The sequence below is a fragment of the Polistes fuscatus genome, unplaced genomic scaffold (assembly GCF_010416935.1).
Source record: "Polistes fuscatus isolate 324 unplaced genomic scaffold, CU_Pfus_HIC Scaffold6, whole genome shotgun sequence".
In the NCBI taxonomy this organism is placed as follows: Eukaryota; Metazoa; Arthropoda; class Insecta; order Hymenoptera; family Vespidae; genus Polistes; species Polistes fuscatus.
Window position 1 is genome coordinate 6,703,026 of NW_025113140.1, and position 276,326 is coordinate 6,979,351.

A 276,326-nucleotide genomic window follows, 5' to 3' on the forward strand; every position below is an offset into this window, starting at 1 on the left:
ACACGATCGTCATTTACATTTTTTCCTATCGTCGATAAAAGTTGCATACGATTGTCGAGATATCACGTTTTCTTCTAATACCGAGACGTTCTCGAATAGAAAAGAAAGGTAGAAGAGAATAGGTAATGGCGCTTGGCGGAACGAGCGAACGTAGGTAATTCTCACCTGTTCGAATGTGTGTTCGCGAGCGATCGCTAGAAAAAGCGGATAGCAATGTCCTGACGGAAGAAATGAGGATAGGATGGAATAGGATGGCTCGAAAGTCGGTCGCGTACGATGCGAATCCAAACAGAGCCACGACTACACGCGAGGAGTCGATCTTCGGTGGTCATGGCGCGGAACAGCGCTCGATGGAGCGGAACTACCAGTCACCTGCTCGCTTCCGGCACGCCGCTATGCTCCTTCCCTTCTCTCCTCTCTTCGCTCCACCCCAAAGGCGAACCACGAGAGCTCGACGATTTCATGGATATTCTTTACCGTTCTTATCCTTCTTTCCTCCTCCTCTCTCTCTCCCCCCCTCTCGACTATGTCCTCGTCCTCCCCCTCCCGCTTCCGCTCTTACATCTCTTTCCCAGCACATAGGTATATACGTGTGAGCGTATTCGTATGCGCTCGTACCTACCATCTCGATCTTAACTTACGGAAGAATTATTCGCGAGAGACCGCTACGTTTCCCTCCCTACAGGGTGTTCCTTCCGAAAAGTCGAAGCGAGCGATAGGGTAAGACGAGCGCGATCTACATATTCTATTTCTCGTTACCGTAACCGTCGTCTCTTCGCGCGCCTCAAACTTTCATACGATATCGTTGTCCGGTGCGTTGGCGCGTTAGATCAGCTAGCATCGACATAGTTTGAAAGGGACACCCAGTAGATGTGTACACGTCCATCGGTGGTCACACCGCTTGGAGCGCTCCACGCCTGGGAACGCCGAGCATGACTAAGCGCTCCGGTTGCTTCGAATCTCGTACTGGACGACCAGATCGGCCGATCGGCCGTGAATGTAGCTCGATTGGTGCAAGCGGTGCGCGGAGGTACGCGCCGATCCGTCGGTCGCCCGGTTAATCGGAACACACACACACACACACCCGCGCGCTCGTGCGCGAAAAAAGAGAGCAATCGTTGATACTTTGGCCCCGAGGACGACGACGACGACGACGACGGCTTCGCGGGGTTCCGGAGCACCGCGTTTTCTGCACCTGCAAAATTCTCGGCGTTTGATAAAAAGCGAAAAAGGAAACCTCTCCCTCGGTATCTTTCTTCTCCGATAACGTCTTACGCGTAAATACTTTCCTTGTTTCGCTAACATCGTTGCATTATCGCAATAATGTTCGAGCGCTCGTAAGACGTAGTTGATTCATCTTTCTGATTCACGCGCCTCCGTGACCTCCTCGTTTAACGCGATAATAACGACGTTACAAGAAGAACACGGTTATCGTTAGCCGTGCGAAACGTTATATTATTTTTATGCGTCGAGCTCTAGTCGTTCATTCAGAAAGTCTCGTTTAAGAATATCCTAGATCCGCGATGCGGAATTTCAAAAATAAGCATTTCCATTATGGAACAAGTTTAACGAGATTAACATCGATTCGGAATCGTCTATAGTCGGGTAACTGGAATTAACGACATTATGGACATCCTGCGAATAAGTCATTTACGCCGTGAAAATCTTTCTCGAGATTTGCGAAGTAAATAAAATTGCGACTCGCTCTCGTCGACCACTTTGAGGATTAAAAATTGGCATAAAATCGTTAGTCGAGATCGATCGATCGATCGATCGATCGTTCGTTCGTTCGAAAGAAAGAAAGAAAGAAAGTCTCGTCCTTCTTTCTCTTTCGAATCGAAGTCATGGTCGTCTTCTCGGTAAACGCGTAGAACGAATAGTTGGTTAGGAAGCGCGAGAGTCGATCGAGTCCTCTCGCTCCTGTCCTTCCCTCCGGGTTCGAGAGGCTAAGGGGCCTATTACGCGCCCATAAAACCCACAGGCTAGCCTTCGAGCACTGCGCCCTACTACACATCCCGCATGGAAGCGGCCCGCAAAAAACATCACATTGTTCTTCTTCTGGGCAACGACATCGTTCGACGCTCGCTCGCTCGCTCTCCTTTCTCTTGGCCAATTTCACTTTTTCCCCTCCGGATGCTAAGTACGAGTTAAAAGAAGAAGAAGAAGAAGTAGAAGAATAAGAAGAAGAGGAAAAAAGAAAGGTAACTCGCGCGAGGATAACAATGCTCGACCGGAAACGGAGTCAATGACTCCTCCGTCGGCGGACCATACGACGGATAGGTGACAGACAAGGCAAGGGGACCCGCCACCCCCGGAACAAAATCCAAATAATATTTTCCAATCGCTTTGTAGATGCGTGTACACAGCTATAGGCTGCCTGCCTGCCTACCTACCTACCTACCTATCTACCTACCTACCTACTTCTATCTTTTTTACCGTTCACGCTTTTTTAGCTAAGATTCCCCCGGTAGTCGAGGAGAGAAGCTAACGCGATAGTATCCATCCTGCTTCCCACACTCGGCTCGCACGACCCTGCATTAACTTTGTTCGTAGCCTGGACCGGACCGAGATGCGAGACTGATGCGTGTCCGACAAAGAGAGAAGCGAGGGAGGAGAATGAGATCGACTCCTTTCTCTCTCTCTCTCTCTCTCTCTCTCTCTCTCTCTCTCTCTCTCTCTTCCGAGCGAGCCGAGCTCGAGTGTATTACTACGAGAATCGATCGACTTCCTTTTTCTTATCGCGCGGTTCTTCTCCCCTTCTTTGTTTCTTCCTTTTTTGCTTTTAGCGCGAGTTTCATTTTCGCAAGCGTAGAACTTTGCCGATCCGATCCGTTGGACCTCGGCTGTCATTGTACTCGGCGACTAGCTCGATCTAAGCGTCGATGGTTATCAAACATCTTTTTCGATTATTTACACGTTCGAAGGAGTATCGATCTCGTCATTAATACTCGGAGGTACCTACGGCGAAAGGTACCTACGGCGAAAGGTACCTACGGCTGCCGTCCGTTCTTTTCACTTTGTAAGACGTTCGTTTCGGTTTTCTTCGGTCGCGACTTGCGGACGGTAGGACTCTAATTTTCCGAACCTTTAACTCTCTAATGCGGAAAGCTTCGATTTCCTTCTTCCTTTGATCTTGGCGCGGGTACTTACTCGAGCCGAAGGATCGGGCCCGATCGAGTAGCAACGTCTACTACAGATAACCGCGAAAGCCCGGCGGTCGAGACGTTCTTACGCCGAGTTCCAAAGATTCCCACTAGCCTAATGACGATTTTTTTTCTATCTACGAAAGCCTCGGAGATAAGGAACGAACTTGAAGCGCTCTTACTTAGCCATTTTTCGAGACCATCTTTCGAGTTTCGACGAACGCAAACGCGGAGGTGCATAAAGTTGTCTCGAAATATCCCTTTTAAAATAAAGAAAGAAGAGACGAGGAAGGCCTTGACAAATTTCCTTCGGCATACATTTCGTTCTCCCCTTTTCCTCCCTTGATCTCGCTCGAGAGGAAGAAAAGCGTAAAAGGATAAAAACGTCGAAGAAGGGAAAGTAAAGGGCATGGTCGGTGTGCGATTTCGAGAAGGAAGAGAGCACGAAGGCAGAAGAAAAGGGACGGACGAGGGCCAAAGCGTACGCGGTTAAATTGTTATGACATAATTAGAGACGATCCGAGTGGCGTTGGCGGTGATGGTGGCGTTGATGGAGAGACAAGGGCTCGGAAGGGCGAGGGAGAGGGGGAAGGGGGGGCTCAACGGAGGGAAGGCAAAGTATAGACGGAGAAAGAAGAGGAGAAATAGAGAAGATAAGCGAGGAAGAAGTGAAACTGGAACCGGCTGAAACTGCCGCTGCCGCCGCTGCCGCCGCCGCCGCCGCCTCCGCGGCTCCCACAAACCATTCATTCTTGGCTCGGCCGTGGTTACCATTTGACCGGTTCATTCAAGGATTTAAGACTTTTCCTAGAGCTCGGCCCGCGTACCCTTTGCTCCCTTCTCTCTTTTTTCTTCATCCTCGGGATCCGTTGCTCCCAGCGTTTCTCCCCTCTCGACTTCTCTTCCTCGCATCGCGAGAAACGTTGCTCGTTGCTTCGATCCTTGCTCGGAAGTAGAAGTGCTGGTCGGAGCTTGGAAAAGAAAACCGGCTGGAAAAACCGATTGATACCGTTTCGGTTTGCAACGTTCGTACGTTGCGTACGACTGCGAGCAATGGCAACCGAAGACCGAGGCGTCGCGCACCCACACGCATTTATGGCATCGTTCTCTCGGCGGAGAACGTCCCTCTGGTCGAGAGCACCTTTGTCAGGGTTCTTATCGTTGTAATTCGTTTAAAAGAAGAAGAACTACACGGGCGACCGTGATGTTCTTCTTCTTCTTCTCTTTCTCTCCCCCTCGTATCTCTTTCTCCCGCTATCCAAAGTCATGCTACATGGGCATAAATGTGTTGCGTTGCTTATGGAGTAGACGCTGGCAGCAGCACACCTCGATACAATTCCAAGGGCTTACAGGCGCTTCGTGACGTGCTTTATATATTTTTTCCTCGAATGATCGATGAAGGCCGATAAGCCTGTTCAATTAGCGTGGCGCCTTTGTACACGAAGCCGTCCATCTGAATTTCTTTATCGCGATGCGCGGCGGCCAAATCGAGCGAGTACGAAATTTTCTTCTTTTTTTTTCGTTTTGTTTTTTTTTTTTTTCAAAAAGACGTAGACGCGTGGACGTAGATATTTTCGTCTAGCGGGAGACGCGATACGGAATAGGAAGATTGCGCGGCAACGGTAGAACGCGTACGGGGAGATGAAAGAAGATGAACGAAAGGTACTCCGTTGTCTCTGATGCGTTAAATTAAAGTTTAACTCGGAAGCAGCTGATGTTAGCGTCGGCGATGGCTTCGAAATGAAATTCGTGATTCCCTATTTCTACATCCGCGCGCACTCGCTTCTTTCAAAGTAATCGTTTGATGAAACGGCGGCAGCGAATGCAGATGCAAAGAGAAGACCGTATACCCGCTTCGTTCGTACTTTCATCGACGAGCAGTTAAGGCGAACGAAATGTTTCGATTATCGTTAAAATCGCAAAAGAAGAAAAATAAATTGTCCGATGCGCGGACAACGCAACCGTTGTTCTAGCACGATAGACGAGGATACCAAACGGATGATAGATCGTCGTTCGAATCGCGGCACGACTCTCGATACCGCAAACGGATTCTTAGAGTCGTAACCGCGCGGCGGCATTGCTTCCGCATTAATTTGCTACTTTAATAATAAAATTTACATTCTCGCGCGGGCGCGCGGGCACGGGGCAAAGAACGTTTCTTTCCTATGTGTTACGAGTCCCTCGGAAAACGTCGGCAGCCCTAGTCAAGCACGAACGCACTTACAACCCTTTCTTAACTTGAATCTAAATAAAGGTTGAGATTCTCCCATTGCCCCCCCGTCCCCCTCCCCCTCCCGCCACCCGCTCTCTCTCCCTCTCTCGGATGGACGGAGACGGATCGTTCTTTCGACGGGGCGACGGAGAGAGAAACGGGAAAGCAACGTAGGCGGCGTTTCTCTCTTACCGGATTGGAAACTACATCTCTCGTCTCTCTTCGGCGCGTTTGCTTTACAAGCTTTTTTCTTCCGACTCCCTTGTCGCCTCTCTCGCTCCGCCAACCGAGTTCGGTTTACTCCTTCTCCTCCGACTCTGCGCATCGCCCTCTTCTTCATCCCCCGTTTCCTCGCGCGCGCACCCCCTCGTCATCCCGTTTTAGCTCGTTCTCGCTTCAGCTCCCGCTAGCTCTCCGGTAACGAGAGGAGAAACACCCTCGCTACTTTTAATCGACCCGCGCTTTCTTCTGCTTATACATACCTACTCGACCCTCCTCCTCCCATACCAACTCTCCCATACCTACTCCCTTCCTCTGCTTCTACCTCTGTCCCCGCCACCGCCGCCGCCAGCTTCGCCACCAGCTTCGCCACCACCTTCGCCACCACCTTCGCCATCACCACCACCCCCTCATCTCCATCCTCCTCCTCCTTGCTCCTCGTCCTGCTTGCAGCTTCGACCATCGGCGGACCACCCCCTCGACCCCGCGGCATCTCTTACTTCTCATCTTTACCACCAACATCGTATATAAGTACCCAAGGGCGTTGTCTTTCGCTGGACCTTATCGCTCGCGTTATTTCGCATTCGAATCGATAATAAGGATTATTATTTATTCGTATAGGAATAGAATCTCGTCCGATCGCTTCTATGGACGAGCCTACGGACGAGCCTACGGACGAGCGCCTATGGACAAAAGAATATCGAAAAATGCAGGTGTGGTGGCGCAGGTGGTGGCGCAGGTCGCAACAATCCTCGCTACGTAAGGATGGTTGCGCGCGGTTTACGACCGATTACCATGGAAGTCGTAACGTCTCTCGTATGCTCGTTCGTTCCCTCGCTCGGTCGTCGCTCGGCTCTCCTTTTTCCTCCCTCGGAAGGAGAGAGCGAGCGCGCGCGTGCCTCGGGATCGTGAGGATACATCGGCTTGCGCACCGTGCGCGGCTTCGTACACTTCAAATACACTGCGAGTCAGTCAGTTAACTCCAAGTCAGACCTTTCACTTCGTGGTCCAGAGAGCACGGTATGGTGCACACGATGGTTCCCACAAGTGGGGGCCTTTGCCGACCGATGGATGCTACAGTTTCTTCTTTCTTCTTTCTTCTTTCCGTGGAAGCGAGCAGTCAAGGGGAGAGGGTAAAGGAAGTTCTCCTCGGGCATCTTTCATGGATTCTCCTCGTCTACGGAGAATAGCGCATTCGCATGCCTTCCAACTCTAACTTTAGCTTCGAAATTTCGCGCGAGATATATATCGCGCTAACTCTGACATATCCCGGCAACGTTGACTTATTGGAAGAAGAAATTGCCATCTTTGGCGGGGGGGGGCGGGAGGGCTTCGCTAGAAAAAGTCCAACGGAGCAAAGTACTCGGAGCGGAGTAGTAGAGTACATTGCGTTCGCTTGTGCTCTTTTGTAACGAAGATATACGCGCACGCCTTGCCGTTTGTACGGTTCTCGCAAAAACGTAATTGGTAGGCACCGAAGCTGTGATTATTCGAGTAGAATTTCACGGAATGGAGTTAAATGGGTTTGAGGAACAAACAATTTGCACGAAGCAACACCGACTGATTGCTCATAAACTCGTGTAAGCGCAAAGTATCGGTAGATGTTTGTTCTCGACCGAACGAGTCGCCCTCCTATCGTCGCCCTTTACTCTTCTAATCCGGTAAGCGAGCACGGAAAAGTATCCAAAGCAAAAAACATTCGAATCGAGTAATCGAAAAATTCACATCTATTCCGTTGGAACGAGGGCAAAGAGATGCGACGACGCGGGGAGAGAGGAGGACGCCGGCGAAGGGAGGAGAAGGGAGCGGAGGGGAGGGAGGAGGAGAGAGGAGAAAAGAGGTCTGTCGCGCATTGAAGTCTCCGAAACGGGAGGATGCTATCTGGAAGAGTAACACGAACGAAAGGAGGAACGAACGAACGAACGAACGAACGAACGAACGAACGAACGAACGAACGAACGAACGAACGAACCAACGAACAACGTAGCAGGTCGAAAGGAACGTACAGGTCGGACGAGTATATGAAGCTGAGAATGAGCAGAAGAAGAGAAGAAGAAGATAAAGGAGTCGGAGGTAAGAAGGGAGCAAGCAGAACGGTGTAGAACGTAGCAAAGTCGAGTGCACAAAGCCATTGACCCGTAGCACGAAGGGGTAAGCTGTGGGTTCGAGTCCATGCAAGATCCTACTATGTAGGATCCATGTAGGATATAACGCCAACACGCATATTTCTCCGTCTACGTATAGACACGTTTACATTTACACGTAGGATAGAATATCCAAGGATCCATAATGGCCTGTACAGATATATTTCTATAAGTGTATAACCTAGCTACATATGTAATGTTCACATACCTGTAGAGATATTACGGTACAGATAGATAGAGTGCGATTAAGAAATCCGTGACGGGCATTGTGTTTGCTCGCTCTCATGACGCCAACGTCTGACCCGTTAGACCGAGCGTAGCCGACGACTCGTGTTCTTCGAGCGAACTTGGACCAAGAGTCGTCGGGCCAAGATCGTAGAAAATACAAGGATGTATGTACGTGTAGCGTCTTTCAAAAGAGGGGGACCACCTTCGACCTATCGTGCCTTCTACACAAATGGCTCCAATTTTCCCTTTCCCAGAATCCCTTTGACCGATGATATTTCCAAACGTTCACTAAAAAGGTCCACCAAAAAGGTCCACCAAAAACTTTCGGTTCTCTCGTCAACGGAAATGAACGTGTCAAATGAATGAAGTAAAATGGACGCGCGACCATCGTGGTCGCGAAGGTGGGGGCAAAGTGGAAGAGCAAAAGCAAAAAGACTCGGAATAAGCGTAACTTTGAGCGAGGTAACTTGTTGAAAGAGCGTGGAAGGAGAAGAGAAGTCGTTCGAGGTAGAAATACCAGAGCACATACGAGAAGGAAGATTATTGTGTAGCGGGCGAGGGCAGGGCATGACCCTGGGCAGCCACGGAGATCGGCCACCACGGGTACCTACCTCTTTCTCCGTGCGTGTACTACACACGTACACGTAGCCCTGCTCACACGGAGAGAAACGAGCGCGCGCGCGCGCGCGCTCGCGTATGCACCGATGGGCCGAGTCCGACACAACACATCGGCCGATCGCGATGTAACGCTATGACGCTGTAAGACGAACGCGCACGTTTTACCGAGAGCGCTCACTCTTACGACCAAATAAAATACGATCTTGACCCTTGACGATTCGCCCGAGTACGTACGATCGCAAACATAGTAGTTTTTTCAATTTTTCGATCGAGGAAAGAGGAGCAAAGTGCGAGGAGCAGTTACGGGAGGTGGGGGGGGGGTCAAGAGGGACAAAGGAGAAGGAGAAGAAAATGAAGAAGAATGAGAAGCGGAGAAAGAAAGAAAAAGAAGAAGAGGAAGTTTTGCGGATCGAGCTAAATGGCACCGCCGAGAAGAGCGAGGAGGAGGAAGAAGAAGGGAATGGAGAAAGATACTCTCGAGGATTCGCTGCAAGGTTTCAAACGAAAAGCAGTTAGACCGTCACGCGTTGTGGTTTCGCAGATTCGCGATGCCGCGCGTCTCGCGATGCCACGCTGAAATTGAGGAGATTCGAGGTGTACCCTCTCGCGTAGCTCGGAGTACCGCAGCAGTGCCAGATATTTTTCTCTTTTACCTCTCTTTCTCTATAGAGTAGAAGAGGCGAGACGACGAACCATCGGAGAAAAGAGAAAGGTGTAGAGAGTAGAGTACGCGCGGCCAAAGTAGGAGGAATAGTCGAGGCATCGCGGGGAGCGGAGAGGCGAGACGCGGGCGCCAGCTCGAGAGACACACAGGTGGGCGTGGCGCCTATCCCTACGCCGCACACTGGGTCGCCACGATATGAAATTATATACGTCGCTCGGCTAACTCTCTCTCTCTCTCTTTCTCGTCACTTTTATCCGCTTCTCGTCCTTTGTCTACCTTTTCGCGGTGTTCGCGTACGCGGCCCAAACTCGGGGAGGGCTGCAGTCGGCACCGCTACGAATACGAATAAATAAGAAAAGCCCCCTTGCGCGCTTGTTCCGTCACGAGCTGCGGTCGACAGGACGAACGCCGCCGTCTCATCTCGCGGCGGCCAATCAGGCTCGTAATCACTGAGCTCTCCCGAACGCTCCTGGCTCGGGCCGCTTGCCTTTCCTGATACCAAGCGGCGTCGTCAACGACGACGTTTGCTAAGCCATTTCTACCGCCGAAAATCCTTTTCCTATTTTAGTTACCAAGACCAAGGAACCACCGCCGCACCTTCGACTTTCTTTCAAACTTCTTCGCCAGCACGGATTTGCTTCCACGCGTAGCATGGTTTCCTTCCTACTCGGAATGCCATACGATCTCGAAGAGGAAGGCGACAATTAACTCACCGCGCCCCTATATTTATCGGTCTCTTCCTATAGGTGTTTAGACCGCAGCCATTAGACTTGCGACTATTCGCGTGACACGAGGTGTAATTCGAAACCGGAAAAAGGGAGAAAGGAAAAGATAATAAGGGAGAGAAGTGTGCGAAAAACATCTTATTCGAAGCATGACCCGCGTATACGCGTCTACGCGGTAAGCTACGCGAACGTTAAGAAGCACAGGTGAAAGGATATTGAAATAGAATCACGCCCTCGAGACGGATCGCGTACACTCTTCTAGTACGCGTTCCATCCAGGGATTCTTTCGCGGAGGTAGTAGGTACACTCGTACGTGCCAGCCGACTTTTCTCTCGATCGCATTCTTCCTCGGCACCTATACACTTTCTCGCGTATCGCGTGTGGTTGCACGCGCGGACGCATGCCTTTGAAAAAAGGAATAACGTAAATATATTACGAAAGAGAGCTCGCGCTCTTCCCCTAGGAATAATCTTTTATCATCGTTCGACGGAGATGATTTTGTTCTAGTGGAACGGGAGCTGCGAACCGCTGCAGATTCGAGGATACCTCGAGTAATTTGAATCGGTGGATACGCGTATATAGGTACCTACCATTGGTACGGTGCAGATGCGCATCGAGATACGCATTTACTTGCGGTTGAACGCAGTGGTCGCTACAAATTCTCCTTCAATTTGTGATGTTACAGATGAAGATCTCGTGTTACCCCTCGTACCATCTTGCTCGTCTTTCGTCTTTCGCGAAAGCTTCAGAAATATATTTCTCTCGTGGCCGCGCGATCAAATTCTTCTTATTCTTCATCTTTGTCTCGCGAGTCTCCTATTTAATTTCTAACCAAAAGTAATGGAACGGGAATCAATAGGGTTCGATCAAAGTGCAGTAAGCAAGTAACTACGATACATTTGACGTTCTGGTTTAAAAGGTCCAACAACTGTCGACGCCGCGTCGATGCGCTTCGTTCGCTCAGGTATGCACGCGAAGCGAGTAGTACGACTTGTCAAGGATCAATGACAAATCGGTTAGCACGTATCAGCAAACCTAAAGGTGTAAAGTTACTCGAGCTTCTATCGCAGATAAGAGGATCGTTTAGCTAGCCGCTGGGGGCTCTCCTCCCGAGAGCGGGAGCGGGAGCGGGAGCGCGAGCACGTGGTATCCGAATGAAATCAGTGGTGAGCTTATGCGAAATAAATATTAGGGGTAGACGATCCGTCCGGATAAGACGGACGGAGGGGAGGCCGGAGCGAGCAACGGAGAAGGCAACGCCGAGGGAGAGAGAGGGAGAGAGAGAGAGAGAGAGAGGCCCTTGGGTCGTGCCCGCGAGAGATACAAATGATATCAAGTCGAAAACCTGCTCCGAGCCACCTTGCCTTCTAGTTATAAGCGGCGCGCATGCTTCGTATGCGGTCTCCACGCGGTACGAGCAGTTTGCGATCTCGCTCGTAAAAGGAAATGATACTTTGACGAAGGATAGGATGAATCGAGTCGCGGGGGAGTCGAGTTTGTCTTTCCTCTTTGATTTTTATCTTCTCGATGTGGACGGATTTAAGTTAATGGAATGAACGCGGTGGCGATGCCTCTTCTAAACTCACCTAAAGCTGTGCGCAAAATTGTCTGGCCGTTTATCCGGGTAATATACCCGCGTCGCGTCCATTTTCTATTCTATTCGAAAGACGGAAGTCGCCGTGGAGAAGCTTTCGCGCGTCAATCCGATTCGAGACGAAATACTGGCTGCGGCAAATAATGGATATATTGCTTAGGAAGAATAGATTACCGAGTACGACCGACGGTAATTCCTTTCGCGGTTATATTAGCTACCTACTACGTACCCGTAAAGTTGCTCGGCGCACATCAGCCGATTTGCTTTCTTTTCCGAGGCGCGATACTTCTTACCAACTAAATAATCGTTTGTCCGTGGAAACTGTTGATTTGATCCACGGTATTCGGATTGTTAGAGTGCGGGTTCGCGCGAGCGCAAATCTGGACCCCACGCTGATCCGGCATCAGAATTTTTTGCCCCGTCCAAGGGAAGGCTACGCCGCGCCGCCGTACGGAGCGGTACACAAGAGTAATGATGGATTCGAACGAGCATATCCACCTACCGCGATCAAATCCTTCCAACTTATTAACATAGATACCTTACTTTGCGCATAGTTTGTCGCTTCGAAGAAACTTGCGTAATACTTCTTGGTATTTTTTTTTTTTTAACGTTTCGCGTCTCGTCGCATCGGAAAATTATGAAAAAAACAAGAAGAAGAAAATCTAAATCTAACCGAGAAGGCTCGTGCAAACTCTAAATGGTTCCACTTTATGAAATTCCATTTTATGGTATCTCGACGAAGCCGAGGTCTTCGATCTGATGCTACGAGCCGAAGCAACAGGTGTGACGCTTTAGCCTTGACGTCACAACCTTTGGAAGCTGCGGTAATACGTTCCTCGCTGGGATAAATCTTTCCAAGATCCATCTTTTATTCGCTTTGCTCCTAACACATATCTACTCCTTCTCTCGTTAAGACCTACGTTGCCACTTTTTTCGCCTATTCGTTCTACGATACGGGGGGGAGGGGGCTTCGTGGCAATATCGGTCAAGATTTGAATGAATTTGCGAGATATCGAGAACCCATCGCTATGACCACGGCCGGGGATCGTTTAAACGGCAGACAAACCACTCACGCGGTGCAGCGGACCGCGAAATCGACGCTCACATATGAACTGGGAACGAACGATTCCCTCTCCTTCCTCTCCCGCCCCTCTCCCGCCCCTCTCCTGCCCGTATTCGCTTCTTTATCTCGTCGTTAAAAGGAAGAAAGAGAGAAAGGGAGCGCGAGCGATCTTTCTCCGTGTTCCTTTCCTTTGGAGCACTTTTGTAAGCGAGTTGCGTTTCTCGCGTTTCTTAGCACTCTGCTCGTCTTAAAGAGATCGAGACCCTGCGACGCAACTCGCCGACTAAAGTCAATTTCTTGGCTTTAAGAGCGTCGTCGCATCGTACTCGATCGGAAATGGAAGCCCGAGGATAAAGAATTGCACGGTACCATCGCGTTTTCGAATTAACCCTCGATGCTCTGCCGAAAGGAAGGGCGGGCGATGGGGAGGAGGAGAAGAAGAAAAAAGACAAATTCAAAGGAGAAACAATAAGAGACGGGAGACAAAGAGAGGAGATCTTAATATATGCCTACCGAGAGAAACTATAAAAATCAATACCTCAAATTACTGTAGGCAGTACTTAATTTTCTTGAAGCAAGCGCAGACCAGGCAAGGAGACTACTACTACCGCTGCTACTACTGCTACTACTGCTGCTGCTACTGCTGCCGCTGCTACTGCTGCTGCTGCTGCTACTACTGCTGCTGTTACTACTACTACTATTACTACTACTACTACTAGCTACTAGCCCTCCCTCCCCTCTCTCCTGCGAGCTTTTCGCTTTCCTCTGCCTACCCTCTCTCGTTACGAAACTCTTCCATCGGTACGGAATCGACCAACGAGACGAATTTCGCCTCTGCATTCACGTGCATTTACTTCCACCGGGTCCTGCAATTACCCGCTGGAAGCATTTATAAATTTTAAAGGGGAAAAGTCCGGGATTAAAAACGCTCGACGGACCTCGAGCTCCACTACTTTTTTTATCCCCCCCCCCTTCTTCTTTCTTCCTCTGTTTCTTTTTTTTCTGATTTTATTTAATTTTTTATTTTTCCTTGTAATTTCAACTCACTGTAATTCCTTTCGGCTATGAGGTAAACAACGGTACTGACGGAAGTCGTGACGGAATTATTTAAAAAGCGACAGAAAGAGGAAGGGGCTTTCCGTCGACCTTCGTAAACTATTATCGCGAGACCCGTAGACCGGTAATTAAGATACTCCCAGCACCTCCAGCATACTTTTTCCTTTTAGGAGAAAGCTTTTCTCCTCTATGAATCGCACGATAACGAAGAAAGGTCGTCGCTCTGCGAACCGATCTAACCTGTGTGTACCGAGCCGCGACTATTTTCTCTCTCCGTTGCTCCTCCGAAAAGTAGGAAAAGTAGTCGAGGAAAAAAAAAAAGGCCTCTTTTTTTCCTCGACAAAATAGGCCATGCAACGTTGCGTCGTGCGCGAAACGTTAGATTTAACGCACGACTCTCGCGACTCGACACCTTAATGCTAATTAATTACACAGATGAAAAAGAAAATGAGATCTCGTATGCCTTCACCCTCCGGCACGGGAACGAAGATTACGACTCGACTCCGGCGGAAGGGTTGTAGCCTCGACGCTTGATTTTATTGCCCAACCCCTCCCCTGGTCTATCATTCTCTCTCCCCCTCATTCCCTGTCTGGAGGATCCCCTCCACTTGCTCTCTTTCTCTCCCTTTCCTTTTCGCCGTGGCGATCTCAACCACCACCGGCGGTAGAAAACTTTTCTCTCGGTATCCGGTTATGTCCTGCGTTTTATATGTGTTTAAGGTCAACTGACCCGCGCAAGTATCGCCGAGAGGGAAAGGTTCTTCCTTTGGGTTACTGCTAGGTCAACGCCGCTTGACCCTGAACTTTTTCCACTCCCTACGAATTCTTTCATTGTTTCCGGTCTACGAGGGACGTAGATCGATACATCCAACGCATTTCGTTCAAAGTTATTGCTGCTCGCCTATTTGTGCGATAAAAAGGCGCGTGGTCAAACTTATCGTCGCGTCTACTTACCACGTCGTACTACTTTCGTACTACTTTCGTACTACTTACGTACCGGCTACACCCGGAAGACTTTGACGCGACGCGAGACGAGCAAACGCGTTTAATGAGTTTCCTTGATCAAGGCTACGTCAAACGCACATAGAGACGCGCGTTGTCGTTGGACCGATGTAATCCCAATCGTAGCAGAATTTCCACGCGACTCGAATAACCGAGAGCTTCGGCCTTTGAAGATTGATATCGATAAAGGAAGATGCGCGAGTTCCAAACGATTCATCCGCCTTGCTCGATTGTTCTTTTCCCTGCTTTGGAACGGCCACGGATAATCGTTGCCACTTTCTCTCTCGTATTATACGATGAAAGATTCTATAATACTCGCTAGGCGTCCGGATTGCGGTTGGGTTTGCGCCTTCCACCGAGAAGGATAGATGATTGCGGAATAACAGGAGACTCGGTAGACGAGGGTAGGTGACGAGGGTCGAGAACGACGATGGTCTCGAGAGAAAAGAAGGAGGAAACGCGTCGGCCGGCCCCGGCTGATAAATTGATAGTGGACAAGCGGCACGCGTCTCTTACGACACAACCAACCACCTCGACCCCGAGCTATTTTCCAAACGATTTTCCTACGTTTCTCCCACCGGCGTTGTTAGCCACGACGGTTCTTACCTTTCTTGGATTAGATTTCTAAACGCACAAGAGCACGTCAAAAGTCGAGTAAATAGCCAGGGTAAATAGGCGAAAACTCGCTCGTCCACGAACGAGGGACACGCAAGTTCCGTTTTAATCGGTACGAATGCGAGTTATTAAAATTCCAGGAAAATCTTCACGGTTGAATGAAGACGGCTGCGGTGTTGGCGACGGCGATGAACCGGGTAAGACTTGGAAATCGCAAAGTAATGGCAAAAAAGGGAACGAGTTTCATCCATTTCGGTGGACGGGGGGGGCGAAGGGTAGATAAGGATATGGAGGCTTTCGGACAGAATATTGGCAAACTAAAAACGTTAATTTATTCGATGCTAAGAGAGGACTCGCGCATTCCACCCTACCTAGAAGGACAAACTAGAACCGAGTAGAAGACGAAAAGAAAGAAAGAATGAGGATCGGAAGACGAAAAAGAAGAAGTAACGGAAGAAAGGGAAGAAAAGCTAAAGGAGAAGGAGGAGGAGGAGGGCTCTCGAGGTTGAACGGGCGAGCCTCGAGGAAAGGGGTCCTTCGGGGTGGAAGCCTCTCCGAAGGGAGAACCGAGTCAAACGAAAGCCGCCGGCAGTTTTTCCAACGGTGCCCCTAACTCTTGAGTTTCGCAAGTTTTTTCTCTGATTTTTCTAATTAATTATCGGTATTGATTGGCTCTCGATTTGACTCCGGCACTCCTTTAGCCATGGACCAGACGAAGCGGGGAAAGATGGAAAATGGCTGCCCGGTGTGGAATAGCGAGCTTGAAATAAAAAAGAAGGGAGACGAATCCCGAGCGAATTATCCGTCTTCGATCTATCTCGAGTCGTGATTAAAGAGTGGTTTTATTTTAACGAATAAAACCGAGATTTGAATATCCAACCGACGGTGATTATATCTACACGTTTGCTTTTGCACCAAGAATGCTAGGTCACAAAGCAAATTAAGTCGGCAGCATTTATTCCTTTGCCGCGTTTTATTATCTATAGTATATTCCTTTTTAGCCTCGATCCTACACAGCCTCTCTTCTCATAATTACTTCCAATTCTATAGCGTTATAAAAGCGTTCAAATGCCGATCGAGAAGAGAGCGGCGGCAACCTTCGATAAGAAATTTCGTAAAAGTTGCTGGATTGCGTCGGGGTTGCAAAAAGAGAGGGATGCTGCTGAATATGATCGAAGCACGCGAAGGAGAAAAACGACTCGCGGTCGCGTGTCTCGAGGATAGAGTTAGCAGAGAGTGTAGGATCGGTCGGTGGGTGGATGGGTCGGTCGACGGGTCGGTCGGTGGGTCGGTCGGTCGGTCGGTCGGTCGGTCGGTCGGTCGTGCCATCTAATCGTACCGTCTAACCGCTTCTCTCCCTCGTCGTCTCCCACCTTAAAGCTCCGTTTCAAAGGGTAATTCGACTTGGCTAACGCGAGCTTTCTTGGAGGAAGGAGCAAGGAAGAAAAGCTCTCGCGTCCTCTTACTTCGGTTGCTTACGTCGACGTTAAAGGTACGCGCGCTCGCGTTCACGCAACCCCCGTACAAAGGTCTACGAGTTACGAGCATCCTATCCTCCCCTCGCCGACTCCCTTATTTTCGAGTCGACTCGCCTTTATTAGCTATGTCGTGCGTTTTGTCCCAAGTCCCCTCGCGCCCCCTTCCATGTTTCGTCGCGTGTTTCGTCGCGTGTTCCATCGCGTGCTAAACCGGATACCTTGAAAATAAGTTCCTTTCCTTTCGCTATTCCTACACATAGGTATGTGTATTCTTACGCATACCTACCCTCCTAACGTCCATTAGATCCGAGACGCGATACTACTATTCCAAGGATAATTCGATTATATTACTCGGATCTTCTCTACAAATTTTCCTACCTATAGATATTATTACTTTTATAGAGTGCTACGAGTTATCGGGTATTAATTATGTAATCGAGACAAAATGTTGATCGTCCGAAGAAAAAGCCTCTTCGAAGAATGACACCCGTTAAATGACGTAGCCAAAACCGTAGATAGAGTTGCGGGAGGGCTGCGGAAAGACCGTAGAAGGGCTGTAGAAGGTCTGTAGAAGGTCTGTGGAAGGTCTGTGGAAGGAGAATCGTGTAGGAGTCTCTCTATCGGACAAGGCACGTAAGGAACTTGGGTATAGTCGTTCGCGAGTGTGAGTAGGTGAGCTCGTCCGTGCGCGCGCTCGACTCGACTCGTCGACACGCATACTCTCCTCGACAAAATCTCACGACAAATACACACATGTGCGAGAAGCACAATAATTACTATGGATAGTAAGGAACGGTTCCCCGCGGGGTAAGTTGGCCGGCAATCGATACGCATACACGCGCGTTCTCGTCGTAGACGAGCGAAACGCGAGCACGCACACCGGCGGCGATCGCCGCTCGCTCTCGCACACCGTTGCAAGGTTTACATAAGTGGAGTTCCTTGGCCACCACCACCCTCGGTCGGCACCTCTTATATAGTAACCCCCCGCCCCCAACCCCCGCCGTTCTATCGCGGCCGCGCACAACCTCCTACTCTCTTCCTCCTGCTTTCTGCCCAAGCGTTTCTAATTTGCATTCCCCTCCGTTGGCACTCCTCGCCAACGACGATCCCACCCACCCACCCACCTACCCACCTTCTGTCCTCTTTCCTTCTCCTCCGAGCTCCGTACCTCACCCTAGCAAGCCACTACTTCTCCACTTGCCACCCAAGCCATCCCCCCAACGGCCGGCAAGCGGCAAGTCCGTTGTCCGTCTTGCGAGATTTCACGCACACGCGCACGCACACATATACACGCGTGTGCATCCTTCTCGTCCCGAAAAGCGGAGAGAGAGTTGCCGGGGGTGGCGGAAGGCAGAGACAAAGAGACCACCCTTAACTTCGGCCCACGGACAACGACGAGTAAGACGACGACGACGACGACGACTAGTCGCGTCGTAGGACGAAAGAGAAACTCGAGAGGAGCGACGAGGATGGCTCCTGAGCTGCCAAGGCAGTTAGCTTGGGGAACTATCTCTACCTTCTTAATACCTTTCCGTCGGGGTCTATCCATACGTCCGTTCGTTGCTGCTGCTTCTCTTCTCTTCTCAGTTTCTCTCGTTCGCTCTGTAGCCCTTCAACCAACCAACCCAGCCGTTCTTCCTAGCCCTCTTCCTAGCCCTCTTCCTAGCCGCTCTCGCCTTAGCTGCTGCCCATCCTTGCCACCCACCGCACAGTTGTCTTCGCTCCCTTACCCCTTCGTTACATCCCTCGTTATCGTTAAAGCCGCCGGACCTTCCGAGTCTCGATGTCGAGAAGACATAAATATCTATGTATGACGTTTACCTTTATCGTAGTAGATATTCTACTATCGAGTACAATACATCTTCGCAATCTCTCAAAGAGACAAATATGATTATCTTTTAGAGAAATAGAACGCGATCTAAGTGCGATCGAATCTATGATTCATATTTAACGACGAAAAATCGACTTTTCTTTTTTATTGCTACCAAACGAATATTAAATCTCGATAGAAAAGTAATGTCCCTCTTAAGCGAAATCGTTAATCGATCTATCTATATCGAATCTCTATATATGCATGCGTATACCGACGCGATCCAAAATCCTATTAATATCGAAGATTATACGTAAACAAATGTTACAAAGTGCGCCAAAGGTTATTTTGACGATTGCGCAAGAGCAACGTATATAGTATACGCTGATTGCAACGAAGATTGCATAATTTCTCCTCGGATATGGTACATCGTTAACGAAATCGATCAAGAATAGATCGCGCATCGGCGTTCAACGGGCGCGTATCGTATCGAGAAAAGAAATCTAAGGAAAATGGAAGAAGCGAAATATAAGAAGAAAAAGAAAAGGAAGAGGAAGAAGAAGAAGAAGAAGAAGAAGAAAAAGAAAAAGAAGAAGATAGAAAAAGTCCTTTCCATTGATTAAAGCCGAACGTCGCACACGAGCGTAGTCGACGATACGTTCAACGACGGCCAATGCTTTCGCGAGGACAATGGCGGCAATGAAGATAAAGAAAGGGTCGGAGCAGGCATAATTCCGAGTACGTTAAGAGATTCGACCGACTGACGGATCTGTCAGGGATGGATGGCAGTAAGGGTTACGAGCATCGCTCATCAGTAGCGGCCATATTGCCTCCCGGTACCCCATCCCATAGCAAGGAGTGCGAGCCCTGATAATTCCCCAACCCCTTCTCTATGTGTATATGTGTGTGTGTATGGATGTATGTGTGTCTTTCTTTCTCTCTCTTTCTCTCTCCCGCTCTCTCTTTCTCTTTCTCTCGCTCAATCTTTTCCTCTTTCCTTTTCTCTTTCTCTTTCTTATTCTCCCTCGGTCCATTCCTTTCCTTCTCGTAAAGCCGATCGTCTCGCTCGCACTTCGTGCATCCCCTAACTCACCTCCTTCGCTTTTTCCTTCTTCTCCTCCTCCTCCTCCTCCTCCTCCTCCTCTTACCCTGTGTCTTAGTCTTACTGCTTTCTTCTCCTTTTCTCCCTTCTTCCAGCAACGCTTCTTCTTCTTATTTGAACCCCCAGCGCGCAGTGCCCGGGCTGCTTAATGAGAACCTCCACCTCCTCGTACCGCCACTACCACCACCATCGCCACCAACGCTGCCGCCGCCGCCGCCGCCACCACCACCACCACCACCACCACCACCACCACCTTAGACGACGCCGTTCACTCTCTTCTCCTTCGTACCACCCCCGCAAACCCTTGAGTATCCTCGCGACGACCCCTCCAACCCTCTCGCGCTTTCCTTGCCTGCCTGCCTGCCTGCCTGCCCGTTCTCTAACTGTTCCATCTCTCTCTCTCTCTCTTTCTCTCTCTCTCTCTCTCTCTCTTACTCGTTTGAAGCAGTAACGCGGGGTTCAACTCCCGACGTCGAGCTACGACCCCTACACGCGCGGCCAAGCTGCCACACACGCGAGACGTTTTAGACTTTTAATATTGATTACGCTGGAAGATGAACGCTTCGTCTTTCTTGGGGTAGAAATCTCTAAATTCGGATATTCCTATATTCGGATATTCAAATGTTTGGATGGATTTCTTCGACTCTGACCGTCGCGTCGAAAACTTTTCTTTTCGATCCTTTGATTTATCGAAAAATAGAAAAATCTTCGATGACTAACGACGACTATTGGGATTAGATGAAAAGTCAAAAATTGAAAAAAAAGTTTTTATTTAGTTTGTTGCAGTAGGTCGCGCATACGTCCGCTTCGCACTAATCGTAAGAGGAATTAAAGCGATAATCGAGTTTCGCGACTTCTTCCTAGATATGGTCTCTTGCGCATTTTATTTATTTATACGAAAGAAAGTTGTATTACTCTTTTGCGCATATTTAAAGTAATCGGGTGTAGGATCTTATTTCTACATTTTGACCATTGATTCGATCGTAAGGGAGAACGCGAATTGGGTCACATGTAAATCTAAGTCATATATCTTCGAGCACCCCTAGCTTGATTCTTTTTATATGGTATCCGCCACGAATACACTCGTCGCACGAAAGAGTACGGGGATCGTTATTCGCGTAAAACAATTATTTCGACAATGTATATGTGTACCAACGACCGTAAACTTTCTCCAACAACGTCTCATTGCCAAAACAAAAAGAACGCCTACAAAAAAGTCGAAACTTTTTCCTTCTTTTCCCGTCGGCTCTCTGTTACAAAGCTACTATCTGAAAATAGACTAACGAAATCTTTGCTCATTACGCATTTACCGCGCTTGGTCTTTAATGGGTTAATGCACTGGCACATTCTGTTCCAATCGATTTTCTATATAGAGTTATAACGATTCGCTCCATCGTTATTCCATAAATTGACTTGCTTACTAAATGTCTATAGGAGGAAAAACATCGTTGTACTTAAAACTTTGCGCGATAAGATGAGAGAATCACAAGGAAATGCATTTGAAAAATTATTTAAGTAAGCATTGGTAAGGATTAAAAGTGAAATTGTTGAAACTTTCATTAATGACGAATAGCTTTGGATCGAATCGTAACGCGAGTTTGACTCTTGTCAAATATACTTGAAAAAGCGAGTCTAATGTCTAACATTTTTTGGCGAGAAAAGGAGGATCGAAAGTAAGAGAAAGGCAACGCGGTAAGAGGGGCAGCGGGGAGGAAGGGGGTGTCGAGCTTAAAGGGCGTCAGGAAAGAAAGAAGGAGAGAGCGGGGGAGAAAGAAAGCGGGAGCGAGAGAAAGAAGGTGGAGAAGATGGGAGAGGAGGATGGGCTGAAGGGAAAGTGTAGAAGAAGGGAGCGCGAGAGGGGTGGGTGGGTCGTTATTTTTGTGCCTGCTTCGTCTTTAATTTCTCCCCTCCCCGCGGACGGCGCGAAAGAGCCAAGCAAAGCCGAGCAGAGCCGAGCCGTGCGGCTGGATGGTCGGATAGTAGTGCGCGCGGTTGTCTTAGTTCGTATGCATATCTCAGTGGCTCACATATTGATTCAGGGCGTCATTACGCGTCTTAGCTCGGCCCACTCCCCGCCTGCCTGCCTAAACCACCCTCGTCCACCCCCATCCACCCCATCCACCCCATCCACCCTCATCCACCCTCACCCACCCTCCTTCAGCCTCCCGCGTGCTGCTGGTTCGGACCGCTGAGCAACTAACCACCCCGCGCGCAAACCTTTCCTACCCTTCGCCTCGAAGAATCTTCTTGCAGACCGCTCCCCTCTCCCTCGCCCTCGCATGGCATCGCTATCTACTCCCTTAAGAAACAAGACACGCAAACTTCTCTTACCTTTCTTTTTCCACAGTCTACCGCGGTACTCGTGGCTTCCAACACCCTCCCCGACTCACGTGCGGATACACATGAGCTCCGTATATAGCTTACCTCCTTTCTATCGGACCTTCCTTACTTTTCAAACTTCATACCAGCTAGTTATTCGAGATACTTTACCATCTTTAAGGCCAATTAAAATCTTACTTCCAACTCAAAAACTCTAATCGATCGATCGATCGATCGATCGATCGATCGATTGATCAGTCGGTCGATTAGAAGATCCGAAAATTCATTTATTCGATTATTTATTTCATCTCAACTAAGGCATATATTATGTCTACACATGTACTTGACAATTTTTAACAAATTAAAACGTTAATAGAATTTCAATTGGAAATATAAAAAGAGAACAATTTCAACTTTGCAATATAAAATAGCATAAGAACTAAAACAAAAATATAAGAATATTCTTTCATAATTTTTACAAGAAATATTACTAATCTAACAACTACTAAAATAAATTTCTTTAAAATCGAAATCAATTAAATCTCGATACTCAAAGGAAACCTATTTATGCACAATATAAACGATATTCTACTTTTTCCACGTATGATTACTTTCATGACTCTTATCACTTATTTTTTTTTTTTATAAAAGCGTTCACAACACTTCTTAGTTACTGTATTTAACTAAACTTATACGTATTCTCTATCGTTAATTATGTTTAATATTTTTAGGAGAAGTTACAAACCTGCAGTGCCATCTTGCGATCGATTATCTAAATCACATACAAAATTTCTCTTACGGTTAGATAATTTTAGCGGCAAATCTACAACTCGTATTATACACTATACAAGAATTAACGATGGAAACTTTACTGAAGAACTATGATACGAGAAATAAGGTAATAATAAACAATTTATTTTCTAAAAATTATCAAAATTTGATGTCAATATTTAACGTGAACTACTACATTACCAACGCGTTCTACTTTATCGACTAATCTTTGAAATGCATACAACAAACGCATATATTTACCGACAATCGGTATTAATGCAACTTCAAATTTCGCTTCAGTAAAATTACAGGAATTTTAGGAATAATCATGGAATACTAATCGTAGAAAATATTTTTAAAGAAATATATTTTATAATTATCTATTTTATAAACAAGCGTTTAGTTTGAATATTAAAAAAGTATAGAAATTTAATATTTTACTATATTTTATCAATTAAGCATAAACATGGATATTAAAAAGATGTAGAAATAGATCTACAATAGGAATATTGTACAACAATTATAATAATAAATGAATAAGAGAATAACGACCTTTTAAATGTATAGGCAAACCGTGAATAATTGGAATCGATAGAAACAGATAAACGATCTTTAGACTAACCTAAGAACGTCGATAGTTTTGCTTTTCCTTGAAACGTGTAGAAATAGAATATTATTTATTTTGGCAACTTGTATTATATTATATTTGTAACCATAGAACGGCAAGGTATATTTATATTTGCATCTGAGCATACTTTAAATCTTCAAATTAAATACCATACCCAAAAATTGTTCGTAATGAATAGTGATAACACCATCCAAGTCTGTATCTAGTTGTCGAAAGGCTGCAGTTAATGTCTGTAAAAAGGTTGTTAACTTGTAATAATTTTATTCACGCTTAACTAAACTTAAATCAAATTTCTTGTCAATAATTGATTTCTTACATGAAGAACGACGCAGCACTGTATAAAATCATCAAAATATATAGTTCCTCTGCCAGCTCTGTCATATTTACGTATAAGATTATCTATCGTATGCTCTGACAAACGGTATCCAAAGTGCGTCAGAGCAGTTTTTAATTCACTACGATCGATATTACCGCTATTGTCACGATCAAACGATCTAAAGCAATTTTGCCAATCGGTAACGTACTTCCAGAGTGCTCCGAATTCTTCAAAGCTAACAGTTCCTGTCTGATTTTTATCAAACATACCTGAAGAAGTAGGACTAGTTTTTTCAATATCAAACATACCTGTGTCAACAGAACAAATTCAAAGCTATAACGCTCTTATAACAAATGATCATGCAAAACATTAACTAAAACACCAAATATTTAATTGTGTTATGCTTGTGTGTATGTACACGTAGATCAAATGTTTATCTAAGGACTACTTGCATGATCGTTTGTAGAGATCGTTTGCCAAGCTTACCTATCATTAGGCGAACAGTTTCCGGGTTAAAAGGTGTCCAGGTACCATTTGAGAGTGCTTGCTGTAATTCATCCGCAGTAATTGAACCGGAGCAATCTTTATCCACCCTAGAAATGAAGTTATTATTAAGCTACCAAGTCCTTAACTATTGCATTAAAAAACATAAAATTCTACCTATCGATTATGCTTGACAATCTTTACATTCGAATGGATTTCCAACCTATATTAATGAACTTTGATTTCATCGCTAATTATTCGATACTATTAATTATCCGATTTATTTACTTATGGAATATTATATAGTTACTTACCAATACGTTGTAAACGTATAATTACCTTCTAAACACTTCCCACAAAAAGTCTCTGTTAGGCATCGGCGATACGAAAGACATTTCGACAATACACGCAAAACTTATCAAATTAATAATTATAACAGTTTTTACAAAAATTCCAAACCCGATAAAAACTTCAATACTATTGACGATTTTACACTTTTAATATCCTACTGAAATATAAAAACAAATGAAATCGTTCACCTACGTCGTTTTAACTAGCGTCGTCAACGCTATGCCAAATTTTTCCACGCCTCTTTCATTCCCCACGTCATTCTTTACATCGAATCCTTACTCATCGCGCATAAAAATTATCCAATCACGAATATTCCACCAAAGTATACATCTCTTCTGATTGGCTGAGTTTAGTTTTGATCTTTGCTACTTATGTATGTAGATCCCTACGACAAAAATATTATGAAACAACATAAATAATTATTTCATTTGCAATTTATAATCTACTTTGATTGATTAATTTTTTAATTTAACTTTTATTAAGGAGAATATATGTAAACGGTTAACGTACTTAACCTCAATTTACTTTAAATGTCATAAAACACATCTAAATAAATGTCTAGAAAAAAGTCATCGTGTTTAGTATATGATAATATAATTATCACAATAGCATTAGGAAAAATCACTCTTTATTAGTACATTTTAAAAAATCGCAATGAATTCAGTTTCATGTTAGAGGCTATTGAAAATGCATGGAACACAAACTCATTTTATCAGAAAATCAGGATGATTTCTGTTAATTCTGCTTACTATTATGAATTTTCCATGCTCCAATTTTGTACCTTAGCCAAATTAAAACTAAATCTTTGCCCATTTGTAGCCAACTCCAAAATGGGATTATTTTTGATCCTTCTATTTCTGTCCAATTGACGGCAATTTCGGTAATAGGAATATTAAAATGTTTGGCGATATAAAGCATTTCGACATCAAATGCCCAACGTTCAACGTGTAAAGTTTGAAATATGCTTCTTGCAGACTCTCTTGTTAGTAATTTGAAACCACATTGTGTATCTCTAATACCTCTTACACACAAGAACCAAACTAAAAAATGAAATGCGTGCATCAGAAATAGACGAAAGTAGGAACGTTTAGCAGTTTCTTCTTTTTCTAAGTGAGCTCTCGATCCACAAATGACAGCATGCGATAATGCTAATTCTTCTGGCTTAGATAAATAATCAACTGCAAATTAGAGTTTACACAATAAATCAACTTTTAATGCTAAAGTTAAGGATAAATTTGCTATTTGATTGGATTTATTTCTAAATGTATATCCAACTTACATCCTAGCGTGTTTCTTAAACTGTCATTTAATTTGTCTAAGTCGGCAAATCTAGTAGCACCGTCTGCATCAGCGAACAACAATGCGCTACCTCTGGAGCTCAGCATACCCTTTAAATAAAATCAATATTCTGCGATACAAGTAATATATACTTATCATACGCTTACTAAAAGGAACTACTTAATACTGACCAGCCTAACGGCACCACCCTTACCCCTATTTTTAACAAGAGCCAATACTCTCACGGTATCATATTTGGAAGCATAATGTTGAGCAACTTCTACAGTTTTGTCTGTACTTCCATCGCTAACTACTATTACCTCATAACTGTGACCAGATTGTTTTAATTTTTCCAGATATTCTAAACATTCGTCTAACATTGGTGGTACTAAACAATCAAATGTGATATGAAAATTAAATCATATTTTCTTCAAAGCTTTAATCGATTAGAATATAAAAGCAAATTATTTAGTTATTAAAAATATAGTCATTACATCTTTCCTCTTCGTTATAGGCAGGTACTATAACGCTTAAATTAACACTCCAATCATTGTGCAATGAAGGAAAATCTTGATATTCCTTTGTTTTGTGATTGAAGAAAACCTTTTCCTTTCCATCCCGCCAAATTTTTGGATAAGGTTGCGTTGTTATATACAATATTAGACAAAACTAAAAAACATATACAATATGATCATACGATATACAAAGTGCATTTATATGCATTTTCTCATAATACTGAGTATACGTAATATATAGATTTATAAAATTTATTTTATTTATTTGTGATTTGTTTCATTTCATCAACGATCTATAATATTAATAAAAAATAATGTATATTGTCAAAATGAGGGATATAATCACCAAACGTACCACGATGATAATACACGTAACAATTAACAAAATATATAAAAATAAATTCTCTATTAATTCCATGGCAGCATCGAGGAATAGCTAATATCTACAATATATTATTATAAAAACAGAAAGTAATATTAAATAAATTCCATTCTAAAATTCCAATTTCATCCAAAGCTAGATAACGGAATACTCTGATCTGATTATGTGTCGATGCAGCGGCATCAAGAAACAATCAACGAATCACGATTCGACTTTGCTAAGTGACATGCTGGCCAATCACCGAACAGCGATATTATAAACATGTATATAATATAATCTAATAAATATAATTAAAAAAAAAATTAAAGTAGCACACATTAGAGCTAACTATGGTAAATATAAAACTGATGAATTTGTAAAAATATAATAAAAATGTTTTGATAGTTACTGATATCTGACCGACTTGGATTGAGGGACTTATTGTCAGTCAAGAAATCCCCTCCATAACGAATGAGTGTGTGTATATAAATAAAGTATATATATATACATATATATAGTTAGCATATATGGTGAAATGGAGTAATGCGCATGGGTGCGTTCTCAGAGAAATATTAAGCGTGATCCATGGAAGATCGTGGTAAAGAAGATTCAAGTGTCAGATTAATTAATTACATACTTCGGACGTTGATCTTGTTTATTTTTTTATATATTGATATAAGCTGAGAAATAAGTAAGAAGAAAAGTCTTAATAAATTTACACGTCGATGTTATATGTTATAACCGTGTCGATTAAAAGAAAACATAATTATATATAGTATGTGAAGGGAATAAAAATTTTGAAAACAATTGGAAATTGCCCCTTCCGTACGATAGTATTTATAGAATTTCTTCAATTTTTATCGATAAAGAGAATAAAATGGAAGATATATTTCAATGGTGTCGCGAAGGAAATGCTATGCAAGTTCGTGTTTGGTTGGACGACACTGAACATGACATGAATCAAGGGTAAATATAAATTTGCTATTTCCTTTTTTGGAGAAGTCTCACGAATGTTGTGGTTTCCGTATATAGTTTAGATTTCTTCTCACCAACTTTTCTATTTCAATTTTCATTAACGCGATGGTTAAGTACAAATAAATTTTAGATATATATAGTATTTTTTAATAGTTCTCCACATATTAAATTTTATAAATTATATATATATATATATATGTATATATAATTATTATTATTTGCAATAATAACGCATGTATTAGATTGTTTTCATTAGCATTATCATTACCATAAATATGATTCATTGTTCTATGTATAGCGATGACCACGGATTTAGTCCGCTTCACTGGTGTTGTAAAGAAGGCCATCTGAAATTGGCAGAGTTGCTAGTTAGTAGAGGAGCACGCATTAACGCTACAAATAGAGGAGATGACACTCCGCTACATCTTGCTTCTGCGCATGGACATAAGGAAATTGTTCAATTGGTAAAAAATAGATAGATTCAATCTCTAAAAAGATCTTGACAATTAACAAAGTAGCACAAACATTAAAACATTTGTTTTAACAGTTATTGCGAAATAAAGCAGATGTAAATGTAACCAACGAACATGGAAATACTGCTCTTCATTATGCGTGCTTTTGGGGTGACCAAGCTGTTGCCGAAGAGTTAGTAGCCGCTGGTGCCTTAGTATCCATAGCTAACAAGGATGGTGATACTCCTCTTGATAAAGCTAGAGGACACTTGGCAAAAAGATTACATGGTAAGATTGATGAACCTATCCTATATGAATCAGTCGTATTGAATCTACTGCTTCTCTATTTAATGTACTATTTCTGTTAGATATGGCAGTAGAATATGGACAAGATTTAAAAAAAATTCAATTTAAAGATCAAAGTTGGCTGGGATTAAAAACTAGGAGCAGTAAGTTGACTAATTTTGATGGAAGAATAGATAGAAAAGAAGAATCGAAATATTTATATTATTTGTAGGAGATGCCACTTTATCCAGATACAAAGGTATCAACATGGCAGATCTTGCCTTGCATACTCATTTAGCGAGTACTCCAAGCGGAGAAACTTGGAGAGGGCGTTGGCAGAATAATGATATCGTAGCTAAAATTTTAAATATACGTGAGTGCACAGCACGTATATCCAGAGATTTTAATGAAGAGTTTCCAAAACTTCGAATATTTTCTCATCCAAATGTTCTTCCGGTTCTTGGTTGTGTAAATCAACCGCCACAATTAGCGACAGTTTCACAATACATGGCTAGAGGAAGTTTGCATAGGCTCCTACATGGAGGTACTGGCGTTGTCGTTGATACGGCACGAGCACTTCGATTAGCCCTTGATGTGGCAAGAGCTATGGCCTTTCTTCATGGATTGGAAAGGCAAAATAGATGCAGGTTTCAACTTAACAGTAAACACATTATGGTACATAATAAATGTGCTATTGCCCTATTATATGTATATATATATAATTATGGGCATTTATTTAAACATATATGCTTTTGTAGATCGACGAAGATTTAACTGCTCGAGTAAATATGGCAGATTCGAAATTTTCTTTCCAAGAGGTTGGACGTATATACGAACCAGCCTGGATGTCTCCGGAAGCTCTTAGCAAAAGACCTGCCGATATCAATCTAGAAGCTAGCGATATGTGGAGCTTTGCTGTTCTATTGTGGGAACTTGCTACGAGAGAAGTGCCTTTTGCTGATCTCTCTCCCATGGAATGTGGAATGAAGGTAAACGAAATCGAAATTGCCAACGCGATTCTATATACATAGATATGTCTTATTATTAATATATAACTATGTTTACAGATAGCGTTGGAAGAAATGCGTGTTAGTATACCACCAGGTATTTCTCCGCATCTTGCCAAATTAATCAGAATTTGTATGAACGAAGATCCAGGGAAACGTCCCTCATTTGACATGGTCGTACCCATTCTTGATAAAATGAAACGCTAACGGTACAGAAAATGCACAAAGTTAATTCTCTAAGAAACATAATAATTTTACTTACTCTTTTTACAATCACGTGCTTTTCGAAACAATATTGTTTCGAATTATTACAACTGTAACACATTTTATATTGTTTTGTAAAAATTAAAACCACCCGTGTCTCGAAAATGTATCTAGTTAAGTATCTTCTATATAGTTGTATTGTTATTAAATGTATAATATATATATATATATATATATATATACCGAAAAGTAATGTCGTTTTTGTTCATTAAATTCAAACACGAACATACAATGACGTAAACAATGAACTGACAAATAAAAAAAAATATTGACACGCGCAGAAACGACATTACTCTTCGGTTTTCCTAAAATAATATTTACCAGTTATGTAATTAAAATTTTGATAATGTTGAAGAGATTACAAATCGATATTTTAACACTTTGACTAGTATTCATATTTTGCTAAAAAATCATCTCATTCAGTTTAAGTTAATTATTGTGTAATAATTCTTTGATTTATGCATTAAACTAGAAAAAAACGGTGAAAAAAATTTGTACACCTTGTTATAAAATATTTTTCATTCTTGATTATGTAACGGTAAAACAATTTTTTAAACAATATTTTATCTTATTTGTTTCCAGTGCCTTATCTCTAGATCAATATATAAAAACTCGTATACACACAAATATAGATTGTCTATAGTATTAGATAGCTGCGAACTAGCTGATAGAGAACAACTGAAGTGATTTGAACAGCTTGATAAGTGCTGCAATACAAATAGAAAATGTCAGTTATAGTAAACGTAAGTCAGGGAAAATTGAAGGGTTCCTTGTGCGAAAGTGTTTTAGGAACATCTTATTTTAGTTTCAAAGGAATACCTTATGCCGCTCCTCCTCTTGGTCCATTACGATTCAAGGTATTTAATCGTTCATCTTTTGTATTGTAATATCTACCACGTAAGTTCTATTTTTTCATTATTGGTAGTCATTCTAAATGCAAGATAATGTTAAAAGACAATAAAATTCACATTTTTTCTGATATGACAGCGTATTTTCGGTAGCATTTAAATTCTTAATAACATTAGCGTGAATTTCATTTTGAATGGGTTTTAGGATCCAGAACCTCCTGCTTCATGGACCGGTTTCAGAGATGCTGGAAATATCGAGGTGAATTGTTGTGTACAACTGAATGAAATGTCGCCAAGCGATATTATCGGTAGCGAAGATTCTCTTTATCTCAACGTTTACACGACTTCAATGACTGGAAATAAAGCTGTTATAGTTTTTATCCATGGAGGTGGATTTGTTCAAGGTTCTGGCACTGATAAATTTAATAAACCAGACTATTTTATGAACAAGGACATTGTTTTCGTGACTATCAATTATAGATTAGGAGTTTTAGGTACGAGACATTCTTACGTATTTTTTTATTTTCCATTTCATTGAAAAATAATTAAGATTGATAATTGAGAATAAATTAGAACGATTAATGTGTACAATTTCGTCCGATATTTGAAAAAGGATTTTTAAATTTGGATGACGAGGTCGCAGCTGGTAATCAAGGTTTAAAAGATCAAGTGGCAGCTTTAAAGTGGATCCAAAAAAATATTTCCCATTTCGGAGGAAATGCTAAGAATGTAACGATATTTGGAAATAGCGCTGGTGCAGCATGCGTTCATTTATTAACAATATCACCTATGGCAAAAGGTACTAAAATAAAAGTTTTCAATGTAATAATAATAGATATAAAAAATCAAATATATTAAATATAAAACGATAAGAAAACATTATATCGTTTAAAATGTGTTTTAATGAAGTTGTCTTGAATTAAAGTATGTTAAATAAAGTATTCAATTGTAGGTCTTTTTCACAAGGCTATATGTGCAAGCGGAGTAGCGACATGTTCTTGGAGCGTAGAGATGAGTAAGCCAGAAAATTGCTTTAAACTTGCATCAATCCTTGGTTTCAAAGATTCGAAAGATCCTAAAGAAGTTGTTGAATTTCTTCGAACGATTCCAGCTGCGCAACTTATAAAGGCTCAGTTCCAAATAATTACAGTATGTTTAAAACAATTAGTTACAATTAGTATTTAAATATATTAATGAAAGAAAAATCATGTTAATAGACAGAGAAAGTCGAAAATTTACCGGTCGGACCTGTTATGGATGCCAAATCAAAAAATCCATTTCTCCCTCGTCCGTTAAACGAACTCTTGCAAAACGATGCTGATATACCGATTATGATCGGATATACGAATAATGAATTTATAATGTTCTTAAAAAGTAAGTAGATTATTGAAATTCTCATCTAATTTTCTATATCCATATTCTTTTTCATCGTGTTAAGACTTATAGGAATGACGAAATTTCTGTTGGTATTCACCAAAATCTTTCTCCATTCCTTTGGTTTAGATAATAGCGAGGAGGATTTGAAAAGAATGGACCAAAATCTGAATTATTATATTGAACAATTAGCAATCTCAAAGGAGCCAGAGAAAATTGATCGATTAGTAAAAGATGTGAGAAATTATTACTTTGGAAACGATAAACCAATAACCAAGGAAGCTATTCCATCTTTGATAAGTTTTATGAGCGATATATTTTTTTGTCATCCAACCAATATAATAGTCGATGATCGAAGAAAGAGAAAATGTGCACCGACATATTTATATAAATTTTCTTATGTTGGCGATGAAACGACAATTACTCAACTTTTAAGACTAAGTAAAATGCAGTCGGAAAACCTATGTTACTATCCAAAGGGTACTTTTTATGTTATTTAAAGAAATATCTTTTTTTTCCTAATAATATTTCAAGTGATCTACAATATTTCATTTTTAGGAGCTTCTCATGCCGACGAATTATCTTATCTCTTTTATTTGCCACTTTGCAAAGCTAAAAATCCTTTACCTCCAGCAAAAGGAACTAAAGATAGGGCTATGATCGAGCGACTTACGTATTTGTGGACTAATTTTGCCAAAACTGGGTAAAGTTTTTTCATTTACGATTTTTAGTCATGCGTTTGCTTACGGTTACATATAGACTGTATTTAATAATGTTCAATTATTTTTCTTGTAGGAATCCAACGTCATCGTTGAATGAATACGTTAATACTACCTGGACACCTGTAAGTAACGATACTCTTACATATTTGGAAATAAAAGATTTTATAAATTGTCCATTCAAAGATGAGTTAGCAGAAATGATTAAAAAAAATGCTTAAAAAATGAACAATAATTTAATGATATGGGATATGGTAATAAAATGTTGATATTATTTTTAATCACCGTTTTTACGAATATATTATATTATAGATTAATAGATATATGCAAAGGATTTTCTTGTATTTCTCTTTACCTTTACGCGATTTGTTATCGGGACGTCATAGAATTAAAATATTAAAAAGCACAGATTTATTTGAAAAAAGAATAAATTCGTAGGAGCACGTCTTACCGTTAGACTGCCTTCGGCAAGATTGCGAACGAAAATAACTTTGGTAAACAATCGTCGCCGACCGTTGTCAAAATAAAACTACGATTATCCCTACTTTTATCCTCAATACGTACGTGTTTCCTTTTTTCTTCGAGATGTAAACACGCGAAAGCAGTTATAGCTCAACCGTCTACCCGTAAACAAGTAGGATACGAGGAACGCCTGTTAAATATATTATTTTCTTTTAATCCTTTTCCCTCGAGATCTTATTAATATTTAAACAAATTTTTATTAACAATTTATTGTTTTTTCATTATTTAGCAGGCTTTTTCAAATCACAAGATCTGTTTTAGCAATTTTTTGTTTGTTTCTTTTAAATCAGATAAAATGTGAAATCTTATCTAAATCAGCATTATTTAACAGAATTGCAGCATTATAAAGAGAATTTGATCTCCCGATTCGTTGGAAAATGATACGATAAGGCAATATATCTTTGATTATAACAATACTCGTGTACATTTTATTTTTCACTAAGTATCTACACTAACATTATAGACACGATAGTTTTTCTATGATTCGGTCTTGTCGAAAAAACTGATTAACATTTTAACAAGATTCTTATTCTTATTAGATTGTATGCTTTCGCGTGCGAGTGAGCGATGAAATGAAAACAAAATCAAATACGGCGTCGCCAGTTTGTCGGAATAGAAAAACAAAACTAAAAAAGACTCCTTATTTATTCCAAAAAGCAAAGACTCGTTGTATCCTTTCGTTGTGCGGTTTACCAGTGGCCATAGTTGCTGCCGGATACGCGCGATGTACGATTTGAATTTGCGACGTTGGCGATGATTTTAAGCCCGCTGCTTCCTGTTCAAACATCTTTGCTCTACGACTAACGTTTCCCGTAGGCACGAATTTGTCTCGATTGCGAGCAACGATCATCCTTGCATCCTGATCTTCATTGGTATCTATCGAACCAAACGAAAATATTTACATAGTTAGAAGGATTTAATATCGGTTATGCGAGGAAAAGAATGGATCGATTAAAAAGAAAGCAATAATCGTTAAAATAGCTACAGACCTTCGTGAACGCGATTAGTAGTAGTCTCGCGCGAAGCTTTAATTGGGCTACTTTGCGAGGTAGCCTCGGTACTCCCTGTATCATCTTTCAAAGATTTCGAATTACTCTCGCTGTCCGTTTCTTCTTCGATGATAGAAACGATTCCCAACTCGTCTAATTGCAACGACGAAGTCGCTAAATTCGTACTGCAATCGCCAATTCCGGAATCACGCGAGTCACCTCGAAAAACTCGTCGTTGATTTTCAGATCTATCGGATACGTAATCTCTATCGATTACGGATAATTTTCTTTCTACGCCAGTCCCTTCTTCTTTTTCTTCGTCTTCGTCCGCCTTGCCGTCCGATTCTTCTTGCAAAGGAATATTAACTTCCGTTTTGTAACAAAACGAATAGAGGCTACTCTTTCGTCGGGTTCCTACGAATTCGTCCGAATTTTCTTCTAGCTCGATCATCGTATCATTAGGATCGTTTCTTTTATCCGAGTTTATAGATTTGTCATTTTTGTTAATTAAAAGGCTGTCCGTATCGTTGATCGAATCGATCGTCTCCAAACACTCGGTTGTCGTCGTTGGACTTTTCCTACTGTTCGCCGAAAGAATTGCCATTCTTCCTAGCGCACGAATGGCATTTCCTGTTTTCTATTGGAACAAACGAAAGCGTGCACACACACGCGACACACATACAATACGCACACTCCTTGCGAATTTAATAGCACGAGAGGAAGAGATCAAGAAATATTACGGTATTATAAAATAAATGAAATTTAAAAGCGATTTTAGCTCGCTCTTATGCACTCTATTCGCCAAGTTTCATTTTGTTTAATATTATATTGTTAACGTTGCACGTGCATAAAAACAAGCTTGCTTTTTCTTCGATACATCGTGCACATGCTGGAAAACTTTCGAATTTAACGTATTAACAGTCTTTAAATTTCTGTGTAAAAGATGTATTTTTGATGTCGTTAGGATTGTCATTAAGGCAAAAATCAGAAAACATCGAGTGTCGAATATAACGAGTAATATTTACCTGCCACTTTCTGCGTACGATAAATTTCTTTAGCTTGTCTGTCGGTAATGCCACTCTACTCATATTTTCAGTATGTTGAACCATCCACGGATGTTCTAGACATTGCCTTGCCGACATGCGCGATCTACGAAGTAATCGAATATCGAACATTGAAATATTATTTACGCTACTATTGTCGATATTAATACTTACTCTTTTCGCTTAACGAGCAAGCCAGTGATAAAGTCTTTAGCATTATTAGAAATAGCATCGAAAGCTTCGTGATCTAGATCATAATCGGCTCTCGTTATGTTTGCGAAGGTCTCGGCATCGTTATCCCCCATAAACGGTGATAGTCCGGTTAATCTGAATTACCAAAGATATTTAATAGGGCAATGCTTTAGTCCAGATATATTAGCGATATTTTGACTAAAAACTTACAGTACATAACAGATGACACCGACGCTCCACATATCCGATTCTGTCCCGATCGGTTCGTAACTTATAATTTCAGGTGGTATGAACTCCGGTGTACCGAACAAAACTCTGATCGGTGTGTCTGGTTTAAGAGTTTGCGCTAATCCGAAATCGATAAGCTTGATTTGATGCGAAGTTCGCGTCCGACACATTATGTTTTCTGGCTGTAAAGACAGCGAATAGACTTTTATTGGCAAACATTTCTTCCTTTTCGCGTCTCCTTTAAATAAAATTCGATTTCTTTTTCTCTTACCTTTAGGTCCAAATGTACAACATTATTTTCGTGCATGTATTCGACCCCCTCGCAAATCTGTCTCATAAAAAGTATGCTATCCCTTTCGGTTAGAGTAAAATCATCTGCCACCACTCGCTCGAAAAGTTCACCACCGGAAATACTGTTCGTTGGAAACAAGGATAAAAGATATTAATAAATATGAAGAAAACATAGAATTAACGAAAGCAAGTATATGATACTTACTATTCGGTGATCATTATTGTTTCTCGAGGACCTTCGAACGCAGCTGCTAGAAGAAGAAGCTTCGGATGCCTGAGCATATTCATAATATTAATTTCCTCGCGAACTTGTTCGCGATCTTTGCTTTTGATCGTTCGTACGAATTTCGCGGCGAAACTCGCATTCGAGGATTTTTCGACGACCCTTTTTACTACGCCATAGCGACCTTTACCTAATTCCTCGAAGACGTCATATCTATCGACGAATAATTGCGAGTCCTCCGCATGAACCGTGCGAGCTTCGAAAGCTGCTGAAAACTCTGGAAACAAATATTATGTAATGCAATTAATGACGTCGAGGAAGGCTTAAGTTTATTACCAACGAGAGAACAAGATTCGAAAATATTGTATATGAATTGTATTTTTAATTACCTTCCTCTTCCTCCTTTTGTATAATCGTTTCTCCTTCTTGAGGTATTCTAATGAACTCGGATTCCACACTGGGTTCACCGACCCCATGTATATTTTCCCCCCTGATCCTGAAACGGTAGCTTTCACCAGCGACGATTGAATTCTTTGACGATGCAAGCACCGTGTGACTCAGAGAATGACAGGACTCGCCGATAACCGTCCACGAGTTTTCATCCGCTCGATTCATCTCGATAGTATAACCGGTTACAGTGCAGCCACCGTCGTAAGCCGGTGAACTCCAGGTAATCGTTACCGAATTTTCCGAACTTGTAACGCTTGGAATGCCTGCCGGTGGATCCGGTGGTCCTATCGTTCAAATTACATCTTATTATCGAATTTTTTCGAATATGTGTTTCACTTCTTACAAATTATATTTATCTACATAATTAGATGTTATTTTTGATTGATATTATGTGCTATGTCGTAACAGCGATATCAACGTGTCGTATATTACCCAATTCCATCGTCTTAATGTCTTCGTAGATGAAAAATATTGAACTTGAAACGATATCGATGTGTGCTATTCAGTCAAAGTAAAGTAAGCAAAATCGAAGAACACGTTCCATTATGTCGAAGCGATAAATATTGACTGATCTAGTAGAGAGAGGAAGAGAGCAGTATACGAGCGTTCGGTGCAAATGGATGTCTACTGAGACGTCTTTTCAGGAAAAAAGAAGGTTTTACGAGAGAGGGAAGAGGAAGAAGAAGAGGAAGAGAGAGAGAGAGAGAGAGAAGCAGAGCGGTGAGTGGTGTAACTTCGCGTTGAAAATGGTAGAGGAATAATTGCGCGACTCGTCACGTGAGATTGTCGTCCGCCTTGTACGCGAGAGAAGGAACTAGACCGTGCAAAGCGAGTCTATTTCATCTTTTACCTGATCGAATCCTTCGCTCCCTACGGTCTAGCCAATTTTTTCCCGTTGGTATAAAAAAATTTCTGACGTAATATTTCCGAGAACATTTGTAAAAAGAAGGAATCGGAATAAAACGCGTACGCGGGTCTTCTTCGACTCATAAACGATTGATCCTCCAATTAAATTCATAGTTTGCCTGGCGTGAGAGATTGTCGAAATACCTTTATTTAAATAAACACACACACAAATTTTGTAACAATGTGTGAGTTAATGATGTCGATACGATATGCCAGTTAAGTAGGAATGATGTAAGACGGTTTCTTTCGTAAACATTTGTTCTCGAGTATTTACAGAACAGACGTAAAAATCTTGCTCGATAACAATCGTTCCGTATATACGTGTATACGTAGAGATTCAAATTTAATTAGAATTTCGATCTGGATTACGTCTTTCGTTGGATTACAAATTTGAAGATTCGTTTGTTTGAACGGTGGTCACTTGAAATTCGAAACACGAGAAATCGAATCGTTAGATCGACAGCGTGGAATTTTGTACGTTTATCTTATAGTTAGAAGCAATTCCGTTTTCTCATCTCTATAGGTATGAATACATACTATATATAGATACTTGCCTTCGACAGCGAGACTAAAAAATTGTCGATTTCTCGCTAATAAGTTTTCCACCGACACTTCATATTTTCCAGCATGATCCGCCGTTACGTTATCCAACGTTAAATAAGAGACACCAGCACCGTAAGTAATTTTAATTTTCTCCTCGGATTTTAATTCTCGACCCTTGAACGATAAACAAAGATTTTGATAAGATTTAGAATATTTGTACAATAATGAATGAACATTTATTTTATATACTTGGTACTCTATACTTGCTTCCCAGTACGCGTTGCTATCGGAACAGAAATTGGTTCTCTACTACGATCATTTTACAGGGAGCGTTAAATGAAACCGAGTGGAAGAAGTGCGATAAGGATCTAAAAAAATGCGTTCTCAAGGTTTAGGAAGCACGCATGTTTTGTCAACGATCGCGAGAATACTGTTTCGAGTTCCGAACGTCGCGTCGCGCCGGTTTCTATAACAAAATGTGGGAGAAGGGGATCTCGAATATCGTTTGCCGTAAGATGACCGAGTCTTTAATAATCATTTCATAAGGTCATTGACACAGTTATTCATAAATCCCAATTAAAATAAATAAGTCAAATAAAACGGTAGGAAAGTTCGTATATATGTAGATACGTCCTACGTGTGAGTGCACTTATGAAACGTATCGTTACTTACCGCACGGAACCATTTAACCAAGGGCTCGGGATCGCCACGGTAGGTAATATCGAGCACGAGCTTGTTACCTCTGAAAACTGTTACATCGTTAGGCGCATTCACGATCGTAGCTGCTACAAATTTGTCCAATTGATTGGACGATTCGTCATCATCTTTGATATATTCCTTGTCCGGACTCGACGTTAATAGAGATCGTTCCGTGCACATAGATGGTATTAAATCTATTGCATCGGATTCGTTTTTCTGCTTATTCGAGAGATCGCTTCGATCCGTTGGAAGAAGTACATTTTTCTTCTTCGGTAACGGAGAAAGTTCTTTAGGACTGGATACTTTTTTTCTTAAAGGAAGCGAAGACGATCTCGCGCGTTGAAATTTGTTGTCCTCTTTTTGACAGGAAGCGTTCGTCGAAAGAATATGTTGTTCTTTTTTAGATCTTCTACAAGAGCTCGAAAGGGGCGTACGACGAAACGACGATGACGGCGACGGCGACGGGGATTTTTCACGATTCCGAGACGTCGTCCGTTCTTTCTTCGAATTTGAAGATGCGCAGTTTTCGAATGTGCACGTGCCTCGGTTCAATTGCAATTCCGTTGTACAGCAGATCGATGGACCATTGCCCAGGACGGAAGCCGTACAACGAATTTCACCCGCGTCCCGCGAGCAGACCTCGTGTACTTTCAAAATGCAGACATTTCCGTCTTTCTCGACCTATGTAATATCAACCTTGTATAATAACTGTCTCGTTTCGATTAAAAGATCGATACATACCTTGCATCTAGCATTATCCCTAACGTCTTTTCCATTAATAGTCCAGAAGAAGTCCATCGGCTTCTCGCACTGGACTCGTACACAGAAACAAGCGGTCTCGCCCTTCGCGACGATTCGAGTTAGCGGCGTTTTGGTAAATCGTGGCGCGAGATTTCGAATAGTCTTGTAATCTGTCCAATAATTAAACGAAATATCTTTGAATATATAAATATATAAATAATGCATAGAGAGATAGGTATCGCTGAAAAGAGCGAATGAATACCTTGGACGGCAAGGAGACCGCTACAAGAAATTTCCCCAAATTCATTTCGAACGATGCAAGCGTACTCTCCAGCGTCTTCCGGATGGACATCGGAGAGTCTAAGGGCGATTCCACCGTCATTATATAAAACGTAATGATGGCAGTCCCCGTCGGGAATTTCGCGTTTATCTTTTAACCAATGGATCGAGAATGGGGGAGTGCCTGGAAGAATAAATCTATGTGAACGATTCGAAATGAAAATAAAAAAAGAAAAGAAAGAAAGGCCCCGAGAAATGGTATTATTAAAAGGATATTATTATTTTTACCGGTAAGTCTAGTACGAAGTTCGAAAGAATTTCCTTCCATAACGATCGATTCTTTGGGAAGAGATTGCAAGAATTTAGGCGATTCTTTGTCCAAGGTCGAAGAGTCGTTTGGGTCAAGCACGGTTACCTGTAAACGTCGACGAGTCGAAAAAGAGAAAGTAGGAGGAAAAAGAAAGTAATTTTTAGAAGCTAATAATATTCACCTGACAGGTGTTTCTCGCAGAGCCAAGGACGTTGGTTGCCACGCAACTGTACTCGCCTGCGTCGCTCGCTTTTACCTTAGAAATTTCGATCTTTGCAATTTTCCCGTCAAAGTGTCTTTTTATTCTATTCGAACGGGTCAAAGGTCGTCCATTCCTAAAATACGAAGGAACAAGCGTTTTGTCTCGACTGTACGTTGTACGTTGTCTTCGTACAAAGAGAAGAGTTCGCGTATTATTACCTGTACCACGTCGGCGTCGGACTAGGAGTTCCTCTTAGGCCGCATTGCAGTCGAAGACGACCGTCCGTTCTCGTAGTTGTGTCGAGAAGATTTCGAGAAAAATAAGGATAAGTTCTCGGGGAGGCGCTTCTAGTTCTTATCGTTCGCCCTAAAGATCCGTGCCGACCTTTCCAAATAATTGCATTATTTATTAAATACTCGCGAATACGAGGAATATCGAGATCGATCGATTGCTTACTTATCACTTCGAGTCTTGCGCTAGCCTCGATTCTACCAAAATCGTTTTCCAAGCTAACTCTGTAAAGTCCAGCATCCTCTTGCGTGACCTCGCCGATTTCCAGGATCTTGACGTCGTCTTTTTCCACGATAGAGATTCTCGTGGTCGGGGTGACAACGATTCCGTTCTTGTCCCACTTCAACCAGGGCGTCGGATGACCGACAACCGCGCATTGGAAACGCACGGTTTCGCCTTCTTCGACCACTCGATTGTGCGGTACGGAATAAAATTTCGGTGGACTCATCTTTGTTCGTTTTGTCGTCGAACCGCATCGCGGTGGAAGTTGAGGAGACCTTAGTTCGCGGCCATCTAAATCGAGGGAAAATGATCTCATCCATAGCTCGTCCATTGCTCCGGAAGATTTCACAATGAAAAATACGGGTTCTTGGGTAGAACTTACGAGAAACCGCAGGAGACAAACTTCTGATAGGCGTCGATCTTGGAGTCGATCGTGGCGTTGATCCTGCCGATAGTAGGCCAACCGGTCGCGTTAATCTTTCGCTTAGTACGTTTTCTTTGCCTTCGGGTACTGCGAATCGACGAAAACCTTATTGTGTATATATCGTATCCAAATTGATATAGGAGAGTCAATTTAATAAGATTAAATGATACCATCGACAACTATGCAAGCCGACGTGAATGCTTTTCCAAGTTCGTTGTAAGCGACGCACGTGTACTCTCCCTCGTCCTCGGGATAAACGTGTTGGATGCTCAGTCGTGCTACTTCGCCATCGAATTCACTCGTAAAATCGTTTCCCATGGTTATTATCTAAAAGTAACCAATAACTTTGCCGCTATCCGCATTGCTAATATTATTCGAACAAATAGATAGGAAAATAAAGAAAGCGTCGGGGTTACCTTTCCACCCTTTTCCCAGCGAACGTTAGGTTGTTCTGGCGTGGCAAGGAATTTACACTCCAAAGTTACAGCGTCGCCGTCGCAACATCTTATATCTCGGAGTTCCCTGGTTACCATGGGCAAGGTGAGTACCTTCCTGCGCAAGAGGAACACGAACGTCAAAATGTCAACGAAATGTAGATAATATATTTCCAAAGAACGTAGACATTTTGTAAATACGAAAAAATAGATGTACTTTCGTATGCTTAACAACGCGATACTGACCCGTGAGTAATCGCCGATTTTTTCATCGTCGTCTCTTTACCTTGACCTAAAAAGAAAATGTAAATTCGTCTAATTATAATAGGCAATTTGTTATATAAAGTATAACACACATCGTTAATAGATAAATAACGATTAAGCGATTTTCATTAATAGCAAGTTTGAATATAACAAATATTTAGGGAAATGTAAAATTTGTCTAACCTTTGGCATAGATTTGCAAAGAGATTACGGCTTTCGCTTCTCCATGACAATTTCGAGCAATGACCGAATACGTTCCGGTAAAGTCGAGTTTCGCGTAAGGTATTTCCAATCTGTATTGAGGACCCTTACCCACCAGCCGAAAATGAGGCGCGTCTCTATAGTAATCGGGCTGCAAATACGACACAGCTATTAGTTAAAAAGAAAAGGTAATGAATTATTTTAGAGGTTCGAAGATGAGCTTGGTTTTCGCTGGTTCGCATATATAAATAATATGGAGGCACGTCGCGCGTCGCTCGCGTGTTAACGAAAAAGAGAAGCGAGACGCCTGACCTCGACCTAGATACCAACGCGTTTCCGCGATTCCCACGCCTACGCTCGAAAAGAAGCAACGCGTTTTAATAGCGACTCCTTTTTGTAAACGTTTCGTATTATAGGAATATAGGACGCGTACGAGTACCACCGCGGTACGTATCATTCGCGTACATTTAGATGGCCTATAGTTGTCACTTTTTTAAAGCTACACGGGGTTCAAACTCAGCGTGAGATGTTTCGAGAGAGGACGAACAAGAAAAAGATGGAGAAAAAGAGACGATAGTAGTATTCTCGTTGAAACTCTAGCCCATATAGGGAGCGAAAGTCGATCGAATCGTTCGAGACTGATCTTGTTATGCGTATGACAGACGCAAGTGCCAACAACTGAATATTTATATTTTTTGTCCTATTAATAATTATCTTTTTTTCCATCTTTCTCAATTGCGAACGCACGCGAAATAGCTCATACGTCCATCGTTCCTTCGCATATTAGACGATAAAAATAAGAGAAAAGAAATCGATGTGTGCGTTGATGTTATTTCGTAAGGAAAAGTGTATCGATCAATCGTATCTCATTGCGATAAATGAAGTTTTCAAGTTTTCTAACGCGAGCTGATTTTCTTGACATAATGGACCTTCCGAGACCCATCCGTCTTTCAGCTGTCTATCGTGCACCAACGCGACGCTTCGCCTACGATGAAATTTATGCGGACGACACTTCCCGTTACGGAAGAGGGACGCCATAAACTGGTTAGTGCAAGGACATTCCATAAAGCATTAAAAAAACAGGTATATCGGTGCAATAGATCGAAACTTTGCTTCGCCTTCCTATTACTTTTCGACGATTTTCCCCATAGGGGTATATCGTGCAATTTCTTACGACGAAAAATACATTTTCCAATTGCAATAGTTTATAAGAATGGGGAGATTCGAAGAAAGAAGTTTGTTGTAACTTTTGCAGCATTAACATAGTCGTTAGCTAAAAAGGAGTGCTCGTTGAACGTATGTATGTATTTGGTTGCTTGGCTTGATGCTTCGCACGTTCGCGCAGTTACTACGCGAAAGATTAACTACTCGCGAGTCTCAGGCCAAGTTTTCCTCGGAGTAAATAGATTCGTTCGTTGGAGGAATATCCTTAAGAGAACCGATGAAAAGCCCTGAGAATGAGAATGACTCATTACGACTGGGAACTTGTCCTGACGTACGACGATAATCGACTGCTCTTCGACTTCTAATCGAAAACAGAAAAAGAGCATAGAAATCTAATGGAATTTATCGTCTTCGAGACAATTGTTCCAGATTTCTGACTCTGTCGACGAGAGTTATGCAGATTTTCGAATGGTGTAACTGGTATTACATAGTATTATATTTATTTATGCGCCTATACATACGTGCTTTTGAAATAAGAAAGTCAGTCATTTCGAAGTTGCACACGCACATCGGCTGAGATTTATCGCTCACATTTGTTTATACGAAATTCCATATGGGAATGCATCGTTCTTCCGGAATGAAATAACGTATGGCTTATTTCTACTCACTTTTCTCACTGTTCGAATGACAAAGAATGCGCTTCTGCGATAGAGACGAATAAATAGTCTAAAATATATATCGAGAAGTCGATCGTACGACGAGGAGGAGAACGACGATCGACGGAAGGCTATTCATTCGCCAAAGTTACACACCGACTGTTTTACCGTTCGTACTTCGCGGTACCGATCCATCGGCGAAGAAAGCCAAGTTGGTCGACGAAAAGTGGGGACGACGCCTTCTAGGTAAGTAAGTAAGTAAGTACTTACACTCTTCTCGATTATGCAAATATTCGTTTGACGTAAATACTTAGAGGCAGCATCGTTTTCTTCCTTTCCCTTCGGTTCTTCTTTTCCGTTGGACGATTCGCGATATTTTCATCGTCTCAACGGAACGACGTCTCGAGCGAACGTTACCATGAAAATTATTATATCTATACCTAGGTCCTACGTCACGGATAATACTTTCGATATGCCTAATTTGTATTCCCCTTGACTTTTTATTAACGTTAACGCCCACGCCTGAATCCATTTGCGTATCTCTTTGCCTAAAGGAAATGAAATTTCGTCGTAAAAGGATTTCGAACGACGACGAATGCACGACGTTCCGATTACACTCCGATCGTTCCATCATTCTTTTGATATTCGTCAAAGGACCACTTTTTGGCAGTTCGCATTTCTTTCTTTCTCCGTTCCATCTTTGGGCCCCTCTCGTTTAATCTCGCGTAGCACGTACTGTTACCTTTTAAAGAGGTGACGCGAAATAAATGCCGTTTCCCCCGACGCATATAATACCTGACTCGCTATGGGCATAATGCGGTATGTAACACTATCATTTCTTTCTTGCTACCACCTTGACCTACATCGTGACCGAAGCAGCATTAGGGACACGTCATTTTCTGGAATTGCACAATGAACTTTGCAACTTCTCCAATGTACTTGCCCCCGTCCAACTCGCAAGTCCGGATCATTTAATTAGCTTTCTTTTAACGCTTTCTCCCTTCTCCAACGTAAGCCCGTAGATATGAAATATCAAGAAAGTAGTAATTACCTTTAGGAAGTCGCGCAACCAGATAACTTCCGGTTTAGGATCGCCAACGACCTCGCAAAGTATAATGACCGTGTCCCCTTCGAGAGCTTCGGTTGACAAAGGTTTCGTGACGAATAGGGGTTCCTTGGAATATCTGCGAAACGACGCGAGAGAGGGATAGTAGGTTTTCTCCTATAATAAGAATAAGCATTGTTTTTGTCGATATACGCACGGCACATCGGGAGAAGCTATCGTCACCGTTGGCAATCCTTCGGAAAGAGATTGCACCTGCTCGTCGTTTGGTTCATCGGATTCGACGATAACGTTGACCCGCGTGGATGTCTCGGCGCGGCCAACTTCATTGATCGCGGTACAACTGTAAACACCGGCATCCCTGCTGCTAACTTTTGCCAAAGATAATTCGACGGTACCGTCGTGGCTTAAAGTCATGATAATTCTTCTGCTAGGTCGTAGACGCAACCCGTCGCGATGCCTGATCAAATCGAAACAACGATATTATATAATGGAAAGAACAAATATAAAAATGGTAGATGTTTGTTAGCTCACCATACTACGCCCACGCTAGGATAAGCCTCGATCTGAGCCGACATTCGTAATTCGTCGTTTAATCTTACGGTGTAAGCTGCATCCAAGCCGTAGAGAAATTCTGGAGCAACGTAAGCGCGAATTCCTTTATCGACTACGAGGACGGATCGGCAAGACACCGAGCCATGGATATTTTTGGCCGTTACCATGTAACATCCGGAGTCTTCGAGCGTCGAATGAATTATCTCCAAAGTGTGAAAGTTCGACTCGTCGTCCCAAAAGACGTGACGTTCTGAGAAAAAGAAGAAATCGAGATATACGTAGCTATCGATTATAAATATTAATCGTCGTTTCGCGTCTTTGGCAATGCTCTTTAACTTACCGTCTTGAGGAATTTCCAGCCCATTTTTCAACCAAATTATCTCGGGAGCAGGATAACCCATAATTTGACACGTTAAACGTACCGGATAAGTTACTTGAACCCGTCTATCTCGTAATCTCATGGCGAACTGCGGCGGCCTTTCTTCTCGTTCGTCTCCCAAAATTCTAATATTAGAAAAATCGTCGCGCTTTAAAATTGCTTTCAAATAAAACGAATATCTATGAACAATACCTAGATCTAAGTTTTTTATCCGCTTCGATAATCTTCGGATCGGTGACTACGAGCACTCTAGCGAAAGACGACACTTTACCAATTTTATTCGATGCCTCGCAAACGTATCTACCGGAATCATCTTCTTTTATATTTTCTATCGTAAGGGAGCACCTTAAACCTCTCCTACCGATGGAATATCTCGAGTCGTTGTTAGGATCGATCTCGGTTGTTTCGCGATACCATTTGATATTTATATTGGAATCGCCGCGAATCTAAAATCCATACAAATTCAAATTGAATATCAAACGAAGAAGAAATGTATAATAGTTACGTGATATTTGTCTCGCGGGAAAGTCTCACTTCGCATTCCAATTTGATCGTCGCGTCTTGAAGAGCCTTCAGCTGACCGGGGAGAATTTTCGTGAATTCTGGAAGATCGAGGAGTTCGGTGACCGTGACGGAACTAGACATCGTAACGGATTCGCCCCATCCATATCGATTTCGCGGCGTCACGCGAAATTTGTATTCTCCACCTGGGCGAAGATTGAACGCGTCGAAGGCGTTGATCGGCGTGATGCCCAGCTGGGATATGCAAACGGAGCAAAGAATAAAGCAACGCATAGTTAACATAACTATTGAAAATGATCGCGTTATACCTCGGCCCAACGAGCACCGCCTTCTCCACCCATCAACCATGCGTCCACCTTGTAGGCGATCACCGGAGCTGGCCCTTTCCTTTCCGCCTTGGCCCAACTCAAGGACAACCAATTTCTTCCTCCATCGACGACTATTGGCTCGCTGCCGATTGGTCCAGGAACATCTGCCGTACAAATATTTCTAAATCGTCGTGGCGCTTTTTTGAAAAGTACCCTCTCTATACTACCTCGATGTCCGAATAAATATTCTATGAAATCGCTGATCAAACTATCCTCGTTGGCCAAAGATCGTTTCAAACGAGAACTCGGTAATTCGAGGTCATCGTTCGAAACGATTTTTTTATCCTGATTCTTCATTCTTCCGAATTTTCACATTTCTACGTTTAACGACGAAGTAAAGTTCGTTTTCCGTTACGATTGATTTGTGTTTTTCGTTAAAAAAGTAGAACAGAGACGAGACGGTTCGCGCGAGTCTCGATGCCGACTGAATTTCAAATTTCTGGCAATGAGAGAAGTAGGAAGGGGTTAGGAAATGGGTAAGGGAGGCAAACGAAAATAACCTAACGGGAAGTGTTCCTCAAATTGCATACGTAGGTGGTAATATCAGTTTTATATTTCTCATTGCTCGAACCATTTTGCTAAATTCTCCAAGTTCTTCCGAAAGGTATTTATCATTTGTATCCTAATGTCTCTTTATCCTTACGAATTTAGACAGAATTTGAGTAATGAAATCGTTTATGTAAATTATTTAGTCGGTAATAGCTCACATTTATTTGTAACTATAGATAACCAGGATGTAGAAAATCTATGCGCTGATCGTGGTTACTTAATCGTTGGCGTTTGTTACTCGAAGCTTATGCATCTTCTCAAACAAGAGGTATGTACCTTCGACGATTTGTTTTCCGCTAAATCTATCAAGCTTGCGATAATAATTAAATTTATAAAACGTCATCTCTCTGGTAAGCATTTGAATTTGTATTAAAGATCGAACTGTGCCATAAATGGACCGCAAAGGTTCCGACTTTGCGATCCAAAATTCTGAAGCCATTCCAACTTCCTATGTAAGTCATTTTGTTCGTCCTTCGTGATAAATCAGTCACGCTATGTTATTTATTGTTACTACATATACGTATGTATATATTTATGATATTTAATACTTTGTAGACAGTCGAGGATTTGGTCAAGGAACCGCCGTTATACCTGGCATCGATTCAAGGGTCGTGCAAAAATGATGACAGACGCGACTACTTTTGTATTAAACAGCTTTTCTCACGTTTTAATGAAATTGCTTGCAAGTATATTATTCGGACTGCTTCCCTAATGCATAATGAATAATTTCGAAGATAGATATCTTTTTTCGTAGATACCCAATAATGGTATTATAGCGAAGAATGATTTTCGCGCCTATTTTCGAGAAACTATCAAAATAGTGGCATTTAATGGTGCATTTAATCCACCTCCGTAATGTGCTTTCTTTTTTTCAGATATAACACCTAGCAGATATATACCTAGCACGTAGATGGATACTTATAAGAAGTTTAAAGACTGTAGTACAATGCGTTGGCTTTATAAGCAGTCAACCTAAATATCGACGTCATTTTGCAAAACACTTTAGCCCAGGGACTACTTGGAATAAAGCCAAACGATTTTGGGGCCAAGTGTACTCGCTGTAATCCTTGTCCCTGTGTGTCGTATGTCGCTACTCTAATTATAATTACTTCATTATTCATTTGTACGATCATTCTTACCGTTGCTCGTCTTGTCTTTTTTCTCGCGTTAATTACGTAATAAAATAATATTATATTTTACAGAGACGCGCGCGTCTCGGATCGAACTTACCTTTTATGTAAGACAATTCATCCTCGTTTTGTATACTTCCCGCATCAGAGCGATTCCAATCGGGCAACGGTGTTAGCGATCTCGCTCTTTGCTTAATCTAATCATTACAAATATTATTTTTTCTTATCGTTCCAGTCGACTACAATCGCATAGGATTTACTCACCCAGATCGAGAAGAAACTTCTATCGCATCCGTAGCGATTCTTCACCAAAATACAATAAGTGCCTTCGTCGGTTTGCACCGCTCTTTTCAAAGTCAATCTGACGTAGTCATCGATAACTTCTTTGTACGATCTCGGACCATCCGTAATATCTTTCAAACCTTTCATCCATGTTACTAAGGAAGATCATTTTGCTTATCGTTAGCAAGACGAAATCGAAAAAGTCCTTCTCCGTTATGTCTAATTTGATTTAGAATTATCGTCGTTACCTCGAGGTTTCGGAACACCGGTGACTCTAAAAGATACACTGACGTCTTCCCCGATAGCCACCGCAATGGACTTTTCCGATGGTCTGGAAACGAACATTGCCGGTTTTCCTCCGTCGATCGCGCTGGGAGATATTATTTCGATCGTAGCAGCCGTGTCGACGTATCCGTAAGCGTTCACTGCCCTGCAAATGTAGGTACCTCTTTCCGATTCCGTTGCTTCCGGTACGATAAGAGTATGAATGCCAGATTCGATGAAAGTCTTCGCTTTCGACATGGAAATTGGCTCTTTTCGTTCCCCGTGCAACCATCTCACTTCCGGCGCTGGCATTCCTATCCAACGGAGATCTCAAATGAGAATTCTACCCACTATGTTCCTATTTCGAATATACCTTTGACTTCGACTTGAAGAGCAATGGTACCACCGGTAGGTACGCTGTGATCGCTCAGAAGACTCGAAAAGCGAGGTCTCCTGGACGCTTCGATACTCGTCTCGTCCTCCATGAATCGATTATGTCTACCTCTACGAGTAGACGTTTGATCTCGTCCTTCAATCAATTATTTTTACGTTATTTTTCAATCCGCCAACGTGGATCGGGAAGGATTTAAAAAATTGCTATGCTAACCTTCGAAGTGTACGATGTGCGATATTTCGCTGGATTGTATTTCATTGCTCGCTCTGCAAATGTAACGTCCACTGTCCGAAGCATTGGGATCGGATATTTCCAATCGATAAATGTCGTCGTCTAAATACTTTTGAGTATATCTCGCACCGTCGAGAACTTTTCCATCTTTCGACCAGGTAACCGTAGGACTCGGATATCCGCGAACTCGACATTCTAATACCAATTCGTGATCGGAATATCGATACGTATCTGAAACGAATTATAATACGCGTGGTGGGTAGGAGGCGTGGCTTGGGTGGGGAAAGCAATCTTTGGACCTACCTTTAATGGATTTGGTAAACATCGGTGGCGATAACGGTTGTACAAAGTCTCTGTAGACTTTCAAAGTTGACTCGGTAGACGAGGATCCGTGAATATTTTCCGCGACGCAGGTATACACTCCGGAGTCCTCGACGAGAGCTTCCTTTAATTCGAAATAAGCCATGCCATTGTCGAATTTAATTAGATGCTTATTCGACGAGGGCGATAACTCTCGACCATCCTTTTTCCAATAAACGCGCGGTTCGGGATGTCCCAACACGGTGCACGTTAATCTCGTTCTCATACCTTCGCCTACCGTTCTGTTGGTAAGTCGCGTACAGAACGATGGTTTCTTTCCTTTATCGTGCACGATACTCTGCATATTCCAAAATCTATCATTTCTACCTATACGGATATTAATTAGCCAATTAAGTAAATATGCGAAAAATATATTACCTCTAAAGTACTCGAATCAAGATCGTCGTCGTACTCGACGTAAGAAGGGATCTTGATTCTAGCGCATCTAGGAGGCTTACTCGCCGAGCTGTAAGAAAGGTTACTATCGGTATCGCCCGCGTGATACTCGTCGTATTTTAACAAGCTGATCGACCTTGCTCTGTTAATGCGTTCTTCTCTTCGTCTTCTCGTACCATAATAAGAACCAACGTCGTACAGAGATCTGTTTAACGAGCTCTCGTGTAATTTGTAATCCATGTAATCGTCGATGCTCCTTTTTCCAGAGGAAGCGAGAGATTCTCTCCAACTGTGCGATCTGGACGCGTCCGAAAGCGTCGATTCTAATTGGAAATCGGAATCGAAACGCGGAGATCTGCTACTCCTACTTAATTCCTCGTCTACGCTTCGTCTATTGAAAAATCTATCGGATTCGTTCTCTCTCAGTCTCGACCACGTATCGTCCCTCGCTCTTTCTCGTCGTCTCTTATTTATCAACGACAATTCCTCCTCGCGTCTCCGTCTCAACCTATCCTCCTCTTCCTTCAGCAATCTCGCGCTTTCTTCGCGTCTAGCTTTTCTCTCATTTTCTCTTATATTCATTCTTTCTTCTTCTTTCCTCTTCATCCTTTCGAGATCCTCTTTTCTCTGGCGTTCCTCGGCTCTCTTACGTTCCAACCGTTCCATCTCTTGTTTCTTTGATTTTTCTTCTCTATCTTTTCTGCCTTGCTCCATTTCTTCTTTTCTTTTCCTACGTTCCTCCTCGATTCTCGATCTTTCGGCTGCTTCCTTTTCCAACATCGCTTCCTCTTCCTCTCTCCTACGTTCTTTCCGTTTACGTCTTCTCTCTTCGTCCAGTCTTCTCTCCTCTTCCTCCTCTCGTCTCATTCTTTCTTCTTCCTCTTTCATTCGTTGCTGCCTTCTTTTTCGTTCCTCGCTAAACTTTATCTTCCCCGCATCTTCTATTTCTCCTTCGGTTCGCTTAGATTCCATTTCACCTTCCGCCTCGTCTTTTACTTTAACCGATACAGCCGGTTCATCGCGCTTTTTGAGACCAGAAACGTCATCGTCCTTTACAGCTTTCTCCCCTTCTTCTTTGAACTCTTCTTTCTCTTTAGCATCCTCGACCGAAACTTGCATTTTCTCATCTTCCCTCTTAGGTTTACCTTCTCCCTCCTCGCGTTTCGGCTTCTCAGTTTCGTCTTTTACTTTACCTTCATCTTTTTCGCGTTCCAGTTTCTCAGCATCATTCTTCTTTTTACGATCTTCCTCCTCGCGTTTCAGTTTCTCAGCTTCTTCTTGTTTTTTACGTTCCTCTTCGCGTTTTAACTTCTCACTTTCCTCCCTTAGTTTACGTTCCTCTTCCTCCCGTTTCAGTCTCTCAGCTTCCTCTTGTTTCTTGCGTTCTTCCTCTTCGCGTTTCAACTTTTCACTTTCCTCCTTTAGTTTACGTTCCTCTTCCTCCCGTTTCAGTCTCTCAGATTCCTCTTGTTTCTTGCGTTCTTCCTCTTCGCGTTTCAACTTTTCGCTTTCCTCCTTTAGTTTACGTTCTTCTTCTTCCAGTTTTATTCTCTCAGATTCCTCTTGTTTCCTGCGTTCTTCCTCTTCGCGTTTTAACTTTTCGCTTTCCTCCTTTCGTTTACGTTCTTCTTCCTCCCGTTTCAGTCTCTCAGATTCCTCTTGTTTCCTGCGTTCTTCCTCTTCGCATTTAAGTCGTTCAGCTTCTTCTTGTTTCTTATGCTCTTCTTCTTCGCGTTTCAACTTCTCAATTTCCTCTTTTAGTTTAAGTTCCTCTTCCTCGCGCTTAAGTTTCTTAGCTTCTTCTTTTTTACGTTCATCCTCTTCCCGCTTTAATCTTTCAGCTTCTTCTCGTTTCTTACGCTCTTCTTCTTCGCATTTAAGTCGTTCAGCTTCCTCTTGTTTCTTACGTTCTTCTTCTTCGCGTTTCAATTTTTCATTTTCCTCCTTTAGTTTACGTTCCTCTTCTTCTCGTTTCAGTTTCTCAGTTTCCTCTTGCTTCCCGCGTTCTTCCTCTTCGCGTTTTAACTTTTCACTTTCCTCCTTTAGTTTACGTTCCTCTTCCTCTCGTTTCAGTCTCTCAGCTTCCTCTTGTTTCTTGCGTTCTTCCTCTTCGCGTTTCAACTTTTCGCTTTCCTCCTTTAGTTTACGTTCCTCTTCCTCTCGTTTCAGTCTCTCAGCTTCCTCTTGTTTCTTGCGTTCTTCCTCTTCGCGTTTCAACTTTTCGCTTTCCTCCTTTAGTTTACGTTCCTCTTCTTCCAGTTTCAATCTCTCAGATTCCTCTTGTTTCCTGCGTTCTTCCTCTTCGCGTTTCAACTTTTCGCTTTTCTCCTTTTGTTTACGTTCCTCTTCCTCCCGTTTCAGTCTCTCAGATTCCTCTTGTTTCTTGCGTTCTTCCTCTTCGCGTTTCAACTTTTCGTTTTCCTCTTTTAGTTTACGTTCTTCTTCTTCCAGTTTCAGTTTCTCAGCTTCCTCTTGCTTTTTACGTTCTTCTTCTTGGCGTTGAAGTCGTTCAGCTTCCTCCTTTAATATTCTCTCTTTCTCCTCTCGTTTCAATTTCTCAGCTTCCTCTTGTTTTTTACGTTCTTCTTCTTCCCGTTTCAATTTCTCATTTTCCTCTTTGAGTTTACGTTCCTCTTCCTCGCGTTTCAATTTCTCAGCTTCTAATTTTTCACGTTCCGCTTCCTCCTGCTTAAGTTTCTCAGCTTCCTCTTGCTTTCTACGCTCCTCTTCTTCGCGTTTCAGTCGGTCAGCTTCCTCCGCACGTTTACGTTCTTCCTCTTCCTGTTTTAGTTTGTCAGCTTCTTCTTGCTTTCTACGTTCTTCTTCTTCGCGTTTCAGTCGTTCAGCTTCCTCCACACGTTTACGTTCTTCCTCCTCGTGTTTTAGTTTGTCAGCTTCTTCTTGCTTTCTCCGTTCTTCTTCTTCGCGTTTCAGTCGTTCAGCTTCTTCCGCGCGTTTTCGTTCTTCTTCCTCCTGTTTCAGTTTCTCTGCTTCTTCTTGCTTTCTACGTTCTTCTTCTTCGCGTTTCAGTCGTTCAGTTTCTTCCGCACGTTTTCGTTCTTCTTCCTCCTGTTTCAGTTTCTCTGCTTCTTCTTGCTTTCTGCGTTCTTCTTCCTCCTGTTTCAGTTTCTCTGCTTCTTCTTGCTTTCTACGTTCTTCTTCGCGTTTCAGTCGTTCAGCTTCTTCCACATGTTTTCGTTCTTCTTCCTCCTGTTTCAGTTTCTCTGCTTCTTCTTGCTTTCTGCGTTCTTCTTCGCGTTTAAGTCGTTCACCTTCCTCTTGTTTTTTACGTTCTTCCTCTTCGCGTATCAACTTTTCATTTTCCTCCTTTAGCTTACGTTCCTCTTCTTCCCGTTTAAGTTTCTCAGCTTCTTCTTGCTTTTTACGATCTGCCTCCTCGCGTTTTAATTTATCAGTTTCCTCTTGCTTTTTACGTTCTTCTTCTTCGCGTTTCGATCTTTCATCCTCCTTTTGTTTAAGCTGCGAATCTTTAGCTTCCTCTATTTTGGGCTGTACCTCTTCTTTTTCTTTCCGTTGAATTTCATTATCTTTTAATTCCGTTCGATCCTTTTCTTCATACGTATCTACTCGTACATCGGTCGTCCATAAAAGTTGACCGAATAATAATTTATCGCGTAGATCGTTTAGATTATTTAGTAAATCGCCAAGAGGTTTTTCTAATATCTGCAAATGATCGCTCGTCACATCTTCTTCTTTCGTTGCTTTAATGGTTGTAACGGTAGCATCCAAATCGCTCAAGCATGGAGATAAAAGTTGAAGTATTCCAATGGTTTGCTTCTCGTCGATGTCCGTGGATCGCGTATCCGATTTAGAAGAATTTTGCTGTTCGATGACAGCAACGGATTCGTGAATCTTATTAAGAGATTCCAACATGAATCCTTTTTCGATCGTTCCTTCTTCTTGAATTTTGACTATACATTTTTTCAAATCTTGAACAGACGCGTTGAACATTTTTAATTCTTTGCATTCGATACATTTGTCAATATTTGCTCGTCCAATTCGATCCTGTATCTTATTTTCTACACTCTGAACGGATTCGTTAATGCCGACAATAAGATCTATTAATTTGATCGATAGTCTCGTCATTTCTATAGATGGTAACGTATGCCGAGTCACCGTTGATATCGTTTCTAAAACTGCCTGAAGATTTTTCAATGGTTTTTCCAATTTTTGAAGATACTTGGTCGAGGAATCCTCCACCTTTAAAATCGACTCTTTTAATTCCATTAACGGCAATCTCAAGACACTTATCACGCTTTTATCTACTTCCGCGCCATAAAATGGCTCGACGAGTGGCTTGTCGACCGCTTGTTCCTCCAGTATAGAAATACATCTCTCTACGTTGGAAAGAGACTCGACGATGACGTCGATGTTGGCTTCCTCTTCGGATTTCTTTAAATCGGATTTGTCTCGCAAAAGAGAAAAGCTAGCGGAAACAGCTTTGAGCGGTTCCACGAGCATCTCCAAAGCTTGATATTCGATCCTGCGTTCGAGAGCCATTTCTTTCGGCAGGATCTCCTCTCCGACGTTCGCTATCGCGGCTACGATACCTTCGACCGGTTGTATCAACTTGTCGACGGCAATCCGGTCTTGCGGGCCAATTCGACTTTGTTCGTCTTCTCGAATAGCGCTAACGCATTCGCAAATTTGAGCTATCGACTTTTCGATTTCGTGCAACGGCGCGACCGCCACGCATTCCGCCGTCGACCAATCGGGTCTGGATAACAAATCTTGCGACAAAGACTCGACATCCGGAGATATGACGCGTTCCTCCAACACTACGATGCTCCTCTGAAGATCGAGCAAGGGTTCGGCCAGGACGCTCAAAAACGTCAACTCGTTTTCGGCGGGACGTTCTTCCTGCAAACTTTCGACGAGCATTCGATCCTGAATGACGGCGATCGAGCGGCAAACTTCTTCGAGCGGCTGGATCAGAGGATCTATCGACATCGCCGCGCCCCCGTCTACCCCGAACGCCTTTTCTCTCGTCGATTCGATGGCCATTTTCTCTTCGATGATCGTCGCGGCGACGTTTCTCAACTCCAACAATGGTTTCGCGATGGCCTTCTTCGTCGAGGAACCGTCCTCGTCCCGCGACGCGAAAGGACACGTGCTCTCGGTGGTTCTTCGTTCCTCGACGACCAGTGCCAGGAATTCTCGCAATTCGTCGAGCGGCTTGGCGAGAGTCCTCAGGATCGTGCCTTCCTCCTCGGAAAAGGGGGACGCCGCTTCGGTGGGACTCTCGAGGGTCCCTTGCTCGACTATCATCGCTCTCGTCACCTTCACCGGAGGTTCCTCCTCGGCGATTTCCGCCCAAGTCTTGAGCGAGGACGCGCCGCCTTCGGACATCGTGTCGGGCGCCGGCTCGAAGATCGCTTCTTCGTTGAATCGCGATATGGCGATTCTTTCCGCCAAGTCGTAGATAGACTTGGCAAAGGTCTCCAAGGCATTCGCGTTTTCCGTCTCCGACAATTCCTCCAAATTCCCTTCGGGAGCGGTCGCGGCCACCTTCTGGACGGCTGCTATCGATGCCCTTAATTCGACCAACGGCTCGGCTATCGTTTCCGCGAAGGACAGATCTTCCCTGCTCCTGGACATACTTTCCGCTCCTCCTTCCAACGTTACTTGCTCTTCTATCGTCGCCAAAGTCTTATCCATTTGTTCGAGTACCGGGAAAAGGGACAACCTTTCCGCGCCTTCTTCCGCGCTTTCCGGAATATTTTCGCTTTCCTGCGCGACCGCGTGTTCTCCTTGCATAACGGCGACAAATATCTTCTCCAATCGTTGCAACGGTTCCACCAAAGTATTTAGCAATCTCGTCGACGTCCTCTCTTCCGGCACTTTCAATTCCTCCGCTTCGTGAACTTTCGTTTGTTCGATCGTTGCTATCGACTCTTGTAAAAGACGAACCGGGGAGATAATATCCTCGAGTATCGCTACGTTTTCTTTTACCGGAGTTACTTTACTAAGGGCATTTACGATGGTAGGTTCTAGAAAGATCGCCGTACAACATTTCTTAACTTCTTCGACAGTTTTTGCCATATCTCGCAAAGCCGTGATCGGGATACTTTCCATGTCCGAAAGATTTTCCTCGAGATCAGCGACGGTCATCGATTCGCGAACGATCGCTAGGGACGTTTTCAGATCCTCCAGAGATTCGGTGGCCTTCCTCATTAACGACAGACTTTCGGTATCTTCCATCGAGGATAATTTCTCTTGACCGATCATAAGATATTCTTCGGTACCTTGCACGAACGTTTTCAACTCTTCTAAAGTGGGCCCTATGGATTCTTTAAACGGAGGACCGTCCGACCGTTCGTCGAGGACGGACGAAAATGTAGTTTCCAATGATTCCAACGGTTCGATCCATTTGGTCAAAGCGAACGCGAGTCCGGTCTCTTCTAAAGTACCCGTCTTTTCGATTTCTCGCTTTGCCAAATCCGCGACCGTTTCTCGCAATTCTTTGATCGAAGACGTTGCTTTTTCGATAACTTTGCTTTCCTCGATCTCTTTTCGCGGCTTTGATTCGAGTCGATTCGGTACTTCTCGTAACTCGGCACTTTGCGGAGAAGTCGACGATACCGAGCCGATTTCGGTTTCCACGAGTCGTTGGAACGACGCGGTCGAACGTTGCAATTTTTCTAAAGACGAGGTTACTTCTTGCGCAAAGGTAGCTTCGCACGCTATTTGCTCTTCGATCGTGGCTATTGATTTTTGCAATTCCTCTAAAACTGGCGTGACGTTTGCTCCTCGCAAAGTAGCTTGTTTCAATTCTCCCACGCTTTCGTCTTGCGCAATTACGGTTTCGACTCGTTCGTTGGCTAGGAAACGCAGCGATTTTTCCACTTCCTCCAAAGAACGAATCACCGTTCTCTCTTGTTCTTCTTGTCCTACTTGAGGAAAAGATTCTCGTAATTCCTTAATCGGAACGATGATATCCTCGATCAATTGAACGTACGAACTTTGAACGGAGGTAGAAAGAGGTTCTTCTACAACGGTGGCGCATCGTTCCCTCGCGTCTTCGGTTTCGGCAAGCACCACCGATTCTTGCACCCCCGATTCTTGCACCCCCGACTCTTGCACCACAGCGGCCGTCGATACTTTTGTCTCGTAGATCGGCGGGCGATCGTCTCGAACATTTTCTACGGTTTCCGTAGAGTCCTCGGGTATAATTTTGTCCGGTTGTTGCGGGGCATGGACGAGCGTTGCCGATTTCGCGTAATCGATAGCGCTAACGGTTTCCCTAAGATTGCAAATGACATTAACTAGATTCTCCACCGTCATCGATAATTTGTTCTTTTCCTCCGTCGATAGTCTCGACACTCCTTCGACTTGAAGTACAGCGGAAAATGATTTCTCTATCGACTCTAGAGGATTCGTAAGATTCTTTAGAGCGATAAGCGATTTTTCTTTGAGCTCGGGTACGAGATGTTCTTGCGTCAGAAGAAGAATACTAGCCGTGGCTCGTTCCATGGTATCCACGGAATTGATTATGTTTGAAAATAGATCTTTCGAGTTGGAGTATGCGGAAAAGGCGGGCGTACAGCGTATGGAAACGCTCGTCGCTCGTAAATCGTTTAGTATCTGTATCAAAGCCGTTAGTTCTCGTATTTTTCTATGTTCTTCTTCGGATTTAACGGCCAGCGGTTCCTTCTTAGCGGAATTTATGAATTCGGTTAAATCTTTCATAGGCGTTTCCAACGTTCTCAGGGTCGAGACTATTCGTTTAAGTATCTCGGTATTTTTATCGACTCGCGTACTCTCCCCTTTCGATTCGAGGAATTCCGTTTCTTCGCTTTTAACGTCTTTTTCCGCTAAAGATTGTGGCTCGCTCGCATTCGAAGAAATTGATTCTACCGTCGGTACCGCCGCCGCTGCTGCTGCTGCTGCTGCTGTTTCTCGACTCTTTTCCAAATCTGCTCGTAACATTTCTTCGACGACCATTACGTTTCCTACTTCCTCTTTAGATACTTCAATGATTTCGGTTACCTGCGTTGCACTCGATTTCGACTCTTTGTTTTCCAAATCTCCTATACTTTCGGAAGAAATTTGCTCGACGATTTGTTCCTCCTCTCGTTCGACTATATTTTCAACTTTCCGTTCTTCCAATTTCGTTTCAACATTTCCATCTTTTATTTCCTCTTTCGTCGCTCCATCGTGTACTTTTTCTCGCAAAGCTACCGTTTCCAACTTTTCATCCGTCCGTTCTACGAATTTCAATTTCGCTCCCGACTCGTCGCTCTCTCGAATATTTTCATCGACTTTAGTCGGCACTTTTGTTTCCTCCACTCGTTCGTCTGGCAAATCCGTGGTCTTAGGTTTATCTTCGATTACGTTGCTTTCTTCCATCATTGAACCAAGGCCTTCGGATTTCTCCGGCTGATCTTCCATTCGTGCTTTCTCTTCGCGCGATATTCTTTCATCTTTTTCGGTCGACTTTTCAAGCGAGGCCTCTTCTTTAATTTCGATCTTTTCTCCCAGAGAAGAAAAGGCCGTTTCCTCGCGTTGTTCATCTTTCGATTCCTCTTTCCGTTCCGTCTCTTTGGTATCAACGATCGTCTTGGTTTGTCTTTCAGCGGTCTTGATCATATCCTGAATGCTCGTTATGGAAATTTTAACACCCTCTAATACCTCCAAAGCAGCGGAGAACGTTTCTATGATGGAGGATCCTTCCGACGCCCCCTCGCTAATCAAACCTGCTCGATAAGAAGACATGGAATATACTAGATCGGCGATCGAGTCGGCCAAATTTTCGAGCAATCCCAAGGAAACGTTCGTAAATGGTGCCGTTGCATCAACTTCCATACTTTCCTTCAGAGCACCGAGGGCCGATTGTAGTTGATTGGTCGGATATAAGAATCCTTCGACGATCGCTTCCGCGTCGATGAACTCATCGGAAGTTGGACAAAATTGCGATTGAGACAAGGATATTTGTTTCTTAAGAGGTTCCAACGATTTCCAAATACTTTCCTCGCCGGATAATTCCGTTCCCTTTTCCAAAGCGTCGATCGTTTCTCCCAATCGGCTCAAAGATTTCATGAAATAATCCTGAAAATGCAATCTCATGGTACTCGGTTTCGGAGAGTAATCTACTTTTTCGATTTGCTGGCGAACGGACAAAATGGCATCGTTCAAGAGTATCAAGGATTCCTCGAAAAAGCTCCCATCCTCGACGGTCGCTATTTTGTCGAGAATGTCGCAGATCTTGAGTCGAAGATCTTCGACGGAATTGAAAATGACGTTTCTCCTTTCATCGAGTAACGCTACTTCTGGAACTAAACTTTGACGACTCCTTTGTACGACCGAAAGACAATTGAGAAACTTTACCAACGGTTCGGTCATGTTTCTCAGCTCCTTTATTACTTCCTTGCGTTGATCGAGAATTTCGGTTTCCTGCGACGTTTTATTAACAGCTTTCAATAACATATCTATCGGCTTGACGAGAATTTTCGCCACGTCTTTTTCTATGGTATCTTCCGAGATGGCCTCCAAACCTCTCATTTGTTCCTGAATACTTTCCAGAGGCTTCGAAATGTCCCGAAGATATCCCAAAATTTCTTTTCTAGAACTCACTTCCTTCATCGCGATAGGTATCTTCGATTTGGCGTCATCCAATACTCGAAGAAGTCCCTTCAAAGTGTCCTTCGATCGATCTTTCTCGCATATTTCGAAACTCGGTCGTAGAATATATTTCTCCGTGTCTTCGAGAGATCGTTCGAGACGATTCAGAACCGAAAGCTCTGCTACGCCTAGTTCCTCGGTCAAACGAAGAGCTTCTTCTATCATGGTAAGAGGCTTCAGTAAGTTATTAAGAATCAAAAGCGGTTCGTCCTCCTTGCTCGCTCCTTTATCGTAATTGGAAATAGCTATTCGCGTGGCGGAGATCATTTTAGTAAATTCTTCGAGAGCAATGGTCAATTTTGTTTGAGGAATGGTCATTTCTCCCGTCATGGGTTGTTCCAAATCCTCGAGGATACTGGTGGCTTCCAATTGAACATTTTCCAGTATTTTAGATAACGAAAACATCATGTCTTTCTCGATTACATTTTCGCTAGTTACGGGCTCGCAAGTTTGTTCCTCGGGCACAACTCGAACCGGTTCTTCTACGATATCCATCGTAGCGGTCGATAGATTTTCTTCCAACGTCTCGACTACCTGTCGAAGTTCCTTTTTATAAAGCGCTTCTTTGATAGAAATGGGTATCCGATTCTCTATTTCTTCAACGATATCTAAAATCAAACGAAGAGTTTTTTCCTCGGCGTGGTCTTCCAAAACGCGCGCAATCGTTTGTAAAAGATATTTCATCGGTCGACTCAACGTTTCCAGAGCAACGAGATCTTCGGGCTCGTGGTACATGGAGATAGCGTTTTTCAAACGCATCAGAGGTTCCCGCAAATCTATCAGAGCTTCTATCAAGTCCTGATCGCTCGGGGGCTCCGAATAAGATGTCTCTATGGCTATTCTCGTAACGTCTCGTTTGAGTTCATCGACCGAGGAGCTCAGAGGCGACGCTTCCTCGTCTCTGAGACTATCTTGGTCGGAGGTGGTCGATAGCCAACTTCGTATAGGATCCAAAGAACGATTTATTCTATCGGCCAGTTGCTTCGACGACGCCTTTTCTTCTTGGCTTCCTATTAATTTATCCTTTTTCTTCGACGTTTCTTTGGCTATCAAAGTTGCATCTTTTTCTATTTCTTCCAACAGCTCTACGATGGGAATAAGTTCTTCCAAAGATTTGCCACCTTCCGCGACAGCCTCCATCAGCGTTTTCAATCTACCGATCGGTTCGATCAAATCGTTCAATATTTCTTCTTCTTCGATTCGATGTTCGTCGGTTAAGAGGGCTCGCTGCAAAATCTGTAAAGGCTTTCCCAACCGCGACGCTTCCCTCGCTATCTTTTCGTCGTCCTTTGGTTCTTCCAAGCTAGCGATTGCCACGGCGCAATTCGCGACGTTCTCCCGCAACATTTCTATCGGATTCTTCAACGACGACGAAGCCGCGATATTCTTTTGTTTTTCCAAAACCGACGTTAAAGAGAAATTAATGCTACCTAATTTTTCGTCCACGTTTAGATCTTGCAATTTAGCGTGGTACGCGGCCTTTGGTATTTTTTGTATATCTACTCGAACGTCTTCCAATATCTTCGAGACCGTTTTCATTTTCGTTTTCATCGATTTGGCAACGCTCGACGAGGAGGCTGTAATCAAAACCATAGACATCAGGTCTTGCAAATTTCCGATAGACGTTGACAAGGATTCCTTTATCGGGGCGAGTTCCTCCCGAGGAGACTTTTCGTCTTTCGTCGCCAGCATAACTCGAAGATCCAACAAAGGTTCCTCGACGTCCGTCAGACAACGAAAGATTTGCTTTTCGTTGGAAGACATCGCTGCGTGCGCCGCGTCGGATATGCATTGCCTCAGCTCTATCAAAGTCGAGGAAAATTCGTGCGCCATTGGGATTCGCGAGCGAGCGATACTGCCGTTCGCGGGTAACTCGACGTCTTCCAAATCCTGAATCGCCGCGCTCAAGGTTGCCTGAATTTCTATCAACGGATCGAGAAGTTTTTCCGGCACCGAGGATCGCGACTTTTCGCTTTCTCCAATTCTATCCTCCTCTCCGCGAAGAATATTTTCTATGTGCGAGCAAATGGAAATAATCGGTTGCACGGATAAACGATCTAACGAGTTCATAGCGATGGACAATCGAGTTATGGACGGAGCTAAAAGTTTCAATACCTTTGCGGAATCTTCGATAGTCGATACGTCCGTTACGGTGTCTCGAAGAACATTCAATCTTTCTTCCACGGAATAGAGCAACGTTTCCAAGGTGTTCGCTTCCTGTCCTCGCGCACTCAATCTATCGTAGGTCTCGTTCATTACCTCGAACACGGCTGCGAATCTAGGATCCAACGAACCGGATATCGTCTCGTAAATTTCGAGTGCCTCTCGTAGAGCCAAACGCGTATCTTCGAAGATGCGTTTGCTCTCTTCGACAAAATTGCTCTCCTTTTTCCAGTCGTCATTTTTTATATTCGCTTCTTTCTCTTCTTTCGCACGGTAATGGAGAATTTCCTCGAGGGTATCGTTTACGGACTCTTTCAAGGAATCGATTAATTTGCCGCGACGTTCCGTAAGAGGGTCACCCTTATTTTCGTAAGTTTCTAAAGCAGCTGTCAAAGTATCCAATTTGGCCCTCAATTCTCGAGTAGGCTGCAATAGTCGATCGGTTAGAAGGGAAATCGCGTCGTTGCTGGAACTTGTCGGTTCGAGGGACTCGGTTCGATTCAACGCTCTTACGGTTTCTTCGATGGATTTTGACAAGGACTCTACGAGCACCGTATCGACCGTTTCTATCGTACCCGTCGCTGGATTTATCGAAACATCTTGCAAAAATGAGTTCAACGTGTCGATAACTTTATCCAAATGGGAAAACAATCGGACGGGTTCCGTTTCTTCGACGAAAAGATTCTTCAAACTTTCGTCGAAACGCGAAACGACTCGACGCATTCGAAGAAAGGACACCGGTTTTTCTCCTTTCGCTTGGCCGGTCAGCTCTTGTTCGATTCTCGTCAGTCCCATTAGAATCTCGTCGACCGGATCCGTCAAGGACTCTAGAATAGCGATTACGTCGGTTCTCTGTGCTCGAAAACTTCGTTGTCGATCTATCAATTCGATTCCTCGAAGAAGTTCTTCGGTAGGACCCCCGATAGATTCCAGCAGAGATATTCTTATAGCTTGACCGAGAGACCTATCACCCGCATTCTTCAAAGCCTTGGCTTCTACCGAAGATACTTCCTCGCAAAGCGTCTGAATCGGTTTGACGATCGACTCCAAAACGAAATCTCTCGATCGGTCTTCGCTTTCGAGCTCTAAAAATCTATCGTATCGATCTATGTCTACCAAGGAGTCGCGAATCGCGACTACCGGTTCCGTCAACCTTTCTATTTTATTTAATATCCGTTCTTTATTATTCCTCGACAAGGACTTGTCGTCGAACGTTTTGTCATCGTCGACGCGTGCATCGATCGATTCGATGCGCTGACAAAATTCACCCTCTTTCTTCTTCTTCTTCTTCGTCTTCTTGCCGTTGCTTTTCTTGGCATCGAGATCGGTTGGAATCGACGACGTAGATTCCTCCGAACTACTTTTTTCTTTCTTTTGTTTTCTCTTTCGCGAATTGGTTCTGAGACTTGGATCTAGCAGTTCTTCGACGTTGGAAGCAACGCTTTGCATATTTTTATCGTCGTTCGTTAATTTGTTTTGCTTTTCCGACATGGAAAATCGCGCGGAAGACAACGCATCCGCGAAAGTAATAGATTCGCTGTCGTCGTCCATTCTTTCGGAGGAAAGCGGAGAGATCGGTCGATCGTCGTCTTTCCGCGCGCTGTGAAAACTCTCCGATTCGAATTTGAGACTTTTCTCGTCGCTCTTCGAGGAGGAACGACTCGTAGATTTTTTCCGCGGTGGCCTCGTCGGCGGTTTCTCCTCGCCTTCCCAGCTGTATTTGGGCGACCTCTTCAACGACAAGGATTCCTCTTCGGGGGAAGAGAAGACCCGAGTCTGATCGTCCATGATCGAGACGTCCTCGAAATCCGCTTCCGTCCGTAGATCGTCCCCGTCCTCGGCGCTGACGAAATAATCCGGCGAAACGTCGATCACGACAGCCTCCATTAAAAGGTTTCCGGAAGTCGAGCTCTCCTTAACGAACCTCATCGGTGGCAATTCGATCACGTTGTGCTCTAAAAATTAGCCTAATGTTTTACATACGGTCAAAACACACTCCTAAATCGCTTACCCGTGACGTGTTCGGACAATTGGTCGGCGTACATCTCGACGATCTGCAGAGCTTCTTCTTCCGTGAGATCGGGTGTTTCGTAAAGGCTTACCGACACTTCTTTACCGTCAAAACTGAAAGAAACTTCGCCCCTGTCGTCAAGGGTGATCGAACGATCGGTCTGCGGGGTATCGTATAATTGAGACGTTCTCTCCTCGTGAATCGTCGACAGGGATAAATTTCTTGCCAATTCGTGACCATTCGGCGAGGATTGCGCGTCTTCTTTGCCATCCTTTCGGCTGTTGATTTTGTCTAAATTACGACACGAAGAAGCATTGTTAATTATATGAATTTGATACTCGTTCGAAGATTTGGGTGTTACCTTCGAAACCTAAAAGTGAAGCAGAACTGCTGACCGTTCCCATACAATTGATGGCTTCGCACGTATACGTTCCCAGACAGCAAGTACCATCCTGACCAGTAATTATTCTATGTATATCGCCTGGTTTCAATTCCACGCCATCCTTGTACCACTTGAGAATCGGTTGAGGTACACCGATCACTTTGCATTCCAAATTAACGGCACCTTCTTCGGATAATATCGCTCGCAAGCTCTCCAAGAATTTCGGCTTTTTGTAATGCTTAGGAATGATTAATTTGAGAAAACAGGAAGTAACGCTGTGTCCGTAATCGTTAGCAGCCACGCATTTCCATTCGCCCTAAACGGAAATTTCGAAGAAATCGTTCAAATATTCGTCGCCAGAAATCACGCATAAAATAAAAGGGATAATCGAATAAATTACTTGATCGGAAATTTCTAATTGACGAACTTCCAGATGACACGTGCCAAGATTTTCCTTCACCGTACGATATTTGTCACCTTCGACCACTTCCACGTCGTCTCTGTACCACGAGAGAGTTGGTTCCGGCGAAATGCTCACTGAAAAATCATCGCAAATTCAATGCAACGAATCGATAGAAAAGTATCCAACGAAAAATGTCCAACCAACCCTGCACCGTAAAACGAAATAATTCTTCGTTGATCTTTGCTTCGCAACTCCTTAAACCTCTGATAAACTTTGGCGGCTTGTCGGAACTCAAAAGTTGAAGACGTTCTTCCTCGTTCAATTGATTTTGAATATCTTCGATCGTTAATTCTGCGGTACTCTTTGCCTCGCCCATACAATTTTTCGCGATGCAACAATAAGAACCTGTTTCAACGAGTTCGTCGTTATCGAATATTTTGCTCTCTTTCAAATGTCAAATTTAAAAATAGGATGCAAACCTAACGAGTTGGTCCCGGTTAATTGGTAAACGTCTCCTGGTTTTAATTCCTGTCCATCCTTGAACCACCTCAATAAGGGAGTCGGAAAACCGACGACTTTGCACTCGAACGATACCAAGCCTTCTTCCGTGAGAACCGCTTTTAAGCTTTCCATGAAACGCGGTTTCCTGTAGTTCTTTGGAACTTTATCGACAAAGAAAAATAACAAGCAGCGGTTATTCGATAGACATTACCGTACCGTAATAAGTAGAAGCTTTTTACTCACTGATCATAGCGACACGACACGTCGTAAATTGTTTAACATTTTGCGCACTCGTAGCGACGCATTTCCATTCGCCCTCGTCCATAGCTTCGACCAATTTCACTTCTATCGAATAACCACCTAGACCATCTTCCATCACGTGATACTTTTCGTTTGCATCTATGCGCCCTTCTTGATTGTACCAAGTTATCGACTTTGGCCACGGTGGAACGTGAACTACGTATTCGTCGAGAAACCCATGTAATCTATTACTATTCTAGGTATCTAAGAAATTTCGAGTCAAAGTTTTTACCTTGACAAGAGAGCGTAAGAGAATCGCCAATTCTGCAACATTCGTCTCGGAGTATTCGTTTGAATACCGGTGGAGGTCCCGAACTGGTTAACGTATCGGCTGGTTTTAAAGAACCCTCCCGGCTTCCTTTTCCAACGACGTGTACCTGATCAGAGATTGGCAACGTAATGGTTAGGAAATCTCGTTATTATTGAAAATATTTCACCTTTGACGAGGAATATGCACTGCCCATGCAGTTGACAGCTTCGCAGGTGTAAATTCCCAAAGACGTCGGATCGTCGGGATTCGCCGTTAAAGCAAACACGTCGCCGGCTTTGATCTCTTTGTTGTCTTTGAACCATCTCAATACCGGGGTTGGCACGCCAACGACTTTGCATTCCAAAGATACGGTTCCTGTTTCCGTCAACAGAGCCCGAAGTTCTTCCACAAACTCTGGCCTCTTGTACGCTTTGGGCACTGCACGGAGAGAGACGCGAAAGAACAAATAGCAACGGAAGGATATTCTAGAAGCTTACCGATGACGCTCAGATGCGACGTGCACGATGATCTGCCATTTTGATTTTCCGCCATGCAAGTCCAGTCACCTTGATCTTCCGCTGTTACCGGTGCAACATCGACGCAGTAAAAATTACCCTCGTGTACGAAGGAAAATCTCGATCCCGCTTGAATAGGTAGATCGTTTCTGTGCCAAATTACCTAAAATCGTCGCGTTAAATAATATACTCGTCGTCTACTTATCATTTTTCATCCAAAATATCTCTCGATAATGTAACGAAAAGAGAAAAAAAGAAAGCCGTAGGAAAGAGAGAAGGAAAAGGAATGCGCCGAGATTAGTAGAGAGGCGCGTCATCCTTATTATAGTAAGGATAGATGCGCGCGTAATAATAGTGGCGAGTAGTAGTAGTGTAGTAATACTCGCTCGTATTAGTAATATAGCAAGAACGCGTAACAATTTTGGTCCCCTCGGGTCATGGACCTTTGCTATCCCATTCGATTCGTGTTTCCCGTTTCGTCTGCTAGTAGACGAAGAAGACGCGACGAAAGCGACGATTACTCGCGCAACTCCTTCCGGGTTGCGTCTCCGAATTTATACATAAATATTTGATCGCTTTTTCTCGCTTGTCTTCCATTAGAAACTAATAAATAACCAAATGACCATCGAATTACCTTCGTATTCGTCGAGCTTCGAATTTCTACGAGGAATCTCGTTCTGGTGCCAACTTTGACTGCGAGGTCTGTCAATCTTCTGAGAAAAATGGGTGGATCGCCTTCCTCGTAACTCGGTTCGTCGACGCGCACGTGAATTTTCTTTGTGGATCCCTTCTCAAAGGGTTGCCCGATTCTCGTCGCTACCAAAGCATATTCACCGGTGTCGTCCTTTTGCGATTGTTTCAACGTCAGTTGCACGACGTTGCCTCTCATTTGTAGCCGATACCGATTAGGTGGCATCGGTCGGTCGCCGCGTATGCTAAAATCCAACAAAATTCAGCGTGACCGGGATAAGAAATACTAACTCTATCTAGTATCAAAACTTCCGCTCTCCTGCAAATGGATAAACAGTTTGGAAATGTTATGGTTCGACTCGTTCGCTCTGCCAAAGCATATACCTTTCATTCGCGCGAAAGAAAGAGATCGATTAAAAATACTCACGGACTAAATTTAAATTCGAAGGGTATTTCTTATTCGGCTCACCTGACTAACGTTTCATATTATTTACGAAAAGTTCGATGCACTCTCGCGAGATGCGATTCGCTAACATACGGCCTTGACACTGACGAGTACGAACGAAAGATAAGAACGTTGACATTCCCGAAAGAATGATTCGCTCGATGCGTTACGCAGCTCTAATCCTTGAATCGTCCTATTATCGAAATCATATAATTAGCGACTGGTCGAAGAAAAACGGTAAACAAAGCGCATCGGTATTCGATCGAAGCGAAGCGTGCCTTTGACACATTTCGAACGACGCCCCGGCCTCGAAGGCGGTCGTTATTTTAAGATTAACGTCTCGTCATCGAACAGGTCCAATGGGAAAACAAGATTGACGATCGTTCGAAGAAAAACAAAACCGCGCCCACCGCTACGAGAATTATCTATCTGTTACGCGTATACATTCACAATTCTCTGTTTTGCGTCAGTTCCGGACTATTGCGGCACATATTTTCATTCGAGGTATTTCTAGAACGCCAATGGATTTCCAATTGCTTCGATAAATTTGGGAATATCGAACGGCTCGATCCGATAGCGTAATCGAAAATAATGATTCGATGATCTAGCGAAGCGATGCAAAAGCGTTGAATGTACGCGTGGTTCGATCTTTTTCCGTTGTTGCTCGCGTAAAAAGGTGACGAAAATAGGGCAGTAGAGCAATGCCAAGACGAAGTGCGTTGGACCATTTGTATGCTTGAAATATGTTAGCCTCGTGTGTACAGCATTACCAATTTTTATTTTAAACCTAATAGGAGGCTGTTCCGACGATAATCATTCTACAGAAAAATGAATGATCCTTCGATATCCATCGTCCACGTAGAAAGAAGAATCGCCTTGAAAATAATTCTCATCCGATCGAATTGCATCGATCGTACGATATCGATTGAAATGGCATGCACTCTCGAATAAATGTGTATCGATGGTAAGAAATATTCCATTAGTGCCTTTTGACATTTCGAGGAAAGCGTATTTGTGCACTTGGCAAAACATAAATTCCGTCAAAAATGATTTTGCCCGCGTAATCGTAGCTGCAACCCTTTTCGAGCTAATCGTGACATCATTCTATTAGTTATTATTTAGGCTACCGCGATCGATTTGGTATTAAATATTTGTGCAATCATCATACCGATATGCCGAGCCATAGGATGAAGATCCTCTGGCAGGTTTGCCATTACCATCGGCGCACTTACAACAATCGCTTCCCATTATCGAGTTTTTAACCGAAATCGCACCAGATTCATCTGTCGAATCGAATACTTTCACTGATTAACGTGACATCGTTATAAAGAGACATCGTTGTTTTCTATTCAAAAGGCAATTTCGACGATAGTCTGTAGAAAATGTAAGGGCATTGTTGGATATTTCGATCGATGCGACGACACTGTGCTCCGGGGGTGTCATCGACATTTATAGAGATCTCAATAGCGATCTATGTTTCGGAAAAGTCGTAGATGCGGAGCAGGCGCGTTGCGATTTTGGTAAGTTTGTTGTGGTTCTCGGTAGAAAAGTTGGAAGCAAGATGAAAGATGTTGTTGACTCGACGACGCTCGGCGATCGCCGCGAAACGTTCCCTCGAAAGACTGATAGCGAGTTGGCAGCCGCGCATAGTCATAGGTGGGATTTCTTCCCACCTCCGCGAACGGCTCGTTCTCTTCCGTTTTCGCTTGTTAGACCGAAGCAGAGAGCGCCTCTTCCGTCCTTTCGCCAAAATCTTCAGCTCGGTCGAATTTAGCTTGTGCCAAGTCGAAAACGACATAACCACGGCAAGTCAGCCGGCGGTTACGCGGTTACAAAGGGAGAACTATAGACCGAAATAGATGGTCTTAATGAAAAAGAAAGTAGGAATAAATCGAAGATGCTCGAGGATCGGTGATACCTTCCGTCCCTCGATGAGATCATAATCGTATTCTAGAAATAGGCGAAAGGGAAATAAAACGGACGTTCCTTTCCCGCCGAGATCTACGACCCTGCCATTGGAACGCTCCCGCGAACATACTTATGAATATGTATACTACTATCTATATAATGCCGCTTCTAGGATAGGACGACGAATATAATTCCGTTCTTCGCGAAAATTAATACACGCGACGGACGAAAATAAACCCGCGTTTGATCCTTGGCACGTTTCAAGGTTTTACGTTACAAATTAGGGCCAATAGTCCAGAACGAACGACGAGTCTACGAGGTATACGCCATTGGAATGTAATAATCGATCGACTTGTACACTTACAACTCCAGTTGCACATCATCGCCGATGTATTCCGTCGATTTGAGTTTGAGTTCAACGACGATATCCTCGCCGGTGCGGCCTTGCACCGCCAGGATTCGGTCTTCCTCTTCCCATGCTATTTCAATTCGTGATATACCATCTAAATATAAACAAACAAATGACAATTATTGAAGAATATATATAGTCGATTAGGGAGAATGGTCTCGGCTTTGCTTTGAAGAAATTCATTATTCGAGAACTACCTGATATTTTAAGACTCACGTGCTTCGCAAAATAGTCTACGTGTGGCAGTACCTACGTGCAAAACTGTAGCATAAATATAGATGCGTAGAGAGAAAGCGCGATAAAAAGAAGAAAAGAGAGACGTTGTCCAAACTTTACGGTCGTATCTTCCAATTTTCATTGGAAATTTCATTCGATTGCGCGATCCCCTCTGGCGCGGAATTTTTAGTTGCGACGGCACGCAAAGCGAGCACCAATCGCGTAAATAAATAAGACAACGAGATACGAATACGAAAGAGAAAAAGTAAGCGAATCGAAGCGTGACATTTGGAGTTTTGCGCCGAGATTTGCATCGCATTCCGATCGCGCATCGCAAGAAAGAAATGTCTTACCTGTTAGAGTCATTACGTTGAACGTTAGGAGGACCGGCTCGTCCTCGCATTGACATCACTCGTTTATCGCGGAGGAACTAGCCGTCCTCGATGTCTCTCGGTCGAATGTAACCACCGGCGGCGCACCACCACCGCCACTAGCATCGACAACACCAGGCCAACGACAACGAGAACGATCGGCTCGCTTCTTGACCCGAAACACGCAGCACACCCTACACGCCACGAAATTCAACGGCAGGAGGCCCTGCTCCGATCTAAAATCGTCTCGAGACAGTACTCTCAGCTTCGTCGTTTTAACGAAACGCGCACATGCGCCGTACGCGGAGCCCGCATTTCTCTGATGTAACTTGCCAGTGCTGGCGGCGGCGCGGTATTTCCTTCTTTCCTTAATCTCGACTACCCTTTAATAATAATGCTTTCTTTTTTTCATTTCGTCCAATTTTACTTCCTACTCGTCTTATTAGCGATCCTTTTTTTATTTTATCGCTTATCGCGATATAATAACCGCACGTAACTCCGATGGCCCGAAATAATGACTATTTCCATCGTAATACCTCTATTATTTGGTCTACCGACCGATCTTAAGGAAAAAGGAAGAGTTTTCGACGACCATTCCTTGCCAATTGAATAGCAGATATATTTTGGGCCCCAAATGTCCATAGCAATTTTAGAATATCCAGACGACAGAGTTGAAATTCGCCGAGACGACTTACCAATGACCGGCCAGGAATATTTCTTGGGATGAAAAAATTGGTACTGGTTATAAAGCATTGCGATCGTATAATATCTATGTACATGTTTATTTAAATGTGAAGGCATTAAGAATAAATAACGATGATCGTAGGTGTGTAGCATCGAAAAAAAAGATAAACGTAATACTTTGTTTCATAAATTACATATAATTACTCCTGCAAGCTATATATATATACTTAGATATTTTTTCATAAAACATAGGTATGCAAGAAAAACGATATAATTCCGTGATAAAATAATCAGCATTCTCCTCCATCGAATCAAAATTCTTAGACTAAAGCGAGCGACGCAAATAGGACCGATTAACGCGTATAAAAAGAGACTATCCTCCGCGTAACGCAAAATAAAAGATAATAAGATAAACGATGCGTAATTCGAAGGAGCTAGATTATTCTACGACTTCTCCGATACGTACAAAATACTCTTCTACGTGTTTCGTCCTACCGTCAAGCTATCCTATCTTTTTTTATTTAAGGATAATAGGATAAACAATCCTTTCCCGATTAATGATACAAAATTCGCCAAATGATTCTCTATTTATGCGACATAGCGAAATAGTAATTGGTCAGTGCTTGCGTTTGGACGACCACCAACGTCCCGATATACGCTCGCGAATACCTTCTTGGATTCGTCTGTAAAGAAGAAGAGCGATAAAGGGTATCGCCATAGTCTCCTTCTTGAATAGATAAACGTAAATGGCAGCCATGAGAAGCGTCAAATCGGTTATGTAATTGACAGTCGACTTAACCGTATACCGAGCTTGAAGAGCGAGACGTTCGTCGTCCGGTCTGCTCGGAGCTTTGTTCGGAGCTCGGTATCTTTTGCTCTCCAATGCTCGTTGCAAACGTTCGATCTTAAGTTCGGCCGGGGTCGTTGTTCTCTGTCTGTCTCTCGAGCTCGATCTCGAGGAAGCTTTTGAATTTCGAGCGCTTCGATCTACGGATCTTTCTCTAGCGAATGCGCGTTCTTCCGAAGTTGTTCTAGACCCTGGCCAATCCTGGCCGTTCCTTTCTCGCGACGGAGCGCGCACTCTGGTAGGTCTTTCGACGGAAACGTTCCTCGATCTGGAACTCGGTGATCTCGTTCGCGAAGATGCTCTGCTCTCTCTCGTTTCTTTCGGGGGCAGCTTGGGACGATCTCTGGCGGGGGTAGTATCGCGCGATCCAACGCTATTCTTTCTCGTCCGATTCGTTTCGCCAGCAGCGCTCGCTTGTTGCTCCGATTTCTTCCCAGATACTTTCTTCTTACCGGCTTCTTCGTCGTTAACCCTTCCGCTTGCGCTGTGACTAGACGAATGTTCTCGTACGATCTCGGTGTAATGACTAACGACTGCCATCCTGGCTTCGACGTCAGCTTCGTTCGCCTCCTCCTCGGGCGTTGCCGAACGCATTTTAGCTTGTATTCTACGATTCTTTGCCGCTTCTCCGGCCGATAAAACGCTATCGGTATCCGATTCCGACATGACGCCCGGCTTCGTCGGATCGTAATATTCGCTCGTAGGCGAATTACGTTCGTTTGGATCGATTACCTCCTCCTGTCTCACGGGTGGAACTTTTCTTATTGGTTTCTCAGGCGGTATAGCTTTGCCAAATTCGTTTATTCGTATGGAAGCATCTTCCTTAGGTTTCTTGAGAATAGATTTTGGTTGAACGTTGCTAGGTGACATGGGTTGTGTCACCCAAATCGATGGTATCGTCGAATCGTCCGAAATCGAAGAGTTGTCGTATTCGGAAAAATGAGGTTTATCGAAACTATCGAAATGTGGGATCGGTCTACCCCTCGGATGGTACGTATCTTCCTCTTCCATAATTTGTCTCGCTAAAATTCTTTGCTTCAAGTTTTTCAGATCTTCGCTATCGGCACTGCTTATCTCTTCGGACGATTCTTCCGAGGTCTCGATACTTTCCTCCTCTTCGATCTGCTCCTCCGCTAGCTCCGTCTCTCTCTCTTCCTGCTCTCGTTTATCCGTTTCCTCTTGCTTTCTCGATACGATCTGTAATATATTAAAAATATGTGCATAAATTGACCGCGTTACTCTTTGTCGATATTTGCGTAGTCGGCCGAAAGACACACCTCTTGGAACGGAGAACTGGTCCTATTGGTGGAATCGTCGACTCCCGAGTCGACACCCAAGCCCATTGATTTCTCTGCCGAAGTTTCCTCGAGCAAAGGGACATTGGTTTCGTGCCATCTGCGCAGACGTTCGACTCCCTCTTCGTCGCTGCTCCTCCTCCAAGTTCTCGAGGTTATGGTTTCTTCGTCGATTGGTAGATTAGGATCCGATCTAGCCTCGACGTCCGGTAAGAGCAACGGAGAAAGAAGCTTCATAGGTTTCGAAGCTGCCTCGACTTGACCTTCGCTCAATCTTCTCCGAGTTTTCTTAGCTTGCCAAGATGAGATCATGTTCTGCGTGGCGGTACCGGAATTCGACAACTTTCTCCGCAGAGGCGAACTTTTGCCGCTTCTCGTAGCTCCTCCCATTTCCAAATCCTGTTTCGCGATTGAAGCTAATTCCCCGGTTCTTCTCTCCAACGATTCTTTCCTCTTAGCGTTTTCCTTCTCGGCCTCCATTGCTTTATAAAAACGTTCCATGGCACGTTCGTGTAACATTTCCGTAGAGCTGACTGCCTCGCGCAGAGTCTCTACCACTACGTGTTCTATGCTGAATAATTCGGGAAGAGACAGAGACATCGGCGGCGGTATTAGATCCTCCTCGTCTTCGATTTCCTCCGCTCTGCCTTGCCCCGATGATCCTACCGGAAAATAAACCAAATCGAATTAGATTCTTTTGCAAATCTTTCGATGTAATATTTACCTCTCAAATTTAGTCCTTTCTTATCTTCCTTGGTTTCGCTTTCGTCGTCCTTTGGATACAGCACCAACATGAATTCTGAGCTACCGTGCAATATGTCGTCGTTTTCTCTAGGCGATATTCCTAATTGCATCGCATCGGGCTCATCGGTCAGACCGTTCTGCTTCTTCAAAATTGAAACAGGTCGAACAGGTGGAGAAGACGATGCATTTCTTTCTTCTTCTACATTTTCTTTAGTCGAAGGTAAAAAAGGAGGAGACAAACTTCTTTCTCTGGACAATGAGAGAGAACGTCTGATCGAATCGCTCCTAGGTGGTGGCGATACCGTCACTATGGTGGTGACGAGTGTCGGTGACGTCGGTCTTTTCTTCGTTTCTACCCCAACAGCAGAAATCGTCGGTGACGTTGGTCTCTTTCTAGTATCCGAGCCGTCCTAAATAACGAATAATACGATAATAATCGTACGCGATGAACAAATATTTATACATATACGTATATATTAGGGATAATTACAATCGCAACGATACCTGCACGTTTGCTTTTACAGAGGAAACATCTTGTCGCATCGTATGATTCTCCGATCGATTTTCGTGTTTAGAAGAGGAATGATCTCTCGATCTAGCAGGTGGTACGGGTGGTTCGGTTCTTTCAACGTGAATCGTTGTGTCCGGACCAAATGTGACTCTACTGTCGGCTCTCGATGGTCTTTCCATCGACAGTCTTTGCGCCGATGAAGATCGCCCACCAAAATGCGCTTGTCCATCTCCTTCTCTGGTTAGGCTTCTGCTCCTCGGGGCTGGCTCGACGAAACTAACCTCGCGTTTTTCCCCGCGCGACCGACTGATCTCTCTTTGACTTTGAGACTTTCCACTCAATTGCGACGACGTTGCCCTATTTCATAAAATCCCAAAGATAATCGATTGAACTTGAATTCTTGATTCTTTACTCTGTCCTTCCTACCCTTTATTTAAATCTGGAATGAAGATGATGTCACTTTCTTCGCTCGGTTCGCTCACTCCGTACGGATTCTCAGCTTTTACTCGAAATCTGTATTCCGAGCCTTCGAGCAATTCGGTCAGCGTTGCTGTAGTTTGACGGCTCGTGGTTGCTTTCAACCACACTTCCCAACCGATCTAAGATCGCACGAGTATCATTATTGCACTATTGAAGAAAAATACAGAAAGAGAGAGAGATTTGCAATGCGTTTTCTTACTCTGTAATATTCGACGATGTAAGTACCGATCTTACAACCACCGTCGTCTTCCGGTTCTTTCCAAGATAAGGTGACGGATCTGCCCAAAGTCATGGTGACGTTTACCTTTCCAGGTGCTGCTGGACGATCTATAATAAAATGATATGATTAAATTAGACTTTGAAAAAAGTAAGTTTGTTCTTCGCGATACCTACCTGTAACGGTAACGAGAAAAGAAGACGTATCTTCGCCGAGTTTGTTTCTAGCTTTAACGGTGTACTCTCCTCTGTCGAATCGCTTCGCATCCGGAATTTTTAAAACCGATTCTCCGTCCATAGATTCAAACATATGTCTGGTGTCTTGAGAAAGAGGTTCTCCATCGTGAAACCAAGTAACGGTGGGTAATGGTTTTCCAGCCAAAGATACTTTCAATCTGATCGTTTCGTCCTGTTCGAAAAGAAGACCGTCCTCGTACTGTCGTGGTAGTCGTATCTTTGGATATGCTGAGATCGAAGAGCAATGCTATCAATCACGATGCATCTTACGTTTAACCGTAATGCATCGAACAACTCTGATACCTCACTAACCTTCGAGAATCAATCTGGCCTTGGTACTAACATGGCCAGCTCTATTCGTTGCGGTACATTTGATTTCACCCTCGTCGTTAAGAGCCGTCTGATGAATAAGAAGAACACTTTTCCCATTTTCCGTCAAGATTCTCGTTCGTCTGCTGCTAAAAATTTCGAAGCCGTCCTTGAACCATGAAATCTTTGGTAAAGGGTTTCCCGTAAATTTCACGACGAATTCCGCCTGAAAATATCGTACTTTGCAGAGTTTTGTATGCTTACGAAGAAGATTACTTCGAACAAAGTACACCACCTGCTCGTTTTCCAAAGCAATCAAATCGTTGAGTTCGAGATCAAACAGTGGCGCGGATGAAGCAGATCGTTGCAACGTTACCGTCAACGGATCCGACAACTCGCTAGGAGCTGAGAGACCTACCGCATTCTGTGCCCTGACCCTGAACTGGTAACGCCATCCTGGCTCAAGACCACTCAATGTTAGTTCCGGAAAAGTGCAGAGGCCAGGTGTACTACGCACCCAATAAGCCGAACCCATTCGTCGATGTTCAACCAAATAACCCACGATGGCTGAACCACCGTTACTAGGCGATCGTTCCCAACGTATTCCTACCACATCCGGTTGCGCATCGTCCGTTCCTGGTATTAGAATTGGCTTGCCCGGAGGTGCTGGCAGTCCTGATAATAAATCGCGCGCGCACTTTTCTTTATTTCATCATTTTCGACTGATTCAAAAGGATGAAAAAATAAGCTAATTAATGAATACAAATTTGTCATAGATTTTGACATAATCCTAAAGAAGAAAAGTAGGAAGCGTTCGGGGAAGAGAAGGAAGATGATCATCCACGCATGCCAGAACGATGCTTACGTGCGTGTCGCGTAGAATAGACGATCTCTACCACAGGTTTGCACGTGGCGTTCTTAAAATAAAACGTGAAACGTTTGGCAAGCCGAGGACCGCTAGACCACCGTCTTCACGGTGGGAAAGCTATGCGAGAGGCTAAACCGACATCGGATACCAACTCGACCCGTCTACAACATACTTTTCATTATTTTCTTCTCGCAATGATCTCATTTCGATCGTTTCCGTTTGTTCGTCGACTAAAATCGAGTAAATGGATTCTTTAGTTCTGTCTCTCGCCGAGAATAATCTAAATTGGCATTAAATCTTGGAATTTCTATTATGCTTGATAGATCTTTTAAAAGTGCGATTGCTCAATAATCGAATTAGAAATGATAGGTCGAGTCGAACTTATATTTTCGTACTCGCCCCATGTCTCTTAGGCGGAAGGCTACCCATTGTTAAAATAAACATCCTCAAATCACGCTAGTTAATTTTAGATTTCCGAAAGATTTAATGATAAATAAATATACAATAGCTGATGGACTATTTAAACTGTTCGAGGGCGATGAGAAATTCACTTGCACGTACATACAGAAATGGTGAAGAGGAAACTTTATAAATCCCTTTTCTTTTTATCAGCAAATTTGAAAAGTTGATGAAGCGAACAATCGGTCGCAGAAATGTGGGTCTACCTGGTCCATCCCAGCGTGGTCTCTTGGACGAGCTGGCTAAAGAGATGCTCTTGGAATAGTGTCTCTTTGTAGTAGTGTTCCCCATGATCGTACCTCCTCTTCTTCCTCCGCGTCGAGCCTGGCTCGACGAGCGCGCTTTTCCTGGCCAGGGTTTCGAGCTTTTTACAGCGCTATCGGTGTTAAAAGCTCCACGCTCGAAGATCACTAATGTTTCCGCCTCCACCGAACGGCGAAGGAAGAAAGAAAAGAGTGCGCCTACCGGAAAAAGATGACCAAAAAAATAACGAGTCGGTTTTGTCCTTCGATCTTGACCGAATCAAAGATAAAAAGAAAGAGAGGGGGGGAGAGAGAGAGAGAGAGAGAGAGAGAGAGAGGGAAGCGGGATAAGGAAAGAGAGATCGAAAATTGGCTCGATATAGCTTGAGGCTCGGTGCGGCACTGCCGGACCTCTTCGTAATCGACGATCGTAGCGACGCCAGACTCTTCGGACTTCTTTCACGTCTATCTTTGTTCTGCTCTTACCCCTTCTTTTCTTCTACCTCTGTTTTCCCCTCTTATCCGCTGTTATTTTTCTCTCCTCTTCTCTTTTTTGATTTTCCTTAAACCTAATCATATACGCGCTCTTGGTTTTTCATATGATTTCATTGATTACATTTCCATCGTATATTATTTATTCATTGTAATACATATTTTTCTTTAAAATCCATCCACATTATAAACGTATATTTATTTAAATATAATATATAAAACGATAATATATCTGCATGTATTATGTAAATATATATATGTATGTCCAACTACATGTATATGCATATAAAACGATAGACCTTTGTAACATAATTCTTTGTTCAAATAGCTTTATAAAAATACAATATCAATAACCGGTATTAGAGATTCCATCCAACAAGCGTGCAATGCTTTTGTTACTAAGATTCATTAGGAAGATTGGCACGATTTGCAGCATATTTTATAACATTTTTCGTAGCTACTAATGAGCATAGGATCATTGTTATTTAAAAGTGCATATCCATATCAATTTCAATTCTGTACAGATATATAAATATTAAGAAAAACCTGAAATATTATACTTGCAAATCTTTGATAAATGCGAAAAAGTTGAACAAACTTATTCTCGTGCAATTTGAGATTTAAGATACAAGAGCTAACAAACATTTCTTGTAATGTCCGGAACAATCACCCTGCAACAGTAATAAAAGTAACATTTATATCTCTATAGAATGCATCATATTTTAAAGAAAAAGTAACAAAATTACTAACAGATATAAAATCTTCTAGCGATTCACCATACTCGTTCTTAAATGCTTCTTTTATTTCTCTCATGTCAACTTCGCAACGCGTAACGACCAACCTGATTAGACGGCTATCATCCGTTCCCAATCCTTTCATGCTTTTGTATAATTGTTCGGCAAAGAAAGCAGCTCTGTTGTTGACGCATTTGACTATTTTGAAATTATACATAGATAGTTATTAAATATATAAAAAATGAAAAAAAACTAATATGAATGTATATACGTACCAATAGCAAGGAGACCTTTCTTAATGTCCCCTGAAAATTCATTTTCTATAGCATTTTCTATGGTATGTCCAGTTATGCCTTCATATTCTCGGAAAATTTGTTTCAATTGAGGTACATTTCTCTGAACAAGGATCGCATTAAACATCGATTCGTCAGTTCCAAATCGTAGCTCGCCTATATGTAATAAAGACATGTCTTTTTAAGTTGTTTTCAATAAGAAACAAATACGATGTTTCCTAGTCATCGATGTTGGCAAAAAGTCACATACCAGCTTGTAAGAGAACTTTGGCATCTTCTAAGGCACTAGCTGGATCTACGTCAAATGATTCATCTCTATTGGCACAGCACAATGAAACCATTAGGCGTTTGAAATTCCCAGATGTATCCGATCTTAAATCATCCTCTAAACTTCTACCATACACTAAAAATACAGATACATTTAGAAAATATTCGAACAATAAAATATAAACATTCGAAAATGATTATACGAATAACTTACTAGCTTCGTAAGCTTCCTTAATAATACGAATTTCGTGGTTTGACATTGTACATAATATTTCAATAAGTACGCATTCGTCTGTACCAATACCGGCCATGGCATCGTGTAGTTCTTTGGCATAGAATTGCGGTAACGGCATCATCATAGCAAGAATTAGTTTTTCAAAATTTCCGGACAATTCCGATTTTAAATCCTTAATCATATCCTAAGAAATAAAATGCATTAAATTTGCATAGTTGATGCTCGCATTAAACGTATTATGCTTACTTTTCCATAAAGGGTCTTAAATTGAGAAGCAATTTCTTGTCGCTGCAAATTACTCCGATTGGCAAGAACATTGATAATAGCTTTTTCATCTGTACCAAATCCTTTCATAGCTTTCCTTATAACTTCTGCATCGGCTCTGGCATCGAAGCCATTGTAGGGTACCACTGTGGGTGACAACTGAAATAAAGCGATGCATATATGTAAGAAAATCTTTTCACATAGGAATTACTTGTTAGTAGTTAAAAAAAGAAAATGAAAGATTATTTAATTTATAAAAGATAATTTGATCCATACTGAACATCTCTCGCGCATATATATCTCACCTTATTCGCATTGCAGCTCCGGGGGGCTGGGGCACTGCGACCAGAAGCCGAAGGTAAATTAGCACCATAAGGAGAGTACAAATTTCCTAACCCTTGCCCCCCGAGATTGCTGCCACCAGGATATGGTGCTGAATTAGATGACAATGACATATTAGGGTTTGAAAAAGAAGACAAATTTCTATCTCCAAAGCGATGTGCATTTTGTTCTTGCGGAATATTAGGGTAAACGGAATGTTGTTGTTGCGGATAAAAAGAAGATTCTGGCATACAAGAAGATGGATACGAGGAAGGATAAGGCATCGATGGAGGAGGATATACATTTGATTGCGGTTGAGGAGGATACGGCATTTGCTGTGGATACTGAGGAGGATTGGTAGCACTTGTGGGATTAGCCGAATTAGGATTTGGTTGCATCGGATAAGAAGCGTACGGAGCATATGGTTGAGGCATGCCAAATGAAACTGGAGCGGCGTTTGAAAAGCCGGTATTAGTGGTTTGCGAATATGGTGGAGCACCGGGGGCAGAAGGTGTACCAGGTGGAACCCCAAACGATGTTGGTGGTGGACCACGTCCTGGAAACTGGATCACTGGCGGTCCCTTGGATAATGTTATAGATATAGATACAGTGCGCTAACTACTAAATATTTTTGATCAAAAAGTCATGCAGAAAATCAATAATTATAAGAGTAAAGTGGGATTTTAAATTGCTTATTATATATATTTCAAGAAAAACTCTACTCTGTATAATTCTCTTAGGTTAGAATATTTTAGTTGATTTAGAATCAAAAATGATACAATGCAAAAGAATGAGAAAATAATAAAAATCGATAAATAGATTTATCACCTGATATCCGTAGCTCATTTTGTTTCTTCTGGCTTTGTTGGTTATCAGTAAATAATAATTCTGTGTAGGTTATCCAACTGAACAATCCTTTCCACTGGAGTCACTCTTTTTGAGGAAAACGTTGCAATGTTTGGTAACGCCCAACGATTAACTGTCACGTTCCTTGCAAAGATGTTATGAAACACTATCTAGTAAAACAAATTTGTTGAAAATATTTATACCATGCACTACTAATGACGTGATCACTTTAAAAAGGTGCACTACGTTGCTTCCATCGAATTGCTTTGGCAGATAAGAGTAGAAAATGATACCAAAAAACAATTCAACGGGAAGGAATTACCTCGAAATAATGATTAATCTTCCGCGTCAGAAGAAGGAAACCGCTAGGTGATACGTCGGCTACAACGTCAGAGCAATTCTCAGAACAAAATCTAGCAGTCTGTCTAGAGTGGGGGAAAAGGGAAATTGCTCGTTGTTGTGCAATGACTATTTCAAATACTCTACTAATTGTAAATAAACGTGCTTCAATATAAATGTTCGTTTTATTTCTTAAGGGACTAGCGAACGATCGTATCGATCGTTGATACAACTAATGCACGCAGTGCAATTACCGACGTGACGTTGTCGTCAAATTCAATTTCGCGTATCGATTTTTTATTCAGTTAGTTAACCTTGAGCGAACTACCTTCGCTAAAAACATTGACGATCTGGTCTACATGTTTCTATTAACATTACAATAAGAATAAAAGGTAAGAATAAAAATCTAACGTTATACGAGATAAGAAAGAAGATAAAAAAACGTTTATCTTTGTTCTAATTACCTTGATCTAATATTTACATAGGATTTTTTTGTTGTAAAATAGATAATGACTGTTGAATTTAATTGGTAGGTAGTACCCGAGGTAAAAACCTTTTTACTTGATAATGATATTAATTAACGAGTTTAATAAGACCGAAACAAAATTACCTATTGGATTTATTAAATTTGCCAACTATATAATCTTATGAATAACTCATATATATCTCATATAACTCGTGCATATAACCTATGCATTCTATAGTGGTTGCCGTTAAAGCAAACGCTTGTGCTTATAATAAAACTGTTTGTAGAATTTTTTGAATAGATTATTTGAAAAAAAGAAATGAATAGGAGGTCAGGTTTGGAGGGTTTGACGAGCGAAAGACAATAGGACGCAATCTTCAAAATAATTTATTAAAAATGTCGCATATTCGATATACGAATCGGTAATTAGTAACGGTATAATTAATAACTGTATGCACATTGTACATATGCATATACGAGCACGTCTTTGGTGTATTTACTATGTTCATTATTCACGTAATTGTCCAGCGATTGCTCGTTCGAGTTGTTCGTTATTGGTAGAGAAATGATCGTGGTACAATATGTGTTGTATGCACGTCGAGATCAGGTGATACGATGTCGCGCTTTTTTCAACGACTATTCGAATAAAATGTAGATTTTCATGAGAGCATATCTACGAGTAGGGGAATCGTGTCACCTGATCATCGAACCCGTTTCTAGGTTCTCTACATACATATACTAAGAAACATTGGTGTCGTGTGCGCATACAGGAAGTATGTGTATTTGCGCTTGGCCCCGCGCGCGCGCGCGTATGTGCCTTTGCGATAGCGCAGTATCATCGTGTGTGTGTGTGTGTACGTGTGTATGCATTTGACATTCGTGTCAGTTTATTGTCAGATTTCTTGCTGACCTTGATTTTCGCCGTACTAATCGAGCGTCCATCGAAACAGATCCTCATGCATGAATCTTTTTATTTTCTTTTTTGTTTTTTCTTTTTTTTTTTTATTCTTTTGTTCGTTTACTTTTTACTTTTCTAATTTTTCCCTTATTACCGTCAGTGCACGAGCATGCACTAAAAACAATAGGCTGTTTCGCTGCTAAGAGGATAATAATATAAATGACTGCTGCGAAAGTTTCGAGAGTACAATTTGGTCTTTCTTAGAATAATATTTAAGAAATATAATCGTCTTCGCGCCATACCGAAGAAGAATTTCATTTGTAAGAATACGATCGAATACGCTCGTCGATCTTTTCATTACTTACATTCGTATATTTTTCTTTCTTTCCTTTTTATTTTTTTTTTTTATTATATAGCGATATAACGGCGTTTATATAATTGATCAAACGATTTCATTATTTGCGATAAAAATACTAGCTTTCGCGATATATGCGAGTATTTGTCAAACGAGACGACAAGTCATTGAAATTGGAATAGCAGCGAGCTTGTTCGCTTTTTTTCAAGGTATCATACTGGTATTTATTTCCGTTCGTTTCTTTGTTTTAGGATTAAACGAATTAGCTTGATAACTAATCGAACGCAAAAAAACGAATCCGATCGACGTGAAAATTGTCCTTGGTCGTATTGTATGAAAAATAGAGGAAAATAAAAAGAAATAAACAAAAAGAGCAGGAAAATGCGATTGGACGAATCGATTTTGTGCCGAATCGTATGTGTGGTATATATGCGCTATAAGTGGTACACGCGCGCGTCACCGTTACATTGAAGAAGGTTCGTGTAAGATCGATGCTTCCAAATAATAAGCGTTTTTCGGCAGTCTTAGGAGAAGAGCTTTGAACTTGGAAAAAGTTCTGTGCGACTATAAACTTTTAATAGAGTCAGTCGGTGAGTTTCAAACTCAATTGATGAAAATAAATCAAGAGAGAGACGAGATAATACAAATAAATGAATAATCATTGTGAAACGTATTACTATTCGTCTCGTTAGCACGACGTCGATCTCATCTTATACATATAACATATGTATATACAATTTTCTATGTTTCTCTTCAAACTCGAAAACGCGTAAAAGACCGAACGAGATTATTGAATTCGCAGTAATCGTAATTTCTCGTTCGTTTATCTTGTATTTTTGTTAAATATCGAACATCGAACGAGACATTGTTTCAGACTCGAAACGATTATTTCCAAAAATATCGTTGATAGTTATGACGTATCTTCATTAGTTTCATTGGAAAAATCTTTTAAAACGATGTCCCATTCGATCCTCTCGTATCGTTAATCGATTTTATCATAATATTTGTCGATGCATGAGACAAAAGAATGACGTTCCTTCGGTGCCGACATTTAAACGATCTAAACGCGTTTTTGGATATGGTTCACATCGTGATAATAACGACTATTCGTCTACGTGATTATTATTATTATAATTATTATTTTATTCATTATTATTATTATTATTAGTAGTAGTAGTATTATTAATATTATTATTATTATTATTATTATTATTATTATTATTATTATTAATAATATTTGTATTATACGGCTTACACTCGGCTTCTCTAGAGCTTTTAAAATTCTTACGAGCTAGAAGAGAATTATTTACAAGAGAGGAGCTTCGTGAAATTTCGAATCTTTCGTCGAATCGGAGTAATGAAAAAGCGAGAGGACGGGATTACGGATTGATAATAGAATAGAAATTCGAAAAAAGGGTTCTCGAGGGTAGTAAGTGGTGCAGGGCCGGTGCAGGAGCCGGTGCAGGAGCCGGTGCAGGGCGCCGCGATGGATCGAAAAAGGAAAGGATCGATGGCGAAAGAGCAAAAAGAATGTCCTAACGAAGTTTCCCTTGTTACCGAGTGACGAGAGCTCGTCGCACCAAGTTTAGCGCTCGAATGACCGTTGTTGTTGCTCGTTGTTTCGCGTTGCTGTGCGCTCGTACGATCGATACACGCGAGTTTCTTCAGCGAACGACCCTCCACCCTACGAGTTGACGCGTTTTCGCCTCTCTCTCTCTCTCTCTCTTTTCTTTCCCCTTTTTATTGCACTCCAAAGAACTCTGCGTTTTCGAAAAATTATCCTCCTCAACCAAATAGCTTGGATGAAATCATTGTTTAGACATCGAGTTATCAGAATCCGTTTCGGATGATAATTTGACAAAAAAGCGAAATATCTCGGCGACGATGCGATACTTATTCTAAAATTATTTTGTGCCTTTTGTAAGTATCAACGAGTATGTAAATTATTCCTCCCGTTGTCACGAATAAGAACGCAAAAAGGCCGATGTAACGGTATTAGCATACCTCCTCGTATATCGAACGGTTTGTGCTGCTTTCTTCGGCCGATGAGGAGCTTTAACGAGAAAGCTCCTAATGTAAGTATAGCGGAAAGAACAAAGGCGATATAACGCGCGTGCACGCAAATTATCGTACTCGAGCGACCCTGTTTCTTCGTTAGTTAATTATGCTCGCTCGTCGTCTCGAAAAGAACTTATAAACGTGGCTATGTATGCATGTACATCGTCGACGCACGATACGTTTCTCCGTTCGAAATCAACTTTTGTTTTTATTTCTTTTTTACACTCTCTCTCTCTCTCTCTCTCTCGGAGCCCACGATATTGTAGAAAATGGAACGCCGATTGCGGCCTTTTTCCCTCGAGTATTCTCGGTTTGAATATCAAAGAATTTTGGCTAAAAAACTTTGCGCGCGTGTACATACATACGTATCGAATACGAACACGAATACGTGGCAGTTTGAAGGATCACATTTTCGTTGATATTTCACGATGAAAAAAGAAATGTTCATTGACGCTGAAGTAAGTGCCTCGAAACACGATCAGTCTTATGTTCTCTGGATTGTTCTCGATAAAAACGAATAGCTTTGCGTAAGTTTTTCGTTAGTTACTTTTGGATCAGCGAACGAAGAAGTAGAAAAAGAAGCGATAAGTAACGATTTAAGAAAAAATAGGCGCGTTATTACGCGCGCGCGTACCGATTTCTTTTGGCCGAAAACGATACTTACTGCTCCGACCAATGTCGCAGGATTGTCCTCTTTCAACGTGTCGTGGAGGGTCGTTTATTTTTAGCGCGTCCTTTATTTTAACGCGACCCTTCGCCAATCAACTTTGATTTGTCGTTAATGACGAAAAGAATGGCGGTGATTTTGGCTAGCTGAAAATACGTATAGTACAGATGCATGCATTTGACGGATAATTCCGAATCGATCGCAACCGCTATCTCATACGCTCGAATTCGTATCGGTGTATCTTTTCTTTTCACCTGCCGAAGAATTCGCGTTTCTCTCTGTTCGCCTCGAAATTCATACTTATCGATTAGTAGTAAAGCGGCACGTTGCCGGTCTCCGTTGCGTCGCGTCGCACGTCTGTAGGGGAAATCGAAAAAAATCATTCGCAAACGGAGGCAAACGCGTGCACGAGTAGCGTTTTCAACTGTTATATAAATAGGTCAATAATCAATTATTTACAATTATGAACAAGGTGTACAAGCCGCGACAACGACGCCGATGTCGTCTTTTCGAACACACCGGGAGGATTTCCATTTACCTTTTATTTTCCATCGACGTCGCGTCATCGGGCGTAACAATAATTTCGAAGCACAGCTTCGAGGAAAACAGCATCGTATATATTTATCACATCATTTCAAACTACGCGATTCTCTAGCAACCGTATCGTCCAGCCCCTCCAATCGAAATTCATCGCTATTTCTTTGACTTTTTTGAAAGTTTCCTCGCTATCTCTCTAGTCGAAATACATTATTATCCTTCGGCTCGCAATGTCATTTTCCTCGTTATTCGTTTCTTTCTCTTCTTATCTTATTACAGAGGGGGCCCAGTACAGATAGATTTGTCTCTTTTCTCTCGTTCGTTAGGACGTTAGACGCGTAGAGTGCTCGACGTCTCGGATCGTTCTCGAATTACTTCTTCTTCTTCTTCTTCTTCTTCTTCGAATATACGTATCAAGGATCGAGCGGTGGGAGGAGTATCGATGAACCTCTGGGCTGTTGTTAAATGAAAAGCGAACGAGATCGGTATAGGAATTGACTAACGATGCACTAACTTTTTCTTATATCGTTATCAACGGGGAAAGAAAATTAGTTTGCGGTATCGAAAAGTTATGGATGCTCGTAAGGTTCAACGAGACGTCGCGTCGTCCCGATACGCGAAAATCTATACTACCATAACGGTGGGATATTACTAGGATTTTATTACTTATTGTCCTCGTTAAAACAGTTCGGTCATTTTTCGCGATTTAATATTCTCCGCGGTGTAACGCAAACGGTTGTCTTCCAGTTGCCAGAACTTGCTAAGTCGAAGCGACGTTGCTAAAGTTTGACAAACTCGTAGTTCGCTGGATCGATAAGCGCGCGTTGGGTATTCTCTCGTCGTCTCCCTTTGAAGACGTTTCAACGTTTACGAAACACGGAAGCATTCGCGCACGGAGGAAAAAGAAATACGCGAGATCCGTTCCGTCAAAGAGTTTCGATGACGATCCGAGCAGTCGAGGTTCGCTCGGTTGCTTAATCGAAAATATCTCGGAAAGAGACGTAGAGAGTTCTGCGCGTTACGTCGCCGAGCCGAGCCACTCTTCCAAGAGTCCTATTTCCAAAAGGATATATAACACCAGCGGATGAGCTGTTTCGAAGGGAAAAGAAGACTCTTTGAAAGGTGCGAGGAGGTGGACGATGGCGATCGTCACACGGTGGTAACGCGGTCGACTTCGACGTATCGCACAGAACTGTCGCTGTGTCAGCAGATCACTTCCTTTCCATCGATTATCGCCGTCTCCGAGGAGATGCTCTTCAATCGGTGCTGAGATATCGAGCGGCTGGTCCGTTGCCGGCAAATTCGCCAAACGATCAGGAAGATCACCGCGAGGATCGTCAGGATGGCCAAAACTCCAAGGGCCAGATGCAACGGTGGCAATTGTAGGAGCATGGAGCAATGCGTCAAAGCCTCGTCGTAGCCCGAGGGACAGTGGGAGACTCCGTCGCACCACAGGGAAGCGTTTATACACGCGTCCAATTCCGGACATCGTTGTTCGCAGTCTCGAGTCATTTGTAGTCCTGCCGTTGACGTTATTGCTGGCCTAAATTGATACGATAGGGAAATGAAAAATGATCGGGCATCTCTGTCGGAGGCTCGCCCCGAGCGTATTAATACCTTCTGGTGAGCTCGAGCCACGTGACGCCGTACGATTCCGGCTCGGTGATTAGGAACTCTACGGCGACGGTTCTAACGGGATCTCGACCGGGTACCGGGATAAAGTTGCTTCTACCGACGGACCAGCCATCGCTGAAAATTTCCACGACCTGTTGCCTCGAATCCTCTACCGGTTGCGGGCATACCGAAGCGCGAAGTTTTCCTCCGGTGTGGAAAACGATGCGATTCTTCGTCGAGCACTGACTTTTCCCAGGACTCGTCGTCATTATCGAACCGTGCGTTTTCACGTAGAGATATTGTCCCGGGGCCGGGTCGATCAGCCAAGGCTGCTTCTCGCAGTTTTTCTGAAAGTTATTAGCGCCGATCGTTAGTTCGACCAAGCTATCGAATTACCAAAGTATAAAGGTAATAGAATCGACTGATGCGTACCTCGTCCTCGTCGTTGAGCGGCCATCTGTATTTGATCACTCCCGAAGGTCCTCTTACGCGGCGCTTTTGCAAACACGGAGTCGTTTTGACAAAGTCCCAAGTACCCTCGAAGAAGATGTTGTTGTAGTCGTCCAGAGCGTTCATAGACGTTACCGTCAGGTGTACTTCGACGATGTTCGACGTGGATTTGATGTTCATAGGGAGAGAACGATTCGAGCAAAAACAGTCGCGTTGAACGGCGGGTGCGTTAGGCCATGGGAGATCGAGTACCTGCGAGAAGGCCAACGGGAGTACGTATTACGTAGGTTATTCGGATACGAAGTGTTCCGCGAACGATATCGACGACGCGAAAATGAATCTGTCGAGAAGAGATTGATTCGCGCGAACCGAAAATTCCGAAACCGAAGCTGCTGGGTGGGGGGCGAGGCTTTGCTTTGGAAACATTTAGAAACGTCTATTTTACGGTAGAGAGAAGATCGGCAAACTTTGTTCGTCTCTCGAACTTGGTTGAAAGACCCGCGTTGGGATCTTTGACGCTGCGTTGGACACCGGCACCAGACACTGAGAACGCCAACTCGGAATATCATTCGCGATATCGTTCGCGACGTTAGGAAAATAAGATCGAAAACGTTGGCCATAGTTGGAATTAGTAGTAGGAGATAGTTGGAGGAGGCACGTTTATACTTACTTTGAGAGAGAAGTTATCGGATCCGATGCAAAGGAGACGATTGAAATCGGAAGAGGAGACGCTGCGACAGGTTCGGTTGCCGTTGAGAAGTCTGTTGAACCGCAGCTTGACGACCTCGTCGTGTTCACCCTCGAAGCGGTACACGCAGCTGCAAAATCCGTTCCAGGCTGCACTTTCAGCGACTTAATCGAATTTACATGCTTCGTCGGTTACCCAAAGGAACGGACTTTGGATCGATAACTGTGCAGGAAGATTACGAGAGGAGCATCGCCGATGGATCTTTGTTAATCGGATCTTTGTTAATCGGTAAACGAGCCGAGCGATTTTAATCGACCCACATTTATCGATCCTTCTTGTTTTTCCTAAGAGAAGGAAACGCTGTTGGCGGCGTTAATGCGCCGTATCCGCGAACGGAAAGCTTTGCTCGAGCTACGCGATCGGCCGCCAAAGAGCCGATACACCGATAAAAAGTGCTCCTCGCGAGCAGTTTTACGGCCCTCGTAAATCTTCGGCATCGCGATTGTAAGAGATATTTTACGAGCTTCTGGGCTAAAATTCATGGATACGTTCGGTAAGCGTCGATAAAGCGCCGGCTACTACTCGTTGTTACGGCTTTGCTCTTCTCGTTTGGCGTTAGAATCGCGCTAAACCGTGCGCGCGTTGCCGTATTTTATTCTACCGGTTCGTACAATCGATTTGGAGAAATTGGAAACTTACCTGAGATTTTTCGATCCGCCGCGACCGAAGAGAAAAATGTCGCGAGGTCCTTGGAATCTACGATCCGGGTAGGTGTCGCGATTCCTGCTGTAGAAAGCGCGCGAACACGGCCCGCTGCCGTAAGCTTCGCCATCCTGATGGAGATCGACGAACTCGTACAGAGCTCGGAAGTTGACGGGCCTTCGAGAGAAGAAACATTGCCGCGTTATTATAATAAAAGACGCGAACGATGGAATGGATGCTTTCCGGTGGAAACGATTAACTAGACCGTATGATGCGTCCTCGTGCTTTGTTACTTTTATTTTCTCTCTCTCTCTCTCTGTTAACGTAAGAACGTTCTACCGTAAGAGAGGTAGTAGAACGGTTGAACGCACCATTTCGCGGTATTACGATGTATGAAAAATAAAATGCGGATAACGCTATCGGCGATGATGATCGGCACAGAAAAATAACGATAATAAACTCACCTCAGAGCGGTAGATTCGATCATGCGCATCTCTATGGTCAAGCTGTTGCTGGAGGATACGAAGCTTTCTCCGAGGGAACAAGGACGACTGACGTTTTGAAGAATCGCATGATCGCAAGTTCTCGGAACCTTGTCTTTGCAATACCTGGCAAGGAGAGTCGTGTTGTTTGCGGGACGCGCGGCAACCAGCGAAGTCGCTTCTCCGAGTTTATCTATGTACCGTTGACGTTCTTTCTCGCTGAACAAATTCCAATAATATATATGTACGCGCGTACACACACACACACAGAGTGTAGGAAAATACGAGTCCGTATGTATCTCTTAAAATTCAACATAGGTTTAACCATAAAGCACACCTACCAAGCTTCGTTGCACTCCCCAAGGGGCATCATTTCTCCGTCCCAAACCATCAGAGTCGTCGAACAATCCTCGTCGGTGCCGGTAGATGCGGTGATGCCAACGTGAAACTTTAAAATCGACAACCAGACGCGAAACTGCGGTTGCGGTGGGGCCGGTGCCGGCCTTCGCCATACCGTGCCAGGACGTTGCTCTGGGAATTTTGGTAAAGGACGCGGGGGCGTAGGGCTGGGCAAAGTAGGTCCGGCACCGCGTAAATGATAAAGGCAGCTACTGTTTCTCGGTAGAGAATGACGCGGAGATTCTAGTACTCCTCCGCTGTTACCTTTCAACCAAAATTCGCAACGTTTGTTCTTCGCGTAGGTCGGGGAATCGACGTCGACGAATTTCACCTGAAAAAGAGGGACTCTCTGTCGTAGGAAAGGACTTTATTCGCGTAATGAACTTTTCGTTAGACTCGATCGATCTACCTGGACTTCCAATTGGAATCCGTGCAAGGAACGTTGCGGCGTCGGATGTAGAAAAGTACCGTAAGGGGAGGTTGTGAACTCGACGAGAATTTCCGGTCCGCTACTCGTTGCCTCGGGCACCGGTTCTCCGCCACCGCAAAATTTCAGTATCACCGGATCCCTCGTGGTATAACCATCGTAGACCGTCACGTAATCCTAAGAAATACGAAATTCCTTGTTATCTTATCTCTCGCTATCGTAATCTACGAGAGAAGCAGCTTGCCCCGGCCAGACTTTTCGACAAAGTCTTCGGAGTCGTTGAATTTTCTTATAAAATAACATTTCCTTTTCGAAGCGAGAGAAGAAAAAGAAATTAACGATTTGAGAAAGTATCGCGAAGATTGGTATGTAAAGTAGGAGGGAAGGTTCTCTGTAAGACGGTCACGTAGGATCGTTCTCCATCTCCGTTTCTACTTCCATGTTGATTCCACGAGAGCATCGACTCTACCTCCTGCCTCGAATTTATAACGTTTAATCCAATTTTCGCAGCTTCCTTTTACGTACCTGAATGACGTCGCAATCTTGCCAGAGGTGGAGTTCGCGTGGCGGGGACTCGGCTTGCGTCGCTGGTCTGGACCTTACGGCAACCAATTGACCTCTCGGTTGTCCGACCGAAATTAAGGCGTACTTCCCCGGCGGTACCTCGTGCTGCCTTACCTGCTCGACATCGAAACCTTCCAATCAACCCAATGCAAATGATCGACTTTCTATTTTTTATCGCGGCGCGTAGTTACCTACGATTCGAAGGATCGATATCGCGCGATATTAGTTTTATTTACGTATACGGAAAACATTCGTTTCCTCCTAAATGACTTCAAATTGGCTGCTCACGGTATTCGATAGAGTTGAAAAGTTCCATCGAGTACCGGTGCCTTTCTTTTTTTTATCAAAAGAGATACGTAGGAGTTTCGGCTCGATACGAATACATATTTAAAAGGTCGAGTTTTTCGTTTCTCCTTCTTACTCGCTTACCGCGTAGTAACAGGTGAGATTACGCGGATAAAGGCCAGGAAAGTTCGGAGATTGCAGTCTGCACTTCTTTTGGTCGCAGTCGCTGAATATTCTGGAGCAGTAAGTGCCGGAGATGAGATCCCCGAGGTACTGCTCCGAGCTCGATTTCGTTGGGATCATCGCGTGTTGTTCGACCATCAGCATCGCCATGGAAGTATTGGCGTATTCGGCGGTCGGCCTGTCTTCCGTATTCGCCGTCGACGTCGTCGTCGTCGTCGTCGTAGGCACCGCCGTCAACGTCGTCGACGTAGCCGTTGTCGTCGTTGTCGTCACCTGCGTCATTCCTGACCACAAGTCAGGATGTCATTGCGTCATTTGATTTCATTTTATTTCATTGGACGATTCGTTTGTAAAAAAATCGCGTACCTACGAAAGGATTCCCGTAGCGTACAACGGCGTCGGATTTTCTAATCATTTTGTACGCCATTCGAAAATCGAAATTGAACGCCTTCTGATCCTTGCTGAGTCGGAGAAGTTTGAGAGTTATCGAGACGCTGGACGTCTCGCTGTAGTAAATGGCCGGATCCCTCGTCGTGCCGCACCAAAGTCCTCCAACGTCGGGACGTTCCGCTTCCGAGATTTGCAACGATCCGTCCGGACATCCTTCCGCGGTGAACGAAACGAATTTGCCAAGGGTGAAGCTGTCAAAGTTGAGCTGCGAAAGGAAGAATACTTTATCCCGCGGATCGATGCGACTCGATATTCGACGCGTTATTAAAAAATTCCAGGAAATTTAGTAGAGCGAGATTATCGTAGCGCGACGTTACTCTTCCTTGGAACGTTTAATTTCGATCGATGAAGCGAATTCGCTGACGCTCGCGTCCTCGCCTACTCCATTCGAATAGTTGCGGTACTTTGTTACGCTTGCTTTAACAAGCGCGAAACTTTGTCCTATCGTATTTTGTCTTAAATTGCTCGTGTTAGTTAACGCTACGTGCTCTAAATGCTTTCCCCCTTTTCTTCCCTGTGCGTTATATTTATTTTCCTATAGATCGATGTCTCCCCTCACCTGTATTATATCCCCGAGATCTCCGCCGGGTGCGCTAAAGGTAAGCTTGCAAATGTAAGGCACCTTGTCTTCCTTCGGTCGATGCAATTCCAAACTGTAGGTTTTTCCTACATCGCCGAAGTACGTTTTGTTGCAGGCTGGAAGAAAGAAAAGAATTTGGAAGAATGTATGGTTTTGAATATTGCAACGAAGATTTTCTCGATCTCGGAGTCGTTGTTCTTATTTAAACGATAAGATATTGAAAAAGATTGAAACTTTCCTCTCGATCGCATTATTTCGCGGTTGAATTTTCTATCCGAGTTGTACGTGGCTCTCGCATATACCCTCCCGCGCTGAATTTATAACGAAGAAAACGCGCGAGGAACTTTATTCCGCCACTCTATGAGATTAGATACGTTCGTGCTTGAGAATCGCAATGCGTCGGTGGTCCATTATACGTATTATATATCCTAGCCATCCATAAATGCAGTTTCTCTCGCGTCCAATCTAAGGAATGGATCTAGTTTTTAATTAGTTATATCAAGCCTGACGAGATAGATGTTATCGGAAAAGGGATCGGCAATGGAGCACGATTAAGCTAATAGAGAATTCGCGTTTTGTTCGATCGATGTAATCTGCGGTTCGGCTTTTCGCGGGATGCCAGACGAATAGAGAAACGTTTCGTTCTCGATGATGGCTCGTTGCTTTGGCTTCGGCGGCCATCGTACCTCTTCTACTCGAATCGCGTCAAGTCGCGTCGATTCGTTGAAGGGCTTCGCGCGGGCTGCTAGTCGCGCGACCGAGCAGCCCCCGAGGCTTCCTCCGTCGACGGAGGATTGCAACCGAATCGAAAGTCCGAACGCGGATAAAGCGAACTGCGTCCTGCGTACCAAATACGTACGCGAATACGTACCCGATACGCAATGGCATTTCTAATCAACGAGCTAATTCCAACTCTCAATTACAAGTAGCCTTTGTTAATCGACGACCGTTGGCCGTTCCGCTATTCCGAGCCGGCGATCGATCGATCGATCCCTTCGGATAACGATCGAACGAGGAATATACTTTGCTTAGGATCGTCCGTCCAGTTCATTGAACGCGTCTTTCGCTATAAATCTTGAAAATTCCTACGGATCTTGGGAATATTTCTCAAAGGATAGACGACGAGTACCTAATAAATCTAGGGTGTCCGTTTCATTGAATTATGAGAGATATGGATCGCCGTGGATAGAATGTTTGCGTTTCAAGAGAGATAGTTCGATGAGTTTGACTAATGGCCGATGTCCACCGCTCGCCGAGGCTCGAGAAAATTTTTCAAACAACCCCCTTTTATTTATTTATCCGATCTTTGTCGTTTCTTTCATTTTTACAATTTGTCACGAATCAACGCGTAAAAAGGTTCAATAACGTATTCGCGGTGCAGAAATTCCATGCAATGAAGTTTTCAGAGTGGATAGGTCCTTTTGTGTTGAAAGTCGTAGCGGTTTATACGACTCCGACGCGTCGCCGGGGGCGCGCAAATGTGCAAAGCAAAAGCCGGAGAGAGAGAAAGTTGCATTTTCCGAAAAGATACATACATTCCGACGACGGGTGTAGTAGTCGGTAGTATTCGAGAATCGTCGTTACAGTTGTAAGTCATGTCTTTCCTTGGTGTTGTCTCTGAATTGTCTCTCTCTCTCTCTCCCAAAGGTTGTGCGCGCCATGGAAACAACAGGATACGAGAAACGTCCGAGCGAAGGATTTTTATTGCTCGCCGCGGGCTCCTAGTCGTCGCTCGCGACTAAACGTATCGATCGTGCTTTGTCGTATTTCGGAAAAAAACCTACGTAGGTGTATGCACGCGTATTGCGAATCGACTATTTATAAAGGGTATCTATAAAAGTATCAAAATGAAATATGCCACCTATACGAGGCAAACCTATGGAGAAATGGAAGCTGCGCGTTATCGTCGCTGACATGGCCGATTAATTCGAGCCAATTCGAAATGGAGCGTTTCGTTTTACTCGTCGTAGTACATTTTTGCTCCATTTCCGTTTGATTTTCAAACCCTACGCGAGCATTCTTTCGCGATTTTTCTTAGAAAATATCTAATATCTAGATACACGCGCTTATAACGCGCAGACGCATACATTGGATCCCGAATGAAACATGGACGAAAGCAAAAAGGTAGAAACGTACGTAGCAACCTACGTAAATTGTAGTAGATTCGTCGAGGGGTGAAATTCGCCCGGATTTTCTTTCTCTAATCTAAAGCTTTTATAGAATTTACGGTGCGCGGTCGTTGGCTTTTCATATTTATCGTAAAAACGAAAGGAAAAGAAAAAAAAGAAAAAAAAGAAGAGGATGAATTTGACGCGTCGTTACACCATTCGATTCTCCTCTTCCACGCGTACGTATATACACTGACAAAAGTACTCTATTATTTATCATATTTCTTTTCTTCGGCGAGCGTATTAGATACGCGACGTCGCGCGAAACCAGGAAGCTGAGAAACACTGACAAAACTTTTCAACTTGGACTTCCTTCCGCTTCGCATAATTCATGCACGCGGATGCGATTATTACGTTGGATTTATCGTACGCTTTTCAATCATTCCGTTTCCGATGCAATTCAATAACTTTACAATAATGGGGGGGTATTACGTAGCTTTTATCGAACGAATAACAAGTACCCGCATACGGTCCAATGATCCAAGTAAACTAAAGACAGGAGAGTTTTTGTTTGGAGTTGAAACGACTGGAAATTGCAATGTTTGCTTTGGCGCAATCGCGACTTGTGCAATTTACAGGAAAGGAGGAGGACGTCGTCGTAGAACGCGGTGCTCTCCTCGGGGTTGCTTTTCAACGCGTGCGTAGACAGCCTGGCGAAGAATGCTCGGTGAAAGCGAACGAATATCCTTTTCAATGGGCCGACGAGTGCCCAGAGGCCTCTCTCTCTCCCTCTCTCTTTTTCTTTTTCCTCTTCATTCAGCATCCCTTACTTTTTTCTACCTTTTACATCCTCCATATACGCTTGCTTCTCACCCACGTGATCTCCCCGATGCTCGCGAGATATTCGTTCGCCGCGCTTTTTCTATACTTTCCCCTTTTTTTCCTCGTCAACAAGAAGCATCCGCAACGAATCGTTCCTTGTTCGGTATCTGGGTCACGAGATACACCAAAAAAGACAATTATTCCAAAGTTGAAAACAAAAAAGGCCGAATATTACGAGGAATTTTCTTCGACGTAGCTCAAGTATACGCGTATTCGTTAACGTATTCGAGTACGATCGTTTCTATGTAAACGAGCTCGCGAGAGAAAGCGTCTTTTGGTAAGGATGTCATAGATTTTTAATGCACCGAATAATACGGCGTTACGCTCATCCGCGAGAGATTATCTCTAGAACTCGTTTCGAAGGAAGATTACGTTTGTAGCCAGTTGCTACCGTGCTCGTCTCCTCCTCTTTCATACGTATCGTCAAATTGATAAAATAACTGAGAAAAGGCAAGTGAATTTCTCGAGGCTTAACGCGTAATCGCCTTTACCTTGTAAATATTTCGAATACGAAAGCGCGAACGGTTCCATGTTTATATTAGGATGTTTTATATGGATCTCCTATATAGTTGTATGCGTTTTTTTTTCTTTTTTCGTTAATACGTATTATCGAATGAAAGAGTAGAGATTTCGGATACATCGATAATTATCGCGAGTAAATAATGTCGATAAAAAAAGATAGGAAGAAAATCAAAGAGGATTTGGAAATACCGACGGAGCAAAGAAACGGAGAAAGTGAGTAAGGGTGGGGGGTAGGAGCGGGGAGCTAGATACTACGTGTTTCAAGTTGTACTTTAAAACTTGAGATTGAAGCATCGTTCCTCATTTATTTGCACCACGCGAGAACAAAGGCGCAAAGCCAGCGGGTAAATTCAATCCAACATTTTATGGTATCGTATTCTGCATTCCAAAGAGATTGCAATTTTTCCACTAAATTCTATTTTCGTCCTGTTGCTTTTTTTTTCTTGGCAAATAGCTTAACGAGATAACCTGTCGTCCTCGTCCTCGTCCTCGTCGTCGTCGTCGTCGTCGAATCCCACTTTGCGAGTAATAAAACTAAATAACGACGATAAACGCGATAAGATGATAAAGGAAACAAAGTGTGCGCGTTCTTTGATATATAAATTTGATTAGTAGAATAATCTTATTGTTAGTTATATAAAATTGCGCGTTTCTTAATGTGGTTAGATTAGAAATAATATGGAGGACGAAGAAATACCTTACGACGACCCACGCTTCGTGGAAATTCTGGAAGCCTGCTTGTGCGTGGAAATTGGCACTTACGCGGAATCATACGACAGTAAGAAATAATTCGACTTTTTTCGAGATAACATTATCATCGTCCGGTCCTCGCTTTGGCTTGGACTCGCGCATAAAACTGACGTGAAATATTGTCGCCATTTTCTTTTCGCAGAAGCTGAGACTGAAATAAAGAAGATAAAAAGAAACGTTCTAACGAAGATCGAGAAGAGAAAGGAGCTTAAGATAAAAATAAAAGATGCCGAAGACGTAACATCGACGTTGAAAGCTACTTTTCAAAGGTACGTCATCGAAAAATAGATGATTGATTATTTACTTACACCTTCTTACTCGTTGCCAGATTGCGAGAAGAATCGATAGAAACGAAGCAAAGGATCACTTTCATCGGAGCGAATATCGACCATCGTTCGAAATTAATATTACTAGAGATTAAACAATACAAAGACATTCTACAAGAATATCAAACGACTTGGCAATCTTATTTCGTTAGTAACTATACTCCTATTCTAACCATATTATCTTTATCTTATTCTTTTCTCTCTTATTCTTGATATCGATGACAGGACGAATACGAAAAAATTCCTTTGGCTAAAAAACGTAACGAGGAAAGAGTCCGTTTGAAGAAGGTTACCATCGAGAAAATGATTCTGGAATTTAAAATAAAAGATTTGGAAAAGACAATCGTAACGGAAAAGAAGATCGATGAAATTAAGATGAGATTAAAAGTAATAGAACTCGTTAAAGCGAAGACGAATAAAGAGAATTTGCGTCGAAAATTAGTCCAGTTGAAGAAGGATATCGAGTGTTCGAGGAATCAACTACAGTCGACCGAATTGGAGGTTTTTGCCCGATATCATTTCGAAACGCGATGCCTATACATCTCTAGCGAGTTTTATTATTCTAATATTCCTTGTCGTTCGTTGTCCGTAGTTGAAAACTTTGGAAAAACAACTAGAGGAAGCGAAGAAAGAACGAGCGATGAAAATATTGGAGATGCCCCCGCCGAAAATCAATTTGTCGCGATTACGGTTAAATTGTATGCGCAATTGGAAAAACTGCGAGTTTAAAAAACAACCGTCGCGGATCGATGCTGGTATCGTCTTATTTGATTTGCCCTAATGTACGCGCGAATAGATTTATTTGAAAATGATCCGTTTGTTTGTAGATTCGATATCGGTCAACACGATCGCTTTGGAGGAGATGTGCATAAGGGACGAAACTCTCGATGGGACGCCGAAAAGAAATGATTCGGAAAACGATGAAAAACGATCGACGAGCAACATAACCACGGAGAAGTCGTCTACGGCGGTAGCAACGCCTTTGCAAAAGATTCACGGTAAGAATTATCCTTCCGCGTCGTCCTTTTCGAGCAACGTCGGATCGATCGCGAAACAAACGAGCTTCGAGCAAAGGAATCAACATAATCGATACGCGACGCCAATGTGCGTGGAAGAACAATGCTTAGCTAATTACAACGAGAGTAATCGATACGCGAACGATACGTGCGAACCCAAGAGGATGAAATTGACTCGCAACGACGAAAACGATGCTCAAAATATTGATTCGGAAACATTGGAAACTCCGAAAAAATCTACTCGTTATCCGCGAGTTACGAAAATCGAGAAAGTGCAATACGGTATCACGCCTTCGATCAAACGTAAAAATACGTTTAACTTCTCGAATACTTCTGATTACGAAGCGAATGCGAGCCGTGCGTCTTCTTTCACGTTAAACGAGACTCTGATGATCAAAGGTATTCGTTATTTTTCTTCATTCTCTTTCAATTAGTACCGATTCAATTAATGCTTCATTTATCGTATTATCGTCGTTTAGACTTAAACGCTTCGAGATCGGTGCAACCTTCTATGTACGGCGACAATTCGAGAAACTTTCAAATATCCGATTGCGGAAATGCTTCGAATGTAGGCGATTTCGACGTAAATATGGATTCCATCGACGCGGATTGCGATCAAATCAATTGCGAGAAAAAGGAGAAAGAAGCGTCGCCCCAAGTGACATCTCGTAAGTATACACAATTTAGTATTTGTATGTATATAAAGAAGTACATCGGTAAAATCATCTTTTTCCGTAGGTTTCAATTTCTCCGATCTGCTCAAACTGAAGGCCGATAATGATTTTCGTATCTTTTAAGGTACCACCGCGTTTTTTCTTTTCTATTTCCTAGCTATATTTTTGGTTAATTATTTTCATATCTAAAGATTGTCGTTACGTTCAATTGAATTATTAATAGATATAACTAAATGTAAAAGACATAAAACAGAGTGTTCGTTACGAGGGAAGAAAAATTCCATTTGTCGGAGTCCCTGTGCGAGCACCGACCATATTAAGTTTCACTATCGAATAAAGTAATACGATATATCTTACGTAAACTTAGATATAACTCGATGTATAAGCGATACGTATTATTTTATGAGACATTCGATACTCACCGAAATACAGGAATCGCGTGTTGATATTGCTATGATTACTTATTAATGCGATCGATGGCTTTTGTTTTTTTTTCTCGCGTACAAGTGGTTTCGAAAGAAATGCTTCGTTAAATATGAAAAAGATCGATTCGTCGTAAGAACGAGTAAGCGAACCAACTGTTGTCCTCTCCGTTTTTCCTTTTCTTTTCTCGCAGAAGCTAGTAGGACGAGATCGGGCGAACGAGCGAGTTCTTTTGACCGATGTTCCCCGAGCCGGAAGGACTCGATTTAATCGAGTCCTTTTTATCCCTTTCTTTTTTCTTATCTTAATCTCTCGCCGCATCGTTCCAACCTTTTTCGACTGTTGAGAAATTACGTAACAACTTTTGCCAATCGTACGATCTTTTTGCAGAGTATTTAATACACCGTTTAGACATTAGCTCTCGATGCGAAAGCCGACCGTTGGGTGTTACATCGTACGGTTAGACTACCGTTGGTTGGAAAGTTAGCAACTGCCGCAGCGATTAAAATGTGTAGCAGACGTACGAGTGGTAGAGAATATTCCGAGCAGCGTCGCATAAACTTGACTGCAACATCCAAAGGTTAACTCCCGGCGATGTATTTGAAAACGCGACGTTATCTTTGCCCGTTGCAACGTCCAAACAATTTCGCGATTCGGAACATTTTTCACAAAATACTTCCAAATTTACGACAATGTAACGCAGGGTGAGTTAATTAATGGATGCACGACGATTCCCTTTTCGCAAGTGGAACATAACGTAGATCCTGCAGCGAAAGCCTGCAGATTAAACTGGTACGACGACATTGCCGACGGCCGCGGCAAACGCATTCGCTAAATTCGGTGCAACGTTTTATCGCTACGATGCCGACGGAACGCTGCTCCCTAGGATATCGAAGCGAGTTCATTTTCTTACCAAGCCTGTGCTCTCTCGACTCGTGAATTTTCGGCAAATCCTTCGACGAATCCCAAGAAGCGTCGAGTGTATCCAGTAGACGACTTTTTGCATCCAAAGTTCTTACCTCGCGTAACAATGATATACCCCCCCCCCGTTATCATAATTTCTAATTAAAATTGATCTATTACTTTGAAAGGAAATGTATATCGTTCATTCGGGAGATTAAATTTCGCAAAGTTTCAGTTCGGAATAGGAAAGACCGGTGCATCGAGGCGTGCGAGCATTGTTACCGGAAGACATTGTTTAACGTACCGCTTTGCCGCGCTGGAAGGAAAAGGTGCTTCGAGAGGAGATCGCTGAGGGACGACCGAGGAACGACGAAAAGCACGGTCAAACCGACCCCCATTTTATCACGATCTGTCGATAACACGGCCATTCGAGCAAAGAAAACGTCCATCGTCTTTTACAAATAGCTCGATTCCGTGCTTTCGATGGAAAACGGGGCAACGAAAAATGGATCGCATTCGTCTGAGGGTTGCGTCGCGCGTCTCGTTAGCGGTTGATTTTTCTTCGTCGATTAAGCGCGTAGAAGCGGAAAAATATTCGTTCGATGTCGTTTCGGGCAACGGCGTTTCTACTTTGCGAGCGAGCACAACAATCCCATTAGTAGCATCGTCGGTGCATTACCAGAGGGACGCGTCGCTCGTCCAGAAACCGCGAGCGGAGGTTAAATCGCGTGGAACCTCGTTTCACAACGGACTGCAGATTCGAATTATTTACGGTAAATGGTAGAACGATGTTACCGAACGAATTCGCTTTGTTCGATCGCATTTACACAACGAGCCGGACGAGAGATGCGCAAATTAAATGTAAAAATTCATTTTCTAGGTTGTACAAAATCTTAAGAGTGATCGGCCAAATACGTTGCCGTTATACCTTAGATCCGGCTCGGTCGTATTTAATAAACTCGCAAAATTCTATCGATCGGGGGGAACTTTTAAAACAAGGAAGGAAGAATATAGAAATGCGATACGAAAGCAGTCGATATTAAATACCAATTGCGGCTTTGTAATAAATAATTAATAAAAAGGAGACGTTGGATGAATTTCGTTTGGTCGGAATTTATATCGGTTCGATGCCGCAAATCATAAATGGAATTCTCATTAACGGAAAATGGCAACGCAGTTCCGCGATAAAATTCGTCTTTACAAATGACATTCGTTAATTATCATTATCATTGCGATTATATCCGAAATCGAAGCTTCTTCCGCGCATTTTGTTTCCAAGATTCGACTAGAATACGAAAAAGAAGAATAATAATGTCTTATTACTATAATTGATCTTATAATCGGTGTTGATAGTAAACACGGTTAAACGAGAAGGATTAATTCGTAAAGTAATCGCTCGCCTCGATCGTTCTCGCAAATAACGAAGAAAGTTTGAAAGTTTCGTTGATAGGCTTAGGATACGTTCTAGCTCGTTCCTTTTTATTCCCGTTGAAAATTAAGGATCGAATGGAATATGAAAGAACGGCTCGGTACTTGAGCGGGCTTGCAAAATCGATGAACGTATGAATATTAACGCTTTCGCATTGCCGTCCTCCCGTGTTTGCATAAATCGATACGTTTTTTTTTTCTTTTTCTTTCTTTCGCAAAGAAGAAAAGAAGAAAAGGCCGGTCATACCAGGGTGGTGGGGTGGATAGCGTAGACCGATAGCGTAGACCGATAGCCTATCGATAACTCACGCGAACATTGACGGACTTCGTCGCTTCCGTCTCCGCAGTCGTCGACGACGTTGCAAACCTTGTTCAGCGGGACGCAGTGGCCGTTGTTGCATTGAAATTCGCTTCGCCGGCAGGAAAGGACCGCCGTCGCCATTAGAACGCAGGAACAAATCAGCCAGTTCACGTCTGAAAAGAAAAAGAAAATAGAATTTTGAAGGATCGCGACATTTGGCAGCAACGCGTTTAACCTCGCGCCTGCTAAAGCGTTCCTTCTAAACGAGCATTAGCGTATTGTTCGAATTCACGAGTACCACACTCCAGCTTTTATTTCGTCCGGCTTTCGTCCGCGACCTCGCCACAAGAGCCGTCCTCCCTTTTCATTCCTCGTTCTAGTCTTTTTATTAGACGTTACATTCGTAGCAAAGAAAAAATACGCGAGCTCGTTTACGTTCGCCCACTTACTCGGCTTTTAATGCCGACCGTTCGAAATTGGTGCGTTGATATTACGCTGACTGAGTTAATTGCGTCGATCCGTTTGATCTCGTTAGAGGGATATCTGTGATTTCAATGTCGCGAGACGTTCCGAGCTCCATCGATTATTCCAAGATAGCTTTTCGTCGAACCGAAATCAAATTCGCAAATAGAGGGAGACTCGACGTATACCGTTGGGTCGATTTCCTTTCAAAATCGAGGACTCGGTTTGCTTTTTAATTTCCATTTTCCCGAGAGGAAATCTATTTTGTTCCACTAATAATGTTCGATTAAAGAAACGCAAGTATAATGCTCGGTAACAATGGCGAACGTTGGCAAGCTTCCACTGGCTTCCACATGGAATATATCGATCCGATTCGTATCGGGTTAACGCACGGCGCCGATAAATTCGACGTAGCCGTTATTACCGTGACCGGTAATAAGTCACGGGACGAACGGTAATAAGCGGTGTCGCGTATGCCATTCAACTCTGAAACGTCCATGATCATTCCGTTCTACTACATTTTCTCGGCTGGTTCGCTATTTAACGCGTCGGTTCCATATCGATAACGTAGAAATCACCTTAAATCGCGAATCTATGATCTTTCGTTCCAGCCTACATATTTCTTACGAACCGTAATTTATTGCCACGGAAATAAAACTAAAATCGAATCGATCCGTATCTATATTTTGCGCTTAAAGTTGCGACCGAGTTATTCAAGAGATAAATGCAAATATTGGGTAGTAAGGGTCTTTCGACTAATAAGAAGACATACGATTCCCCTCGTATATAGGGGGGGGGGGCTATCGAAAAACTCGTTCCCTTTTTTTCTTTTTTCCAGAAGAGGTACTACAACTTTCCTACTCCAAAGTATCGAGAATCGTCCAGCAGACGAGGAGAAATTTCTTCTCTTTCTTTTTTCTCCCTTTTTTCGCAATGCCCCCCTCCCCCTCTTATCTTTGCGAACTCGCGACGGAGAAATGTCTTTTGTTAGGAGAAGTATCGAGTTACGGTCTATTCCGCTCGACCAACGCGCGTAAGGCTTTGCGTTCGCGGAGAAATGAAATTGAAATCCGTTGGCGAGTATCTCGTTTACGGGAAAAATACGTGTTTATGACTTTTTTCAATGTACTTTGGCGAATAAGAAATTGCAGTTAGTCGAAATGAAATTTTGTTCATTGTTCCGTAGATGTCAAAAGTCGATTCGACGCGAAACTCTGGCTAGTCAGCAGAGTTCATTGAAGGGCTACCGTAATTGCTCGGAAAGTCCGAACATTCCGGTATCTAAGGATAAGGAGGTAAAGAGGAAGATAGATGGATGGAAAGAGAGTAGGAGCGAATTCTCGATTGGAAAGCTCGTCGTTGGAATATCCGGAGGCGTCGGACCGAACTCGAGTACTCGCAAGTATTACATAGATATCGATTGCAGCTACGAACCATCCTTCTCGGCTTACGATTAAATTGTTCTGTCAGCGATGTACCAGTCAAATATCTCCCTTCGCGTTCGCTTTGCCGATTTGCCGAACATTCGAGATTAACGTCGTTTACTACTATACCGAATTACGTAGATGAAAACCTAATTTGAAAAGCTCGATCTTTCGGGGGTACGATTCGCGTACCTGCCGCAATCGTAACGTTGAATTTAACTTGTCTCGTACTTTGTTTTTATCATTATTTCCTTTTCCTTGGCTTTTGTTCGCGTTATAAATAATATGTAGTAAAGTAAAAAAGGAAAATGTGCGGGAACAACAACGACAAAAGTATCCAGAGGGAGAAAGCCTGAAAAGGTAACGGCCTTTTTAACTGAGAAATATTTTGTTCCTATTTCTCTCGTCTTCCTTTACTTTGCAGATTTCGCTCAAGAATAATGATTTTCACAGTCGTGGAATCGTGGCAACCGCCGCCGCTGCCGCCGCCGCATCGGTTCGTCGAAAAGAAAGCTCGTCGTGCCGTCGAGCGATAATGGCTTTCTGAAACAGCTTTCCTCCGGCTTTCTTTCGACTTTCGCGTTTCGGAAAATTCCCATCGCAAATAAAAGGAATCCCCGTAGGAGCTCGATATAATGAGACGCGTTCCACGTTTCTCTTCATTTCTATTCTCCAAAGTTATCAAGTACTTTGCTAATTTATAACGAATCGAGTACAAAGCGGTCGCAACGATGATCGCAAGAGTGATATCGATCAATGACAAATAATGACGCATTATAAATGTTTCTTTCGTCTTAAGAGTCGAATCATTTGATTAAGAAATTTGGCAAGCGCGAAAGAATCTAAAAGACCGAGCGATTGACAAATTGTCGGAATGTAAAAGCTGGCGGAAGGAAAGCTTTTGTTGCCTAGCGTTAGCCTTTACGGACGAGATAGCTTTTATCCGTAGCGACCGGTAGAGCCTATTAATCTCATTATTTTCTAAAGCTTCGCGTTTCGCGATAAAAGCACGAAGGAAGCTCATTTAGAAAATTTCATCGAATAATAAAATCGCGGCCACGTTCGAGGTAAGAATTCCATTAACTAGGAGGTATGACATTCGTAGAGAAAAATAATAGTTCTCATCCATTTCGTCGTGGTTGTAGGTCCTCCTCCGCCGGCGCATCATCGTGATTTCTGTTCTGGCAAAACGCCATCGCGTTCGTTGTCCCTGGCACGACGAACTGGAAATCGGTCGCGTGGATTAAGGTCTCGGTTAAAAAATCTACTGCACTCCGCTAATTAAAGAAAAATCTATAATTTAGCGTTGTTTATTCGCTCGGTGAAAAGCGAAGTTTGCGAATATCGAAAAAGATACGCCGTTGCGAAACTCGTTTTCCTTTGCTCGCGTGGTTGCGCCTAACGAAGTGGGTGCTAAGGATAATAAAATTCCAAGATGTCGACAAGGTGTCATTAGAATCACGGGCGACGGTGCCTCGAGTCGAGAGCGAGGAAGGAAGAAAGGCGGTCCGGGAAGGGGGCGGAATGGAATGGAAAGGAAAGAGGAAGAGTCGAGAAGAGCCTCATTAATAATGCAAGTAGGGGCTCGATGTCGACCGACACGGGAGAGACACATTTTGTAATTATTTTCCTCGATCCGAAAGATAAAAGAAGTCGTCTAGCAGCTCAAAGCTCTCTCGATCGATTTTTCGGCAAAAACAAAACGCGGAAGTTGCGCGCTTGGGGTCTGCTCGCGCGTAGGTTGCCTCGAGCCGCTGCCGGTAACGAGCAATTTATTCCACGTGTCCCTGCGATTCCTTCCCAGTCCCTAGGGGCAACGCCATAATAGCTCGCGAACGATTGCCAAAATGCAGGCAACGTTGCGCGGATAGTCGATAGATTATGTTTGTAAGACGAGGATCGTTCGTTTGCAAAATCGGCGAGAGCAAACGGGAACGGCCGGAAATTGATTTCGGTCGCGAGCCAAAGGGGGGCTGTGTTTTCGCGTGGCAAATCGAGCGAACGTAAACATCCGTATAATGAAGTAGGCTCGCGAAAATTTGTCGCGTACGAGAGAGCGATCTTAAATGCTCGCCGAGCGGCGGCCTATTTCTATCGTCGAACGGTATACGTTAGAGGGTGAAAAAGTCAATCTCGAATTGGCAATCGCGTTCGTTCCATTTGGCCGAACGCGACGTACAAAACGTGCCCACATTGCGTGCGTATCCGGGGCCTCTGTGATCTCGAGCTACGATTAATCGCTATCGGCTATCGATGTCACGTTCGCTCGAGTTTACGTTAATAACGTTTCGCGCATAAATGAAGCAAAAAAAAAGTCAAAGCTTGGCAATCTCGTCGAGTCGCCTCGAAAAGAGTCGCCCAAAAATCACGAGATTCTTCGTTATTTCCTTTCCCAATATCAGCCGATAAATCGTTCCGAAATTGGACGAGAACTCGAAGAAAGAAGGACGAAAGTAAAGGAAAAACTTTCGATGCAATCTCGAAACGCTTTCGTCTCGTCCTTTTCCAAGAAACTTGGATTTATCGACGCATCGCTAGATCTTCCTCCGAGAGAGCTTTTATCACTTCCACTCTTCTTCTTTTCCCATCTCGCGTCTTTTATCCGACAAAAAAAAGATCGAGCTGTCATAGTCGATCATTCTTTGCTCATCGAATTTCGAACGCGTGTTCCTTGCTTTTAGCGGATACATCCTACGTTAGAGAGAACGAAAAGCGAGATAATACGGAAATTCCTCCGGCGCGAACTTTTCATCGTTGCGATCCGCGCGATCCGTACCTAATTAAGGCTCGTCCAATTAGGTTCGGCGCTTCCAAGCGGATCGACGTCTTTTCTTTTTTCCCCGCCTTCCCTCGCTACGAGATCAACGCTAGTTGCGCGCTAGTTCCTTGCGGGGGAGGAATCGTTAACCGTTGATTTTGCTGAAAAAAAAATTGACGAGGGATGGCGAATCGAGCGAAAAGGAGCGAAAAGGAGAGAAAAAGTGCGAGAAGTAGGTCGGAAGTCCGTGGTAAACGCTTGGCTCTGGCTTTCTTACTTTTCTTCCGAGTTTAAGGGGCTGAGAGAGAGAGAGTAAAGCCTAAGGGTCTGGGAGGTTCGAGCAGTGTCTAAAAATAAGTAAATCGATAAGACAATATTACGTAGCTTCCTCTCGGATATACCTTTTAAGAAGAATAATGGAGTAAAGAAGGTAGAGAAAGACGAGAAGATTCAGAGGCGAAAGGGTGACAATACGGGAAGACCCTCTCTCTCTCTCTCTCTCTCTTGATTTTTTTTCTTTGATTGATCAATCGAACGAGAGCGCGTTGCGGACGGTTCGTTGCACTCGATATCCGGAAAAAATAGGAAGAAACGCCAGAGTTATTTCTTCCCGATATTCCAAAGTTAATGTTTATTCGCGTGCTTTATCGAGCAGCATCGTTTTAATCGATTGGAAGAGAGAAAGAAAATTGTCGTTAACCGTGAAATGGCATCCAAGGAAGTCGCGGGAGAAAGAGGAACGTCGAGAGATTAAGCGATTAATGTAATCGGTTCGACCGAACGAACTTATCCCGATTTTGCGAGTACTACTCGTCCGTAGAAAAATACCAGGGAGGATAAGATAATTAATCACGACGAGCGCGCTATTCCTCTCGGGTTTTCGATCGAATGCGATTAGACGTTCGAAAAGACGCGGACCCTGAGCCACGAGCATGCGTCATTTCGGAGTCGGAGGCGTCCGACATCGGCTCCCAGTCGAAACGTCGCGCGCGCGTCCCCTCGCGTTGCCCATGAAAAATTCATCCCCTCGTTGTGAATACAAATCGAGCCATTAAGTTTGAAAGTGCACTCGCCCTGTACGCGAACACGCACTCGCGTATCGCATCGGTAATCGCTCGATGAATTAGCCTTAAGAAAAGAGGGGCCGACGACTGCGTACACCGGTATTATAATATTTCACGTGGATTCGATTTCATCCATTCGATCGAATAATCGTAATTACGTCGCTTCGATAACGAAACCGGAGCCTGGTGCGCGTGTACAACCTTATGTAGACCGTAGGACGAATTAATAGGTACCATTGGATCCGAGCAAAGCCGCAAGTTTGCCGGTACTCGCGCGGGATAATAGAGGGTAATGCGAGTGAGTATAATCGATTAATGCATTTGGCAACGCGTCCACGTTCATTACATCCTCCTATATCTCGTCATCGAGCGGGAAAGAGAGAGAGAGAGATGGAAAGTAAAACGTAATTACCGAAAACGATACTTCGATGTCCCATTTAAATGGCGCGTTATCGCGCATTTATCAAATGTTATCGATCTCGACGGGGGAGGAATTCGAAGAAAGGATTCGGTTGTTATCGTTCGCGAACGAGTATCGTAGTTATTAAAGCGAATAAGAAGCGCTCGATCAACGTCAAAGTCGCTTTACGATTAATCGAGAGATCAATAGGTCCGTTCGAGCGCGTAACTTCGTTTCGGGTTTTGCAGGTAGCACGGGTGCACGTGGATCGCTCTGGGTTGTCGCGGGGATGTCGCGGGGTTGTCGCGGGTGGTCCGGATAACGCGCTGTGGGATGCACTCGCGTGTAATTGATTTATGTCCTTGGAAGCTCGGTCGCGTGTACAAGACAGTACGAAATCCTATTCGAGAGCAGCGGGAGCCTAGGAGAGGGCTCGTAGCAGAGGGCTCGTAGCAGAGGGCTCGCAGCAGAGGGCTCGGAGAGCGCTAGGCGTCCACGACTGGCACGAGTACTTCTACCTATCCGCCTCGATTTATCTCCTCGATATTCCGATCTCTCTACTCGTCCTTATTCATTAGCATTCGCGTACCCTTCCGACATAGATCGCTTAACGAGCACGAGAATCTATTCGATACGCGGTTCGATACGCGCGATTCGATACGCGGCTCGGTACCTTCCTGTTGACCGACCAATTTCGAGAGCTCCGTCGAAAGCTCGATATAAAACGTTCGGAAAGCTGCCAGAATCGAAGCAGAAGCTCCCCGAGTAGAATTTGTCGTTGTAATTTAACTCCGATGATGCTCGTTCGTTCGATCAACGATCTGTGGGGTGGGGGGGGAAAGAGAGCCAACATTTCTCGTTAATCATAAAAGCGTGCGCGTTGTCTCCGTATTATTAATTATCTTAGCGACTTTTATCGGAATCGCATTAAACGTCGCGTTTACCAGCCCGCACCGATTCTAATTTGTAATAGCACCGATGGAAAATCGGCGGCTGCTCTTGAATCGAAGCGCTCCCCCGCGTCAAAGATGAGCTTTTGCCGCAAACGAGAGAGACGCTTGTCTCCCGAGATAGAGTTTTGCATGATTAATCGATACGCGCAAAGATACGCGAAGGAGCTTTGCGCGATCGCGTTCGACCGGGGATTTCTTCTCGTCGATAATCGTCTCCTAGTTGGAATAAACGACAACTTTGATAAAACTTGTTATATTTGAATATTGTACGAGGCGAGAAGAGAACTTTTTGCGAATCAATTAACACCGATATAAAAGGATACTCTTTGGGTACTCGAGACGTCCGGAATATCTTTGAAAATAGCAATAACGTCGATGGTAAAAAGTTGTGTAATTCTCGTTGGCTTCGAGTACTCTTTTACCCCCTTTCCACCCCTTTCGAGGTCTCCGATATGGGATCCTCTTACCGAATATTACCACTGAGGGATTCAACTTTACGGATATAAACGAGGAAGGTTGTAAATAAGGCTCTTCTCTTTATCCAGCGAGGAAACTGTCATTCTTTGGCTACAAAAATCAAAGTAGACGTATACCTTTGGATAAAGCGAGAGGGACAGAGATAGAGAAGGAAAGCGAATTATTCCAGACTAAAAGGAGACTTTTGTTAATGTTTATCAGGGGCGACGGGTTGCTGACGTCTGACTGGTTGTTGTACCTTTTGTCGCCTATCGCGCTCCTCCGAGAAGATTCGAGTAGGGTTAATTGGAATAATTATGGCGGAGTCACGTACCACGGCTTTTTCTCCGTCTCCTCTTCCTCCTCCCCGAATGTTGTCCTCTCTCCGCAATTTACACGGAAGGCCGAACGCGTAAGCATGCCCGCTATTCGAACGAGGAATAAGTAATTGGATCCGATTTAATGCGTTCGTTCATCCACGAGTCTCCCAAAGCTAACTCGAAAATATAGAAATCCTTCCAACTTGGGAGTACTTAAACGAGCCGTGTAATATTCGCGCTTTTCCACCGCGTCGAGGTATAATATTATTTTACAATTTTACATCTACCTAGAAATAAAGTAGATAAAATCAAGGAGTCGCGCGCGCGCGCGCGTTCCATGAATTTTCTCATTGGCAACCCCATCCGGTAATTTGAAAGCTCTTTAGATAATTAAAAGCTCGATCGTACGTCCTTGGGAAAGAAAAAGAACAGTCCTTTTGGGAGAGAAAGAGAGAGCCACTTAATAGAATATACGCGTGTACCACCGCCGTCTGCGAGCTTAGATGAGCTTGGGAAAAAGGCAGAGAGAGAGAGAGAGACGAGTTCGCGGTGCGCCGCGAGTTTGTTCTTTCATTTTTTGCGAGTAGCGCACCTGTAGGCCGGCCAGACGATTTACGGCCTCGAAACTCGTTTCAATATCTTCTCCCTTGGCCACTCTTTCTTTTCGCAGCTCCTACTAAAGTCAAACTTTAGCCAATAAATAGGAAGAAAGTACGCTTGGTCGGGCGCATCGATCCTAAGGCCAAAGTTTTAGCATAGATTCGTATAATTAGCTGAGAAAAGACGCGCGCACCGCTTCATTTTCATTTATCTCTTTTCATTGTCCCCCCTTTATTCTCGACATTTATTCGATATTTTTCATCGGCGAAAAATCTACAGGAAACTTTTGTCCTACGTAGGGTGTCGTTACTTTAAAAACAGTTGTCAAGGTGCGATATCGATTTTCCGTTTGCTTTATTAACCGAAACGCTGCTGTTGCCGTCGTATTTTTCATCGGAGGGTAATTCAGGGATTTCGATTTACGCTCGCCGTAATGTAGGCAACGAGAAGAAACAAACTTTTGCTCCGCTAGGTTTTTTCGATGGTCCGACGACGACCGGTCTTTATGATTTATTACGACTGCGCTCGGGGTTTTAGCTCGGAATTGGATTATTTCGATCTAAACTCGGCTAAAGTTGCCGCCGCTTAACCGAGACGACGGTACTACGTACGCGTGGATTTGTTCGTTGTCCTGTAATAGCTCCTAGCTCTTTGCGACAAAACCGGGGACGTTGTTGCCATTTAAACGGAAACGCGTCGAGCTTCGTTAAGTCGAGAAGGCAAGATAACTTCTACTCGTTATTTTAATGGCTACTTTGCGAGCATAAGCTTCGAAAGAGCTTGGAAAATGGTCTTCCGATCGCGACTATTTGTCGGTTGGAGAGAAAGAAATAGGAGGGAGACGAAGAAAAGGGTGGTAGGACGGGGTCACGAAACAAGCAGGGACACGCGCCGAGGGTGGAATACAAAAGCTGCCGCGCGGATCAATATGCCAGCAGTAGCAGCAGCACCACTGCTAGAAAGGAAAGACCGAGCAAGGATTCGCGAGGACGCGTCTTTCGGCTGCGTGCCCTTTCGAAACGCGATCGCCGCGTCACCTTTCCTATTCGAGACGAATAAGAGTAGAGATCGGTGCTCGACGCGGTCGAAGTCGAGAAACAACTTTATACGTACGAAAGCTGGATGTAACCGAATTAGGAAAGTTGCCACGAGAGTTATGATCGAATCGAGCTCGCACGAGCAACGAATACATCTGCATCCCTTTGTTCCGTTCTTATCTAAATCGTTGCGGTTGTTTCTATCGCGGCAGGAAGAATCCAGACACGCGCTCTACACACAAGTTTTAATCGTTTTAACGAATCTCCCAAAAGAACCTTCCGCGAGTTTAGTTCCGTCGAGCTAAATTAACCGCGACGTCACGGATGTACTATTTCGCTCGAAATATGATTGCTTCGACAAAAATCGGGATATCGCGAAAAGAGAAAAAAAACGACGTTAGCTTTACGCGGAGTAAATTAGTTCGAGGAAAGTCCGAATCCGTGGGCATCGGTTGGGCAAAGGTTCGGAGCCAAAGCGAGAGAGAGCAGCCCGTATTTTCCTGCACGACTACGTTCGAGGTTCGGTTAGAGCTTAAGCGGACCGCATGGGTTGCAAAGGAAGCAGAGAGAGAGATAGACGTTTTCCAGCGGGGATACATGGACGTAAAATACGTTCGTGGAATAGCCTCCTCTCTCGGGTTTGCCAAAAAGCTCGCGAAAAGTTTACTACGGTTCCCAGCAGGACTGGTATCCTTTGGTTCGATCGTTTCTGCCCTTCGTTGCTCGTTACGCGAACGAATTCAAATTCGCAACCTACTCTCTGGTTAGTATCTCTTATTTTTCCAGCTGGATTTTTGCTCGTTAAGGTCGACGAGCTAAGCCATTGATCAATTTCCTACGAGAGCAAGGATAAGTTTTTGCGAGGGCTATCAGCTCGTTTCGACTTTGTTTCTTCGTACGCCGGACGATAATAATGGATTTAGGGAAGGTAAGAACGAGAGCGCATTAACGATGTCGCCGGTAATTACTTAATACGACTCCAAGAACTGTCGCTTTTTTCCCCATCGCGTTGGAAACGCGAGCGCGACGGAAAAAAATCGTTAACCGCGGCTGCATCGCATTTTACATACGCTTGCATTTTCATCGCTTTGTCGTTGAACGTAGTCTCGTTTCTAGTTTTCCCTTTTAATCCCGAATCGTCGGTGGTATATCGTCGCTCGTCATTTTCGACGAGAGAAAAAACATCGTTATTCGAAGTCGGGGGGGGGGGCGGGGGATAGGATCGTTCGAACGAAGCAAACAAGTAGCCGCCGAGCTTTCCTTATTTCCATTCTCCGCGTGAAAAAGTAGGGGCAAATTCCGTTGGCTAGAAAAGTTCTTTCGGAAAATAAAATAAGAATAAAACGTTGAGCTTAACGCGCATAGGTCCTAAAAATATCTACGATCGATATCGCCATTGTGTCGCGTGAAAGCTGCTTCTAGTTTTATCGCTTTTACGCGCTAGGAACACGAGTGGAAAGGGCTAGATCACGCGATAGAAGGAAGAAAGTCGAATGAGCCGGGCGAGTATAACGACCGTAACTACTACTGGAGGTAACTGCGACTCGCGAAAGTGCGAGTATGGATTCGTCTGGCAACGAGCGAGCGAGCGAGCGAGCGAGCGCGTTCCTAACTACTGGCAGGCATTAGCGGTTGCTCGCCCGTCCGACCACATTCAACTTCCCTCTACTTGCTCCCATTCGATACTTTTAAATGCGCCAAACGATTATTATCCCGAACGTAGAAAAGGGCTGGAACGCTTCTCGCACCTCTGAATAGCGCCAAAGGCAAACCGCTTAGATAAGCGCATACAATATTGCATCCGTGTATCGACTAATACTCGTACGCGTCTTATCCGTAAGCTCTTCGTACACGATACCAAGCTATATCTACGGGATGTGTAGTTCGATGCACGGGGATATGAGCTTCGATTAAAGTCAATAATCGAGCAAAATAATAGCGACGATAATAGCGTTTAACGAGAGTAACGAAGGAACAGGAGTAACGAAGGTTACTCTCGCTCGACTTTAAGACTCTCGGGATCGAGGCCGATTGAAATTCGATCGCGCGAATTCGGAGCTTCGGAGGTTCCGAGCGTGCTCGCGAACGCGCTGCGTCCGGGGAGGAGGAAACGGTGCCACCGACGCAACGACCCAGATACGGGCCGTTGTTCCAGCGCACCCTCTCTCCCGAGTCCTCCTTCGGAACGACTCTCCGACGTCCGACAAATCTATCTTTTTCCTAAGAACGAGGAAGAAAACAAACAACCGGATGAACGGGCAAAATAAACTAATCCGAAATAAAAAATCTAACAGCCGCATCGAGTCGGACGAAACTCTTTTCTTTCTTTCTTCTTTTTTATTATAAAGGATTTTCAGTGTAGCCGGAATGGAAATCTTCTTTCGATTCCTAGGAGAAAAGATCGGCCCCGTACCTGCTATTCCACGCTAGATTTATATAAGCGAGATTATTATAAAAGCCGTCCCGAAGGGTATAATGGAAAGCGTCGACGATTAAACGCTTTATTCGAAGGAATCGGTGCGACGATCGATCGATCTTGTTACCGATACGCGCTTTTAACCAATGTCGCGATCTAATTACGAAGCTTCGAAAGACGTTCGAGAAGAGATAAGGGATTTGCATAAAGATTGGGATAAATAGAATAAATTGAAAGAGAGAGCCGGGACGCGAAAGTTGGTCATGCAAGTTGGTAAGATCGCTCGAAGGTGTAACTCGGAATTATTATTCGGTTCCTGCATCGAGTCCGGTCTCGGAAGGATAGGAAAGGAACTTTATCGAACTTATAATGACTTTAAGGCGCTCGCTCGCCGACTCTTCCCTACTTATTGATCAAAGTAAATACGTCATTTGCATTAATTCGGCGCGATAAAAGATGGGACGCGCAACGTCTATCCCCTTTCCTTTCTCTTCTAAATATCGCGAGAATAAGACGAAACTCGAGATCGTTTCTTCGAATTAGAACAACACCCGACTCGAGACTGACTCTATATTTAATTAACGTGCCACGCCAATTAGGACCCGCTGCGGCGCCAGCCACGATAGTTCTATGATAAATGCGCGACGCAATAATTAATGAGACAGAAACTTTGATTATCGCGACGCGACGCGACGCGACGCGAAGCGACGCGAAGCGAAGCGCCAGACTTTAGCGTTGACGCGACTACAATAACAGAATCTTCCACTAATTCCAAGTACGTATATTATTTTCTAACGTTTTTAATCGGCTCGATTGGAAATCGATCGAGGAGAGTTTCGGGGAAAATGACAAATATCGCGGAAGAAGTTGGGACGATGAGTAGCCTCGAACGATACATTCGGAATGCGAAAAGGTGCGAAAAGTAGGACGACTACGCTCGCGGATCTTCTCGGAACAATTCCTCGCGAAACTACGATTTCCTTTCAGTCGGAGAACAAGTCGGAACGATTTTCTCGCGGCTCTTCGCCGACAGCCCTCGCAAACTTTTGTCGATGACGACCGATGTTCTTCTCCGTTCTCTTTCTTCTCCCAATTCGGTGGAAAGGAAAAGACTGCCGAGTAAAAACGATCGCGTTTCGAGTTCGATTATTAAAGGCAAATTAGAAAAAATACTATTCGAAAACACTGCTCCGGAGGTTGAAATAGAATAGAGAGAGAGAGAGAGAGAATTAAAGTCGACGCTCTTTGGCAGGTGGGCAAAAGCGTGTCCTCGCGAAGAACCCGTCGAAGCGAAACATTATCCCGGATGAGCTCGAAAGAAGGCGTCTTCTCAATCCGTACAAACTGTTTCTTCCGTTCCAACAAACTTTCCTTCCTCTCGATCTCGCCCTCGTCCTTCCGATTTTCAAAGAAATTTCCGGACGGAAGCAAATGGAAGAAACAAGTCCGTAAGTAGAAATCCGAGATAAAGGACGATCGGGAAAGGTTTGTAAGAGATTTCCCCTAAGATACATCGGCTTTTTTTCTCTTCTCGCGGCCGCGTTACTCTCGTTTCTCAGCTTTTCGAAGGACTCGACAAAAGTTTCCTTGTTTGCGGCGTTAACTTTGATCGTTTCATATTCTAAATTCGATCAATCGTATAATAGGAAAGAGAGAAAAAATAAGTAGGAACGTACTCGCGTAGAAATGAAAAAGAAAGATGATATAGGAGAGCTCGGAGTGGAAAATAAAACTCTACTGCTTGGAAGCTCTCGCTAGAGTTCAGTAACCTTCGGGCAATATCTTTCATCTCTCGTTCACGGTCTCTATGCATCTCCCTCTATTCAGCTGGTCTACCATCGCTGATTGCGATCCCTCGATGATCGGCTTTCTTTTCGCTGCCTTCTCCTCGTTCGTCCGTCCGTCCCTAACGCAACTCGTCTTTATCGATAATTCGAGATCGAGAATACGTTGTAAAACTTTGTTATCGCGAATACCTCTCTACCGACGAATATGCCTGCCGTGAATCCGATCTATCGAATCGAATCGAATTTGCGATTACGGTAAGGAAGTTTGGAACAATCATCGATATTTTAGGATCAGGCATCGCGAATGAATTTCCCCCGTCGGTACCCCTCGGTAATCCCTATATCCTGCCAACGCCGAGAGAAAATATCGTATAATATATTCGAAGAATAAAAAATGCTTTAGATAAAAGGAAGGAAATGAAATCTCTTTCCTTATTTCCTCGTTCGCGTGAAATTTCAAAAAAATATACCTCCGAGGAAAGGGAGCCTTTTTAACGATCTCTTCATTCGAATTAGCCGAACGAAGAAGTTTTTCTTTGCGAACATTGTCTCTCTCTCTCTCTCTCTTCTTTATCGATCGCTTTTTCCCCCTATGCCTATCGGATCGTGCATTCTAAAAATAAAAAAAAAAAAAAAAAAAAAAAAGGAGAATAGAACGCAAAATTCTCCGCGAAGTCTCATTACTGAAAATGTAAAGAGTTAATGACATTAGCGTCTACAATATTATCTCTATCTTGTAAAATTATTTGCAACGCTCCTTGGCACCGTGTCGTCGACGTTGTCTTTTTTCCCTCGCTTTGAATATCGCTCGGAGGACGGCTAGGAGGACGGCTAGGAGAACGGCGACGACCACGACGAGTGTAATTAAAACGCCGCCGTGAGAGACCTTATTAAAGCGCGTATTAAAAGACACGGCAAACGTTTCGTTTCCTCCCTCTTTTTCGCATTTAATCGGGCGGTCGTACTTGCCAGTTGACTCACGAGTAGCTAACTCGCCTACGCGAACTAATAACATTCCCGATACTCGCCAAAGTTAGCTTTGGTCGTAAAAATGAATGGAACCGATCGATCATCGTCCTTTTCTCCCTAGTCCAGCACCTTCCATCGCGTATCGGGCAGCCCTTTTCGCTGGAAAATCATGGCTCGAATAAAGTTGTTCTTAACAAAGGGACGCTGACGTGGCCGTTATCGAAGGCGCGCACGGTCCAACAGTCGGCTAACTCTCTCCGGGGCTCCTTCCTAACGAGGTTCAACGGAACCGTCCGAAGCATCGGGTACATAACTCGTCGCGACCAATCTCCGTTCCCTCGGAAATTCCGTTTGCTTTAATCGACGCTCCGGAGACGACGTACAGGAATAGTTTGGAAAAGGATCGAAATCTTTGGGAATCTCCTTCTTCGAAGACTTCTTCTATGCCTTGTCGCAAAGGAAAGAAGATCCGATTATCCTCGACGTATCGATCGCCAAAGGCGTATTTGGACTCTCTGCCAAATCGTCGATTTTCAACGGGTCTTTCGACTCATCGAACTCCTCCAAATGAGAGAGATCGATCTTGTCCTTATTTTCGGTAGCTTTAAAATAAAGAACAAAGAAAACGTAAGGTTTCGTTTACGCTCGAGATAGCGGGAACAGTCGATAGAGAGATCGGGACAACGGTATGGCCAAACGTCGTTCTCAGGCATCCCTGCCATGCCAGCGCGCGTTCGAGGCTAACCTAGAAAAGGGATCGTCGATTAGATCACCGAGCCACCCTGATACCACCCTGATACCACCCTGATACCACCCAACCACCGTCGGTCTACCTATTTCAACGCTATCTTCGAGGATCCTGCGTGCGTTGGATTTACGAGCGCGTTCCCCCGATATTACGTTACCTGAGCGAAGGTTGCGAGCTCGTTTATTACACTCCTGGGTGCGATTCTAACTCGAACGAGTCGGCGTTGCACCGCCGCTCTCCCAAACTTTTCTCCCCTTTTTATCCTATCTAATCCGCGAACCTTGCCAACGACTCTCCTTTTATTTCTGCGATGATATTTGGGTAGAGCGCGTTGATCGGTAAAAGAGCCAGGGCGATTGATAAAAGTCGATATTTATTGAACGAGCAAACGGACACCGTCCAAGTACGACGACGAATACTACTACTCGAGTTCGACTAAATCAATAGCGGCGACTATTATTCTTGTCATTCGAATACGGAGAAAAAATACAATATTTATGGCGCGCCACGCGTATCATTCGCGTATCATTCGCGTATCATTCGCATATCGAATAAATATTGATCTAGGTAAAGACTACAAGCGGCAAACGTAACAACGATCGATTCCGAGGAAAATACGAAACTAGGGAACGCGAGTTTTTCGAACGCGCCGCGACCTCGCTAGCAACGATCCAAACGTACGCGTTTTTTTCGCCTATCGATCGACAAACCTTACAAAGGATCCGGCGGAACGAAATTTCGAGAAAGACGGTACGCGACGAGCGCTTGTCGTTTCGACTGATTGGCGGTCGGTCCCCTTTCCGGTGGTTCGTTTTTTTTAAACGGATATACGCGTACGCGCCGGTGGACTACTCGCTACATATATCTAAGCATTTTTCGACGTTTCCAATGAAATGCGACGCGAGAGTATCGATGATTCCTAATCGATCCACGCCGGGGAAGAAGGGGGCTTGCGTCAGGGTCGGAAAATGGAAGGTTACCGAGGCGGCGTCCGAACCACCGAGTCGACCGAAGCAGCCTCCGATCGTCCCGTTGCCTGATTCTCGAGCAAACCGCAGGACCTACCGCATCCCCCCGCCCCCGCCCCCGCCACCCCGACGAAACATCCTTTATCGATCCTAGGAATGCCCCTGCGATGATATCCAAACAAATCCATTCGAAGATGACGAAAAGCGATATAAAAAGGGTAGAAACACGCCTCTCCGCTAGCTCATGACTTATGGATCCGATCGACGTCTGTAATACACTCGGTGGTACTTGCACCGCGGCGACTAAGCGCGACACCTATTTTGTTTGTCGACCTACAAAAGTAAACAGCCCTTATTTGTCGAGGAGACGACTCCGACCGCAGCCAATTTGTTCGCTTTAACTTTCATCTTAACGCGGGGAGGATTTCGATCTCCTCCACGATTGTTTCCTCTTTCCGTAAATTATCTTTCCGCGCGAAACGAAACAATGGTCGCGAAAATGCGGCCAAGGTACGATACGATTCCGACATTTGTTTCCGACGTTCGACGAACGTCCCGCGACACGCATTTACTCCTTCCTGCGCGACCGATTCCCAACGGGAGGAAATTGCGATAGGTAGAGGGAGAGAGAGAGAGACTTCGTTTGTTTGTTTTTTTCCTCTCTTTAGGAATAAACGAGCTCGACATTGATACGCCGCCCGCCTATCGAATCGACGCGACGCGAGATTAAAAAGGTATCGGGTTGCGTCCAATCTGTTTTGCCTAACGAATGATCAACGCATTTGTAACACGCGCTAGAAAATCGGAAAGGAAGAGGATAGCGAAAGTTTAGAAATCATCGTTGAATCGCAAATCTCCAGAGGCAACGTCTCTCGCGTCTGCTTTTTACCCATTTGCTTTTTGCCCCTTCTTTGTCCTTTGTCAAATTCTTTTTGCCTCGCCATCTCTCTCTCTCTCTCTCTCCCTCGATTTCACCCTTTTACTTTTCTCATCCGCGCTCATCTTACTTTCCCACTTACATACTTTCCACCTTCGTCCACGTCGAGTCGTCTTTTTGTCCATTTGTTTCCTTTCATCGGAGCGCACTTCCAACACTGGTACGCGCCAACCCGCAAAGAAAACTTTCCTTCGAGCAACTATTTTCTTTATGCTCTTCCACCAACTTATCCGTCTACTACCCCGTACGGATACGCATCACTGCTTTCATCCGTGAAAAACTATCTATAAGGTAAAACTCTCCTAGTGCAGTTTCGGAATAGACTTTAATAAACGTCTCGGAAGAAGTCGCCCAGCTTTAGCGAGGAAAACAAGGCTATTCTCGATTTCTATTCGATTTTCCAAAGATTCTTCGAAAAACTCGAGCAACGGTTACGTAAATGGTCACTTTTACGAAATTTCCTATTTTTCTATTCGAACAATTATCCCAGCCGTCGCGGGGAAACGCGAAAGCGCCGAATCCATCCCATTTAAAGTGTCTTTATTATCGATCCTCCTCCGACTTTTACCGCAAACGCGTGAAAAATAACGAAAGCCAGACATTTTTTAAAGCCGCGACTAACGAGCACCCCTTCGCCCGGATAAGAATAAGAGAATACCTTGCTCTTCGAAACATCGATTATCCTACGTTGCGAGTGAAAATGTCGGACTTTCGATCGGACGGATTAAACGAATTGTATCTTCTTCGATCGCCGAGTTACGATCACCGTCGGCCATTTTCATCGACGACGAAGGTGAAGGCAGGCGAACGCGATCGCTTTTCCCTCGACCAACTCGAAAAACTATGTAAAATCTTGTTAATTCGTGTAAAAGGGTACGCGATAATGTCGACGAGGGAAAACTCCTCCTCGAGTGGGAAAAGTATAGACGGTCTCGAGTACTCGAGCCACCAAAATACATCGCAAATTACCCTCTCCAATTTCTCCCTCTTCCAATCTATTTATTTTCGAGCAATCGTAATAATGCTCGAAGCGTTGCGTTCCTCGCGCAATGTTTTCGAAAAGCTCGCGAGAAATCGACAGAAGCGAAAAGGAGCTTTAATCGATCTTACCCCTTGTTTACGAATAGAAAAGAACGAAGGGGATGAAAGGGAAAAAAGAGTAATGGGTAGAAGCGGACGGATAAACGGCAGGATGGGAAAAGAAGCGGAGAAGGAAACTACATTGTACCGGTTAAATATTGCGATTGAAGCGAATTTAAAAAGAAGAAAATCTAGATGCGCGAAATGAACTTTCAGCATAATCTTCAACGAGGATTAGTCGGCTTTTAAATTATGATCGATTAACGTAAGAGCTTTATTTCGTACTATTTGCGACCAGGATATAATTGTAATTTATCGCGAGAGAGAAGGAAAAAAAGGAAGGAAAACGAAGTCCGCGAATTCGTTGCTCGAACACGGCCGTTCCGTTTTCCTACTTAAATCGTCGTCCATTAGGGTCGACGAGACAAATATTTGCGTAGAGCGCGACCGCCGAAACTCTCCACCACCAAGGAAACGTAATTAAAGCGATTGCACTTTTTTACGAATAAAGAATTTTCCTCGGAGTTTTGCCATCTTTTTTCCTTCGCCCTCTCGCGATTTGTCGGTATTAAGGGTAAGGCGTATCGCGACGCATCGTCCGTTGGATAAAAAAAAGAAGCTTCGCGAAGGGATATTTATTTTTCATCGATGGGAGGAAGAGCGGAAGGAAGGAAGGAAGGAAGGAAGGGTCGTCCGCATTGTTTTCCCTTTGCGGTGGACGGCTTTTCAATTAATAACGCGCGACGTAACTGCGAATCGACAGGCTAATAGAGCGAAAGCTCCGTCCCGTGTTACGGCTTACGCCTTGATTAATGACGGATGATAAATGTGAAATTGGTCTATACTAGATTAGCGCCAGTTTGCGTCGCTTTGCGCCGCTCCGTCGTCTAAGGTTCCATGAATGGACGCGCGCGGTGCTCGACTATTTTTAGCAAAGGTTCGCGCGATATGGGAATAAACAAATGAACGCACTCACCCTTCATGCCGAGTACTTGCACCCTCTTCCGATCGAGGACACTCTCTGGCTCTTCCACGTTATTTGCGCGCCACTCGATGCGCAAGCCTCGAAAGGGAGTTTCGCGAGGTTATCGACGCTTCTAATTTTATTGCCAGCATGAAAAAGCGAGGGCCGACGTATGTACGAGAGAGCCACGAGAGAGCCGGGAGATGCTTCAGGAAGAGCGTCGTCCGAACACTGAAAAACGGAGGAGGAACGAAGTGAGAAAGAGGAGCATCAGCCTTTGTCTACGGGATCAACGATAATTACAGATAATTCGAGACAATCGCGAATACGGCTAGGCTACAAAGTTTCCTAATAATTCTCCTATCCTTTTAGAGTCCCTGGGATAAAGTTAGCGCGCGTCTACAAAAGCTTCGAGGAGAAAAAAGGTTGGAAGAAAAAAGGAAACTCGAATCTCGGTGTGTGGAATGTAAAACGCCAAAGGACCGATCTTTAAAGGTAGGAGATCCTTTAAACGTTCTTTAAACGTTCTCTATGCAAACGTACGAGTCAAACTTTACGAGAGACGAGGAAAAGCCAGAGAACATCTCGAATATCGATTCTATCGATCGCTAAACGAAAATATTATCTTTACCGTTACGACGTGTTCCCCGATTAAAGTACGAAAGGCTCGATTCACCGAAATTCAATCGAGTTATCGGACCTACCTGATGCTTTCTATAGGTACGAAAAAAAAAGAAAAAAAGCAAGCAAAATGATGTCCCTTTATAAAGTACAACAAAATATGATTAAAAAAGGAATGAAAAGGATTCATGTACCTGGAATACCGACAAATTTGGCGCAACCTTCCGCAACGTCGTTAAACCGAAGAAGAGACGGAGCCTTGCTCCGACGAGTCTCGGCACGAACTGACATTTCGTTAAACTTTTGCCCCCTTCCTCCCCCGTCGGCTGCTCTCTCTCTCTTTCTCTCTCCTTCTTTTCTTCTTCCTTCCTTTTTTTCTTTTCCCCACGATCACTTTCAATTATCTTTGTAATTCGTTAGAGATGCATTCTTCCTTGGACTCCTCGTTATCCTTTCGCGTACCTAAAGACGTTGTTCTACATGGAAAAAAGGGTCCGAGCGAGGTAAGAGGGGAGAAAAAAACGCGCGCCAACTGGGAAGAAGAGAAAGAAAAGAGGAGGAAAAAAAACGGCTATCGGAGCCCCTAGAGCGAGAAGAGAAAAAAAATGTTTTTTTTTTTCTTTTGCCGCTCGAACGTCTTTCGAGTCGATCGATGGAGGAGGCTCTCCATCTTGAGCAAATGTTACGGTTAAAAGAACTCTGTCGCGAAGCGTTCGTTAGAAGAAAGATAAAAAATATGTAAAGAAATCTCTCGGATTTGGCATGACGAAGGTCAGCTCGGAAAAGAGCACGCTTGACCTGGTTAGGGAATCGCGAACGAGCGACCCGGCGGCGGCGGTCGGTCCATCGAACGACAAACGCCAGGGATGCGGCACGCGTATATCTACCTTCCGATGAAATTCGAATAACGCGCGCGCGCGCTCGCTCGCCTGGCGAAGAGACGAATCTAAAAAAGGAGCCGAAAGGAAAAGGCGCCGATTCTCCTACCTATTTGCGGGAACAAAGCAAAGCGATCCGAGAGGGTAGAAAAAAAGCTTGCGTGGCGGGAGTAGTTGAAAATCGTTGGTTCGGTCGGTGCGCGCACGAGGGATTGACCCAGTTTTAAAGCAAGGACGAGGGAAGGCCCGGAAAATGGCTCGGCGGCGCCGTTGACGACGCTTCCACGTCGACGTCGCGGTTCGCACTGATCGCACCCTCGGCGGCAGCCAGCGCAGGGGTGGTATCGGTCGAAGCGCCAGCTCCTACCCCGCGTCCTTGGATTGCGTCCGCCGCCCCTCCATATCGATCAGTGCGCGCCGCTACCCCTCCGCCACCCTCCGCCGAGAAGATGTTACTCGCCGCTTCTCCTTTTATTTTCCTTTCTCCCCTCCCCCTCGAACCCCCTTGCGTTTCTATTTCTCCTTCCATTTGTCTTTCCCTTCGGCTAAAGTGCATCGGCAACCCTCGGAAAAATGATCGAAAGCCGGGTGCCATCCGAGCGACGAAACATAAATCACGCGCGCGTTCTCGCTAATTGACTTGGCAGTGGCGACGACAAAGACAATAGACGAGCGCATGCGCCGACAACGATAAACACTTTGATTCTCGAAAGGCTTTATCCTCGTTTTAATTACCGAAAGCGCAGCTGTCGGCGGTACGGTCACGTTTATTAAACGATTAAAAGCAGCGGCGCGGCGCTGCAGCTCGTAGGGGTTGCGCGCGGAATTTGAAAACTTCTCGCCGCGGAGGGCCAAATTATTTCCACTTCGGGAAAGGCGTCCTTCCTTCCTAGCGCGTAGCCAATCATTCCGCGAGATGCTGCTAGAGAAGAGAAATACGCGCTAGGTCTCTCCTTCCTACGCGCGGTACCTAATGAAAACGTTTGCCGTGGCGCGTTGAATATTCAAGACGTTCTCGCCTATTCTTCCGTGAATTTAACTCTCGTTCGTCTTCCTCCGCGGAACGAAATTCTCTACCCTACGAATTTCCGTTTGAAAATTCTAGAACGCGATCGAATAAAAGAAACTTTTATTCTCGACCTAATCGTTCATTTTCTCATTAGTCGTAACGCGAGAATCCACCAAGTATATATACGCGTTTTATTATCTTGGCCTCGAGAACGGTTGCTCTCCAGTTACACAATATGCTAATACGATACCGAAAATAGAGAACGAAGGGAGAAAGCTCTGCGGTAGGACGAAACTCGTTAGAGTGCGAATATCCAGCATTATGACGTGGACAAGGAGAAGATATCGCATTGGGAGAAACTGGGAGGCTCGGTTTTGGGGCCGAAGCAGCCTCGGAGAAAGGGTCGAGATGGGAACGAAACCGGGTCTTGCGAGCGTCGTTCCGACCTACATACGATTCTCTAGCCCCCAACCCTCTTCCAAACAGTGCCGGACCAACAACGTCCAATTGGATCGTAGGCACCTGAGAGAAAGCCAATTCTTCTCGCCCTCTTCTTCTCTTATTTTCATCGCGGCCAGCGCAAAGTTTTGTTCAAATTATCCGACGAAAGGTTACGTCGACGGCTCGAATATGTAATTAAGGAGAATAATGGGAACAATGGCATCGCCTTCGGTTCGGGGTACTCGCCTTTTGCGACACGATGTTGCTCTTACGTCACGTCGCCCGCCATCCTCTTCTTCCTTTCTTACGTCATTCAACGAAGCGGTCTCTCCGTATCTCGCGACTTTTACTCAATGGAATCTTCGGGAAGAAAATCCTTTCTCTAGAATTTCTCTCTACCAATCTAACGCGAGCCAAGTTTCGACGTCGGATCGTTTTTCCAAATTCCATAGTTTCGCCATGGAATAATTGGACGATCCAAAAATAGTAACGAACCGGATTTCCATTCGACGAACGAACTCGTTTTTTCTTTTTCTTCTCGCTGGAATAATCGCGGTATTCGCGGTCCGGCTCGTAATTTCGAGCGGCGCGAACCTCGTCCGTCGATATTGAGAAAACGTCAAATGGAACGAACGAGCGAACGAACGAACGAACGAACGAACGAACGAATGAACGTCGGTTATTAAATTTCAATGTTACAGGTCGGTGCCGGGACTTTCTAGGCGTCGACTCGAATTTATTTTTTCAGCCCATTTCTATGCTACGTCACCGATATTTCATCGTGCCAAAATGCCATGCAACGCCGAATGCGTTGATACAAAGGATCGAACAAACAAATTCATTGTACATTATTCTATTAGATTGGGAGATCTATAAATATTGGTCGAAAGATCTTGGTAGCGTCTTAAAAACAAGTTTTTACACGAGGAAAGGGATGTCTTTAATAAAGATCTTTGCGCGTCAAATACTCGGAGAAAAGTTTTCTATCGCGCTCGATTCGAGGAATAACGAATGGATATTGCTCTTCGAGTGCAACGGGTGAAAGTCGTTTGGCGAAAAGTACCGTAAACATCTTACCTCGCGGAACTTTTCTCCTACTTTTTTTTTCCAAGGAGCAAGGGCGGAACGGGGAAAAAAAGTTAAAAGATGCGAGATAAGTCTAAGCTAGAGCATTTTGAGCAGGGTTCCGCTCGATTGCCAATTGGGAATCTTTATATGCAACGCGGGACGTCAAATATTTTCTACTTCCAGTATACGAATATCCAATTCCTCTCGCTTCGAACCGATAAGGGACTCTCTCCCTTTCCCACCATTTCATTCGTCGCTGTCACAGCTAAACGATTTCAAAACGACCTTAATAGAATACGACGTTTTACCGATAGGAAACGCTCTTCGATGCGCATTCGATAATAACGACGTTTTACGTTTACTTTTATATTATCCGTCGTTGATAAATGATTTCATCTTTAATCGGTACGCGAACAGATAAATATATCAAGTAGTTGTACTTAGGGTTATCGTCGACAGGTAATCGCCTAGGAATCTATTCTCCGTTACTAACGGATCAAAATTATTTGGAAAATATAAATCGCGTAATCGTACGAATCGCGAGTCGTTTGTTAATCGAGACGAGAATTATACGTTAAATAAAAATGACAATGACGTTATAATATTCGGATCGTTTAGACGGATTCCCACTTTATCGACTCCCGACGTAGGGTTACCGCTCTTACGGCAACCGAACGGAGAGCGGAGATTTCCGAAGGTAACTTTCTAACTCGTTAATTCTGCGTGGTCAATTTGGACGTCGCTTTTTTGTCCACGTTAAATCTAACTTGGATGATGAAATTGACGGATTATGAACCGGAAAAGGAAAATCTACGAAGGTCATCTACGGAAGAAAAAAACACATTCGATTTATGTACAGCTTATATAAAACATCATTGCGCAACGTAATCGTATCTTACATCTCGTATTTCCAGACCATCATCAATTTTCTACTACATATACTACCAACCGACCTGATATCTTTGATATCCATCTTATACGAATTACACGAACGTTTCATGCACGTTTAATATTTCAATTGGGCTTACGTTCGAATGCGAATAAATTACAAAATATTGGAAAGAAGAAATATCGCTGCTGGGGCGAGAAAAATATTCTAACGAAACGTAAAAGCTTTCGACTTTTGGTCCCGATTAAATCGACTATTATAACAAATATAAATTGTTATAGTTTTCGCAAATAATTCTACGAATTGCGCATATATTGCACAATAATATTAGCAAAACAAAATATCGATAAAACGTGTCGCAAGAAGAGCGTACGCGATCCTATATTTCATATCATATAAATATGTATCACTTTTGCAATATACTTCCAGCGCGTGCACGCGCTCGACGATAAATTTGTTCTCGCGATGGACTAGCTTAAAATAATTTCGTTTCTCGCTCGGGAGAAACGCGCCGTCGATTGCCGCTTATTTTACGATTATGTACAAAGTGGTGTTATTTCTTTAATCTCGATTCGTACATTTTTTGCATAAATCCCTTATATAATAGTATAATACACATTTCGCTATTCCAAACTTATCTTACAAAACGTCGATACTTATCGATATTTTTCTACGACTGCCTATTAGATACTTAAAGCGAGTAAACGTCGGAGTCTAAAAAAAGGGTTAAACGACTAATTACACTTGTACCTAAATTACTTTCCGCGTAAACGAGTCAACGAAACTGACGAGTAAAAAGTGTCGACGTCGAACGCTCTTGGAGAAGAACGCGTACGGCATTTCTTATTACGAATCGTTACGTGCTGGGGCGAATAATACAAGGAAGGAAGGATATATTTTCTTAGCAATTAGAATGGTTATCGGCTCGTTTACCGATCGATGCAAATCTGACCGACTCGAGATCGTTTCGATTAAGAAAAAAATGTACATTCGCGTCGACGATGAATCTTCTCCTTCGACGTTTCTTCTTTCGTTCATTAACTACTCTCTATTCGGTCCGTTAATGTCATCACCTGTGCGGACAATTCGGTAGATGCGGGAAGAGGTGACAGTGAATGGATTTGAATCTGAAACGAAAAAAAAGAAAAAACTATAATGATCGATTAGACGAATAGCGCGATATCGCGCGAGGAAATAACGGCATCGTTGTTTACAATGGCGTAATTATTGTAAAGTTAATTAAAAGTCGTAAGATGCGGTGTACGCGATCTCATCTCGCGATGCCGTTACCTTTCCCCTTCTACCAATCTCTCTCCGTCTTACATATTTCCAGCACCCTCGGTAAATTACGCAAATAATTGAAGCCTTCGACCGAGAAACGTCGCCGTTCTCGCTTATTATTACGCTTAGCTAATCGAGATAAAAGAATGTACCTTTTCGGATCCTCCTTCATATCGAATCCATCGATTTTCAGAATATTCCACTCGTCTCGCGCACCTTTCGAATAGCTGAAAGATACCTGCGAACAAAAAGAGAAAGATCCTTTCTTAATCCACGCGATAAATAAAAGTGCACGTTGGAAACGTCAAATATTTGTCACCGAAGCGAACGAAGCGTAACCGAGTGACTTGCCTTTTCACGATCGACCGAGCACGAAAGGTACAATATAGCGGAGTAAGTCATTTGCGAGTTTGATTTTTCATTCGATAATAATAAGAAACTATTCGAAGTTTTCCTCGGTCGTTCGATATAATCGTTTCGATAAGAAAATTACCTGCTCGTGAAAGGTGTCCTTGTTGAGGAACTTCATTGGCTCTAAATGCGAATGAAATTGCTCTATCACCGTCAACTGCTTCTTCAAAAGGTACTCGATGATATATCCCATGGTTACGTCATCGGGAAGCCTGATCCTATCGCCTACGGTGATGAACTTTCCGCCTCTGCAAAAGATGAATTAATAATAAATAAAGTATCGACAGTTTTTCCGACTCGTCAATGCCAAGAGCAAAAAGTTGACAAAGTTAATTTGGCGAGATTCCAGCAGGCATGGAGATCGAGCTTGGCGGCGCACCTGCTGTTTACCTGTGCCCTCCTCCTCCCCCTCCGCCTCGTCGTCGACGCATTCGCGCGTCAGTTTCTTCGAAACTGGTTAGGGTGCGTTTAATAAACGCATAGATCTTGGATATATTTGCGCGATGAAAAGCAAGTTCGTTCGAGACGAGACGGATGCCGGACGGCGGGGCATAAATCGTCCCAATTAGAGAGGACCCAACGAGCCGCGGTGGTAGTCGCGAGGAGTTCATCGAACCGAATCAAGAGCAGCAAAGCGCGCACCATAGGTAGAAGAGAAAAAGACCAATCGGAAAATAAAGAAACGAAATTGAATCGTTTGGTAGAGCGGAAAAATCGTCGTTTGACCGCGAAGGACGGTTCGAGGGGGAGAGAGAGAGAGAGAGAGAGAGGGAGGGAGGGAGGGAGCGAGCAAGTTCCTTGACCGGTTATAAAGCAACGGAGAGTCGGGCTGGCGCAGGTGCAGTCGAGTAGGTAAAACAAGATAACGGCGATAGAGGAAGGAGCGAGGAAGGAGCGAGGAAGGAGCGAGGACGGACGAGTGCCACTGAGAACGCCAAGGAAAGGAGACTATGGTAGAGGTTCGGCGAGCGTACTCATTAGCGAATACCATCGGTGGATTCTCCATTCCGTTCCGACCAGGCGGCCCCGGTTCTTTTTAATTGGCCAGATTAGTCCCGAAATCGCGTACCCTTTTCTCCACCCTTTTATCTCACTCTCTACCTCCCACCCGAAACGGCCGCGTCCTTTCTACACCGCCGACACGGAATATCGTCCTCGTTAAAATACCTGGCTCGACGAAAAGGAAATTTTCGAGGTTAAGAGAACCGGAAAGAAAGGAAGAAAGGAGACTTCTCCCCGATGGGCAGAAACGTCCTTGGGGGAGGGCCGCTTTTCGTCTCGCTTCGGCGTTAACTAACGAAGCAAATATTTCACTTAGACGGATTCCCTCCAAATTCTTCCTTAATAAGCTGCACCGAAAAGGATTCCCGAAGGATCTCTCTCTCTCTCTCTCTCTCTCTCCCGAGAGTACGATCGAATCCGTAAAGATAAATTTCGCGTTGCGTATCTTTAATACCTTTGCTATACGCGCATACCTATATAATATTATTACATTATTTGGCGTTGGATTGGGCGACTTTAATGATACACCGGGATGAATCGTGAAAAATTGCTCGGATCGCATTTGGTATAGATCGAAGAGGGACCGTAGGTATAGAGGAATGCCCAAATTGCTTTGACGAGGTCCAGCATGGATGCCGGCCGATAGACGCGCAAGCAGGAATCACTGGCGATCGCCGGAAAGGAATCCAATTAAGCGAGCAATAATGGAATCGAACAGAACTCGGGGGCCAGTTTGTTTCTTCTTTTGCTCCGACGTAGAACTCGGCGAGCACGCATACAGAAACGTATTAGTATTAGCTTCAATCGTAAACTCGTGGGTGGCAATCGTCCGTCGTCGCTCGTCACGACGACGATATCGTCGCCGGAGAAAGAAACTGGGGAGGAGGGCGAGGAGGGAGGAGAAAGAAAGAGCCGTCTCTAGCTCGGTCCGTTCGTTCCTAATTAAGCGGCCGGTTCCCGATCACGAGAACCGCCGTCCCTCCCCTCCCGCGTCGCGTTTATTTTCTTTGTGCGCCGATTGACGCGCCCGGTAAATTCGTTCGCTGCGATTTACGAAAGAGAAGATCGATCGAGGAGGAGTTCGATGTCAATGGCAAAGACGTTGGCGTTGGCGTTGCCCCGACGATTTACGCGTTTATAGAAAATAATTGATGTTACGTGCGAGTGACCGCTCTCCGGAAGCGAAGAGCTTTCCTCTCTTTTCGTTGGAATTTCTCAAAGGGTGGTCGGACGCGCAAAAGATCGTAACTCGAAAAGATTCGTAGGCAGCTCCGTGACGAAGCATTTCCGCGAGCGTAATCGCCGGCTATTACCGGACGACTCGGAAGGACGAGAGACGAAGGAGCAACCCGAACAGGAAAAAGAACCCAAAGGAAATAGAATAGAGAAAAATAAAAGAAGAAAGAATGAAATAAAAGACGAGGACTCGCGCTCCGAGAGATCGCGTGTCTCACGCACTCGCGCGATCGTCTCCAACTTTTTCCCTCCTCGCGTTCGTTATTTCTTAGCTTAGAAATGATTGTAGCCCCGACCAAGGAAGAGAGAGAGAGAGAGAGCTTCGCGTTGCAAATAACGATCGAGTTCGCATATATGGCAACGATGATAGGAAATATATATAAATGAACTCACCCAGCTAGCGGCGTCATTTTCAGCGCTAGAGCCCTGCTGATGCAAAACCCGGCTCCGCCCGTGGCAAACCAGAATCTGACCTTTTGCTGCAACATAGAGAAATAAAGTGAGATCGATAGGATCTCGAATAAAAGGCTGACCTACGTATCTCTCTATTGAGAACGTCAGTAACGATCGAGCTCGATCCAGCCAACGATCCGGAAATATCGGTGCTGCGATCGATCGTTCGATCGATCGATCGGTCGGTCGGTCGGTCGACCTTAATCGCGTCACGTCGCGCTCCCTTCCGACAAATCGGTCGACGATCTTTTTCGAGATTTTCTATCGATTAATCCAATTTCCGAAGCCATAACGGTACTTTTTCACCCATCGCGAAAGATAGCGGCGCGACAAGGTCGGCGGGGGGTAGGAATGGGGGGGGAGAAAAGAACAACGCTCGCTTCCGATCGACTCGTTCCCGTTGACCTGGAAACTCGAAGCACGATGGTGTGCGCCTCGGCGGTCTCTCGCTCTCGATCCGCACGAGCCGCACGAATCGAGAGGAGAACCCGGGGAAAGAAGGTTTCGAAAGAGTTACGAGCGTTGAGCCGATTTCCGAAGGTTCGCCATCGTTGCTCGCCGGCCATTACGGCTGGACTCGTAGGAGCGATACCATCTCTCTTTCGCTCTCCCGACCGTACACTTTCCTAGGCTGGGTGTGGTACGATACGTAGCGTGCCCGCTAGCAGCTTTCCGTCCCTTCCTATATCTCGGGACTTCTACGTGTATGATCGTAAGGTCAAGCAACGAGAGAGGCTATCGTGGACCGTTACCGTTACGAGTCTAACCACCACCCATCCTTCCATTTGTATTTTTTTTTCTTTCATTCGACTAGGTCCGCGCTGCTCTCTTCCCCAGTCGATATTCGATGATAATCCACCGATGAAAATTTCAACGAAATAAGACGAATATACGTGGACGCGAGAGGAAGAGGAGGGACGCTCGACGGTAGTCGCGTTGTATCGCATTCCCAAAGAAGAAGAAACGGACGGGACCTCACGGACGCATTAGATATACAAGAACGATAGGAAGGGTAGATAGAATCGGGCCGCTTTTACAAGAGGAAGGGGAGGGGAGGGCGCGAGTCGGTTCTTTGTTTTCTCTCCTCGGCTCCGGTGCATTTGAATAACGCAAGGTCGCGTTCTCTTCGATCGGCAAATCTTCTTTACGCGTGCAATATAATCTATGCCTACACCTTAACTTCTAACTCGTGCACTCGCGCTGCTCTCTCTCTCTCGACGTTTGCTCGAAAATTTCTAAAATAGGGATCGCCGATCTCTAACGATCCTCATTGTTTATTACGTCCTATCGATATATAATCACGGTTATTAGGAAAACGAGTCGTGGTATAGCTCGGCGATTCGAACGAGCTAGTAATAATAAAGCGGGAGTTAAAGGCGGTCGTTATTAACGTATAATAATTACGGGTGAGAGGCGGGTTCGCTCGTTCGCGCGTGCTCGAACATAGGCGATCGGACAAAATCGCGTTGTCCGTCCGTCGGTGTGTACGTGCGCGCTCGTTTATACGCGCAAATGTGTTTTGCCGCGAACAAAAGGGAGCTGAGATGGGAAAAGAAAAAGCAAGAGAAAATTTCGCTCGAGAGAGAGATGGGAACGATCCGATAATTTGGGCCCCTATTTCTACAAAAAGGGAAACATAGACGCGATTCGATGGAAAGTCTCGAGAAAAATTGAGAAAACGATTGAAACGAGAGAGATTCCACCTCCGTTCTAATACTTAAATAGTAGCCTGCCTGTCTGCCTGCCTACCTATTCAATTTAAGTATGTATTGATAAAAACACGCGGAGAAAATACAAAAGCTCGCGTTCCGTTGCTCGCGCGAAAGGAAGATGGTGCCAAGAGATAGATACCAACCGACTATAATAATGTGGAAGTAAATGGAGAGGTAGCGTACGCGGGCGAGTAGGAATCGTAGCATCCGTTTCTCTCCACCTTGGCCGAAGGCAAGAAGGGACCGAGGGGGCGAGGGGGAAGGAGGAAGAAGGAGAGGATACGCATCTAGAGTCGGCATACTCGCGGAGGCCGTCACGGGTCACGAGCGAGTCTCCCCCCTCGCTCTTCCCTTCCACATATGATGCTAATAAAGTATAGCGCGAGACTACTTTTTTGTTATCGTGCAACGACCCTGACTAAAGAGGGAAGGAAAATCGCAAAGCCATCGCGACCAGCGAGATTCTTATTTTGTCGTAGTTCCGCTCGGACTCGGTACTCGAACTTATGGTCGTCACGGGTCACGCGAGCACACCCATCGCAATTCCGCTCGTTTCTACGAACAATGGCAGCGGTGAGCGCAATTACGAAAGACTTCGTTAACGTTAAAATCGTCTTAGTTGGTTGCTCTTTATTAAAACGTCCGGTCCCTCCTCGCGCCGGTGCCCCCCGCGTGAAAACCTAATGGAAAACGAACCGAGTACTCGTACCTTTCGATCGCTGACAAAACGCGTTGCCGCGAAAAATAATATAACGGTGAAGACGACGAATCCTCTTCGTAAAATGGTATCGAATTTTCCGGGAGAGTAAACACGAAAATGCAACGACCCCGCCAAGAGGGGGAAGGAAGAATCCGACTGACTTCACGGACGTCTGCACCCCGCGAACGATTCCCACGTTCGTAACGCGTTTTGCCTTTTCTTTCCGTGCTTACGGGAAGAAGTAGACGCGAAGGAGACGACGAGTCGCACGGTATTCCTTTTTTTCTCTTTCTTTCTCAATGAACAATCGATCCATTAGAAAATATCTCGAAAGGAGGAAGAAAACTCGGCGAAGGGGGCAGAGGAGGAGCGCGGCATTCCGCGAAACGCCTCGTAATTACGCGGAATCGCACGCCGCGAGCTCGATTTAATTATCTTAACGCAATTAACCGCGTAAAAGGGAATCTCCGTGTACTCGGCGCGTTCCCCGCTAATTTATTTCCGCTCGCTTTATTTGGATTATTATTAACGTTAGTAGCGGTGGGTGGCGCTCGTCGATCGAACGCATCGAACGCATCGATTTTTTCTTTCCCCGCCGCAACCGCAAACGAAAACCTATCCGCAATTTTCATTTCCAAATAAAGAAAGAAAGACAAACTTTGGCCATTATTGTATCGGCGTTGAATCGACGTAAAAGCGCGATACGTGCCGCTACCATATTATGCGGAGACCATTGAAAAAATGACGAGGAAGAAAAGAGAAATCATCTTTGAGGATGGATCGCGCTCGTTCGTATTGTCGGATGATTACCATGAAAGCTCTACCAACTACTTCGTTCTATTCTTCATTCAACTCTTCTCCATCGATCCGCACTGTTCGTTCGGAAACCGCAACGATCGTAAGGGCAAAAGGGGGAACGAGCGAAAGGAGGTTCCAGACTCTCCTTGTTTTTCTTTCGAGAAAGCCACAGAAACGCGAGTCTCATGGAATAATAATAATTCTACTTTCACGTCAGCGGAATGACTTTGCGACATGAGAAAAAGGATGGAATAAAAGAAAAATATAGGAGCGAGAGAGAGAGAGAGAGAGAGAGAGATAGCGAGGTGGCCAAGACGGAATGCACGCCATGTGTCACACATCCGCGTGTACGCACGAGTGCCTTGGAGTTACGCGGATACAACAGGGTGCGATTTTCTGACCGCATCGTGAGAGGTGTCGCATACTCCGAACCGTTTTACAAAACAAATGTAACTACTAAATAAAGTCCGAACGTAATGTTCCGACTCCTTCCTCTTTTAAGCCTCTTACGATGTCCAACGAATATCGTCGTTCCGCGTGACCGCCCCCAACTCTGCGGTTTTCCATTAGTCCAAGCGGAAGGACCATAAGTGGAACGCGCATCCTCCTATCTTCTTTTATCGAAACATTTTCTCGATTACGAGACCGGCCAGACGAAAGAAAAAAAACGACCTTATTACTCGCAACTTTTTTCAAACTATCTTCTCCCCGACACGAATTTCATCATTTCAATTTTTTAATCGAAAGCGAAGGATCGGACTCTCCTCTCTCTCTGCCTATCCGTCTGTCCATTAGACGAATGGTAGCCGATAATTATCGGCAGCGATCCGGGCCGCGGATTCGATAAATGACTTTAATAAAACGCGTCGTATTTCAGAAGATTGTCAGACCTTCTTCTTCTACGTTCTCAAATGATTAATGCGACCACTACCTTACCGCGGGCTTACCTTACCGCCTTCCTGCTGTGGCCACCTACCGTTCCTCCTTTCCTTTTTCCTCTTTCTCTCTCTCTTTCATATCCTTTCACGTCGGAGCTCCGTATCTTTGGCGTCTCGCTCCTCTTCCAGCTCGCCTCCCTCTCTCTCTCTCTCTCTCTAGCTGTCGTCTTTTTCTTCCTTTTCGCGACCTCTCGACGAGATGAACAGACCCAAGCACGGAAGATGCAACGCGCTCGCGACTAGTCGAGGACACGCCCAAGAAGACGCAAACGCAAACTCTACCAACTCTACCGACTCGACTCGACTTTGACTACAACCAAGATGCAACCCGATGTTCCGCAGCGATCGATCAAAATGCTCAAACTTTTTATTCCCTTCGATAAATTTAAACAAACTCTATTAAAGTTGAAACCATCCGGGAAAAATAAAGTACCAACTCGAACGATCTATAGAATAATCGTCATAAAATAGTCATCGATAACGAACAACGACCATATATCGAGGTCTTTGAGATACGAGAAAACGTAGAGAGAGAGAGAGAGAGAAGAAACGAGGAAGAAGCAAGCAGCAAAGACTATGTCGATTCTCCGGAGCCAATTTGCTTTCTAAACCAAGCGAAACGTCGAGCGGACCATTATTACTCGAAGAGCTCCGGTACATATCGCCTAACGGCCATAAACGTACGTGTACTCGCAGTTACATATATATGCAAGGAAAAGACAGGACTCGGAGGTAATGCTAAAAGGGACACGCGTTGGCAACGAGCATCGAGCCGTATCGGACGTTAGAAACGCCTAACATTCGTTTCGTCTGTTCTCTCTCTCTCTCTCTCTCTCTTTCTCTCGTTTCCCCCCCGGAGACAGCACGCGTAAGCGTAGGTAGATACATTTCTCCTCTCATATTATATCGCTAGTCGTAAGTTTCTGCTTTACGGTTCATTGCCAGGTTATTTCTAAAGTTTAATGAGCATTTCGTCAAGGAGCAACTACCGGTCGTCGATCCCTCCCCGTTGTCGGTGGGCTTCGGAGATCACCCTTTCACCCGGGGCGTGGTGCCGACTGTTGTCCAAGGTAAAAGAGATCAAGGATCAGGAGGGTCCGGTTTATTGGAACGATCGATAAATGCGCGTCAAAATGCAAGAAATAAAAGACGCTACCGTTTCCGTTAAAGTTCTCTCTCGGGCGCGCGCGCGCGCGCGCGAATAATCCTTTCACCCGCAGTGACGGCGTTCGCGGTTGCACCACCTTCCCAAAGAATGCAAACTAACGACGTTACGTTACCTAGAAACGCTTTCGACGGAGTTAATTGTCCCTAGATTGTAGCTCTTAAATAATCATCTAGATGTCGGAGGATCGATTAGGAGCGGGGCAAAGAGGTAAGGAAAAAATGGTGAAAAGTTTGGCGTCTCGGGTGGGCGTATAACCGGGAGGCAAACTCGTTCGTGTGTGCGGCTCGTGTGTGCGGCTCGTGTGTACCCTGTTATACGCCGCCTCCTTGTCTATATCTCTACCTCCACGCGAAGTCTCGAGATTTCTCGAGCAAATATAATATACGAGTACGCGGAGCCCGCGGGGAGTACCGTCCTCGACGAAGGAAGACCATAATCTTGGTCCGCTTGGAAGATGGTACCACACCCATGGGGGGTCGCGGGAGAGATACTCGACCGGCTGCTTCCACGTCCCACAATGCACGTTACCGGATTCCACCGACGAACCATCGTGATTTTCCAACGAATCGGCAAAGTGCCGCGATAAATATCGCTTGTCAAAAATCATCGACTATCTTTCGAATGCGCTCTCCGCGAGCAAACGCGAATAATAATAAGGTAGAATCGAGTTTTTGCGCAAGATTATGCCTCGCGCCAAGTGGGTTACCATACGCGTCATCGATAGTCATGGTTCGTAGGCACGAAGAACGTATGCGCCGATCGACTTTCGAGCAATTTCGCGCAACGATACTGGACAGACCGGTATAGCAACGGAGGTTCCATGAAGAGAGGAAACAAGGCCGCGCCGAGACAATTTCCTAAGAGGAAACATTTTTGCCTGTCTCTCTCTCTCTCTCTCTTCCAAAATACGCGACGGTGAATTTATTTGCATGTTTCTAGCTGGATTCGTACAAAACCCTCGTCGTTAAACAATTAAAGTCGAGTAGCGTTTCGTAAGACGTCTCGGCGTGTAATCATTTTTAATGACAAAGTAGCGAGCATGGAGTAATCGCCGGTGATTCGTTCATTTCGGTGATTCGATACGTGAGAGACGAAATCGGTGTCGTTATCGAAAGTGTAAGAAGGCTGTGGTTAAACGATGAGAAAAAAAGAGAGAATATCTTAAAGTTACCGGTCGTTTCGATGGCTCCGGTCCCTGCCTCGTGATTTCCAGAGGGGCTGGTATCGAAGGTTTGCCAAGATACCAATCCTCCCGTGGGTTGTAATTGTCCAGGAGCTTCAGAAGGCGTGGTACGTTCACGTAATTATCGTCATCGAAATGGCAGAACCACCTGGAACGCACAACCAAAAGTGAACCGAGTTAAGTTCCAGTCGAAAACGCCAACTTTTATATTCGCCATTGCGAAGGTATAATAAAGATATTAGGGTTGAGTCATTAAACTCTTCGATTGTTTGATGAATTACGCAAGCAGCGGCGGCAGCAACGCTAGACGCGTGCGCGGAACGTAAATGAAATTTCAAGCGATCGCGTCTAAATAAATGCTTAAATAAATCGACGCATCGAATTTCGATCGAAATCAAAGGAGGCAAATAAGCGAGGGAAAGAGAAAGAGAAAGGAATTATTCGGAGCTGTCGTTAAGCTCGTCCGAAAGAAACTCGTTCCGACGATGGAGTAACGAGCCGACAAATTGCCGGGTCAAACCGAACGAGGAGTCGTGGGTGTGGTGTGTCGTTAATTATCCGCGTAAACGAGCATTTAGCTCGCGGATGAAAGCCGGATGCGCAAATTCGAGTTACCGAGTTATTCCTCCTTTGACTCTTTTATTCTTTTACTCCCTTGCTCTTTTCTCCCAACGCCTAAAACGCTATATTCGTTTATTCCAAAATGCGAACAATAAAGGAGAAGAACAAAATGTCGATAGAGAGAAGCGTAGTATTTATTCGGAATATCGTATCGAACGTTCTCGTAGGAATCTATAGTCGTCGCGAAGCCTTCCGTAGACATCTCGTCGAGAAAATCGCACCTCTCGACCACGCAATCCGATCGTGCGTGGATTATTAAAGAAGCGTCCGCCTCGTAAAAACGTCTACGCGCGGCTACGTGCAGCCACACATGGATTCTTTGTGGCAAGCTACTCGCAGGTGTATCCGCTCGTTATCGCTCGACTAGAATATTCTACGTATAGAAGGACGTATTATACGCATAGGAGGAAAATGCATGCGCGAACTCGACCAAGAGGGTGCAAAACAACCGTTTTAAGCGAGTACCCCGCGTTGACCAAACGAACGATGATGCACCGTGTGGCCTCCTATCGTGGGAACCCTCGTCGCTACCACCATCGTCCACCCTCCGACACACGCTCCGAAACACGTGGCACTTTTCCACACGCGAGCGACACGCGTATGCGTCGCAGGAGGCTACTAACGTCTTTTGTTTACATTTCCCTTTGTCCCGTATTTCTGCGTGCGACGTTCGATCGAACGCGGAGTACATTCGAATAAAATCGAAACATCGAAATAGATCTTTTTAGTATTTCTTCGAACGAAATCTTTCGTAAAAGCACTTTCCCGTAACTCGCGTTAACGCGATGATTAAAATCAATTATCAGGGGAGAAACGTTTCGGTGCGATGTGAAAAAGGGTCAGGAGGGTGGCTGTCGTCCTCGTCGACCGATTGTGGGAAACCTTCCTAACTCGATTCCCATCCAAAGGGTCGTACCAGAATTCAATCTTGACGCTACGATCGCCGTTGCTGCGATAAAATATAAATAAACACGATATTTATATATTTCACGATATTCTTGTCGTCGAATAACTTCCAGATCCGGCTACTCGTCTTCTTTATTTAGGAATCTACTAAAAAAAATAAAAAAATTGATATTAGCCATTTACTATGGAGAGATTACTTTCGACCACCGCCACTCGGTTTAACGCGATAATTCGAGCGATAACGATGTTTATTTAGGTTTTATCGAAATTGAACCGTAGCTGGTCATTCTATTTCCTAACAAAGAATTAACAGAAAAGTCGAGCGTTTAAAATGGTGTTCCCCTCGTTTCATCTCTCTCGCACACGCGCGCGCGCACACATCGTCCTCTTAAAGAAGTATACATATATATTTGGTACGGTCGTGCAAAAAAAAAAGACACGAGACCGTCGATAATCACGGCTCGTTACCTTTACAAGTCGAATACGCGCCGGATGTGCAACAGGTGAAATTACACGTCGAGAAAATTGCCGATCGTCGATCTCTTCCCCCCCCCTTGTCACGTAAGTACAAGAAAGACGTTGTCGTGTTCGACGTGTAGAGGATCGAAAGGTTGGCCTCGATCGCGTTTCTAGCGATTTCTACGAGAACGATGTCTTATGCATGGAGGATCGTAAAGGCCAAGATCGTTTGAAAACCGAGTCAACGTAGAATAATACTACGTGTACGTATATGAGGATCGAAGAGTTAACGAGCAACTTGTATGGCGCGAGCTTACCACGCCCGTTTTTATTAGCCACGGCACTAGGCGGCACACGCCAACACAGCCCTGACCTTTTCCGCGCGAGCCACGTTCTCTCTTCTGCTTCCTCTTCCTTCGCATCTTTCCCACCTCTCTTCGAGAGAAAAATAGATTAAACGAATGGGAAGTAAATTAAAGACTGGACAGGTGCTCGAACACCTTACTTCCTACCGTCCAAGCTAGTTTACAACCAGTTTTCATTAGGTATTCCGATTTATTTTTCAAACGCGCGAAACCTCGTTAGAGCATGTGCTCGACGATATCGCGATATCAATTGGCTGCTGGCAAACGCCATCGGTATGCGGCTCCTTCGACCGAAATAAAAACTTACATATTTCCGTTGCCAGCTAAGAAGTTAAGCGCGTAAAGATGCGATTGCATATCGGATAGCGATATTTCAACTCGATTAAGAGGAATGGTAAATTGATCGAACGGTACGATCGGTTTGCTTCCATAATTAACGGCCTCGCGAGATACGCTCCTTAGAAAATCATGATCCTTTCTCTTGGTATATAAATCTTCGAATTTGTTTTCTTCCCGTGTAACGCTTATCGTCGTCGTACGCTGTATTCGAGTCGGTATTGAAAGAGCGAACGGTAATCGCCTTGATAATACGCCTTGATACGTCTTGATACGTCTTGATACGACGTCAAAGATAAAACTGTGGCCGCGCGAAAGAGCACTCGGACCGATTAGGATAATCTACGCGTCGTTGCGCGAATCTAATCATCGCGATTAAAGGGCTCTTACGAGTACGAGATATCGGAGAATCGCGGTAGGTCGTAATATATTTCGATTTTCGATCCCAGCTTATGGAGCAAACGGGGCGGGAGGAAGGGGGCAAAGGGAGAGGCCCTGGAAAAATATCGAGTGTCGCTAGACGTCGAACTTCTGGACACTCGATACACACGTTACGACGATAATAACGAGAAAAAGAGAGGTATACGCGTCGACCGCAACATTTTCTTTCTTTCTTTCTTTCTTTCTCGACCTCGAGAAGATTTGATTACGCTCAAGAATACGATAGCAGTCGCTACGAAAATTTCATTTTTATCTTTTATCCGATCGACTAACCGCGCATCAGCGAATACCGAGAAAAAAGACGGAGAATTTAGTAATATTTTCGAGTGTTATCGACTTTTAAAACGTACGTATTGTAGATATACCGGTGAACGTCTCGCCGGATGTAGCAATGAACGAGCGCAGCGAGAGCCAACGAGCCATTTCCGGGGCCTCCTGCTGCAGAATATTACATTGATAACAAAAATTGCCTTCCAAGTGTTCGCGATGGCGAAGCCAAGACGTTGCCGAGTCTCTTCTTCTTCTTCTTATTCTTATTCGACTATCATTCTTTAACGAAACTATAATAACGTTTAATAACGTCAAACTGCATTTCGAGATATTTCTAATGATTGTTTACTTCGTATAGGAGATGAAAGAACGATCGTCGTCGTCGTCGTGGTCTCGATTCGAAAAAGCATAGAATCGAGTCGATTAAGAAGGATCAAAAGTCGTGCCCATCCATAGACGCGACGCACTTTATCCGCTTTAAAAGATCGACCCGAGAACCAACGACGAGAGGAACGTCGACGCCAAGTTCGAACGTCAGCGACATAAATTCTTAGAAAATCATTTGTCCGCTTTTTATTCGGTCGATCCACTCGAGGGGCAACACATGCTCGACTCATCGAAGAAACGCGCATCGCCGAGATGGCGCGAGATGGAAACGAGTCTTGACAAACCTAATAAACGTAGTTTATTAACAAACTTCTCCGTCGTCGATACCTAACATTACGAAAGGAAAAAAATAACAACGAGAAATCTCGTATCTCGTGGTTCCTCGGCAAGCCATTGCTGTGCTCGAGAACAAAAATCCCAAGTACCTATGGAATTATCCTATTCAGAAAGCATAGCTCCGAGGCTTTCTGGATCATCGTATCTCGGTTGAACGGCGCGCATCGGTGCAGGTCTCGTGAAACAAATCAAAGGGTCCAAGGGATACAGGGGGAGCAAAAGGAGAAGGGTTTGCGTGTGCCCGACGTTCGTGAACCGCGAAAAGAAGGAAGGGAGGAGAGAAGGGAAGAGAAGGGAAGAGAAGGGAAGAGAAGAGAAAGGCCGAGCTAGTCGAAGGGAGAGAGAGAGAGAGCGTGCATTGAAACGCGTCATTCGATCACGGAGCTGGTATCAGGTGCAAACCAGTTTCGATATACATATAAGAGAGCAGTAGAAACGTACGGCAAACTTTGGCATCGGCAGCTCGACATCACCGAGAGCTCGGTGGCCTCGTCGTCGAATGAGATTCTGCAAATGGCGAGACACGCACTCTGCTCTTATTCTCTAACAAAGATAAGGAGATCTCGCTCGTCTACGCCCCGACCTAAATAAATCTCTATCAACGGAGTGCTTTTTCTATTGGCCGATTAAAAAGAAGCTTTTGGAACTATCGATCGAGACGAGATCGCAATTAGTCCGGGTCGCTTCGAAATAAGAAAGAAAAAGGCCCGAGCATTCGGGTGTCCGCGTAAAGACGCATTCTTCCACGAAAGCAACTCGCGCATGTTCGCCTTCCTCGAAACGTGTCTCGATTTCTCAATCGCGACTTTGGCTCTCCTCTCAAAAATTCGCTACTCGTTTAATCGGGCGATCCGTTTTGGTCGCGTTCTCTCTACGAAAAGCCCTTCTTTTACAATTTCCAACTCGGGGACGAACGAAGCCATACGATTGACGTCGAACGAAAACAAGGAACACGCTCTACGTGACAACGCGTCGTAACGCTGAACGAGCTCGATTAATTTCGATATGACCTCGGCCAATCGCGTGACTCGATCTTCTCGAGGGTACAACAGCGTAGTCTAATTCTATCCCGACTCTATTTTGCCACATTTGATACGAGTATACGGACGAAACTAAAGAAGAAAGAAATCACGAAATACGAGAGATCCTATCTCGTTCCGTGCCGAGAAGAACAAGTACAAAAATGAGAAAAAATAAGACATCGGATTGAAGCAACAAATTCGAATCACGCAGAGAGAAAGGTACGATACATCTGCCGGAACGTCCGAGACGGGATTACGGAAGATTTTTTTCGTTTCGAGTGGGCATACCGAGATTAAAGCACCCCTCCTCTCCTCTTTCCTCCCGTTGCCCCAAAGATATCTCGCTAACATTAGAGAATCTTCTTAAAGCTTCTCCTACGTATAGAAATATAGGTTTGACAATTATCGTAAGATTTGTCGAAAAATCGAATTAACCGAATATCGTAGGTCCTTAATATCGTCGTCTCCTCGAGTGGCGCGCCTTTCATCTCGGACATCGCACGAAGAGGTCTTGCGAAGACCGCAGGGTCTAAGAAAAAGGGGATGGACGAGAGAGAAAGAAAAGAGGAGTAAGTAACGAAGGAGGGTCCTATCGTCGTCCCTAAACGCTTATTATGCGGCATTACTGGTAGCCTCGTACATGCACATATAATACGCAGTCACGCGAACGTTAACCGTTGCGAGGAACTCCGTCGGAACTCCGCATACTCTCCGGTACCGAGCAAGTTTTTTGCACGTGCTCCCTTCCTGGGCGATCTCTATCGTGCGGTGTCGTAATTGCCGCACCTGAGGACCATCCGTTGTCCTTGATTATCGGGGAAGGATGGAGAACGAAACGAAGAAAAAGAAACAAAAAAGAGGAAAAAACCGAGAGGAAGAGGAAGCTTTTCTACGCGCGTAATATAACTTTATATCGAAGTCTTATCTTGTGTCTACAAACGTTGGTCTCGGCTCGAAGTCATACGCGGCGTGGCACGGAATAAAATTACGGGACAAACTAATATTTAGGTATACCTTCTTCTCGAGATACGAGCGATAAAATATTCGAGACGTTTCGAAATTTTTTGTTTGAACGACGCGATAAATACGCAAGCGAGCAAATCGAGGGGCCAGGAAACGCGATAAGAGCCGACACGCGTGATACGATTTTCTCTCGAAAGCGGAGAGAAAGTTTCGAATAACGGGCTAGAATATGTTCCTACCTTTTGGATATACTTCGCGTTAGAATCTTTCGCGAAGAAACAAACTAATTGGACCCGAATCATTAGGCGCGCCGAGATTCTTCCTCGCGTATTTTATTCGGTGCGCTCTCGTATTATTTGAAATACGGTTATTCTCTAGGACGAATAATAAAAATATGAAGGAGGAGGTATCCTCCGGCAGGTTGCACCGAGATTAGTTGGCCGAGCTTGGAATTCCATAAATCTTAGCTCCATTCGTTATCGGTAGCGAAGATCCGTGCGTCCGCCGCCCGTAAAACGATCGTATAATTGGACGAAGCGAGGTGTGAAATCGTCGGAGATTATTTGAACGGACTTTTGCCTCTGCATTACCGCAGGAATTTCGCGCTCCAGCGAAAAACGATGCTCGATATCGTCGGCGGCCACGAACCACGGGGTCGTTAATTCACCGATCGGCAAAATTACTCGCGGATTAGAAATTAGCTTCTTCAAAGCGATGCCGCTGCACGCGAAAATCGACGAATTCCTATCGAATAAACGAGCTTTTAAGATAATAAAGACGACAATGCGAACGATGATACGACATCGAGCGGGAAGACAAAGAGGGCCCGCATCCGATATACGAAAGAGTATCTTCCTTTTTCTCTTCCAAGGTGCTATCGTCTTACGCATTCGTTCGGCGAGTTTCTTACCAAATGGCTTCGCGTCTAAAGAAAGATTCGGGACGGACGTGAAATGAAATTTTGATGAAATATTTGATTTACGAATGGAGAAAAATAATATAATAGATCTATAAACCCCGAGGGATTCATAGGATGTATGTATGTATGTTTAGAAAAGATGATAGAAACGTTCGACGCGAGTAACTGTTAAAAGAAAAATAAATTGGAAGAAGCGGCGGCGTAAGTTGAAAATACCAGGAGCCTCCTCGAGGACCCATAATAATTGCTTCGCGTTGACGATGGGCCATTAAACGTGTTTTTCCAGCGTTCATTTTTTCAAGAGAGGAGTAAAAAAATAAAAGACAGCGAGATAATATTTTGAAGGGCTACATTTGACCTGCTCGATGAGTTCTCCTCCCTCCCTTCTGCTCTCCCCTATCTAAACACGAATCTCAAAGATAACGTTCGACTCGTAAAGAAAAGTAGAAAACGGACGACGACGACGACGACGACTCCTTTTCTTGGTAGGAATAGGAACGAGCAAATAAAAAGTATCCGATATATCTGGAAGAATATGACTCTTCGATCGTTAAATATTTTAAAGACTTTATAATACCGCGCGTTACTATTTGACTTGGGACATTGAGTTGAAATCTATTTCGAATCCCATCCGTATTTCTCGATTTATCATCCGAGAGTCGGTTTCCCGCGAACACCTGCGCGAAGGACGATATCGAGAACGCATCGGTTAGGAGTCTTAAAACGAACGGAGAATAACGAAGAATAAGAGCTCCGAGACGACCGGAGAGATAAGAGAGGGAAGAGAAATTATAACGATGCTATCGGGATTCCGTTTGCACGCTGCATACCGCGAAACTCGGCGTAGCTAATGCGCTCGACGCGAACCAAAGAAGAACATCCGCCGAGACGCTTCGTTGCATCGGATAATATTCTTTTTCCGTTCTCTCCGATCTTATACTCGACTTTGCGAATTTCTTCGAGTTCTTATTGTTAAAGATACCTCGAATGAGAGACCACGAATGTTGTATGAATGAAAAATGAAAATAAAAACGACTCCCTATTAACCGTTAGCGCAAATATGCGCGGAAAATGGTCTCGAGGGGCGCAAGGGTTAATATTATTAGGACGACGACTCTGGTTGGATAATCGAAGGTGGCGGCGAGCAAAAGAGACTATACCGATCGACGTAGGAAGAGCAAACAATTAGGCGGAGCCTCACGGTCGAGCGTCGAGATAAGTATCTTCCTGTCGGCCCACGAGATCTCACGTGCTTCGTAAATCCTATAGATGTACGGCTATATAAAGAAGCGTTTAATGCGGCTACGCCGATAATGGGACCCATCTATCTACCTGTCCGCGTAATCTGGCAGTTGCATCTCTCTCTCTTTCTCTCTTTCGTGCGCACGCTCATTCCGATCCTCCTCGGGATTGTCATCGTTTCGCTTTCCCTCTTCCCTCCTTCGATCTACAAAGGCATTCGAGAGAGAAAGAGACAAAATATAATAGAATTTACGTTCGACTAAAAACATATCCTTACAATAAAGAAGGTAGAAAAATGTTCGTATAACGAGTGGTAAGCTATACGGTGGAAATGATAGAGAAGTCTGCCATTATATTAGATTACCCGTTGATAAAAAGAAAAAAAAAAAAGCAGGCAGAGTTAGGTGGCATGTCGCGAGTTTGGATCATATCGCTCTGGGATAATGGACCGAACGGGATCTCGAAGATTAAACGTAGGGAGAGAGTGTATCGATAATAGCCAGTATCGATATCAAAAGATACGATCCTTTTTCTTGGAAGGGACGATAAGACTCGGCCAATGTTTTCTCCTTGCCTCTTTTTCTTTTTCTCCTTCTTCTCTCTGCTTTACGAACGGATAAATCTCGCAAGAGAGAACGTACAAAAGTTATTCCCCTGCGGCTAAGGTTCGATCGACCGAGAGAAACTCGTAGAAACGAGGAAAGAATGGGGAAGTGCACTTGAAAGTACTTTAACGAAAAAAAAAGAAAAAAAAAAAGAAAAGGAACGACAAATAAAGATCCACGCTCTTTGCAGATTTTTCTACGAGATCTTTCGGAGTTTGCGAACAGGGTTTACGAGTCAGCGTATGTATTATTTAAAGACAGATTGATTGAAATTTATCTGTAGAAGGATAAGTTGAATAATTAATTCGTATCAATTTATTAGGCTATAGGGTGCACGTGCTTCGATGGGCGATCCCACCACGCGAATAATATGCGAATACGATCGAGGACTATATTGATGCTCGAGTTAGCTCGATTACGCGCTAATGCTTTACGGTTAATCATTTCTAGCTGTCGGAAGACTGTCCAATATTTTCCACCTTGGCACGCGTATATTAGCGTATTAGGTGTGGACGTTATATCTCGTATTCATTGACTCGTACATAGCCGATACAAGTAATATCTGGACGAATCGATAAAACGTGTTAGCTCGCTTAACCGACTGAACGAACAGGAAATAACGATTAGCGTCTACGACATCCAGTTAATCTTCCTACGCAAGACTACGACGACGACGACGACGACACGGATAATGAAAAACGTGTTAGACGATAAGCGTTAGTAATCCAATTAATTGATCGCATACTTATGCCTACGCTGATTATTGCGCTAAAAAGATCTTCGAACGAATAATTCATTCCTTCTAATAGTTTACTTACTTTCGGCCGGCTTCGAGAAATCTGTCAAACTCTACGGACATCTTGCAGCAAAGAGCTCGTCTGTTGTGAGAGGAAGAACACTTCGTATCAATCATGTGGCCGTCTGAAATCAAACATTTTTAATTAGAAAACATTTTTAATTTAAACAATCGAAAGTATTAGTAGAGTACAGTACTGAATTAAATATATCTAAAATGATTGTTAATTATTCGATAAAAATGTCTATTGGTGTTTAAAAGCTCGCTGTATAGGATCTAAGATAAAATTTAAAAAAGTCATCTAAAAACATACAAGAAAAATATATCAACATTATTTTCTATTTAAAATACGTTAATAGGTAATGTAATATTTCAATCAATATATATGTGTTAAAAAAACTGAAATATAAGAATAATGTATTAGAGAATTAAAATAATTATTAATTAATCGATAGGAATGTCTATTGTTGTCTAAAAGTACCGAGTATAAGATTTATGTACCGTCCCCTTCGAAATCCACCGTTGAAATGAGACGTTGTCCTCTGCGAAAGTACTTTTATTGAAAGTTATTTACTAGACCTTCCGAACGTTGCGCATGTGTATAAAGAGAATAATATTCTTAATAAAGAGATTTAACGATAATAACGTCCTAATTTAAGCATTTTTATCATTTTTATGTAATTATTTAACCGCTCCTGCGCAGTGGAGAGTTCGAAGGTAAAGTTATTTAACCGAGAACGTTTCTTAAAAAATCTAACTCTTATGCCCCACTCTAAGAGTTTCACCTATTCGCAAGTAATACGTTTACGAAGTCTAACAAAAAACTGATTTAAAACAATGTATGTTATCGGTAAATTTGATGTTTATATATTGGCTCCGTAACGAAATCAAGTTTAAAAAAGTCATCTAAAAACATACAAGAAAATTATATCAAAATGATTTTCTATTTAAAATACGTTAATAGGTAATGTAATATTTCAACCATATATATGTGTTAAAATAAACAGAAATATAAAAAGAATGTATTAGAAAAATAAAATAATTATTAATTAATCGATAGAAGTGTCTATTGTTGTCTAAAAGCTAGGTGTATAAGACCTACGTACCGTCCCCTTCGAAATTCACCGTTGAAATGAGACGTTGTCCTCTGCGAAAGTACTTTTATTGAAAGTTGTTTACAAGACCTTCCGCAGAGGACAACGTCTCATTTCAACGGTGGATTTCGAAGGGGACGGTACATAAATCTTATACTCGGTGCTTTTAGACAACAACAGACACTTTTATCGATTAATTAACAATTATTTTAATTCGCTAATACATTTTTCTTATATTTCAGTTTGTTTTAATACATATTTATATTGGTTGAAATATTACATCAACTATTAACGTATTTTAAATAGAAAATAATGTTGATATATTTTTCTTGTATGTTTTTAAATGACTTTTTTAAATTTGATTTTAGATCCTATACACCGAGCTATTAGACAACAACGGACATTTTTATCGATTAATTAACAATCATATGCGATACGTTGAATCTTCTCGTGTCCATCCCCACTCATCCCTCTATAAATGCACCTCGCAATAACTATTAATCGATTGTTGGTTTTATTTCTTTTTTATTATTTTTATATTATTTCATAAAATTGTATCGTTATAGTCGCCTAAGAAGTTTCGCTTGAAAAATTGTTCTCGATGCCATTAAAGAAAGAGAACAATTTCTAAAAGTTATATTTTAAAATGACAGATGGAATATTATTATGTATTATATATTTATATATAATGTTAATATAACAGACGAACAAAATCGAAATTGGAAGAAGTAATGAGGTAAACGGTTTAAAGAAATACGATGCGCGTGCCGAGGTCAAATGTCGAACGAGCCCCGAGGGCTCGCGTGCTTCTTTCCTCTCCGATCATCTTCGATCCAATCACGACCTACCTTCGATTCTAGCACATCGTTATAATCAAATGAACGATCGATTTGCCGAGTAGACGCAATTCGCGAACAAAGTCTTTATTTTAATTAGAAAAATATACAGATAAAAGTAAATATAAAAATGTAAAATCGCGATTGTTTCCAGGACGATCCCCCAAATCGCGTCTACGTTTTCGTTTGGAAGCCTGCGGCTCTTCTCTCTCTCTCTCTCTCTCGCATCTCTTCTGGTTTTCCTCCTCGTCATCTATAGTCGCGTATCTGGCCAGAGGCTGCACTTACAGAATGCACGCAATGCCGGAACACGTCGCAACACACATGCTGCTTGCTCGTCCATATCGCTTTAGCAAAATTTCTTTTCTTTTTCCTCTGTTTTTCTACCCTCCGGTGGAGGGAGGGTAGGAAACCTTAGCATGGAGCCCGCATTCTTATTCGCACTTTCGAGCCTGCTCCCTCCCTCGCATACCAACGAATTTGCACGTACAAATTACCAAACGGCTATGTAGAGCGTATCCCGAACGATCTCGCGAGGAGATACTACTACGATAAAGACTACTCGGAGAATAAAAATAATACTCACTCGTTTGATTCTGAAAGTATGGATCTTCTCGATCGGTGAAAAACCAGGTCTGCAACAAAAAACAAGGAAAGCGTTACTCTCGTTATTACTCTTCCCTTTAATCTTGTTTGTTCCTCTTCTTCGAGTTTACATTCTTACGATTACTACGAGAGAAACGTAAGATGGGTGTACACGTGTTAAAATGGACGCCTATTTTTAGTTCCAGCTCTCGTGGAGGGGCATAGAGAGAGAGAGAGGGAGAGGGAAAGGGAAAGAGAAGCAGACGCTGACAAACAGACGGTAAAAGACGGAAGAGTCTCTAGAGGTCTAGGACATCCGACCATTAACGTTCAAGAAAAAGAAAAAGGAAAACGGGTCGTAGTGCAGACGGTTAAAATTTTCTCGAGGACTTTCCTTAGTGGCGCCGATCCGGTCTAACTAATTCGCCCAAAAGTATACTACCGTGCTACTGAAAAAGAAAAGAATCGAGAAGAATAGTGCGGGGCAAAGTGCTCTCGTTGTCGAACGCCGTTGTTCGTAGGGCTCAAGTGGCAGCGTGCCTTAAGCCGACTGTTACCTCGAATTTCACTCAAGCTCCTCGGATTCCATCCGACTCTTGGCTCGTAGTCCATATTTATGCACAGAGTCAACCGTATAACCCGATCGCTTTTTTTTTACATACTTTTTCTTATTCTTACAGCCTAAATTGAATATCAACGAAATAATGAAATATTTTCATTTCACCTAGGAAATAATAATAATAAAAGCGCCAACGATTCTTAGAGAAAAGAAACATTTGAGCGTATTTTTTAATTTGAAAATCGTGTTACGTTATGTTCCAGTTACTCGAAAGAGACTACGGTAGGAAAAATTTATCGCGTTATCAGTCGTAATGAGAGGCACTTTTCTCGTTGAAGAGACAACTAATCTCGTATTACGTTCTCGCGTTACGCGCTAAACGAAGGCTAGCAAAGAACGATTCGAAATAACCAAACTACTCTCAAAGTTCGTCTCATTAAGAGCATGAAAGACAATTAAACGCGTCCTTGGTAACCGTTTAACAAAATGAAACTTCTTTTCTGTGGTATAAGCTGAACTAATTAGAATTAGTAGGTCTTTCAACGTAAAACTGTACTCTCGTTGAATATTATTTTCGAGAAAAGATTCGAAGGATTCGAAATATTCGAAAAATTCGATGATGGACAAGGAATAACCTTTAAAATACAAAAGCTAAAAAATACAATAGGTCTAATGCGTAGAAAGGAGCAAAGAAAAGAAAGAGGTCGAAAAGAAAAGCGAATTTCCTTTTTTGTCTGTGGTCAACCGTGCTACCTCTATGCGAGTTACCTCCAGGCGAGATACCTCTGGACGAGCTACTGCGCTAATGTTTTTCGACCGTAAATCTTTCGAAAACATTTTCTCTTCGGTGTTGGGTGCAAGAAGGGCTCGTCTCTCTAGGGTTAAGGCTATTCTAGGAACCAGCGTGTAGCGGTGGAAAGCAAAGAGAAGCGTTTACAATACGCGCAATTAGCCGTTCCAAGATAATATCTCAACAAGTAGGTTCTTCTTGCGTCGTAAGAAGTTTGTTGCGTTGAACTACCGATGCCTCGCGTTTGCGCGTACTTGTTCGTCCTTTCCCGCTTACCTTTCACCCTATTATTAACGACAAGTAATACAAATAAATACGCAGGAGCGAAATACGCGATCCATCGAAAGCGACGAGGGAGCTTTTCAAATATGTACGAGCCAAGAGGAGGCGAAAGAAAACGGAGTCGTGGGAAAATGAAATGTTTACAACGAGACGAACGACAACTCCTCTCTTGTCCGCGAATACGCTCGAGTACGCTCGAGTAAACGCGCAAAGTACCGTCTATTCCCTGCCGAATATATAATATTTGCGAGAAGAGACAAATTTCCCTTTTCCCAGGAGTTCTTTCCTACGATCGTAAAGAACGAACGCGCCGTCTCTGGATGAAAGTTTAGATGCGTACCTGATCCTTGGCAAATTGAAACCATGTGTCGATGATTGCCGGCAAACGGGAACGGTGATAGTGCTTGGTAGTTTTGACGCTGATAAACACGTCGTCCAGATTTGTAGAGAAGGGTACGATCGTGGCCGTAGCGACCGGTGGGGTCATCGCCGATCCTCCTTCCTCGATAAAGATTCTTCTCGAAGCCGATACTTCGATCACCGCTTCGGTTTTACCATTAACCTCGCTGGTTAAATCTTCTACCAGCTGTAAAGAGAAAACAATATAGGAGCATTTATTGCCAAGGGGTTATTGCATTCGATCTTTCGGAGTACATAATGAAAAACAATGGAAATGGCCCTAACCTGGCGAGGTGCCACTGCTTGATAGAGGAGAATGGTGACATAGGCGGTAGCAAGAACGAGAATCAAAGCCTGCAGGCCTCGTCTCGTTGGGACGGCACGTGCCATCCTCGTTGCATCAACGATATGGCTTTTGCGCACCTCGTACGAGGGAGAATAACGAGCACCTTGCGAGGAACCACCGACATCGGCGCCCTCGCCACCCTCCTCCCCTTTTTCCTCCTCCTCCTTCTCGCCACCCTTGCTTTCGCCACCCTCCGCCCCCGCCCCCTCCGCCTCCGCCTCCCCCTCCTCCTCCTCCTCCTCCAGCACCAACACCTCGACGATGCTCCTCCTTCGTTGCCTGGCGTCGTTCCTCAACGACAAACACCAGCCTGCATCGCGCTCCTCCTTTCGTCCCGTCGACGAAAGCACGCAGGACATAACACACTTTGAAAAAGATCACCTCTCCTTCTCCCCGTCTTCGTCTTCGTCTTCTTCTTGGTCTTGGTCGTGAAAAGTCCCATTATCTTATCTTGTTACCGCCATCTCCTCCCTCGCTGCTTCCAAGGCACTTCTAATAAAGCTTCTCATAGAAATACCGAAACAGCTTACAAGGAAGATCGTTCGATTTATCTATATTTATATTAGCTACGCCAAACGCCAATCGAATTTCACCTTTCGATTTATATAACAACTAGTAAATATACATGTGCACATGATCTTCTATTCTCTTTTTTCTCCGTTAACATTTCGTCACGATAAACACATTGTAAGTTTATAGGAAGCTATTAACAACGCTCGCGACTTCTTTTATATCTTGTTTGTTCAAAAATAATGAAATTCGAAAGAGACGATAAAAAGCGGCAAATGAAAAACAACTCGTAAAAACATGCGCGCGGACTAAAAGTCCTCGACTGACTGAAACACATGGACGGTCGTCCCCGTGGCTAGCCCGTAAACATCCCCTTGCCGCTGCCACCGCTGCCGCCGCCGCCGCCGGAGAAGGGGAAACTTTCCTACATTGGTGGAAGGGGCGAGCGCGCGCTACTCTACGAACGATTACAAACATCTGCCTTTACGATATATCGATTTTAACAAGTTTCGATAATTTTACAAATTTGTCTAGTCTCCTTCCGAAGAAAATCATTTTTTTTACTATTACATTATTTAATTTCCATCGTTAGTTTAAACGTACTATTAACAAATTGAGAATTTGCTCGAGAATCTCTCGATCACAATTGATTAATAAATATACCTTTTTTCTTATGCACATATGTTATAAAAAATATATAGGAATTTCGGTAATGTTGTATAGGATAGCAATATATAGAATATTATAAAGTCAACTGTGCTACCATCACCCTGTCAAATTTTGAACAAAATCGCAATAGTTTGGTTACAGCTTTGACAAAGTTACCGGTAATGTGGTGTTCTGTTATCGGTAAATTCGAGGATTTAAATACAGCGGAAATAATGGAAATCATTAGCTTGAAATCAAACAATTAAGATGAATAATTTAGTCTTGTTCTTATTACAATAATTAATTATTAAGATAGTTATATTTACATTTGTACATGATCGAATTCGGTTGGTAATATAAAAAAAATTATATTGGACAATTATAAGTACTGGTCATGAATAGATATTCAAATCATGAGTATAACTCGATACCATCATCGATCCAAATCAAAGGAGTAAACCTTTCCTTGCTATTAAGCAATTAATATTACAATTAAATATTACAATTTCGAATTGTTTGTAAAAAATTAAATAAGATATGCGAAATAAATATCTGTCAATTACAAAACAAAATAGAAAACATTTGTTTCAAAATTTGAGAAAACTTGATCGATGAATAATTAATTTCATTTTAACGACAGTTTTCCCCCTATCTTACTCTTTTCTTTTATAACAAATATTTTCTTTGCCATTTCATTGATTCTTCTTTCGAGAAAATATTCACGTGGCTCTTCGACGTAACAATACTATACTGTTATAAAGCTTTATTGCCGGTCCTAAGAGTAAACCTAATAACGATACTAAATCTTCTTGCGTGAGCATTAAAAATGCTTCTCCATCGATATTCTAAAAAAAAAAGAACATTTCAGTAGAAATAACAATTGAACGAATTTAGAGTGATTTGTAACATACTTGGTAAGATACTTACATGTTTTCTAAAAATATTACCAATTTCTCTACAATTTGGGACACTTTGAATAAACTTGATAACTTCTTCGTTTGACCAGCGTCGGGGATTTGTATTCTGTTGAGAAACTACTCTGTTCAACGCGTTACTATGTTTTGCCCATATGTGCGGTGCGTCTGGTAAAGGATTGTAACCGGGATCGTAGACCGATTGGTATAATTCTGTACGTAATTGTTTATCTGGCATATTGGCAGCATATTGAGTTGTATTCAATACCGTATCACCGTACGTAGAATTTGAAAGAGTATATATAGAATCGTCAGAAATTTGTCGTCTACAAAAGGTGATTAATAATTTGCATTAAACGATTATACACTAACTATACTTTAATGTGGAGTTTGGACAAAGTATAACGAACCTTTTTTTACGTTTCCTTGAAACTTCCTCGTCGTCAGTTTGTCCGTCGCTATGAAGATTTTTCGACTTACTCGATCTAAAAAAAAGAAGATAAAAGAAAAATATAATATAAGCACTATCGCCGATCGCATAAAATATTCATTTAAAATTATAAACAAACGAAATATTAACCTTTCAGACTTTTCCGAATTTTCAGACTTATCATTTTTATCAGATTCTCCATCCTCTTGTTTCACATCTTTTTCAGTCTTTAAGAGTCGTTCTTCGGAGAAAGAAAGTTTTTCCATTCTTTCCATTCTCTCAGGCTTTTCGAGCTTCTCCAGCTTTTCCAGCTTTTCAAACTTTTCACTTTTTTCAGACTTTTCAGGCTTTTCAAGCTTCTCAGGCTTTTCTATTTTTACTTTCTCAGTCTTATCGACTCTTGCTACTCTTTCCTGCGACTCTTCATCGACGTCGCAGCAGATTTCATTTTTTGTGACTAATCTATCTGACAAGGTCTTATTTTTACTTAAGTTTTGAGGCGAGTAAGGACAGCCAGATGGTGAATTATGCGTGGCAAATTTAGGACCCTTTACGTGTCCTATACCGCGACATCCATACGTACCACATTCTGACTTATCGTTTGGATTATCTGGTGCTATTCAAAAAAATAAAATTAGTATATAAACCTTACGTTGCTACAATGAGAGACAAAAAGATAGGCCACCCAACACATTTTTCTTCAATTATAATTACATGCACTCTCCTTTTTGTCCCTCTATGTGCTATTATTATAAAAATCATTAATATTATGAATCTTACTTAATGGTGCTTCCAATGGGTGTCCAGTTTTTAAACACCATCCCATCGGATGTATATCCGGAGAATCATCGTCGACCCAATAAGCATGATTCTCTGGCCATCCATCGAAACGTATTTTCAACCTAGAAATGTAAGTTAAAAGTTTAATTAAACGTTATGTCAAATGTAGAATTATTTCATCATAATAAGATAGACATAGAATACTAACATATGATCTTTCACATCTTCAACAGTGGCTACTCTAATAAGTTGTGGAATTCTTGCATCGACTGCTTCTAATTTCATACCACGTTTAAATCCACAAGGTGGCCGTTGTTTGAAAGCTCTTGCCGGTGCTGCCATTGAACGAGTTTCTTTTAGATAAATGTCCCATGTAAAGTTCTTGGGATCTTTACAATCTACAAAATATCAATTGTTTTATTACTTTACATTATCTTTTTACGTTGATGCAGATAAGCGAGAGAAATATATGTATATAATAAGTATTATTTGGCATAGATATTTACTGTTGGGCGGAGTAAGACTGTGTCCATTATGATGACACCATCCCACGGGATGAATGTAAGGTGAACTTGCATCTGCCCAATAATCATATACTTCGTCCCAAGAATCAAAGTGAACTAATATCCGAGAATCCATTAAACCTGCTATACTTGCTACGCAAACTAAAGATGAGTGTTTACGATCGACTGCTTCCAGTTTCATACCCACGCGAAATCCAGTTGGAAAAACGGACTAAAAAAGTTAATATAAAGAAATATTTTGTAGTGTATTCCATCTTAATAATAAAATTGATGAAACAAACATGCATACATAGATATGTATACTTACACTTTTATTAGAAAATATATTTTTTGGAGCTGCAGAAGCTTTACAAATTTTCAGATAGGCATTCCAGTTAAAATTAGAAGTTGCATAACCTTTTGGTGGATCAAGACGATGTCCATTTTTCTCGGACCAACCAACTGGAAAAATATCCATGCTATCCGCATTTGCCCAAAAATCATAATTTTCTGGATAACCATCGAAATGCAAACGTATCCTATATCCTGAAAAAATCATTTAAGATATGTTGAATCATACCTATCGACTCGAGAGAAATACGTTTATTTATTAAATGAATTAAACTTTTCTTAATTACTTACCTACTACTTCGACTACTGTAAGAACGCAATAACGAGATGGACGTTCAGGATCTATTCCCTCTAGCTTCATCCCAGGTTTAAAGTTATTTTTTCCATATGGAAATGCATCCTTAAATAATTTAACTGGCGCAGACTTGGCTTTATAATGCTCAAGATATTTAGGCCAAGAAAAACCGAGTTTCCCAGTTTGCCATGGATACTGTATGAACAATAATCAAATTATTTCAATTGACGGTTAACAAAAAAATGATTAATTTCAAGTTTTATTTTGTACCTTAGATTCTGAAAAATCTCCTTGGCATTCGTCATCCATCCCGCCAATGGTATCCTTTGTATCTTCGTCCGTTTCGGACTTGATTTTCTCTTGCGATTTTTCTTCCGTTTCTTTAGCTTGCTGTTGTTCTTGTAACAATCTTTTTCGTTTTCGTTTTACACGCAAATCTCTAAAAAAAAGAAAAAGACAAAGGAGTAGTAACAATGTTATTTAATAAATCGTTAAAATTATACAAATATCAATATAAATTGTAATACATACTTTAGGTCTTTTTCTTTTCGCATTGAAGGTTGTTTCTTAGATTCTATTATCTCTGTACATGAAGGACTGCAAGAGATTGGACTCTCAAATTCTGCAGCTAGGCCGTAGCAACCACAACCCTCGCAATGATAGACGGTATCAGCAGATAAGGTCCTAGTTTTTCGATCTTCCGCTGTTCAACAATTTCCTCGGTTAGTAAACTAATCTTAAAATCTAAATCTTCGAGTAATAAAATTACTTTTACTTACTCTTTTTCTCATTAATGGCATTATTGGTCATAACAGGACTGGATTTTGACGAATTCTGTATTAAACATACATTTTCTTTATCACCAATATTGCCATCTTTATTCTGCTTAATTGTCTCATCTTCTTCGACAACTTCCATTATCCCGAATTCATTCATACAAAACTGAGGAAACAATTAATACAATATATTGAAAAAATTACGATAGTCGAGTTATAATGGATGAATTTATAGAATAGAAATATTTCATTTATAGAAATTACCTTCAATGTACTTCCTGGCAAGGTTCCTACACCATCTTTCCAATCTAGTACTTTAGCAGCATCGAAATTCGAATCGTTTTGTTGAGAGACATTAAAGAGATCTTTCATATCTTCGTGATTCATTTTCATTTCATTTTTATTTTCCGACACGGGTTCGACTGTACAACTTGTAGGCGTTTTAATTATTTCTATTTTGATGTCATCGTCTATACTCGTATTTAACTTCATTGATTTTTCTTCGCTAGGAATTACTTTAATCAAAGTAATATCATCATCGTTTTGTACCTTTTTATCTTTATCTTGTTCTGATTCAGGACTACTAAGGGCATAAGTCACATCAGCCATAGTTTCTTGCGACGATTTTTGTTTTTTTAATCGCTTTTCATTAGAAGCCCTTAAAATATTACTTATAGTTTTTTTTCTTTTTTCTGGAATAGTAGTATCATCCTTTTTAGGTATAGGCGTAATAACTGCTGAATCCGGATTTTCTGTAATTTTTATACTATCCGTAGAATTGTTATTTCCTTTATTTGCGTTTAATAAGCTCATTTTTGCAATTGGATGTAACGGTGGTGGATGCGTTGCAGAATTGGTAGTTTTTGATTCTCGTAATACTAAAATATTAAATGAAATAAAAATGATGCATATTTTTCTTCTAAATATTATGCTCAATATGCGATCAAAATATAATGTTACCTGTAATCGTTCCCTTACTATCTGTACTGATTTGACCATTATTGATTTTCAAATTAAACATACTGGATTTGGCCGAACCGCTTTGTTGAGGAATGCTTACTGGTAATAGCAGATTTGTCATGTGTTTAGATGGTTGGCTTTGCGAACCAGTAGTCGTGCTCGTTGATGTCTGCGCCAATTGTGATATAACTGGGGCAATAACTAACTTGGGTTTAGTTATTTGAGTAGTCGTTAAAGCTCCTATATTTTAAGAAAGTTCAAATTACATAAAACCAGTTCTTACACCCACGCACGAGCACACACATACAAATAAATAAGTATAATATAACACTTAGAATATATATCAGAACTATATTAAATAAATAATCACCTGCTGGGATAACGACAGATTCTCGCGATTTATTTGGTTTGATAAGAGTCCCAAGATATGCAAATGTATGTTTTCCTGATTGCGAATTCGTCTGATTTCCCTGCGAAGCATTTAGGGGTACGATCTGCGCTGTAGATGTATTTGATTTTCTAAGTAATATATGTTTCTGTCCTTGCGCAGTGTTTGTAGTATTAACAGTATTAACGGGACGATGAATTACAATATGTTGTTTGTTTTGCGAAGTAGTAACCTGACCTGGACCCTGTATAAATACTTTATTCTGTCCAGTAACAATCTGAAATATATTTAAAGCTGTATATTAAAAATGCGTTTACCTGGATTTTTTTAATATAAACATAGATTAATATTTATTATCTCAAGAACGATTAATTAACCATAGCGAAAACACAAAATGAGAGAAATTATGTAATTATGGTATTACTAATTATATCTTCCCAAGACGGTACAATTTATATGTATGAAAACTATAACTCCGTATATACAATCTTGCTTATTAATATTTTTAAAATATATATATTTCTTGCGCAGTTATTTTATTCATTATAAAAACATAATATAATCAAAATGTGTATATAAATATATAAGTAATTGTATGCGTAAAGAAATTAAATGCAGAATACTTAATGCATAGGTCTACTTATATAATATATAAATTAGTAAAATAAATATTTTGAAGATTTAAAACGAACTGTAAATGACAGTATAAATCTATAATATGAAATAAATTACCTGATTATTAACGGGATTAATGATGGCAGCGAGTTGAGTAGCAGTAGGAGAAACAAGCGTTTGATTTGTAGCTGTCGTTTGACCAGAACGCATTTTGCCCTGTTGAATATATAATAGAGGCATAACTGAAGTGGAAGAATCGTCCAATTGTTGGGACTCAGTTATACTATTATCATCACAGTCGTCAACTACTATTTCTTCGTCCATTCTATAATAATGGAAAATAAAAAAAATGTTACAAACTGATAAATCTTTCTCAGATAAAAACATTTGATATTTGTTGTTGGATATTAAAATTGTACAATCCGTTATAACATGTATATTATATTAATCACCTTAAATATTCAACTTTTAATGATTTTTGGTAATGAGAAAATGATATTTAAACGATGAACAAATTGCCAATAAAAGTTTATAGAGAAATGCAAGTAGCACAGTTAATAACACCTTTTGATTGATATGTAATCGTTTATTCGTCCAATAATTATTTCAAGATAACTTTTTCAGATACGAAAGAGTTAAATGAAAACAGGAAAATAACTGCAGAAATGATATTAAATGATTAAAAAAATAAAATAATAATGAAAATATGAAATATTTGACAAACGTATAGTGTGTATCACAATGTGGCATACCTAATAAGTTGTTCCTATAAGAAAATTCTATTTTCCTCAGTTACATAATTCCAATTAAATGTGGTAGAGTGAATATGTAATAAGTTTGGTGTTGGGAAGAAGTAAGTACCGTTGTAACAGCTCCGTGCACTTCATTCACAAAATGTTTTATTCGACAATATACGTGGACTGGGCGTCGGATCTATCGGTAAAGGAATTTAAAACACGCGCCCAATTATTACTATCGAGAACACAGTTTCGTTTCTTTTACACTTTGAAATATCGGAAATATAATGAAAATCTATTAACTTCTGGTGATACTTATAAATCGCGATTAACGTACTACCGTAATTATTACGCCAAATATATCTTCATTTAAATACTTAATCAAATCTTTGGTCGCGCTTGAGGAGTGACTTAATAATCGAACCCGCACGATTCTATATCGTCCTACACACGACGCACAATTTTCATTCCTGTAAGAAACGAACACTGGACAACAAGAGATATCCCTTTCTCACTAAAGCCTGATCTTTCCAAAAGGATTGCATCTGGAGATGACCAACAACAAACTTATCGCATACACCACTATTCTAAACGAAAATCCGCACGTATCTTTAAAGCTTTCATATCATTCAAGCTTTGGTCTCTCTAAACTACTGCTACTTTCCCATAGGCTCGAACGATGCTATCAATGGCGCGGCAGTCTAACAGTACCTAACCTAACGAACCACAAATACCATATGACGTTCCTAAAGTAGCAGCCAATCAGAGAACTTTGACAACTCCCTCTCCTCCTAACTTGCACGCATATTTATTGCAAGTGAAAGCAATTTTCGAGTCAAGTTCTAAACCATTTGCTCGATGATCGATGATCGACAACGAATTTCATCGTTTGATATAATATTTTAATCGATGTTAGATATTTAACAATTATCTTGGACGTTTTATAATAAAACCGACTAAAAGATAGGCCATTTTCAAATATATATATATATATATATATGTATCTATGTCTCATTCCATTAATTTAACTTCTCCCTTTATTCGCATTTGTAAATCTATCAATCCTATTCGCTCTCTTTCGATGCATTATTATTCGATATTACATTTTTATTTTTTTATTTATCCTAATATTAATAACTATATATTAATAAACAATATACGTCTAATCAAAATCAAATACAAACTATCGACTCGAATCTAATCAATTGTTTATTAGATTTTATGAAAGATAATGAATGGAATAATAAATAAGATTAATTTATCATTAAGCAATGTAAAAAGAAGTCCGACTAATTGTAAATGTAAGATTTCTTATCGCGACTCAATTGGTTGGCCATAGTCTACATTTATCAAAATAAACTCTACTTTATTCGAGTTATCGTCTTTTTAAGAAGCTTTTCTCCGTCAATGTACAGTAAATTCTAACGATCAATATTATACTTCGAAAGATATAATCACCCTACAAATAAATTCTATTCTATAGATAAACGAAATCTAAATTGTTAAAATAATTTATGAGTATAGATGTTAACGTATTTTATGCGCGACGAACTTTTCTTTAATAACCTCTAAAGCGTGCGTTCGGCATTAGTAATAAAAATGCATCTATCGATTACTAGGTAACGCTGTAACCTGTATCGATAGTTGAGAATATCGCATACACGTGACTATAATATTATTCCATTTTAACGATTTCTCGTAAAAATAACATGCATTAAGATGGAACAAGACGATCTGGTTACTTTTAAAAATGAAAAAACTCAATCGAGATATCAAGTAAAGCAGCAAGAAAAGTATCAGAACTAAATTATGCGACGGTACAATTCTATATAATATATATATATATATAAATGTGTGTGTGTATACACATACAAAGGCACACACACACACACATACACGTGTTCACAAATCGCATATGCATTTTAACACGGACTATGCACGTATGCACATATGTATATATAGGTATGCATACTTTATCTTTTTAGAAAAAAAATAAATTCTATAATCAAGTTATATCATTAAAAATATTACGATTCGTGAAAACAAAAGACATTTATATTATCACCTGACTTTTTACGAAAGAAAATTTCTTGAAGGCTATGTTTTTTGTCTCTTCTCTTCCTCTTTATAAATTTATATATATATAAAATATATAGCAAAGTTGTAAACAAATTTAAATGAAATGTTGGAGAAGTCATTAACGAATAATCGATCGTAATAATTCCAATGTTGTAAACTCATAGTTACGATCGTACATGCATGAACGCTGTTAAAAACAAAAAATAGATGCAAACACAAAGTGCTATCGTTAAAGATGCAATACGTGGTAAGAAATTAAGAGCGGTTAAAACGAACATGCAAACTTTCTCTTTTCTCCTGTTATACGATATTTTAACGAATATTTTTACTTTTCAAAGCTCAATCTGCAAAGTTACGCTAAGCTTTATACACGCATGTACCATACACATATACTTACGAGAGTAAACGAATGTTGACCTAACGAATCCAGTCGAAAATTTAACGTTGTATTTACCAATGCCCACGTTTCACTCGATTTCAATAAACTCTATGAAATACTCAATATCTCATAATCATAGAGCAGCGTTTTACACTATAATGACACCTTAAAGATGTAAGAAATTGTATGATTATAAACTCACGTTTTAAAGTTGTCTGTCGCCATCATCTGAGAGAAGGAACGATATTAGTTCGAATGCGCATGCGCACCAACCCATGTTGCTCTACGAAGGTTCGTTCACATTTGTGCGAGTTACCATCCACGGAGATGTAAAACAATAAGACCACAAGCTGTATTTTACTTTTCTCCAAATATTCCTCAAATATTAATGTTACTCCAGCAAAATATGCTGATCTAAATGGTTTTCGTTCGAGTTATTTTCATCCCTTGCCTACTTTTTATAACATTATCGATTTCCGTCCAAGATCTATGCGTTCATATAAATCACTCAGAGAAATAAGAAAAAGCAGAGAACAAAACTGAAATTAGAAATAAAGTCAAACGTATTATTTCCAATGAATATCAACTACGATATTATATCGATTTTTCTTTTCTTATTCTAGTATTGTAAGAGTCAAGAAAAGTAAATAGGAACTATGATCAAGTATTTATCTATGTTGATACGATTCGAATTAAAATCATGAACACGGCTAACTGAAATATAAGGCTAATGGTATTTTATTTAAAAAAATACACAAGTACACATAATAGATACATATATATGTATATATACCTATCTCTCTTTCTATATGATATATATATATATATATATATCTACGTATGGTAAGTATATAAATATCGACCTTCAAATGCGTGCGCTTTTCAAATTTATCGAGCGCCACCAACGCATCATTTATGCACTATATATAACCAAATTATGCATCCAACTAGTAAAACAAAAAAAAATCTACTAGTTTCAAAGATACTACCAATAGAGGAAAAAAAAAATAAAAATATATATATACAACAGCGTAGAAAAATTTAAATAATTTTCAATTGATACATGCATCCATATATATTCGAATCGACTCGTTCACCGTTCTTTCGACGTTGCTAATAACTTTCTCTCTTTCTAGTGTCATCTAGTATGGTTCACGCCTGCGCTTAACATTACTACATGTTTCTAACAGACCGATAACAATAATTTAATTACTAAATTATAAGGGAGATTTTTGAACAATTCATTAGAAATGCATACTATCCAAAACGAATATCAACATTAAAAGTATCTTTTTTTGGATTGTCTTGCATTATTTTCTAAAGGAAAGGAGAGAAATTATTAAAAAAAAAAGGAAATAAATTCGAGGGAAAAATATTTGACGGATCGTCATTTGATTTCTCTCTTTCTTTCTCTCTCTCTCTCTGTCCCTCCCTCCCTCTCTCTGGGAAGATAGAGAGCGCGCAATGGCGTAACTAGTATATATTTTCTTCTATCAGCTGATGTACGTTGATGCACCTTCATGCACATTTTGCTTGTCAAAACAGAATAAAATCGTGCATTAGTATACTTCAATGTATCAAAATAACAGCGCGTCTTGTTGTATAATATAGCACAGAATATATTCGTTATAATATGTTAACGTTTAGTTTTACACGACCGTCTAAGTTTTGATTTTTTCCGAAGTGACAGCTTCGACTCCATTATTCTCTCGTCATTGAATTGTATTCTCACTTGGCAAGGGTAAGTTTCAACAAAATAACGTTAGATGTACGTTAATTATTAACATTGAAGATTCCTTTTTTTTCCATGATATTCCTTTCAAAAATAGTATTTCTAATGTTGCATTTAAAAAATAGATACATCTATTTTTGTTTCTTTTTCGTTAAATTATGAAGGTTTATAGTCCAACACAATCAGAAAAAACAAATTCCTCTTATCGTATAATTATCATTACGTCGATCGATAAAAAGAGAATAAATTTAGAATTCTTTTAGTTTTTTGAGCTCTATTCGCTGCGAGCCACATTGTTGTAGCATTTGTTATTGCATTTAATATTTTTACTAAGCGACACTTACAGACAACGCTTCATGTTTATCGGTATAGTATATTTCATTTGTAAGGTTATTTTTAAAGATAACTTCTTAACGCATACATATGTGCATACATATGATGCTACATATAGAATACATATATAATATGTGTACGTTCATATTATTTTCTTGTACTTTGGAAAGTCGTATTTTGATTATTGCGACAGTAATATATTTTTTTATATCATTTGATTAAGTCAGTAAGAGATCATAACTTGAGCAGTTTTCTATTTTAAATTTTATTACATTTATCGCTTTATGAAAATATATATTATAAGTTTGTATACGTATCTTATAACTTGTTATATGGGATATAATGTGATAATTTTATGATTAATCATTAACATAATCTTTGTTAAATAGAAGAACAAATCTTGTCTTATCAAGATGGGAAGTGCCGTTAGTAGTGGACAAAACAATGATGAATTGGTAGATAATTTAATGACATCTGGTTATATAAGAACAAAGAAAGTTGAACAGGTATTCAGAGCTGTTGATCGTGCTGATTACTTCCTAACATTGTATCGGGAAAGCGCGTATAAGGACCTTGCTTGGAAGCATGGCAACATCCATTTATCAGCACCATGCGTCTACAGTTTGGTAATAGAAGGTCTTTCATTGGAGCCTGGATTGAGTTTTCTGAATCTTGGATCAGGAACTGGATATCTCAGTACAATGGCAGGACTAATACTAAGTAAGAAAATAATTCTATCAATTAATTGCCATTGAAATTTTGTCACGTTGTTTTATCTTTCTTAGGTCAACATGGGACAAATCATGGTATAGAATTACACGAGGACTGTCTAAAATATGCATATGAGCGTTTAGAAGAATTTAAGCAAAAATCTTTAGCTTTAGATGAGTTTGATTTCTGCGAGCCATCATTTGTACAAGGTAGTATAAATAATGATTAGAATAATATAAATTAAATATATTGTCTAAGACTATTTTTTACTTAATAGGAAACTGCTTAAGCATTGTACCTGGCAGACAATACGATAGAGTATATTGCGGTGCAGCTTGCCCGGAAAGTCATGAGGCGCTTATCAAACAGTATGTTAAAATTGGAGGAATTTTAGTGATGCCTTTCAAAGAGCATTTACTCAGAATTCAAAGAGTCGACGAAAATGCTTGGACGCATCATACGATGCTTCCTGTATCTTTTGCGCCGTTGATCGTTCCTAAGTCCGAGGAACAAAATTTATTTCATTTGCGTAAGTAAACAAAATTTAAACAATCGTGTCTAATAGATTAATATAGAAGGTGAGTAAGTCTAACAATAAGAGTAATATTTTATAGCGGAATGCGATCCATTATCTTTACAAGAATTATGTCGTGATAAAATCAGACATAGATTAAGAGAAAATGTCTGGCGACAACATACGGAATTGGAGACGAGAAAACCTATACTACTAAGACAGCAAAGACCCAGGTTACCTACACGTACCTCGAAACGTTTTGTAATACCTATTTTCGAGGAATCGGATGAAGCGCTTTTCGACGAGAATGCAGAATTTGCAGGGAGAGCTCGTTTATTGCTCAACGTAGATACTCATCCCGGAGAAGCCATTACAACGACTTTACAGTTGTTAAGAGCTGTCATGCAGCCGCACCTAGGTGAAAATAGACAGCAGCATTGGCCGGAATCGAATGACGACGATAGCGACGGACAATATATCGTCGCGTCTGTTGATTTGCATCACGATAATAACGAAGAAAGAAAAGAGACCGAAAGCGAAGCGTTACTAGCCGAAGCTGGAAGAGCCAATACTAGCGAGAATAATGTCAATTCAAACTACGACCAATCTCAAGACCAAATGCAAAATCAATCCTGTCAAATTTTAGAACAGCACTCGTCTTTATCGGAAGCATATATAAATATGAGCGAAAGCGACAGCGACAGCGACAGCGAAGCCGAACAAGAGACATCATTTACTCAGCGTAAAAAAATAGCGAAACGTGAAAAAACCGATAGCGGTATAATAGAAGATGTTAATCTGACTACTGACGATGGTAGTTCTAGTTCAAATACCAGTCAATCAGATTCGAAGAATACCGATGATTTAAATTCCATGGAAGTTGATTTGTCCGATATCACGATCAATAAGTCCGCAAAGAATATGTATAAATCTTATCCCGAATCTACGGAAAGCATTCCAAATGAGAATGTAATATTTGGACATTATGTGGATGGCAATGCTTTTTCGACATATATGAAAGAAAAGATACATCAGTTACCATTGCCTTTCTCATTAAAGTTGTACATAAACTATAATCGGCATCTATAATATATACATAGAGAAGCAATTAGACTTAATCATTATTCTTTAATTTAAATATTCTAATAAATACATAATTCTCTTCTTATATTATGCAGTACTCCATTGTCGTTTATAGCTGCTCTCCAGCTACAGTTGACCTTCGTATGTTACTACATTAATTTTGGAAAGATAGGCCTACGAAGTGTTACAAGTGATATTTGGTGGCCAAAATGTTCTTTCATGTAAACCATTTCATTTGAAAATTTCTTTTTAAATCTTTTATTTTCAACGAAAGAAGAGAGAAAGTTGTTAGATATAAATCTTGTACGGTAAATTACTCTCGAGATTTCTATATCATTGTGAACTGTATCAACGATACTCTATATTTTTCATTATTAATATCGTAGAAATGAAGAAGGTGAGAAAACAGCGATCAACGAGAGATTGCACTGTCATTGATACTGTTTTATTGACCGAATATACATATTTAAAGTGGCAAAAATGACTGCCTTATCGTATGAGCGTGTATGCGTCTATTTACCTGTATGTACATATCTGTATCAAATTACTAAAACTCGTTTTCTGCAAGATTCTTTGACAAAAAAAAAAGGTCAAGTCCTATATAAATTTTCAAAGGGTTGTGACAAACGTTGAATCGAAAAATGCATAAGGACTTTTTTTATTGACGCAGATTAAACGAGTAATATCGTACAACACACGCTATTTAGGATAAGAAATACACGGAAATGTACAAAATGCAAAATATAACGGGCGAAAAATTCGCATATACATATTTATCGAACTTCCCGATGATAAAGTTTAGCTGACAATGAGTATTGAAATTGAAATAGTATCTATTAATCAATCTATTAATTTACGCAATTTCATATGGTAATAAAACGTTCACGATCGATGATCAAGATAATAGGTTTTTAGTTCGAAGACTATCATAGAGTTTCTAATTACAGAAATAAATACTATTTAGTAATAACTCGATTTCTTTTATTTACCTCTACACCGTATTAGACTTTAAAGATTGACGATTTTATGAATTTATTTATGGTATTATTTTTTATACTAAAAGTTAGTTAATTAAAAAGAGGTATAATTCAGATCGGATGATACGTTTGAGGAAATGCCAAGTAGCATAGACATCTGTGGATTGATAACATGGCTCGAATCGGAATGCTCGCGTTCCAGTAAAACTCGCGATTCGAGTCGGTCGAAATATATACAAGTGGAAAGGGTAGAAAGGGGGATGCTTGGTCGGGGATCGAAGGAGAGCAGGCGCACGGAAAGCTCAGAGATACGGAAGGGACTAACGCCCAGCTACCCGGTAAATTGTGTCTTCTCGTTCGTGGCTCGTATCAAACGCACCCCCGACCTTTAAATCCGTTTTAAGCTTGATCATTATCTGATTTACTCCAAAAACTCATTGTCCCTTAAGCATAGAATTTTTCGATACACCATCGAGATAACGTTCATTTACCTTACCTACGAGACGAATTATATTCCTAAGTTTTCATGTTCTTTTACGTGGGACTTTCTGAAAGAGGACAAAATAAAGAATTAGCATCGTTGTCGTTAACTCGGATCTTTCTTTTAAGTGCACAACGGAGTGGATATGACATAACGAAAAATTACGAAATACATTCGGATTTGAAAGCGTAGACTCGAGAAAATTATATATGATTAATAAAGTGCATCCAGCAATATTTACATTCCACGGTAAGAAACGATTACTATCTACATACGTGATATAATAAAATTCGTTGAGAAAGATGGACTTTTAATAAGGGGATAAAAAGAAATAAATACTATTTATTGGAATTTCTTTTTTTCAGGCCGAAAATCCGATATTGTTCGATATCTTGTCTGATACTTCAAAAGAGGCAAACAAAATTTGATTGAAAAACATATCGACAATGAAGTTGATAGAGAAAATGAAGTACCATCTCATTCTTTTCTTTTATCTCTGTTTATTGACTATAATCGAAGTATCAACTGAAAACGCGGATTGCAATTATCATCTGACAGCTCCAAAAGGAGTTATACAAACACCAAACTTTCCTAAAGCTTTTCCAGTACCCATAATGTGTCGATGGGTGATCGATGTTTCTGACATACCTTCGACGAATAGTTCGATAGTCGTCTATATGACGCAGCTTTACGTTTACAAAGGTCTCAAATTGACCGAGTACGCGTATTACGAGTCAGAGGCGACGAATTATGGTCCGAGCTTGGTCAAAGAAATAACGGAAGGCAACGTTTTCGAATATCGGTGGTTCAGAACTTTTCGTCCATTTCTCGTCTTAGAATTTGAGCTTGATCGACTCGAAGGAAACCATGTACGCGTCTTGGACGATCTTTTGGACGTATATGGTTTTAACATCACATACCAAATGACAGAGGAAGAACCAAATCCAAATGCTTGTTCCGTTAGCGAATGTTCTTTCACTGGAAATTGTATTTTAACTGCAGATTATACGTATGTTTATTTATCCTCTATTGAAAATTTTCCTTCAGACTTTTTCATTGTTGTTGATTCTTTAAATACAGGACTTTTTACTGCGAGTGCTTTCCTCGTTTCAAGGGATATAAATGTCACGAAGGACCGCTTTGTTTTGACGATCAACAAAACTATATTTGTCTACATGGTGGCTACTGCAAGTATGAACAAAAATATATTAATAAGCATATATATATATATATGAAAATGCAAATCATCTTTGCATATATCAAAGGACTTTTACATACGTTCTAGACATCTCGGGGCAAAAGCAATACATTGTAATTGCCGTGCTGACTACGTTGGACAATATTGTGAAACTCGACTATTGGAATCTGTGTATACTGGTAAAATAATTTTCTTTTTTAAATATGTTTCCCATGGATACATCTAAATTCGGTACAATGATTTATTTATAGAATGCGGAGGAGAACATTGCATATTGCAATGTCCTTATTACAAGGAGGAGCATCAATCGTGTGCTTGCACGAATGGCAAAAAAATATATAACAGTAAATATCGATAAATTCAATTGTTTCTTTTTTTTCAATAAGATATATAATAGGAATATTAAAAATAACTGTACACGTTTTCTTGTTACATATATTTTCAGATCGGTCGAGATACGAGTGCAGAATAAAACTATCAAAAACTACTCCACTTCGTTCACCGTCATTAGCTCAGCAAGGAAATTTAGAATCTTATCTTATAAAACCGGTAAGTTTTTAATTGAGCATAATTTTACGCATTTATTCGGGAGTTAATTAATGAATTGCCATACGTAAACATCGTGATAACCATTATTTTCCTTCCGCGTATTTTCCGGCAATTCGTATTGACGTAATAGTTTTAGATTTTTTTTCAATTTATCTGTAAGTCCATGCCTCCCAGGATCACCAAGAAATATTCGTGTTCCTTTCTTGGCTGCATCCAGTAGCCATGGTATTAAAGTTTCGGTTAATTCTTCTTCGTAAAGTAGATCTCCGATAAAAATAACATCGTACGATTTTTCAAGTGGTCTATCCAATAAATTATCCCACGATACTTGAACGTCCACGCCGTTTAATGTAGCATTCATGAGCGTGGCTATGCAGGCAACTAAAAGAAATCAAAGAAAAATCAATTGATGCATTCATTTACGAGCAACAAATTTTTTTTCTTTATTCATCTCTCGTTTTTGCTTTTGCAATGCTCTTTCTCTCTCTATATATATATATATATAATGACGCAGTTTACGTTACTACGTAAAAAATATCGAGACTATAAGAGAAAAAAAATGTAGTTATTTCAAGTTTGGTATGCAAGAAGGTAGTACCGAGAATGGACCACCTGACTTTCACTGACGCACGAGACTCCGTCTTCTAGCCTCACGTGTATACAATTATATAGCTGGGGGAAGCCCAACAATATTGAGGTGTGCAATCGTTCGATCTAAGAATCTTTTCAATGTAGGTTCAATCTACAAAAATCATTCTTCATTTGGAGACGTAAAAGAAAAGTAAATTCTTATATAACGAGGTTTCTATTCAAAAAGAAAAAGGAACAAAAGGGGAAAAAAAGTTAATGAAATTCCGAAGAATCGTGCAACACGTGACTCGGTTAAATACAACTTGTGTTAGAATTCGTTCCATCTTTTTATAGAAATGGTTACGAAGAAAATACGAGACTGTTATCATTTGTAGAGAAGATACATGCATAGCTGCGTTGATAGTGAATCATTCCTTGAGGAATTCACTATTATCTGTGTTTATGCCTGACCGGAAACGTCAGCTTGACAATAAACGCGATCATTCATCTTTCTACGTGTATACGAGTATCAAAAGCATGCAATTTATATACGTACCGTATATAAATACATATAATAGATATATGAAAGAGATATGCAACATAATGCATTTACCAGAACAACTTTCTTTCGCTGACGTCGATTATGCATTTAACAGGTATTTCCAACGAGCCACCAAAATATTCATTTTACACTTTTACTTCTTATGCACTTAATTATGAATATGTTATGCAAAACGAGTCTCAATTGAGAAGGTTTCTCGGGTAATTCCTTAAAGTTTTCACGCGATTCGCGAGTAAAGAACTAAATCGTATTTGATTAAGCGAATTTTTCTATAGACATATTAAAAACATCATTTTACGAACCTTTGTCGATGTCATTTGCCATGACATTACGAATTCCAAGTAGTTTCGCTGCTATAGCCGTAGCACCGCAACCAGTACCAAGATCCAAAACGTTAATATCCTTCTTAGAATGCGTAAATATATTTGCTTGTTCGTCGAATATGAACTTTACCAGGCCTTGACCACCCGGCCAGTATATGGACCAAAATGGATTGGTCAAAGTTTGTATTTCCACTTGGTCGAGTTTTTCCTTGATTTTATCAAACGAATCGTAATATAGAGAGCATCTAGGTGTCAAAAGAAAAAGCTTTAAATCAGGAGTCATGTGATCGTTAGTGATCTCCGTATACTTTAAAATCGTGTCTACAATTTTGTCTCGTTCGACGATATCTCGATCAAGAATTTGCCAATTTCTATTTCTAATCGTTTCGATAAGATTTCCCGCTGAATTTCTCGACATTGGTCGTTTAATCGTAGCGTGCAAATCGTGCAAAATCTTGACGCCTCTTTTCATATCTCCGATTCTGAAAAATGCATTTTATCAAGTAAGAATGATTGTTCGAAGAATCCCTCGTTTTGTAATCGAACGGAACGGAATGCCATTGACCGCCTTTTTTTACGCTTCGTCATTCCCTCGTCTGGTAAACACACGGTTGATGTTCTTTAGAAGCGCGTTGGGAATCCCGCCAGTTCTAAAAATGCTCGCGCATAAATAAGCTTCGTATATGTATGGATGCATAAGCAGCGCGGCGAACGTATATAAAATCCTCGTGGAACGTCCTTACGAGTACGATAGGAAATGAAAAAAAGTATGTCGTAGATTGAAAAATTGATCGACAATCTATATCGGAGCTTATCTAACGCAGAGAACATACTGCGTCTACTCTCCTAATTATCGATAATACTCTAAGCTTTTTGAGAGAAGCTAAAAGTGTTCGTATATATTTGTCAGAGACGAGACAAGGAAAAAAAAATGACGAAACGAGAGAGCTTTTATCATCTTTCTTGATATTTATCTTGGCACACATATGCTATCCGCGATAGACGTCGATGATAATGGGTGTGCTGTTATCGATTACACGCATACTTCAACGAAATGTTTAACATGTGTAGCCTAGTATATGTACACAATTAATATATTGGCTAGACGCAATCGATGATCGTCTCTCGTGGTCGTCCACCGCGTGTCGCATTTTCCTATATGACGAAACTTGCTTTCAAAAAGAAAAAATTGAAATAAATCTGCCTTTCCTCGTTGATCAAAGTTGCGTGTCGTGAAGCAAACAATGATTAAATATAATTAGTCGAAGAGTTTACGAGGAAAGAAAAATAGTGAATTTTGCGATGCTCCTTTTTCTCTAGTTGGGTAAGAGGAAAAACATTAATTAGAAATACGAGGTATATATCTGTGGTGTTTCTCTCTTCGTTGGGATTTATCGATAAACCGTCGCGTCGTTCTGGGTATACAAAGGGGCACGGCTTATCTGGAATATCCATGGAAACATTAGGCGGTTCTCCACCGTAAGGAAGGAAAGAGAAAAGTGGGAGAGAAGGGTTTATAAAAGCGCGTGACTCGGTGCACCGTTATCATTCTATAGAAGGAACGAATCACGAGAGGGACTTACGTACACAGTTTAACATACGTTCGTGAGATTAATTCTCCCCTCCTCTTTCAACTCTCATCTTTGTGCGCGCGCGAGTGTGATAGAAAAGCAAAGGATTGCACAACGTTGCGTTTACTATAGTCCAAACTATAAGTGGACATTGAAATACTTGGAACGTTCGAGCAGCAGTGGAAAGAAAGGAAAGTGGGCCGTGTTCGTGACAAATCGACGCTCAAAATTAAGCGCGCTCGAAGCTAGCAGTGAAGAATACAATCGGCTATGATCGACGTGGAAACGTTTACCGATATGAGCTGTCAAGGATTACAATCTTTTCCTTTGAACACGATGGCGGAAAGGTAATTATGCAAATTCGCATAGGTTTCGAGGAAATGTTGCTTAGAGTCTTAGTTCAAATGAATTTCATTAAATCTCTGTAGTTTGTTCGATCACTTATCTCGGAGGAAAATCAAAATTGTTAGTATGGAGGACAAAAACTCGTGTTTCAGCGCAAAGCCAACGTGGAACATGAATTCTCGAGATAGTAAGCGTTCTCGCAAAAACAATATAACCTGCGGCATACTGCCGACTCTTCGTGCCCTGGCATCTCGAGAATGCAACGATCAAGGCAGCGTCTGTTTGGTACCGCTCGACGTCGACATGGATGCAGCCATTCATCTTCAAATGATCTTACTCGAAGCTTATTGCCGTGAAATTGGAATAAGAGTATCGAGAGTACCGTTAAATACGCTGCAAGACTTACTTGGTCCAGGACATTCGGATCTCTCCTGCGTTCTTATCGACGATCCTTATTTTATGGATCCACCTGAATGAGGAAAAAGAAGAAGAACAAGAGTCGACGTTCTCTTTTCAGGTACGATATTACTTACGCGTGTTTGAACCAACAAAGTTCAACGAACGTCCATCGACGATGTTCTTTGCGATGGGTCGGCGCCTTCGGATTGGTCAATCCTTCTACGCGGAAAACACATGACCTACATTGTTTCGGCGAATCGCTCACGTTCGCGTCATCTTCTTCTCGCGTGACTTCGCTCTACGATTTAACAAATGTTTATATATTACCAATGTCATTATTTTTTCTCCTATTATGTTATACAATTTGTATCAATTTTGTACGATCGATTGTTGTAAAGGAATAAAAAGATAACAAAGTTGTGATTAAGAGTTGACGTAGACTACTTTGTACTCCTACTTTCCTTACCTTCAAATCTTGCTTAATGAATTTCATTCATTGCGTTTATTCCTTCGCAGCTGATCAAGCATTTGAAGAGTTCGAATATATCTTCCATGGAGGACCTCGAGATCCTGAGCATTACGTGAGTAGGTATATTAAAGCAAACAAGTCTTAATGTATTGCGGACGAATGACAATAATGTTCAACTGCTTTAACAAATTAATAGACAAATATTAGACGCAAAAAAATAGCCGGCCGCAATGCGTTAAGTAACAAGTTATATCACAACTGACGTTTCGATTCCTCGTTTAAATTGAAATTTCAATGAATGATTTATCAGAGCGTAAATTCGCTTCTTAATGCTGCAGGCCTTCGTCGGAGATAACTTTTGAATTTTTTGCCAATTCGTCCGATGGAGACAAAATTCGAGAGTCGTTAAATCGTTTAGTTCAACGACGTCGTCTCGGCGAGTTAGCTCTCGAATCTACGCACTTTACTTTTCAACAAAAACCCGCGTTTAGATTGCAGGTATGAAGAATTTTCGTAATCAACGCATGAAGAAAAATTCGAGTATCTTGTAACGAATCAAACGAATCATTGGTTTTGCTTAGAGTTTACGTTTGGATCGATCGAACGAACACGAGGTTCATCTGGGCGATGAAATCAATCTCCATTGCGTTGCCCAGGGAAATAACGGTATTCGTTTCGTCTGGTACAAAGACAATATGTTGGTAAACGTGAAAAAAGCAAACAGGTAACTTCGTAATAAGATCATAATATCATTTGGTTTTACTCTTTAACGAGGGTATCGTTTATTCAAGTTCATCCAGAGAAATTCAATACGAGGATGTTCCTAATGATGGATTGGATATGTACGCGTCGATATTAAAAATCGATAAGGCGACCGCATTGGACGGTGGTCAATATACGTGCCAAGCTATCGATCGGGGCGTACAACAATGTAAAAGTCTTTACGTACAAGTGAAAAATGATCCGGATGTAAAGGTCACGCCGATGAGTATTACCGTAGAAAAGGTACAGATCTTTTTCTCCAATTGGTTTGAAAAGAAGATATACTCAAAATTGAATGCCAAATGAATTATGCCAATGAATTATTATTTTCTTTTCTTTTGTTAATACCTTAATGATTGTTGTTGGAAAGTAAGATAGAAAGAAAATATATTCCAGGGTAGTAATATACAACTGACGTGCACAACACCAAATATGCACAGCACGGGTATAGGATTCGGTTGGACGAAAAATCAAGCGTTACTTAAATTGGAACCAGGTAGTGAAATTTGGGAAGACCTTTATCCAGACGGTAGCATTTTAAAAATTATAAACATTCAGGTAGAAATGTCGTTTCAAAGTAGTACAACAATAAATGTTCGATTTGATTTATAATTGGAATGAAAATAATTGTAGAAATCGGCGATATACACGTGCAACGTGGCACATCAATCGATGTCCGTACGAGTAGAATTGACGAATCGAACTTTGGTACGAATTTGTCCGAAGGAAATAGCTTGGGGTGAAGAATGGCCTGACACAGCTCCCGGTTCGGAAGCTTTCATCGACTGTCCGCGAAATTTTGTCGGATCTAAAGTATCGAGACTGTGCTTGATGAGTGATGCGACCACTCCCGAATGGTTGATGCCAGATTTTTCTACTTGTCTTTACGAGCCCTTCGTTCGTCCTTACAATAAAGTTAGTCTCTTCAGCTAATATTAATCATCGAATTCTTAAGACTTTATTTTGTTCTTTTCGCTGTTCGTAGTTTCGTAGCTTGACTCTAGGCTATCAAAATACAACAGGCTCGGAAACGATCGTAGCCCTTTGGAAAGTATTACAATCGCGCAAAAGATTCTTCTATCCGAACGAAGCTAATCGTATTTTAAGCATACTCATAGAAATCGAACGTTATCAACGTAAAATCGATCCATCCGATTTGCATCGCTCCGCCGAAGCCATGACGCATATCGCTAATCGCATATTAAACGACGAATATTCCATTTTAAATCCACAGGTAATGACTTTAACAATTATTGTCATTATTCTTATTGTCCTGACTGTAAAAATCATTTTTTAGAGATTAGTGGTATTACTGCAAATAGTCGAACGAAACCTGATACATTGGTCGAAAAAGTTCAATCAAGGCTGCTTTCACTTGTCCTTGTCATCGATGGTCGTCGATATTCAACCCTTGCAATCTCACAGCAGTGACAGCATCACGCACTCTCTTCAAATTCCAACAAACGACGACACGTATGCATTTATAAAACGCACTATCCTTACCAAATACTAGAAATATTGGAAAACTGTGATATATATGTATATATATTTGTTTTACAGATATCCTGATTGGTATAAAGACATAATTTCTATACGTTTATGGAAAAAGAGATTTAGAGATGGCAAAAACAACACTACGTACAAAGGAATCGTCATTGTCTATAAGACAGTTTCTAACTTCCTTCCAAAAGTATACCTCAAAGAGTTTGAGTAAGCACCACGTGAATACTTAGACGAAGAATAGAATTAAACTTTTTTAAATAGATTTAAAATCCTTTGGACGTTATTTAATGCAGTTTCTTTTAAATTTTAGCAACGGTACAGAACTAGAATACCGAATTAACTCTCACGTGATCACGGCAGCTGTGGGTTCCTTCAAATCTGACAATCATAGTAACATTTGGGTCGATCTAGAAATGAAACAATTAAAAAATCATTCTGGCACTTGGAATGTTTCCTGTGGTCTTATGGATCATTCAGGTTCTTGGAATTTAACTGATTGTATAGCAAGTACATTTCCGGGCGATCTTACGACCCATTGCTTGTGTCCTAATCCCGGCACCGTTGCTCTTTTTTTAACTGCTAGGATTGTAAGGGTAATTATTTTGAAAAAGTTTGAAAATATTTTCACATTTTCAAGTCGGACAATCGTTTGCACAAAGAGTTTTTCTTTTTCAGATGGTATTACCAAAGAAGGAACAAGCAACTTCTGCGGTGTTAGTGGGTTGTGCAAGCTGTCTGATTCAATGCTCGGTAACATTATTCATTCTTACCATACATTGGTGGAAAAATCGGAGTTGGTTAAATTTTTTAAAAGTCCAATGTTGCGGTGCTCTGATCGGCGCAATGGCTTTGTTCATTTATGCGATATGCGGTAACTTTTCTGATGTACGAAAATATTAATGTATCTTATGTTTACTCAATATGCATTTACCATTGCTTATCTGACAGCTTTGCATTACATTTGTCTTACAGAGTAACTATTATCTCGTTGCGACAGGATTAGAAATATTTCTCCTAGTTGGCATGTCGACTCCTATATCCGAAGCTCTCATAATATATTCTCAGTTTGTTCATATACGACCGAATCAGCATCTTCACATGAAGATCACAGTAATCGCCGTTATTACAGGTATACGACGCATTGCAAATGAATTCAAAGAGGCAGCTAGCATTTAATAATAAAGTACTAAAACAAATTTTTGAAACGATAACTTTTCCAGGGGTACCGGTTTTGGCTGTACTTGCCACCGAACTTACTCGCAAAAGTACTGGTTGGAGACACGAATCTTGGTGGTTGATTCATGGAAGTGGAATATATAATATATTCGTAACTTGTACAACCATGATGTCTTGCGTCTTTGTGATACTCTATTTGGGTGTCATTCATGAGGCTCGTTCCCTCGTAGAGAAAAATTTGATGAAGAAAGAAACCATAAAATCGAGGTAAGAATGGTAGACAAGTAATATTGATTGAATAAATCATTACATTAGTGAAAGCAAAAGTAATTCCTATCCAAAATCATATCTACAATTATTTTATTATAACAGAAATAAAAAGATTTTCTTTTTTTACAGAACGCGGTTATTGCATCGTGCCGCTCTAGTTATAAGTGGCATTATTGCCACAGAAACGTCCTCAATCTTCTACATAAATTCGGCTTCAATAATTTATCAGTATATCTTTGCATCGTTATCTACCGTTTTAGTAAGTATCCGAATTTTCTATATCGTATTATATTCGTTGATTAAATAAATGTTATGAAAATGAATAAAATACGATACCGAATTTATATGCAGGGTTTCATCATATCAATAGCATACGTTTTTAGCAGCGACATTAATTTACTTAGACCAATATTTCCAAAACTTAAATGGAAATTGGACACGAGCAACGAACGAATTTCAGCGCCGATCAAAGGTATCGAATGTTTCATGTCAATGCATCTAATGAATGGACGGATGAGTGAGCGAGCGAATGAGATAAATAATAAATAAATGAATAATATGTCATTTTGTATGCAGTATGTACAAAAATTGAGGCAGAAATGCAAAACGATGCTATACCACCACCTCCGTCATCTATATTGGCCGAACCCTACATAGAAACCCGAGGAGTAGCGGCTGGTAGCATAGACACGAGAGAATTTACTACCGAAACTTCGTCTTCCGTTGCTGGCAGGTATTTACCTGAAATTCGAATCGATCGCCCAGACGACATCAATCTTGAAAACTATAGTACTAGCCCGCGAAAGTATCAAGAAGCATTCGATAGTGCTTTTGCTAAACGAACTACTCAATCTCTCCCCGAACCTTATAGTGTTAGTGTTACAGATCGTAATGCTTTTCGAGATCTTGCAATTCATCAAAACATTCCATCGGAATGTTCAGCTAAACTTCTTTGTAGCGCTGACATAGAATCACGTTTGGGTGCAATGCCGGACGTAACGTTGGCAGTCAAAACGGACGTAGAACATTTAACGAACGTCGAATTAAAAGCGAGAGAACACGTGAACGTTATTCCCGACATTGCTAATACAACGGAACGCAAACAACCCGATGGCGAGGAAAAAATGCCGGAAATTCGGATAAGTTGCGAGACTACCACTTCCGGCATGTTGGATCGTATTTCGCATGATCTCGATTATCTTTTAAATCGCACGCATACCAAAGAAGAAGTATAGACTTTCCATAGTTTATTTGTAATAAACATTTCCGTGAATTTTTTTGTCGTAACTTCCAACTTATTAGAAATTCATTATATGTATATTTCAAATCGAGCGCATTTATTTTTCGAAAATTCGTGTGCCAATTGCAACGATTCGTTGAACGATAAAACGATAATGCTTGCCGCTTAAATTTTATTTATCTAGCATTTTTATGGAGTAGTAGTTAGATTCTAACGATTCGTTTGATTTCTGCGAAAGCATAAGTCCTAGAGAAACTCCATACAACATTGTTGCACAATGTATTATGTTGCGTAATTTTACATGCGTTCTGTGATTTTATTTCTATAAGAAAAGACGTCGTGAAATTTGTATTATAAAATAAGAAAAGAAAAAAATATAAATACAAAAATAATAAAGGCGCGCTTAAGGTCATACTTCAGATCTGAGTAGCCTTCCATCGTGATACTCCATCCATACACCAGTTTTCTATAAGTAATTTAATAATTCTCTTAATTGTAAAAAGATCTAAGAATAAAACTTTATAGCACAATTGTTTGCTCAAAATGATTGCAAATTGCCAACCCATGATGATATTACGAAGTAATACCAAATATATAAGATGTATTTTAAAGAAAAATATACGTAAAAAATATAAGTTAATATAGTTCATAAGGAAAGAATTCGGAATTACAGTATTTATTTCACCATTGTCATCGTACAGTCCGATCATAATATCCACGCTTCAGTCATCGCACTTTTTTCATTTTTTATAATTTGAATTACAAAGCTATACATTGATTTTAATTTCGATAATCTACTTACATATTTAAAGTCAAAGTTTATGTTGTTGGTAAGATTACCACTAATGGTTAGTCAATTGCAAAGTGAGATGTGTCACTGAAATCGATTTTAATGAGGTATGAAATTGCAGCAATATGTTTTTGCCAAGCACATATTTGTGTTACAAATGCAAAAGACATAACAAGGTTCGGTGTTAGTTTGTTAGCACTCAAATATACCTATATGACTAGTTTTCTGTTTTTTTTTTCAACAGATTTTCTTAAAAATATAAATTATTTACAAGGATTTCAGCTAATTTTACCAAGATTTAATAATGTTGATTTAATCACATCAATAATACCTAAGTATAACAGGGCCGTGGCATCCTTTAGTTTCTTAAGAAAATCAATCATAGGCATATCCACTCGACAAAATTGAATACAATAAAAAGAGGAACACGCACGCGCGCACGGTAGACGCCACGCGCCACACCATACTATCTATATCGTAACTTATCGTATCGTATCATCCCATCCCATCCCACCCCACCTCGTCCCGTCCCGTCCCGTCCCGTCCCATCCCATCCCATTTCCACTAAACCTTCATAAAAAATTAAATATTCATCATCAGAATTTCCGAATAATTGCAAAAATTACAAAACTCGCGTTGCGTCATTTAAAAGAGCAATTATTATATCGCGATAGAAATCATTGACACGATACTATTTATCGATCCGGAATGTGTAGATTAAGTAATTTTTTTACTTTTATTTTTTTGATATATATATATATATATAGATAGATATATATGTATATATATGTATCTATGTATATTAAATGCCATTAGCTTTTTATTAGCACCATATTGAGCATTATTCATTCTCGAACAGTTAAGAAATTTTAAATATAAACGCATATAAGTAAATAGTGCTGATTCGTAAAGAGCAGTTTCGTCTTACTAAACAAGATATTTGATGGCACAACGCTTATTCGTACATGTATTATACAATAAAGCATTATTCGTGTACATTTTAAATGTAATGGCCATTTCCTTTATGATTATATCACAAAATTTCAATTTATATTCGTTAATTTAAAATATGCAAGTAAAAATAATATAATTCCAACTATATATCTCTCTGTGTGTCCATATCGTTCGTAACAAAGATCGTTGCTACTTTATTAAATATTCACGCGGTTGTGCATAAAGTAGTAACACAGATCGAGCTTCTACTTCAACAAATACAAGAATACCAGAATATGAGAAAGACATGTTTCGACAAACATATTTGCCTCGATAAAAAAGCATCTCATTAAAAGGAAATATGCTTGCGGTGACCCTTAATTCCCAATAAATTCGAAAGAAGGCGTAAAACTTTTAAAAATGTTAAAAGTTTGGATCGTTAGTATTTGACTGTCATGAAATGCTTTGCACAAGCGTACTATTCGTTCGTACTAGAGCTGCGATTAGCTTAATGATTCAGCCACGGCGCCTCTTCTCCTATACTTTCAATCTCTTCTTCTCTTTACTTAAATATAAAAATACATAGCCAGTCTATACATAGAGCGTGCAAAGTGGCACAGTGAACTGATTTACCAAACGTCCTGGATGGTTAACTACCACTTTCAGTAATTGTTGGTGGTTCTACTTCATCGTGACTCTTATTTGTTTTATTACTTGACACAGAAAGACCTGAGATTTTTGGCAGCAAATTATTTGCATTATCACTGTTGGATGTCGTAGCATTGCACACAGAATTATCAAAGTGCTGTAAACAGGAAAATTCTGGACCAGGCAGCAACAAAGTAGTCTGTGTAGGAAGATTGGTTAACGATACCATTCCTGGCATCATCATTTGCTTATTAAAACAACTCCTCAATGCTTCTTCAATTAAATTGGCTATTTTGTCGCGATCATTCTGTAAAATTGTTCATTCTTTTTCAATCGGTTCGGTCTTCATTTTATTTCCTTATAAAAACTTGATAAATGCATACCTCGTTAATAAATCCAAAGTGTACAAGTTCCTGTGCAAGGATTAATGAAGTATCTGATTGAGTCACAGGGCACGTCAGTTGCCTATTCATTTTATCATCCATTCGTAATAATATTGTCATCTATAAAGTATAAAGAAATATTTATTAACGTATGCGTAGATAAAAGAAGACGTATTTTTCATTACTTACAAGTAATTCACAACTTTCTTCTCTAGGTTTAACATTACACATCATATTAACTACTCTTCGCGATTCCACATCTACTGGTTCCGGTGTTACAGACTTAACAGATTCTGTTACTTCTGGAGATATAGCTCTGGGTCGAGCAGGTGGAGGCAATTTTGCCATAAATGCAGTTAAAGGATATATTCCATATCTGACAATATACATCATTTTAAAATAGAAACAACAAGCATATTACATTACATTTGTAGAAGTGTAATGATAAAATCTTACTTTACATCTTCAACAAATTTTTCTAGCTTTTCGGTAACAGGTATGTCACTTAAGCGAATTTGTTGTACCGATCGACCCTGGTATTTTATTTCTGCGACTACTGTATCTGGACCATACAACCTTTGCAAAACTTCATCCGTTATCGTTTCTGAAATATTTGCTATAAGCAAAAAAGTATTATAAATAAAAGAGTTTTACATTTAATGCTTAAGTTTAATATTAGAAAAAACGAACTTGAAGGATACAATGCATCCAACATGTACGTTTACCTATACGATCAAATAAAGAAGGAGACTGTTAAGCTTACTGGCCGAGTTGACCAAGGCATGCGCTGCTAGGAGCTTTAAAGAATGTACTTCGAACAAAACCGGATGGAATAATAGTTCTCTTGCGCTTGGCCTACACAGAGGATCCACTTCGAGACACTTGCGTATAAAATCTTTCTGTTGACTATCGTCTAAAGATTCGATTGTTTTTCTGATGTTTTCATCTGTAACGATTGTTCCACTATCACCATTCCCTTGAATTTCAAGTGCAGCCATTTCTAATGCGCACATTCCAAAAGAATAAATATCGATAGCGGGTGTCACAGAATCTAGAAAAAGATTAAATACCTCATAATACATAGAAAACACGATAAACTTTGTTGTTAATAACACATCAATATTTGAAAAATAAACTTACTTCCATATTCAGGGGCAACAAAATGCATATTCTTCATGTTAGCTCTACAAGTCTTGACATGATGATGAATTGCATCAGGTGCAACTGAAATTATAAAAACATCATCTTCAACTTTAAAATGTCTATAAAATAAATATAACGAAAATAGGGTAATGTTGAAATTTTCAATGAGTAATGAGTTAAAACTATAAGGCAGCTTTTAAACAGAACCTGTTATTACATTTATAATTACATAATTACCTTTTTTATCGCCATAATATATAAACAACAAAAAACGATACACTTGCCTATTCTACTTTCTGTTCTGTTTGCTTGCTGCCCATTTAATAAAAAAAAACGCTTGATTGAAATTACCTTTAGAAAAATTGTGTATATAATAGAAAACTGCCCTAAGAGTAACTTGAGCCCTCATATAATTCATTATTTTTCGCATATATATACAATAAATAAAGGTGCTTCTACAAGAGAGGAGCAATTTTTTAATATTTTAGAAGATTGAAAAAGTATGAAGACTTTTAACAATGAATAACATGTTATATGTTTTCATAATACATTTTAAACCACTTATATATTCAAAGAGCCACTTTCATTGAACAAGACTAAATTAAAATGAAAAAAAGAAGATCAAAGGGATTATAAAATTAAGAAATATAAAAATATGACAAGAGAGAGAGGGAGAGAGAGAGAGAATATGTGTGTCGCATAATCGCATGGGAGCAAATAGGAATTTTGTCCTCTTCTGCTATATGTGCTTAATAACTGAAAGAATGAAGAAAATAGTGCAATAAGGTGGCATTAACATAATAAATTAAACATTGCACATTTAGTGAAACTACTTATATTAATAACATAGAAATAATAAAGTTTACCTCTCCATGCCTACATTACTTAGCTGGCAATAGTCGTTGATAATCTGCCAAATCTTTTATCTTCAAATTGTCCACCACGATAACATACACTGATCGAAGAATGTGGATGCTGATGCATATATCCTCTGGGTGGATAAAAGTATAATTGTACCTCCCCTCTCTCGAAGGCTTTGCTGTGTTTTTTTCATTATCTAGATTAGCCTATTTGCTACAATTAAAAATGAGGACTCAAGTTACTTCTAATATGAAAAGAAGTTTAAACACAATCTTTCTAATGGACTCATCTTACTACAATAATATACAATTATCAAAAATGTACAGATTACCAAACCATTCATATCCGTTATGTGACTACTCGGATCTAAACACGGTACAACAAAAATATTTGAGAGTATATATACTGTATGTATTGTATATAACAATACTATTTTTTAACCAAGTTTAACCCCATATAGCCACAATTAATATTTCTATTTGATATCCTAATCATTACAATAATACATGATGTTTATGTACAACATAATTACAATACATAAATGTGTTTCAGTCATCTCTTCTCAAAATGTTGCATAACAAATATTGTTTAACAAAAAATTTATTCTATTATTTTTCATCTTATTTCTTAATCTGCATTTGATCGTTATTAATTCACGATTTCATTTTTTTTCTACATATATACTAAATTATGCATATAACACTTTGCTAATGTAAGAAAATTGAATAAAGAAAGGGAGAGAGAAAGAGAGAGAGAGAGAGAGAGAGAGAGAGAGAAAGAAGAGAGAGATTACTAATCTTAGAAAATCAAGTCATCAATTATCGTATAAAAATATTAAAACAAAAATAGTAAAATGTATACACTCCTGCACAAATTTATACGCAACATACACAAATAAAATTTCAATTACTGTTTCATAGTATATATATTGATGAGATGATTATAAATTTAATCCATGATAAATGCTGTAAATTTACATGCTATATAAAATAGAAAAGGAAAGTTAATTCTTCTGCTATTGTGTTTCAATATTGAAGCACCATTCCTCTGTTATGCACATAAGTACTAAGTGTATATGGTGTACTTATGAAATATTTAAATAGATACAAATGACTTGATGCTTAATATACAAATGCTTCACACCAATCTTTGCTTCGGAACGTTATTATTATGAAGGTATAATGTATTAAGATATATCTAGATATATTTTGTAATACCTGAATTAGAATCATTATATATTTCTCTATATAGTACCTACCTGAACCAATTTTTACAAGTCCATTATGTTGGATAAATATAGTATCGCATGTAAGATTCCCATGAATAATAGGAGGAGAACAGGAATGCAGATAACTAAAACATTTTATATGGTAAATATATTTAAAAAAAAAAAATATTTATATATATATATTTTATTTACCTTAATGCGGAAAGTATTTGCGTACACCATCGTTTCCATGCTTGGAGAGGCAATTTTTTTACATTACGTTTGGTTCTTTTTAGGAACTGTTTCAAGGATCCAGATGACATATATTCTGTTATAAATATAACCTGTGTAAAATAGATACAAAACAATATTATATATACGCGTGAACAGATGCAAAACAATAAAAAATATACTTGGCACATTTCATAACTTACTCGTGGTTTGTCATTATGGGTATCCGTCCAGTACCTATGGAATTTGACAATATTAGGGTGCTCCAATTGAGTGAGATTCTCAAAGACAAGTTGTATCTTTTCTTCTTGTGCTTTGAAGTTTTTTCTTTCCGAAAATTGTACCTCATTCCATACCACTTCTACACCTTCCTCTGTATCCATTGCTAAATAAGCACAGTCAATTCCTGGAACATCTTGTTGCTCTACCTACACAGAAATAATCCAATTATTTAAGACAATGTTGCATTGTTTAAAAGGAAAAATATATTGTAACAATATATCATTATATAACTTTTTTTATACTATAATATTTTATTCTTACAAACTTTTGTTAACTCTCATAGAAAAACAAGTCAAATAATTTAAGTACAAATATTATATAATCCATCTCGTATACCTATACTATTTTACTCGTCTTGTTAATTATAAAAGGAAAGCGAACTTAATTTACTTTTATTATTATTATTATTAAACATAGTCATAAAACATATCTCAATAAAGTATATTAATAAAAATACATTATATTATCATAGCAGGTAGATGTTATGTTCTTTAACAGGGGACTAAATTTAGACATGTGCTATAACACATTATTGTAATCATCCATTTAAAGCTCACTTGAATTACTAATACTATTACTACTACTACTGGGACAATTTCATGACAATGTGCCATTATATAGATATGACTTTGTCAAGGCCACAGAAAAAATAAAACTGCTCAAAATAATATGCAAATAATATAGAATAAAAAGCAAATGCCAATATTAAACTATTAATGTTAATTATATTTATTTACCTCCATTTCTGTTGTTTCGTTTTCGCTACCTCTAGTTGTACCAAAGCTGGTTCCTTCAGTTGATGATGGTTTAGAACCTACATATACCTAAAATAAAAACCTATATTTATTTACTTAATATATAATAATTCTTATATACAATAATGTACTTACTTTATTCAGGGTAATGATTTAATAATATTTATTTGATTATACTTTTATGTCAAACTAATATATATTTGCTTATAAAAGTAATAAAAATTAGATTGTCATTGATTCTTAACTAACATATCTTTTCTTCATCGATAAAAATTTGGATATTCATACTTATTTTAAACCAGGCATTTGAAAATAAGAATTACAAACATGAAAATTATAGAATAGAATCTATTAGCCAAACCTAGTAAATGTATTTTTAGTAAAAAACAACTATCTGTTGGTAAAAGATATATACATATATCGTATGCGTGTGTGCCAAAATTTGAAATCGGATTTAATCTGAATTTAGGATATCGTACAAATAAATTCCTAAAGATATTTGTAATAGGAAATAATCTATTATTAACTTATATGTATAAAAATATATATGCAAATACTATTCTCTAACAAACTCAATCATTCCAATAAAATTAGTTTTAATAATGCTTTACAATTGTATATTTTATATCGGACATCTCTGTCTTGATTTATATTTAAAAATCTAACAAATCTTAAAATAAGTAATATCGTAGTAATGATAGTACTTGATAAGTGACAATGATATTATGGGAAATAAGTTATTATATACCAATAAGTAAAACAGAAATTTATGGCAATGCAAATGTAGGATACGAAAGAAAAAGAATGTAATTTTTATACGCTCTCTTATATATCTTTCTATGCTATATTAAAGATAAGTTACATTTTACATTAGATAAATTGAAATATGTACCATGAATATCCTACTGTCAGCAAAACAGTAGGATAGAAAGACATCGTATCAGATGACGTGCTTGCCTATTCCTTTACCTCGTTATGACTTATCAAAACCACAGCGTTATTCTTTCCTTGTAAATGCACAATGACTTGGGCAAATGAAATAAGTAACAAGAAAGAGGTGTAGCATGCGGCATCCTAAAGAAGTGCACTTAATTCCTCTATTATGAGTATCGAAGAGAAATATTATTCCAAACATACCTCCTCCCGGCGTTTGAGCCACCGCCCACAGGGGCTCTCTTCCAGGATCTCGCTTTCATCCTCGGAATCCTCACCACTTTCTCGCGGTGACTTATGATCTGGGTCCGTGCTGGAGCGACTCCCGGGCATCACACACGCAATTAGTAAAAGGAGTAGGACCGAACACAACGTAACACGGCCAAACTCATTGGTAGTTTGAGGAATCTTCAGTCTTTAAGATTTGTAGGCCTAGTCGTCGTCGTCGTCGTCGTCGGTCTCGTCCTTACCCTTGTCTTCGTTTCCGTCTTTGTCGTCGTCGTCTTCGTCGTCGTCGTCGTCGTCGTTGTCGTGGTCGTGGTCGTGGTCGTTGTCGTCGTCGTCGTCGTCGTCGTCGTCGTCGTCGTTGTTATCCTAAACGGTTTTGTCGTTTTCGTAACCGTTGGTAAATATTAACGTTAAAAATATTAAGAAAAATAAGAGTCAGGAAATAGGCGCGCACGCACAGAAGTAGCACTCGTTGTGACACATGCAGAAACAGCCAGTCGTCTAAGAAGTCGAGTTCCGATATTTCTGATCTTACGCTGTTCCCTCAGCGGATTAATGCTTTTCAGTATCCCTCAGTTCTTCAACGGTCCGCTGTACATCGCGCCAGTTGCTAACGAATCTCACTGTCAAAATAAAACCTCTGTTATGAACGAAATAACTGCGACATGACACACACTTGAGTACTCATTTTCGTTCTGTCTTCGGTCACGTTCGCCCAGTATGGCGATCGCCGTATCGTGCGCCGCACCCCTTTCGCCGCGACTCTACTGCCACCAACCAACCTTTACGATCCCTAAGTTTCCATTTTTGACCGGGAAAATTGTGCGTAATTTAGAATATTTACCCTACATTTGCCAACTTTTCGTACATATTTTCCATTTTCCTTACGTTTTCCTTACTACTATCTAGATTTTAACCACAACACATGTATATTCTCTCTTTATATAATATATCATATTAAATATAAATAAAAATGTATAAACATTTTTTTTTTTATATTTTTGTGACGTTCAACCATAGAATAAAAAGCAAAAATCTTTATTGTCGTGTGTCAAATACGGGAACTAAAATATCTTGACCATTAATATAATGTGATTTATATCCCTATTTAGCCAATCAAAGCAGAATAGCTTTAGGACGATCCTTAATGCTATGTTGTAAACGGTGTCTATAACTGTATTGTATGAAAGTAGTATTGTGTTGCAGAAATATGGTTAATTCGAAATCGTTAGGTGACAAATGATTGTCAATTCCGACCGAAATTTAGTCAAGGATACAAAATATCCTTCCAAATTTTTAATATCATGGAACAGTAATATTTTCGTTATCTAAAATGAAAACCGACGAGGATGAGTTAACCGTACTACAGGGAATTCCAGTAATGTCAAAGATGTCGGGTGCTACCGAAAAACATAACCTAAAAGTAAGACGAAGAAACGTCACCGACACCGTTATTAAAGATCATGACAAAGATCTAAATTTCACAAGCGAACGTATTCCACTTGTATTATTGTCAGACTCGACCGAAGCTTGGTACGATGGTATACCAAGATTACCTGATCTAATGGATTTAACAACATCCGGTAAACAGAACGGAGTGCTCGGTCAAGACAGTGATTCCATTATGGATAATTCTTGTGATAGTGTTGAAGGATTGACGAATTTAGAACGTATGAAGATAAGTGTTATACGAGGTACTATCACGAAGCCGGATTTATCATTGGGAGACTTTAAACTACTTGGATCCAGTAACGGAGGATTTATCACTGGTACTCGTTCTTAATAATCCTCTATTATTGTCAACAAGGAACCCTTATTCCACTCTTAACAGGAGAAAGCATATACTTGACACATTAGTAGTCGGTTTCATTATTTCGATTTGCTACTTCTATCTTCTAATATTTTTACTGCACTTCTATACATTTATGGTGCAAGAAAGAAAACATTGTAATTAGTCAATGCATTAAGATATTAAATCATGCAATAAAATAATCACTATTTGAATTATTCGAACTTTAGAAACAATGTCTGTATATGTAAAATATTGGTTCCTTCTTGAAAATAATCCTATATCTTATAATTAAGTTGCGAAATTATAAAGATGATCTGTAGATGGAATACGAAGGGTGCTTTGGCCAAAAATCCTAAGATTATCCAAGGAAAAAATAATACCCGTAGATGAACTAGAAACAATATATACTAAAATTCCTAATGAAGTTTATCAGCAAATACTAAAAGATGTAGCACGAAGCGGAAGCCATATTTCTCCAACTGCGACAGAAGAAGAAACTGAACATTTCCAGAACCAATTAACGCAGATTATTTGTTGGGTTCTTCACAAACATCCCGAATTAAAGTTAGTATTAATGTTTGGAAGGTTTAAAGAAACAACAAGATGTGATCATATATGACTGTGTGACATTTTCTAATCAAATATTAATGAAAGTATAATAAAATAAAATAATGCATACTTAGTTACTACCAAGGCTATAATGACGTAGCTGCAACTATTTTACTTGTTATGGGTCTACAAGAAGGTTTATATGTACTTGAAAGTATTTCCGTGGAGTTCCTTGAAAGATTTATGGAAAAAACAATGGAAAAAGTCAATCAAGAACTGTTTTACATATTTGCATTACTAGAACGCGTTCATCCCACTCTTCTCGAACATTTAGAAAAGTTAGTTGCATAGATTTTCAAATATACATGTCCTACATATTGCGTATTAAAATATATTCATTGATTTCAGTGTAGAATTGTTTCCTCATTTTGCACTAGCTGAATATACAACATGGTATGCGCACAAATATGCAGAAAACAGGAAATTATTACATAGATTATATGATTATTTTCTTAGCAGTCCACCTTTAATGCCCCTCTATCTAAGTTCCGTTATTGTAGCGCATCGGGCTACAGAAATATTTAATACTACACCTGATATGGGACATACTCATAAAGTTTTATGTACGGTAAGTACGAATGTTGTCTGTTCAAGTATAATTAATCTTTTGGAAGAAGAATAATGAACTGTTTAGTTGGCACAATAGTAATAGCAATTACGTGATTTTAGCTGCCCAATGATTTGCCTTTTGAAACGCTTCTTATTGATGCAAAGAATTTATATCATCAATATCCCCCCGAATCAATCAATAAAGATGTCAAAGATTATGATTCCAAAAGACGTTGCAAGGAACAAGAATGGAAAACAAAAGCAGAAGCAAGTCGTCAGGAAAGAGAAAGACAACGTCGACTTAAAATTGTTAAAGCTACTCCAAGAATACCTTATCGAATTAGAAGTTACAAAACTATAACCGTTGTAACAATTTTAGCCCTCGGATTGTATGCATTTTTGAAATCTACGTCAGGTCTGAACTGACATTAAATGTATCTTTCCTGCCTAAAATTAAAATTTATATACATGATTTATAAATGAAAATTACTAATTCCATAGTAGATAATAATTGGTGTGAAATATTGAATATTGGTAAAGCTTGAGCAAAAATGCCTCGTAAAAGAAAAACAGAAAAGGATTCAAGTTGAAAGCATTCCTAAGCTGCCTTTATGCTGTGTTCTTTGAAGGCGCTGACCAGAACTTTCTATGCACATACCATAAAAGTCATTTGTAGATAGGTGCCTTTAGAAAATGGCAACAAAATTCTTTTTAAAACAAACAAGAATTAATTGTTAAGAAATAATGAACATACAAGCATGCAATAAAATGTATAGAAGTTAAATGAGATTGGTTGGTGAATGTATATATGCATATTGCGTGTATTTATTTGTCATATAGATTGTTTGCTTGTTGTTGTATAAGAATTGTATATAAACATACACATACATCCAAAATATAAAAGAAAATACTATATGTGAAATCATATATAAAAACATTAGTATGATATAATATAACGAACATTAATAAACATTTTTATTTTTCTAATATTATTATTCATTATACTTTTTTCTCTCTCTCATATTTATTTTTCTATCATTTTCATAATTTGTAATCATCAATCGATTCCATTAATTGATCTAAAATCACATGAATAATTGCTTTGGATGTATTGTAAAAGAGATCGAGTGTAAATTGAAATCTGTGATGTATATAATGTATCGATAAAGAGAATATGTTTCTATGACCTATTGTTTTGATCACTTTTAATCTCGAAATTATACTATAATAATTAATAAGAATATTTCTTTTTGTGTATGTATTGAAAATTGATCTTTCCTACCGTTTAATGTACAACTAATTGTTGTTTTTTATAAACTTATTCAATATTAAAATTAAAAAATATAAAAAATAAGGAAACTTACAAAATAGATATAAATAGATTACTTCTGTAAATGAATAAATGGTAGCACATGGATATGGCAAGATTTAGCAGATGTTTACTGTTCATTCGTTAAACAACTCTAATAAATTGAGACTTCTAGAGAGTAAAACTAATACCTGAGATAAATTCTTAAAAGTAAATATTTCTATTAATTCTTTATATATATATATTTTTTTATATTATTTGTTATATTTAAAAATATAGTTGCCAAAGATGCACGAGCCATAAATATTCTATGAAGAATGTGTTTAAAGAGTTAACTTTTTTTGGTATGAAAATATGTTACATTAATTGGATATAAATAATTATTCAATCGAATTATTCAATTATTGCTAGTTGTTCGCATATCTTTTGGCAGCTATTAGCAAATGTGATGTGATTTTTATTTATAACTTTTCAACATTCAATTCATAAATGTTAATAAAGTTGTTATTTCCACTTTGTCAAACTGCTAAAGCTACCTTAATATATTCCAAAATATCCGGGTGTCTAAGAATGGTCATATGATTTATTCCGGGAAAGGCTTTGTAATAGATCTTTTGTTTTTGCTTCATTTGCCAATGAAGGCAACCTTCCAAACTTCGTAAGTTAACTGTACCATCGCCATCTCCAGAAATTAATTGAGGATGTCCATCAATCGACATACCTGGTTTATAGTACAACCTGCAAATAAAATTTTAATATTATCGATATTTTTACGGTATGCTTTAGTTATAAATTATATAAATTTTATGAATACCTCTCCAAAGTGTCTATGTGTGTTCCATATAAACAATGGACTTCTACGCCTGGTGGAGTAAAGTTTAATTGATATTTTTCATTATCCTTGCGAAATTCCCATCCATTGGGAACATTTATTTCTCTAGAAAATATATTGATAATATTTTATTAAGGAATATTGTTATTTTCACTGAAATCGTCCTAAATACATTATAACAATGAACGCATTTTACATGAGAAAATCTTGAAGATTAGCAAGCGTATAGTTTTTAGTTTCCGTTTCTACCAAAACTTCGTTTTCTTTCCAAAATAATTTAGAAGGTAAAAGCCAACCCAAACTTGGACTTGTAATTTGTTCATCTTTGAGGACATTTTCCCGGAGTAAATATGCACCCAAATCATCACCTAGAGAAATATTTATTACGACCGTATTAAATTTATGCTTGGAACAAGTTTTATGCATAAATATTATGCAATGTTTTTATGAGAATACGAAACTACTCTACTACCTATAGCAAATACTTTGATCGCTTTAACAGATCCTCCCCACACGCCTGCTAAAGTGATTAAAGAATTGATATATTTATTTTTCCATGCCTGAGTTTGTTTTTGTAAAAATATTAGAGACATGGGTGCACCCATACTATGAGCTATTAATGTTACTGGTATATTCTTATTCATGGAATACGTTTCTTCTATCAATAATTTTAATTTAACAAAATATTCTTCATTTTCATCTGGAAAAAGAAATCTTCACTTTAATAGAGTAAGAAAAAAGAATAGAAATATGAAAAAATAATAAAAAAAAATATAATTACTTACTGGGTCCTTTTCTGAAGTCATAGGGAGCTCCACGTAAAGAAATATTTCTAATATATCCTAAATCATTGACTAGCGTATTCCCAATATCTTTAAAATATGCTCCAGGAGAAGCTTTACTTGGATCCAAATATTCGACAACAAAGGGATCTCCCCAGCCTGGTATTCGAATATCCACTCCATCTGGATTTTTCGTAGTTCTTGTTTCATTGTCATATATCAATCTCATATTGTCGATCTACAATAATAAATTTTATCAAATAATTTGTTCTTAATTTCAATAGAGTACAGAGTAATATTAAGATATTACGTACCCAACAATCTATAATTACTGGTACGAGTAATTCCAAGTTTAACCAGATATTAAAATATTCTTTAGAAACTTTCTCGCAAAGATAATGCACAGCAAATGTTTTATTAAGTTTAGCTTCAACTTGACTGCCTCCATCTCCAGGAACTAAGTAAAATAATAAATAATGGTAATTATTCTTTATTATGTTTCAAAAACTTTGAAATGACTTTTCATAGAAAGAAATGAAGTGCGTGCAGGAAAGGTAAATGATACTAATCTTTGATAAAAAAAACAAAGGAATAAAAATATTTACTTAAGATAACAGGGGATTTGCCTCGTTCTATAAAATTCCAAAGCTCGACGAGTTGCAGGAATGAAAAAAAAACACCGAACAGAAAAACAAGACTCGATCGCATTGTTTGATAAGAGTGCAGTTGATTAGAAGTAAATTTATTAATATAAATTTCACCACTTTTGTTGTCACATTGACGTAAACTATTCGGACGAGAGATATTCACACACTGACTTGCAGCTAGAAATACGACTAAAAGCTAGCGAGCGCTTCACAAATATCGTTCTTTTGTAAACGTTTCGAACAGCTTGTTTGTTAGCCTTGCATAGCTATACGTTATTTTTGTTTAAATTTGTTCATCTTTGTCCAACTTTGTATAAGATATGAGTAGACATAAACACTAATTTCATAAGTTGCGTGCTCGATATCAGCTGATAGCATGTACACAATCTGATTCAGTTGCATTAGTAGCTCCGAAAAAGTGCATCATGGCGGTGGGGGAAAAACAGCAAGGTTACTAAAAGCGTAATTATTTCCTTTTTCGTTAAAATTATTCTTCGCTATGCTTCAAATAAAAGGTAATAGTCAACGGAGGAAATAATTGTGCAATTTATTATCACAAAATATAACTAGTTTCATTATTGTGACAAAATTATGCTCTATCATTGACAATTCTTTATTTTAGTCGATAATAAGTATCGATATTGGAAAATTTTGTTTACTGCTATCGAAACACACATAAATACGTGTAGAAAAATTATATAAGTAACTCGTAATAATTAGTTAAAAAAAAAATAGCAAAACAAATCGCTTGCATAACGTTATAGTTATGTACGCATGTATAACATACATATTAAAAAATATATATACATATGTATGATTTACGTATGTATGTATATGTTCTGTTCCACCTATCGATGCGTGTTGGTGCATTCGAATCGATTAAAAAGATAAATAAATAAATGTAAAAAGTTAGTGATCATTAGATACGCTAAGAATTGTGAGTGCCTTTTTAATAGTAGGTATGCTGCAGGTCTAACAAGTAGATGTTTGGCTATTGTTCGACTCTTTCTCCTGCATAGTACTGAAATAAACATTTATATTGTAGTTTGATCAATGAGATTACATAGCGGTCGTCGTGGTATTCCTCCAAAACAATAGTAAAGCGTCGCTTGTACGTTACGCGTGAAAAGATCGAACTAAATCTTTGTGTGGAACTGTCAAGAAAAATAGTTGGGTTACGTCAGGCATCGTCGATCGTTTCAGTGATATTTATATTTCATAATTAACCAAGAATGGCAGACGTCAAGCAAGAACATAATAAAACCGACGATGTTGATGCTTATGGAATGGGCAATAGTGCCGATCCAAAAAATATGCAAGAATTAACGCAATATGTAAGTTTATCTTTCAAATCTCTGAACTTTAGAATGACTAAACGATGATCGGCAAAATGTAGACATTCTTCTTTTTAGGTCCAGACTTTGCTGCAAAATATGCAAGACAAATTTCAATCGATATCTGATCAAATCACCGGAAGAAATATCCTTTTATAAATCGTCTTTGTATATTTCTTTTCCTTTTTCACGATGTAACCTCACTAACTTTCTACGAAAAGTGCACACGTATCGCAGATTAACGCGCCATATTCAAATTTCGAAATTCTCTGATAATACTTTAGCGTTTCTGTTTTTTTATGTGTCATAAAATAAACACTTTAAAACATTAAGTATGCGTCACAGTATTGACGAGTGAAAAATATTTGTCATAATATGTTATTTTTTTGTTTGAACGTTTGTAATCTAATCTTTTATATTTCTTTATAAGATATCCTTAATGAGACTTACTAGATGAAATGGGAAATAGGATAGACGATTTGGAGAAAAATATAGCAGATCTCATGACGCAAGCTGGAGTTGAAGGAGGTGAAAAATAATATGCTATGCATTTATACAAAAAATGAAGAGACATTTTTCGTCACAAAATAATATCATTTACATAATTATCAAATTATATATATATTTATTTATATTCATTTGTTTCAATACGAATAAACTTGCACTTTCTTTTTAAGCGGATGAATTTTAATAACGTACGTTAGTACTGCTACGATAATTCGTACGGCCAATTGTCAGGCAAATTCTTTCATATGTTTTCCTTTTAAAACTTAATATAATAAATATTAAATCTAAGTTTATATATATATATTAGAATGTTATTCGCCATTATGAACATCTATACAGCTACCACATAGCAAAAAAAAACATAAACTATTAATTAAGCAAAATTTAGTGCTTCTTAACAACGTTTGAAGATAGTATATATTTTAACGGGGATGTCAAGGATTTTTGGTATGCAGGAAGGGAGGGTACTGCCTTGAGTATAATTTTTTTTCGTATCTTATTTTTTGAATTCTTTAGTATTTGTATCTAAAAAAAGTACGTAAAAACAATTAGAAAAATGAGTCTAAGCTTACATAGATTTGTGTCTAGTTCTCACTGGTGGTTTTTCTTGAAACGATTCGGAATCCGTTTCTTCCGAGCTGTCTCCATATTCTTCCACTTGTATGGATTCGGAAGAATTGGTGAAACCGGTTTTCAGCGAGTCCTTCATAAATGAAATTAATTATTTACAAGGACTAATGTAATCTCGAAGAACTTTTATTTACGTACCGCTAGTTCTGTCGTTCGATCGCGAGGAGACTTTTGCGGAATCATAGGAGAGGATGTAAATCGACTGGCCAAATTTGAAAGTGAATAAGCTTGTCGAAAAGACGTTCTTCGAACAGTATCCAATCTTGTAATAGAATCTGGTACGCGCATAGTTTCTCGAAATTCCTGAAATATTGTATTTCATTTTTGTATATACGAAAAGAAAGATTTTTTCACATAAAGAACAAAAGCGATCGTAAAAATATACATTTGTGTATAAATGTATAAGCGATAATTGCTAACAATGTTACCCCATTCATATCTCCTCGAGCACTTTGAAAGTCCTGTGCAGGAGAAACGTGAAACAATATCGCTAGTATATATTCGAGAATAATCAAATCTACAAATATTCGTTAATCTTACTTCAAGATCTTTAGTCTCGTCTATGTCAGCAATGTCCTGATACGCCTTAGTAAGAAGTTCAATAGCTTTCGTATGAAAACTCATTTCGATCGTAACAAAATCCAATAATATGTTCTTAAGATCGTGTAATTTTCGTCGTTCGAAAGAATCGATTTGTTCTTCCAAACCTTTAATCACCCTGGAAACCTCGACAGCTGCTTTCATCAATTCCGATTCCGCTTGTGACTAATAACGTTTCTAAGGATTTTAACATCGGATCGATACATTTAAAAGGAAATAGCACGGATTAGAAAAAGGATACGATCATCTGTCGATTTCTTGGATTTTTTTCTCTAATTCTATCCAGTTGTTTTCTTTTTGTAAGTTCCTTATCGCGTGCTGCGAAAGTATTCTTAACGTCATCGCGCGCGTGTTTGCAAATCGTTGCATACTGAGATAATGGTGCTACTACTTTTGCATCTAGCCTTTGAACTTGAGCATCCCTAAGAAAAATTATCTTCTTTCATTGTTTCGAGTCTTGAAACATTATTAATATAAGATTAGATAGTACGAAATAATATACCTGTAATCACCTATAGCGGATAATGTTGCGGACAAATTTAGAAGGCCGTGATTTAACGATCGATTTATTAATTCTGATTCGGCATAAGTATGGATCGTTTTTGCAACTTCGTCGTTTTTGTCTCGCAATCTAAAATAAAGTTTGTATATATATAGTTTACACGTGTAATAATGATAAGGTGGCGTGACACAAAGCACGAGTAAAATAATCGATATCTTTTAATGCTTTTACATAAGTATATACGAACCTTGCTGCTTTTCTGATAAACGCCGCGAATATCGCACATAATTCGGAGAAATGTTTTTCAACGCCTGCTATTCGATCGTTCACGAATTTTGCTTCCTGTTCGCTATCGAATTATAGAAAATAATTATATGAGTATGTTGTTAAGATCGACAGAAATGTGCGAAAAAAAATGTTGAAAAAAGTAAAAAATGAAGAAGAAAATTGTACCAAATGCTACTTTGAGATCTTGCGCGCAACATTTTTCTTCAAATGCACTTTGAACTACCTTCGAAACGTCTTGTTTTTAGGTAATTCTTCGACGCTACGTAAAATACTTATTTCATTCGTCCGTATGCAGTTAGTGACAGTTGTTTACTGACAGGTGATACATTCTAGCAGCTGTGTTCGCGCCACTCTTCTACGCTACCTTCGATCTAACTACATAAAATATTTATATGCTTTGTTCTATTTCTTTTTCCACTGTTATATGTTTTTATATAACTATACTTTCTAATAAAAATACATAAACAACATTTATTTTCTAACGAGTGTTATTTTCAAAATAACAATATACATAATCACGCGTTGAATATATATACATCGCCATAATATTATGGATATCAACTTTTTTTCCTTATTACAGCGAATGAATGTCCTGCGCCAGTTCCAATTAAGATTCCTTCTGAATTTGATGGTAATGAAACGGGTTTTGGTAATAGAACATCGTTAATGTCCCCGGTTCCACAATTTCCGTGCTCGTTCCAACCCCAGCACAATACAGTTTTTTCATCTGTATAAAATATCGAAGTCAATTTTATATCAAATAAAATTGTATATATTTTTAACTACCGGTAAGAGCTATATTATGCTGTGAACCAATTGAAAGTTGATGTATTTTAGGTATATTTTCTATTAGATCTGCCTTCCAAGGTATATTTCTTTCTTTCCCTAATTGACCATAGGTATTTCTGCCCCAAGCAAAGAGTTTATTATCTGCAACAACATGAAGAATAAAAACTAAGTGTCAATGCGATTTTTATGCTTAATCAATCTTGTTCGGCTGCTAAATAATAGATACCAGTCAGAATAATTGTATGCGTCCATCCTGTATGCATCTCAATTGCCAAATTAAAATGTACACTAGTTAATTTTGTTGGTGAAGAAACAGTTGAAAAAAGTTCATTATCAATACCCAATTGTCCATAATTATTTGCACCAAAGACATATATTTCTGCTTTATCTGTGGCTACCACAGTATGATGTTGCCCGCATGAAACATCCGTTACATTTTTCAATTCTGAAACTTTTAATATAATTTCATTCTATTACTCTGTTTTACTGTTTTATGAACATCATCATTGATATTAAAGTTGAAAGTTTATCTTACTAAGAGTAAAAGGATAAAAGTTATGTTTGCTTCTCTTGTCTATATTATCATTTGAATCATTTTTAAGACCTAATTGTCCTTTGCCAGCTGCACCACATACAAAGATTCGATGGTCTTGGGTTATTACAGCAGTGTGTCTTAAACCCATTGCAACTCGCTTAATTTTTTCGCAAGGCATCGTTTCAATAGGTTCATAAGAATGACGGAGCGTAAAAGGATCTATTCCTAATTGTCCAAAATTATTTGAACCCCACATATATAATTTGCCTTGATTTGTCAATGCTGCGGAAGAATCCCATCCACAAGCGATATCAATAATGATTTCATTTTCTAATATTCCCCGTATTCTCTCGAAATTTAATTTATCTTCCTTTTCAGGTTGACCTAATTGTCCTTTGTTATTCCATCCGCAGGAATAAACGTGTCCATTTTTATTTAAAATCAACGAATGCCCAGCACCGCCAACGATCTTTCTAATATCCTCTGCTTTAAAAGAATACGATGATAAATCGATTTCTTGTGGAAGGATACATTGTTCCGATTTCATACCATGTCCTAATTGTCCGTGAGAATTAGCACCCTAAAAGAAAAAGAAATTAATTACAATGTAAAAATGCTTTTTGGAGTTTTCATTACGTTTTCTTAACATTCAACATTCAAATTTACCGCGTAGAGGACACTATGCGCGCACGAACATGTGTATTTTACAAGATGTACAATACAAAATTTGAAAAAATATAATTAATTATAAAGGTTGATATATTATATGAGATTTTAATAATATCCTACTAAGTATATTTATAAATACCACTCAACATATTTAATGTAGCTCATTTTTTATCTTATTTGGTGATCTCAGAATCAACCTCTCTTATTGTATGTACATCTACCTATACATACACATACATATATACATACATCATACTTTGCTCTGTCCTTCTTGAAACAGGTATATAATTTGATATTTAATTTAAAAATAAATAATTTATTTACCCACGACAGCAGATGATACGTTGTCATTATTGGAGAAGTGTTTGCTATGATATAATTGTAGGTTGATTTTTCATTATCTCCAAATCTAACATTTGAATTATTCTTAAATTATACTTGAAAGAACAAATGAGTAATCATTTCATTCATTCGAAACACGTGAAATCAATTAATCATATTCGGTACAACCATAGATCTTGTATACTTATAGATCGGCTCTGTAGAATTTTTAAATTCCGTTACGAGAGAGTCCAGCGTGGAAGTGAAAAATATCTGCCTGTTGAGGTTACGTTGACTAACGTTAAAAGATCATCATCTATTGCAATATTAAAAGTGTTCTTTACTAACGCACTATGACGTAAGTACTATTATTTATTATATCCTCATAATCTTTTGCAAATTTGTAAAATAATGTGCTATAATATATATTATCATCATACACTTATCTTGTAACATATGTTCAGTATGTCAGATTATTGATTTTTATTTATATTTTTCAAAATATATAAAATATTTTATTAATAAAATGCACTTTTTTACAGATCCAAAGTCACTTTTAAAATAACTTTAACTTCGGATCCCAAACTACCATTTAAAGTGTAAGTAATGTTACGTATTGTAATTGCTTATATTCAGAAGAGCGATAACGAGGAGACAAATTTACAATTACTACCAATATGTCAGAATCCCATTTTTCTCAAATATTGCATGTATTTGACATATTTATTGAGTTATTGGTAAATCCGCTTATAAGTACACATGTCACAAAAGAAACTGTAATTAAAACTTTTGAATGTGCTGCATTTGTTGAAGCAACAGTAACTAAAGCGTATAATGAAAAAAAGGAAGATGTATTGGAAAATTATCTTCGTCAACATTGGCTTAAAGAAAAAAGAACTAGAATATATAAGTGCAGTGATCTAAAGTGTGCTTGTGATAAATTATTAGAAATATACATGAAAGACATTTCCATTCCTACCGCAATTGTTGATGACTTTTTGAAATTGTACGTTCAATCTTTTGGAATAGATAGATTTAATACATTTTTACTGTCTACACTCAGGAGTTCTATGTGCACAAATATTATATTAGAATCTTTAGAAGATTTAGATTTGTCCATGTCTAAAGTAGAAGATGAAGCTTTGATTATGTCATGGGAGCACGATATTGAGAATGGTCAGCAGATTAAGGTTTCAGAGAAAATAACTAAAATATTGGAAGATGGTCATCTTTCCAGGATTATCTCTCTTATTATAAATTTACATAATGAAAACAAAGTAAAAATGTTATTTATAAAATGTTTGGCACGTAAAGTCATTGAAAATGATGTAACGTTTTGTTTGGCTTTATTAGATATCGAAGAGAAATTTTTTCTACGGCTTTTAAATGAAAGTCATGAATTTTGTATCAATCTTGTTGACGCAATATTTTACTTTGGACGAAATATGTCACATGTAAATAATGAATGGATATTAAATTCAACATTTAATTATAATAATTTACTTAAAATTATATATCAATTATTAAATGGTCCCAATGTTGTTCGAGAAATGGTATATAATAGACTACAGCTGGCTAAGATGCAAACAAATAATGCAATATGGTATAGCATTGAAAAAGATATCTCACAACAATGATGCGTACAAGTAATATGTATTACTTAGATATAATAGTAAATATTAATTTACAAGAAATGTCTCTGGGTTTTATAATATATTCTCGTACAATTATATTTACTCTTAATTGTACATTATTAATAAAATGTACAAAATAAAAGTGTGTATTTAATTTGTACATTGCAAGTATTCGATCTAACCAACATCTTACAATTACTCTGTATTATAGAGCTATATTTACGCTTCCAGACTGAGTGTACCAGAAACTGCACCATTTACTGCTGTATTGAAATATGCTGCTGAAGAGTTTAAAGTAACAGCAGCGACATCAGCTATTATAACTGATGATGGAATTGGTATTAATCCGCAACAAACTGCAGGCAAGTATTTAAAAAGAACAATGAAATTTTCCAATGGGATGCGCCTTCTGATTATAAATTTGTAATTATAGGTAACGTGTTTCTTAAACATGGATCTGAACTAAGATTGATTCCTAGAGACCGAGTTGGCGAAACTAGATGATTTATAACATCGAATCGTAATTGCGCTTCATTTTTCATATAAAAATTTAAATAATAATATATTGAAATTCATTTTAATATATGATATCTATATGAAAGTATATACAATGTTGGTAACAATAAGTTTTACACGCATATAAGCATAAATATGCAATAATGAAAACATTCCAACATACCATTCTTTTTAAGAATATAAGCCAACCTATATATCAAGAATTATAATGTTGTATTATATATTCTTGGTAAAATAAGAAGATATAAATTAAATTAAATGCTGATCATTATTTCAAATGTAATTAACGGTTATAAAAATTCTATGAGATTTTAATTGTATTAATGTAAATATAAAAATTTTGCAATTAAAATGCAGAGAGGTCAGCATTGTTTAAATATTAGTTAATTATACCACAGTAATAAATATACATTATAAATAAATGTAAAATAATTGAAAGTATTAATTATTTAAGTTTAAGAATAAAAACGGAAAAAGTTGACACGTTTACAGATCAAAATATGAAAGAAAAATGATTCTATATCTTTTAAAATCAACTACGAGTTCGTTTATATTTACATTTTTTGGTAAGAGACATAGCGGGTTATAGGTTCGAGATGTAAACACGTACGAGCATGCGGTCGACTTTAAATATTACCAGTGTTGTTTTTCAATGCTCATTTCTATTTCGACTAGTAAGGATCGTTGTTCTCTCTTTCAAGTATATATTCGAATTAAATAATTAATTAAATTATGTGTGTGTGTGTGCATTATTTACAATGCATAATTACAATATATAAATTGAAAGCTCCCGCCACATGTATATATCTACCACTTGCTATTACTCACGTCAAAAGATAAATAATTATTAAATTGTATTTAAATTTATTTATCATACATTTTGTACGTAAATATTCTGAAAAATTAATATTTTTTAAAATTTATATTTATGCATTTCTTATGATTCTTATTAAAATAATATATTTAATTAATATTTGTATTGATGTATAAAGTATTTAAGATGGCGCATGCGTTTGTGTGGCGGGAATGGTTCAACTACCCTTGTAGTAGACATTGCATCGTATTTTTTTATTGGGTCAGAGCTTGAGGAAAGTATCGTCTTTATTATTTAAAGGTAATTAATGTATTAAATATTAACGAACACTCTTTCTTCATGTGCGTCAGTTGATTTATCGTAAAAAACGCGTTTTCTAACATGTGTGTTAATGAATCAAGGCATCCTTATATTTGATAGATACTTGTGAAAATAAAATGGTTTTAATATAGGCTTTATTTAATGTGCGATAGTTATAAAACACTTTTTAAAATAATAATAATAATATTTATTATTTATATCAAATAGGAATCGATTTTATATAATCGATAAAAATATTTATTATTTCGTTAAAATTATGATAGCGATACTAGCGACCCTATCGATACGAATTGAAATCTCTATACCGAAATTTGCTTCGTTATTGTTTGATTAAAGTAAAGTTAAGTCAAGCTTGTTTTAAAGTATCAAATAATCATGTCAATTGTTCTTGCACCAGAAATTCCTCTTCCAGGATTTTCTTTCGATCTCTGTGAACGGTAAGAAAATAATATTTTAACTAAGAAATTGTTGGCAAAATTTCCTATAAGTGTTTATTCCGTAGCCCACGTAACCTCACTTTGAATAATATTGCTGTGTCATTTTAAACTTATTTTCTAATCGCATTTTCTAATATATAAAAATAATATATGCATTTGTTTAGCTTTACTTTTATATCGAATAGATTTAATTTGCAACATCCAAAAATTTTTATTACAGAAACAAGTTTTTACTGAAGAAAGGATTTAAGGCTCCGACTGCTGTCAAGACAGGTACTACTATTGCAGGAGTAGTTTTTAAGGATGGAGTGGTTCTTGGAGGTGATACACGTGCCACCGAAGATTCTATTGTAGCAGATAAAAATTCCAGAAAAATTCACTTTCTCGCTCAGAACATGTAGTAAGTAAATGATTATAAGCATTATTCAAATTGTCAATTGTAAAATAGAATAGAATATAGATCTTCAATTTTAAGTAGATTAAGATATAATACAGTTATTTTTGTATTTATACAGCTGTTGCGGAGCAGGAACAGCGGCTGATAATGAGATGACTTGTCAAATAGTTGCTAGTCAATTAGAATTACATCGTCTAAACACAGGCCGTATTGTACCTGTTTGTACCGCTAATTCAATGTTCAAGCATTTTTTATTTCGTCACCAAGGCCATATTGGTGTAGCTTTGGTGTTAGGTGGTGTTGATTTAGACGGTCCACATTTATATGCTATCTTTCCTCATGGATCTACTGAAAAATATATGTTCACCAGTATGGGTTCAGGATCATTAGCAGCAATGGGAGTACTTGAAAGTAGATGGAAGCCTGATATGACAGTATGTAATTCATTTTTCTTATTCGAAAGATCATTTTATTTTTTTATAACTGCTTGTATGTTAAACATTAACGTACTTAATAGGAGGATGAAGCGAAGCAGTTGGTAGCGGATGCTATTCGTGCAGGTGTTTTTAATGATTTAGCATCTGGATCAAATGTAGATTTGTGTGTTATACGTAAAGGATCTGTCGATTATTTGCGACCTTACGATGTTGCCAATATAAAAGGAGAACGCCAAGCGTCTTATAGATATAAAAAGGGAACTACTGCAGTTCTTGATAAAACCATACGTCCTATAATCGTAGAAGAAAAGATAGTTCGTGTGGTGGAAGCTGAACCAATGGATACTTCTTCTTGAAGATAGAGCCTGTTTTTAATTTAATATTAAGTTGGTGAAATTTGTGAATTTTCATTAATAAAATCTTACACATATAATATATATGTATAGGTGAGGAATTTTTTAGGCTTCTTAATTTTATTTTAAGAAAACATTTGAAAATACATATTTAAAATCTAAATAGTAAATTAAAATCAACAGATTTATTTAAATTAATTTGTAATAAAATATGCACGCGGGAAATTGAAATTTTCGCAGTTAGAAGAGTCCTGCTGATTGTTTCAACCTTTGCCTCTTCCAAGCAGGAAGTTTCTCAAATTCGGCAGGTTCCATTTTAAATATCGCAATAAAATTATCAAAGGTAAGGTGCATTTCCTTTCGTGCAACATCGACACCAGTTGGTAAATTTTCAGCATCATTTTTCAATACCGACAATGGATATTTAATAAAGTTATCAAATTCTGTTGTAACTTTTCCACTTGTTTGTATCTTAATAGATAATTCTTTCTCTTGTAGAGAATTGCATATCATTTCAAAAGATTTGTAATCTCGTAGTAAGTTATGATTCCAATTTTCGAAAAGTCCTATGAATGTTGGTGGCTCCATCCCTTCCAAAAATGTAAGCAACTTCCATTATTATCAATATAATATTAAATTAAACTCAAATAAAGATATAGTATACCTTGCTTGATTATAGAAATGGTTGTATTACGATCTCTGCCTGCCGGATGGCTGTATAGGAATATCATTGCATCTTCTACGCACTGTTTTAAACATTTAGGAGTTGATAGTTTCCCTAACCAAATCCAAATCATATTTCCAGCATCCAGTAACCACGTAGCCTCCGGAATAAGTGAATTTTGTCCAAATCCGAGAATTTCTGCACCAACAAAAATATTACCTTCCGTTTGACATCGAAAGAGATGTTTTTCCTGTTCCTCCTCGCTTTCAGCAACCTCTGTGCTGTACGTTCCACAACCTTGAAGAAAATAAAAAGTAAGAGAATATTAAAAGAAATAATTAAAATAATGATTAACTTCAAACTATTACCTCCTAGCTCTGCCCAGAAGTCGTTGCCTTCTTTACCCTCTAAAACGAGTGGTGCATTTTTCGGTGCAAGACGTCGAGAAGCTTGTCTGGCATCGCCAGTACTTCTGACACCACACCAGACAACTGGGCTGGACGAGAATAGTATAAAGACTCCACTGGAATCTAAGCTACTGGATCTCGTGGGTCTTTCAACGGCTTTCGAAGTGTACGGTGTTGATCCAAATACCCTTACAAGATATTTTTCTGGCGCTGAAGCGAGAACAACTAAATGTAGAAATTGATGAACTATTTTCATTGCTAACATTTCTAATAATGCTTACGAAAATCACGATGACGTCCTGCAAGTATCTTTAATGTGCCATTATATATTTGTAACATATGTGGTGGCTCCCTACCCTGAGAAGCTTTTATCAGTTGACCAGATTCCTCTTCAGCTATACGACAAGCCGCATCCAAAGCAGCTTCTCTGTCCAACTTTATAGTATGAACACCTTCCCAACAGTATACCTTTAGAAAATATAATATTATATATTTTTTAAGTAAGATCTTCCATAAGTTGGAAAACAAAATGAAGGGAGATACGCACTATCGTTCTGCATCTACGACCCTGGCCATATTTGTATCTCATAACGTAACAAGCCTCAGCATAGTAAATTCCTTTGTCAACGACTTCGATCATACCCTCCTTTTGATTTACTTTCCATAGAGTTTTCTCACCGGAACCATCATCTATCAATTGACATTCGGCTGCCATCCTAGGTCTTTCGTTCATATAATCGGGTTCAAAAGTAGGTGGCAATGTCAATGGTCTCATCTTGGAAGGTTCCCATCCCCTCAACAGGGCTTTCATTTCCATTGGCTCGTGACCTTGGATAGCTCTAGCAACTGGTATCGTCGCGCTATAATTTTTCTTCTTTACGAAACCACGAGCGTTTCGGACAGCTTCTAGTTTTTCTCGAGTATTAACATCTCGTCCAACCCAGGCCCAAACACCAGTCTCTCCACGATCTATCAAATACACGGATCCAGAAGTAAGATCGCTACGTAAAATCGGGCCGGATTTTAATTCTGCGACCTTATATTTTCCAGACTGTTCGCAACATTTATAGAGTTTGACAGGAGTAGGTATGCTGATTCGATAAGGACGATCCGATGCCACTGTTCTATTTGAAGGGTCTAGCACAGTAGCGAAAAGTTGCCTGTCTCCTTTTGGAAGAGTTTGTTCGTAGCCATCCTCGACGATAATCACTCGAATGTCGTTGTTATTCTCTTTCCTTTCTTCTAAAATCGCTGCCGCGTGTCTCTTGTGTAGCGGATCGGCGGATGATCCGAGCCACAGGAATACTGTACCTCTATTCGATAAAAAAGTATTGTATATGATGTAGATATTGCAATAGCGTACAATATAATATAAATACCTTGAATGAATATCAATTAGGATCACATCTTTGGACGTAAAGTTTTCCCAACGAACCTTATCGAGTTCGATCAACATCGGAATAGTGATTCCTGAAACTCTGTGCATCGTACAGGTCGGTGTTTCGAAATGAATATACTCTATGACGATCCTTTGACGGAAATAGGAAAGAAATCTAGGACTCTCGCGTTCTTGAGCTTCTCTCGATAGAATCGTCGCTGAAACCTGAGAATCTAATTCGGCTGCACGTAAAGCTGCAGCACCGGAAACCGTAGCATCGCAGCTGGATCCAATCCAGAAATGGATGGCACGTATCGAAGGTGCTCCTTTTAAATCTTTCATCTATTCGAAACGATTAGAATCCATGCGATATTTTGTTTAAATTCTTTTTCAGGTCGTACACGTTATTAATAATAAGTTGTACAATTATTTATAATTACCGGCATTCCAGGATACGGCAGGGAACCATCTTTGGAAGATATCGCATAAATAATGTAGGCTGATTCCGTTAAGAAAAATCCTATGTTATTTGTTGAAACAGGTGTCGTACGTAAACCTTGCTGCGGGCAAAATAATGTTGCATTATCAAATTCATATTTTATAGATTTGGCAAAGGAAAGATCGTTAATTTATTAAATAACTTGAATTATATTATAGAGTAAAAATACCTCGATTTTCCAGACCCGAAAAGTACTGCTATCCTTTGGTACGTTCTTGAAGATATCACCAGCCGAATCATCGGAACGGCAACTTCTGTCATCCTGCGCGGACATATTTGATAGATCCGGATAAACCACAATGACATTCGACATATTTAACAAGGATTACGGGTGAAAGTTCTCCGTGGAATGAGTCGAATGAAGAGGAAACGGGTGATTTTTTAAGCGGTACAACGAAGCGAACCAAAGTACAGGAAGTTGAATTGTTCACCCTGACTATAATTAGTAACGGTATGTTTAGGAAAGCGTACTATTAACTGGTCAACAGTCAGTACCAAACATTTCGTGTTTTGCCTATCGTTATCAGCAATAAGATTTTATTCGAAAACTTCGAACCTTTCCTATCGCAATAAATCGACTTTATCTCGAATAAACGAACTATTTCGTTGAGCGTAGTTAATTTGTTATTAAAATATTGCTAATCTACGCGCTTAGATCTTTTAAATCATTTTGGACTAACGACTCGAGCATTTTCTTTTTTCTTTTTAAATAAATCTTCGAATTTTTTAATCGAAAACATTTGTTTCGAAATTCAACATTCGCTTGGAGACTTAAATGACACTAAAAACGATTATATTTTTTGTTTATTATTAACTTTTTACGAATCTTTTCCTACGATCTGATAATACTCTTGCTCAGTCCCGTTGAATATTCGTGCGTTTCACAACGCGGAGAAACGTCGACCGGTATCCGTATAGTACGATCGCTGTCAGAAAACTGGGGTATGAGAACTCACGAGAGTAAGATTCTCTAACTATGATCCAAGGAGTACGTTCTCAGGTAATTCGTATCGCGTTCGTACGTGATTATATGTCCTGTCGCATATTTCTTCCTACCTTTTCTAACATTATTATTCATATAAATCTGCATCTATATAGGATGTTTCTAAAGTTTTTAACCAAATTAAAAACATCAAAATAATAATGTCAATTTATCAATGCAATTTAGACACGTTTAATAAGATTGTAAAATGTCGCTTTTTTATTACGATTGCATGTTCAAGCCTTCCTTTAATTTCCGAAGTTTGGTAAAATCTTGTAGAAATACTCCGTATATCGGTGCAATTTACATAATGTAAATGACACGAACGCATTCTCCAGTTGACGCCAGTCAAGCACAAATTGGTACTCGCAATCACGCGTACAGCTCGGTCGTCGCCTTTGCCTTCTTGCGTATTCAAAGTTTTCATTCATACCGACGTGTGACATGTATTTCCGCGAGAGAACACGTGCATCTTATACAACTGTTGCTAATGAATATAATTAGCGTCGCGTTATTTTACTTAACAAATAAATCAGTTTAGATATTTTAAAGACTGTTACCGATACTTCTATTTATTTACTTTAATTCGTAGTGTTAAATAATGAACGTCGTCGTTAGTTGGAACTTTCGAAATCTTGTCGTCATTCTTTAATTAACGTCTTGTATGATTCTGATCTTTGTTAACACGACAGATGCTCGATGAGCGTGCCGCTGCGAATGCTTGACACACATGCATTGTACCTTACATCCGCTTGTGTAAACTTTTTAGTATTATTATTGCGTTTTGTGCGCGACCGACATTTTTACCTTTTTTCATCCTGCAGGCACAGTTGCTCGAAAGAAAATCAGAAAGGTTTCGAGATAGAAATTAAATTAACACGCGACTCGAATAGCTGCTCAACGTAACATTCATTTGTAACGTTATATTTTCTAATATGTACTATTATATATGCATACATGCATATGTAGGTGCATATATAAGTGCATTCACTTATGCACTTAAATAACTGCTGTTTAAGCATCATTCGCGACAATCATTTCTGGCAGGAAATAACGGCCATGTTCTACGTACTCTACCTACGCCTACTACATCGTTAACGTTGTCTTCGTCTTCTTTGGCATCGAGTTTCGCGAAAACATAGAAATTCGTGCTCTCTCAAGCTCGACGAAGTTAACGCGCATCCTTCCTTTCCCAACAACGCGTTACCTCGGTGAAAAGATCATTTTCTAGTTTTCTTTATTTTTTTTACAGGTAGAAAGGCATTTTCATTTTTTCCCTTAGCACGAAAAATATTTAACACCACACGAGAGAGAAACCATTGTCGAGATTAACAAAGATCGTTTGTTCGAATGTAGAATATAACGTGCTCCAGGAAATGTTTGGTTTCTGTTGCGATTTCTTCCTTATTGTAGATTTTTTTGTTTCAATATGCTGCACTATTAAATTGAAAAATGTTAATATAGGAATAAGTATAATCGATAAGGGAAAGAGATAGAAGTGCAAATCTTTTGTAAATAAATCATCGATCTATTTTTTGAACTCACCCATTTGTTGTTAGAGAAATCCATTTTTCTTCCTTTATCGTCGCAACCTCGAGCTATTCAATGTTAAGGCAGAGCCATTTAATATTATTTTTAGTTGAAAAATCGGTAGAATCGAAGGATGGTTGATAAAAGGCGCGAAGAAGGATAACAACGCGATAGCTCTCACGCGAAACGACGCTTAACTGTACGCGGAACAACCGATACTGCACATTCGTGGCTAAAAAAGAAACCATACCGGTACGGACTCGTCCGGAAGTGGGTCCGGAACTCTGATCGGCCAGCCGTAACACACGGCTAACTTAGTGAATACACGCAGAACCATGCGGGCATAGCCAAAGACGGCGTCGGTGCATTCATTCTATTCCAACTCACCTGAACGTACCTGTCCGACTTTACATGCCTCATATATCATTCAAGATCCTGTTCAAAATTTATTTTAACGATTAATTCAAATTACCGCACATGTCATCTTTATTTCTATTTACATGATAAACATTTGTGTAATTCCTTTTTTTGATATGTTAATTAAATATTTAAAAAATCTTCACAGTACCTGAACGTAGACAATTTTTCTTGCACGCAAGTTTGTACGAACGGGTTGCCTATCGTTTGGGGCTAAACATTTTTTTTTAAGCGAAATTTTTTTTAGGAGAGTACCGAAAATTTTCAAACGAGACGAAGAACTAATATAAATATGCGCACATTCATATTCTTATTAATCGTCTAAATAATCAAAAATAAATAAAAATCTATCTTTAATTATATAAAAAATATAAATTAGTAAAAAAGAAACTTTCAATAGATTTATTCTTTGTTTTTTATTGGTAGGTGCTTTTTTTATAACATTCGTATTTATTTTTTATTTTTACGAGTACGTATGATCGAATTTATATATATATATATATAGAGAGAGAGAGAAGGTGAAAATGAAACGAGGCAAGCAACGGTTATGTTTACATATCTCGTCGAATTCGAAGAATTCCCCTTCATCAAGCACACGTAGAAAAACATCTCGAACAATAGCCTAAGGCAGTTTGAAGGGGGACAGGTGACTCGTACATCTTATTTTGATACATTTTATATTGATTTTGAACGCCGTGGTGACAAGATCGTTACGTATTCGCTCTCCGTGTACGAATTTATTCCTAATTAATTAAATAAGTTTTAAAAAGACGTTCACCATTATTTTTTGGGTTTTAGGAAAATATACAGAATAGCGTTTTTAATTTAATTTGCTTTTTTAAAACAAAGGAAAGATCTTTAAGCGATTTTGTTCGTCCGATTAATCGAACAAAAATTCGATCGAAAATTAAATATAAAAAGAAGAAAACCGTAGAATTATTTTATGTAATAATAATCTGATAAAAAAAAGATTTATTAAGAAAATAAAAGATGATAGATTTGAATAAAAAGAAATGTAGCCGCGGATTGATTTAAATCACAATCGAACGGCATACGAAGTAGGGTTCAATGGACTCCCAAAACGAAGAAAACGACTACTTCGATGGTATTACGATACGTAAACGTTTCTTCTTTCTTTCTGACAATTTTTAATATAATATATTTTTTTCTTCGAGAACAGTAGACAACTTTTCATGGAATGAAAGTAATTTTTTATCCAGAACAAAAAGTGAAGTGAGTTTGGCCGGTAATATTGGTCGCAGCGTTTCTTCTAAAGAAGTACAGGTTCGATCAATAGGAGAAATCTTTATTGTATATTTTACTTATAGATTTAGATTAGTTAGATAAGTTGTTTCTTACGATGATAGGTCAGCTTCATTAATTGCAAAGAATCCAGAAGCTTTACTTCCGCTTTCGAACAACTGGATTTGGATGTAAATTCGAAAGATAGTACGGAATTAGTTCAAAGAACATGCGACGTACAGACTGATCCACTATACAATCAAGAAGCTGAAAAAATGATATCAGGTTTTCAAACTAGAGAGATCCCATCTTTTCGTTTGGTCATTCAGGGTCCTGAAATTTTAAAGTTTCAGGCAATATATCTTTATATATATTAAAACTTATTTATTTTATTTGCAATTGGTAAATTACAAAGATATAATTTGATAACAGGGTACAAAACATACAATAAAAGATATCGCGCGATATTGGAAAAAAGACTCACGAATGTGGCTTTGGAAGTCTGGACACCGTAAGAATAATCAACAACAGCCAGAATATTCTATGTACCTGTGTACATCGGAGCAGAATTTCAAAAGATTTCAATGAAATAGCAATTTACATTTTTACTATTTTTTTTCTATAAAAATTACTTGATCAAAAATACATAATATATATATTTTGATATTCATTTATACTCTCAGAAAAAAATAACGAAAACTTGATAATTTAATTAATATCTTCTTTATTAATAAATTGTAGTACGTATTTAGTATGCTTTTATAACATTTATATTTGTTCTACTTAAAAACATGAAGCATTTTGTAATAGTTTTCATAATGTAATGGTTTTATATACATGTACAATTCAATTAAATTTTTAATTATTTTGTAAGAAGCAATTAAAAAGCAATATAATGAATTGTATGAAAAACAATTGTAGCGACAACAAACGGTTGCGAACATATTTGTAAATTATGATAAAATTTATATGGAGAGTTTATATTGAAAAACTAGTTTTTAATTTCAACCGCAAACTTCAACGGAATCTAGGAGCTTATCTCCATTCAATTTTTCACCTAGTTCAAATCGTGCAAAATCTAAGACTTCTACTTGAGCATCCTTTAGAACTTGTTGTACAGAAAGACTAGGATCCAATAAAAATTCCTGATATATTAAACAGGTTTCATTATCCACATCGATAATTGGTTGGTCCACCGTATTATCTCCTACTTTTAATGGATTCATACCTGTGAGAGATGAAAAATAATATATATTTAGTATGGTATTTATTTGCTTCCCTTAATAAAATATCTGCAGATGTACTAACCAATAATGTGTTGACAAAGTTGAGTTCCAAGTATCATTTTATCCTCCTTTCCCTTGACGGCTACTAATGCTCCATATCTTCCAAAGGATATAGGTATAGGATTCATGGGAGCTGGATGCGTACCTCCAAATACTAACGCTTCACCTTGAACTCGCATACATAGAGCTCGCCTTAAAGTTATATTTTCACCAATGGTGCCTATAATTAAGGCAGAATGATCAGCTAAAGTTTTTCCATCTTTTGCAGGTAATGCTTTCAAAGTTTCCGTATCCAATAGAGTTCTTTCCACTTCATCATTATTATTCAATGTCGTAGCATGATTCAATGTGGCGGATAGCACGGTTTCTGCCAATCCATGGAATTTTTTGTTTCTCGCAACAAAATCTGTTTCACAGTTTATTTCTACTAGGGCGCCATAATTCTTCTCTACAATCACTGCGATTAAACCTTGGGTAGTACTTCTACCCTGTAGTTTAGCCGCTTGAATCCATCCATGCTGTTGCGCTTGCTCTTTCAGCCATGCTTCTGCCTACAATAAGGAAAATCTAACAAAATTCTGTTGTAAGATCATGCTCGGCGAGCATTAATATATTTTATCTTTCTTATGGAGTATAATACCTTTTGGATATCATTGGAATTGACTTCTAATGCCTTTTTACAATTTGCAAAGGTAAATCCAGTTTTCTTTCTTAGTTTAGCCAGAAGAGATTTGTTTGAGCTTTGCCATAGCAAATTGTTTGTATGAATAAATCGAATGATGCGACTAGAAATCATCTGAAATTGGCGAATAAAAAAAGTTTTCATGATAAAATGATGTAAGAATTGGCAGATTGCATTGGAGTAACTTAACCTACAAAATCTTCTAAGATATTTATGAATTTATAAAATATTTGTTTAATGAAGGAATGAAACGATAAAAATATGAAAGCATCGTTTCTTTAAAAGACAAATTAATCAACGACTTTATAACGGATCAATGATTTTCGTTGCCTGGAAACTAAAATCAATCAAAGTCGTTACTTCTACCTACGTTCAACATCGAGTTCTTAAGGAAGAGAAATATTTTAATAGAAGTCAAGAATTAAGTTAATTTTCGAAAAATGCTCATGCAACATCTGCGAAAAGCTATCTTGGGATTGTAAATTTTCTACACGCAACGATAAATTAATATTATTTAGATTTTGACGCTCACCGTGTTTTTCCCGTAATAAAAGTATTAAAAAGCGTATCCAGCGCCCTCGTACAGTGAGTGTGTAAAGTCAGAACTAAAATGATCAATTGTACGTACATTTGAAATTAAGTTATTTATCGAACAATGAAAATATAATTGCATTTACTATTGGAGATTATTATTGCGCTAAATGTAATATGAAAAAAATGGATTGTAAATGTCCGGTTGAAAGAACCGATGAAATTCAAGATGCGAAAACGCGAAAGAGACGGTCTAGCGAATTTTTTCAAACGTCTTTAGTGATGGATAGCAAAGTAGAACCTTTATTTAATTTGCCCAAAGAATTGATCAATTGTACACAATTTAAAAAGAAAAAAACGGAAAAAATCAACTTACGAAAGATATCATCGCACACGATGCGTCGATCCGAAAGAGAACAATTTCGTAGGTACGTTGATAAAACTGTTCGTATCAACTGTTCTCGTTTCCACCCTTGTTCCATATAAATTTTCTTTTCGCAGTATATTGTTTGCTCTATTTATTCGTAGGTATATAGTCGGCTTAATAACGAAACCAGAATTATCGGAAACGAAAGAGGATTTGCAGATTGACAATAATACGAATAGATATTATTATTACATTTACCACGGCGTCGATACAACTCGGATCGCACGAATTCAAGAGGATGTTTTGAAGAAAATATTAAATTTGGTACCGCGCAAATTTCGAGATAAATTTATCGATTACACGAATCAATTGTTAATCGAAATAGAAGAAGATTTTTCGCGTAATATAAAGAGGGCTGTATTAGAATCGGCATTGTTGGATCCTTATGGCGAAGATCAGCGTTACAAGGTTTTCGAATAAATTTAATGAAAACTGGGATGTTGCGAGGGAAGCATTAACGTTGAAAATTGCTGACGATGATTGTATTGTAGGATGAAACTCCGGTGGTTCGAGTCGATACTCAATGTATCGAACGATACAGGTATATTCTGGAAAAGAGCTTACATTTGATAAATCCATGCATGAGAATGACTTTAGAACAATGGATAGTCGATTACGAGTACGTAATTATGGATTTGCTTCCTCTTATTTCCAATATGTTGCTAGATCTGTATATATATATATATTTTTAGAACATTTCGTTTGATCGACTTCAAAGTAATTGCCTCGCGCAACGAGAGTTGGGATTTAATAGATTTTCAAAATTTAATCTTTCGACAAATCGCTAAGGCAAAACGCAATCTGTACAAGTCTTGGTACGGTGGTGTACAGGATATATATCTCACGGTAAAATAACGAAAACTCCTCCAATTAAATATACATATATAACTATTCTTTTATTCCAATTTAAATATAAGTAGAAAAATTGATGTTTAGAATAATAGGAAAAATGTAGTGCCCAATCCCTCGCAACGTAAGCGCTTTAAAACATTTTTCGATTGCACTGCAACGTTGATGGAGTCTCAACTGTTGGAAGTGTGCGAGAAAACCCTTCAGGATTTTATGAAATACATCGTTACGTGCGCGGTAAGTACATCCTTTAAACTTTCAACAACGTTTATGCAAACAACTATCGTTTATTACTAAATACTATCCTAACATTTTCTTTTATTCAACAGCCTTACAATCCTGGTTTTAAAATAAATTTAGTAATCAAATCGAAAGAATTGATATTCGAACCGACTTTCGAACTATTTAAAGAAACACTTTGCAATATTTTAGACAATCTTTGCGAGACGGTGCAACATTTCGAAAGGCTCGAAACTCAACTTTATCTCGACTGGGGTGGACCATTAGAATTTCTTAAAGTATAAGATAGAGAAAATTATTTAAATTTAAAAAACATTAGGATTTATAAAATGATGATTTTTCGTTTTCAGCCGAAAATATCGAAGACTATGATCGAACAATTGAAAAAACAAATTAACGATTTGATTGAACAGTTCAGGCTTGCTCCGGAAGAGCAATTAATGAAAATGAAAGAGTAATTAACGCGTTCATAAAAGTTTCTTTCGAAAATACATGTTTTAATCTTTTAATATCATAGGTACACGCATCTGTACGACGGTCAAGAAGAAAAAATTGTCAATCTTTTTCTGGCGGATCAAACGAATGCCTTAAAAAATTACAAGGAGAAGATTGAATATTATCATGAAGTTGCAATAAAAATACCATTAGAAATTGAGAAGACAATATTCGAAGAATATTTTGAAATTTCTCTCAAGACATTCATCGAATTCTTAGTTAATGAAGTTGTTGGCTTCAAAACCGCATTAATTAATCGTTTAATTACTATATATCAGACTATCGTGAAAAAGTATGCGTTGTATTCTATGTTTTATGTATACGTATTAGTTATTTCTTTACAATGTATATTAAAAAAAATGTGAATTGGAAATGTTTGAATATTCGTTATAGCGTTATAGAAGAATATAAAAGCATAGCAGATCGGGCTTTGAGTGAACCAGCAAACACCGCTATTTTAATGGAATTAATTGCTTATGTAAGGAAAGTCGACGATGTCATGCTGGCGAATATAGAAAATAAATTGCACACAATAATGAATCACATTCTCCTTCTTTCGGACTATTGCTTATTGACCGACGAAGAAATAAATAGAAATAACAGTGCCTTTCAATGGTATCATAAGATTCCTGAGATTCTAGAAGACAATCGATCGATCGTAGAGAATAAGATGAAAGAATTTCAAGATGCTCTTAAAGGTGCACTTTTAATTGTCCTACAAATGTTCCACTTTTCATAATAATTTTCAGTTATATTTTGTTCGCATCAGTTAGGTATCAAAAATTCGAAGAACAATTGGAATCTTACGCCGAACAGGTGGAGGAGGTTCAATATTGGGGAGACATAGACGAGGTGTTTCGATATCAAAAGAAAGCTCAGAACTTGGAGAATAAGTTGATCGCCGCTATGGAAAATATCGATAGATTCAACGAAGAAGAATCAGCTTTTGGCTGGGAGATAACTCAATATCCATTTCGTAAAAAAATCGCGGATCGATTGGCACCTTTTAAGAAACTCTTCGATACTGCTTGCGAATACTTAAGCAAATACGAGCAATGGATAAACTCCGTGATCGGTAGTTACGATCCAGAAACTATCGAAGACGAAGTAGGCCAAGCTTACAGAGCGATTTATAAGCTGGAAAAAAGTTTTCAAGAGCCTGACTCTAGAAATTTGGCTGCTACGGTACTCGACAAAATAGAAGATTTTAAAGATCGTATACCTGTTGTCTTGACACTCGGTAACCCAGGAATAAAAGCTCGACATTGGGATCAAATCTCGACGATTATTAACATTCCTATTAAATTTGATGACGATCTAACTCTTGGAAAAGTACTCGATATGCATCTGGACAGATATATCGGTCAGCTCGAAGGTATATCCGAGGCTGCTACCAAGGAGAGCACTTTAGAGAGGGGTATGGATAAGATGGAAAAAGAATGGTCAGATTTGGTTTTTACTATCAATCTTTATAAAGACACTGGCACCTATGTGGTTGCTAGCGTCGACGAGATACAATTATTGCTAGACGATCATATTATGAAAGCTATTACTATTAGAAATTCGCCTTACATTAAACCCTTCGAATCACGAATTCTGTAAGTTCGATCCTCTATCTATCTTATTTTCATTTGTTTCAACAATTTTGTAATTTGATCTATCCTTAATAGGAAATGGTTACACAAGTTACATTTATTGGAAGATATTTTAGATCATTGGTTGAAAGTTCAATCGATCTGGATGTATTTGGAACCGATTTTTTCGTCTCCTGATATTCAACAGCAAATGCCAGAGGAAGGCCGAAGATTTTCAGCGGTCGACAAGACGTGGCGTGATATAATGAAAACTGTCGAGGCCGATCCTCGCGTAATGACCGTCATCGAAATAGATAAAATGTTGGAAAGGTTGAAGAAAAGTTTTGCTTTTCTCGAATTAATTCAGAAAGGTCTTAATGATTATTTGGAGAAGAAGAGACTTTTCTTTCCTCGCTTTTTCTTCTTGTCGAACGACGAGTTATTAGAAATACTTTCGGAGACGAAAGATCCTACGAGGTAAAAGCATTTTAATACGCGATCAGGATATGACATATATAACATTGCAATAAATTGATCATATGAAATATAGAGTTCAGCCACATTTGAAGAAATGTTTCGAAGGAATAGCCAAACTAAAGTTCAACGAAGAACTCGAAGTATTAGCAATGAGATCGTCCGAAGGCGAAGAGGTTCCTTTGATAGATGTGATATCGACAATGGCAGCGAGAGGACAAGTTGAGAAATGGTTGATCGAATTGGAAAGGATAATGCGAGAAAGCATACGCCAAGTCGTAAAAGATGCGATAGACGCTTATTTCATAAAGGAAAGAACGGCATGGGTTTTAGATTGGCCTGGACAAACGATTCTTTGCGTTGGACAAATGTATTGGACTCAGCAAGTCGAAGAGGCGATGTTACGAGGCGTTGGCGGTCTACGCGAGTATTTCGATCAATGCCAAAGAGAATTAAATGACATCATTGTGCTAATAAGAGGAAAGTTATCCAAACAGAATCGTATTTCATTAGGTAATCAAATGTATTCAACGTCATTTTAGTAATAATTCTTTTTCTTCGCTAAATTTGATCGATTTCCCGAATATTAGAAGCCTTGGTTACATTGGACGTTCACGGAAAGGACGTGCTAGAAGGTCTCTGCGAGGAAGAAGTTACGAAAAACACCGATTTCAGGTGGCTTTGTCAACTTCGTTATTATTGGCTGGTAAATAGAATTTGAATAAATATCTAAATACAATGATTTAGATTGGCACGCGTATCGATAGTATCGATTCTTTTTGATTAGACCGAGAACATGTGGGCTTATATGATAAATTCGTATCTACCGTATGGTTACGAATATCTTGGAAATACATCGAGATTAGTGATCACCCCGTTGACCGATCGATGTTATCGAACATTGTTCGGCGCTTTGAATCTTCATTTGGGTGGGGCACCCGAAGGACCGGCAGGAACTGGAAAAACCGAGACTACGAAGGATCTGGCTAAAGCAATGGCCAAGCAATGCGTCGTTTTCAATTGTTCCGAAGGTCTCGATTATTTAGCTCTCGGTAAATTTTTCAAAGGTATTGCTTCTTGCGGCGCTTGGTCTTGCTTCGACGAGTTCAATCGAATAGATCTCGAAGTTCTATCGGTGGTTGCGCAACAAATCTTAACCATACAACGCGCCATCAATGCCAAGGCCGAAAAAATCATCTTCGAGGGAACGGAGATCTTTTTAGATCCTACCTGTGCTATTTTCATCACGATGAATCCTGGCTACGCCGGAAGATCGGAATTACCGGACAATTTGAAAGCTCTATTCCGACCGGTTGCTATGATGGTACCGGATTATGCGCTCATAGCTGAAAATACACTTTATTCTTATGGTTTCTATAACGGAAGACCTCTAGCAGTTAAAATCAGTACGGCTTACAAGCTATGTTCCGAGCAACTTAGCAGTCAGCATCATTACGATTACGGTATGAGAGCCGTCAAGTCGGTCCTAGTTGCCGCTGGAAATTTGAAATTAAGATATCCCGATGAATCGGAAGATATATTAGTATTGAGAAGTATCTTGGACGTTAATCTACCAAAGTTCCTCGTCCACGATCTTCCACTCTTTCAGGGAATCGCTTCGGATTTATTTCCTGGCATTGTGCTACCTGCTCCAGATTACACGCATATCAATGAATGCACGAGAGACGCCTGTCGCGCGGCAAATATTCAATGTACGGATTTCTTTCTCGAGAAAATACAACAGATCTACGAGATGATGATCGTTAGACACGGGTTCATGATCGTCGGTTTACCCTTTGGCGGAAAGACTTCCGCCTACAGGATGTTGGCCGATTGCCTGGCTTTGCTCGAGGATCGTGGACTGATGGATGAGCATCGAGTGGAGATTACCGTCATCAATCCCAAGGCTATCACGATGGGTCAACTTTATGGTCAGTTCGATCCTGCCTCTCACGAGTGGACCGATGGAGTGCTCGCTGTTAGTTATAGGGCATTTGCGGTTTCTACTAACGAGAACAGAAAGTGGTTGGTATTCGACGGGCCCGTAGATGCACTCTGGATAGAAAATATGAATACCGTATTGGATGACAACAAAAAGCTTTGTCTCACCTCGGGGGAAATTATCCAGTTGGCACCCACCACAAATTTAATTTACGAACCCATGGATTTGGAGGTATTTAAGATTATGCGTCACAAATAATATATCAAATATAATTGAATATTATCATTTTTAATTTAGGTTGCCTCTCCGGCTACCGTATCAAGATGCGGTATGATCTACATGGAACCTATCAGTCTTGGTTGGAAACCACTGTTAACTTCTTGGCTAAATACGCTTCCTCCTTCTATCCACGAGCACCTTAAACATCACCTCGAGGAAATGTATATGAGATTCTGTCCACCTCTCTTACACTTGATACGTCGTTGCGGGGCTAAGGTAGATATATTGGTTCTATAGATTTTCCTTTTCTTATTTAATTTCATAACTTTTTCGTAATATAAGGAAATGATCAATATGCCGGATGCCAACTTGACGAGATCCGTTATGCATCTCTTTGATTGCTTCATGGACGATTTTTACGATGAAAATTATATGCAATCGTTATCGGATTTGGATGTCAGAGCTCAAGTGGAGGTAATACTTTTTTTTCTATTCACTTTGACACACGTTAGGGGTGTGGCGTGTTAAAGAGAAAACGATTAAAATATTATTTCATGTTTCAAATAGGGTTGCTTCTTATTTTCGTGTATTTGGACGATGGGAGGTACGCTGATGGTGAATTATCGCGAATGGTTCAACGTACTTTTTAGAGCGTTGTTAACTCCAGAATTTTCTAATGACGTAAAAGAACGTTTTTCCATAACCGATGAAATTCCTGATTTAAAAAAACCCTATATCGCTATTATACCAACCATTGGATTGGTTTACGATTATAAATTTGTAAAAGAAGGTAGAGGAAAGTGGAAACCATGGGCGGACGATCTGCAAGATGCTCCAGCAATACCGAAAGATATACCAGTCAATCAAATAATTGTTACTACCATCGAGACAATACGATATTTTCATCTTTTCCGAAGTTTGATATGTCACCATAAGCCTGTGCTTCTGGTTGGTCCGACTGGTACAGGAAAGTCGGTATACATTATGGATTTTCTTCTTAAGAGGAATAATTCGGAGATATTCAAGCCGCTCTTTGTAATATTCTCGGCACAAACCACGGCCAATCAGACGCAGGATATTATTATGAGTAAATTAGATAGAAGGAGGAAAGGAGTGTACGGTGCTACGCCTGGTTCTCACTGCGTCGTTTTCGTCGATGACCTTTCCATGCCGCAAAAAGAAGAATTTGGTGCTCAGCCACCCATCGAATTGCTCAGACAATTATTGGATCATTGGACTTGGTACGATTTCAAGGAAATCGTACCGATCAAGCTGATGGATGTCCAATTAATTTGCGCGATGGGACCACCATCGACCGGTCTCGATGTTACGCCCAGATTCAAGAGACACTTCGTTACGTTAGCCGTTTCCGAGTTCGACGACGATGTCATGGTGATGATCTTCGGTAAAATTATGTCTTGGCATTTGGAAAGTCAAGGTTTTTCTCCTCTCTTCGAGTGTTGCATTGATTACATCGTTAATGCTACGTTGGATATTTACAAAAAGACAAAACTGCATCTTTTACCTACCCCTGCCAAATCTCATTATTTATTCAATCTGCGGGATTTTTCAAGAGTCATTCAAGGCGTCTTACTTTCCACCCCCGATTCGATCATTAGCCCCGTAAGCGAGAACGAACATCGTCATTTATTTTATACTTATGGTTAGTATTAATGTTCGACAATGTTTCATAGGTTGAGATGAAACGTTTGTGGGTTCACGAAGTTCTTCGCGTTTACGGGGATCGTCTCGTGGATGATATCGACACTCGATGGCTGATCGCACAAATGAAAGAAACACTGAGCGATCATATGAAAGATACTATGGAACATCTTTTCAATGATCTGCTCGAACGATTTGAAACCGAGGTAAAATAAGTAGCAATGAAATTATTCTTACGTTTCTAATTTATTTGTATATCTCGTCAGATAACGGATTTGCATCTAAGGAATTTAGTTTATTGCGATTTTCACGATCCACTAGCCGATAAAAAATTATACGTAGAGGTCGACTTGGACGAACTCGCTGTCACGGTAGAAGATTATTTAACGGAATACAACGAGTTATCGAGAACACCCATGAATCTGGTTCTATTTAGGTTTGAACTCTTTTCATACCACGTAAGTAAGATGCGTCAGGGTTTAGATGCGTAAGATATTATATATTTGTCGTCAGATTCGCGATAGAACATCTTTCAAAGATTTGCCGAGTAATGATGCAGCCACGGAGTCATGCATTGCTCGTCGGCGTCGGCGGATCCGGTCGGCAATCGTTAACTAGGCTAGCTGCTCACATCTCGGATTACGATCTTTTCCAAGTGGAGATGTCTCAACAATACGGTCTACACGAGTGGCACGAAGACTTGAAGAATATTTTGAGGAGAAGTGCTGCCAGCGACTTGCACACCGTATTCCTTTTTATGGACACTCAGATCAAGGAGGAAACGTTTTTGGAAGATGTTAGCAATTTGTTGAATTCCGGCGAGGTCCCGAATCTTTTTACCGGCGAGGAGAAATCGGAGATATGCGAGAAAATGCGACTAATCGATAGGCAGAGAGACAAATCGATGCAAACCGATGGAAGTCCCGTAGCACTGTTCAACTTTTTCGTACAAACCGTCCGCGAGCATTTGCACGTGGTCGTGACGATGTCACCGATCGGTAACAATTTTCGAATAAGAATTCGTAAGTTTCCTGCTTTAGTCAGCTGTTGTACGATCGATTGGCTGCAACCTTGGCCGGAGGACGCACTCCTCGCGGTGGCTACTCAATTCTTAAACGAGATAGAAATGCCCGTGGAAGAACGCGAGGCCTGCATCGAAATGTGTCAATTCTTTCATACGTCTACGCAGGATCTGTCGAAGGAATTTTTAAAAAAGGCCAAGAGATACAATTACGTCACTCCCACCTCTTATCTCGAATTAATTAACACGTTCAAAGATCTTCTCGGGAAGAAAAGGAGGGAAGTTGTCGAAGGTAAGAGAAGATACGAGGCGGGTCTCGAAAAGTTGGACAGTACGCATAGACAGGTAGAAAAGATGCAAGAGATATTGGTGGCGTTGCAACCGAAATTGATAATCGCCGCCAAAGATGTCGAGGCAATGTTTCGCGACGTGCAAAACGAGAGCGAAGAAGTCAGCGCGATGGAGCAAATTGTCAAAGAAGACGAACAAGCTGCTTTGGTAAATCAATTCTTAATAAATAAAAACAAATACTCTTCACGTCTTCACGTCTGTTGTTTCGAATAATGCAGGTGGTTGCGGGGGAGGCAGATGCTATACGCGCGGAATGCGATGCCGATTTGCAAGAAGTTATGCCGATATTAAACGAAGCAAACGCCGCCTTGAACACCCTGACACCCCAAGATATTCAGATCGTTAAATCTATGAAGCGTCCACCAGCTGGCGTGAGACTAGTCATGGCGGCTGTTTGCATATTAAAAGTATGTAATTATTTCCTTAATATTTTCATAATTGCGTGGATAATACTTAAACTTGATCTATCCGTTACAGGACGTTAAGCCCGAAAGAGTTCAGACGCCGGAAGGAATGGTAGACGATTATTGGAAGGCCTCTCTTCGAATTCTCGGGGATATGAAATTCCTAGAATCCCTTTTATTTTTCGACAAAGATAATATACCGGAAAGAATAATGACAAAGATACGTACGACTATATTGACAAATCCGGATTTCGATCCTGAAAGAATTAGGCACGTTTCTACGGCTTGCGAGGGTCTATGCAGATGGGTTTTCGCGTTGTCCGAATACGACAAGGTCGCTAAAGTCGTTGCACCTAAAAAGCAAGCATTGGCTCAAGCGGAAGCCGACTACGCGGATGCTATGGATCAATTGAACCTAAAGAGGAGCCAGTTGCAAGAGGTGCAAGAAAGATTGAACAAATTGCAAACGCTTTTGGCTAGGAGAGAGGCCGAATACAAAACCATGACCGACGAAGTTCACGATTGCGAGGAAAAACTCAGAAGAGCCAAGGAGTTGATCGGCGGTTTAGGAGGAGAATATACGAGATGGTCTGACACCGCTATAGCCTTGGGAGAACGTTACTATACGTTAACGGGGGACGTCCTTATTGGATCCGGTATCGTAGCCTATTTGGGCGTATTTACGATGCAATATCGACAGAAACAAATTGAAAATTGGATACAAATTTGTACGGATCTTCGCGTTATTTGCGCCCAAGATTATCAATTGACGCAAGTTCTTGGCGACCCTGTCTTGATCAGATCGTGGAATATCTTTGGTCTTCCGAGCGATCTCTTCTCGATCGATAACGGTATAATTGTGACCAATGCTCGACGATGGCCGCTCATGATCGATCCTCAAAGTCAAGCGAACAAGTGGCTGAAGAATATGGAGAGGGCCTCCAACATTAACGTTATTAGATTGGACCAATTGGATTATATGAGAGTTCTCGAGAATGCTATAACGTTCGGTCAACCTGTCTTACTCGAAAACGTTGGGGAAGAATTGGATGCCGCTCTGGAACCTCTTTTATTGAAGCAGACTTTTAAATCTGGCGGTGCGATTTGCATTAAAGTCGGGGACTCCATTATCGAGTATTCCGATAACTTTCGGTACGTTTCTGCACATCTACGTACAAATTGACGATATTCTTTAGCGATCAAACTTTCCATTAGATTCTTCTATTTCGCGTTCTTCCGTCGCGTAGGTTTATTAAATCTTTCGACGGATACGTTTTTCAGATTTTACATCACCACGAAATTGCGCAACCCCCATTATCTACCCGAAGTAATTGTCAAAGTTACCTTATTGAATTTCATGATTACCCCAATTGGATTGGAGGATCAGCTTTTGGGTATTGTCGTTGCGAAAGAGAGACCAGATTTGGAGTCGGAAAAAAATCAATTAATCATTCAGGGTGCCGCTAATAAAAAGTACGCGAAAGTTGATGTGCTGCGATTGTTATATACGTGTTATAGAAAATATATATTACTATTATTTTGCGTAGAATGTTAAAGGAAATAGAAGACAAAATATTGAAAGTGTTATCCGGGTCCGAGGAGAATATTCTCGAAGATGAAACAGCGATTCACATTCTCAGTTCTTCGAAAATTCTTGCCGACGAAATTCAAGTTAAACAAGCGGCTGCCGAAGTCACCGAAAAGTCTATAGATGAGGCAAGATCGCAATACGCACCTATTGCCGTTCATAGTACCGTTCTCTTCTTTACAATCGGTAAGATTTCTTCGAACGTTCTCGTATCGTCGAACTAACGATATCAAACATTTGCGATTTTCCAGCAATTTTGGCGAATATCGATCCGATGTATCAGTATTCTCTGGTTTGGTTCGTCAATCTTTTTAAAAAAAATATCGATAATACACCAGTAGTCGACGATATAGAACAACGATTGCAAGATCTTACCAAGTTTTTCACTCGTTCGCTTTACGTGAACATATGCCGGTCGTTGTTTGAGAAAGATAAGCTTCTTTTTTCTCTACTTCTGGTGGTAAATCTGTTGAACAAGAAAGGAGAGATATCGATGGCACAATGGATGTTTCTGCTAACAGGCGGTGTCGGTCTTGAGAACCCTTTCGAAAATCCTACCCAATGGCTTCCTACAAAGTCCTGGGATGAACTGTGTCGCTTGAACGAAGTTACGGGTTTTTTGGTAAGAGAGATCATATTTCTTTTCCGATCAAAATAAGGCTAAAGTATGGAAACTTATCGCGCACTTTTTATTTTCTATATTCGTTTGAATCCAATGGTTTTTATATTGACAGGGAATCAAAGATGTTTTTGTAAAAAACATCGACGCTTGGAAATCTATATTTGATGACAAGGAACCTGATAAATTAACTTTCCCCGAACCTTACGATAAACTTTCCACGTTTGAAAGAATGTTAGTCTTACGGTGTATACGACCTGACAAAGTTGTGCCTGCTGTACAACATTTTGTCGAAGGTAAGTTATACGAAATATAACTGGATATATAATATACTGAAATATATACTCTTGTTCTCTTTTGTAGAAATAATAGGACGAGAATTCATCGAACCGCCGCCATTCGATTTGATAGCTTCTTACGCGGATTCCTATTCTTGTATACCCCTTATATTTGTTCTAACACCTGGTGCAGATCCTATGGCAATTTTATTGAAATTCGCCGATGATCAAGGCTTTGGAACCAACAGGCTTTTTTCCTTGTCCCTTGGTCAGGGACAAGGTGTTATCGCTGTAGAACTCATAGACGAGGGTACGAAAAATGGTACTTGGGTAGTTTTACAAAATTGTCACCTTGCTAAAAGTTTTATGCCACATCTGGAAAAGGTGAACGATTCTACTAGTTGTCGCGTTATCTACATATATATTTCTAAAGACGAATATAAAATGACCAAATAATCCTTTTTTTAGATTTGCGAGAGTTTTACCACCGAAACGGTGCATCCAGATTTTCGATTATGGTTGACCAGCTATCCGGTCGATCATTTTCCAGTTAGCATACTTCAAGATGGAATTAAGATGACCAATGAACCTCCCAAGGGATTGCGTGCTAATATCATTAGATCTTACTTACAAGTAATACTTACGATGAGATTATATTGTAAGTAATCCAACAATATCGTATAAATTTAAAAATCTATTTTCCAACGATATACGTAGGATCCCATGTCGGACGAAGAATTTTTCGAATCTTCGAAGCAGAAGGAGAATCTAAAGAAACTTTTATTTTGTCTCTGCTTCTTCCATGCGATTGTTCAGGAACGAAGGAAATTCGGTCCGATCGGTTGGAACAATCAATATGAATTTAACGAGACAGATCTTAGAATCAGTGCTTTACAGTTGAAAATTTTCTTGGATCAATACGACGACGTTCAGTTCACTGCACTCAAATATTTGGCAGGTTCGAAGCAATAATTATTACGACGAATTGTTTTTACGATACGCGAACAAAAGATGATTATTATTTTAAGGGGAATGTAATTACGGTGGACGAGTAACCGACGAATGGGATCGAAGAACGTTAATAACGATTTTAAAGAAATTCTATTGCGTGGAATCCATAACGATAGAAAATTATTCCTTTGACGAAAGTGGTATTTATTATGTGCCGCAAGTCGATAAACACGAAGAATTTCTGAAATACGTTAGATCGTTTCCTATGACAACCGCTCCCAGCGTTTTTGGCATGAACGAGAATGCAGACATTATAAAGGATCAACAAGAAACGCATTTGATGTTCTCGTCGCTTCTGACTACTCAGGTATATTGCAAAAATATAGCAAACAGTCGTTCGAGTTTTATCTTCGTTTGCAATTCATTATAATTTTATTTTCCTTGATGTCGTTGCACAGGAATTGCAAATGGTAAAGGTAAGTTACGTTTTATAAACCAAGTGAGATATAAAATATACTAATTATACTTGTTTTTTTCTGCGTGGAATTAGATCAAAAGATTAAGGAGTAAGGTAAAACCAAATAATAATGTTAAATGTGCAATTATTGTGATATTGAGGTAATAAATTTTTTATTTGTAGGATACAGCTGAAACTGAAATGGATACAGGAAAATCGCAAGACGACATCGTGTATGGTGTCGCCGAAGACATTTTGACAAAGTTGCCAAATGATTTTGACCTCGCTGTTGCATTGGAAAAATATCCTACCCTCTACGAAGAAAGCATGAACACGGTATTGGTGCAAGAAATGGGAAGATTCAACAAGCTCCTGCAAACGATTAGGGGCAGTCTCGTGAACGTTCAGAAAGCGATCAAAGGTATAAGATGAATCGGTTTTCGGGCTTCAAAGACTTTTCATTGCATTGGAAAATTGACCTCAGGTCTCGTGATCATGAACCCGGACCTCGAAGAAGTATACACGTCGATAATGATAGGAAAGATATCGCAAATATGGATGAGAAATTCTTATCCGTCTTTGAAACCGTTAGGCAGTTATATTCTCGATTTCTTGAAAAGATTGGCTTTCCTCCAGGTGATCATTTGGATTGAATTTTGTATACACGTAACTTACACCGATGCAAATTGTTTCTTTCATTCGATCAACAGACGTGGTACGACGAGGGTGTACCAACGACATTCTGGATCTCCGGATTTTACTTTACCCAAGCTTTTCTTACCGGTGCTCGACAAAATTATGCGAGAAAGTACAAGATTCCGATAGATCTGTTAATATACGATTTCGAACCATTGCGAGAGACAACATTTCACGCACCACCCGAAGATGGAGTATACGTTTTTGGATTATTTCTCGACGGGGCCCGTTTCAATATGTCGACTATGAAATTAGACGAGTCCTTGCCAAAAATTTTATACGAAAGTGTACCATACGTGAGTGATCTCTCTTTAATAGTCTAAAAATCTTATTCAAATTGTAGATGTCCTTTATCTTGTATTTTAGATATGGTTTATTCCAAAGAAGAAAGAAGAAATAAAGGAGAGAAATACTTACACCTGTCCAGTTTACAAGACAGCAGAAAGGAAGGGTGTACTTTCGACGACTGGACATTCGACGAACTTTGTAATCGCGGTATGGCTCCCGACGGAACTTCCATCCGAGCATTGGATTCTCAGAGGCGTCGCCATGTTGTGTCAATTGTCGCATTAACGGAAACGAGAAAGGGGATCACTAGGCTTCTATAATCTTCCTTCTCTCTCTCTCTCTCTCTTTCTTTCAATACGCGCGCGCGCGCGCGGCCATAGACCAAGAGAAAAAGAACAAAAAGGAAAGGATTGGAAGGCCTTGAAAGAAGCCTTCAATTTTGTTTACACTTCATTCATGCACAATCACGTAGACGTAACGTTGACCGGCTCTAACAACGATGAGAGAATTCACGCGTAAGAGTGTACCCGTAGTCGACGATATGGATTTTATCGGCAATTAAAAATAGCCTTTGCTGCTTCACACTTGACGTCCTTCGATCGAAACATCGAGATTTTCTTTTCTCCTTACATTCTCTCCGGATCTGGAACAATTACTTAACATTATATATATATATATGTCCATTTATTTATTATAAGAAATGATATAAAATTTTCGCAAGAGTTTGCGCTGGGGGGATGATTGCAAGTACACGTAATACTTATCGGGAAAATATCGGGTAGGACTATTGTAAAATATCGGAGAAAATTCATATTTTTCGATACACGCGGCTAGCTTTCGATGAAAATATTGCAAAAGGTAATGCGTCTCTCTCTCTCCCTCCCTCTTTTTCTTTACATACGAAAGAGGATATTCGAGCTCTCGTTGCAACATCAAAGCCATCTTTCGAAGAAGGAGGCGAATCGAGCGCGCGAATCGAACGGCTTTCCATCGTATAAACTCAACATTTTCATGCAAGCTGCATCCAACTAAATCCAGCGGTGCACATTCGACGAATAAACTCGCGCATACGAGCTTAACTTATCCCCGATGTATGCTAGAACTCATCGTATTCCGCTTCGCACAGTTAACATTCGGAACAAAACGGAGCTTTTGTTCGATCAGTCGACATCGTTCGACTTATAACTCGCGATTTATAACCCACGGTTAAAACCTACCATCGACATTGACTAAATATTTAACTCATTCCAATTCGCACAATTCCAACTTATTCTCGATGAACGAAGAACGATTGACGTTCGACTGATTGATCAAAAGAAAGAAATAAATAAAGAAAGAAAGAAAGAACGAATCAAAATCTCAATTCTATTTCATCCACCGACATTCGTTCGTCCTATTCGATTAGTTTCAACCCTTAGGACTATACTACTTCTTTCATTCTCCCCTATCGTCAATCTTTGTAGAACGATTGATCTACGCGATCACGAGAACTTTTCCCGTGAAAAATCTCTACCGTGATCGTTCGTCTTCTCTCGTGAACCAACCCCATCGAACGGATAGAAAATTTGAAGAAAACGCTGCGCCAAGAGTTTATCTTTACTCGAGAGAGAAGAGAAGATTGTTTCGATATCGATCGTGTATTGGACATAGTTGAGCCAGATATTCTCAACTTTAAAATAACTGAAATTACCCGTTTCACATCGAGATAGTACACTTAGCGATATAGAAGAATGATATTTAACAAAGAAATGAAAATTCATTTTTCGTCGAGTATCGGAAGTACCTATCAACATTCAAATCGATAGGAAAATATTTGAAGGACTCCGGTGAGGATCTTTCGCGTTCGATTAATCGAAACGACAATCATCTTGGATGTGTGTTTTTTCTTTTCTCAGGTAAAACGTGAATTCTTATGCAAATCGTTATCGTAAATATTGCGAGGGGATATCGGGAGGGTGAAGGCAGGTGCGGGAGAGATTTCGAAGGCGAGGCAACGTGTATATACGTTCGTGAGAGAGGGGGAGGGAGAGAGAGAGAGAGAGATAGAAGAGCCGCGGGCGTCGTGGTAGCATCGAGGTGGAGGAAAAGTGGGTGGCGGGTGTACGTGTGTGCGTTACCTCTACTATACCTCGGTGGCGGCACCCTGTCTACCCGGACCGAGATCGCCGGAGGCTCGTTGCCTAGCGACCCCGTATTGATCTCTCCCCGTATCTCGGATTTTCCCCTTTCTCCATCTATCCCTCATACTCCAGAGCTTCCTCCCTCTTTCTCGTCCCCGTCTCGTTAATCTTCGTCCTTTCTCCTACGTCCCTTCTACAAAACGATATTCCATCATTCTTTCCTTTCGTCCCAAACCCACCCCCCTCCGGCCTCCTTCCACATGATTTTTTCTTTCCTTCTTTCGTCCTTCTCGATGAATTTTCCCATGGAATTTCGAGTGCCCGGCTCGTTTATTAGGATAAACGAGTAGTCGCGTTAACGGTCAATTCGAATAGGTTCGTAGAAAAAAAAAAAAATAATCACCGATCAATGGCCTTCATTTCTCTCTAATTATTACGTAGGAGTACGAAATGCGAGAGTACGCAAAATGACTGTCTACTTTAAGATAATTTCATAACTAAAAATATCTACGTGTCTGAAAATGTATAGGAAGCTTTCCGCGAAAGCTTCCATTCGTCAAGATTTTCTTCTTAACAATCTCGATTTATGGAACGTCTATTCATTTTTAATACCTCATTAGAATCGGTTCGTATATTCACGAACACCCATTGATATAATTAGTCAACAAGCGAGTGAAATTTAAGATCGAGTGTCTTGGCGAAATTGGCATTGGAAGATGGTCTCTTATGTAAACGATGGGTTCCTTGTTCACCGATCGACTATATATCGTGTCTCGATCAAGTTTCTCCAATATAGAGAAGCCGAGAAGAGCAGATAATTTGCAATCAGTACGGATCCTAAACGGGGCGTGTCAGCTTCTCGAATATATCGCTCGAATGAAAGTTAGTTTCTGATCCGGTGATGCAAAAGGTGTGAGAGAGAGAGAGAGAGAGCCTAGGAGAGAAAGGAAGAAATTAAAGGAGCAAGGGTACAGCCTCGAAAACTCACACCCAGAAACCTTTCCACCCTTCAGCTTTCTTCTTCGGGCTACCTCGTTCGTGCACCTACCCAACCTCGGTTCCTCTTTCTCCTCTTTTCATCTCCTCCTCGCCTCGCCTCTCATTTGCTCTTCTTATTGGCAAAGTGACCTTCATCTGAATTTCTTTGTCGCACCTACATTCACCCCTTTGAACCATCGCCAACGATGGACGAGAGGAGAAACGGGAGAAAATGAGTGGAAGGGATTAGAAACAACGAGCGCGGCATGCTTTTACTTTTTCTGCCTTATATTCGACCAAATTGTCTGTTTGCTTATGACAGGAGGATAACGTTCCGCTATTTTTTTCTCTTTCTACGATGTATTTTTATCAAAGGCTTCATTTTCTTTCGATTTCCGGCTTGTTAGGAGCATAATGATTTTACCTCGACGACGACGACGACGACGACGACGATGATGATGATGATGATGATGATGAAGATGATGATGATGATGATGATGATTTTATTTGACAGACTAAACTTTATTCATTGTTGATACGGATAAATGACTTTTTTTCTAGCGAACGGTAGAACGTACATCGATCTTTTCGATAACAAGTAGAATAATGTTATATATTCGTTATATTTCAAATGTTTTTCTATTTTCATTATAAAATGATCCGCAACTTTTTGTCCGTATCAAGGAAAAAGAAGAAAATTCACGCGAAAACATAGGTTCATTCCCCTTTCTCACGTAATTCGAGATCTTTCTTTTGCTTTTGCATACGAACTTTATTATTTTATACGAGTACTCTCTTGCTTTTGTAAAGTAACGAAAAATATTTAACGAACAAGACTAGATTTAAGACTCAAACTCTGTCGTAATTATTAGTCGAATGAATAGATATTTAAAAATAGTAATAAATTTCAATGAGACGACTTTTTGTCCGTATCAAGGAAAAAGAAGAAAATTCACGCGAAAACATAGGTTCATTCCCCTTTCTCACGTAATTCGAGATCTTTCTTTTGCTTTTGCATACGAACTTTATTATTTTATACGAGTACTCTCTTGCTTTTTGTAAAAGTAACGAAAAATATTTAACGAACAAGACTAGATTTAAGACTCGAACTCTGTCGTAATTATTAGTCGAATGTGGAATTTTTATCATAGATATTTATAAAATAGTAATAAAATTTCAATGAGACGAACATTAACTATTATTCCTTAATGAATATTATTGTATGGATTCATTTTGGAAGGGATGATTGATCGTTCGAGTAGTCGTTAATTATCAATATTAATCGTTTATTAAAATAAGTTGATTATTCTTTACAATGGCACATTTCAATTTCGATATCGTGTATTCATTCATTAATTTTATTTCAAGCAAAGTATTTTCATATGCAGCAATAATATCAATTAATACATACGGTTGTTAATCGAACATAAAAATCTATTATTATTATTATTATTATTCGAAGAGACGACAATATTTTTCTATTAGAATCCTAAAGATTTTCCATAAAAAAGTGGTAACAATAAGGCACGAGATAAAATCTACGGAAGTACATTAGAGATAACGATTGCGGAAAAGCTCGAACGTGTAGTAGAATATAAAGGAAAAGATAATGGTTGAGCATCTTCAGCGAATAATGGATGGAACTGCGCGAGATAAATTTAACGACGAAGAAGAAGAAGAAGAAGAAGGAGAAGAAGAGGAAGTGGAGGCTAGAAACGTCGACGAGCATGATCGTATAGAGTTGGTAGAGTTGGGCTGTGGCTGGCCGAGGATGTGTGCGACACATCAATTGACGTTGGTAGTGGTGATGTTGCTGGTGATGGTATTGGTAATAGCAGCAACAGAGCCGGTAGTAGTGGTGGTAGTAGTAATAGTAATCGCAATTGTAGTAGTCATCGTAGTAGTAGTCGTAGTAGTAGTAGTAGTAGTAGTAGCAGTAGTAGTGGTAGTAGTAGTAGTAGTAGTAGTAGTAGTAGTAATATGCTTGGTCCAGGATGGATGCTGCGAGTAAGGGTGGGTTGCCAAGCAACGTCCGTCCAACCCTAAGCTCTCCCCACTTCTCTCATTTCGTGCTCGACGACTCGGTCGATACAACCGGCCGTTTTCGTCGTACACCCGGGAATTCCCCAATTTCCATTACGGGGGTTCGTACTTTAAGTCCGACCTCCATCCCCTTTTTTCTCTCTTCCATCCTACACTCTCGTCCGATGGGACACTTAAAACGATTGCGAGTTCGTCTCTCTTCTACCCATCTTTTCTTCCTCTCCCTGTCCCCCTTCTTCCTAATCTTCTGTTTTTTTATTTTTGTTTTTTTTTTCCTTCTGGTAGTGTTCTCGTCGTTCTCCGATACCACCGATGACTCTGCCACCGATGGAGTAGTTCTAGCGGTTATTATCAAAGTGCCAGGAGAGATACGCATTATCCTTAAAACAAAATAATAGGAGAGGCTGTTACTCTCTCGAGAGAGGAGAGATACGGAATGGAATCTCTTACACGCCGTCAGCTCTCGCTTACTGATACATAATATTCTTTTCAATCTTTTTTCTCTCTCCTTCGCGATACGTATAAACTCGATCGTTATCGAATAGTTAATGCTACATTTGTATGTGATTGTTAAAAATACGTTAAACCGCGTCAATACGTTCTTACCTGCGATTATGCTATATACAAAATGTAATTGGAAATTTCCTTCGTTACAATTTAAAATAAAATTGAATAAAGATAAACAACTATAACGATGCAGATATATATATGATAATCTATAAGAAGGAAAAAGAAACGATTGAAGATATACGAAAAATGTTCACTCACCTTTCCAATGAATGTCTTTAATGTTTCCTGCATAATTTGTACATCGGTAAGAAATGAGAAGAGCGAGGAACGAATAAGGGAAAATAGCGGATAGGAAGAACTGACCTCGCTTAACGGGAAAAAAGGAGGGAAAGGATATGGCAATGAATAGGCGAGTATTTTCGACGAGAACCTTGGAGTTTTGTTCGAAGTCACTAAGAGATCGAGAAGGCTTCCTCGAGGCTACACACCAACTGGACGGAGACATTGCTGAATTTGGTCCGCTCTTGGCATTCACCGCGTGCCTTATGAATTTTGAAAAGTTGGCACATGGAAGCCCGCAGTGAACGCAAGGAGCACAGACTCACAAATCCTCTCTCTTTCTATACGTTTATTCGTTCACTCGGCCTTCGATCATGTTGACGTCGAAGATGCACTCTTGTCTTAAACTTGTCCGAAGGTTCGCACAGAGAGACGTATTCCTAAAAAAGTACACTCGAAAAAAGAAACAAAAAAATACGTCAATACATCAATCCGATTAAATTGCAGAGTAATTATCGAGACGTTTCTTCGAGATATTTTTCCCAATTAGATAATAATTCTTTCTGCCATTGCGATATTAAATAACAACACGATTCACGTAGAAGAAGCGTTAGCGATTATGTTTATTCGTATCAATGGATTATTTTCAAAGTTAACACCTTCCTTGTTTTCACCATTCCCCGAAAGTAACGATTAAAGGTGTACCCCGATTGGAGATCAACCCAGCAGATATTTTATCGAATGTTCGCGTCAAGTTAAATGAAATTTAATCTCGAGTCACGTCAATGTTCACACAGAGAGTGACAGCGAACGCGCACTTTTTTTTTTCTCTCCACTCTCGACACTCCGAACCGTCGTATCAAAGTTCCGCACGACACATTGATTCTTTCCGGGTACGAGTGAATCGACAAATTTACGTTCGATGAGTGCGTGCGTGCGTGTGGGTGCGCGCGCGTGTCTACGATCTCCGAGTAATAATACAAATAAAAGAGATAGGAGAACAACGTGGTGAAAAGTAGAGAAAAAGATGCTTGAAAAAAAATATAAAAAGCGAAAAAAGTTAAAAAAGAGATAAAAGAGAAAAAAGGGAAGAAAGAGAGAAAGAGAGAGAGTGAGAGTGAGAGAGAGAGAGAGAGAGAGAAACAGGGAAAGGAACGTTTTACGATGAGCGTCGCAATGTGAACTGAGCTTGATGAACGGTCGATCTATACTATGCAACGATATCGTACACGCTCACCCTTGTGGACCCATGATCAGGGGTATAGCGATGACATTGGAGGGGATGGGGGTCGTCGGTCCCACCATAACTTATTGCTTATTTCGCGGAGGGTGCTCGACCCCGTGCTATCCTGGCCCGGGGGTTAGGGGTGATTCGAGGAAGGGTAGGAGGTAGCAGAGAGAGAGAGAGAGAGAGAAGGGTGGGAGCAGCTGACATTGGGGTTCTATTGTCTGTAGATATTCGCATAATCAAGAAACCCACACTCTCCAACAGTTTTCAGAGCATCTAAAAAAGGAACATATGGGATACCATAACTAATACAGACGGATACGTTTGACCGATGAATTTTGAGTTTGACGTACGCTTGTCTATGCTTTTCAATGGGATTTAATCGAAAGCAAATATTAGGAGGTTGGAGGATTTTGATTAAAAAAAAAAATCTTCGCGACCGTAAGTGAAACGATAAAAATAAAAATGATTCTATCGAAGCGTATCTGTTTCCCTTGTACGAATGGGAGATGCTCTTAAAACGAAGTGTTCCATCCGAAAAGCTAATTCGTCTATCCCTCGTGGAAATAAGGAAGGAAAGAAAGAAAGAGAGTGGGAGGGAGAACGAGGGAATCGGAAGGACGTTGTTGGTGGTGGCTTCGCGATGTTGGAAGGGATGAGTAGAATGGATGGGTATCGCGGCACAAAGGAACATTCCCTCGAAAGGCCGGAACTTCGTCTGCCCAGAACTGTGGGTCACGGTTACTTCTAGGAGGCGTTACGTCCATCGATTTAAACTCTCGTCTGTTCTACCCTTCACCCCATACTACTCTACCTCTAGCTTCAGCCCCAGCCCCAACCCCTCTTTTACTCCCTCCCCTCTTCCCGCTCCCGATCCCGCTCCCGATCCCGCTCCCGGTCCCGTTCCACGCTCTCCCTTCCCCACTTTGACCGAACGAACGTTCGACTCTCTCGTACGAACGGGAGATAGAACAAATTTTAATATTGAGTTATTTAAATACCCCTGAAATGGTATCGATATCGGCAATATCGGCGTCCCTCGAACTTTCCAAAAATTTCACGCTCCTCTACGTCGCGCTATAAAAAACAAAATATATTTCATTCCCGAGAGGACGAGCAACAACATTTATTATTCTTATATTTTTATTAGAGAAATATCTCGACAAAAAACTGGACGTAATATTAAATTATTTACATGACGATAACAAATAAATCATGAAATTGAGTCGAATGCGATGAGTTACTAAAAAAAAGAAAGAAGAGAAGAATCGATATTGATTTATTTTAGGAGATCGAAAATAATCCAAGAAAATTTATTCAGAAATTTAAACGCCTCGTGTAAGATTAGATAGCAAAGATTTATGTTGAAAAAAATGAAAAAAAGGTGACGCGAGATCCGAGTATATGGAAGTTAAGATTTTAATTTCATATCGAAGGATAGATTGTAGGTGTTGTTGAAGAAATTAAAAGAAAGAGAGAGAAAGGAAGAGAGAGAGAGAGAGAGAAAAGTGAGGAAAAATTACCTCGTTCGTTTCACTTAAAGTCAAGAAGGTGTCGTAGTCGTAGTAACCGATCCTTGCAAGACCACGAATTGAATGGATTAGCCCTTTCGCGTCCTGCTTGAAGATTCTCGTGACGTAATCGAGCACGTGTACTCCGTCATGTACCCTTCCCAGGTGGGGTCGAAAACGTCACGGATACGAACCCCCTCCCCTTGTTCCTCGGCCTCCTCTCTCCTCTCGTCACTCGAGGAAGACACGCCCTCTCCATCGATCCTGTTGAACCCTCCTTCATTCATGAGAACTCTGGTACCAGGGCGACGAACCGCATGGTTCTACCTGGTATCTGGAACAAACGGACGATTTTCCTTGAGAACGAGGCTAAACAGCAACAGCAACGGCAACAACGGCCTTCGCGTTTGGTTGCCGTTTCCTTTATCGGATCTCTCAAAGTAACTCTCAAAGCGGATATTTCAATTTTCTCCCCTCTATAGCAAGTCAATATCTTATAATTAATAATACTTTAAGTATAGATGATTATTATATATTAGTCGATAACGTTTACCGTTCAATCGTTCGGTATCGTTTGCCTAACCGTTCTAATTCGATTCTATTTTTTTGGGGTGTCTTTTAGCAATTAAGAACGACCGGATATTGCCGCGTAAAGTTCAAACGTTCGGCACACCGTTTATAAATAGAAACTCGCTAGAGAAACCCTCGTCCGAGCTCGTCAGCTGATCACATATTGACAGTTCGATAAGTTGCCTCGAATGCATCGTTCGTTCAATCGTCGAAATTGGTTGGACTAAAAGAGCCGAACGTTTATTAAAGCGTATCGAAAATTTCTTAGATATTAGACAAATAAAATATTAATAAATAAAAGGGTAGAGAGATAAGGGAAAGAACGTTAACGTATAAAGAAGTATCGTTGCATCTCGAAGGAGAAGAACAACAATAGAGATGAAAGATTCGGTTTAAGTTTACGTTCGGAAGTCGGTAGCTTCGTGACGGAAAATTACGAAAATGGTAATTAGGAAGGTAACGGCGACGCGAAGACTATGCGGCTTATTCATACTTCGTAGCCATGGCGATCCTGCACTACTGATAAAACAACAGTACACACCGTAATGTGCTTACGCGGAATAGGGGGAAAACACGTTGCTTACCGGGTGTCACGAAAATCGGGACACGTCGTGCGACGGACGGACGGGGTCAAAGCGACCCGTCAAACGGAGATCTTTCCTTCGAATCATTGAGCTTTACTACTCGACGAACGAACCGAGTCTTCGATGCGAACGAGTTGCGCTTCGAGTACAACCGGGGCTTACGGCATTTATTATTTCAAATAAATAGAAATAAATAGAAAATTTTGTTTATAGATTGGGAAAAGTTCCGACGACTCGATGACATATGGTCGTTTCTCGTACATCAATCGTTTTGCTAGCATCTCGTATCTAGCCATATGTTACGTTATCCTAGATTCCAACGAAAATCGTCGAACTCGTCATTTCTACGCGATGATAACGGGTTTTGTGGAATCAAATTAAGGCGGTGCGAGATCGATTAAACGACTACGAGTATAATATTATTACAGAGATAAATTCAAATTTGAGCGGAAATTGACGCTTTGTACACAAAACAATTGGCACGATCGTATCCCAATCGAGACACTAATACTATTAGTCGAAAAAATAACACTATTTTTGTGGGTATACCATCGCGTTCTCGTTTCCCGATCGACCGTCGCTTACGTTCTCGAGGGAAAACTAAATCTCGAGGGATTCTGCAACGCAAACCGAATGATCTCGGTGGACGGATTTACCTTAAGAAAGATCCCCTCCGTTGAATCCTTCGACGATCTTCTTTATCTGTTCGCAGCCGGTGAATTGTCTTCTTTTTTCTCGATCACTTCTCTTTCTCTCTCTCTCTCGAGTAAGGTGTAAATAAAGACTCGTAGGTAGTTGGGATAGAAAAAGAGCGAGGGATAAATTCGAGAGAAAGAGGGATCAAATATAAATCTTCGTCGCGAAACGTCTTTTCCAATTTGCTTTTCTCGCGAATCTCGATGTTCGATGAATCTTCTTGGAATTTGTATTTGTCCTTTGGTCCCACGATTGCGGCAACAGGGAGAGATGGATGATCAAATTCGAGAGATAGATAAATAAAAGGTTACGAAAGAGTGGGATGGAAGGAGAGCGGAAGAATGGAAAGAACTTGGTGCGAGCACGAGAAGCAACGGAAGCAGAAGATGGTCCAGACTCGACGACAACGACGACAACGACGACGACGACGACGACGACGACGACGAGGACGACGACGACGACGAGGACGACGACGAGGACGAGGACGAGGACGAGGTGGAAGAAGAAGAAGATGAAGAAGGGGGCGCAGCAGGATGCGCCGTTTTGCGTAGCGAACGGTGTTGTTGGTTTGATGGTCGCGGGACCACTGCGCCCTCTCCGTCTTTGCCCACCTAGCCCTGCCCCTCGATATCAAACCCCGAGACCCCGCTCGGAGCTCGACTCTCCCTTCCTCGCCAGCTTTCCTCGTCAGCTTTCCTCGTCAGCCTTCCTCGTCTCGGTTCACTTCTGCGCCGCTTTCTCTCTCCCACGCGGATAAGAGATAGGTGCGCGCACACCACCAGGGCGCTTTACCCCCACCGGAGTTTCACCCTCTCGCTGAATGCCGGCCAAAACGCTTCCCTGGTAGGGGAATCGGTCTTCCTACCCACCTCTGCCGCGCATTTTCCGCGACAGTTTGGAAATGGCGATGCTGTGCGATTGCTTTCCCCACAAGCGCAAGCGTCACCCAGAAAATCGAGCCCCCCCTACCCACGACTATGTTTTCTCTCTCCCTAATAGTCCTCGTATCCCGAGCCGCTTCGGGATGCCTCCCCTTCTTTTTCCTCCTCCTTTTCCTCCTCCTCCTCCTCCTCCTCCTCCTCGTCTTCTTCTTCTTTTCTCTTTGTTTCGCTTCGTCTCCCTCTGTTTATAGTACGTTCGTCTTCGTCGGGTGAACGCGAACCTACAAATTTCCCTATCTTCGTTCAAGGGCGTGCAATTTCTCTCTCTCTCTCTCTCTCTTCAGCGAACAACTTTTGCGTTGAATATCCTCTCTTTCTCTTTCCAATGATTCTTCCCCCTTCTTTATCTATTATTTATATTATTTATAAAACTAGGATCCCGAGATAAAAAGACAGTAGTAAAAATGTTTTGATTATTGTGAGAGTAATATTATCGTTCTCTCTCTCTCTCTCTCTCTTTATTTAGGCATCGTCGATGATTACTTTTTCTTCTGCTTCGAGAACTTTGGTCCAGTAGGATAAATATTTGCTTTTCCTCTATCTCTGTTTTCATTTTTCTTCAACCGTTGTCAGGCTTCGGCAGATATTCCACCCTTATTTCTTTCTATCTATCTATCCATCTCGCTTCAATCCCCGGGTTGCCCAGAAACGAGATTCCTCTCGCCATTCTGCTCGAGATCCTTCTCGTTCGTCTTTGAATTCTGGCCGCGTACTCGACGCTCCTCGGATACAAGTTTTCCAAAGACGTGTATTTCGATGGAAGAACGGAGACGTTCAATTTATATTTCTTCGGCATATCTTCTTACGATGCCATTGTAATCTTCCTTGACTAACGGAAATGGCAATAATAAAAAAAAAGAAAGAAAAAGTAATAGACGATTCTTCTTGCTCGTTGAAAACTATCGATTCGGCGCGATACAATTACGATGAGGATTCTCGACGTTTTAGGTTTTTGTAACGGGTAAAACATTTAACAACGGCAAATCTTTCGGGAGAACGCGTTATACCGGGTCGAATAATTGGAATCTGTATAACGGATCGTATAAGTTTCGGTATACGAGACCATTATCCAAATTTGATACCTATACGCTATCCGTTGTACGTGGTTTGCCGGTAACAACGTTGGTACACTTTGTAATGCGTTCTTGCGGATATTTGTCGGATATGGGAACATAAATTTTCACGCGAAATCAAATTTTGGCATAGTTGCATGTAGTATCGTTAAAGTTTGTCTCTTCGATATTGCCCTCAAATATCCGATACTTTCGCTCGCATCGATAAACATTGAAAAGGAATTTTTTATCCCGAAGGATGTCTTAAACAATCGGTGAAAATTGTTTGAAAAAATACGTTGCAAACTTGACGCTCGTTTACGGTTAGCCGAGCGTAAAGTTCGATTATAACTTTACGGAAGTAGGAAGCAGGAAGTAGGTAGTGTAAAAAATGGCGATGGAGCAAAAACACCGTACTTGAGATCCATGGGACAAGTTCTGGCTTGTTGAGTCTCCTCGGTGTTATAAATATGTATTAGAGGATTGAAGAACTTCCCTTCGTCTCTCGTACAAGAAGCAATTCGTACAAAGATTACGCTAAATGTTTCGCGTAAAGCATAAAAAGCTACGATATCAAAAAACGGGACGCGTCATCTATATATCGTAGATATTTATAGTAAGATAGACGAAAATGATCTAAGAAGAAGCAGGTGGGTAGGATAAAATTGCGAGTTGGAGATCACTAAACATTAACTACGTAAGCAGAGCGAGCATCTAATAGCCACCTGCTGTTAGATGACCGGAATCCCTGTGGCTCCAGCAGAGAGAGAGAGAGAGAGAGCCAACGGGATTCGTGTATCCCGGGGATAAAGACTTTGACGGTAAGACGACAAACGTATCCTTCGCATGTGACTAGTAGCAACAGCTAAAGCTATTGGTGCGAGCTATCAAACAAGAAAATTAATTGCATTCTACCACTCGAGAGTATTCTCTCTCGTAGTTCACGCGACCGATCGTCGGATTCGATAAGTTTCGATGATTTGTTTTTTTCCTATCTACGTAATGGAATCGAAAACGGCGCGGAAAAATAACATTTTTTTCCGTGAAAGATTTAACGAAAAATGGAAAAAGGTTCCTCGGGAACGAGTGGCTCACCGATTCGCGACCGCTGGCAGCGATCCAAGCGAGCTGGGCCTAGCATCAAAGGGATTATTTTGTATGTTTAAATTAAATTGCCGGAAGCAAGGACTCCCTGTCGTGGTTGGCTTGGCAGAGGTGACGATTGCCATGTCGAAAAGGGAATTGGCTCCGAGGTTTTTCGCCCAATTCCGAACGATCGCGAAATTCTCCTTTTGTCTCGGAGTTTGGTCTTTTTTTTTTATTACCAAATGACCGATCGTTATCTAATACAATTTACCGTAACGAATCCGCGAATTCGTTTTCCTTGTTCATAGCGATCGATCTAAACTAACCGCGTATTCGTAGGTAAATTTGAATGAAAGAGATAATCGAGGAATCTTTTTGAAGTAGAAAAACTGTTGATAGAAAGTACACATCGCTCGGGTCGATAGAATTCGGGCCATGGTCTCTTTGAAAGGCCTGGATCCCTGCGACGGAAATGGACTGGTCTTTCGTAGAGGTGGCTGCGTGCTACGAAAATGATGTAGAGGAAGAAACGAGGAGGAGTCTGTAGGGAAAGACGATGATAGCGAGTAGCAGTGTATCGGGGTAGAAGGGAACAACCCGAGGGCTGAGCTACGAGGAGGAAAGAACGAAGAAATAGTAGGAGGGAGATAAAAACTACGAGTCATCCGATAGAAAAGAGATCAGAGGGAAAAACCAAGAGAGAAACAATAAAATAGGGGGAAGAGAAGAATAGCAGGACGGGGAGTAGGGTGACGGAGTTAAGAAGGAAAAAAGAGAGCATCAGAATTGGAGGTGGTAAAAGGATGGAAGATATCAAGAGGGAGAGAAAGAAAAAATGAGAGTACGCGGGGGTGGAGAAGGAAGAAGAGAAGACTGGAGTAGCGGAGGGGTAGGGAAGAGCGCGAGCTAGTAAATAGAGGGATGAGAAGAGAAAGAGAAGCAGCGAAGGAAGGAAAGAGAGAAAGAGAAGGGGATGCTGGGGTCGCTAGGCAACCCCCATGAGCCGGGAGAGGTACACCCTTATTGCCTTTCCAATTTTGGTGGTTCCCATGCACCTATCCCCACCCATTCCGCGAACGATACCGACTGTCAAGGCTGCATTTGGAGCTCGACATTCGGACGAATCGATAAAATTCTAACCTGCGTGTTCATTGTACTTTTCGAAGCATCGACACAATGATGTTTTTGCCCGTCCGTTGGATGTTGGACGTCCGACTGGAAAAGCTTTCGTTAAAAACTACATTTTATTCGTTAACGATAACTATTATCCCCGTTCTTCCCATCGGACGGAAAAACAAATCGTTCGAAAGGACAAATACGAATGATTTCTTTCGGTCAAAGTACATTGGCACGAGGGACCCGAGAGCCAAAAGAGAAAACGAGCGTGGACGAGATCGCGGAGTTCGTTCCGAGGGTGAAAATCCGTGGAGACTCTCCTGGCGTCGCACCGTCTAGCACGGGACGGCGACCTCGTGATCGTTCGCAACAGAGGGGAAGAAAGATCAAATTTTGGATCAGCTGTAGGTTCCCTTTATCGAATCCCTACTTATCGTTTCGCTACGCCGCTGGCTCGAGAAAAACACTCGATTAAATGATTACGTTCGATCGCAGCTGTTACTTTCTTTACCGCTTCGGGCCGATATTCTTTTAAAGGAATACATAAAAGGCTATTACTTTCTAAAGTTAAGTGAATTTGACTCCTATTCTCGACGCAGAATAGACTAACAATTTTCTTAGATCAAAGCACGTTCCCCATCGTTCGATGTTATTCGCATCTTTTCTAATTGTCGCACCGATGGAAAAAGAGAGGGGCTTTATTTGGAACAATGAAAAGTTATCTACTTTCTTTCCTTGCCAAGTTATATATATACATAGGGAATAACGATAAGAAACATTCTCGATAATGAGCTTCCGAGAGGACGAGATCACAGAGAATGGTCGTTCTTTGCCGTCGGGTTTCATTCCATAGAAAAATCCCTGCTATTCCGTAGTTTAATTTGATTCTCAAAAACATCCTCGATCTCGGCGCGTTTCTCATTACTCGTTCTCTCTCTTTCTCTCTCTCTCCCAACTCGTTGGTGTCGAAAAGAAATTTACCAACACCGCTGTATAGTCTATAATGGAATAGCAGTCGTCTCGTTTTAGAGAACGCGAGGATTTAATTAAACGACGAAAATCAGAAAATAAGAAGACGGGCAAAAGAATAGGAAAAGGAGGATGCGAGAAATGGAAGATGCGCGAGGCTTCGTAACGAGAACGCGAGAGAAGAGAAGAAAGCAAAAGGGAGAGATGGTTCGGAGGGTGGTAGAGCCCTTTCGTTCGTTTCGCACCCATCCATCGATCGATAATGCGATCCGGCAAGGGTGCACCGAACGAATCGGAGAAATAAGGGCTGCTTCTCTAACCGGAGTCTGGGAGAGGGAGAGCAACTTTTCCCTCTCGCTCTCTCGCTCTCTCTCTCCGTGTTTTTCTCGGCTCCACCCTCACCTGTCGGCTAGCACGGGCTGGGAAGGTGGAGTATATGCGGCAACGGGCCATCCAGCGCCGGCACCAGCAGCAAGGTTACTCACTTTCCCCGTGCGTACTACTACCGATTCCTGCGTGAGAGAGGATTCCTCTTAGGTGTATCTACGGGCCTGCCTCCTTCCTACCAACCCCCTATCTCTCTTGCGCGCGAGAGAAAGAGATATTACTATACCTACTGTACCGTAGGAGAATAAGCGTAAGCGTAAGGGCGTGCAAGAAAGAGAGAGGGAGGGCTTTCTCGCGAAAAGCTTCCTCCATAGACACCACCACCGTTGGAAGCACCGACTCTACTTCTCCTCGGGAGAAGGAACGCGGCGAGGGGCCGCGGGGGTTGTCGGCTACGGTGGTGGTAGCGATAACCATACACCAGGGCTTGCAGATCGATGGAGCAGTGACGTCACAGGGTGCGGGAAGCTGCGTTTCCATGGTGACCGCCAACGGACCCGGCCGCTCTCCCCTCTCCCTCTCTTTCTCCCCCTCTTATTCTCTCTCTCTCTCTCCCCCTTTCTATGGACCGACCAACGGGCTTGAAATTTTATTAAATTTCATTTCTGCCCGCTACATCTCTTTCGTTTCTTTTCCTTTTCTCTCTCTCTCGATCGTGCTCGCTACCACCGACTCTTCTTTTTCTTTCCCCCACGTCTCTTTGTCCTTTCGAGCTTCTCGTTCCACCTCTCTCTCTTTCTGTTTTCTCCATCTTTGTCCGTCCTTCTGTTGTTCCCTTTACACGATAAGCAGCCCTAGCTCGTTCGTTCGTTTGCTCGCTCGCTCGCTCGCTCGCTCTCGTATTCTCGCTTCTCTCCACCTCCCCGGTTTCTCGTCCCTTTCCATGGCGCTTTTACGCACGAGAAGAATGCACGTTCTCTGCTGTTACACCGAGCAAAAGGAGGAAAACAAGAATACGAGCGCGATTATAACGACTTAAAGATATACAGAATATATATACATACGTATATTTGGCGTTAATTAGTAATTTTCTCTCACTCTCTTTCTCTCTCTTTCTTTTTTTTTCGATTTTCACGAATATCCAAATCGCGTTTTCCCTTTCCATACGACAACGATCGATCTCTCTAATGTTATAGGTCGCATCAGTTATTATCGAGATACGCCGTGTCATTTATATTATAAATAACGATGTTTTTATAATCGGAGATACAATTTGAAAATTTATTTCTATTCTTTGTCATGAAAAATGCTCGAAAATGATTTCATTCGGATAAGAATAGCGTGGGATAAATGACGTTAATAATAAAGCACATAATTAAATGAACAAAGAGAAAATGAGTTTTACGGTAGGAATCGTAGATTCAAGTTTCCGACATCCGTAACGATTCTGCTCTTCTCTTTTTTTCTCGGGAAGTTAGACGATCGCTCTCTCTTGGTTCGTTCCCTTTTTTTTCTTATCGGTATTCTATCGGAACGGAATATCCGTTCTTTTAAAAAAAGATGCGCCCTACTCCCGAGGAGACTGATTTTAAATTAAGAAGACCGTCTAATAGATCGATCATACTTTAAACTTTTCATGCACTTTTATGTTGCGTTTATGCTATATAACTTTACATTTCGATATTTTCCATCAAGATAAGATGGAGTTTGTAACGTTCTCCTTTGAACGGAAATGTCTAAATCGACGAATAAAATTAGTACGGAAGAGAACGAAACGAAGAAATCGGGAAATTCGATATAACTCATCGGATACGATTTATATCGTCGATATAGAAATTTTCAAAGTAGCGCAAAATTGATGTGATTCTACGATTATCGAAAAAAACGACCATATCAGTTAAGAATAACTATTCCAATATCAATTCTCTCTCTCTCTCTCTCTCTTTCCAAATTTATTCAAGACACGTCTTTATAAATATTAATAAACTTGATATTAAAACACGTTGGGTCATTGATTAATCGTATCCAGAATGATTCGAACGGTGACCCATCGAGGATGTTTGCAATAATTTTTGCGATCACTGTACCCAGAGTTCGTTCCATGGATAGAACGTAGAAGGGAGTAGGACGAGAAGATCCAATGAGGGAGAGAGAGAGAGAGAGAGGGAGAAAGCAACTAGAATGAGAAAGGAAAGAGCATACACGCGTAGACTCGTATTAAAGTTAGAAAAAGTGAGGAAGAAACGTGGACGGAGAAAGAGAGAAAACTAGAGGGGTCTGTGGCTGGGCTTGGTGGAGGAATAAGGGAGAGAGAGAGAGTTGGCCGGTGAGGGGGTGTGTTTGGTCCGGGAACTCACGGGGATGCTGTATTGATCCGAGTGCACGAACGGAGCTAAAGTAAGCCGAGGCTGGTGGAGCGTTGCCTTGGCAACTCCGTCCCTCATCCCTCAGGACTTTCCAGCGGTCGGACCAACCCTTCGTACCGAAAACCACCCCCGAACCACCCTTCGCTCTCGCTCCACCTCTCGTTTCGTTATTCTCTCTCTCTTCTTTCCATCTTTCTCAACGCTTTATCAACGACTCCTCTCGTACGCAGACCGATCCAGAGGTGTTAAACGAACGCAGAAGATACGCACACCGTTAAACAAAAGTCACACGCGAGGAGTCTTGTTATATCCTTTTTCGAGAATTGCCTCCTCCCCCCTTCCTTTTCCAGGATCCTCCGTCGCGCAGTCTTTCTTTTGGTTTTACGGAAATAATCTCGTTTCCAAGAGGAACAAAGAAGGAGAGAGAAAACACGATAAGCCAACCCCTCCTTGGTTCGTCTAACGCGAAGGCTAGCAGTCTCCACCTTCGCGCTTAGATACGCGAGGTTGCTCGTGGTTCTTCTCCTCCCACATGGGCCACCACGCCGCCGTCGTATCCCGTGTGTTACCTCGCAATTGGCTTCGAGCACCTCTCTCTCTCTCTCTCTATTTTCTCTACCCTTAATCCAGTCCTTTTTTCTTTTCCTGCCTTCCTCGCGACTATCCAACCTCTTATTTTTCATATAATGACGAAAGTCTTATAAACGATCGTTGTTGTGTCGTGGAATTAGTCGAACTTTCGAATTACGTCCTCTTCAGCTTCTTCTTCTACTTCTTCCTCCTCCTAATTCAAATGACCGATAACGAATAGTTTCTTTGACTAGCGCTCCAATTGTAATCTAATTTTGTATCATTTGGGTTTGGCGTCAAAATAGAACGGGAAAATAAACGCTCGTCGACGACCCCTCGTCGAATCTTCGTCTCCTACGCGACAGATGCAACGAACAATATGGCTCTCGGTTTAACGCGAGATCCGTCCTCGTCGTCGGTTTTCATTTCAGCATTATTATTCCGTCGAGCCGATCGAGTATAACGCACAACGGAATGCGTCAGCTGTCGATCTGTTCGTCGTCCTCGTTACAACTGTCTCCTCTTCTAGTTCTACATCGTTTTCCCGCAGATTGATATGTCATGTTACTGCAAGTACTTCCATATCCTGTTTCTATTGTTTCCCAATATTAAATGTCTTTCCAAATATAATTAATTTAATCGTTTAACGTTTTCCTTTTCATTCAAGAATATTTAACGAGGAAAAAATAACTATTTTATTTAGCCATTCTCTATTACCAGTCGTATATTTTTATCGTACCACGAAGTCTTCGATATTTTTCATTTGTAATAAGTATGAAGTAAGATACGATATAAAATTTGTTGGAAAAAAATATAATCGATAGGGGATGTGGGGGGGGGGGAAGGAAGGGGCGAATATACTCTCTTTTGCGATTAAAAGGCGGGAAAAATGGATCGAATTTTTGTCCATCCATGTATCCGAGGGGTAAAGGCGACAGATGTTTCACGACCTTGAAAGTTGCACGAACATACGACAGAGTTCGCCAGGTATTGGTACAGCTCAGCATCCCTCGACTTTGATTCTCCCTTCAGGAGGATCGGGGAACTAAAACGGGGTAGTTTTGGACGCAACCTCTGCGCAGGACGTTCCAAACAATAAAACGCGTGCGTGTTCGCGGAAACGGTATAGCGAAATGCTTTTCGCTAAATAATTCCGTTGAAAAGGATCTTAAAAGATCCAATGGATACTTTCGGAACATCATAATGCTTAAAACGGATCAAACGATTCTCGTAGATGATAATATATAAATCAAATAGAAAGATAGAAAAGGATATTTTTGTAAAAGGATTTAAGTGGAAAATTGTCGCGTGTCCTTGGACGAAAATAAAATGGCAGTGATTTGCGGCGTTGATTACAGTAGAGATGAGTGACATTATCTTAAAACAAAAAAAAAAAACAAAAGGGTTGATATTTTGAAAGTATATATTTAAGAGCTACCATATTCTTATATTTTATTTTGTAGAAAAGAAAGGAAAAAGAAACGGCAGTAAAAATTGATATTGCGCTAAAATGGCATACTACACGCTCGTACGGAAAAAAATGTTGCCGACTTTACTCTAGGATAAGAAAAGTGCAAGGATCCTGCGCGGAGGGGCGAAAAGAAAAATAGCCGGTAAGCGTTAAATGGTATTTTATCGATCACCTCTCATCATGTCCCGCGATAATAATACGAGCTCGTCAATTTTCTAGATAAGATAATTCATTGTCGATTGATCGAATTCTCTTTGCGAGAGATGAGGTCGTACGACGGGGAGAGTAGTTCGACGGAGGACGACGACCGAAGAGAAAGTATACCATCCGAGGCGCATTTACAGCAAGGATCCTGGCAACGTTCCGCGTCTCACCCTACGTGGGCTTGGGAGCATCGTGCTGCTGTAAGCGCGTAACAATATACATATATTTCTATGTGCATTCGTAGATATTATTTTGGTTCGATCCGTCGAACAGCACCCATTGGCCCCGCCGTCGGCAGCGTCCCTCGAATCTATGTACTCGACCCCGGGAGTATCTCACCCGAGTGTTTCCGGTCCACCAACGAGTTACTCGAGCAGCGAACACCCAGCATCGGCAGCAGCGGCAGCAGCAGCGGCAGCTGCTGCCCAGGCTGTTCCAGGACGACGAACTCCTTTGGGAGCCGTAGGTCTCGGTGGATTTTATTTTCAACAGCAACCGCAACCGCACGCTTCCTCCAGTGCACTGTCCGACGAAAATAGACCCGATCACGAGAGGTAAATTAAAAGAAACGATTCCATTATTTCTCTCTCTCTGTTTTATAAAAGTTTATTCCATGATCATTTAATTTGTCATCGTAGACCGGGAGCATCCAGGCTCAATTGTCCGCCAAAATCAAAGACCACGCGTCAAGGGAAAAGCGTCCGTTTGAATATAAATGCGAGGGAACGCAGAAGGATGCACGATTTGAACGACGCTCTGGACGAGCTACGTTCGGTCATTCCTTATGCACATAGTCCGTCCGTAAGGAAACTTTCCAAAATTGCCACCCTACTCCTGGCCAAAAATTATATTTTGATGCAGGGTAATACTTTTCCAATCGATACAAATCACTAGTCGTCCTTAACGTATACATATAATTTTAAAAATGATCGTAAGACGAATTATCGTACATTGCTTTTTGTTCTTAAACGAAGACGCGACACCAAAAGATATGGAAAATTTTAGGAAACGCGCTAGAAGAATTGAGAAGAGTCATAGCCGTGTTACAATCGCCACACGCTCACACCACGGCTTTGCCACCCACGCCTGTCTCCTACGATCTTCTTCAAGGATTCCCTGGAAAATTGTTTCAAGGCGTTCAGGAAATGCAAGGACTTCCTGCGGGTGATCCACAAGTTGTAACTGCAGGTGGCCCACCCACCGACGCTACCGTTGCCAGCGGAGAATCGAATTAATATTTTTTTAAACTTTCTCCTCGACTCTTTCATAGACACATATACATACTTACATATATACATAATACATGCGATCATTGATCAATCGGGACAGAATTCTATATATATTATAAATTAGATTTCATTTTTTGATATATCGAAATGATCTTTTGACTCGCGCGAACAAGTTGATCTCTTTTAGAATATATTCATTGAAAAAAGTAGCAATTATATAAATATATATAGATATAAAATAATATAATGATAAGATTACGCGAACGAAAGTATTAGTCGATAAGTTTTATTCGTTAGGCGAATTCTTCTAACGTAAATAATATTTCACAGGAGAAAGATGGCGAGAGAAAGGGAGAAGATCTATAATTCCTCTTGAATTTTGATCTAGGTAATGCGAGAGAATAATTTTTCAACGATGTTCGTTAAAAAATTGTTAAAGATTAATCGAGAGCACATCGAGGGTTGGGTTATACTATCGTTGATAGCCTTAAGACGAAAGTTAGCGAAAGTATATTAAATAATTAAGAATAAGAAGTATTTTCTAGTCCATGAAAAAAAAATCTAATCGAGCAATAAGACGACGTGCGTGATTTTGTCTTTTTTTGTCAAGGGAGAGAAATCATGCAGGACGATAAAAGAAAAGTTTCAAGTCCAGCCTGCAACACGATAGTCAATATAGGATGTGATATATGTCGAGGTATTCCAGTCCTAGAGTATATAAAGATATTAAATATTCATATACATACATATATATATATATATATACATATACATATAAATATAAATATAAAAATGCGTATAAATATATTTAATAATTCAAAGGAGCAGTCTCACACAGTTTACAGCTTATTTATATACGTAATATATTTACTAAGAGTCTCTATTACATATGTATTATATATTGTGCCAAAGGATGAATCTTTTTATTAATATCCTAAAACTAGCGAGCAATAATCGAAAAGAATTCTTGTCTGCGAATTTGTTATAGAAATCTTCATTAAACGACGTAATAAAGAATCAAATAAAAATAGTTTTCTTTATATATGTTTTATTAAGAGAGAGAGAGATATCGCTGGGCCTAAAATCCCTATCGGTAAAAAAGAATGCGAAAGGTAAATATCTACCTTATCGATAGGCACGGTACGATGTAGCCTAACGTAGTTCGATCATCGACTCGCGAGGAGCGTAATAGCAATTAGGAAATGATTGTGTCCTTCTCGAGCGATGAGTAATCGTTGCACCTGGCAAAACGTGACCTTTTCGCAATGTTACAGTTAAATAGATTGGCGCGAATCGCAAGTAGAAACAGTTGAGAGAGTTCGAACTGCGAGCATAAGTCGATCGTCTCGATGCGCGTAGATTAATTATTAAAGAAGTAAACAAACAAGAGGAAGTTACATACGTTCAACGGTAATCCACGCCCACGTCTCGAGTTCTCCCTAAGAGGAAAACATTCCACGCTGAAGAATTTCTCAAGTGGTTGTCGCGGGTGAGTTTCGAACGTTTCAAATATTTGACCACCAGAGGACACTCTGCGCTTCTTATCTGTCACCTGAATTTGTACCTGCGTCTTCGACCAATCGGACGTTCGACCCTGGGTCCTGCTGCCTTCCCCCTCCTCGACCTACTATAGCAGTCCCCAAGCATAGAGCTACGTAGTTCAGAAATTCCTGCACCGCAAGCGCGAAACGATCATCCATTATAACGTTCCCACGCTTCTATTCTTCTTCTCGCGATATATACGTGTGGTAAAAAAGTGTTAATCTCTCTGGAAAACAAGGAAACATCGTGGAATCTTTCGATTGAAACCAGGTGGGTCAAATAGAACGTTAAACGTAGCTAACGTAAGATGGACGGACAAAATGATGAGCTCTAATAAGAGCTCCAAGTTTGATCGAGAAATCGGCTGGCTACTCGATTATGGTTGGTCAGATCGGTAGAGGTCGTTTGTTCGAAATGGCCTCGGTCGACCCCGAGGACTCTGTTCGTTCCTTGGCGACGCCAAGAAAGGATAATTTATTCGGTTCGAAAATAACCAAGACACCTACTCGCTGACGCGACTCTTATCTTATCGGGTTTTACTCATACGCCCTTCTTTCTCGAACAGTCTTTCCAATTTCTTATCTTATTGAAAGCAAAGGTGTCCTCTTTAGCTCGACTTCTTTTATTTTTTTATTTTCTCCAAGATTAACGACCCTATCGAAGTCACGTCGTATCACGTGACATTTACGTGAATAATATCTCGTTGTTATAGATTCTTCCCTGGAACTACGATACTATTATAATACACGGCAAATCGATCATTATTTGGAAAGAAAGAAAAAATCGAGTCGAGTATGGGTTTTAGGCGAAAACGCGAATCTTATTGACGCTGATGCGGACCAGTTCAACGCTACGCGGATAACAAGCTATTAATATATATTTGCGTCGACGATGGAATTTGTAGCGCGATTAAATTTATCTGTTTGTGTATGTGTATACGATTTTCGAACGGGCCATTATTATTTTTTCCTTAGAGCCAATAGACATTCTCGACAAAGAATTCTTAAATATCTTAACGATCTAAATGAGATCTAAATGTGTTTTATCGTTTACGATAGAATATGGAAATACCATCGCGTTGCAACACTTTACATTTTCTTTTTTATGCATTCTTAGCCAATACTTTACGAAACTTTCCTAGATATTTTTATGATAGTTTCCTCGAACTAATTTTCCTCTTGTCGCGATTAGATTACCGAGTATTGTGTCATGTTTCTTTCCTTCTAATGAAAAAATCAGTTTTTCGTCGACAAACATTCGCCAAATTATTGACTCCCTTTAAATAATGAGACACTTTTCGAATTGCGAGTGTTGATTGTTATAGCTGCAATTACGTCTGACGAATGATCACGCGATAACTCGTGCATTGCTATACGGAAGAGTATGTACAACTATCGCGGATGATTGCAAATGAGCGTTTGAAAATGCACACAAGATAGGAGGACGTAAATGATTACGAGAGATATCTACCTGGAATCTTCCATTTCGTCTAACGTTCTTTACAATTTATGTATTTCTAGCTTGCACAGGAGCAACCGATTTTTCGATAACACAAACTCGTATATATAAATATGTATTTATCAAACATAAATATTAATATCTCTCTGGAGTAAATTTATCTTTGTTTCTTCTTTCTTATTCGCGATGCGCGTCATCGTTGTCTTCGTTGTTAAAACAATTTACATCGTGCGCTTAGCGCTGAATTTTTCTCCATGAGTTTAATCGGCGACGTTTTACTTAAATATTCCATATTCCATTGAACAGACGTCTTAAGATAAATTCCTTGCCTTTAAATGGACAGTATAGCGTTGGTTACGCAATAGCAAGGTCAGTGTCCAGAGCGCGGTGATCTATTTTTAAGCGTGGAAAGCGCATTGAAAGCTCCTCCTGCGAGTGTACGCAACCGACGACGGGGTATCGAGATTGCGAAATCGGTCGAACTCGCGAGAAATGACGGCCAAGGTGCCAACGTAAACATTCGCGTTGCACGTAGCATCCATCCGAGTTCAGGAGGATCCATATGTTCGTCTTTGTTGCATTCATAATAATAAAGAAAAATCTTGGCCTTATTTCAAAACGATCGACCTACCTGCGATCATTTTTTTTTTTCTAAAACGTCATTCTAACGTCACTATATATAATGTTATGCAGTACGGGTGTGGTGTATCGGTTTACGAGTTTAAATTCGCAATCAATCAGACGGATGGCGCCAATCGTAGAATTCTCTTTCCTCGGGTGTTCTTCCTTACCCGACTTTTTCAATTTCTATCGAAGATTAAAGACCAGACACGATTTATGATTTTTCGAATTGTAGACAATTTCGTTCTCGCGAAGTTGAAACTTCTACCGGAGATCATCGAGCTCTCGGGTCTGGAACGTTTGCTCAGGAATGAATACAGAGTGGAAGAGCCGGTTCTTCCCGAGGTGAACATTGAATCTTGCATTCCGCTACTATCGTTCTATTGTTGGGTTCATTGTCGAGACTAGAAAAGACGTACGTATCGTAGAAATTAATGTGAGAGCGTTTGTCGTAACACGTTGACCTGTCTTAAGATTCCATGCCTGGATTACGTTTTCTACGTAATATTTATTTATAAGAATTGCAATACGATCTACCTATTTCTATTCCGTTCGCGTATTCGTCAACATTGCCGTTGCATAGATCGTCGTTAGAGAATATTACATAAATTGTACCAATCTTTTACATCTCCGTTTTCGAACGAAGTCTTACGTAACGTTTATTTTATTTGCGATCATTACATTTTTTTTGTTCGTCGTCGTCATCTCATTTATCGTTAAAATCTAACAACAAAAATATAACATTGTATTTACCGGAATAGGAAATAATCGCTAGGAGCTGGCTGCAAATGATAAGAACGTAGTCAAGAACGCTGACTATGTTCAGTTTTAAACGAATAGCAGACGTAATTTTATACGTGATAGCACTTTAAACGAATAAGGGAATTAGCAAAGCGATCTACCGGGTGTCAAAGTCCATCGATGATTCTCTTTTCTCTTTTCGCTCGTTACTCGGGAGGAAAAAGAACCGTTTAGATTGCGTTGGCATCTGAGACAAAGCAAATATGTTCTTCTTGGAAGGTGGAACGAGAGATGCAAATATGTGTGCGACGATAAGGAATAACAGAGGAGACGATAAAAATGATGTTTATGAAAAGAAACGAGAGTGACGATGTAATAACGAATAAGTAACTTTTATAATCGATTTTCAACGCACATAATAAGAATGATTACTTTTCACTCGTTATTTTGTCTTCTTCTTCTTCTTTTTTATCATCTTTTCTCAAATCGATTTTCGATGCTAAAAATAATCCAATTGAATTCGAACCATTCGATCTTAGGTAATTTTCAATGACTGAGAAACGGATAGCAAGGATCATCGACACGAAGGATTTTTCTGTAGAAGAAACAAATACGATTCGTTATACGAGACGTTAGTTAGGTTTCGTAAGTTTGCCTCCAACCACGATGATATATCGGTCTCCGAGTAAGTTCCAAGTAAGAACAGACGGTTAATACGGCTTTATTTAGAGATTCAGAAGTAATATGATTTTCAAAAGTACATAAGTATACGTACACTCCTCGTATGGTCACGAAAATGTTCCTACCCACGATTTACGTGCATACTTTTGTACCGAAAAAAAAGAAAAAAAAAAAGAAAAGGGATAGAGAGAAAGGATGAACCCTCGTAGAAGAAGACCACCTGTGCTTTTGGATCACGCCGACACAGGAGGAGTAACTTTACCTGCTCGGAGGATTTTCAACTTCGTTTGAGAGATTTTGGAAGATCCGAACAAAGGATCCAGCTGCCTGCTCTCCTCGTTATTAGATGCCCTAAACTTTTTTTTAATACCACCTCCCCTTCGACATTTCTTTTTCAGACTTGTTTTTTCTTTTCAGGACTTCTTAATATTATTTACCGACTTTATACCTTCAAATGCGTTCGTTCTATCATCGAGTTTTTCAAAGGAAGTTTATTTACGAAATGTTTTTCGAAAAATATGTGAACTTATTTAGCTCGATTTATGTTATTTTTATGATTAAAATGAAAATCACGATTGATAAAGGGGTAAATGAAGTCGAGCGAATCTAAAATCCAATTTGATAAGACGTGTACGTGATCATTGATATCGTGTTCGTTGGATTCGATATTATGTCGCCTCGTTGAACATTTCTTAAATCGTCGAAAAAATGCGAAAAGAGCTCCCGCAAAAACGGATGAAATTTCATTCGATACCACGATACGCTCGTCGTATATGCGTACCAGCTATAGAATTGATTTCTTTTTTTTTTATTTTTTTTTCATCTTATACTTTTTACAACAACAAAATTAATAAACGAACGCCATATTGCTTAACGATCAGTGCATGTATCACAGATAGCATCTTATCGAAGACATCTTTTGTATTATCAGTTGCTTATTATTATTATTATTATTATTTCTTTTTTGTTATATTTTTTTCCTTTCTTTTCGTCAATAATTATCTTGTTGATACATTTTCAAGAAACTCTAGAGTATTTTTCACGCAAGAAAATCTACTTTTATCTTATCTCTTCTAACAAACGCAGTTTAAAGATCGTGCAATTTATTTTGCTTTGAAAAAAAGACAAAAAGAAAGAAAGAGAAAAGAGAAGAAAAGGAAAAATATGAAAAGTTGAATGAACTTTGCTTCCTACGATCGTAGTTGTTAGTTAATATGAAATCGATCGTGCGTTAAAAAGGAAGAAAAAAAAGAGGATAGCCTTTCTTTGTGGTAATTCGAAGCTTTATCCTTCGAGGTGCTTCTTCCCATAGTCTTATATTTTATTCTTTTTCTATTCCTTTCTCTTCTTACTAAAAATAAAATACAAAAGGGGAAAGAAGAAAATCCAAGATCCTACACTTCCTGCATAACATCTTGCATTCGCTCAAACCATGATAGGGATTATCCTGTAAATCGTGTTTTAAATCAAAGCGTTTCATTTGAATGAGTTCATAAACTGTATGCATCGTGAATCGTAAAATCATGATTTTGTATATTTCTGCTCACCAGGAAGTCATTATTATCGACATTTCTTATCGTAGGTTCGCGATAACTCGGTGGGTGGCTTTTTCTCCGCGCAACGAGCCCGAATTGTTCTTCCACGTACAAACGTATAATTGATACGCAATATTTTTATATATTTTATCGTTTGTTTTTTTCTTTTTAGCGGAGGATAAGAACCAAGATGAAAATCCCAGCAGCTTTGCTGCTGACCATCGTCCTGTGCTTGTCCTTGTCCGCGACAAGGACTGGTGCAGCTTTGGAATCAAACTCAAATTTGCCCAATGAACTTCTTCGAGAGAATCATCCTACGTCGAGCGAATCGTCGGATAAGATTACAACGATCGTTCCAAACGTGGTCGACAAGAAAATCATATTACCGAAATACGCGAAAGAATTTACCAATCTGAAGGATGTACTTCTTCAGGAGATTCATACCTTGGACGAGGACGAAAATAATCGTCAACTTAATGTCGTTCTTCCAAATGTTAGTATTTCCTAAAGAATAATATTCGTTAGGAATATTCATTAAGTTTTATTCTTTTATATTTTTTGTAGGCTTCGGAAAAGTTAAAAAAGGGAACAACTACGAAAAAGTCGATTAAATTGTCGCCGTTCGATTTAATCGGAAAATTAAACGAGAAAATGAATAATACGGAAACTAAAGAAGTCGAAGATTTAGGATACGATGCAAGTTACTATGGTCGGAAGCACGATAATGCTGCCAATAAGAACGAGGATATTGATAAAACTGGAAATGCATTTGAATACGACGAATATAATATCGAGGATGATATCGACGATGAGGACGATGACGACGACGACGACGACGACGACGATGACGAGGACGTTGACAACCTTAACGACGACAACGACGACGAAGGAAATCTTATGACTCAATGTCCCGAATATTGCAAATGCGTCGCACAATACGTCACTGCATCAACCGCTACGTATGTTTCATATATTTGTTCTTTTTCTTTATTTATCGGTAAATAATCAGGAAGGCAAAATGAAAATAACGATATTTTTCTTTGGTCGCGTAAATGCAGGTGCACGAAACTCGTGGAAGGACAAGTTTTTGCTCCTGGTACAGCCAGTTTACGAATCGAAAATGCCGGAGAGATTCGTCTTGGTCCTTACGCATTAAAATCTCGAGGACTGCAACAACTGGAGAATATCAAGATCACGGATACTCGTATCGTCGATCTCGATCGTACCGCATTCGACGGTACTTCCTTACTTTTCGCCATCAATCTGACGAGAAACGCGCTTCAAGACATCCATCCTCAAACCTTCCAAAATAATTCGCAGCTTAGTCACTTGACCATCTCCGGTAATCCCTTGAAACATGGTCAATACTTCAAAGGAACGAAACATTATCTCTTCGACGCTCCTACCGTCACCGAGCTCGTATTTTCTAACAACGGTTTAACCAAATTGCCGCGTACCGCATTCCAAAAGATGCAGAGCTTGGTCTACATCAATTTAAGTGGAAACAGATTGAAGGAAATCGAGAAGACTCTCTTTGATCCGTTGAACGCTTTGGTAGATTTGGATTTGTCCAATAACAACTTGAACGAAATCCCGGCCGAACTTTTCGATAACAGCGATTTGGAGGTTCTTCGCGTCTCTGGTAATTTTTTCTCTACTAACATCATTCCCGTTGGTAAATCACGAACAAAAACTGACGTTGATTTTTGTCACCTTTTCCAGGAAACAATTTAACGACTTTGGCTGTTATTAAAGCTTCCGAATTGAGAACGTTGGATGCAGCTAGAAACAAGATTAAGGCTATAGCGAAAGACGACTTATCCAACGTGTCACTTTTGGAACAACTAATTGTTAATTCGAATGGAATGAAGAGAATACATCAACACGCGTTCTTGAATCTTGAACAATTGACTTATCTCGATGTTAGCAACAACAAGTTGACTTCTTGGACCGAACATCATCTCAGGAACAATCCGAGATTACAAATTTTATTAATGAACAACAATCCGGAAATAAAAATCTTGCCTCTTTTCAAGACTACTGGTCTTGAATATGAAACGTACAGCATTTATCGTTTCGAATGCGCTTATTGCGGTTTGGAAGACTTGCATCCTCAAACTTTCGACGAGATGCCGGCTTTAAACAAATTGAATTTATCTTTCAATCGTCTTTCCACTTTACCTTCCGGTGTTTTGAAGTACCTCACTTCTCTTCGGGAGTTGGATATCTCTAATAACAGGATAGAAAAGTTGGAAGATAATATGTTCCGCGGAGCTGTTTCCTTGACCAAAATCAACCTTTCTGGCAATCCCTTGATGTCTTTGCAAGTTACTCCATTTTTGGCAACACCTTCGCTCACGAAACTCGACGTTAGCAAGTGCGAATTGGAAAGAGTTTGGAGCGAAGCTCGAGTTCCTTTGAAGAGCCTCAGGTAATAAATCCTAGAACAATAATTCTATTTGCATTCTATTTAAGAAATATGAAAGTTCCTGCTCAACTCGTTCAATTTTGATTTACGGATTATTAGATTCCTGTCGGTTCGTTTCAATTTACTGCGACGAATCACTTTGGAAGAACTCAATGCAATGCCGAAACTTTCAGCCTTGGATTGGTCACGTAATCCCTTGGACTGCGATAAAGATTTTAACACAGCTATTCAGTGGTTGACGAATCATGGCATTACCCCTATGGAAACGCGCACGTAAGATGCCATTTCATTTGTATCGATTCGCCGAATCGATTTTTTCTTTATTCAATTTGTTGAATTCTTTTGAAAAAGGCACAGTATTTACGGCGATAACATGGATTATTCTGACGCGGATGGCATCACGCAATGGAAAGATCTAGCAAAGACTGTTTGCGATGGCGTCGAAGATGGACCACCATCTAGGAAGATATCCGTTCCCTTAGAACCAATGATCGACTCGGAGGAACTACGCGGTGACGTAGAGAACACGAATACTCTTATAAGTGGAGATCGCGAAGATGACGAGGTACGTCGACAAAATTGTTCTTTTTTTAAGGAGGTCGAAACATTTAACGTATTTGTAAATTAAGAAAATTTGCATATGTTTATATTTTGTCACCGATATTATTCTTTTTGTTCTTCAGGATATTTTAAAACCGTTCGATCATTTTACGCAATCGGACGATGACGTTGAAAGAGCATGGGAACAGAATCAATACACGGAATACGGAGATTACATCGTTGAGTCATCGAGTTATCGACCATGGTACAGTACTGCACTTTGGCCTATATTAACTATCATCGTGGTGACGTTAATACTTCTTTTGTTGATCGCTCATGTGGCCATCACCGTGGCGAAACGCCGTGGTCGCGGCCGTGGTCCGGTTATCAGACCACCCATGATTCTTCGTCAAAGTCTCGTAGATAATAAAAATTGTGGATTGGTTTACAAGCCACTTCAAGAAGAAATAGCAACTCCCCATATGCCTAAAAGGGGTAGCTTTTACTCGAGCAGTACTTTCCATTACGACAAGATCGTACCCGAGAGCGTTTAAATTTATTAATGTTTCTATTCGAATAAAAAAGGACTAATTTAAAATTTAATCGATGAAAACGGGTGGAATAATACGAGCGATAAGACGAACATGAAAAAAAAGAAATAAGGGTGATATGTTTTTTTTTATAAATTTATAAGCGTTTTTATTAAGCACATCATAAGTATTCTTCTACCGATCGAATTAATTCCGTCGTGAAAATAATATCGCGATATAAAGAACGATTCGCGAATACTCTCAGTGCCTTTTAAGCATTTCTGCTTTAAACATTTTTGTATTATCCAGTATTTACAATCGTAACTATAAAGAGAAATCGATCAATCCTGCAAATGAAGGATTATTGAACGAACAGATGTATTTTTAGGAAACCGACAATATTTTGTCTTTCGATAAACTACCATGGTTATCGAATTATTCGATGGGAAAAATATAAGTACAAGAAATGTTTGGGAAGCGTTTGATGTCCATGATTAATTAATTATTATATATGTATATTTAATTAATAGCGCATACTAATTATTTTTAATGTATCCAGTTTATCGCATAACAAAGAGAAAGAGAGAGAGAAAGAGAAAGAAAGAATTAATGCAAGCTCGAATCCGAAACGCTGTAACAGTATGTTTTTCTTTTTGAAGCTTGCAATTTGTTAATCACTTTAACAAAAATTATTTGATACAAATCACAAAAGAGAACAGCTATCGTAGTACGATATTAAAACTAACATCTATTAGAACAAATGAGTTATACCCTAATGCGCGCTACCATATTCTGTAAATAATATATAACGTTTTAATAAAAATTGAAATAAATTAAAATATATTCCCAAAATAATTTTTCTCCTCGCGATTTTATTTTCTTCTAATTTAAATGTTAATAGTTATAAGATTTAATAAGATATCTCATTCCTATTATGTACTTCAAAATAAATAACAATATGTAATAGGAAAGATCTCGGACGATAAGCAAACAAGGATGCTTACATAATTCTCGTGTCACGTTCGATGCGATGAAAACATGCATATAACAAAATATTAGTAAGCGTTTTATCTTTACTTAAAAAATCGTAACGAAAGAAATCATAGATTCGTGTTTGATACGTCCCTGATATGAATAAAATTACGCGGGTCGAATCTTACGCAAGACATATTACTAACAAGTGGAAGGCAATGAACAGAGAAAACAACCAACAGGTCGAACAGCAGTCGTTGGAAAGTCTTCTTAACTAACAGACACATATGGTGTGCGATTCTTCGTTATTATAATTTGTTTTATTCCTCTCCTTTTTTTTTACTTTTTTATTAAAAATTCATTCTCGAAGATATCAATTAATATTTATTCCGTCGTTTGTTCTTGACTTTTGAAAAGATGCTTCCAAGAAGGCGAGTCGTCGAGCTGCTTCAAGTTATTTCCTCGCAATCGTAAGTTGTATTTGATTATTGATTAAAGAACTTGGTACGATCTATCGCATTGCATTGCATTGCACCGATCATTTACAAATGAAAGAATTTTGTGAAAGGTAATACGATTTAAAAAAAAAAAAAACAAATATTATTTCGACATCGTCAGATGCAGATGTCCAGCGCATGGAAATCCAGGAGGAATTGCGCCAATAATCGAACATGGAAAAACTCGTAGCACCACAGCCAATACGATTCCATCGAAGGAATACGCGTTCGAGGTGAATTTAAACAATCTACAATTGTAATCATTTGTTTATTTCATTGAGCCAATTTCTTCGCAACGAGCAAAAATAACAAGATCGATCGTGCCATGTAGAATTGTGCACAACGAACGTTTTGATTTCGTAAAGAAGATTGATATGGTTATAACAGTAAATAATTATGATAAATTTATGATATCAAACTATACAAACAAAATGAATGAGATAAGGCAAGAATAATCGACGTTTATCTTCATTTCAAATGATAGATTATAACATAATATTGATATTCTCTCATACAAAGTCTTTCTCAACGTTTCAAAACGAACATTTGTTAATGATTAACATTAACGTACGATCAAATAATCTGTTTTTTTTCTAATATTTAAATATTCATTTCAGATGGCGTGTTCGACCGTCCGTTATGGCATCGGAGTTACAAGAGAATTGGGTCAAGATATTCAGAATTTAGGCGCAAAGAAGATATGTTTGATGACCGATTCGAATTTAGTCAATCTTCAACCGGTTAAAACTGCGATCGATAGTTTGACTAAATACGGGATCGAATTTGAAGTGTACGATAAGGTTCGAGTTGAGCCTACGGAAGGGAGTCTTCAAAATTCGATAGAATTTTCTAAACGAGGAAAATTCGACGCTTTCGTTGCGGTATGCGGTATAATTTATAATATTGTCCGTTGAAAATTCGGTGAGAAATATATATATATTATTTTTATCGCACAGGTTGGAGGTGGGTCGGTAATGGACACGTGCAAAGCTGCTAATCTTTATAGCAGTGATCCTAATGCCGACTTTTTAGATTACGTTAATGCACCGATAGGAAAAGGAAAACCAATTTTAGTCAGTTTAAAACCACTTATTGCAATACCAACGACAACGGGTACAGGCTCAGAGACCACCGGTGTGTCCATCTTCGATTATCGACCTCTCAAGGCCAAAACTGGAATTGCAAACAGGTGATAGTTTAATATATATATACACGAGTTTAATCTAACATTAATTATTACATTTATTTTGTTATTTTTTGTTTTTCTAAATAGAGCTCTGAGACCTACCTTGGGTCTTATCGATCCAAAACATACGTCGAGTTTACCGCAAAAAGTTTGCGCTTATTCCGGCTTCGATGTACTTTGTCATGCTCTGGAATCGTTTACAGCAATACCGTATACGGAAAGAACACCTTGTCCACCGAATCCGATCCTACGACCAGCATATCAAGGTAGCAATCCTATTAGCGATGTATGGGCCAGATATGCTTTGCAAGTAATGCGCAAGTAAGAATTCAATTATTATTTTACGCTTCAAATTATTTTATTTGTCTCTTCTTTATAATATTATTATTTTTTTCTTATATATTTGAGGTATTTCGAGAGAGCAGTATATAACGAAGATGATCTCGAAGCTAGAAGTAACATGCATTTAGCTAGTACCATGGCTGGTGTTGGTTTTGGTAACGCTGGTGTCCACCTTTGTCATGGTCTTTCATATTCTATAAGCGGTAACGTTCGTAATTTTCAACCCGAAGTGAGTTCTTGTTAATTATTTGAATATATCAAACGACGTAGGAATTATATTATAAGGTTTTGTTATCAGGGATATACCAAAGATCATCCTATAATACCTCACGGTCTCTCAGTTGTTATCTCGGCACCAGCCGTTTTTTCTTTCACCGGAATTGCCTGTCCAGAAAGACATTTAGAAGCTGCTGAATTGTTAGGAACTGACGTTAAAGGTGCGAAACGAGCTGACGCTGGACAAATTTTAGCAGACACCGTTAGAAAGTATATGCGCGTAATGAAAGTGGAAAATGGTTTGACGGAACTTGGTTTCAAAAAAGAGGATATTAATACTTTGGTTAAAGGAACTTTACCACAGGTAAAAATAATTTTCTTCTTATTGATTTTGTATCTGTCGATAATTTAAACAAGGAAATGAAAATACACTTCGGAAATGTTACGAGAGTATGAGTGATTTATTGGTCACCATACTTGATTGGTTATTACATACATAACAATTTCGAAGATTATACATTCGTTAAATCGTTCACATCGCAAGTTATTTTTGAGACAGAGCCGTATTGTATTATCTTATTTTTATAAATTTGAAACAATTGTATCTTCCTTTATAGCATCGGATAACAAAATTGGCGCCACGTGAACAATCGGAAGAGGATCTAGCGAAATTGTTCGAAAATTCATTTACAATTTATTAAACCAAGATGCTCTATCAATATTATATGCATCATACTTTTGTAATTTTTATACATGTTTATAAATTGTCACGAATAAAAAAGAAACTATCTTTGCAGATGATGGCAATAGCTGTTTCTTTATATGTGAATGTATATATATATATGTTCGTTGTACGATTAAATAGGATATAATTATAAAAATTAATTCTTATTATAATGCGATTACAATCGAGATATTTCCTTTTTAATATCGCACGTTGGAGAACTTTATAGTATTTAGAATAGTACAATTAAAAAAGTATTATTATAAATATTTATGATTGGAAAGAAATTAATATCTTTGCGCCTTACTTAATAATAATCAAACGAATCGAATAAAAGTGCCTCGATTTTCTTCGATCCGTTGATAGACATTTTATTTTGAAAAATTTTTATCTCATACACACACACAATATGATTTGTCTTTATAAAATTTATAAATAATTACCGCGAAAGTTTCGGACGCCTAAGATAATTATGACTCATTCGAAAGAATATATAATAATTTTTTTTGTAAAACTAGGATACTAATAATTTAGAAACTAGTTACTTATATGCAAAAATAGGAACTTATAATTTTATATGCGAATAATGTAGAACGTGGAAAAAAAATTCAAGATCATGCACGATTGGCTGCGTAGAAATATTGCTCCGTATAAGAAACTCGTACGAATAATAAACGAACAATAAACGCGAGGGACAATGGGTAGAGATATTTAAAAAATAAGTACATTTTTATGAGTGTATCAGTCTTATAAGAATGCCGCAAACATTTTAAATTTCTTTACGCCATTGTTAAATGAAATTTATCAATGTAAACTTTAACCTGCACGGGTATTGTTCGTTATTCGTACTTACGATGTATTTTTTCAATTAGCAAAACTAATTTCTCATTTGATCTACGAGCCGTGAAAAATTTTCAAAGTACAATAGATCCGATGAAAATAGATATTTTCGTCTACGTTATTCGATATATTATATCACATATTCTATACTTTTAAATTCAATTATAATATTAATAGTAATGATAATAATATTAATATTGACAATAATAATACTGAACATTAAGAACACGCATAAAATGCAAACATGGAGAGAGAGAGGAGACTTCGATCAACTTGCAAATAAAATTCGCAATATGATCACATCGATCACCGACGTTTCAAGTGTCTGATAATCCTTAAAAAGCATACCGTTACGAGCGCAACGGATAAGGACGTCGAGACAGTTGAAACTTTAACAGTTGATCTTGTATATTTTTATAAAAAAATAACGCAACATTTAATCAATGCCAAACATTTAAATAAATAACAAGTAAGAGTAAACTCACAATTTAGCGGTTAACGCTTCCATCGCGCGCTTTCGTCCATTTCTGTTCCACAAAACGTAAGGATGCTTACAACCGGAAACCATGCGCGCATTTAATTGAAACCAATGGTATTGCGTGGTATAATTTTCATCCGTAAAATGTTGGAAAAGATCGATTATTTGATAATGGTTGTCATCGACGTTCTTGCCGTTACTCTGGAGACTTTTATTTTCCGAACAGTTCAAACATCGGATCCAATTGTTGAAGGATAAAAGAGTTGATACCTTATTAACGTGCCCGTGCGAGGATAAATTTGCCAATGGTGGAATAGTGCAAATTTTGATTGCCGAGTTCGAGAAGGCAAATTTATATTTTAATACCTTTAACAAATTTCTCATATTCTTGATCAACTCGTACGAAGTATCACCGTTATAAATATCAACAGCTCCCAACATGATAACAATTTTATTCGAAATGCATTCGACCTCGTTCAATCTTTTGATGCAATCGATTATCGTTTGTCCCGATATGCATAAACCGCAATGTAGAGCCATATTTCCTGCTTGACGCCATACGGGAAGACCGAGATATCGTATGACCAGTTGTAGAAAGAAATCGTCTCCTATAAGCTGATGACTGAGAATAATCGGTTCATAAATCATTTTCTAGAAAAAAAAAAAACACCAACAAATATATCTTAGACAATATTTCATTTTCATTTATCGAAAGAAAGAATAGAATCATCGATACGAACCTCTTTTATTGTTTTACATGCTTCGATGACCACAATATTATTGTATTCGTTATTACGTTTTGTAGAGAGCCAATATTTATTACAATTTCCATCTTCTGTAATATATAAACTTTCATTATAAATGTTACATTTTTGTTAATAATATCTTCATTTCAATGCGGAATATATTTTACCTGAATCATACGAATACAAAGCTGCAGTTAATTTCTGATTTCCGTTTGTCGTAACATCCCGTCGTTTGTTATATATCGCGTTATCGTAGAACCAAACATTGTTTTTATCTTTATATTCTATTTTATTATTCGGGTTATCATTATTACGAGTAATATTATTGAAGTTTTTTGAATCAAACGGCGTAAAACGTTTGTAGTATTTTGACTGGAAAAAATAAAAATACAGTGCATTTACGGTAGATATGAAAAGAGATATCAAGTATAGATATTTCGATTGAATTAATTGTAAAATGAAATATTCATTTACCTTATTGGCCTTGTAATTTTCTTTTTGTTTTTGAATTAAATCAACTATATGTCTAATTTTGGGATCATTTACTAGCAACGTTTCCACCCCATCGGCCCTTTTAATAGTCTTCAATCCGTCTACTTTGTCTAATAAACCTTGTAAACTAGAAAATCCTAATCTTATGTAAGGTATTGGTTCCCCGACTATCTTTTCAAATTCATCTGAAAGTAAAAATATTTTAAGAACAAATGAAAGTGTCGACTTTGTAAGAACTGATGAAATACGAATAAAATGAAAATAGAATTATATAAACTATACTTACAATTTAAATGTTTTATTGGTATGCCTCCTTTTTGAGAAATTATGCAAGACTTTATTAGTGCGATAGTTTCTTCCATGTCGAAACATATTTTTAAAATATTTATATAGTATACATCGTGGTATCTTGCACTAAATTGAGCACAAGGAAGGAACTGAACTGTTCGACGATCGGACGAAGACTAAATCTCAAGCTCTACGAGAAACCTCATTAATTCTCTTAGGCGGTTAATACTTTCGTTTGAACTCGAACGTTCGATTCTTAGAATAGAAATTAGAATGTATAGAAAAACTATCGCTCGTATCTCGTAAACATTTTTTTTTCACCTATTGAGTAAAATTAAATTTAAATTATTGTATTTCACAATTTCGGTAACTCTCATTTAAGAGATATTCGAATGTGGAAATAAATTCAATTTGAAATAAATTATTTCATTAATATCTCATTGCTTAGATCGTTTTTAAAAGCTTACGATAAAATCGTATGGACAATTTTAGCATAGAAAACACGTGCCGGATACTTTGATCGTTCTTTTTACATTTCTAACAATTTATAATTAGCTGAAAGACCCACACAAAAGCTACAATATGTTATTTATCTATGTGATGCGTTGTCTTAATAGAAGACACTTAAAAAAAAAAAATAATAAACTTGAAAATATTATAATTAAAATGATTTCGTGTAATAAATCGATTCATCGAAATCTATTGTATATAAATTCGTACTATTTACTTTTCAATTATCTTTGCACACATTCGGAAAAGATTAATATTAATTAAAAATTACAAGTGTATTGAAAGAATAAAACATTCTTCGTTTACCGTCGTTCGAACGATAAAATTATGGCTGTCGTTGGCATAAATGGATTTGGTAGAATAGGAAGAATGTGTTTGCGAGCCCTTTACGAGAAAAACGTTCAAGTATAATCACTAAATCGTTCGAATTCGTTTATAAGCTTTTTATAATTTTACAATTACATAAGAAAAATTACAGGTAAATCTGATTAATGATCCTTATATTACGACCGATTATATGATATATCTTTTTAAATACGATTCTACTCATGGGATGTTCCCTCAACCTTTACTATGCGAAAATGGATTTATAGTTTTAAATGGTTAGAAAGTAATCATGTGTGTATTAAAATTATTTCAATTAAATTATAAATATTATATGTAAGAGAGAAATATAAATTTAGGCAAAAAAATAGCCACGTCGCAGGAGAAAAATCCTTCGAAAATAAAATGGAAGGAAAATAATGTAACGTACGTGATAGAAGCTACAGGAATATTTACAACATTGGAGAAAGCGAGTGTAAGTAAATTATGGCAAAAAGTTGTTTAGAGTCATGACTGATACAATTTGAAATACGTACTACGATGAAAATACTATGACTTACTATGAAGCTAAATATATATTCATATTATATTTAATTGTTCTTATATCATTTCTTATTCAGAATAAATTTAGAGTCTAATTATAAATGATATTTTCTTAGCTACATATCGATGGTGGAGCAAACAAAGTGATAATTACATCACCTTCTATCGACGCACCTATGTACGTTTACGGAGTTAATCATAAATGTTACGATCCTAAAAAAGGAAACGTGGTTTCAGCAGCATCTTGTACGACTAATTGTGCAGCCCCCATCGTTAAAATTATGAATGATAATTTTGAAGTTTTAGAAGCTATGATATCCAGCGTACACGCTGTTACAGCTACGCAGAAAACTGTAGATGGACCGATAAATAAAGTGCTGGATCATTAAGAAAATGATCTTTTAATTTTATTATATTAATACACGAATTATAATTATACTAAGCATATTATTTATTTTCAGTTATGGAGAGATGGAAGAGGAGCTTTTCAGAATATCATACCAACGTCTACGGGAGCTGCTAAATCGTTAGCCAAAATTATTCCCTCTCTCAAAGATAAAATATCTGCGATAGCTTTTAGAGTACCAACAGCTAATGTTTCATTATGCGATATGACGTTTAGGTAAATTGGAAATTTACAAGAAAACATCCTGTTAGATCTTGAACATTCAAATACGTTTTCAGAATCAATAAACCTACTACCTACGACGAGATAAAAGCAGTTATGCGTAAAGAGTCCGAAGGTGAATTGAAAGATGTACTAGGTTACACGGAAGACGATTGCGTTTCCTCCGATTTCAATCACACCATTTATTCCTGCGTATTCGACGCGAAGGCTGGCATTCCTCAAACGAGTACATTCATTAAAATTGTCGCTTGGTTCGTTTTATTTATCTAACATACATATAATTACTTTCATGTAAATTGAATATAATCTTAATTTCTTTTCTTTTTTTTTTGTTTTAGGTACGATAACGAATATGGTTACGCGCATCGTATCGTTGATTTAATAGTCTACATGTACGACGTTGATTCCGGTAAAATTTCTCCACCAATAAAAACTATTTCCGAGGATGACGAATAATCGTATGAATCGTTTTATCTTATTGTTATATGTATATTTGTTACGATTTGTTGTAAAGATGTTATCGAAGAAAAAATTAGAAAAAATTCTTCTCTGATACGAATTTCGTTTGAATACCGCGCTATTATATCGAACGTCGATAGTTGGCATAGACGGCCGAAAATAGTCGAAGATAAACGAATAATTGCGAACCGGTGGAAGGACTTACGGCGCATTCGCCGGAAGCGTGAGGCGGCTTATATTACTGTTTTTTGCCCTTCAAATGACACTGCTTCTGTGGTAATCGTTGTGCACGGATCTCGTTTTTCGAAGGTGAGTATATTTAAATATTTCCAATTTTACCGCCACTTTCCATTTAAACGCCCTAATTCAGATCATTCGTTTTCAATTCACATTGCTTCTTTCTTTTTTTTCATATTTTTTCAACGATCGATCGTACGATATTTTTTCCCTTCTTTTTTTTAATCGCGAAAGAATTCATCTTACCGGCGTCCATTGTATGGAGGACAATCTCGTTCATGAAAGACGAATGGCGGATGATGGTCCATCCATTATTGCATCTTTTTGTATTTCCATTATACGTGAACTTGTGCACGTAGGACACGCATCCGCTTACACGTAGACAAATCGCATATTTTCTTGGATGGTACGTGATGTCGTGGTATGGATGGTAAGATGACGGTTACTAAGAAAAAAAAATGGCTTTTTCGATATAATCTACGAATGTTCGGTTAAATAAAAAAGCGAAATATCTCGCTCGTGACGCATAGAATCTTCCAGAATAAAATTACTTTACTCTTGTTATCACAAATTCGTAATTTTAATTCAAGGTTTTTGTCGTATCTATCTGTATGATTTTTCTCTCTATTCGTTTTATAAAAATAGATTTTCTCTAGTGTTATAAAAGCATCTGCCCATTCTCAACGAAATATATAATACGTACATGTAAAAAGAAGAGATCAATATTTTCTCGAATCGTTTCAAAGCTTATCGGCACGAATGTCGTACGAATTGTCGAAATAACGACGAGGATCGTATTCGAGGTTATGTTTCAGGAATTTTTATATTCTGTCAATGTTAGTTTGACGTATGAAATAATCTGTTAATTTGGCATAAGAGATATCATTTAACGTCATTCATAGATTATAACGGAACTGATCGAGGTTACGTCAGCACTGAATGCTATTGCAATTACATATTTCATCTTGTTAATGTATTTGCGATTCATCGATTCGGTAACAAAATGCTATTTCCGACTTTTATCGATCCCTTAAAAAGGTCACATTCATCAGTTGTCAAGGGCATGCTCAAGGATTCGATAATTGTTCTTTAACCTTGTTCAACCTTCAAAACGCACCACCCACAATTTCATCTCTCGAAACTCTTATTGCAATCTTCGTTAATTTTTTATTATCGATCATTCCTGATTAATTTTTCCTTTTTTTTTGGACTTAACTTAAGCAAGAATGGCACAGAAATAATTGTGATATTATCTGATTTTGATTCGTTTCGAGAGATGCGTTCAAAAGTTAACTTCATATTGTATAATGTTATCCAACGATGTCTTATGATTAACGAATTTTCTCGTCAATTTTACAGTATTTGCAAAGAAGACAATATGAGCAAGATTGGTATCAACGGATTTGGTCGTATCGGCCGTCTCGTTCTCAGGGCCTCCCTTGAACGTGGTGGTCAAGTACGTAAAATATTGTTAAAGAGTATCAAGGTCCATTCAAAATTTTATACCAAAAAATATATTATTTTTTGTAACAGGTTGTCGCCATCAATGACCCCTTCATTGGTCTGGATTACATGGTATACATGTTCAAGTATGACTCCACTCATGGAAAATTCAAAGGCGAAGTCAAAATGGAAGATGGTTGCCTCGTTGTCAACGGCAACAAGATCGTTGTTTTCAGCGAACGCGATCCGAAAGCTATCCCATGGGCCAAGGCTGGTGCCGAATACGTAGTCGAGTCGACTGGTGTATTCACTACCATCGAAAAGGCCTCCGTACGTAAAACACATGTCTCATTTTAAACATATATTCGATCGAAACTTTTATTGTTGTTATATTTATTTCTGTTGTTGCTCGAACAGGCTCACTTGGAGGGTGGTGCCAAGAAAGTCGTAATCTCCGCACCCTCTGCCGATGCACCAATGTTTGTCGTTGGCGTTAATCACGAATCTTACGATCCAAGCAACAAAGTCGTCTCCAATGCTTCTTGCACGACCAATTGCTTGGCTCCTCTCGCCAAAGTTATTCATGATAACTTTGAAATTGTAGAAGGTCTCATGACCACCGTCCACGCCATTACGGCAACCCAAAAAACGGTTGATGGACCTTCCGGAAAAGTATGCTTATCGTTTAATATATATATATTTATATCTATTTTTTTATTTTGAAAACTCTCTCTCAACGAGTACCGTTATTTTTTGTAGTTGTGGCGTGACGGACGTGGCGCTGCCCAAAACATCATCCCTGCAGCAACAGGTGCTGCCAAAGCTGTTGGTAAAGTAATTCCAGCCTTGAACGGAAAACTCACTGGTATGGCATTCCGTGTACCGGTACATAACGTCTCCGTGGTTGACTTGACCGTTCGCCTTGGCAAACCAGCCAGCTACGACGACATCAAGGCTAAAGTTAAGGAGGCCGCAGAAGGTCCTCTTAAGGGTATTCTTGGTTACACGGAGGACGACGTAGTCTCCACCGATTTTATTGGTGACAACCACTCGAGCATCTTCGATGCTAAAGCCGGAATTCCATTGAACAATAATTTCGTTAAACTGATCTCGTGGTACGACAACGAGTTCGGTTATTCCAGCCGCGTGATCGATCTCATCAAGTACATGCAGTCGAAAGACAACTAATCTTTTTTTAGAGTTTTCATTGTCGTTTAAAACGTTCAATACTGACGTCGTTTTTCTCGTACGATCGCTTCTCTGCTGTTAATGAAAAAATTATACGGTAATTGTTATTAACGATCACAGTAGTTCTTCAGAGAGAAGTTTCAGAAACAACAGAAGTTATTTCGTCGATTTATGTAAGATGCTTCGTCTCGTCGCCCAGGCACAGTAGAACGATGAGATGATATTTAGGTGGTCATCATTTGTCGCGAATACAAGGTACAAATCAAAAATCCTAATAGAGCAGGCTCTAAATTTTATCTTATTGTTATTTAAAAATCAAAGGAGCCACCTTTCGTTCGAGTTAACAGTTAGCAAACGACGTTATAAGATGACCATAACTTACAATTAGAATTGTATCGCATTGGTATGATAAAAGCGCACGTAACATATCGTTCTTCAAATCCTCCTCCTCCTCCTTCTCCTTCTTCTCCGCCCCTTTTTTCTCTCTCCATTTTACTGTGCATCCACGGGTATCACATTTGTGATTTTCTCCCGATATGTCATTAATAATTATTTTTCATTCTCGCATTGAAACGAATAAAAGATTGTTACGAAAGTGAAATATACGTTTTCTTTACTCTTTCTACAGACCTTTTAGCTTCGAACATTATTAACTGACATCAAAACACGTCGACAATTAACATAAATAAATTTTATTTATCGATTTTCTATACGCTTGTCTCTTCAGTAATTACATATAGGATTTAAAAAGATACATTTTATACTTACTCGATAATGTTGCTTGCAAAACCATCTGTCAGTAAGAAATTTATTTCATCAAATTATATTTACAGACAAATTTATTTCCTATTTTTGCAATCAGGATAATCGAATTTAGGTGAGAACATAGTGGTGTGTAGCCTTTTACAGAAATTAGTTTAAATCTACAAGCTTCGATGTCGACTAGAGTGAAGCAAAGAACATAAGATGCAATAAACGATTTAACGATACAATAATATCGAAAAGATCAAGGAAAATATCTCGCTTGGATCAGTGGGATAGTAAAATGTTGCATTATATGGCACAAATATAATAACGTTTCTTGTAACTTCATAAAGAATTATACAAGATTCATAGAGAACATCTTAATAGTTTCATTATTTTTTTTTTCGTATCAACAACAATAAAATGGATTATTTCATTTCACCACTTAATTTGCATTCTTCTAATAGACGACTTTTAAAGAATTAATAGAAAAATTAATATTCTCTCTGTGTATATTCCGATCACGGACATTTTGTTTTTTCTTTGCGATCGGGTCATTCTTTTATTATTCTGTTCCTGCAGATTTTCTTCCTTTTAAAGTTCTTCTCTCTCTCTCTCTCTCTTTCGCCTTTTTGCCTAATTCTGTCTAATGTCTAAAATACTTATATAATACAATAGCTATCACGAAGTAAAACACGATTTAGTAAGACTTTTTCTTAGTATCACGATACTAAGCTATATCTTTCATGCAGTGAAAAATTTGATTGTACAGCGATACGAAAATACAAGTTGACTTTCTTGTTAAAAATGATACGAACGTGACCATTAATAATCTTTGCGTAGATTTCTTTACAGGTCGTCTAATTTGAACGATATTACAATTTTATTTCAATTTTTTCAGTCTAATTAAAATACACATAAATGAACGCACAGAAGTTTCTACGCGAAGACGACAATGATTACGTTTGTACGAATTTATCATACGTCTTTTTAATGAATAATCTAATTTTGCAGTGTACATTAATAATAAATGTAAAGCTTAGACTATTATTTCGTCTTTTAATAAATAATGTTTTGCTTGAAGGATATTCGTCCATAATATACAAATGTTTTGGAATCAAAATTTTTCCAATGTTACAATTTTAATGAGAGGTGGGGGTAATTACAAGCTACTAAATAGCTTCTTTTTTTACACCCACGACATAAAGAACGTATAATAATTTCCACAGGATTCTTTCGAGAAAAGAAAAAGACGCGTACCTAAAATATAATCAAGAACTTGGCGTCTTAGTTATCGATGCGTCAGCATTATAAAAGTATATATATTTTTGCACTGTAGGATCCTGTAAAGACAGGAAGTAGTAACTCCGATTATTGTAGAAAAAGCGGAACACTACCGCAACGTGATTTTTGTTCGAGCCTTTTATCTTTCATTCGCACAATTGACTTTGACAGATATACATATAAACTATACCGTCGAAAGAAGATCAATTCTAGACTAGGTACGACATATTAAATACATGAGTTTACATTGAAGAATGGAAAACGTTACTTCGAATGTATGTACGAGAAAATATAGATGGAAGGATCAGACCAAAAGCATGAGTTTCGCACGAAGATTTATACGTTCTTGTAGAGCGCTGGCTAATTCGCGCGTCAATTCTTCACAGACTAGTCGAAGTTCTGCATTCTTCTCTCGCAATTCTTGCAAAGTTAATTTCTTACCATCTTCTGGATCATCTTTAGACGAATCTTCTTCCTCGAGCTCTCGTTCTAATATAATTGATAATAATATAATTCAATATGTTCCGATTTTCATACAAATATTATTCATTTATTGATTTATTTCGACTTACTAGGACTGGGTTTCCTATAAATTTGAAATGCACCACAAACTCCTGTAAATTGTTGAGACTGGGAAATACTGTTCTCCATGGAAGGATTTTCAGGTAGTTCATTCTTTGGAGAAAAATGAGAGAAATCAGCAACGAAACCTTGACTTTCGCTCAGGGTCCTCTGAGCCTCCCCTTCACTTTTTTGGCCAACCAGTTTTCGAGGTGAGGTCTGTAGCAAATACGAACGATAAATTTTCTCAAATAATTACCTTCCTTAATTGCTTACCAGGCCATCCGCATTAAAGTAATGGTGATAAATGT

The 276,326-nt window shown here is 40.2% G+C and overlaps 35 protein-coding genes and 2 long non-coding RNA genes across 64 annotated transcripts in view; 20 read left to right on the forward strand and 17 right to left on the reverse strand.

The window, feature by feature from the left end:
• Positions 1–23,187: 23,187 nt before the first annotated feature.
• Positions 23,188–24,825, reverse strand: LOC122523649 (programmed cell death protein 6). 2 transcript variants are annotated; one of them, XM_043645550.1, is made up of 4 exons: positions 24,530–24,825; positions 24,194–24,300; positions 23,708–23,976; positions 23,188–23,621 (listed from the first exon to the last, which is right to left on the reverse strand). In XM_043645550.1, the coding sequence occupies exons 1-4, from the start codon at positions 24,583–24,585 to the stop codon at positions 23,520–23,522; spliced, it is 534 nt and encodes a 177-aa protein (XP_043501485.1). In that variant the 5' UTR covers positions 24,586–24,825; the 3' UTR covers positions 23,188–23,519. The 2 variants fall into 2 exon arrangements, with proteins under 2 accessions (XP_043501485.1, XP_043501484.1); XM_043645549.1 differs by having other exon boundaries at positions 23,708–24,015.
• A 327-nt stretch (positions 24,826–25,152) lies between these two features.
• On the reverse strand, positions 25,153–26,848 carry LOC122523648 (dolichyl-phosphate beta-glucosyltransferase). The gene is made up of 5 exons (XM_043645548.1): positions 26,690–26,848; positions 26,314–26,488; positions 26,011–26,207; positions 25,821–25,929; positions 25,153–25,719 (listed from the first exon to the last, which is right to left on the reverse strand). Exons 1-5 carry the CDS (start codon positions 26,750–26,752, stop codon positions 25,277–25,279), a joined length of 987 nt encoding a protein of 328 aa, XP_043501483.1. The 5' UTR covers positions 26,753–26,848; the 3' UTR covers positions 25,153–25,276.
• A 366-nt stretch (positions 26,849–27,214) lies between these two features.
• On the forward strand, positions 27,215–30,169 carry LOC122523647 (integrin-linked protein kinase homolog pat-4-like). Its single transcript, XM_043645547.1, has 7 exons — positions 27,215–27,661; positions 27,969–28,134; positions 28,218–28,410; positions 28,491–28,571; positions 28,640–29,082; positions 29,166–29,396; positions 29,475–30,169. Exons 1-7 carry the CDS (start codon positions 27,573–27,575, stop codon positions 29,619–29,621), a joined length of 1,350 nt encoding a protein of 449 aa, XP_043501482.1. The 5' UTR covers positions 27,215–27,572; the 3' UTR covers positions 29,622–30,169.
• Positions 29,705–32,900, forward strand: LOC122523645 (esterase E4-like). The gene is made up of 9 exons (XM_043645546.1): positions 29,705–29,791; positions 30,261–30,535; positions 30,732–31,020; positions 31,140–31,325; positions 31,479–31,675; positions 31,744–31,900; positions 32,030–32,380; positions 32,459–32,603; positions 32,696–32,900. Exons 2-9 carry the CDS (start codon positions 30,404–30,406, stop codon positions 32,838–32,840), a joined length of 1,602 nt encoding a protein of 533 aa, XP_043501481.1. The 5' UTR covers positions 29,705–29,791; positions 30,261–30,403; the 3' UTR covers positions 32,841–32,900.
• A 641-nt stretch (positions 32,901–33,541) lies between these two features.
• On the reverse strand, positions 33,542–70,855 carry LOC122523298 (titin homolog). The gene is made up of 47 exons (XM_043644970.1): positions 70,575–70,855; positions 69,961–70,099; positions 67,188–67,488; positions 66,536–66,716; positions 66,226–66,476; positions 66,021–66,165; positions 65,732–65,944; positions 65,467–65,649; positions 65,192–65,392; positions 64,985–65,121; positions 64,564–64,900; positions 64,203–64,493; positions 50,369–64,146; positions 49,934–50,288; positions 49,613–49,861; positions 49,379–49,534; positions 48,990–49,319; positions 48,724–48,896; positions 48,560–48,656; positions 46,721–46,884; positions 46,425–46,646; positions 46,083–46,336; positions 45,852–46,015; positions 45,491–45,761; positions 45,156–45,416; positions 44,945–45,077; positions 42,056–42,224; positions 41,855–41,900; positions 41,591–41,726; positions 41,345–41,501; positions 41,133–41,261; positions 40,694–41,041; positions 40,456–40,621; positions 40,217–40,370; positions 40,014–40,140; positions 39,709–39,909; positions 39,447–39,616; positions 38,679–39,386; positions 38,018–38,180; positions 36,497–36,841; positions 36,090–36,384; positions 35,865–36,006; positions 35,576–35,775; positions 35,348–35,500; positions 35,156–35,279; positions 34,131–34,767; positions 33,542–34,017 (listed from the first exon to the last, which is right to left on the reverse strand). The coding sequence occupies exons 1-47, from the start codon at positions 70,585–70,587 to the stop codon at positions 33,782–33,784; spliced, it is 23,805 nt and encodes a 7,934-aa protein (XP_043500905.1). The 5' UTR covers positions 70,588–70,855; the 3' UTR covers positions 33,542–33,781.
• Positions 70,856–71,355: 500 nt separating this feature from the next.
• Positions 71,356–78,163, reverse strand: LOC122523644 (titin homolog). Its single transcript, XM_043645545.1, has 10 exons — positions 77,449–78,163; positions 76,211–76,590; positions 75,919–76,141; positions 75,547–75,834; positions 75,353–75,480; positions 75,100–75,272; positions 74,667–75,030; positions 74,143–74,572; positions 73,401–74,080; positions 71,356–73,320 (listed from the first exon to the last, which is right to left on the reverse strand). The coding sequence occupies exons 1-10, from the start codon at positions 77,531–77,533 to the stop codon at positions 71,893–71,895; spliced, it is 4,179 nt and encodes a 1,392-aa protein (XP_043501480.1). The 5' UTR covers positions 77,534–78,163; the 3' UTR covers positions 71,356–71,892.
• Positions 78,164–78,272: 109 nt separating this feature from the next.
• Positions 78,273–81,229, reverse strand: LOC122523656 (annexin B11-like). Of its 4 annotated transcripts, none has more exons than XM_043645560.1 (9): positions 80,919–81,207; positions 80,608–80,671; positions 80,075–80,202; positions 79,752–79,928; positions 79,485–79,689; positions 79,254–79,406; positions 78,986–79,159; positions 78,727–78,908; positions 78,273–78,647 (listed from the first exon to the last, which is right to left on the reverse strand). In XM_043645560.1, exons 1-9 carry the CDS (start codon positions 80,934–80,936, stop codon positions 78,597–78,599), a joined length of 1,152 nt encoding a protein of 383 aa, XP_043501495.1. In that variant the 5' UTR covers positions 80,937–81,207; the 3' UTR covers positions 78,273–78,596. The 4 variants fall into 4 exon arrangements, with proteins under 4 accessions (XP_043501495.1, XP_043501494.1, XP_043501493.1 ...); XM_043645559.1 differs by having other exon boundaries at positions 80,590–80,671; XM_043645558.1 differs by having other exon boundaries at positions 80,075–80,671; positions 80,919–81,229.
• A 22-nt stretch (positions 81,230–81,251) lies between these two features.
• Positions 81,252–99,714, forward strand: LOC122523657. The gene is made up of 9 exons (XM_043645562.1): positions 81,252–81,667; positions 97,259–97,370; positions 97,485–97,611; positions 97,671–97,815; positions 97,894–98,169; positions 98,261–98,423; positions 98,496–98,666; positions 99,164–99,352; positions 99,423–99,714. Exons 2-9 carry the CDS (start codon positions 97,271–97,273, stop codon positions 99,479–99,481), a joined length of 1,230 nt encoding a protein of 409 aa, XP_043501497.1. The 5' UTR covers positions 81,252–81,667; positions 97,259–97,270; the 3' UTR covers positions 99,482–99,714.
• LOC122523654 lies at positions 86,505–123,453 on the reverse strand. 6 transcript variants are annotated; one of them, XM_043645554.1, is made up of 15 exons: positions 123,365–123,453; positions 122,572–122,853; positions 102,422–102,586; positions 93,060–93,196; positions 92,417–92,705; positions 92,012–92,334; positions 91,544–91,696; positions 91,001–91,195; positions 90,534–90,922; positions 90,175–90,411; positions 89,708–89,887; positions 88,991–89,138; positions 88,303–88,572; positions 87,874–88,217; positions 86,505–87,799 (listed from the first exon to the last, which is right to left on the reverse strand). In XM_043645554.1, the coding sequence occupies exons 2-15, from the start codon at positions 122,666–122,668 to the stop codon at positions 87,460–87,462; spliced, it is 3,267 nt and encodes a 1,088-aa protein (XP_043501489.1). In that variant the 5' UTR covers positions 122,669–122,853; positions 123,365–123,453; the 3' UTR covers positions 86,505–87,459. The 6 variants fall into 6 exon arrangements, with proteins under 6 accessions (XP_043501489.1, XP_043501491.1, XP_043501488.1 ...); XM_043645556.1 differs by having other exon boundaries at positions 122,572–122,839; positions 123,365–123,449; XM_043645553.1 differs by having other exon boundaries at positions 122,572–122,960; positions 123,365–123,449.
• A 3,168-nt stretch (positions 123,454–126,621) lies between these two features.
• LOC122523658 (fringe glycosyltransferase) lies at positions 126,622–152,298 on the reverse strand. Its single transcript, XM_043645563.1, has 9 exons — positions 152,043–152,298; positions 151,699–151,944; positions 149,729–149,777; positions 147,235–147,337; positions 137,533–137,692; positions 130,986–131,071; positions 128,437–128,602; positions 128,096–128,181; positions 126,622–127,789 (listed from the first exon to the last, which is right to left on the reverse strand). Exons 1-9 carry the CDS (start codon positions 152,145–152,147, stop codon positions 127,732–127,734), a joined length of 1,059 nt encoding a protein of 352 aa, XP_043501498.1. The 5' UTR covers positions 152,148–152,298; the 3' UTR covers positions 126,622–127,731.
• Positions 152,299–153,925: 1,627 nt separating this feature from the next.
• Positions 153,926–162,713, reverse strand: LOC122522980 (lethal(3)malignant brain tumor-like protein 1). 3 transcript variants are annotated; one of them, XM_043644456.1, is made up of 17 exons: positions 162,487–162,713; positions 159,391–159,598; positions 158,641–158,935; positions 158,271–158,510; positions 157,575–158,188; positions 157,314–157,476; positions 157,066–157,237; positions 156,805–156,973; positions 156,531–156,729; positions 156,217–156,434; positions 155,892–156,120; positions 155,594–155,783; positions 155,386–155,507; positions 154,756–155,221; positions 154,586–154,660; positions 154,189–154,501; positions 153,926–154,106 (listed from the first exon to the last, which is right to left on the reverse strand). In XM_043644456.1, exons 2-17 carry the CDS (start codon positions 159,595–159,597, stop codon positions 153,981–153,983), a joined length of 3,798 nt encoding a protein of 1,265 aa, XP_043500391.1. In that variant the 5' UTR covers position 159,598; positions 162,487–162,713; the 3' UTR covers positions 153,926–153,980. The 3 variants fall into 3 exon arrangements, with proteins under 3 accessions (XP_043500391.1, XP_043500389.1, XP_043500390.1); XM_043644454.1 differs by having other exon boundaries at positions 162,671–162,711; XM_043644455.1 differs by lacking the exon at positions 162,487–162,713 and adding an exon at positions 160,026–160,779.
• A 1,212-nt stretch (positions 162,714–163,925) lies between these two features.
• On the forward strand, positions 163,926–167,811 carry LOC122523532 (protein-L-isoaspartate O-methyltransferase domain-containing protein 1-like). The gene is made up of 5 exons (XM_043645341.1): positions 163,926–164,209; positions 164,923–165,253; positions 165,319–165,453; positions 165,522–165,773; positions 165,859–167,811. Exons 2-5 carry the CDS (start codon positions 164,947–164,949, stop codon positions 166,845–166,847), a joined length of 1,683 nt encoding a protein of 560 aa, XP_043501276.1. The 5' UTR covers positions 163,926–164,209; positions 164,923–164,946; the 3' UTR covers positions 166,848–167,811.
• A 297-nt stretch (positions 167,812–168,108) lies between these two features.
• On the forward strand, positions 168,109–179,766 carry LOC122523530. Its single transcript, XM_043645339.1, has 22 exons — positions 168,109–168,548; positions 168,665–169,308; positions 169,380–169,490; positions 169,585–169,676; positions 169,749–169,841; positions 169,943–170,046; positions 174,333–174,397; positions 174,624–174,783; positions 174,867–175,009; positions 175,077–175,290; positions 175,444–175,605; positions 175,681–175,962; positions 176,033–176,281; positions 176,345–176,520; positions 176,608–176,757; positions 176,861–177,143; positions 177,226–177,435; positions 177,523–177,679; positions 177,771–177,993; positions 178,126–178,255; positions 178,348–178,468; positions 178,573–179,766. Exons 2-22 carry the CDS (start codon positions 168,746–168,748, stop codon positions 179,229–179,231), a joined length of 4,347 nt encoding a protein of 1,448 aa, XP_043501274.1. The 5' UTR covers positions 168,109–168,548; positions 168,665–168,745; the 3' UTR covers positions 179,232–179,766.
• Positions 171,753–173,976, reverse strand: LOC122523535. Its single transcript, XR_006305319.1, has 3 exons — positions 173,951–173,976; positions 173,824–173,886; positions 171,753–171,983 (listed from the first exon to the last, which is right to left on the reverse strand). It is a non-coding gene; the product is annotated as an uncharacterized LOC122523535 (long non-coding RNA).
• On the forward strand, positions 173,000–174,243 carry LOC122523534. 2 transcript variants are annotated; one of them, XM_043645344.1, is made up of 2 exons: positions 173,000–173,419; positions 173,501–174,243. In XM_043645344.1, exons 1-2 carry the CDS (start codon positions 173,343–173,345, stop codon positions 173,892–173,894), a joined length of 471 nt encoding a protein of 156 aa, XP_043501279.1. In that variant the 5' UTR covers positions 173,000–173,342; the 3' UTR covers positions 173,895–174,243. The 2 variants fall into 2 exon arrangements, with proteins under 2 accessions (XP_043501279.1, XP_043501280.1); XM_043645345.1 differs by having other exon boundaries at positions 173,570–174,243.
• Positions 179,767–181,520: 1,754 nt separating the features above from the next.
• Positions 181,521–188,243, reverse strand: LOC122523531 (nuclear receptor-binding protein homolog). Its single transcript, XM_043645340.1, has 11 exons — positions 187,607–188,243; positions 186,452–186,538; positions 185,636–185,860; positions 185,415–185,545; positions 185,253–185,347; positions 183,131–183,214; positions 182,754–183,041; positions 182,447–182,606; positions 182,180–182,366; positions 181,991–182,110; positions 181,521–181,914 (listed from the first exon to the last, which is right to left on the reverse strand). The coding sequence occupies exons 1-11, from the start codon at positions 187,733–187,735 to the stop codon at positions 181,609–181,611; spliced, it is 1,812 nt and encodes a 603-aa protein (XP_043501275.1). The 5' UTR covers positions 187,736–188,243; the 3' UTR covers positions 181,521–181,608.
• A 389-nt stretch (positions 188,244–188,632) lies between these two features.
• On the forward strand, positions 188,633–191,360 carry LOC122523533 (TBC1 domain family member 20). The gene is made up of 5 exons (XM_043645343.1): positions 188,633–189,399; positions 189,743–189,986; positions 190,106–190,309; positions 190,380–190,599; positions 190,701–191,360. Exons 1-5 carry the CDS (start codon positions 188,964–188,966, stop codon positions 191,004–191,006), a joined length of 1,410 nt encoding a protein of 469 aa, XP_043501278.1. The 5' UTR covers positions 188,633–188,963; the 3' UTR covers positions 191,007–191,360.
• A 637-nt stretch (positions 191,361–191,997) lies between these two features.
• On the reverse strand, positions 191,998–198,392 carry LOC122523536 (phospholipase A2 group XV-like). Of its 5 annotated transcripts, XM_043645350.1 has the most exons (9): positions 198,177–198,389; positions 197,971–198,072; positions 197,724–197,852; positions 197,463–197,643; positions 197,162–197,386; positions 197,050–197,082; positions 196,760–196,924; positions 196,564–196,694; positions 193,850–193,960 (listed from the first exon to the last, which is right to left on the reverse strand). In XM_043645350.1, exons 1-9 carry the CDS (start codon positions 198,206–198,208, stop codon positions 193,933–193,935), a joined length of 1,026 nt encoding a protein of 341 aa, XP_043501285.1. In that variant the 5' UTR covers positions 198,209–198,389; the 3' UTR covers positions 193,850–193,932. The 5 variants fall into 5 exon arrangements, with proteins under 5 accessions (XP_043501281.1, XP_043501285.1, XP_043501282.1 ...); XM_043645347.1 differs by having other exon boundaries at positions 197,042–197,386; positions 198,177–198,392; XM_043645349.1 differs by having other exon boundaries at positions 193,872–193,960; positions 197,050–197,386; positions 198,177–198,391.
• LOC122523541 (heat shock factor-binding protein 1) lies at positions 194,514–196,088 on the forward strand. 6 transcript variants are annotated; one of them, XM_043645360.1, is made up of 4 exons: positions 194,514–194,600; positions 195,196–195,484; positions 195,563–195,629; positions 195,935–196,088. In XM_043645360.1, the coding sequence occupies exons 2-4, from the start codon at positions 195,383–195,385 to the stop codon at positions 196,021–196,023; spliced, it is 258 nt and encodes an 85-aa protein (XP_043501295.1). In that variant the 5' UTR covers positions 194,514–194,600; positions 195,196–195,382; the 3' UTR covers positions 196,024–196,088. The 6 variants fall into 6 exon arrangements, with proteins under 6 accessions (XP_043501295.1, XP_043501294.1, XP_043501290.1 ...); XM_043645359.1 differs by having other exon boundaries at positions 194,524–194,612; XM_043645355.1 differs by having other exon boundaries at positions 194,567–194,665; positions 195,935–196,071.
• Positions 198,393–198,473: 81 nt separating the features above from the next.
• Positions 198,474–200,410, reverse strand: LOC122523538 (secretion-regulating guanine nucleotide exchange factor-like). The gene is made up of 5 exons (XM_043645351.1): positions 200,329–200,410; positions 199,336–199,915; positions 199,027–199,251; positions 198,798–198,941; positions 198,474–198,738 (listed from the first exon to the last, which is right to left on the reverse strand). Exons 1-5 carry the CDS (start codon positions 200,353–200,355, stop codon positions 198,569–198,571), a joined length of 1,146 nt encoding a protein of 381 aa, XP_043501286.1. The 5' UTR covers positions 200,356–200,410; the 3' UTR covers positions 198,474–198,568.
• Positions 200,411–200,591: 181 nt separating this feature from the next.
• On the forward strand, positions 200,592–202,840 carry LOC122523540 (ubiquitin-fold modifier 1). Its single transcript, XM_043645353.1, has 4 exons — positions 200,592–200,683; positions 200,868–200,924; positions 202,191–202,321; positions 202,393–202,840. Exons 1-4 carry the CDS (start codon positions 200,679–200,681, stop codon positions 202,461–202,463), a joined length of 264 nt encoding a protein of 87 aa, XP_043501288.1. The 5' UTR covers positions 200,592–200,678; the 3' UTR covers positions 202,464–202,840.
• LOC122523539 lies at positions 200,934–202,184 on the forward strand. Its single transcript, XM_043645352.1, has one exon. The coding sequence runs from the start codon at positions 201,003–201,005 to the stop codon at positions 201,960–201,962; it is 960 nt and encodes a 319-aa protein (XP_043501287.1). The 5' UTR covers positions 200,934–201,002; the 3' UTR covers positions 201,963–202,184.
• A 1,057-nt stretch (positions 202,841–203,897) lies between the features above and the next one.
• LOC122522881 (proteasome subunit beta type-7) lies at positions 203,898–205,318 on the forward strand. The gene is made up of 4 exons (XM_043644231.1): positions 203,898–204,047; positions 204,268–204,447; positions 204,563–204,878; positions 204,962–205,318. The coding sequence occupies exons 1-4, from the start codon at positions 203,986–203,988 to the stop codon at positions 205,235–205,237; spliced, it is 834 nt and encodes a 277-aa protein (XP_043500166.1). The 5' UTR covers positions 203,898–203,985; the 3' UTR covers positions 205,238–205,318.
• Positions 205,319–205,393: 75 nt separating this feature from the next.
• Positions 205,394–211,437, reverse strand: LOC122522887 (villin-1). 2 transcript variants are annotated; one of them, XM_043644248.1, is made up of 9 exons: positions 210,710–211,437; positions 208,352–208,444; positions 208,124–208,243; positions 207,685–208,025; positions 206,853–207,618; positions 206,587–206,773; positions 206,267–206,515; positions 205,899–206,195; positions 205,394–205,824 (listed from the first exon to the last, which is right to left on the reverse strand). In XM_043644248.1, exons 1-9 carry the CDS (start codon positions 210,731–210,733, stop codon positions 205,475–205,477), a joined length of 2,427 nt encoding a protein of 808 aa, XP_043500183.1. In that variant the 5' UTR covers positions 210,734–211,437; the 3' UTR covers positions 205,394–205,474. The 2 variants fall into 2 exon arrangements, with proteins under 2 accessions (XP_043500183.1, XP_043500182.1); XM_043644247.1 differs by lacking the exon at positions 210,710–211,437 and having other exon boundaries at positions 208,352–209,723.
• A 221-nt stretch (positions 211,438–211,658) lies between these two features.
• Positions 211,659–212,812, forward strand: LOC122523300. Its single transcript, XM_043644971.1, has 3 exons — positions 211,659–211,708; positions 212,287–212,395; positions 212,479–212,812. Exons 1-3 carry the CDS (start codon positions 211,659–211,661, stop codon positions 212,728–212,730), a joined length of 411 nt encoding a protein of 136 aa, XP_043500906.1. The 3' UTR covers positions 212,731–212,812.
• A 288-nt stretch (positions 212,813–213,100) lies between these two features.
• Positions 213,101–229,542, reverse strand: LOC122522888 (elongation factor Ts, mitochondrial). Of its 3 annotated transcripts, XM_043644251.1 has the most exons (5): positions 229,517–229,542; positions 214,854–214,926; positions 214,280–214,435; positions 213,662–214,190; positions 213,101–213,581 (listed from the first exon to the last, which is right to left on the reverse strand). In XM_043644251.1, the coding sequence occupies exons 3-5, from the start codon at positions 214,433–214,435 to the stop codon at positions 213,358–213,360; spliced, it is 909 nt and encodes a 302-aa protein (XP_043500186.1). In that variant the 5' UTR covers positions 214,854–214,926; positions 229,517–229,542; the 3' UTR covers positions 213,101–213,357. The 3 variants fall into 3 exon arrangements, with proteins under 3 accessions (XP_043500186.1, XP_043500184.1, XP_043500185.1); XM_043644249.1 differs by lacking the exons at positions 214,854–214,926; positions 229,517–229,542 and adding an exon at positions 215,229–215,255; XM_043644250.1 differs by lacking the exons at positions 214,854–214,926; positions 229,517–229,542 and adding an exon at positions 214,692–214,833.
• On the forward strand, positions 215,231–215,971 carry LOC122522889 (dynein axonemal heavy chain 7-like). Its single transcript, XM_043644252.1, has 3 exons — positions 215,231–215,280; positions 215,381–215,687; positions 215,771–215,971. The coding sequence occupies exons 1-3, from the start codon at positions 215,249–215,251 to the stop codon at positions 215,969–215,971; spliced, it is 540 nt and encodes a 179-aa protein (XP_043500187.1). The 5' UTR covers positions 215,231–215,248.
• Positions 215,947–217,195, forward strand: LOC122523301 (dynein axonemal heavy chain 7-like; the record flags this gene model as incomplete). Its single annotated transcript, XM_043644972.1, has 5 exons — positions 215,947–216,125; positions 216,216–216,365; positions 216,458–216,646; positions 216,719–216,822; positions 216,886–217,195. Coding segments are annotated over exons 2-5 (675 nt in total), but the record flags the coding sequence as incomplete, so codon positions are not given.
• On the forward strand, positions 217,193–229,976 carry LOC122522890 (dynein axonemal heavy chain 7-like). The gene is made up of 28 exons (XM_043644254.1): positions 217,193–217,561; positions 217,633–218,461; positions 218,534–218,914; positions 218,988–219,424; positions 219,502–219,617; positions 219,699–221,084; positions 221,151–221,348; positions 221,415–221,546; positions 221,640–222,695; positions 222,767–222,940; positions 223,001–223,170; positions 223,248–224,253; positions 224,325–224,513; positions 224,584–225,662; positions 225,792–225,983; positions 226,058–226,284; positions 226,350–226,720; positions 226,833–227,013; positions 227,081–227,379; positions 227,464–227,628; positions 227,713–227,953; positions 228,024–228,313; positions 228,405–228,422; positions 228,497–228,517; positions 228,587–228,824; positions 228,888–229,039; positions 229,114–229,395; positions 229,466–229,976. Exons 1-28 carry the CDS (start codon positions 217,207–217,209, stop codon positions 229,670–229,672), a joined length of 10,392 nt encoding a protein of 3,463 aa, XP_043500189.1. The 5' UTR covers positions 217,193–217,206; the 3' UTR covers positions 229,673–229,976.
• Positions 229,977–233,754: 3,778 nt separating this feature from the next.
• On the reverse strand, positions 233,755–240,559 carry LOC122522891. Its single transcript, XR_006305197.1, has 4 exons — positions 239,867–240,559; positions 238,069–238,390; positions 235,297–235,770; positions 233,755–234,908 (listed from the first exon to the last, which is right to left on the reverse strand). It is a non-coding gene; the product is annotated as an uncharacterized LOC122522891 (long non-coding RNA).
• Positions 240,560–249,357: 8,798 nt separating this feature from the next.
• Positions 249,358–252,267, forward strand: LOC122523382 (class E basic helix-loop-helix protein 23). The gene is made up of 5 exons (XM_043645083.1): positions 249,358–249,946; positions 250,024–250,208; positions 250,282–250,562; positions 250,647–250,870; positions 251,014–252,267. Exons 2-5 carry the CDS (start codon positions 250,068–250,070, stop codon positions 251,241–251,243), a joined length of 876 nt encoding a protein of 291 aa, XP_043501018.1. The 5' UTR covers positions 249,358–249,946; positions 250,024–250,067; the 3' UTR covers positions 251,244–252,267.
• A 195-nt stretch (positions 252,268–252,462) lies between these two features.
• LOC122523383 (insulin-like growth factor-binding protein complex acid labile subunit) lies at positions 252,463–262,152 on the forward strand. 2 transcript variants are annotated; one of them, XM_043645085.1, is made up of 8 exons: positions 252,463–252,726; positions 257,988–258,308; positions 258,380–258,774; positions 258,874–259,457; positions 259,538–260,246; positions 260,343–260,516; positions 260,595–260,808; positions 260,927–262,152. In XM_043645085.1, exons 2-8 carry the CDS (start codon positions 258,006–258,008, stop codon positions 261,335–261,337), a joined length of 2,790 nt encoding a protein of 929 aa, XP_043501020.1. In that variant the 5' UTR covers positions 252,463–252,726; positions 257,988–258,005; the 3' UTR covers positions 261,338–262,152. The 2 variants fall into 2 exon arrangements, with proteins under 2 accessions (XP_043501020.1, XP_043501019.1); XM_043645084.1 differs by lacking the exon at positions 252,463–252,726 and adding an exon at positions 252,859–253,049.
• A 333-nt stretch (positions 262,153–262,485) lies between these two features.
• On the forward strand, positions 262,486–265,619 carry LOC122523385 (probable hydroxyacid-oxoacid transhydrogenase, mitochondrial). Of its 3 annotated transcripts, XM_043645086.1 has the most exons (9): positions 262,486–262,575; positions 262,703–262,755; positions 262,904–263,015; positions 263,400–263,663; positions 263,739–263,971; positions 264,056–264,289; positions 264,377–264,539; positions 264,609–264,890; positions 265,144–265,619. In XM_043645086.1, exons 1-9 carry the CDS (start codon positions 262,573–262,575, stop codon positions 265,225–265,227), a joined length of 1,428 nt encoding a protein of 475 aa, XP_043501021.1. In that variant the 5' UTR covers positions 262,486–262,572; the 3' UTR covers positions 265,228–265,619. The 3 variants fall into 3 exon arrangements, with proteins under 3 accessions (XP_043501021.1, XP_043501022.1, XP_043501023.1); XM_043645087.1 differs by having other exon boundaries at positions 262,515–262,755; XM_043645088.1 differs by lacking the exon at positions 262,904–263,015 and having other exon boundaries at positions 262,516–262,755.
• Positions 265,620–266,375: 756 nt separating this feature from the next.
• Positions 266,376–268,696, reverse strand: LOC122523386 (maternal effect protein oskar). The gene is made up of 5 exons (XM_043645089.1): positions 268,093–268,696; positions 267,789–267,991; positions 267,482–267,686; positions 267,309–267,403; positions 266,376–267,219 (listed from the first exon to the last, which is right to left on the reverse strand). Exons 1-5 carry the CDS (start codon positions 268,166–268,168, stop codon positions 266,572–266,574), a joined length of 1,227 nt encoding a protein of 408 aa, XP_043501024.1. The 5' UTR covers positions 268,169–268,696; the 3' UTR covers positions 266,376–266,571.
• On the forward strand, positions 268,677–270,625 carry LOC122523302 (glyceraldehyde-3-phosphate dehydrogenase 1-like). The gene is made up of 8 exons (XM_043644973.1): positions 268,677–268,691; positions 268,890–269,009; positions 269,083–269,206; positions 269,288–269,403; positions 269,588–269,845; positions 269,933–270,093; positions 270,156–270,350; positions 270,438–270,625. Exons 1-8 carry the CDS (start codon positions 268,677–268,679, stop codon positions 270,553–270,555), a joined length of 1,107 nt encoding a protein of 368 aa, XP_043500908.1. The 3' UTR covers positions 270,556–270,625.
• Positions 270,626–270,759: 134 nt separating this feature from the next.
• Positions 270,760–274,027, forward strand: LOC122523389 (glyceraldehyde-3-phosphate dehydrogenase 2-like). The gene is made up of 5 exons (XM_043645095.1): positions 270,760–270,867; positions 272,155–272,251; positions 272,329–272,568; positions 272,656–272,910; positions 272,998–274,027. Exons 2-5 carry the CDS (start codon positions 272,174–272,176, stop codon positions 273,424–273,426), a joined length of 1,002 nt encoding a protein of 333 aa, XP_043501030.1. The 5' UTR covers positions 270,760–270,867; positions 272,155–272,173; the 3' UTR covers positions 273,427–274,027.
• A 220-nt stretch (positions 274,028–274,247) lies between these two features.
• Positions 274,248–276,326, reverse strand: part of LOC122523387 (ralBP1-associated Eps domain-containing protein 1) — a 4,191-nt gene continuing 2,112 nt past the window's right edge. The window contains exons 4-5 of the mRNA XM_043645091.1: positions 276,027–276,234; positions 274,248–275,943 (exon numbers count right to left, since the gene is read on the reverse strand). Of these exons, the coding sequence (XP_043501026.1) occupies positions 275,759–275,943; positions 276,027–276,234 (393 nt within the window). The 3' untranslated portion in view covers positions 274,248–275,758. The remainder of the gene's footprint in view (positions 275,944–276,026; positions 276,235–276,326) is intronic.

Excerpts from the sequence above, each read along its gene's own strand:
- LOC122523649 (XM_043645549.1), bottom strand. The coding sequence starts at position 24,585 with ATGTCTTTCGTATCGCCGATGCCTAACAGAGACTTTTTGTGGGAAGTG. Across the intron at positions 24,301-24,529 it reads TTGTGGGAAGTGTTTAGAAG|GGTGGATAAAGATTGCTCCG; the intron begins GTAATTATACGT and ends CTTCATTTCTAG. Across the intron at positions 23,622-23,707 it reads AGTGCTGCGTCGTTCTTCAT|ACATTAACTGCAGCCTTTCG; the intron begins GTAAGAAATCAA and ends ACCTTTTTACAG.
- LOC122523648 (XM_043645548.1), bottom strand. The coding sequence starts at position 26,752 with ATGGAATTAATAGAGAATTTATTTTTATATATTTTGTTAATTGTTACG. Across the intron at positions 26,208-26,313 it reads CTATAACGAAGAGGAAAGAT|TACCACCAATGTTAGACGAA; the intron begins GTAATGACTATA and ends TTGATTGTTTAG. Across the intron at positions 25,930-26,010 it reads AGGGTGGTGCCGTTAGGCTG|GGTATGCTGAGCTCCAGAGG; the intron begins GTCAGTATTAAG and ends TTTTATTTAAAG.
- LOC122523647 (XM_043645547.1), top strand. The coding sequence starts at position 27,573 with ATGGAAGATATATTTCAATGGTGTCGCGAAGGAAATGCTATGCAAGTT. Across the intron at positions 28,572-28,639 it reads GGGATTAAAAACTAGGAGCA|GAGATGCCACTTTATCCAGA; the intron begins GTAAGTTGACTA and ends TATTATTTGTAG. Across the intron at positions 29,083-29,165 it reads TTAACAGTAAACACATTATG|ATCGACGAAGATTTAACTGC; the intron begins GTACATAATAAA and ends ATGCTTTTGTAG.
- LOC122523645 (XM_043645546.1), top strand. The coding sequence starts at position 30,404 with ATGTCAGTTATAGTAAACGTAAGTCAGGGAAAATTGAAGGGTTCCTTG. Across the intron at positions 32,381-32,458 it reads CCTATGTTACTATCCAAAGG|GAGCTTCTCATGCCGACGAA; the intron begins GTACTTTTTATG and ends TTTCATTTTTAG. Across the intron at positions 32,604-32,695 it reads ACTAATTTTGCCAAAACTGG|GAATCCAACGTCATCGTTGA; the intron begins GTAAAGTTTTTT and ends TTTTTCTTGTAG.
- LOC122523298 (XM_043644970.1), bottom strand. Across the intron at positions 45,078-45,155 it reads ATAGCTTCTCCCGATGTGCC|ATATTCCAAGGAACCCCTAT; the intron begins GTGCGTATATCG and ends GTCGTTTCGCAG. Across the intron at positions 36,842-38,017 it reads TTTTAGTCTCGCTGTCGAAG|GACCACCGGATCCACCGGCA; the intron begins GCAAGTATCTAT and ends TTTGAACGATAG.
- LOC122523644 (XM_043645545.1), bottom strand. The coding sequence starts at position 77,533 with ATGGGGAACACTACTACAAAGAGACACTATTCCAAGAGCATCTCTTTA. Across the intron at positions 76,142-76,210 it reads TTGCTTTGGAAAACGAGCAG|GCGGAATTCGTCGTGAAATT; the intron begins GTGGTGTACTTT and ends CGATATTTTCAG. Across the intron at positions 73,321-73,400 it reads CCAGTTCTCCGTTCCAAGAG|ATCGTATCGAGAAAGCAAGA; the intron begins GTGTGTCTTTCG and ends AATATATTACAG.
- LOC122523656 (XM_043645558.1), bottom strand. Across the intron at positions 79,929-80,074 it reads GGAGCTGCAATGCGAATAAG|TTGTCACCCACAGTGGTACC; the intron begins GTGAGATATATA and ends GCTTTATTTCAG. Across the intron at positions 79,690-79,751 it reads TTAAGACCCTTTATGGAAAA|GATATGATTAAGGATTTAAA; the intron begins GTAAGCATAATA and ends TTTATTTCTTAG.
- LOC122523657 (XM_043645562.1), top strand. The coding sequence starts at position 97,271 with ATGGAGGACGAAGAAATACCTTACGACGACCCACGCTTCGTGGAAATT. Across the intron at positions 97,816-97,893 it reads CGACTTGGCAATCTTATTTC|GACGAATACGAAAAAATTCC; the intron begins GTTAGTAACTAT and ends TATCGATGACAG. Across the intron at positions 98,667-99,163 it reads GCCTTTGCAAAAGATTCACG|ACTTAAACGCTTCGAGATCG; the intron begins GTAAGAATTATC and ends ATCGTCGTTTAG.
- LOC122523654 (XM_043645552.1), bottom strand. The coding sequence starts at position 100,102 with ATGCGGCGAGAGATTAAGATAAGAAAAAAGAAAGGGATAAAAAGGACT. Across the intron at positions 91,697-92,011 it reads ATCTCACCTGTTACTACGCG|GTAAGGCAGCACGAGGTACC; the intron begins GTAAGCGAGTAA and ends GATGTCGAGCAG. Across the intron at positions 91,196-91,543 it reads AAGATTGCGACGTCATTCAG|GATTACGTGACGGTCTACGA; the intron begins GTACGTAAAAGG and ends CGTATTTCTTAG.
- LOC122523658 (XM_043645563.1), bottom strand. The coding sequence starts at position 152,147 with ATGGCACGTGCCGTCCCAACGAGACGAGGCCTGCAGGCTTTGATTCTC. Across the intron at positions 149,778-151,698 it reads TTCAATTTGCCAAGGATCAG|ACCTGGTTTTTCACCGATCG; the intron begins GTACGCATCTAA and ends TTTTTGTTGCAG. Across the intron at positions 128,603-130,985 it reads AAAATGACGCCGCTAGCTGG|AGGCGGAAAGTTCATCACCG; the intron begins GTGAGTTCATTT and ends CATCTTTTGCAG.
- LOC122522980 (XM_043644454.1), bottom strand. The coding sequence starts at position 162,696 with ATGATGGCGACAGACAACTTTAAAAC. Across the intron at positions 156,730-156,804 it reads GAGATTTTTCAGAATCTAAG|TATCCATGGCAAACTGGGAA; the intron begins GTACAAAATAAA and ends TTGTTCATACAG. Across the intron at positions 155,222-155,385 it reads CCCATTGGAAGCACCATTAA|CACCAGATAATCCAAACGAT; the intron begins GTAAGATTCATA and ends TTTTTTGAATAG.
- LOC122523532 (XM_043645341.1), top strand. The coding sequence starts at position 164,947 with ATGGGAAGTGCCGTTAGTAGTGGACAAAACAATGATGAATTGGTAGAT. Across the intron at positions 165,454-165,521 it reads CGAGCCATCATTTGTACAAG|GAAACTGCTTAAGCATTGTA; the intron begins GTAGTATAAATA and ends TTTACTTAATAG. Across the intron at positions 165,774-165,858 it reads ACAAAATTTATTTCATTTGC|CGGAATGCGATCCATTATCT; the intron begins GTAAGTAAACAA and ends AATATTTTATAG.
- LOC122523530 (XM_043645339.1), top strand. The coding sequence starts at position 168,746 with ATGAAGTTGATAGAGAAAATGAAGTACCATCTCATTCTTTTCTTTTAT. Across the intron at positions 169,842-169,942 it reads TGGCAAAAAAATATATAACA|ATCGGTCGAGATACGAGTGC; the intron begins GTAAATATCGAT and ends ATATATTTTCAG. Across the intron at positions 175,963-176,032 it reads TCGTTCGTCCTTACAATAAA|TTTCGTAGCTTGACTCTAGG; the intron begins GTTAGTCTCTTC and ends CGCTGTTCGTAG.
- LOC122523534 (XM_043645344.1), top strand. The coding sequence starts at position 173,343 with ATGATCGACGTGGAAACGTTTACCGATATGAGCTGTCAAGGATTACAA. Across the intron at positions 173,420-173,500 it reads TTGAACACGATGGCGGAAAG|TTTGTTCGATCACTTATCTC; the intron begins GTAATTATGCAA and ends AAATCTCTGTAG.
- LOC122523531 (XM_043645340.1), bottom strand. The coding sequence starts at position 187,735 with ATGCCCGGGAGTCGCTCCAGCACGGACCCAGATCATAAGTCACCGCGA. Across the intron at positions 185,348-185,414 it reads CAAATACTTTCCGCATTAAG|TTATCTGCATTCCTGTTCTC; the intron begins GTAAATAAAATA and ends AAAATGTTTTAG. Across the intron at positions 182,367-182,446 it reads AAATTTGTTGAAGATGTAAA|ATATGGAATATATCCTTTAA; the intron begins GTAAGATTTTAT and ends GTATATTGTCAG.
- LOC122523533 (XM_043645343.1), top strand. The coding sequence starts at position 188,964 with ATGAAAACCGACGAGGATGAGTTAACCGTACTACAGGGAATTCCAGTA. Across the intron at positions 190,310-190,379 it reads CTTCTCGAACATTTAGAAAA|TGTAGAATTGTTTCCTCATT; the intron begins GTTAGTTGCATA and ends CATTGATTTCAG. Across the intron at positions 190,600-190,700 it reads CTCATAAAGTTTTATGTACG|CTGCCCAATGATTTGCCTTT; the intron begins GTAAGTACGAAT and ends ACGTGATTTTAG.
- LOC122523536 (XM_043645346.1), bottom strand. The coding sequence starts at position 194,211 with ATGCGATCGAGTCTTGTTTTTCTGTTCGGTGTTTTTTTTTCATTCCTG. Across the intron at positions 193,961-194,108 it reads CAAATCCCCTGTTATCTTAA|TTCCTGGAGATGGAGGCAGT; the intron begins GTAAATATTTTT and ends TATTTTACTTAG. Across the intron at positions 193,422-193,506 it reads TGACTTCAGAAAAGGACCCA|ATGAAAATGAAGAATATTTT; the intron begins GTAAGTAATTAT and ends TTCTTTTTCCAG.
- LOC122523541 (XM_043645360.1), top strand. The coding sequence starts at position 195,383 with ATGGCAGACGTCAAGCAAGAACATAATAAAACCGACGATGTTGATGCT. Across the intron at positions 195,485-195,562 it reads TGCAAGAATTAACGCAATAT|GTCCAGACTTTGCTGCAAAA; the intron begins GTAAGTTTATCT and ends TCTTCTTTTTAG. Across the intron at positions 195,630-195,934 it reads TGATCAAATCACCGGAAGAA|TAGATGAAATGGGAAATAGG; the intron begins ATATCCTTTTAT and ends AATGAGACTTAC.
- LOC122523538 (XM_043645351.1), bottom strand. The coding sequence starts at position 200,355 with ATGACAACGTATCATCTGCTGTCGTGG. Across the intron at positions 199,252-199,335 it reads CTTTTATCCTTTTACTCTTA|TTTCAGAATTGAAAAATGTA; the intron begins GTAAGATAAACT and ends TTATATTAAAAG. Across the intron at positions 198,739-198,797 it reads GCATAATATAGCTCTTACCG|ATGAAAAAACTGTATTGTGC; the intron begins GTAGTTAAAAAT and ends TATTTTATACAG.
- LOC122523540 (XM_043645353.1), top strand. Across the intron at positions 200,925-202,190 it reads CCCAAACTACCATTTAAAGT|ACTGAGTGTACCAGAAACTG; the intron begins GTAAGTAATGTT and ends TTACGCTTCCAG. Across the intron at positions 202,322-202,392 it reads TAATCCGCAACAAACTGCAG|GTAACGTGTTTCTTAAACAT; the intron begins GCAAGTATTTAA and ends TTGTAATTATAG.
- LOC122523539 (XM_043645352.1), top strand. The coding sequence starts at position 201,003 with ATGTCAGAATCCCATTTTTCTCAAATATTGCATGTATTTGACATATTT.
- LOC122522881 (XM_043644231.1), top strand. The coding sequence starts at position 203,986 with ATGTCAATTGTTCTTGCACCAGAAATTCCTCTTCCAGGATTTTCTTTC. Across the intron at positions 204,048-204,267 it reads TCTTTCGATCTCTGTGAACG|AAACAAGTTTTTACTGAAGA; the intron begins GTAAGAAAATAA and ends TTTTTATTACAG. Across the intron at positions 204,448-204,562 it reads TTTCTCGCTCAGAACATGTA|CTGTTGCGGAGCAGGAACAG; the intron begins GTAAGTAAATGA and ends GTATTTATACAG.
- LOC122522887 (XM_043644247.1), bottom strand. The coding sequence starts at position 208,495 with ATGTCGAATGTCATTGTGGTTTATCCGGATCTATCAAATATGTCCGCG. Across the intron at positions 208,244-208,351 it reads TTCGGGTCTGGAAAATCGAG|CAAGGTTTACGTACGACACC; the intron begins GTATTTTTACTC and ends TTTTGCCCGCAG. Across the intron at positions 205,825-205,898 it reads CATTTCTATAATCAAGCAAG|GGATGGAGCCACCAACATTC; the intron begins GTATACTATATC and ends CATTTTTGGAAG.
- LOC122523300 (XM_043644971.1), top strand. The coding sequence starts at position 211,659 with ATGTTTACATATCTCGTCGAATTCGAAGAATTCCCCTTCATCAAGCAC. Across the intron at positions 211,709-212,286 it reads TTCCCCTTCATCAAGCACAC|AACAGTAGACAACTTTTCAT; the intron begins GTAGAAAAACAT and ends TTTTTCTTCGAG. Across the intron at positions 212,396-212,478 it reads TTTCTTCTAAAGAAGTACAG|GTCAGCTTCATTAATTGCAA; the intron begins GTTCGATCAATA and ends TTACGATGATAG.
- LOC122522888 (XM_043644249.1), bottom strand. Across the intron at positions 214,191-214,279 it reads ATTCCAATGATATCCAAAAG|GCAGAAGCATGGCTGAAAGA; the intron begins GTATTATACTCC and ends TCCTTATTGTAG. Across the intron at positions 213,582-213,661 it reads ACTTTGTCAACACATTATTG|GTATGAATCCATTAAAAGTA; the intron begins GTTAGTACATCT and ends CATCTCTCACAG.
- LOC122522889 (XM_043644252.1), top strand. The coding sequence starts at position 215,249 with ATGCGTCGATCCGAAAGAGAACAATTTCGTAG. Across the intron at positions 215,281-215,380 it reads GAAAGAGAACAATTTCGTAG|GTATATAGTCGGCTTAATAA; the intron begins GTACGTTGATAA and ends ATTTATTCGTAG. Across the intron at positions 215,688-215,770 it reads GCGAAGATCAGCGTTACAAG|GATGAAACTCCGGTGGTTCG; the intron begins GTTTTCGAATAA and ends ATTGTATTGTAG.
- LOC122522890 (XM_043644254.1), top strand. The coding sequence starts at position 217,207 with ATGTATATTAAAAAAAATGTGAATTGGAAATGTTTGAATATTCGTTAT. Across the intron at positions 219,618-219,698 it reads AACTTCGTTATTATTGGCTG|ACCGAGAACATGTGGGCTTA; the intron begins GTAAATAGAATT and ends CTTTTTGATTAG. Across the intron at positions 221,085-221,150 it reads ACGAACCCATGGATTTGGAG|GTTGCCTCTCCGGCTACCGT; the intron begins GTATTTAAGATT and ends TTTTTAATTTAG.
- LOC122523382 (XM_043645083.1), top strand. The coding sequence starts at position 250,068 with ATGAGGTCGTACGACGGGGAGAGTAGTTCGACGGAGGACGACGACCGA. Across the intron at positions 250,209-250,281 it reads CTTGGGAGCATCGTGCTGCT|CACCCATTGGCCCCGCCGTC; the intron begins GTAAGCGCGTAA and ends TCCGTCGAACAG. Across the intron at positions 250,563-250,646 it reads AATAGACCCGATCACGAGAG|ACCGGGAGCATCCAGGCTCA; the intron begins GTAAATTAAAAG and ends TTGTCATCGTAG.
- LOC122523383 (XM_043645085.1), top strand. The coding sequence starts at position 258,006 with ATGAAAATCCCAGCAGCTTTGCTGCTGACCATCGTCCTGTGCTTGTCC. Across the intron at positions 260,247-260,342 it reads GTTCCTTTGAAGAGCCTCAG|ATTCCTGTCGGTTCGTTTCA; the intron begins GTAATAAATCCT and ends ACGGATTATTAG. Across the intron at positions 260,517-260,594 it reads ACCCCTATGGAAACGCGCAC|GCACAGTATTTACGGCGATA; the intron begins GTAAGATGCCAT and ends CTTTTGAAAAAG.
- LOC122523385 (XM_043645086.1), top strand. Across the intron at positions 263,664-263,738 it reads AATTCGACGCTTTCGTTGCG|GTTGGAGGTGGGTCGGTAAT; the intron begins GTATGCGGTATA and ends TTTATCGCACAG. Across the intron at positions 264,891-265,143 it reads TTAAAGGAACTTTACCACAG|CATCGGATAACAAAATTGGC; the intron begins GTAAAAATAATT and ends CTTCCTTTATAG.
- LOC122523386 (XM_043645089.1), bottom strand. The coding sequence starts at position 268,168 with ATGGAAGAAACTATCGCACTAATAAAGTCTTGCATAATTTCTCAAAAA. Across the intron at positions 267,687-267,788 it reads AAAATTACAAGGCCAATAAG|TCAAAATACTACAAACGTTT; the intron begins GTAAATGAATAT and ends TATTTTTTCCAG. Across the intron at positions 267,404-267,481 it reads TTTGTATTCGTATGATTCAG|AAGATGGAAATTGTAATAAA; the intron begins GTAAAATATATT and ends TATATATTACAG.
- LOC122523302 (XM_043644973.1), top strand. Across the intron at positions 269,404-269,587 it reads CAACATTGGAGAAAGCGAGT|CTACATATCGATGGTGGAGC; the intron begins GTAAGTAAATTA and ends ATATTTTCTTAG. Across the intron at positions 269,846-269,932 it reads TAGATGGACCGATAAATAAA|TTATGGAGAGATGGAAGAGG; the intron begins GTGCTGGATCAT and ends ATTTATTTTCAG.
- LOC122523389 (XM_043645095.1), top strand. The coding sequence starts at position 272,174 with ATGAGCAAGATTGGTATCAACGGATTTGGTCGTATCGGCCGTCTCGTT. Across the intron at positions 272,252-272,328 it reads CCCTTGAACGTGGTGGTCAA|GTTGTCGCCATCAATGACCC; the intron begins GTACGTAAAATA and ends TTTTTGTAACAG. Across the intron at positions 272,569-272,655 it reads CTACCATCGAAAAGGCCTCC|GCTCACTTGGAGGGTGGTGC; the intron begins GTACGTAAAACA and ends TTGCTCGAACAG.